The following is a 231450-nucleotide window of genomic DNA, read 5'->3' as shown; positions in this document are numbered from 1 at the left end:
ATGGTCGCATCAGATGCGACCATGCCTGCAAGTGCTCTATCTGACCTGGTCGCACGGGGATGCGACCAGTCAGATAGAGAGTGTTAGCAGCGGCAGGGAAGGTCCCTCTGCCTCCCCGCACTCTCCCCCTGTGTCTGCCGTGCTGCCGATCACTGCTGCTCAGTCAGCACGGCAGGATCCCCCCCGCTCCAGCAACTGCAGACAATGGCAGGCGCTGGGGAGAGTAAATGAACCCTCCCAAGCCACCCCCAGACCCCCCCCCCCCCCTGTATACCTGCAGGCTGTCCCAGCTTTCAAAATGAAAGCTGCGATGGACGCGATGTTCCCGATCGATGTTTAGGAAAAAGCATTTATTTATTTTTTTACATCGAAAAAATATTTTTTTTCTTTTTTGTTATCTAAAATCATTTGGGATAGGGTTAGAGTCATGTTCTTCTCCTAATTCACTCAGACCCCCCCCCCCCCCCCCCCCCGACAATTTCGGAGTGGTTTTCGTCGAAATAAATCGTCAGTTAAGTGGTTATACACATAATGACACACATAGTGCCCCCTACACATTTGCTGCACAATATTAGTGCCCCCATACACATAATGACACATACAGTAGTACCCTGTTACACATATGCCGCACATTATTAATGCCCTTATACACATAATGACACACATAGTGCCCCCTACACATTTGCTGCACATTATTAGTGTCCCTATACACATAATGACACATACAGTAGTACCCTGTTACACATATGCCGCACATTATTAATGCCCTTATACACATAATGACACACATAGTGCCCCTTATACATATGTTGCACATTATTAATGCATTTTTACATGACACACATAATGCTCCTTACACATATTCCGAACACTACTGCACAACCAACCCACTCACATGCACACAGCACTCACACTGCCACTAACACTGTGACCTCTGCCTCTGCTTGGATACAGATGTGTCCTCATAAATCTTGCCTCAATGCTATCGTTGGGCAAATATTTTTTAATGAAAATGCATCTTATTTGCATTGCTCCGTGGCTAGGATGCACAAGCAGCTTCTGCTGATTAAAATGATATACAGCATGCCTATATACTGTGTGAGACTGTGGCTGTATCTGCATATGAAATGCTACATACAGAATATAGACATGCCGCATATCATTTTAATCAGCAGAAGCTGCTGATGCCCCTGGGCATATCAAATGCCCTAGGCAATTGCCTAGTTTGCCTATAGCTATGGCCGGCTCTGCACAGATGCAACTGCAGAAAAAGATGCAAGGAAGACTGTTACTGTGTCCAATTCAGATGCAGGCCCTATGAGAAGAGAACCAAGCCTCTTGACAGACCGCATCCCCTCAACAGACCCGACCCCATTAGGGCTGTTTCCATAAATTGTTTTTCATCACAGTCTGCCCCTGCCTATGAGTGTTGCTTTGTGGTCAGAAATGGAGTGACCGTGGCAGATATCGGCGATATCTGCTGGTCTTTCCATGGTACAGTAAATATGTTTGGGTACCCTGTTGATAAATATGCACCTAAGATTCAAGATCCGGTTGGATCTGTACATAAATCCTTAATAATGCACAAGCAAAAATATTTCCAGTTGGTTATTTATTAATTTGTATGAGTTTAGGGTGGATTGCCAAGTTCTAGGCATGTTTGTGTAAATTTACTGTATATACGTCAAGTTCAAGATGCGACCGTGTTTCTGTGAATTTAGTGTGGTTAATTGCAGGGGCGGATTCAGAAGAAAATGACAAGGGGGTGGGGCACCATGTTAGGGGAAGGGGTAATGGTGATAGGTACATATGCGTGCGCATTCCTAGAAAAGGGGTGTGTCTTCACTACAAGGGGCGTGACCTCACAGGATGTGTTGTCCTCCTAGTGCCTGCAGACTCTATCAAATCTGACGTCACAAGCCTAATTTTTTTGCTTGGTGTGTGAAATATCAGGGGTACAGGTAATAATGTAACAATGGCAAAAGGGAATCTGTAGTTTAAAAGACCAGCTTTATACCAACTTTAGGGTTAGATTTTAATACTATAGTCAGTGGCGTCACTAGGGTTGGTGTAACCGAGATCAATAACTCATTGTATTACCCCACATGTACCTTCTCCTGCATCAGACTATATAGCATCCTTATTAATAATATACAATGGCCTCAACAGGGGAAAAAACATACACATTAGCCCCCACATGATAAATAAAAAAAACACACACAGATAGGCCCCCATATGAAAACAATAAAACACATAGGCTTTGCATGAAAAAACCCCACACATTAGCTCCCACATGAAAAGAAAACATAGGGAGGAATTCAATTGTTTTGTATGCCCAATCTCCCATCTAAAGTGAAGGAGGATCCCATCTAAAGTGAAGGAGGATCACGGGTCGTAATTCAATTGTTGTTTTTTGCACTGATCATGCCCAGAGAGGTTTGCTTAAACCGCGTAAAGCGGCTAAACCCGACTAAACTAATGGGCGCGACATGAAAAGTCCCATTTGAGTGCTCAGACAGGTCACTTTTCACCTATTTCAGCTCACTACCCCCGAGGGGGTGCGAGTTGAAATGCTGGCACCGGCAGCTGATCGTGCCCGAACTGAACTACAATTAAATAGCTCCATTGAGCACCAATAAATTCGCAGCATAGACTAGGGGAGGGGGGGGGGGGGGGTACTTAAAACAAGGATCCCATAGGTCTAAAATTAAATGTGTATATATATATATATACATATATATATATATATATATGTATACAGTCACATGCCAATCCCTCAGAATGAGGTTTAAGACAGAACCAGCACTCAGCGTAATATTCAAAACAAATTTTTACTCCACGTTGAACTTCATTCTTAGAACAATTACATCGACATCAGCATGTATCGACAACAGCATATACTCATTGCAATGTAGTAATATTTCATCACTGGCAAACTCCCAAACAGCCGTTTTCGGTAAGTATCCTTCCTCAGGGGAATAACCAGGCAAAATGTCAAACTGCCATGTCAGAAAGTGCTTGCGTGCAGAATAGCTTGGCACTCCGGACAAAACTGCAAAATGTAGGGTTTCTTCCCAAAGAATTAATAATCACCAGTATGTTACGTATAAGAAGCGGTTTCGGATGTAACGCCAGAATTAACGCCAGTTCGGTTATATCCGGATTTTTGTTATTGGCTATCCAAAACACGTGACGTCTGTGAGCCAAACCGAGTAAAACCGAACACGCTCATCTCTAAAACATATATATATATATATATATATACCCACAACATTAACTTAAATTTTAATAACAAAAAAAGGTAATGCAGACTGTCTTACTTTTGCACTGCTGTGCTGATGGGAGACAGGCTGTGATGAGTGACAGACACACACAGAACAGGAGGAGAGCACGTTCCTCTCTTCTCCGCCAGTTACAACAACCTCCAGTCCATTCGTGCCGAGGCTCTGCATGCCCGGAATCCCGCCTCCTTCCTCCCCTGCAGCCTGTGCTACAACCAGTCACGGAGCCGCAGGCTGCAGATTCACTTATCATTGGACAGCGGTGCCGTCATTCGGCTCGGCTGCCCAGTAAAAGTCTGCAGCACTGGCGGCTGCTTGATGGCTGTCAATGGGGTGAGCATGGAGCGCACTTCGCAGATCGGATCGGTAATAGAGATCCGATCTGCTGTGGGTGGCGGGGGGCCTCTCACAGTGTACTTATCACCAGAGCCCTCCCCTTAATCCGGCTCTGCCCGACACTATCCGCTCAGCAGAGGGATGCAAAGCAGGGAGCCACCAGGCTGGAGAGACGCTCTCCCTGCTCTGCATCCCTGTACTGTGCTGTCCTGTCCTCCCTGCTGATGGCTGCTGCACCTGTGACAGCAACAAGCAGCACCGCCGGCAGCTTAAGTCCTACTCTCCTCTCCCGATCCCCTGTGACAGCGAGGGACAAGTCAGTGTTTGCCTGAAAAGGGGTGGGGCTTCACTGACTGATGGGGCGTGGCTACATGGGCTGAGGGGGCGGACCTATACTGGACAAGGCTGTTGCAGATCCGGTCAGCAAGACTGTGGTAAGTGGAAGTAAAAAGAGTGAGAGAAAGTGTGTGTGTATATGTGCGTGTGTGCATGTGTGTGTGTGTGTATGTATGTGTGTATCTGTGTGCAGGGTCATCACTAGCACTGTGCAGAGTGCTGCATCCACAGCACAATTCTACAATTGGTGGAGAGTTCACATCAATAGGCGTGCGCACGGGGTGTCAGGCACCCTGTCACACCACCTTGTCCGGCCTCAGTACTCTGTACAGGCAGTGCACATGCGCTGTCACACTTGCTCCTCTGGCCAGCTCACTGGTTATGCGCGAGATCTCGCTAATATCGTGAGATCTCACAAGGAGCCGGCAGGCGCTTCAGCGAGAGACCGAGCTGTCCCTGGCTGTAGTTTATGGGCAACGACATCTGCAGCTGTAAAAATCTATAGCTGCAGGTGTCAGAACGGTCAGCGATGCCGACCGTTCATACATTGCCCCCGCATATCGGCGTGCCCTATCTTTTAGATAGCAGCACCAATATGGACAGTGGCGCATAACGCCCATGTCACTGAGCCCGCACCACCAGCGTAATACATGGGGGAGAAGCGGTATCAGTTCACATAATGTGCGCTGATGCCACTTCTCTCATATAAAGACGGATAATACGTGTACCCCTATATGTATAAGCAGCACAACTACTTGGGGCATTTTGTGTCTAAGTAGCACTACTACTGGGGGCATTATGTATAAGTGGCGCCACTGCTGGGGGCATTATGTATAAGTGGTTCCACTACTGGTGGCATTGTGTGTATAAGCGACACCACTACTGGAGGCATTATGTTGATAAGCACAAATAGTATGTGCAATGTAATGTGAATGAGATTGCGCTACTATGTTGCGTAATTTGTGTGTACAGTGTGGCCACACCACTTCCTTGTGAGCCCAAAACTTTTTTTCTGCGCGTGCCGCCCCTTTGTAAAGTATGGGAGGGCGCAAATTTACAGTTTGCAGGGGGGTGCCGAACACCCTAGCACTGGCCCTTTATAGTCCCTCACATGAAAAAAACACACTCATAAGCACCCACATAAAAGTAATAAAACACATAGGATTCGCATGAAAAAGCTCACTGTAGCCTCTCAAAGATCATATTCAATACTGTACATGCCAAACATAAACAGCATTTGGAGAGCATAAGAAATACCTGAGTCAGTTTGCATACCTCCCAACTGTCCCGATTTCTGCGGGACAGACCCGCTATTCGGACACTGTCCTGCTGTCCCTCCCGCGGGTCGCAGTGTCCCGCGGGGAAGGGGGGGGGGGCAGTTGGGGGAGGCTTTGATCACCCGCTGCTCTGCTCTGCAAAGCAGCCGGTGATCACTGAATAGATGCCACGCACATGCGCACGGCATCTATTCAATGCTGGGAGGGGAGCAGGGGGCTGCCCAGCTGCTTGGGGAGCGCTGGGCACGCCCCCAAAATGTCGAAAACGGGTCCGTGGTGCTCAGCCACGCCCACTCGGCAGAGACCATGCCCCTCCCATGCTGAGTCACGCCCCCTTTTCGGGTCGCACGCAGCTTCGCCGTGCAGGGGTCTCTCTTCCTCCTTCAAAGTTGGGAGGTATGAGTTTGGACAGCTGCAGTGCTCTATGGGGGGTCATTCTGAGTTGTTCGCTCGCTAGCAGTTTTTAGCAGCCGTGCAAACACTATGCCCCCTCCCACTGGGAGTATATTTTAGCTTAGCAGAAGTGCGAACGAAAGGATCGCAGAGCGGCTACAAAATCATTTTGTGCAGTTTCAGAGTAGCTTCAGATCTACTCAGCGCTTGCGATCACTTCAGACTATTCAGTTCCTGTTTTGACGTCACCAACACGCCCTGCGTTCAGCCAGCCACACCTGCGTTTCCCCAGGCACGCCTGCGTTTTTTCGATCACTCCCTGAAAACTGTCAGTTGCCATCCAGATACGCCCACTTAATGTCAATCACTCTGCGGTCAGCAGTGCGACTGAAAAGCTTCGCTAGACCCTGTGTGAAACTACATCGGCCTTTGTAAAAGTACTTTGTGCGTGCGCATTGCACCGCTTACGCATGCGCAGAAGTGCCGATTTTTTGCCTGATAGCTGCGCAGCGACCGAAAGCAGCTAGCGATCAACTCGGAATGACCCCCTATATACACAGATTTGCATACCTTTGTGTCATCTGCAAAAAGGCATACTTTCCCTTTAATACCATTTGCAATGTCACCAATAAAAATATTAAAAAGCACTGGTCCAAGTACAGATTTCTGGGGTACTCCACTGGTAATATTTCCATCCTGTAAATGCATTCCATTTACTACAACTCTCTATTTTCTATCCTGCAACCAAGATCTTATCCATTCAACCATCTTAGTATCCAATCCCAAACTTTCAAGTTTATTTAGCAGTCTGCAATGTGGGGCAGTGTCAAAAGCCTTTCTAAAGTCTATATAAGCTACATCTACATTTCCACCTTTAGTTATTACTTTAGTTACACATTCAAAAAAGTCAATAAGATCTGTTTGACATGATCTCAGATAATCTACAACTTTTTCTTTTAAGAGTGTTTCCATCAATTTTCCTACTACTGATGGCCAGGGTGAGTGCCCTCCATAGCTGCTACTGTTATATTTGCAGATTGTTACAGGGTAGATACTAGATCCAAGTGGGATGAAGGACCTATGATGTCACAACCATGTGAGTTGTGACCCAACTCCTCATCATGAGGTCACGATTTCAGTACAGCTGGGAGACGGTTATAGTTAGGCTGCAGGGGGTTAGATGGTTATGGTTAGGCTTCGGGGGCGGAGGGGGGGGTAGGGGAGACGGTAAGGGTTAGAATGCAGGAGGGGACAGTTAGGGTTAGACTGTGGGGGGGTTAAGAGTTAATCTGCGGGAGGGGTTGGTTAAGGTTAGGCTGCGGGGGGAGGGGAGATGGTCAGGTTTAGGCTGTGGGGGGTGGCTAAGGTTAGGCTGCGTGGAGAGGACAGTTAAGCTGTAGGGGGTGTACGGTTAGGGTTAGACTGCGGGGTGGAGGGATAAACTTAGGGTTAGGCTGCAGAAAGAAACAGGGTTAGGCAGCGCGGGGTGGGGTATACGGTTAGGATTAGTCTGTGGGAGGGGAGTAATAGGCTGCAGGGGAGAGGACAGGACTGTTAGGGTTAAGCTTCGTGAGGGGAGGGGTAGGGTAAGTGTCGAAGTCGAAAAATATTGCAGTACACACATCACGTACAAACAACACACAGGTGGCCTCCGTGCATGTACTTGTTCTGCCATGCGTGTGCATATTCGCAATTTGCGTATGGTCGCTCCCGCGGTCCTGTGCATTAGCGCGTGGTATGAGTATTTACGGTAGGGTTTGTGGACGCATGGAAAAGCTATCAAAACACATTACATATTTAATCCAAATAGTGCACAATGTACACATAGTCTCCCTGCATCACACCAGCAAGTTACAACAGTTTAAATGGTATCAGAACAAAGGGATTCACCTTTACAGGATAGGAGGGGACAGAACAAGGTTATAAGGTGGTGTTTGGTATCCAGCTGTAGGGTATTTTAAGGGTAATATTCCGGTGTTGGTTTGCAGAAGATTGCACGTTCCTGCGAATAGTTATGTGCAGGAGCAGAATATAGATATAAACTGTATTTACTGTACATTAGGTATGTAGCGGGAACCCAGAGGAGACCACCCACAAGTGCATCTTGAACAGACATCGCCCACCTATTCAAACCAACCTATGACCTCTCCTGTACTGTAAATGACCATCCCTGTGTCCAATGGACAAAGAGATGACAGTATCCATTGTGTAAAGTTTTGGAAGATTGTATAAAAGGAGCCAGCTGCAGGCCTGGTCTCTTTCTCTCTCTCTCAAGACTCACAAAGTTATCTATCTAGATGACCGAGGACCAGACTGGGTAGCACGGCGAAATTCAAACAAGTATGTACCATTGACTGTAGCCATTATTCTTTTGTATTGTATTGCTTTGTGATTGTAACCCCCTTCCAGTAATAATATGCTGTGGTGTCGGAACCCAGCAGTTTAAATACAAATCTGGTGTCATGTTTTCCTTTCCCTGCTAAGGTTTAAAGTGTATTACTATCGCATGCATATCTGTTAAGGGTTCACTGTGTAACTTTGGGTGTGTACACGCTGTGTGTACTTTGTACAGCCAGCGCGATGTGTGTACGCAAAGTCCGTACACGATACGGGACTCTATACGCTAATGGTGTAATAAGTACGTAGGTTGTGGATTAAGTATAGCGGCCGCAGCGGCTTCATTTAAAGTGTATGAAATGTCTTTTTAAAGTGTTGCTTTTAGTCCTGTATGTAAATCAGCGTTTTCAATTGGGGGCTCATCCGATTTTCCACATACTCACAGCCTAACAGGTCACTGCAGACTTAATCTATCAGCAAAGGGTGGACAGTAAGTATCCTACGTAACCTTTTCGTGGTCGATGGATACACTGAAAACCCTACTTGTGTGCTGATTAGATGACGTCTGCTCTGTATGGTTTGCAGAGGTGATGGTAGAACCCGTAATACAACAGGAAAAAAGCTATTTAAAAATCTGTTGGGTTTTTTTGGTGCCAAAAAGCGTACACAAAAGACACCCATACTTTGCATACCCTCTCACATTGTTGCCATAAAGACTCAGAGTGCTAGATTCATTTAGATCTGTGTGAAACCAGATACATTTGTTGCTATATAGTAAAAACTAAAATAAGTGTTTAAGGAAGTAAGTGTAAAGACACAAACGCAGTCTGGCCTGGTTGTAAAGGTTTATACAGAAAAAACTGGGTGTTGTGTTAAGTGAGCGATTATAGTTAGCCTTGCTCACATTTATAGAAGTTGTGGGATTTGTTTTACTGCAAACGCACGGTTTTGTACACGTGTCTCGGACAAAGTACAGGACTGCGCACGCAGCATAAGAGACACGCACGGTCGCGTGTTTACGCAAAGTGCGTAAGAGTGCGGGCGCTAAGTACAAATTACACAATAGTGTCGTTTAGTTCAAAGGTGGGACAGTAGCCATGCTACAATAGCACAAAACTACTCGGTTTCTAAAGCAGATTAGTATAAAACTGTTGTTTAAACTGTATTGCCTCTGGGGGTAAAGCTGCCTATCTGAATGAATTTAAATTTTCTATACAGAAAAAACCAAAGTGTATTCGAGTGAGCGAACGTAGGAGTGAGTGGATTTGAACCCCGGAAATCGGGTCCCATGGTACACCAAGTAAGTGGAGGGTTGGTGGCGTGAGGCGGCTGACTCACGTTAATATAGATTGAAATACGCAAATCGTGAGGAGATTTGCAGAGGAGCATAAAAGGGAATTGTGCATTGTGTAGTATTGAAGTAAAAAGGTTTTTTGTTACGCTCCGAGCTGAGGGTCGCAGTTTGTACATCGACTCGTGGTTGTACGGCAGATAGGTAACAAGTACCTATACGCTGTGCGATTGGACCGCGCATTTGTGGGTGCGATATATAGCTCAACTTGATACCCCTTTTATGAGCTTTTTGCGTAGAATCGCGGTATCATTAGCGCTGTATAGAGCATACACAAGCGTGATTTGTGTATAAGTGTATAGGGAGTTTTTGCTGGTCTCTCTCAGGAAAATCTCCAGCGGCAGATATTTACTGGAAAAGGTAAGTCACTCCTAACACTTCCAGTAAATAGAAACTAGATAGGGCCTCACTGGGTACGCGGTGTTCACTATTGGAGTGAGTCGTGGTACTCAGCGGAGAAGGAGCGAGTGAAAGCGCTAGGAGTCTTTCACTGTCTATCTGCGGTGTGCATTGGGGATTGCGTTTATTGGCAAAAAGTCCGCGATGGGATCCAATTGCACAAGCAGTGGGCGTTTAGTAGCTAGGGTTCAGGCTGAAGAAGTGGGACGAAAAGGTCAGAATTACGACCGAGAGGGTCAGCAAGGTTTATTATGTGTGAAAAGTATGGTTCACACACGGAGGCTTTTTGCAATGAATGGTTATGTATGACTGACAAAGATAGGTTACCATTCCCTAAGGTGGGCAGCTTTGAACCGGAGGTATTGCAGAACTTAAGGATAAGGATATGTCTGATAAAATCCAGAAAACAAAGGATTAGACATACAGATTGTTTACATTTATGGCAGCAAGAGGGGGATGTGCAAAGGGAATTAGCTCGCAGCAGGTTCCAAACCTAGCGGGAAAACAATGGCGACCGTACCACCACCACCATATATTGTTGGTGAGAAAGTGGCTACAAGCAATGGTGGTTTGGTACAGGATAGAAATGTGATCGATAAATGTACTAACGCTAACCCTTGCCAGCTGTATCCCATTTTAAATTCTCCACAGGATTATGAGCAGGAAGATGATCCCAGCACGATATCTGCACTCTCTCTAGCAGCCACCATACAAGATACTCAAGTGGGCACGGCCCAACCATCAAGACTTGTAACAAGGCCCCCTAGCAGAGGGATAAGTGAGGTTGTGTCCACAGGTAAGTACGGTACCATACACTATGCAGAAACAATAGCTCCCCACATTGTAGAATCAAACCAGAAGGACGTAATTGAATTAAATCCTGTCAGGGTGATTGCAGTTCCCAACGGGAGAACTGACGCTCAGGGAGTAACTCCCATCAGGAACATTGCCATGCATTGTCCCTGGTCCCGGCAGAGTTAAGGTCAATTATGTCTGAATTTCCCAATCCCAGGAAAGATCTAGTCGGATGCCAGAGATTCATTAAAGAGTTAGGTAATGCCCATGAGCCTACAAATAAAGATTGGCGAACAGTGCTACGAGTGTGTTTACCCTCAAATATTGACATCACGAAATTTATAGCAGACAGTAAGTTAGATGCAGAAGTACCTCTCACTGATGAATACAATCAGGAGAACGTAAAACAAATCAATCTGCAACTAGGGGGTACATTTACTAACATTCGTAATTCCCGAAAATAGGTCAAAGTTCAATCACGAATGACATCGACAGTGTAAAACTGCAACTTTTTGAATTTATTACGATGGATTTACTAAGCTGTCGTATTCGTGTTTTTCTTTTCTTCCGATGTCGATGTCATTCGTTTTTTTTTTTACCTAATTTTACGGCAGTGATTAGCAAAACACTGCCTTTTTTTTTTTACAATCAATCTCGGCCGGATCTGTGTGATCCGTGCTGGGGTTCTTTTTTTTTTTTTTTTTTAATTAAACAATGTAAAATCCCCAAAAAAATTGCGTGGGGTCCCCCCTCCTAAGCATAACCAGCCTCGGGCTCTTTGAGCCGATCCTGGTTGCAGAAATATGGGGAAAAAAATGACAGGGGTTCCCCCATATTTAAGCAACCAGCATCGGGCTCTGCGCCTGGTCCTGGTCCCAAAAATACGGGGGACAAAAAGAGTAGGGGTCCCCCGTATTTTTAAAACCAGCACCGGGCTCCACTAGCTGGACAGATAATGCCACAGCCGGGGGTCACTTTTATATAGTGCCCTGCGGCCGTGGCATCAAAAATCCAACTAGTCACCCCTGGCCGGGGTACCCTGGGGGAGTGGGGACCCCTTCAATCAAGGGGTCCCCCCCCCCCAGCCACCCAAGGGCCAGGGGTGAAGCCCGAGGCTGTCCCCCCCCATCCAATGGGCTGCGGATGGGAGGGCTGATAGCCTTTGTTGTAAAATAAAAGATATTGTTTTTAGTAGCAGTACTACAAGTCCCAGCAAGCCTCCCCCGCATGCTGGTACTTGGAGAACCACAAGTACCAGCATGCGGCGGAAAAACGGGCCCGCTGGTACCTGTAGTACTACCACTAAAAAAATACCCAAAAAAACACAAGACACACACACCGTGAAAGTATAATTTTATTACATACATACACACATACATACATACTTACCTTATGTTCCCACGCAGGTCGGTCCTCTTGTCCAGTAGAATCCAAGGGGTACCTGTTGAAAAAATTATACTCACGAGATCCAGGGGTCCAGGCTCCTCGGGAAATCCAGGGATAATCCACGTACTTGAATAAAACAAAAAAACGGTTGCCCGACCACGAACTGAAAGGTGACCCATGTTTGCACATGGGTCACCTTCCCACGAATGCCAGAAACCCACTTTGCCTTCTGGCTAAGTGGGTTTCTTCAGCCAATCAGGGAGTGCCACGTTGTAGCACTCTCCTGATCAGCTGTGTGCTCCTGTCTTCACTGACAGGCAGCACACGGCAGTGTTACAATGTAGCGCCTATGCGCTACATTGTAACCAATGATGGGAACTTTCTGCCCTGCGGTTGACCTAAAGTGACGTCACCGCTGAGCAGAAAGTTCCCATCATTGGTTACAATGTAGCGCATAGGCGCTACATTGTAACACTGCCGCGTGCTGCCTGTCAGTGAGGACAGCAGCACACAGCTGATCAGGAGAGTGCTACAACGTGGCACTCCCTGATTGGCTGAAGAAACCCACTTAGCCAGAAGGCAAAGTGGGTTTCTGGCATTCGTGGGAAGGTGACCCATGTGCAAACATGGGTCACCTTTCAGTTCGTGGTCGGGCAACCGTTTTTTTGTTTTATTCAAGTACGTGGATTATCCCTGGATTTGCCGAGGAGCCTGGACCACTGGATCTGGTGAGTAGAATTTATTCAACAGGTACCCCTTGGATTCTACTGGAGAAGAGGACCGACCTGCGTGGGAACTTAAGGTAAGTATGTATGTATGTGTGTATGTATGTAATAAAATTATACTTTCACGGTGTGTGTGTCTTGTGTTTTTTTGGGTATTTTTTTAGTGGTAGTACTACAGGTACCAGCGGGCCCGTTTTTCCGCCGCATGCTGGTACTTGTGGTTCTCCAAGTACCAGCATGCGGGGGAGGCTTGCTGGGACTTGTAGTACTGCTACTAAAAACAATATCTTTTATTTTACAACAAAGGCTATCAGCCCTCCCATCCGCAGCCCATTGGATGGGGGGGGACAGCCTCGGGCTTCACCCCTGGCCCTTGGGTGGCTGGGGGGGGGGACCCCTTGATTGAAGGGGTTCCCACTCCCCCAGGGTACCCCGGCCAGGGGTGACTAGTTGGATTTTTGATGCCACGGCCGCAGGGCACTATATAAAAGTGACCCCCGGCTGTGGCATTATCTGTCCAGCTAGTGGAGCCCGGTGCTGGTTTTAAAAATACGGGGGACCCCTACTCTTTTTGTCCCCCGTATTTTTGGGACCAGGACCAGGCGCAGAGCCCGATGCTGGTTGCTTAAATATGGGGGAACCCCTGTCATTTTTTTCACCATATTTCTGCAACCAGGATCGGCTCAAAGAGCCCGAGGCTGGTTATGCTTAGGAGGGGGGACCCTACGCAATTTTTTTTGTAAAAATAAGCACTTTCCCACCCCTTCCCACTGATATACATGCACGGATCTCATGGATCCGTGCATGCCTATCCAAACACGAATAAAAAAAAAAGTTCTGTTTTTTTTTAGCACTTTTTTACGAGTTGTAATTTTTCACGGCAGTGTTTGTTCTTTTTTTGCTTTGCACTTCTTAGTAAATGACCGAGATTCATACTTAAACAGCCGCGTTTTGACCGATGGTGTATTCATTCGTAATTTTTTACCTGAACTAGCAAAAAATTACGAATGCCCTCATCACTGCCGTGATTAGTGTTTAGTAAATGACCGAGATTAACCGAGATGACACTTTGAAGAAAAAACGGCATCTCGGTCAAAATCGGGAGCTTAGTAAATATACCCCTAGGAGTGTATTTCCCTACTGTTGTCAAATGGAATAACATTTTCTCCATAAGACAAAAGGAAGGTGAAATGGCATCCGAATATTTCCATCGAGCACTGCAGGAAATGGCTAGATACACTGGGATCGAGGACATAAAAGATAATGCACATCACAGGGAGGTAGCTGTTACTGTATTAATGGACGGGTTAAAGGAGGCATTAAGAACAAGAGTACAAACCTTTCTACCTAACTGGAGAGGTATCTCGGTAGCTGCATTGAGAGAGTCCGCTATCGAGCACGACCGGAATATCAGTAAGCACAGGGAGTCTCAGGGGGATACGCTGATGACAGTAAGTATAAATGCTCTTACAACAAAACCACATTAGCCAAAACTCCAGACCCCTGATGGTAAGTCACGCTCAATAATATGCTTCTGTTGTAAAAAGGAAGGACATTTTGCAAGGGACTGTAGGAATAAAGGTACACATAACGTATACCGACTCTATAGACCAGAATACGAACCACACTACAATTTACATAATTGGGATCAGGGGCCATATAGAAGAGATTATGAGCCACATAGAGGGGAAACAAGGAGGTACCCACCAAGGAGAGATTGGCAGACCTCCGAAAATTCTCAGTTACCCCCTCACATATTGTAGCTGCCAATGCACTGCAAGAGGGTACCCATACACAATAGGGGTGGGGCCATACCTGTAGTCTGCAGCCAGTGAAATTGATTGCTAGCCTTGGTAGCGAACCTGAGGTCACGGTTGATGTAGCTGGTGTACCATTACCATTTCTTGTAGATACAGGGGCGGCCAGGTCAGTGTTGAATTCCACATCAGGTATAAAGACCACGGGAAAGATGATTCGGGCAATGGGAGTAACAGGAACGGTGCAACAATACCCTTTGAGTAGACCTGCAGAGATTACGATAGGGCCCTTGCAAACCAAACATTCTTTTCTGTTGGCTGCATCGGCTCCGACTAATCTACTCGGCAGAGATTTATTGTGTAAAATGCGGTGTGTCATATATTGTACTCCTGAGGGTGTCTTCTTGGATATACCTGAGAACCATGCTCAAGAAGTGCAAGATATATTAGACACCCCTCAAAGGCTAATGTCGCATTCTACTGTTATAGACAAGTGTCCATCAAAGGTAGAGGAAATGATCTCACAAATACCGGGTTCCCTTTGGACCAAAGATGGACAAGACACTGGATTGATGGCGAATGTAGCTCCAAAAATCCCTCAGTATGCTCTGAAGCCAGAGGTAGAATTAGGAGTGTACCCCATCATAGAGCAGCTGCTACAGCAGGGCATCCTAGTCAGGACGTCCAGCACTGCCAATAGTCCCATCTTCCCTGTGAAAAAGAGTGGGGGGAGGGGTTACAGGCTAGTGCAGGATCTAAGGGGGATAAACAAGATAGTTGAGAGCCAATTCCCCGTAGTGCCCAATCCAGCTGTCATCCTCATGCAAATTCCCTCTACTGCAAAATTCTTCACTGTCATCTACCTCTGTTCTGCCTTCTTTTCTGTCCCTCTGCACCCTGACAGCCAATACCTTTTTGCTAATTACATACAGGGGAGTACAGTACACCTGGACTCGTCTCCCCCAAGGTTTCATTGACAGCCCAAGTATTTTCTACCAGGCTTTGCATGACTGTTTACAATCCTTTCAACCTGAGAGTGGATCAGTACTAATACAGTATGGTGATGACTTATTGTTGTGTTCTGACTCACTCGAATCGTCCTTGAAAAACACGAAACTGCTTCTGTTTCATCTTTCCCAAACAGGACACAAGGTTTCAAAGGATAAGTTGCAGATGTGCCGGACCAGGGTCAAATATTTGGGACATTGCTTGACTCAAGGACTTAGACACCTCACTGCTGATAGAATACAGGCGATTCGCGACATGACTCTGCCACAAACTCAACAACAGAACCGTACTTTCCTTGGAATGTGTGGGTACAGTCGGAACTGGATTCCAGGGTTCTCTATACTGGCTTTACCCTTGCAAGAAATGGTCTCTTCGAACAAACCAGAACGGATCTCGCACACAGATGAGTCCGAACTGGCATTTGAGAGACTCAAACAGTGCCTATCACAGGCACCTGCATTAGGTATGCCAGATTATGAGAAGTCCTTTGAATTGTACGGTACAGAAAGTGCAGGGTGCGTGGTAGGGGTTTTAACTCAGAGACATGGTGATGCCAGCAGACCGGTAGCTTACTACAGTGCACAGTTGGACACTGTAGCACGGTCTCTCCCCACTTACTTGCGAAGTGTTGCAGCGATAGCTTTGATAGTAAGTAAAAGCGAGGACGTAGTGTTAGGACATGACCTGACCATTCATACACCTCATGCAGTATCAGCCTTACTAAACTCAGCCCAAACCAGACATGTCTCATCTGCTCGGTTTACAAAGTGGGAATTATCACTGATGGCCCCGGTAAACATCACCATTAATAGATGCAGCTCAATAAATCCTGCAACTTACTTGCCAAGTGTGCCTGGACAGGCACAAAGGGTGGAGGATGAGAATGTTGGTGAAGGAGGATTTAGTGCAGATACATGATTGTATGGAATACCTGAATCATACTTTCACAGCGAGACCTGACATCAGTAACAACCCACTGGAAGGAGTAGACTTCACCTTCTACACTGAGGGTAGTTGCCACAGACAAACAGAATCGGGAGACTTGTGCACTGGATATGCAGTTGTAGATGACGAAGGTATCATAGAAGCTGAACCCCTGGGCCCACCGCACTCAGCACAAGTTGCTGAGCTGGTCGCCCTAACCAGAGCGTGTGAATTGGCCAAGAGTAAGTCAGCTAATATATACACAGATTCTAGGTATGCCTTTGGAGTGGTGCATGATTTTGGGGCCCTATGGCGCCTCAGAAATTTCATGACGGCAGCTGGCACACCTGTAGCGCATGCGTCCCACATCAAAAGGCTTTTGACAGCAATACAGGAACCAGACAGAGTGGCTGTTATCAAGTGCAAAGCACACACTTACAACCAAGACCCAATTTCACTTGGTAACAGCCGGGCAGATGAAGCTGCTAAATCAGCAGCAAGCACCCCCATACAAACTAACATCACATCACTGATGACATTTAACACGATCAACACACAACAATTAATTGAAATGCAAAATTTGTGTTCCCTACAGGAAAAGGCAGTCTGGAGGGCAAAGGGGTATGGCCAGGAGTCCTCGGGACTGTGGACAGGTGGACACGGTAAGCCAGTGGTCCCCAGAGCATATCTTCCAAGCCTAGCTGAGGCGGCACACAGTCTGACTCATCTGGGCAAAGAGGGTATGTGCAAGTTGATAAGAGCCTACTGGTGTGCGCCAGGATTCTCTTCTCATGCAGGTAAGAGAGCAATGACATGCTTTACTTGCTTTAGGAAGAATATTGGAAAGACAATACCAACAGAGCCATCCCATATCCCTCCTACAGACGGACCTTTTCAGGTAATACAAATCGATTTCATACAGTTACCACCCTGTAGGAATTTGAAATATGTGTTAGTTTGTATTGATGTATTTTCCAACTGGGTAGAAGCGTTCCCTGCTGCCACAAATACTGGTACGTTCACTGCAAAGAAAATTGTGCAGGAATTTGTGTGTAGCTATGGTATCCCTAGAATAATTGTAAGTGACAGGGGTACCCATTTTACAGGTGAAGTCTTTCAGGTCATGTGCAAACTGATGGGAATTAATAGCAAGCTGCATACTCCGTACCGTCCACAGGCAAGTGCAAAGGTAGAGAGAGTGAACAGCACTATTAAGAACAAGCTGAGCAAATTAATGGCTGAGACTGGATTGCTGTGGCCGAAGCTTTGACACTAGTGTTGTACAGCATCAGAACCACTCCCAGGTCTCCACTTAACTTATCACCCTTTGAAATTATTTTTGGTTGACAACCTCATGTAATGATAGACCCCCAGGATGATTTGAAATGCAATAATGAAGTGACTGTGAAATATTTGGGAGGGATGAGCCAGCAGCTGAGAAATCAACAAAGAAATTTAAAGCTGGTGATCCCTGACCTACCGAACAGTAATTGTCATGACATTGAGCCTGGGGATTATGTGATGATTCGAAATTTCTTATGCTCAGGTTGCCTCATAGACAGGTGGGAAAGACTATACCAAGTCTTGTTAACCAGCATGACAGCATTGAAGGTCGCCGAAAGAGAGACTTGGGTCCACTCGTCCCACTTCAAGAAGGTCGCTGACCCGGAGAGAACTCGTGACAAAGAGCAGAGTACAGAGAATCTCGTATCACTGGAGTGTTTGTTCCGGGAAAGTTGAGAGGCAGGACTGTTGAAGGGCATCTGAGCACAGAGAGTAACAAGATCTAGAACGGTTGTCGCACCATTTTTCTTTTTTCACCTCCCCCTGCATTTTTCTTTCTTTTCTCCTTCTTATTTTCCTCCTTTCCCCTAATGAAATGGATCGATCACAAGAGACTGCGTTTCGGAGCTCGGAGGCACTGTGAGGGGTTATTGAATATCTGATGAATATTGTATTTGTAGGAATTGTGAGAATATAGTAGAGGATGGGTGCATCCAGAGATGTCAGTCCAACCTTAATATCAACATGGACCGTCATCCGTTTAGTGATTACCACTCACTAGTGGGTAAGGTCTTAAACCAGACAGAATGTTGGGTGTGCTCACAAGTACCTCAAGGTCAGAGAAAGTCAGGATTAGTACCATACCCTTTAGCAATAGATGAGGTTCTCGAATTGCGGGTTGGGAGACCGGTGGACAAGAAATTTAATATCTCTAGGCCCCCTAGTTTGAAGCTCCACCAGTATCATGTAGACAGGTCCTTATTGTGTTTTAATATTTCCAATTACCGAAAACCGGGAAATTGGAAAGTGACGTGGAATAACCAGACAATGACCTTTTCATACAGAGCTGATAGGATACCCATAGACTCTGAACTTGTACGCCAAATAGCCAACAGTGTGAGGTATTTTCGGTATAGGTATACCCGTGGAAGCAAGACGATGTGGGTTGGAAAAGTATCGTCAGGGTATTGTGCTCATATCATCCAGCCCGATACTTGTACTGAGCAGATGGGAGAACTAGGGATTGGTTTCTTTACTTGGAAAATTTGTAATATGGTGATGTTATATTTTGTCCCCTATGTGCTCCCAGATGATGCCTATTTCATATGTGGGAGGAAGGCATACAAGTGGCTTGCCCCGAGCTCAGAGGGATTGTGTTATATTGGGAGAGTACTACCAGAGGTCATGACCATAACCCATGATAAAATGAAAGACGTTCACCGCAGTACTCAGGCTCCGTATACTCACACTCACTATGAACACATCATCAAGAGACACCTCTGTTAGGGTCTCCTGCCCTGTGCTGCCACGTCGTCATGGCAACCGGGAGGCAAGTGCTAGTGGAGTAACCTGAGCGCAGCTGATACTCCGGTTCGGGTCTTTTGCTGTGCAGTGGTTATAGGCTCTGTGCACGGCAGGGGATCCGGTGCTGTTTTTTGTGCTCACAGTCTGTGAGGTCTGAGTGGGGCGTGGACAGCACCTGCTTTATAAGGCCTCTTTTCAGGGTAAGCAGATGCTGCTGAATCTCTGTTGTTTAGTCAGTTCATGAAAGTTAGCCAGTACTGTGTAGCTTTGTATTTGTTTGTTGCTTACTGCAAATAGGCCTGGGGATTTGGTATTACACTCTGCCAATCCAGACCTAGCAGTAAGACTGGAGTCAGTCGTTTAGCTTGCTGGGGTTCTGTTATTACTCTGTGAACTTAGCAAGTTTGCGGCTGTATTCTAACACTTGCCTGTCTAATCCTGTCTCACTGTGCTAGGTGTCAGGGGTCAGTTTAGTGGCAGTAAGCTTAAACCTGTGCACTGCAAGTGAGAATCAGGATTGTGGAGGCTCTCCTTGTGTCTATCATTCCATCTCTGACCAAGGAGTTTACTGCCACACCCGTTGGTAACCCTTTAGGGTTTTGCTGTTGCCCTTAGCAACAGCATTTCGGGTTCTCTACGTATTAAAACACAACATCTTGCTTTTTACATCTGAGCAGTTCTAATACAAGGGAGATACCCAGTTCCTTAGCCTCTGGGCTTCTCTGTTCACTGTGTGTGTATTTTGTTACCCTATCACCTTCTGTGTACGTTATGTCATATTCCCCAGTTTGTCTGTGAGTCCATTTGTTTTGCATAACAGTTCAAACACCAGTACATTCCTGCAGACACTGGAGTACATAACATATTCAGCAGCCTGATACTCCTGTTGAAATTTTGTGGGAATATGGAGCATACCCCTCAAAATACGTTGCAACAGGTGGTCGATCAGGTGCAGGTCCTGACTCGACAATTTAATGATTTGTCCATTAAAATGCACACCTCCCAGGCTGCTGGCGGAGCTCCCGCAGCAGCAGCACCTGCAGGGGTTAAGGAGCCGAAAGTAAATCTCCCGGATCGTTTTTCTGGAGATCGCTCGCAGTTCTTTTGTTTCAAGGAGAGCTGCAAGCTATACTTCCGGCTTAGGCCTCAGTCTTCTGGGTCGGAGATTCAGCGGGTGGGCATAGTGATTTCCTTGCTACAAGGAGACCCACAGGTCTGGGCATATGGGTTGCAGCCTGACTGTCCGTCGCTTAAAAGTGTTGATGCTTTTTTTACGGCACTGGGCATGTTGTATGATGACCCTGACAAGACGGCCTCAGCCGAGGCTCAGATTTCGATCCTTAAGCAAGGGCGAAGGCCAGTTGAGGTTTACTGTACGGAGTTTCGGAGGTTGGCCCATGATACCCAGTGGAATGACCCAGCCCTGAGACACCAGTACCGAAGAGGTCTTTCTAACCAGATAAAGGACCAACTGGTACAATATCCCTTGCCTGATAGCTTGGATCAGCTCATGCAGTTATCCATCCGGGTGGATAGACGGCTGAGAGAGCGTAGGCTTGAAAGGGAGACTGAGATTTCCTTCCTTCCCAAGGGAACCTCAGACTCTGAGGAGTTTTCTGAGGAGCCTATGCAGATTGGGGCTACCCGCCTCTCCTCGCGTGAGAAGACGCGGAGGAGACAGCAGGGGTTGTGTTTGTACTGTGGGAATAAAGGTCATGTGGTAGTATCATGCCCAGAAAAGCCGGAAAACTTCAGGGCCTGAGGGTGATGGGAAATATCCTGTCAGGCCAGAAGTCAGAATTTCCCAAGAAGACTTTTATCATTCCGGTGACCTTGAAGATCCTCGGTCAAACTGTCAAGACTGAGGCCTTTGTGGACAGTGGGGCCGACGGGGTTTTTATGGACCGCCAATTCGCCCTAAAACACTCTGTTCCCTTAGTACCCTTGGCATCGGAAATTGAGATTTGTGGGTTAAACGGGGAACCATTATCCCAAGGTAAAATTACCTCTTGCACTAGCCAGATTTCTTTGTTTATTGGAGCCACACACTCTGAAAAATTGTCCTTTTATGTGACTGTCTGTACTTTTGCCCCATTGGTGTTGGGGTTACCCTGGTTAAGGGCCCACAATCCTCAATTTGACTGGGTCTCTGGGGAGATTCTTAGTTGGGGTACTGATTGTTTCAGGAGTTGCTTGAGCCTTCCAGTCAGGCTCTCGCAGCTAAGTTTGCCAGGATTGCCAGGGTGTTATGCAGATTTTGCGGACGTGTTCTCCATAAAAGTTGCAGAGGTACTACCTCCCCATCGCCCCTATGACTGTGCCATTGATTTGTTGCCAAATGCTAAGCTTCCCAAGAGCAGGTTGTACTCCCTGTCACGTCCTGAGACTCAGGCTATGGCAGAGTACATTCAGGAGAACTTGGCTAAGGGATTTATCAGACCTTCACAGTCTCCAGTTGGGTCGGGGTTCTTCTTCGTGGGTAAAAAGGACGGTTCGTTGCGACCCTGCATCGACTTCAGGGAATTGAACCGTATCACGATTAAAAACTCATACCCACTGCCTCTCATTTCGGTCTTGTTTGACCAGCTTCGTACTGCCACCATTTTTTCTAAGATTGACCTACGCGGTGCGTACAATCTAATCCGAATAAGAGAGGGGGATGAATGGAAGACTGCCTTTAATACCCACTCAGGGCATTATGAATATTTGGTGATGCCTTTTGGGCTCTGTAATGCCCCGGCAGTCTTCCAGGATTTCATGAATGATGTGCTCAGGGAATATTTGGATAGATTCTTAGTTGTATACTTAGATGACATCCTAATCTTCTCCCATTCCCTGGAGGAACATCGGAAGCATGTACGCTTAGTCCTCCAGAAACTCAGAGACCACCGGCTTGGGGCGAAGCTGGAGAAGTGCGAATTTGAAGTTCAGCAAATCGCATTTCTAGGATATATTATCTCCCCAGAAGGTTTCCAAATGGAGGGTTCCAAGGTACAGGCAGTCCTGGATTGGGTGCAGCCCACTAGTTTGAAGGCGCTTCAGCGTTTCCTGGGCTTTGCGAATTTTTATAGACGATTTATCGCTGGATTTTCGTCTATAGTGGCGCCCTTGGTGGCACTCACTAAGAAAGGGGCGGATGTTGCTCACTGGTCTTGTGAGGCTAAAGCGGCTTTTGCCCGTCTCAAAAGGGCATTTGTTTCGGCCAAGGTGCTGCGACACCCAGATCCAGAGCGTCCTTTTGTGGTGGAGGTGGATGCCTCTGAGATGGGTATTGGGGCAGTGCTTTCTCAGATGGGAGTGTCTGATAATCGCCTTCATCCCTGTGCTTACTTTTCCCGTAAATTTTCGTCTGCCGAGATGAATTATGACGTGGGTAACCGGGAATTGTTGGCTATTAAGGATGCACTCGAGGAGTGGAGACACTGGCTTGAGGGGGCTAAGTTTGTGGTCTCAATTCTCACTGACCATAAGAATCTGGCATATTTAGAGTCAGCGAAGCGTCTCAATGCCAGGCAGGCACGATGGGCTTTGTTTTTTGCTCGCTTTAATTTTTTGATAACATATCGCCCTGGGTCAAAAAACATCAAGGCTGATGCGCTCTCGCGGAGTTTTGCTCCAATCCAGGAGACCACCGAGGAGCCGTTGCCCATTGTTTCCCCATCATGTATTAAAGTGGGCATTACCCAGGACCTCTTATCATTAGTCCTTAGAGCACAGGAGCAGGCTCCTCCAGACCTTCCGGTAGGTCTTTTGTTTGTGCCTCCTAGGTTAAGACAGCGAGTGTTCCTGGAATTCCATGCCAAGAAGTCGGCAGGTCACCCGGGTATTGCCAGAACTCAGGAGTTGCTATCTAGGGCGGTGTGGTGGCCCTCGGTGGCTAAGGATGTGGATCAGTGGGTTCGGGCATGTGACATCTGTGCCCGAAATAAGACTCCTAGAGGGGTTCCTGTTGGCCCATTACATCCACTCTCTATCCCATCTAAGCCATGGACCCACATTTCAATGGATTTTGTGGTGGACTTGCCCAAATCCTCGGGGATGACAGCCATCTGGGTTGTCGTTGACAGGTTTTCGAAGATGGCGCACTTCGTTCCACTGGTTGGGCTGCCATCAGCCAGACGCCTGTCTGAATTATTTATGCTGCATGTTGTGCGTCTCCACGGGTTGCCACTTGATGTGGTCTCTGACCGCGGATCCCAGTTTGTGGCCAAATTCTGGACGGCATTTTGTTCCGATCTCCAGATTTCTGTCAGCTTGTCGTCAGGCTACCATCCGCAGTCTAATGGGCAGACTGAAAGGGTGAACCAGTCCTTGGAGCAGTTCCTCAGGTGTTATGTCTCCAAGTGTCAGACTGACTGGGTTGCTCATCTGTCCATGGCGGAGTTTGCCTATAACAACGCGGCTCACTCTGCTACAGGGATCTCTCCCTTCCTTTGTGTGTATGGGCATCATCCTAAGGCCAATTCTTTTGACCCCCTGGACTCCACGCCTGGTGGTTCCTCTGTGGTTTCGGTCCTTAGAGGTATTTGGCGGAAAGTGAAGAAAGCCCTTGTGTCTGTGTCATTAGTGACCAAAAGGGTTTTTGATAAGCGGAAAAGACCCTGCAGCTTCAAATTAGGAGACTTCGTCTGGTTGTCTACCAAGAATTTGAAGTTGAGACAGCCATCTCATAAGTTAGGGCCTCGGTTCATCGGCCCTTATAAGATCACCAGGGTTATCAATCCGGTGGCATTTCAGTTAGATCTGCCCCGTTCTTTGGGTATCAATAAAACATTTCATTGTTCCCTTTTAAAACGGGCGATTAGTAATCCTTCTTCCAGTGGAAGACCTTCCCCTCTTCTGATACGTGGCCAGAGGGAGTTTGTTGTTGAAAGGATTCTTGACTCCAAGGTGGTTCGGGGTCGGCTGTCATTTTTGGTGCACTGGAAGGGGTATGGCCCGGAGGAGCGGTCGTGGGTGCGCAGTTGTGATCTTCATGCCCCCAGACTGATACGCTCTTTCTTCTCGCAGTTCCCCGATAAACCCGGTGGTAGGGGTTCTTTGACCCCTCGTCAGAGGGGGGGTACTGTTAGGGTCTCCTGCCCTGTGCTGCCACGTCGTCATGGCAACCGGGAGACAAGTGCTAGTGGAGTAACCTGAGCGCAGCTGATACTCCGGTTCGGGTCTTTTGCTGTGCAGTGGTTATAGGCTCTGTGCACGGCAGGGGATCCGGTGCTGGTTTTTGTGCTCACAGTCTGTGAGGTCTGAGTGGGGCGTGGACAGCACCTGCTTTATAAGGCCTCTTTTCAGGGTAAGCAGATGCTGCTGAATCTCTGTTGTTTAGTCAGTTCATGAAAGTTAGCCAGTACTGTGTAGCTTTGTATTTGTTTGTTGCTTACTGCAAATAGGCCTGGGGATTTGGTATTACACTCTGCCAATCCAGACCTAGCAGTAAGACTGGAGTCAGTCGTTTAGCTTGCTGGGGTTCTGTTATTACTCTGTGAACTTAGCAAGTTTGCGGCTGTATTCTAACACTTGCCTGTCTAATCCTGTCTCACTGTGCTAGGTGTCAGGGGTCAGTTTAGTGGCAGTAAGCTTAAACCTGTGCACTGCAAGTGAGAATCAGGATTGTGGAGGCTCTCCTTGTGTCTATCATTCCATCTCTGACCAAGGAGTTTACTGCCACACCCGTTGGTAACCCTTTAGGGTTTTGCTGTTGCCCTTAGCAACAGCATTTCGGGTTCTCTACGTATTAAAACACAACATCTTGCTTTTTACATCTGAGCAGTTCTAATACAAGGGAGATACCCAGTTCCTTAGCCTCTGGGCTTCTCTGTTCACTGTGTGTGTATTTTGTTACCCTATCACCTTCTGTGTACGTTATGTCATATTCCCCAGTTTGTCTGTGAGTCCATTTGTTTTGCATAACAGTTCAAACACCAGTACATTCCTGCAGACACTGGAGTACATAACAACCTCATAGATAGGGCAGAGCACGCAGCCTCTGATTTGATCCACAAATCCACCGGGATTCAGTTCCTTCTCGCATTAGACATTACCCATACTGCCAGAGGAACTATAAATTATAGGTATATCCATGCGCTAGCGAACTTGATAGATAATATCACTGAGATGTATGACGACACTTTCAGGTATACGGGAAGGGAGTTACAAGCTTACAAGAAGGAACTGATTCAGCACAGGATGGTCCTTAATTATGTCACAGCCGTAACAGGTGGGTACTGTGTTACTCTGGCAACTCAATATGGTGTGAAGTGCTGTACGTATATTACAAACAGCACTGACGACCCAATGGAGATTATCGATCAAAAGATGGACGATATCTTGCAGTTGAAGTTGGAGTTCAGGAGGAAGCACAACCTTACCTTAGCGACTGTGAGTAATGAACTGACCGGCTGAGTCTCATGGTCTTATCTTCATCTCTGCAACCTCCAGCTAATGGCACACAGTCGACAGGTGATATCCACTTATACTAGCACTCACATATGTTTACCCCTCCATGTATCATCAACTAAATGTGCACCCCATTTGTTGGAACAAGAAGCCGAAAAGAGCTCGTTAGTGTTTGTTGGCCCATTTACAGACCCTTAATACAAGATGAGAAGGATTTAATGTATACTTCGCAATACCTCGAAGCTTATGTAGAACATATATGGCACGATGATACATGCCCCTCAGACATGGATTCATACATACATGCTTTTACTATCCCACTAGGTCATATATTTCCCACCTACAACTCTTCCCCGACCATCCAAGCTTCTGTAGATATTGTATAGATATTTTTCTGTTTATTGATTTAGGTAGTGGCAGTTATTGGTGACTGCCAAAGGGTGGACTGTCGAAGTCGAAAAATATTGCAGTACACACATCACGTACATACTACACACAGGTGGCCTCCGTGCGTGTACTTGTTCTGCCGTGCGTGCGCATATTCGCACTTTGCGTATGGTCGCTCCCGCTGTCCTGCGCATTAGCGCGTGGTATGAGTATTTACGGTAGGGTTTGTGGACGCATGGAAAAGCTATCAAAACACATTACATATTTAATCCAAATAGTGCACAATGTACATATAGTCTCCCTGCATCACACCAGCAAATTACAACAGTTTAAATGGTATCAGAACAAAGGGATTCACCTTTACAGGATAGGAGGGGACAGAACACGGTTATAAGGTGGTGTTTGGTATCCAGCTGTAGGGTATTTTAAGGGTAATATTCCGGTGTTGGTTTGCAGAAGATCGCACGTTCCTGCGAATAGTTATGTGCAGGAGCAGAATATAGATATAAACTGTATTTACTGTACATTAGGTATGCAGAGGGAACCCAGAGGAGACCACCCACAAGTGCATCTTGAACAGACATCGCCCACCTATTCAAACCAACCTATGACCTCTCCTGTACTGTAAATGACAATCCCTGTGTCCAATGGACAAAGAGATTACAGTATCCATTGTGTTAAGTTTTGGAAGATTGTATAAAAGGAGCCAGCTGCAGGCCTGGTCTCTCTCTCTCTCTCAAGACTCACAAAGTTATCTATCTAGATTACCGAGGACCAGACTGGGTAGCGCAGCGAAATTCAAACAAGTATGTACCATTGACTGTAGCCATTATTCTTTTGTATTGTATTGCTTTGTGATTGTAACCCCCTTCCAGTAATAATATGCTGTGGTGTCGGAACCCAGCAGTTTAAATACAAATCTGGTGTCGTGTTTTCCTTTCCCTGCTAAGGTTTAAAGTGTATTACTATCGCATGCATATCTGTTAAGGGTTCACTGTGTAACTTTGGGTATGTACGCGCTGTGTGTACTTTGTACAGCCAGCGCGACGTGTGTACGCAAAGTCCGTACACGGTACGGGGCTCTATACGCTAATGGTGTAATAAGTACGTAGGTTGTGGATTAAGTATAGCGGCCGTAGCAGCTTCATTTAAAGTGTATGAAATGTCTTTTTAAAGTGTTGCTTTTAGTCCTGTATGTAAATCAGCGTTTGCATAAGGGGAGGGGAAATGTCCTTTAGCACACTTGAATTTAGACTTAACCTCTGTTGTGTGGGGCTAATTCAGAGGTAGATGCTAATGGCACAGTAGCTGCATCTTTGTATGCTGTGACTGTGCAAAATTATTCAAAAGCCACAGGAGGTGTCAAGTAATAATGAGACGCCCACTGCTGGCTTCTGTGTTCCGCTGCTGTGTCATCGGATCAACTTTGTGAACATTAGACAACTGTCAAAAATCCAAATTACACTGTTGGGGTCAGTGAAGCTGCGTGACACCCCCTGTTCAGCTCCCTCTACTGGACATCTGCCATTGTTTGTGTGTGCATGCGTAAACCGTAGTCCAGGCATGCACACTAACACTTCTGAGTCAGACTTGGCAGTGCTAACTTTCGCAGCTACCATAGACAAGATGTGTCCTCATACATTGTTGCTGCAGTCACGGCAAACAGCCCCTCTTAGGGCCTAATTCAGACCTGATCGTAGATGTGCTAAATTTAGCACATCTACGATCAGTCTTCAGACATGCGGGGGGACGCCCAGCACAGGGCTAGTCCGCCCCGCATGTCAGGCCCGAACCCCCCTCGCACAAGTACAAAAGCATCGCACAGCACCGATGCTTTTGTACTGGAAGAGTAGCTCCCTACCAGCGCAGCTCCTGCGCGCTGGCAGGGAGCTACCGGTCGCTGCTCAGGTCACAACGGCTGCATGTGACGTCACACAACCGCCGTGGCCTGCCGCCCCCCCCCAACGGTCCGGGCACGCCTGCGTTGCCCGGACCGCACCCCCTAACTGGAGGCCAAACGCCGCCAGGCCGCCCACTCCTGCCCGGCGACCGCCTTTGCCTGTCAATCAGGCAGGGGCGATCGCAGGGCTAAGACAGCCGTCTGCTATCTGGCATGCGCTGGCGCACTGCGGCGCCGGGTATGCGCAGTTCAGACCTGATCGCTGCTGTGCACAGCAGCGATCAGGTCTGAATTAGCCTCTTAAGCATCAAGTCCTTTGAGACTTTGCTTGCACCAAGCATCTTTTTTTGCCCGAAAATGTGTCCCCTGCAGTGCACATGGGGGATCTTTCCGAGTTGATCGCTAGCTGCCATTGTTCGCAGCGCAGCGATCAGGCTAAAAATGGGCATTTCTGTGCATGCGTATGGGCCGCAATACGCACGTGCCTCGTACGGGTACAAAGCCCATTGTGGTTGTGCACAGGTTGTAGCGAAGTTTTCAGTCGCACTGGCGTCCGCAAGAAGATTGACAGGAAGGGGGCGTTTCTGGGTGGTCAACTGATTGTTTTCAGGAAATGTTTGCAAAAACGCAGGCGTGTATGAAAAAACGCAGGCATGTCTGAAAAAACACAGGCGTGGCTGGGCGTTCGCTGGGCGGGTGTATGACGTCAAATCCGGACACGAATAGGCTGAAGTGATCGCAAGCGCTGAGTAGGTTCAGAGCTGCTCTGAAACTGCACAAACTTTTTTTGCAGAGCTCGGATGCACAAGCGTTCGCACTTCTGCTAAGCTAAAATACACTCCCCAGTGGGCGGCAGCATAGCGTTTGCACGGCTGCTAAAACTAGCTAGCGAGCGATCAACTCGGAATGACCCCCATGGTTTTGACTAACTGCTAACAAATTTTCTGCTGCGATCAACTCTGAATTAGGCCCCAATGTGCACTGCAGGGGAGGCAGATATAACATGTGCAGAGAGAGTTAGATTTGGGTGGGGTGTGTTCAAACTGAAATCTAAATTGCAGTGTAAAAATAAAGCAGCATGTATTTACCCTGAACAGAAACAAAATAACCCACCCAAATCTACAGTAACTCTCTCTGCAAATGTTATATCTGCCACACCTGCAGTGCAAATGGTTTTGCCCAACTCCTAACAAATTTGCTGCTGCGATCAACTCGGAATTACCCCCTAAGTCTTATGGTGGATCCCCTGGTTTTGGTAATATAATTCTCCCATGACTTTGCCAGAACAGAAGCATTGAAATAAAGCATTTGTGTAATATTGTACTAGTAACACTATTTTATACACAAAGTAAAAAGGTACATAATGATACGCAGCTGGAGCTTAGCAGCGCGGTGCTGCTTCACCCCCTTGTAGCACTGCCTGGCTCACGTCAGCCAAGTAGCAAAATATTTAAAAACAGAAGCTCAGGCTGCTTGTGAGCTACAGTGGTGTCCATGCAACTTAAGAGTAATTAGGCCAAGAAAGTTTTCATTTAAGTTAAAAAAAAAACCCATTTTAAGTAGAGATGAGCGGGTTCGGTTTCTCTGAATCCGAACCCGCCAGAACTTCATGTTTTTTTTCACGGGTCCGAGCGACTCGGATCTTCCCGCCTTGCTCGGTTAACCCGAGCGCGCCCGAACGTCATCATGACGCTGTCGGATTCTCGCGAGGCTCGGATTCTATCGCGAGACTCGGATTCTATATAAGGAGCAGTGCCGTTTCTAGCGGCGGGCGAGCCGTGCAACCGCACGGGGCGCCCGCCGCGGCACTTTAAGTGTTATTTCCCCTCTCCTCCCTCTCCCCGAGCGCTCCTGCTCGAGGGGGCGGAGTTTCGCGAAATGACGCGTTTGCGTCGTGACGTCATGACGCAAACACGTCTTCCACGAAGCCCCGCCCCCCGAGCAGGAGCGCTCGGGGAGAGGGAGGAGAGAAGCCTGGAAGGAGGCGGCGGCGGCCGGCGCGAGGGACGTCCGGCGGCGGGATCCGAAGAGCGGAACATGTAAGTATATATCTCTCTCTCCCCCTTCCTTCCCCCCCACCACTTGACACCTGCCTGCCACACTGGGGATACCTGCCTGCTGCACTGTGTAAAATGGGGACACCAGCCTGCCACGCTGTGTAAAATGGGGGCCTGCCACGCTGTGTAAAATGGGGGCCTGCCTGCCGCACTTTGTAAAATGGGGACACCTGCCTCACTGTGTAAAATGGGGACACCTGCCTGCCGCACTGTGTAAAATGGGGGCACCTGCTTGCCGCACTGTGTAAAATGGGCGCCTGCCTGCCGCACTATGTAAAATGGGGACACCTGCCTCACTGTGTAAAATGTGGACACCTGCCTGCCGCACTGTGTAAAATGGGGGCACCTGCCTGCCGCACTGTGTAAAATGGGGACACCTGCCTGCCGCACTGTGTAAAATGGGCGCCTGCCTGCCGCACTATGTAAAATGGGGACACCTGCCTCACTGTGTAAAATGGGGACACCTGCCTCACTGTGTAAAATGGGGACACCTGCCTCACTGTGTAAAATGGGGACACCTGCCTGCCGCACTGTGTAAAATGGGGACACCTGCCTGCCGCACTGTGTAAAATGGGGACACCTGCCTGCCGCACTGTGTAAAATGGGGATACCTGCCTGCGTACTGTGTAAAATGGGGATATCTGCCTTCCGCACTGTGTAAAATGGGGATACCTGCCTGCCACACTTTGTAAAATGGGGATACCTGCCTGCCGCACTGTGTAAAATGGGGATACCTGCCTGACGCACTGTGTAAAATGGGGATACCTGCCTGCCGCACTGTGTAAAATGGGGATATCTGCCTGCCGCACTGTGTAAAATGGGGATACCTGCCTGCGTACTGTGTAAAATGGGGATATCTGCCTGCTGCGCTCTGTAAAATGGGGACACCTGCCTGCCGCACTGTGTAAAATGGGGACACTTGGCTGCTGTAATGTGTAAAATGGGGACTTTTTTTATTTTTTCCCCCCTGTGGTGGGCGTGATGATATCAGATGAGGCCACGCCTTGTCGGGAGCGCATACTTTTTCTTTTTATAGCTATATGGGGGGGGGGCGCAATTTTTTTTTTTTATAGCAATGGGGGGGGGGGGGCGCGCATTTTTAAATCTCGCACTGGGAGCCAAATTGTCTAGAAACGGCCCTGATAAGGAGCCGCGCGTCGCCGCCATTTTCACACGTGCATTGAGATTGATAGGGAGAGGACGTGGCTGGCGTCCTCTCCATTTAGATTATAAGAGACTGAGAGAGATTTACTGGAGCTGACTAGGAGGAGTACTGTTACTGTAGAAGTGTAGAGACTGAGTGGAGAGAGTTTACTAGTGAGGACAGTGCAGTTTACTTTATAATCCGTTCTCTGCCTGAAAAAAGCGATACACAGCACACAGTGACTCAGTCACATACCATATCTGTGTGCACTGCTCAGGCTCAGGCCAGTGTGCTGCATCATCTATTATCTATATATAATATTATATATATATCTGTCTGACTGCTCAGCTCACACAGCTTATAATTGTGGGGGAGACTGGGGAGCACTACTGCAGTGCCAGTTATAGGTTATAGCAGGAGCCAGGAGTACATAATATATTATATAGTGAGTGACCACCAGACACACAGTGCAGTTTATTTAATATATCCGTTCTCTGCCTGAAAAAAGCGATACACACAGTGACTCAGTCAGTCACATACCATATCTGTGTGCACTGCTCAGGCTCAGGCCAGTGTGCTGCATCATCTATATATATTATATATCTGTCTGACTGCTCAGCTCACACAGCTTATAATTGTGGGGGAGACTGGGGAGCACTACTGCAGTGCCAGTTATAGGTTATAGCAGGAGCCAGGAGTACATAATATTATATTAAAATTAAACAGTGCACACTTTTGCTGCAGGAGTGCCACTGCCAGTGTGACTAGTGACCAGTGACCTGACCACCAGTATATATAATATTAGTAGTATACTATCTCTTTATCAACCAGTCTATATTAGCAGCAGACACAGTACAGTGCGGTAGTTCACGGCTGTGGCTACCTCTGTGTCGGCACTCGGCAGCCCGTCCATAATTGTATATACCACCTAACCGTGGTTTTTTTTTCTTTCTTTATACATACATACTAGTTACGAGTATACTATCTCTTTATCAACCAGTCTATATATTAGCAGCAGACACAGTACAGTGCGGTAGTTCACGGCTGTGGCTACCTCTGTGTCGGCACTCGGCAGCCCGTCCATAATTGTATATACCACCTAACCGTGGTTTTTTTTTCTTTCTTTATAGTCATACTAGTTACGAGTATACTATCTCTTTATCAACCAGTCTATATTAGCAGCAGACACAGTACAGTGCGGTAGTTCACGGCTGTGGCTACCTCTGTGTCGGCACTCGGCAGCCCGTCCATAATTGTATATACCACCTAACCGTGGTTTTTTTTTCTTTCTTTATACATACATACTAGTTACGAGTATACTATCTCTTTATCAACCAGTCTATATTAGCAGCAGACACAGTACAGTGCGGTAGTTCACGGCTGTGGCTACCTCTGTGTCGGCACTCGGCAGCCCGTCCATAATTGTATATACCACCTAACCGTGGTTTTTTTTTCTTTCTTTATACATACATACTAGTTACGAGTATACTATCTCTTTATCAACCAGTCTATATATTAGCAGCAGACACAGTACAGTGCGGTAGTTCACGGCTGTGGCTACCTCTGTGTCGGCACTCGGCAGCCCGTCCATAATTGTATATACCACCTAACCGTGGTTTTTTTTTCTTTCTTTATACATACATACTAGTTACGAGTATACTATCTCTTTATCAACCAGTCTATATTAGCAGCAGACACAGTACAGTGCGGTAGTTCACGGCTGTGGCTACCTCTGTGTCGGCACTCGGCAGCCCGTCCATAATTGTATATACCACCTAACCGTGTTTTTTTTTTTTTCTTTATACATACATACTAGTTACGAGTATACTATCTCTTTATCAACCAGTCTATATATTAGCAGCAGACACAGTACAGTGCGGTAGTTCACGGCTGTGGCTACCTCTGTGTCGGCACTCGGCAGCCCGTCCATAATTGTATATACCACCTAACCGTGGTTTTTTTTTCTTTCTTTATACATACATACTAGTTACGAGTATACTATCTCTTTATCAACCAGTCTATATATTAGCAGCAGACACAGTACAGTGCGGTAGTTCACGGCTGTGGCTACCTCTGTGTCGGCACTCGGCAGCCCGTCCATAATTGTATATACCACCTAACCGTGGTTTTTTTTTTCTTTCTTTATAGTCATACTAGTTACGAGTATACTATCTCTTTATCAACCAGTCTATATTAGCAGCAGACACAGTACAGTGCGGTAGTTCACGGCTGTGGCTACCTCTGTGTCGGCACTCGGCAGCCCGTCCATAATTGTATATACCACCTAACCGTGTTTTTTTTTTCTTTCTTTATACATACATACTAGTTACGAGTATACTATCTCTTTATCAACCAGTCTATATATTAGCAGCAGACACAGTACAGTGCGGTAGTTCACGGCTGTGGCTACCTCTGTGTCGGCACTCGGCAGCCCGTCCATAATTGTATACTAGTATCCAATCCATCCATCTCCATTGTTTACCTGAGGTGCCTTTTAGTTGTGCCTATTAAAATATGGAGAACAAAAATGTTGAGGTTCCAAAATTAGGGAAAGATCAAGATCCACTTCCACCTCGTGCTGAAGCTGCTGCCACTAGTCATGGCCGAGACGATGAAATGCCAGCAACGTCGTCTGCCAAGGCCGATGCCCAATGTCATAGTACAGAGCATGTCAAATCCAAAACACCAAATATCAGTAAAAAAAGGACTCCAAAACCTAAAATAAAATTGTCGGAGGAGAAGCGTAAACTTGCCAATATGCCATTTACCACACGGAGTGGCAAGGAACGGCTGAGGCCCTGGCCTATGTTCATGGCTAGTGGTTCAGCTTCACATGAGGATGGAAGCACTCAGCCTCTCGCTAGAAAAATGAAAAGACTCAAGCTGGCAAAAGCAGCACAGCAAAGAACTGTGCATTCTTCGAAATCCCAAATCCACAAGGAGAGTCCAATTGTGTCGGTTGCGATGCCTGACCTTCCCAACACTGGACGTGAAGAGCATGCGCCTTCCACCATTTGCACGCCCCCTGCAAGTGCTGGAAGGAGCACCCGCAGTCCAGTTCCTGATAGTCAGATTGAAGATGTCAGTGTTGAAGTACACCAGGATGAGGAGGATATGGGTGTTGCTGGCGCTGGGGAGGAAATTGACCAGGAGGATTCTGATGGTGAGGTGGTTTGTTTAAGTCAGGCACCCGGGGAGACACCTGTTGTCCGTGGGAGGAATATGGCCGTTGACATGCCAGGTGAAAATACCAAAAAAATCAGCTCTTCGGTGTGGAGGTATTTCACCAGAAATGCGGACAACAGGTGTCAAGCCGTGTGTTCCCTTTGTCAAGCTGTAATAAGTAGGGGTAAGGACGTTAACCACCTCGGAACATCCTCCCTTATACGTCACCTGCAGCGCATTCATAATAAGTCAGTGACAAGTTCAAAAACTTTGGGTGACAGCGGAAGCAGTCCACTGACCAGTAAATCCCTTCCTCTTGTAACCAAGCTCACGCAAACCACCCCACCAACTCCCTCAGTGTCAATTTCCTCCTTCCCCAGGAATGCCAATAGTCCTGCAGGCCATGTCACTGGCAATTCTGACGAGTCCTCTCCTGCCTGGGATTCCTCCGATGCATCCTTGCGTGTAACGCCTACTGCTGCTGGCGCTGCTGTTGTTGCCGCTGGGAGTCGATGGTCATCCCAGAGGGGAAGTCGTAAGCCCACTTGTACTACTTCCAGTAAGCAATTGACTGTTCAACAGTCCTTTGCGAGGAAGATGAAATATCACAGCAGTCATCCTACTGCAAAGCGGATAACTGAGGCCTTGACAACTATGTTGGTGTTAGACGTGCGTCCGGTATCCGCCGTTAGTTCACAGGGAACTAGACAATTTATTGAGGCAGTGTGCCCCCGTTACCAAATACCATCTAGGTTCCACTTCTCTAGGCAGGCGATACCGAGAATGTACACGAACGTCAGAAAAAGACTCACCAGTGTCCTAAAAAATGCAGTTGTACCCAATGTCCACTTAACCACGGACATGTGGACAAGTGGAGCAGGGCAGGGTCAGGACTATATGACTGTGACAGCCCACTGGGTAGATGTATGGACTCCCGCCGCAAGAACAGCAGCGGCGGCACCAGTAGCAGCATCTCGCAAACGCCAACTCTTTCCTAGGCAGGCTACGCTTTGTATCACCGCTTTCCAGAATACGCACACAGCTGAAAACCTCTTACGGCAACTGAGGAAGATCATCGCGGAATGGCTTACCCCAATTGGACTCTCCTGTGGATTTGTGGCATCGGACAACGCCAGCAATATTGTGTGTGCATTAAATATGGGCAAATTCCAGCACGTCCCATGTTTTGCACATACCTTGAATTTGGTGGTGCAGAATTTTTTTAAAAACGACAGGGGCGTGCAAGAGATGCTGTCGGTGGCCAGAAAAATTGCGGGACACTTTCGGCGTACAGGCACCACGTACAGAAGACTGGAGCACCACCAAAAACTACTGAACCTGCCCTGCCATCATCTGAAGCAAGAAGTGGTAACGAGGTGGAATTCAACCCTCTATATGCTTCAGAGGTTGGAGGAGCAGCAAAAGGCCATTCAAGCCTATACAATTGAGCACGATATAGGAGGTGGAATGCACCTGTCTCAAGTGCAGTGGAGAATGATTTCAACGTTGTGCAAGGTTCTGATGCCCTTTGAACTTGCCACACGTGAAGTCAGTTCAGACACTGCCAGCCTGAGTCAGGTCATTCCCCTCATCAGGCTTTTGCAGAAGAAGCTGGAGGCATTGAAGAAGGAGCTAAAAGGGAGCGATTCCGCTAGGCATGTGGGACTTGTGGATGCAGCCCTTAATTCGCTTAACAAGGATTCACGGGTGGTCAATCTGTTGAAATCAGAGCACTACATTTTGGCCACCGTGCTCGATCCTAGATTTAAAGCCTACCTTGGATCTCTCTTTCCGGCAGACACAAGTCTGCTGGGGTTGAAAGACCTGCTGGTGACAAAATTGTCAAGTCAAGCGGAACGCGACCTGTCAACATCTCCTCCTTCACATTCTCCCGCAACTGGGGGTGCGAGGAAAAGGCTCAGAATTCCGAGCCCACCCGCTGGCGGTGATGCAGGGCAGTCTGGAGCGACTGCTGATGCTGACATCTGGTCCGGACTGAAGGACCTGACAACGATTACGGACATGTCGTCTACTGTCACTGCATATGATTCTCTCAACATTGATAGAATGGTGGAGGATTATATGAGTGACCGCATCCAAGTAGGCACGTCACACAGACCGTACTTATACTGGCAGGAAAAAGAGGCAATTTGGAGGCCCTTGCACAAACTGGCTTTATTCTACCTAAGTTGCCCTCCCACAAGTGTGTACTCCGAAAGAGTGTTTAGTGCCGCCGCTCACCTTGTCAGCAATCGGCGTACGAGGTTACATCCAGAAAATGTGGAGAAGATGATGTTCATTAAAATGAATTATAATCAATTCCTCCGCGGAGACATTGACCAGCAGCAATTGCCTCCACAAAGTACACAGGGAGCTGAGATGGTGGATTCCAGTGGGGACGAATTGATAATCTGTGAGGAGGGGGATGTACACGGTGATATATCGGAGGGTGAAGATGAGGTGGACATCTTGCCTCTGTAGAGCCAGTTTGTGCAAGGAGAGATTAATTGCTTCTTTTTTGGGGGGGGTCCAAACCAACCCGTCATATCAGTCACAGTCGTGTGGCAGACCCTGTCACTGAAATGATGGGTTGGTTAAAGTGTGCATGTCCTGTTTTGTTTATACAACATAAGGGTGGGTGGGAGGGCCCAAGGACAATTCCATCTTGCACCTCTTTTTTCTTTTCTTTTTCTTTGCATCATGTGCTGATTGGGGAGGGTTTTTTGGAAGGGACATCCTGCGTGACACTGCAGTGCCACTCCTAGATGGGCCCGGTGTTTGTGTCGGCCACTAGGGTCGCTAATCTTACTCACACAGTCAGCTACCTCATTGCGCCTCTTTTTTTCTTTGCGTCATGTGCTGTTTGGGGAGGGTTTTTTGGAAGGGACATCCTGCGTGACACTGCAGTGCCACTCCTAGATGGGCCCGGTGTTTGTGTCGGCCACTAGGGTCGCTAATCTTACTCACACAGCTACCTCATTGCGCCTCTTTTTTTCTTTGCGTCATGTGCTGTTTGGGGAGGGTTTTTTGGAAGGGACATCCTGCGTGACACTGCAGTGCCACTCCTAGATGGGCCCAGTGTTTGTGTCGGCCACTAGGGTCGCTAATCTTACTCACACAGCTACCTCATTGCGCCTCTTTTTTTCTTTGCGTCATGTGCTGTTTGGGGAGGGTTTTTTGGAAGGGCCATCCTGCGTGACACTGCAGTGCCACTCCTAGATGGGCCCGGTGTTTGTGTCGGCCACTAGGGTCGCTAATCTTACTCACACAGCTACCTCATTGCGCCTCTTTTTTTCTTTGCGTCATGTGCTGTTTGGGGAGGGTTTTTTGGAAGGGACATCCTGCGTGACACTGCAGTGCCACTCCTAGATGGGCCCGGTGTTTGTGTCGGCCACTAGGGTCGCTTATCTTACTCACACAGCGACCTCGGTGCAAATTTTAGGACTAAAAATAATATTGTGAGGTGTGAGGTATTCAGAATAGACTGAAAATGAGTGTAAATTATGGTTTTTGAGGTTAATAATACTTTGGGATCAAAATGACCCCCAAATTCTATGATTTAAGCTGTTTTTTAGTGTTTTTTGAAAAAAACACCCGAATCCAAAACACACCCGAATCCGACAAAAAAAATTCGGTGAGGTTTTGCCAAAACGCGTTCGAACCCAAAACACGGCCGCGGAACCGAACCTAAAACCAAAACACAAAACCCGAAAAATTTCAGGCGCTCATCTCTAATTTTAAGTTATGTATTCTGTATGCACTGTACAAGGGGGAGAGTAGAAAGAAATCATCAAAAGACTGGGATATAAACAAATACCAAAGGGGATGAAGGCACACATGTGTAGGGACAGTGGCACACATGGGTATGGGCAGAGGCACATATGGGTAAGGACAGAGGCACACAAAGATATGGTAGTGAAACATATAGGTAATGGTAGTGGCACACATGGGTAGGGGCAGTGGAACACATGGGTAAGGGCAGAGGCACACAAGGGTACGGCAGAGGCACATATGGGTACAGAAAGAGGCACACATGAGTAGGGGCAATGGCACACATGGGTACGGGCAGTGGCACACATGGGTAGGGGCAGTGGCACACATGCGTACAGGCAGAGGCACATATGGATAGGGGCAGTGGCACACATGGGTAGGGGCAGTGGCACACATGGGTACGGGCAGCACATGGATAGGGGCAGTGGCACACATGGGTACGGGCAGCACATGGGTAGGGGCAGTGGCATACATGCGTACAGGCAGAGGCACACATGGGTAGGGGCAGTACACACATGGGTAGGGACAGTGGCATACAAAGATACGATAGTGGAAAATAGGGGTAGGAGTAGTGGCACACATGGTTATTGGATGACACACTATGGGTTTTAAATAGAGACATACGTGGCCAGGGACAGACACACACATGGGTAGGGACAGAGATATACATGGGTAAATAGGTACATGTGGATATGGGCAGAGACTCACATTGGTAGGGACAGGGGCACACATGGGTAGGGGCAGGGGCACACATGAGCAGGAACAGAGATACATAAGGGCAGAAGTACACATGGCTAAGAGCAGAGACAAATGCATATACAATATTGGTGGGATTCAGTATGATATACCGGCAACCGGGATGCCGGCCGTCAGTATACCGACAGCGGCATCCAGGCTCCAGTATGCTGGCAGCAGGGCGAGCTCTAGAAAGCTCCTTGTGTGCTTGCTGCACTCGCCACACTGCGGGCACGGTGGCTAGCTGCGCTTGCCACAGGTAATATTCTCCCTCTATGGGTGTTGTGGACATAGAGGGAAAATAGCCTGTGTAGCTGGGATTCCGGCATCGACATTTCACCGCTCGTCGGGATTCCGGCTTCTGTATTGTGATCGCCAGGATCCCGACTTGCAGTATGTTAACCATTTCCCTATTGGTGATAAAGTGTAAAAACAAAGGAAGGGAGGGAATAGAGACAGTGTATGATAGCTACAGGCACTTGGAGGCGGGCCGGGAGTTTCAGTCCAGCCAATGTGAGAGAGCAGAGGTGGAGTCACTGGCTAGTCAGCAGAAGTGAAGAAGTAGAGGTGGGGCTAGAGCTGCATTTGTGTTTGAAGTAGAGATGAGCGGGTTCGGTTCTCAGAGAACCAAACCCTACCGTACTTTGCCTTCCGAGTTCGGTTCCGAGCCAGGCTCGGGTTTTCCTGCCTGACTCGAAAACACGAACGCAACAAAACGCCATCATTCCGCTGTCGGATTCTCGCGGGATTTAGATTCCATATAAGGAGCTGCGCGTCGCGGCCATTTTCACTCCATTCTCGGAGAGTGTATTGAGAGGATGTGTCCTCAGTGTTCAGTGTCTGTGTGAGGGCGGGAAAGTGTGGTGGCGAGTCTTGTGTTGTGCTGCTCAGTCCAGTCCAGTGCAGTCAGTGTATTGTGCTGCATCAGTCCAGGCAGTCACAGTGTTGGCGTCCTCTGCTGCCATATATCCAGTGTAGCTGTATAAAGTGGTGCTGTGTTGTGCTATCCAGTCCAGTGTAGTCAGTGTATTGTGCTGCATCAGTCCAGGCAGTCACAGTGCTGGTGTCCTCTGCTGCCATATATCCAGTGTAGCTGTATAAAGTGGTGTTGTGTTGTGCTGCATCAGACCAGTGGTAGTGTCCTGTCCATCAGTCATTCCAGTGATGATATACGCTGCTGCTATATGTCCACTGCTACAGTATTATAATAATAATAATAACAACCACAAGTCCCTTACAGTGTTGTTGTGTTGTGCTGCATCAGACCAGTGGTAGTGTCCTATCAATCAGTCATTCCAGTGACGATATACGCTGCTGCTATATGTCCACTGCTACAGTATTATAATAATTATAACAACAACAACCACAAATCCCTTACAGTGTTGTTGTGTTGTGCTGCATCAGACCAGTGGTAGTGTCCTGTCCATCAGTTATTCCAGTGACGAGGCAGTCACAGTGGTATACGCTGCTGCTATATGTCCACTGCTACAGTATTATAATAATTATAACAACCACAAATCTCTTACAGTGTTGTGTTGCATCAGACCAGTGGTAGTGTCCTGTCCATCAGTCATTCCAGTCATTCCTGTGCCGCATATTGTCTTATATAACTCCCCAAAAATAATGGATAACAAAAATTTGGAGGATAAAATAGGGAAAGATCAAGAACCACTTCCTCCTAGTGCTGAAGCTGCTGCCACTAGCCATGACATAGACGATGAAATGCCATCAACGTCGTCTGCCAAGGCCGATGCCCAATGTGATAGTAGAGGGCATGTAAAATCCAAAAAGCCAAAGTTCAGTAAAAAGACCCAAAAAAAGAAATTTAAATGGTCTGAGGAGGGTGGCCTGGCTGGCAACTGAGGCGGCTGCATATCATATGGGCTCCAGCCTACATCCCCACAAAAAGCCCATTAATGCTACATTGGCAGCCCTTTCCCCACAGCATCTGAACCCTAACCCTTCCCCAAGTGTCATCGTCCCCGTGGGTAAGTGCCGCGGAATCGGGAGGAGGCTTAGGCCGACTCTGCGGGTTGTGGCCTTCCCGCGTCCACAAAGCCGGGGCCTCGATTTTGGAGCCGATCCGGGGTGAGCGGCGGAGCTGCACACGGGAGTCCTGTGGCCGTGTCTTCTGCTACACTACCCGCCGGCGCCTGACTCACCGCTCCCCACCGCCGCCTGAGCACCCACATCGATAGCCGGGAGGAGTGAAGGGGGACAGGAGGAGACCTCCGGGCGTGCATACTCCGGAGCGGCGGCCATCTTGTCTGGATGCAGTGAGGTCCACAGCAGACACCCGATGCCCAAGCTGTTAGTGTATTCCACAGGAAGCCTCTAGTTGCAGCTTCTTCTCCCCCTCCCTCACACTACAATGCATTAACTTGTTTGCTGCAGCCCTGGTTTTTAAGACTACTCACACAGGGAGCGTGGCCTGCTCTAAAATCACCCTGTCTCCCTCCTAATATACTCGGACCTGCTCATCTGCCCCATCTTTCCCTCCCACATTCCCCCCTGCCTCCCTTGCTACTGATTGCGAGGAGTCGGGGAGCGACAGGAAAGCTCCCGCGGACTGTGGCCTGCCTTGGGCTCTGACGCCGGGACCTCTATTTGACTTCCGGCCCGCCGGACTCTCAACCGTAATAAAGGCGCGCGGCCCTGCCTCTCCCTCTGGCGCCCCCAAACCCGGACGCCTGCGGTGAACATCCCCACCTGACCCGCGACTACTGCTCCTGCGGCGGAGCCTGGCTGGCGGTGCCGCGATCGGCCTCCTAGACGCGGCGGCGGGACCCGGCGACTCTTTTCCCTCCTACTGCTGCGGCCAGCTTGAACAGAGCAGAGTGCAGGGGTGAGGACACCAACACTGCACAGCCAGCAGCATTACTGGTAAGGTGTCCTCCCCTGTACCGCTCCCAGCCAGCATCTTCTGCTGGCCTGCCACCGGGATCTCACAATTACACATCCTACTGCCCCCCCCCCCCTTGCCACTTACAGCAATAAGACAGCAGCCTGCACCGTTGGCGTGCCACGTGGGCCGCTGGCCACAGTGTCTGTTCATCTTCAGGCCACACTGGAGATTGGTGATGGTGGGAGACGGGAGCCGCACTGCCGGTATTGTGTTATATTGGTAGTGTGGTGAGGAACTCTCCCCCCCTCCCCTCTCCTCTTCAAGATTGGGACACTACCCACCTGCCTCAGTTTGCTACCCTTATCGCACACCACTCACCATTCACTCAGCTTTCTTCAGGATGCCTTATGTAGGCGAATTATGATTATTTCATCTTGCCCTCTATACAGGCTGACCCCTGACCTGGCTGCCTCCTGCATTGAGCCCGCGGTGATGTGACACCGTTTCGGGCTGGGGTCTCGCATGTGAGACCCGATGCACCTTTGGCATATCTTACTCTCTGCACACCTCCGCAGCGGTTACTATTCTACGACTGCATGGAAAAGTTCCTAACTCCTACATCAATTACTTCTGCGGGGGCTTCACTGCCATCTTGTGATGGAACCCCTGGTGGTAACTCCTCCAACTCCGACCGCTCAACCTCACGCTCTGCATCTCAACGTACATGTAGATCCAGACCGCTTGTTAAGCAGCCGAAAATGAAACATAATGACCTAGTGGCTGTTCTGGGCCCTCTGCTGGACGAAAAACTAGCGGGCATTAAGGAAGCCATCGAATCCACGCTAACCCAACTCAACCAACACTCCACATGTTTAGACGAAGTGGAACAGCAGATTTCCACGCTGGAAGATGAATTGTCCACAGCCCAGAGAACCAACAAGCCAATCAATCGGAAATTGCTGACCTATCAGAGAAGATCGATGATCTTGAAAATCGCAGCAAGCATAATAATCTGAGGGTCGTTGGCATCCCAGAATCGGTCAAGGGTCATGAACTCATGGATCTCCTCTCATCTGGCATCCCGGAGCAACTAGCTATGGATCTTAAAGGAGTCCCACTCATAATTGAGAGAGCTCATAGGCTCGGACCGGAGCGGAGGAACCCCGCTGGACGTCCCCGTCCCATCATAATGAGAATCTTGAACTATGCTGGCAAGATGAGGCTTCTTGACCACTATCGTAAACGGCCTCCTTATCCTACAACGGAGATCGCCTCCTCATCTTTCAAGATTTTTCAGCAATTGTGGCTGCCAAACGCAGAGAGTTTGCTCCCATCTGCAAGTACCTCTTCGATACCAAGGTCAAGTTCTCTCTTCTCTACCTAGCCCGCCTCCGGGTCTTTGAGAATGGCAAACCGCTGTTCTTTGACGACCCGGGAGAGGCGAAGCTATACTTTTCCTTACCCGATACTTGACTTTCACTATTACCTGCTAGCTTATTGCTCATCACTATCCTGATCTTTTATTTCGGGTCTCATATGTGGAGTGCCATGTATGTGAGACATGAATGCTCCTAGCTCACTCATTACCCGTTTAGAGTTCTTACTGTTTACGTTAATATTTCTATGTTTATTGGTTTGTTTTGTCTGCCTGACCCGGGGACTTATCCCCCTCCTAGGTTGTCCTCCCCCCGCTCGCTGGGACAGGGTGGGGCCCTATCTTACCTTTCACATATTCAACATGTTATTCCCGACTGTAGGTGTGGGTTAATATGGCTTCTGTAGCCTCCCCACACTCTCATTATACTGGAGTCTCTCACAATACTCCGTTACGCATAATCTCCTGGAATGTGGAGGGGCTTAATCATCCCATTAAAAGAAAGAAGGTAGTCTCACATTTAAAACATATGGCTCCTCAGATTGTATTTCTTCAGGAGACGCACTGGTTAGACGACCCTCGGAACTCCTTACGGGCTCCTTGGATAGGGGAATGCATTTCGGCCCCATACCACACTAAATCCCGGGGGGTGGCCATCATTTTCCATGCTAGCTTGCAGCACTCAATCAGTAGGAAATGTATTGATCCCAAAGGTAGATTCGTTTTGCTTGACGCACTAATCGATAATACCATGTATACCTTCCTTAATGTATATGCTCCCAATGTCTCCCCTGATTATTTCTTTGCAGCTCTCCTATCGACGCTCCTACAATGGGGCGGCCAGAACTTGGTTGTGGGTGGCGATTTCAATCTGGTATTCGACCCATCCATGGACATATCTCGGGTAAGTGCTTCCGTCTCTCCTTCCACCTCTCAACTGCTGTCTTCTTTTTGCACACAACTCGACTTACTTGACCCGTGGCACATCTTTCACCCAACCCAGAAAGACTTTTACTCTCATCCTCACTCCTGCCGCTCTCACGTTGACTATATCTTCACTTCCACATCTCTCTTCCCAAAGGTTACACATACGTCTATTGCAGACATCATCATCTCCGATCATGACCCTATATCCATGGATGTCCGAATGACTTTGTCTCCTCGTGGCCCCCCATGTTGGCGCTTTCCAGCATACGTCCACCACTCCACTGACTTTCTTCTCCACCTTAAACAATCCTGGCTTAATTACACTTTGGACAATAGTGACCAAACGCTAGATTCCCCTATATTTTGAGGTGCTGCTAAGGCGGTCCTCAGAGGACACGTCATGTCCTATAATCACTCCAAGAGAAAAACATTTTCTTCGCAGCTGCAAACTCTGAGTGCGTCGTTAACCTCCTCATATCGGAGATACAAACAACACGACACTCCAGCCTGCAAAGAGGCTTATCTCTCAGCAAAACTCATATACGACACTTTCCTCACTGAAAGGGCTCAACTCTCTTATGACTATCAAAGGAGTAATTTTCTCAGATGGGGCAATAAATCGGGCAGATTATTAGCTAATTTGATCAAAGGCCCCAAATCCCGTACCTGGATTAACACCATTGACATCTCTGGTAAATTGGTTTCAGACCCTGACTCTATCTGCACCGAATTTATGCGCTTCTACTGCTCCTTATACACTAAGGGCCCTGACGACCCTGCTGCTAACGATTCTTTTCTCAAGTCCGCTGATCTCCCGATCCTCTCTCAGGAAGAAAGAGACCTACTGGACAGCTCAATTACCACTGAGGAGGTTATAGACACTATTAAAAGCTTACCTAATAATAAAAGCCCCGGCCCCGACGGCTTTAGCGGAGAATTTTACAAAATGATGCGTGATGAATTGGCCCCTACTCTCACATCCCTTTACAATCGTATTCTAGCCTCCAAACTGACCCCTATTAGGTTCAATGAGGCTAAAATTATTGTCATAGCTAAGCCTGGCAAAGACCCCTCCCTTCCTAGTTCCTACAGACCAATATCCCTCTTAAATCAGTACTTCAAAATCTTAACCAAACTAATGGCCACTCGCCTACAATCTTGTCTGTCTCGTATCATATCACCAGTCCAACTGGGCTTCATTAAAAATAGGCAATCTGTGAAAGGTATTAGAGCAGCCCTGGCCGCCATTACTCACTCTCTCTCCCATAACTTAGTCGATAACATCCTGATTAACCTAGATGCAGAAAAGCCCTTTGACAAGATCGCCTGGCCTCACCTTGATCGGGTCCTATGCCACCAACATTTCAGAGAGAGGTTTTGTGGTCTTGTCAACTCCCTTTATACTACTCCTACGGCGCAAGTGATGGTCAATAATATCTCTTCTACTCCTTTTACTCTCGAAAGAGGTACCAGACAGGGATGCCCCCTCTCTCCCCTCCTTTTCAATTTAGCCTTAGAACCCTTCATACGCCACATTGTTAGATTAAGTAGTTTCAAAGGCATCTTGATTGGCACTCAAGAATTAAAAGTCATAGCATTCGCGGATGATATCCTCCTCCTCACTTCGAATCTCAAACAATCAATCCTGGCACTACAAGAAGCTATAACCTGCTTTTCCTCCTTTGCAGGCTTCTCGATTAATTATGACAAATCGGAAGCCCTGGCTATATTTCGACAATCCACTGTAGGTTGGGACCCCCCCTTTCCATTCCGATGGGCCCCCACCCATCTCACTTATCTAGGGGCAAAATTTTCCTCTCAACCTCCTAGAACGATGTAACCTTGTCAAAATGGCAAGCTTTCCCAAATTACTCTACATACTACAGATGGTCCCTATATTGCTCACGAAATCGGATTTATCTCTTCTCAATGCACACATCTCTAGGTTTATATGGGCCAATAAACGACCTCGGATAAGCTTTCTCAAATTATCCCAATCAGTTCAGAATGGGGGACTAAATCTGCCTGACATAGAGCAGTATAATAGGGCTTGCCTTCTCCGCATAGCCATGGACTGGCTCAGCGCCACAAATATCTTCACTGACTCGCTGCTAGATTCTCAACTATGCGCCCCTTTATCTCTTAGTTACATCCTACATGCCAGTAGTGCTACTTTGAAGACGCCCCATTTAGATAATACCCTTTTGTCCTCTACTATCTTGGCATGGAAAAGGTCTAGGAAATCATTGGATATACACTGTCTTCATTCTCCGTTTCTCCCTTTTCTGGGGAATTTAGACTTTCACAACGGACAGGCCTCTTTCCTTTTTAATAGCTGGCACGTAGCAGGAATCACACATATCCACAATCTCCTCAACTCCTCGAACGTACCACTCACCTTCACTGAAGCTGTAGACAAATATAACATTAACCCTGACCACGAATTCTATTATTTTCAGGCCTCTCATTATATACGTTCAATCCTGTCATGACTTGATGATTGGGACTTTCTCAACCCCCTTGACATGCTCCTACACTCCGGTACATATTCCATTTCAACTATCTATGCCCGAATTCGCACGGACATTATCCCCTCTTCTGATCTTCTACAACTTAAAAAATGGTCATCTCAAATCCCTTCTTTGTCCCCGGAAGCAGTGTTGGACTGCTTCAATATGTCTTTGAAGCTTATTCCAGTGAGTGTCTATCAGGAAATGTCGTAGAAAATTTTACATAGAGCTTACATCTCTCCAAAACGTAGTCACTTGATGGGCCTTTCAGAGTCTGCAGCATGCGTCAAATGCTCCGCACCAATAGCTGACATCATGCATTGCTTTTGGCACTGCCCTCACATACAATCGTTTTGGGGCGGGTTGCAGGCATACAGCTCCTCTACACTAGGTACTGATTTTCAATGTACCGCCTCTTGGGCTCTTTTTGGATACCTCCTGGATCAGCCAACCATTCCCTCTGCCGACAAAAAATGAGTGACTCTCTTATCAGCTGTGGGGAGGAAAGCTATTCTTCAGCAGTGGATTCACGCTACTCCCCCCTCCCTACCCATGGCCACCTCCAGACTACTCTTTTTCTTCACCATGGATTGGTTGGAGACCTCTCTTGATAAAGAGACTCTTACCCCTGCACTGTTCCACTGCTGGGAAAAATATATTCATACACTGCCTACATCCACCAAACGTGCCATTCAACAAAGCTTCCACTATACCACATGGTACTGTCACCAACTTTTAGACCATAGACCTCCTGTCTCTCTTCCATGACTTGATACTGTGATACTTTTGGTGTCCTCTCTCTACTTTCTGAGCCAACTCCTTCTCTTCCTTTCTTGTCCTCACCCGTCTCACCCCATTCCTCCTCCAATCTCTCTTTGATCTCCAGTACTCATATCCTTTTCTTCTTTCTCTGCTCTGATGTTCTCTCCATGGATGGGTTGAGGGCCCCCTGGCCTTGGCGGACAATGTTTTTGGTTATGTTTATTTTTGCTGTACGTTTTTGTTTTTTGTTATGCGTCCTCCATGTTGAAGGACGCCTTGATATAACTAGTTTTAATATTGTTTTAGTCCTATTACGATTCTCTAGAAGTATATTTCCACTTCTACTTCTCTTTGTATTACTTTATTGTACTATGTCCTGGTTATCCCCTTTTTGTATGTATGTTATATGTTCGAAAATGGAAAATGTGGGGTATGTTTGGGTTTATACAGCTGCCATTCTATATCTCCCCATTCGTATGTTCTTAGTCATGTATATTAGGCCCTGTACCTATTACCTGTACTGCTCATTTTGGTTTGTACCTATACCTCAATAAAATATATTTGGAATAAAAAATAGTCTGAGGAGAAAACGAGTTTTATGGTAAGAACTTACCTTTGTTAAAACTCTTTCTGTGAGGTACACCGGGCTCCACAAGGAAAGACATAGGGGTGTAGAGTAGGATCTTGATCCGAGGCACCAACAGGCTGAAAAGCGTTGACTGTTCCCAGAATGCATAGTGCCGCCTCCTCTATAACCCCGCCTCCCTGCACAGGAGCTCAGTTTTTAGTTAACCAGCCCAATGCAGTAGCAGGAAAAGAGATGACAACGGTTAGTAGCCACATACACCACACTCTCACGACAGAAGAAGTGTCAGCGGGCTAATGCCATACCAACCCAAAGAAGCTAAGTGCATCAGGGTTGGCGCCTTGTGGAGCCCAGTGTACCTCGCAGAAAGAGTTTTAACAAAGGTAAGTTCTTACCATAAAACTCGTTTTCTGCTGCAGGGTACACTGGGCTCCACAAGGAAAGACATAGGGGATGTTCTAAAGCAGTTCCTTATGGGAGAGGATGCACTGTAGCGGGCACAAGAACCCGGCGTCCAAAGGAAGCATTCTGGGAAGCGGCAGTATCGAAGGCATAGAACCTTATGAACGTGTTCACAGAGGACCACGTAGCCGCCTTGCACAATTGTTCAAGGGTCGCACCACGGCGGGCCGCCCAAGAAGGTCAAACAGACCGAGTAGAATGGGCCGTAATGTGAGCAGGCGCTGAGAGACCAGCCCTCACATAAGCATGTGCAATCACCATTCTAATCCATCTGGCCAAAGTTTGCTTGTGAGCAGGCCAGCCCCGTTTGTGTAATCCAAACAGCACAAAGAGAGAATCAGATTTCCTAATAGAAGCAGTTCTCTTCACATAGATACGGAGAGCCCATACCACATCCAAAGACCGCTCTTTGGGAGACAAGTCAGGAGAGACCAGGGTCGGAACCACAATTTCCTGGTTAAGGTGGAACGAAGAAACCACCTTAGGTAAATATCCGGGATGAGTCCTAAGAACCGCCCGGTCACGGTGAAATATCAGATATGGTGAACTACAAGACAAGGCACCCAAATCCGACACTCTTCTAGCTGAAGCAATAGCCAGCAGAAACACCACCTTAAGGGAAAGCCACTTAAGATCAGCTGAACCAAAAGGTTCAAACAGAGACTCTTGTAGCGCCTCCAAAACAACCGACAAGTCCCAAGGAGCCACAGGCGGGACATAGGGAGGTTGGATACGCAACACACCCTGAGTAAAGGTATGCACATCAGGTAAGGTCGCAATTTTTCTCTGAAACCACACCGACAAGGCAGATATTTGAACCTTGAGGGAGGCCAGACGCAGGCCTAAGTCCAGGCCCTGCTGAAGAAAAGCCAACAACTTGGCTATACTAAACTTGGAAGCGTCATAATCATTAGATGCGCACCAAACAATGTAAGAATGCCAGACCCTATAGTAAATCCAAGCTGAAGCTGGTTTCCGGGCCCGCAACATGGTTTGAATGACCGCCTCAGAAAACCCTTTAGCCCTTAAGACGGAAGCTTCAAGAGCCACGCCGTCAAAGACAGCCGGGCTGGTCCTGGTAGACACAGGGGCCCTGAACGAGGAGCTCTGGGCGTTGTGGAAGTAGAATTGGATGCTCTGACGATAGACCCTGCAGGTCTGAGAACCAGTGCCGTCTGGGCCACGCTGGAGCTATGAGAAGCAGATTTCCTTTTCTTGCTTGAACATCCGAATTACCCTGGGCAGGAGTGACACCGGAGGGAACGCGTACGGCAGCCGAAACCTCCACGGCACCGCCAGCGCATCTACGAATGCTGCTTGAGGATCCCTTGTCCTTGCTCCGAAGACCAAAACCTTGTGATTGTGTCAAGACGCCATCAGATCCACGTCTGGAAGGCCCCACTTTTCCACTAGTAGTTGAAACACTTCTGGATAAAGGCCCCACTCGCTGGCATGTACGTCCTGACGACTGAGAAAGTCCGCTTCCCAATTCAGGACTCCCGGAATGAATATTGACGATATTGCCGGTAGATGGCGTTCCGCCCAATGTAGAATCCGTGAGACTTCCTTCATTGCCAATCGGCTTCGAGTGTCGCCTTGATGATTTATGTAAGCCACTGTGGTGGTGTTGTCCGACTGTACTTGAACAGGACGGTTCTGAATTAAATGCTGGGCCAGGTTCAACGCGTTGAAGACCGCCCGCAATTCCAGAATGTTGATCGAGAGGCGAGATTCCTCCTTGGTCCACCGACCCTGAAGGGAGTGTTGCTCCAGCACTGCGCCCCAACCTCTTAGACTGGCATCTGTTGTCAACAGGACCCAGTTGGATATCCAGAATGGACGGCCCCTGCACAATTGTCTGTCCCGGAGCCACCATAGCAGTGACAGACGGACCTCCGAAGTCAATGAGATCATGTGAGACCTGATCCGGTGAGGCAGGCCGTCCCACTTGGCTAGAATCAGCTTCTGGAGGGGTCGAGAATGGAATTGAGCATACTCCACCATGTCGAATGCTGACACCATGAGGCCCAGCACCTGCATCGCCGAATGTATTGACACTTGCGGATGAGAAAGGAAGCAACGAATCCTGTCCTGAAGCTTCATGACTTTCTCCTGAGACAAGAACAACCTCTGGTTGTAAGTGTCCAATAGCGCTCCCAGGTGCACCATGCTTTGAGCAGGGACCAGGGAGGATTTCTTCCAGTTAATGAGCCACATGAGGGCTTGTAGAAACTGGACGGTCATATCCAGATGACGTAGGAGAAGTTCTGGGGAATTTGCCAGGATTAACAAGTCGTCCAGATACGGCAGTATCCTGACCCCTTGACGGCGGAGTACCACCGTCATTACCACCATAACTTTGGTGAAGACTCGCGGAGCCGTAGTTAAACCAAAAGGTAATGCCCGAAAACTGGTAATGGAGGTTGCCAATCGCAAACCTCAGGTATTGCTGATGTGACGCTGCTATAGGAATATGCAGGTAAGCATCCTGTATGTCCAGGGTGACTATGTAGTCCCCAGGTTCCAAGGCCAGAACTATAGAGCGAAGGGTTTCCATACGGAACTTGGAAACCTTCACAAACCTGTTCAATGCCTTGAGGTTGAGAATGGGCCGGGAGGACCGATTCGGTTTCGGGACTAGGAACAGCGGAGAATAGTACCCCCGGCCCCTCTGCGCAAGAGGCACCTGTACTATGACTCCTGTATCCAGGAGGGTCTGTACCACCGAATGTAGAGTGTTTGCCTTTGTCTGGTCCAACGGGAAGTCTGTCCGGCAAAATCGATGAGGGGGTCGGTTTTTGAAGGCTATGGCGTAACCTTGAGTGACGACTTCCCATACCCAGGCATCTGAAGTGGTCTTCAACCATTCCTGGGTATACCCTAGAAGCTGGCCCCCCACCCTGGGATCCCCCAGGGGGAGGCCCGCCCCGTCATGCGGCAGGCTTATCGGTCTTGGAAGCTGGCTGATGAGCCGCCCAGGCTCTTTTGGGCTTTGGCTTACCAGGTTTGGCCTGCTTGTTGTACGCCTGACCTTTTGCTTTACCTGAAGGACGAAAGGGGCGAAAGGAAGTACCTTTAGCTATCGAGACAGAAGGAGCGGTACTGGCAGACAGGCGGTTTTGGCCGTAGCCAAATCAGCCACAATCTTATTTAAGTCCTCCCCAAACAGCACCTGTGAGGGTGTAAATCGCTTTTAGACAACCCTCCACACGTTTATCCATAGGCTCTTTTAGAGACGTGACGGTAGTGACAGGTAGAGCTGAGGAAACCACCATCCTAGCCACATGTGAGTCTACTGGAGGAGGTGTTTCCCAATTTTTAGACAACTCTGGCACAAGGGGATAGCGAGCCAGCATCTTCTTTTGAGGCACAAACTTCTTACCCGGGTTTTCCCAGGGTTCCTGACGTATATCCACGAGGTGGTCAGAGTGAGGTAAAACTTGATTAACCACCTTCTGACGCTTGAACCTATCTGGTTTCTCAGGAGGGACGGATGGCTCGGGATCATCCGTAATCTGTAAAATCAACTTAATAGCCTCCAAAAGATCAGGAACATCCACATGTGAACCACTCTCCCCATCAGCAGTATCTGAGTCAGAATCTGTGGGGTCAGTGTAAGTGCCATCTTTATCAGACGAGGTGTCAGTGACAGCAGTGGATTGTGAGGAGATAAGAGCTCGCTTAGAGGACCCCTTGGACTTAGGCGAGCGAGGGTCAGACTTTTTAGTAGTCAGGGACTGGTTCAACTTCTTCAACTGGGCAGATAAATTGTCCGCCCACGGCGGATTAGCTGCAGGGACCACATATGGTTGTACCGGCATAGGGGATCCCATAGGGGGTGTTAATTTATTAACTAGCGTATGCAGAAGCGTGGAAAAAGCAGCCCACGCTGGGTCATTATGGACCTCCGTTGCCACAGTTCCACTGGGTTGCAAGAAGCCCCCAGAACCAGAACCCACAGCTGCTATATTCTCCTCATATGGATCTGTGGCTTCAGCAACACCAGCAGTGTGTTCTGCCCCAGAACCGTTACCGTCAGAAACAGACATGAATTGGCAGCAGCACAATACCTCTTACCCAAACCCCTGCGCAGTGTAGTCAGCACAAGCAGGGACACAGGAGAGATACGGTGACTAAAATCACAGAGAAAAATACGTATTAGAGTATATCCTGTGAATATCCTATATTATTATAAGACCTGACGCACCAAGCCCCCTCAGGTTATAGAATATAGGGATAGCGAGTTGAGTGAGAGACACGAAATGGAAACCACTCAGCAAGCTAATGCACACACATATAGTCACAGTTATACAATGCAGAGGTTATTACCAACAATAATACTGCACTGGACCAGCTGATATAGCTATGTAGTCAATAGATATAACACTGCACAGTAAGAGCTGGATGTATATCACAGGGTAATTGTACTAGAAAACCCTGACTAAATGCACTCTTTCTTAACTAACACTGTCTAATAGGCAGGTAGAATACTTAAGTGTCATGTAAAGTCACAGCGCTGACAACCAGGCGGCTTTACACAGGAGGATTTGCCCAAGCAGTCCCAGGAACAGTGTAGCTGAGAGAAATGGCGCCCAGACACTGACAGGGAGTGAGGAAAAGACAGATATGCAGCTCCAGGGCGGGAACATTTGCGGGAAATGGCGCCCTGGGGCTGGGGGAGGGGCTCCAGGTCTAAGCCTTATCCCCCTGCTGGCAAAACCACCAGGTACTGTGGGTTACTATTAAAATGGCTTTAAGAGAAAACCTGACCTGCACCCATGCCCTGGTGATCTAGTGGGATCGCCTGTATTGCCACAGTGTCCACCGCCAGCGCGCAGCCCGCCTCCCACTAACCACGCCGGATTGCGATAAAGTACGGGTCCCGTGAGTGGGACCCACTCACCACCTCCCGAAGCACGGCCACGCGATCCCGGAGAGCCCCCGTCGTGTGTGCCTGACCATGGTAGAAAACCAGTGCCTCCTGCTGTAGTTACCCGGCAACCAGGGCTCGGGAGTGTACAGCGCCGCTGGGGAGAGATGGAGCTGCAGCAGTGAATGTCAAAAGACATATACACACTGCTGCTGCCCTTGAAGTCTTCACTTTTCTTCTAAAAAGCTCTTCTCAGGGCTGCCCAGCGCAGCCCCTCTGTTATGTGCCTGCTATCTGTTAGGCGCCGGGGTCCGCTTGATGGTCTGCGCGGCCCGGCGCCTAGCAACTAGAGACGCCATGCACGTACAGCCGCCGGCTCCCTAGCAACGCTAGACGCCGGGCGCGCTGAGCCGCATGGACCCTAGCAACGGGGACGCCACTGGCGGACCGCGTTCCCCGTTGCTAGGCTTTAGGAATTTAAGATATTCACCTGCTCTCTGGCCGTGCAGCAAGGCAGCTGCACGGCATTTATTCTAATCAGCCTTTAGCAGCTGATTGGAGAACTCCTTGTTAAATACACTCCCAGGGCTTCTCACAGACGCCGGTAATAGCTTCCTGCATGCTGCCTTTGTTTGCTGAGAGTCTGTTTCCAGTCCTGCTGTATCCGGTCATTCCAGTCCTCAGAAGTCCGGTATTCGGGAGTTGTCATCTCATCCCAAGAGGTCGTTTGGTTCCCTGGAGTCCTGACTGATCACCGTTTTATATCCAGTGGTGTTCGTGAGTTGCGGCTCTGCCGTGTGTTGCGGCTCAGCCGCTTTACCTTTTATATTTTGTGTTTGGAGCATTTGCGGAGGGTTCCGCTTCCACAAGTCCTCTCTGGTACTCGGCGGTGCCGGGTAGGAGAATTGGACAAGTGGATTTTTTGGTTGTCCTTTTCCCTGGCGGTTTCTCCGCACATATTATAGTTTTGAGTTTGCTTAGCCCCTGGCCTGGTTGTTTAGTTAGAGGGCCTCTTGTTATCACCCTGTCTCGGGTTTCCCTTTGTCTCTCATTAAGACCGGGGGGCATCGAAGTTGGGCAGACATAATCCGCCCCTTCAAACGCGGCTGCCAAGGGCTCAAGAAACCATAGTCTCGCAGGGGATTTCTGACAACACGGGTGAGACAACAGAGTTAGGGCGCCAGGGGCTATTTTCCTGTCCTGCTCCCTTCCCCAGCATTCCGTTCCAGTGCTCCGGTCCTTGCCATAAGATCTCCTCTGACCAGAGTGCTGGAATCATAACATTATTACCGGCCATACCAAAACTTAAAATTAAACGGGGTTTAATTTTTTCTCATTCAGTTTTGTGAGAGTTTATCGGCCCCATGAATCCAACAGGTTTAGGGCCAAATCCTGGTCAGCTCTTAGTCAGCCAGATTCAAGAACTTACTCAGATGGTTCAGGATCTTTCTCTGCGGGTGAAGTCGCAGGAAGATCTTTTGCGAGCTTCCCCAAGGGTAGTCCCTGAACCAAAGATGCATTTGCCTGACCGTTTTTCTGGTGATAGAAAAGAGTTTTTTAATTTTAAAGAATCCTGTAAACTTTATTTTCGTTTAAGACCGACTTCCTCGGGTACTGAATCTCAGCGGGTCGGGTTTATTATTTCTTTGCTCCAGGGGGATCCTCAGACCTGGGCATTTGGTTTAAGAGCAGAGGATCCGGCATTGTTGTCAGTTGACGCTTTTTTTGAGTCTTTAGGGCTCTTGTATGATGACCCTGATAGAGAGGCGTCCGCTGAAAGTCAGTTGCGCGCTCTCAGACAGGGTAGAAATCCTGCGGAGGTTTATTGTACGGAGTTTCGCCGTTGGTCGAACGACTGTGGCTGGAATGACCCAGCCCTGCGCAGTCAGTTTCGCCTCGGCTTATCAGAGTCTATAAAAGACAGTCTCCTTCAGTACCCTGCTCCTGAGACTCTCGATAAACTCATGGAGCTTTCTATTAAGATTGATCGTCGTCTCAGAGAGCGGAGGGCTGAAAAAGGAGCACCTGTAAGGTCAAGTCCGTGTGTATATTCCATTCCTGAAGACGTAGAGGAGCCCATGCAGATGGGTCTCTCCCGGCTGTCTCCTGAAGAAAGAGCCAGAAGGCAAAATTCTGGTCTTTGTCTGTACTGTGGGGGTAAGGGACATTTTGCTCGTAATTGTCCGAACAAGTCGGGAAACGCTTTGACCAGGTGAATTGTGAGGGGGTTCACCTAGGTCTGCAGCTTATCTCCTCGAATAACTCCCTTTTAGTCCCAGTTAAAGTTTCCTTTGGCAACCTCAGTTCTTCGGTGTCGGCTTTTGTTGACAGTGGAGCTGCAGGAAACTTTATGGATTTAACTTGGGCTAAGGCCTTAGGCATTCCTCAGTTACCTTTGGGTAGGTGTGTCACCATGCATGGCTTAGATGGGACTCCGCTGTCTAATGGGATTATTTCTCTCCGTACACCCCCTGTACTACTTACAGTAGGAGCTCTACATTCCGAGAAAATCGAGTTCTTTCTTACACATTGCCCAGCAGTTCCAGTTGTTCTGGGTCACCCTTGGCTGGCCTTTCATAATCCCACCATTGATTGGCGGCCGGGGGAGATTTCACATTGGGGTACTTTTTGTGATAAGGAATGTATCACGTTTCCAGTCAGAGTAGCAGCTATCATTCCAGAACTCATTCCGGTGGAATACCAGGAGTTTGCTGATGTTTTCTCCAAAGGCAATGCGGACATTCTGCCTCCCCATCGGCCTTATGATTGTGCTATTGAGTTAATTCCTGGTGCCGCATTGCCAAAGGGAAGATTATATGCATTATCCGGGCCAGAGACTGCGGCTATGAATGATTATGTAAAGGAGAGCCTTGAGAAAGGATTTATTAGACCATCAAAATCTCCTTTAAGTGCAGGCTTCTTCTTTGTGGAGAAAAAGGATGGCTCGCTTAGACCTTGCATTGATTTTAGAGCCCTGAATAAGATCTCAGTTAAAAACACCTATCCTTTGCCGTTGATTTCTGTACTCTTTGATCAGTTACGTTCTGCTGTGATTTTTTCTAAAATTGACCTTAGAGGAGCGTACAACCTCATCCGAATTAAATCTGGAGATGAGTGGAAAACGGCCTTCAGTACTCAGTCGGGTCACTACGAATACCTGGTGATGCCGTTCGGCCTGTCCAATGCTCCGGCAGTTTTTCAAGACCTCATTAACGATGTGCTCCGTGACTTCCTAGGGAAATTCGTGGTCGTTTACTTAGACGACATCCTGATTTTTTCTGAATCAATGGAACAACATGTTACCCAGGTGCGTCTGGTTCTTCAAAAGTTACGTGAGAATCATTTATATGCCAAGCTGGAGAAGTGTGAGTTTCATGTCACGGAAGTATCTTTTTTAGGGTACATAATTTCCCCTCAGGGATTTTCCATGGAACCAAAGAAACTCCAGGCCATCCTTAATTGGGCGCAACCCACCAATTTAAAAGCAATTCAGCGCTTTTTAGGGTTTGCGAATTATTATAGGAGGTTCATTCATTCTTTTTCTGACCTGGTTGCTCCCATTGTAGCTCTGACAAAGAAAGGAGCGGATCCTACCAACTGGTCGCGTGAAGCTGAGTTGTCCTTCCGGGCCTTGAAACAAGCCTTTGTCTCGGCTCCAGTCCTCAGACATCCTAATCCGGAATTGCCCTTTGTGGTGGAGGTTGATGCCTTGGAGGTTGGAGTGGGGGCTATCCTTTCTCAAAAGGATCCGGAGTCTCTGGAGTTACATCCTTGTGCCTTTATGTCCAGGAAATTCTCCTCCGCTGAATCCAACTATGACGTTGGTAATCGGGAGTTACTGGCGGTAAAGTGGGCTTTCGAGGAGTGGAGGCATTGGCTGGAGGGAGCAAAACATACTATTTCGGTATTGACTGACCATAAGAACCTGCAATACATTGAATCGGCTAAGCGGCTTAATGCCCGGCAGGCACGTTGGGCATTATTTTTTACGCGTTTCAAATTTATAATCACTTTCAGGCCTGGTTCCAAGAATACTAAGGCTGATGCCCTGTCATGTAGCTTTCTTCCGGTTCACAATAGCAATCCTGTTACCCCCATACTTCCATCTTCGGTCATCTGGGCGGGCCTCACACAAGATTTATTTACCCAGTTAAAACAGCTTCAACACCAAGCTCCTAGAATTACTCCTGCTGGTCGTCTTTACGTCCCTGAGTTTTTGAGAGCTACTGTTTTAACGGAATTCCATGATAACAAAGTTTCAGGGCATCCAGGAGTCTCTAAGACATTGGAGTTAGTCTCTCGCTCAGTATGGTGGCCTGGTCCTTCTAAAGACGTCAAGGAATTTGTTTATTCATGTCAGGTTTGTGCACAGCATAAGGTTCCCCGTTCCTTGCCCATCGGGCAACTTATGCCCTTAAATGTTCCTCTCAGGCCGTGGTCTCATATTTCCATGGATTTTGTGGTTGACCTTCCCCTTTCAGCCGGATTCCGAGTCATATGGGTGGTAGTGGACCGTTTTAGTAAAATGGCTCATTTTATTGCTCTTCCCCGATTGCCTTCTGCCCAAGGGTTGGCAGTTTTGTTTCTCCGCCATGTATTCAGGCTTCATGGGTTGCCTACTGATATTGTTTCTGATCGGGGTCCACAATTCATCGCACAATTCTGGAAATCTTTTTGTGCCTCATTGAAGATGAAATTGTCGTTAACATCCGGTTACCACCCACAATCCAACGGGCAAACCGAACGAGTTAACCAATCATTGAAACAATATTTGCGCTTGTATTCAGCCAAACTCCAGAATGATTGGTCCGAGTTTCTTCCGTTGGCTGAATTTGCTTACAATAATTCTTGTCATTCCTCCACTAAAGAGTCTCCATTCTTTTCAGTTTTTGGTTTTCACCCCAGAGCTAATTCTTTTTTTCATCATTCCTCAGTCTCCTCGCTTACCTTAACCTCCCATCTCAGAGCCATTTGGAAAAAGGTGCACCTTGCTCTCAGAAAAGCGGCCTTTCGAGAGAAGAAATTTTCTGACAGGCTCCGACGTCCTTGCACTTTTAAGGTGGGAGATAGGGTGTGGTTGTCGACTCGCAACATCAGGCTTCGACAATCCTCGGCTAGACTGGGACCCAAATTTATTGGGCCATTTCTTATTATTAAAAGAGTCAACCCAGTTGCCTTTTGGTTACGTTTACCAAGATCTCTCAGGATTGGAAATACGTTTCATTGTTCCCTGTTGAAACAATACGTTTCTTCCAGTAGATTTCCTCGGAAGATCTCTCAGGGTAGATCTCCAGTGGATGTACAGGGACAACAGGAGTTCTTGGTAGAGAAGGTTCTCGATTCAAAATTGTCCCGGGATCGGCTGTATTTTCTGGTTCACTGGAAAGGCTATGGTCCGGAGGAAAGGTCTTGGGTCCTGGATAAGGATCTTCATGCCCCGAGGCTCAAGAGGGCATTTTTTCGTGAATTTCCTCAGAAACCTGGCTTTAGGGGTTCCTTGACCCCTCCTCAAGAGGGGGGGGTACTGTTAGGCGCCGGGGTCCGTTTGATGGTCTGCGCGGCCCGGCGCCTAGCAACTAGAGACGCCGTGCACGTACAGCCGCCGGCTCCCTAGCAACGCTAGACGCCGGGCGCGCTGAGCCGCACGGACCCTAGCAACGGGGACGCCACTGGCGGACCGCGTTCCCCGTTGCTAGGCTTTAGGAAATTAAGATATTCACCTGCTCTCTGGCCGTGCAGCAAGGCAGCTGCATGGCATTTATTCTAATCAGCCTTTACCAGCTGATTGGAGGACTCCTTGTTAAATACACTCCCAGGGCTTCTCACAAACGCCGGTAATAGCTTCCTGCATGCTGCCTTTGTTTGCTGAGAGTCTGTTTCCAGTCCTGCTGTATCCGGTCATTCCAGTCCTCAGAAGTCCGGTATTCGGGAGTTGTCATCTCATCCCAAGAGGTCGTTTGGTTCCCTGGAGTCCTGACTGATCACCGTTTTATATCCAGTGGTGTTCGTGAGTTGCGGCTCTGCCGTGTGTTGCGGCTCAGCCGCTTTACCTTTTATATTTTGTGTTTGGAGCATTTGCGGAGGATTCCGCTTCCACAAGTCCTCTCTGGTACTCGGCGGTGCCGGGTAGGAGAATTGGACAAGTGGATATTTTGGTTGTCCTTTTCCTTGGCGGTTTCTCCGCCCATATTATAGTTTTGAGTTTGCTTAGCCCCTGGCCTGGTTGTTTAGTTAGAGGGCCTCTTGTTATCACCCTGTCTCGGGTTTCCCTTTGTCTCTCATTAAGACCGGGGGGCATCGAAGTTGGGCAGACATAATCCGCCCTTCAAACGCGGCTGCCAAGGGCTCAAGAAATCATTGTCTCGCAGGGGATTTCTGACAACACGGGTGAGACAACAGAGTTAGGGCGCCAGGGGCTATTTTCCTGTCCTGCTCCCTTCCCCAGCATTCCGTTCCAGTGCTCCGGTCCTTGCCATAAGATCTCCTCTGACCAGAGTGCTGGAATCATAACACTATCTGCGGCACCAACTACAAAACTGAGCTCCTGTGCAGGGAGGCGGGGTTATAGAGGAGGCGGCGCTATGCATTCTGGGAACAGTCAAAGCTTTTCATCCTGTTGGTGCCTCGGATCAAGATCCTACTCTACACCCCTATGTCTTTCCTTGTAGAGCCCAGTGTACCCCGCAGCAAAAATGTAAACTTGCCAATATGCCATTTACGACACGGAGTGGCAAGGAACGGCTGAGGACCTGGCCTTTGGTTATGACTAGTGGTTCAGCTTCACATGACAATGGAAGCCCTCAGATTCCACTTCACTAGGCAGGCGATACTGAGATTTTGCCATTTAATTCCAATGATTTGAACGTATAATTATTAATTACAGTGATTTTGCCAATTAATTACAGTGATTTGGATGTATAATTTTAGTGATTTTGCAGTATAATTCCAGTGATTTGGACGTATAATAATTATTAATTACAGTGATTTTGCCAATAAATTCCAGTGAGTTGGACGTATAATTCCAGTGATTTGGACGTATAATTCCAGTTGGAATTGTTTGTGTCACTTGGCTTAGTCATACAGCTACCTCATTGCACCTCTTCGACATCTTTGCCTGAGGTGCTGTTTGGGGCCTAGTTTTTTAAAAGTGCCATCCTGTCTGACACTGCCGTATGAGTCCAGGGGTACTTCTGTATTAATCCTTGGGTACTGCCGTATAAGTCCACCAATTGCAGATTTTTTTTCAGATGACAGGGGCGTGCTGGAGATGCTGTCAGTGGACTGAACAATTGCGGCCCACTCTCGACATTCAGCCACTGCGTGACACTACTAGATGGGCCAGGTTGTTGTGTCGCTTAGCTTAGTCATACAGCAACCTCGGTGCTCCTTTTTTTCTTCTTTGCATCATGTGCTGTTTGGGGCCTTTATTTTACATCTGGCCTCCTGTCTGCCACTGCAGTGCCACTCCTAGATGGGCCAATTGTTTGTGTCGCTTGGCTTAGTCATACAGCTACCTCATTGCACCTCTTCTACATCTTTGCATTAGGTGCTGTTCGGGGCCTAGTTTTTGAAAAGTGCCATCCTGTCTGACACTGCAGTGCCACTCCTAGACGGACCAGGTGTTTGTGCCGCACACTTGTGTCGCTTAGCTTGGTCATACAGCCACCTCGGTGCAACTTTTATGCCTAAAAAGAATATTGTGAGGTGTGTGGTGTTCAGAATATGTAGGGAAATAGGGGAGGGGGATATGTTCTGCACCAGATACTAATTCTGAATAATTGCTATTTGAAGAAAAAAGAGAGAGAACCCCGATAAATGTCAGTCAGTTTGATTAGGTACTAATTACTGGACGTTCGGGGGTGCTACCAGAAACAAGTTGAGTTATACAAAGAAAAAAAAGGAGGAAAGAATGTCTCTTTGCTGGTGCACAGATGAAAATTAAAAATTAACTTTTAATAGATTCGTTAAAATTGTCTAACCACGAAATAAAGAAAGTGCAATAAACTTGTGTGATATAATTATCATATATGGTGAATTAAAATAAATTATTAAAATCAAGGTTCGCTACCTGTGTCGTGTCTTTATTGATCCAAATTTAATGTATCCTAAGCAGGCTGTACTGCATTCGTACACTTCATTATATCAGTTATTGGCTTATTAATTATAATTAGCCCAATATTAGGATGCCAAATACTTTATAATATTTATTGATTGTATACTGATAGTTATATCATTGGTTTGGCAATAGTTCCAAATGTCATTCACTACAATATTCCTTATTTCAAGCCAGTCAGTGTAATCTCCTATAGCAACTCTAGCTGTTATAATAAGGTATCATGTGGCTATTGAAGAGAAAGTGTCAGCATGTAAGTAAATGCTGAATATTGAGTGTGTGATGTGAATGTATAGGAATATTTAATAGTGCTCCCACTGTTCTATAGATATTGCACATTTATATATATCATAATTAGTGCAAACTGTGTAATGTTCATATATATCCACTGTACCAATTATATAAGTGCATTATTCATATATATATATATATATATATATATATATATATATATATATGAATAATGGGGCTATTAATAAACAGTTATTTTATTGAAGAGATCACTTTAAGTAGAGAGAGATATATCCTCCTGCAATAGTTACATTTGTTACAATGAATGCTATGTAAGTAATAAGTCATTCCTGCAGCAATAGCTTTCTTTATTATAAACAAATCAGTGTAAATTCCACAGTAGCTGTTGTTATTGTAATAGAATACCGTGTAATTGTTAGAGAGAGCCTTTCATAAAAAAGAGAAAGGAACATCAAGTATATCTCCTTATAAAGAAAAGTACTAATAAGCTCTATGATACCAACTGTGTATTATGTTCATGTGTCCCCGCTGTATTGATTATATATGCGCATTAAATGTGCACTTGTATGTTTTAAATGGGGCTACTGAGAGACACAGTGGTTTTACTGTAGATATTTTGGATGGAGGGAAATGTATCTTTCCACAATGACTGCATTTGTTGCAATGAGTGCCATGTAGTTACTAAATCACAACATTATGTGCCAACCCTGCAACTGGGTAATTGTACAGTAATTAGGTTATCCCTATATTTAATTCAACACTGATAGCTTAGTATATATGAGAGCACACAGTTCTGAACAATAAGTTGTTCCTTGACTAGCGTGTCAAGGCTGTAATTAATGCAGGCTGTAATTGCTATTAACTATATATCAATTGAACTGCTGCATAGGCTTGCTTATATATACACAATTGTTGCAGCTGCCAGTAAATCTATTCTTATATCATTCAGGTGTCTCCCTATTATCAGAGAGAGCTTGCTGATACTTTATCAGTCTGTACTCAGTAACGTAATTTATTAGCTGGCAGCACAGTATATAGAATTGAAATAATGCTAGCCTAATCTCTCCAAAGGGGTCCCTGTTACTGTAACAATCTATCTCTTGTTTGTAGACTATTCCTACTGACTTGCAATCGATGTATCCATCAATAGTCCATTTTCTTCCAAATCTGTCCAGGTAATGTTCTTTAGGTGTCATGAACTGGCGAGCTTTGCATTGTCTGCACTGGTAAGATCCTTTTCTAAATTGGAGGGGTGGCTTAGAAGACGGTAAATGGCTTTGTACCAAAATATCTTTTAAGTTCCACGCTCTTCGCCAACTCATTTGTACTTTTGGTGGAAAAATCTCTCTGAGGTCTACATCAGTTTGTAAGATCGGCCAATGTCTTTGCAGAATAGATTTAATCTCCCAACTTTTATTGTTAAATGTACCAATAAATCTGATTGGTTCTTCTTTCAGAATTTTCTTCTTTGGGATCAACAGGGAATCTCTTGAGTAATTACGTACTTGCTGTTGAGCTGTCCAGATGATCTTATTACCATAACCCCTTTGTTTCAGGCGGTTACAGAGCTGTTGTTCTCTTTCTTGATATACAATAGTATCTGAACAGTTCCTTTTCGTTCTTAACATCTATCCCTTGGGGATCCCCTTGATAGTAGATGGGAAGTGAGAACTTTGAGCATGTAATATGCTATTGGTAGCTGTTTTTTTACGGTAAATATCGGTTGTAACCTGACCTGATTCATCAATTTGAATAGCCAAATCCAAGAAGTTCACCCTCTGCTGACTGGATTCACCCGTCAGCTTGAGGTTGGAATCATTGGTATTGAGGATACAGATAAATTCTTCTAAGGAACTCTGATCACCTTCCCATAACAGCAGAATGTCATCTATATATCTAAAGTAGATGAGAATGTGTTCAATATATCTTTCAAGATGTTCGCTGAACACCACCTCTTTCTCCCATCTCCCCAGGTAGAGGTTAGCATACGACGGGGCACAAGCTGTCCCCATCGCTGTACCTCTAACCTGGAGGAAGAACTTGCCGTCACATGTAAAGTAGTTTTTGGTCAGTATAAAATTTAATAGGGTCAGGAGAAAGGCATTAAATTCTTCATATTTCCCCATCTCTAGGAAAAATCTTACTGCTTCAAGACCCTTCTGGTGGTCGATACTGGTATAAAGGCTTTCCACGTCATACGTGGCTAGCCAAGTACCTGGTTTGACACTTAGTCCCTGGATCTTAGTAAGGACATCCATCGTGTCCCTTGTATATGAGGGCAATGCTAGTACGTGATGGCGAAGAAATTGGTCAACATATATACTCGCTCTCTCAGACAAACTGCCTACTCCCGACACAATAGGCCTGCCAGGCGGTGTCTTATCATTCTTGTGTATTTTCGGGAGTAGGTATAATGTCGGAATAATTGGTTTGTCTGTTTTTAAAAAATCAAAGTCTTTTTTAGGGATAATACCCTCCTCCAGAGCTTGGTGTATAATCCTGTTGTATATTTCCTGGAAATCTGAAGTCGGATTGAATGTCAATTGCCGATAGCACGATTTGTCCTTCAGTTGTTTATTGATTTATTCTATATACATTTTTCTTGGCCAAAGAACAACATTGCCCCCCTTGTCAGAAGGTTTGATAATTGTGTCATCCCAACGTGAAATTTGTTGGAGCGCCTGTCTCTCTCCTTTTGTTAGATTGTCTGCAAAGAGACCCGATTGTGTCTATTTGAAAAACAAGTGATCTAGATCTTTTGAGACTAGATCTAGAAATACTTTAACTGTTGGACAGGTTTGAAAATCCGGATAGAAGGTTGATTTATTTTTAATTTTTGTGGCATCAAATGGATGCAGATTTTGATCAACTCTTTCATTTTCCTGTTCAAGTTCTTCCAATAAAGTAATCATGGTTTGATCTTCTGGAGATAAATGAGATGTGGTACCTATATCACTGTCCAGCAATATCTGATTCCGTATCCTCTGTTGTGTACAAAATAATTTTTTTAGAAGGAGTTTCCTAGAAAATAAATGAAGATCTTTTTCACACTCGAACCTGTCAGGTTTTTGTGTCGGTGAGAAAGAGAGACCTTTAGATAATAAGGAAGTTTGCTCAGGGGTGAGGACTTTGTCAGTCAAATTAATAATCCTCAAATTATCATCCTTCATTTCCTGTACTTCCTTTGTTCTCGTGGTTCTTCTCGCCATCCACGCTCGTCTCTTTTCCTCCTTTCTCCCTTTCCCCCTCCTAATCTTGTGTGATCGAGTCCCATTCCGTCCCTGACCTCCCTGGGAGTTTTGCCCAAAAAATTCCTCCAATCATTATAGGACGTATGTTGTGGACCTTCTCCCTCTGAGGATTCCACGTCTGAGGTGGTATAGTTCATTGCATTCTGACTTCTGTTATAAGGTAAACGTGTTTTCCATCGATATACGTTGTTTTGCGCGAAGTCAGTTTTGTCTCTATGGAATTTTCTACGTTTTCTCTGTATAATGCTATCTTCGAACTTCTCAACTTCTTTTTTGAATTTATTGTATGTTGTCTGAAATTTCTCCATGGATTCAAATCTTTTTAGTCTATCTCCTAATACATTTATTTCCTGCACGTATTGATTGAGTAGAATTTCATCATGACGAATCAGGATTTTAATAAGTTCTCTTGAACATTGAGTTAGAGTTTTTTCCCATTCACTCTTTAATTCTGCGTTGGCCAGTTCGTATGTTGGGAATATTTTTGGCTTTAGGCCTCTCGGTGTTATATTATGGCTTATGTAGTTGTCAAAAGTTGTCTTATTCCACCATGTCTTACTCTGGCGCATGAGAGTTTGTTTTAATACATACAAGTCTTCCAACCAATCCCTCTTAGAAGGATCCCCCGGTTCTATATCCGTGCCAAACATCAGGTCTAAGCCATTCTTGAGCTTGTCACATATCTCATCTAGGTCTTTAGTCAAATTGAAGGAAGTCATATTGGGACTAAATAACAATCCGGATATTGATTCCAATTACACAATTAGTGAAAGTAAGTATTAGATAGAGCTGTGCTAGAAACCGAATGGTTGAGTATCCAACCAACAAATTTGAGATATGTAGGGAAATAGGGGAGGGGGATATGTTCTGCACCAGCTACTAATTCTAAATAATTGCTATTTGAAGAAAATAGAGAGAGAACTCCGATAAATGTTAGTCATTTTGATTAGGTACTAATTACTGGACGTTCGGGGGTGCTACCAGAGACAAGTTGAGTTATACAAAGAAAAAAAAGGAGGAAAGAATGTCTCTTTGCTGGCGCACAGATGAAAATTAAAAATTAACTTTTAATAGATTCGTTAAAATTGTCTAACCACAAAATAAAGAAAGTGCAATAAATTTGTGTGATATAATTATCATATATGGTGAATGAAAATAAATTATTAAAATCAAGGTTCGCTACCTGTGTCGTGTCTTTATTGATCCAAATTTAATGTATCCTAAGCAGGCTGTACTGTATTCGTACACTTCATTATATCAGTAATTGGCTTATTAATTATAATTAGCCCAATATTAGGATGCCGAATACTTTATAATATTTATTGATTGTATACTGATAGTTACATCATTAGTTTGGCAATAGTTCCAAATGTCATTCACTACAATATTCCTTCAGTAGTAGCTTCCCTTAATTCAAGCCAGTCAGTGTAATCTCCTATAGTAACTCTAGCTGTTATAATAAGGTATCATGTGGCTATTGAAGAGAAAGTGTCAGCATGTAAATAAATGCTGAATATTGAGTGAGTGATGTGAATGTATAGGAATATTTAATAGTTCTCCCACTGTTCTATAGATATTGCACATTTATATATATATATCATAATTAGTGCAAACTGTATAATGTTCATATATATCCACTATACCAATTATATAAGTGCATTATTCATATATCTATATAGTGATTGAGTGGGGCTATTAATAAACACAGGTTTTTTTTTGGGTGTTCAGAATAGACTGGAAATGAGTGGAAAAGATTGTTATCGTGAATAATAATACCGTAGGAGCAAAATTACCCCCAAATTCTGTGATTTTAGCTGTTCTATGTTTTTTTAAAAAAATCATCCAGATCCAAAACACGAAAGGGTGGTTTTGGCAAAACCAAGCCAAAACCAAAACACGAAAATGGAATTAGAACCAAAACACGAAAAGTGTTTTGTGCAGTGATGAAGTCAGCATCACTGCACAGTAAGTTTGATATTCTGGAAACACACAATGCCTCATTATGGCAACAGTCAGAGCGTGTTAAGCCCAGCGCGCAGCCCAATTACCACAAAGAGCTGGCCTAGAAATCATCAATTCGAGGTGTGGGCTCGCATAGCAATGACTGCGGATGATAAGAGATGAGCCCGCAGTGTGTAAATCAGGCTGCTTGACAGAGAAAGCAGGTAGAGGATGCCCCTGGTGACTTCCAAAGCAAAACAGCAAAATCAGAAACAAAGATTTATACACATACTGTACAAGAGTTGTTGTTTTTTTTTGTTCCTTCTGAACAAGAGAGCTATTTACATAAACAGGAAAGCTATAATTAAATGACAAACAAGAAACACACACAAAAGATCTGTTTGAACACAGATCTTACAAACATAAAACGAAGCAATCACAGGAAATTGATACGGAAAATAAATTGTCCTACAAGAAAATTGATACAATTTCCTCAAGGCGCAAAGCGCTGAACTGCAAACAGAAATACTACCAGGAGACCAAGGCAGCTCTCTCACACTTTTTTCCACAGAAGTGAGAACCAGAAGACATCTGCACTGTTGCACCATGGAAACTACATCTAAACTATTGGGGACCAGGATTTGTTGTTATCTGTCAGGTGGGCATTGGAAGAATGGAGACACCTCATGGAGACTTCAGTTTTTCTTGGCACTGTCTGCACAGATCATAGAACTGTTCTTTACCTGATAGGACCTGATTCAAAGTCACAATGTATCTGTGGTTACTTTGTGTGCTTTGAAAAGAGCTGCAGATTTGATGCATCTACTGTATGTAGCTGCACCACTGCTATACATCTGCTTGTAAGAGCTGCCATTATCATTATCAGCATCAGAGCCGGCCCTAACCAATATGATGCCCTAGGCAAGATTTTGGCTGGTGCCCCTAGCACCACCGCTGGTTCCGCCTCTGACCTTGCACCTCTTTCCCAGCACCATCACCCCTCACCCATAGCAGTCCTTGTATCCCCTATATTTTGAATAGGAACAGTTCGCACATTTGACGCACAGCCCAAAAAGGGCCATCTTCTTGCTGGGAAGGGGCATGGCCACACAATAGTAACCCCAGTTCCAATTACGCTACACAGTACTGCAACTTTATTCACATTTGATCATGCGATAGTGTCCATAATTCATATTACATCCCACAGTAGTATCACTTTATCTTATAAACGTTACTCCTCACAGGAGAGCCCCTTATTCACATTACATCACACTGAATTGCTCCTTATTCACATTACACCACACCCTATTGCTCTTTATTCACATTAGATGACACAGTAGTGCCCTTTCTATATGCAACCCCACATAGTAGAGCACCTTATACACATAATGCCACACATTAGTAATGCATTTATACACAATTCCACACAGTAATGCCCCTTACACATATGAGACACATTAATGTCCTTATAAACATAATGCACCTTACACATTATGACAACCTTTATTAATGCCCTTTTACACATAATGTCCCTTACACATATGCCGCACATTATTAATGCCCTTATACACATAATGACACACATAGTGCCCCCTACACATTTGCTGCACATTATTAATGCCCCTATACACATAATGGCACACATACAGTAGTACCCTGTTACACATATGCCACACATTATTAATGCCCTTATACACATAATGACACACATAGTGGCCCTTTACACATATGTTGCACATTATTAATGCATTTTTACATGACACACATAATGTCCTTACACATATTCCAAACACTACTGCACAACCAACCCACTCACATGCACACAGCACTCACACTGCCACTAACACTGTGACCTCTGCCTCTGCTTGGATACAGATGTGTCCTCACAAATCTTGCATCAATGCTAACGTCGGGCACCTTTTTTTAATGAAAATGCATCTTATTTGCATTGCTGTGTGGCTAGGATGCACAAGCAGCTTCTGCTGATTAAACTGATATGCAGCATGCCTATATACTGTGTGAGACTGTGGCTGTATCTGCATATGAAATGCTACACACAGAATATAGGCATGCCGCATATCATTTTAATCAGCAGAGGCTGCTGCTGCACCATGGCATATCAAATGCCCTAGGCAATTGCCTAGTTTGCCTATGCCTATGGCCGGCTCTGATCAGCATGCATTTGCAGCAGCCCAAAACCTTAGTGCAAAAGATCCATCTGAAATCAGCTGGATCATTACTTACATTCACCTGAATAGCTCGCAATTTAATCTATATATCCACGATACACACATATGGCTCATTTATCCTACCTGCATACACACCATTGCAGTCCGGTCACATCTATTTACTGTAGATGCATGACTCTGAATACCCTGCAGATCCTGAGCTCTGCATAAAGACCATCAGGTCATGTGATCACTTTTCTTGTTTACATCCAACCCAGCAAGAAAGATGCAAAGCCAATGCCCTGTCCTGATCATTTGAGTCAGATGGGGAGACCTCATTTGATGCGCAGAACCAATCTAGAAGTGTCTTTCTGCAGCCATCAGCAACCACTTCTATCTTTCCTCCTCCTGACAAGCATTTTGTTTCTGCTAATTTAAGCCTAAAACTATTACACTGGGCTGACTTGCTTTTGCAGGTCTTGCTGGAATCTAGTGGCTCTCACTTTCCTGTAATCTAAGGGAATTTGTTGGAGCCTGTCAGCACTGTGCTCAACAGAAGACTCATTGACAGCTATCTCTGGGATCTATGCTGCCTCTACCATCCCAGAAAGACTTTGCTCCCACATCTTAATGGATTTTACCACAGCGTTTCACATCAGCAAGGACTTCAACACCATTTGTGTTATGATGGACTGCATTTTAAAATCTATGCCCTTCATTCCTATCTCAGGTTTTCCAGCACCTGGAACCAAGTCACCAGCAGTTGATAGGAATAAATGTGCTTGACACAACCTTAGAGACAATACCATAGAGATCATAATGTAGACATCATAACTGTCATCATTGTGGTGTTAACATTAGAGATGAGTGGTCCGGATACCACTCCAAAAATCGGGGATCTGAGTACACCCGCCAGATCCAACATCAAGGCCGTACATCATCCTCCTGGCGTCGGATCCTCATGTGATTTGGATTCTATATTAGGCGCCGCGGACGGGACTCGGCACCATTGCACTGATGCATGCTGCAGTTTGCTGCGCTGTTTTGGCTGTGCTGTGTCCAGAGACTCCAAACTAAGTGCCTCTGTAATGTATAGTGACTGTGTATGTAGGGGCATGCTGCTGTTTGCTGTGCTTTGTCCAGACTAGACTCACAAATGACTGTGCAGTGTATAGTGACTGTGTATATGGGGGCACTCTGCACACTGGTGTATGCTGTGCTACACTGTAAATTGTACTGTTTGGTGTGCTTTACCCAAGTGTGCTTTGTTTACATGTGGCTATAAACCCTGTGATCCATGCAGTTTAAACCAAGCTATCACTTAGTAACGAGCCAGCTCGCTGCATCCTTTGGCCAATATTGGTGAAAACAATATTGTAAGCTGGTGAAAATAATATTGTAAGCTGTGAAGTGGTCAAAATTGTCTGAAAATGACTGGAAATTGTTATTGAGGTTAATAATACTCTATGAACAGCCCCCGCACCCCCCTTATAATACCACTGTAAAGAAACTTTCAACAATTGCTACTAAAACCATTCTGATTATCCTTTGCTCATAAAGAATATCTTTAATACATTTTACTAGTTATAAATAGGATAGTTGTTGAATTCATCCCATTGTTCTGGCCTATTTAAAATATTTTTATCTTGTTGCCACTCAGGGTCTCTAGATTATTAGAAATGAAAATCTCTTATTTGTCATAAAGTATAAAAGTAGGCAGGGCAGGATGCAGAGCTGATTGTATACCGCACATAAAGTATAAAAGTAGGCAGGGCAGGTTGCAGAGCTGATTGTATACCGCATTACACATGCTTCGGCACAGACTGTATGAAAGTGTAGGCAATGTCGAGCTATATGCATTTCAGTGGCATCTACACCTGTGACTGCAGGGGCATAACTGGGCTGCAGTGGGCATCCTCACGTAGCCAGTGTGCACTGAGGGTGTGCAGACGGACAATACGGCTGCTTTCAGATGCATCATATCAACCAAACATATAGTTGGTGCAAGAGTGCACTGATCATAATGAGCTCAGTATCATAATGTCTGCAATCATAATTTAGGCTACAGCATGTCGACAGAAATCCCTTGTTCACAGAGTATAAGTCGACACCGCTGAAAAGTAGCATGTTGACATATCGACACCATACCCTAACATTTGTATTGTCACTATTATGACAATGTACACATGCGATACTGTACAGTATGTGACATTTTAATTTACATTTTTATGTCGACATTTTAGCCACGTCATTGTCAGCTTCCTGACTGCATATCACCAATCTCAGTGTACAGAGAAAGGGATCAGTGCACCGTAGGATGTGTACGGCTTTATGTACAGGCAGACACAGTGGCGGAACAAGCGAGTGGTGGGCCCAGGTGCGACAAAATGCTTTGGGCCCCCCCCATCCCATCCAAGTCCACCCCCTCACCCCTGGAGAGGATCTGGTGAGGGGGACCTGCTCAGGGCCAGAGAAATGGATACCTAGCAAGGGTGTGGTATGGTATGCCAGCGGTCGGGCTCCCGGCGACCAGCATACCGGCGCCAGGAGGCCGACCGCCGGCATACCGACAGTGTGGCGAGCGCAAATGAGCCCCTTGCGGGCACGGTGGCGCACGTATTCTCCCTCCAGGGGGGTCTTGGACCCCCACGAGGGAGAATAAGTGTCGGTATGCCGGCTGTCGGGATCCCGACAGCCAGCATACTGAAGACCACCCCCTAGCAAAAGTGCCGTAACTAGACATTTTAGCACTGTGTGCAAGAAACGGCATCGGAGCCCCACCCCTGCATGCAAAACAGGGGCAGTGCGCGCCTTAGGCGCACGCAAAAATACATAGTGGCGTGGCTTCGTGGGGAAGTCGTGTGGCCACAAAATAATACCAATTCATAAAACGGTGCACAGTAGTCTCCATTATTCAAATTACGCCGCACAGTAGCACCACTACAACAGGTAGAGACCCTTTTACACCTTACGGCAGACAGATTCCCCTTTTTACACATTACGGCAGACAGCGTCCCCCTTTTTACACATAACGGCAGACAGCGTGCCCTTTTTACACATAGCGGCAGACAGCGTGCACTTTTTACACATAACGGCAGACAGCGTCCCCTTTTTACACATAACGGCAGACACCGTGCCCTTGTTACACATAGCGGCAGACAGTGTACACTTTTTACACATAACGGCAGACAGCGTGCCCTTGTTAAACATAGCGGCAGACAGCGTACACTTTTTACACATAACGGCAGACAGCGTGCCCCTTTTACACATAACGGCAGACAGCGCCCATATGCAAACGCAGGGGGGGCTTCTGGTTGCTCGGAAACCCCCCTTGGCTCAAATTTTGACAATACCAACGGTATATAATACGATTACTAGAGCTGCTGCCACATCATGCAAGTTAAGAGATAGAGCAGAGCTGCTACACATGCCCCGTGGTAGCAGCTTCTTCTATCAAGTTTGCGGTGTGTGGATCTGAGCACTCAATCAGTGCATTGGACCAGAGAGTAGCAACCAGGAAGAAGAGACAGGAGCCTTATCATGAGGTGGAAAAATGTGTGCTTAGAGAGTGTAGTACTGGTTCCATTGTGTTTGCATATTTATTTATCATAGTTTGTTTAACCTTTTTCATGACCACTTATCTTTAGAGATGTGCACTTGAAATTTTTCGGGTTTTGTGTTTTGGTTTTGGGTTCGGTTCCGCGGCCGTGTTTTGGGTTCGACCGCGTTTTGGCAAAACCTCACCGAATTTTTTTTGTCGGATTCGGGTGTGTTTTGGATTCGGGTGTTTTTTTCAAAAAACACTAAAAAACAGCTTAAATCATAGAATTTGGGGGTCATTTTGATCCCAAAGTATTATTAACCTCAAAAACCATAATTTCCACTCATTTTCAGTCTATTCTGAATACCTCACACCTCACAATATTATTTTTAGTCCTAAAATTTGCACCGAGGTCGCTGGATGACTAAGCTAAGCGACCCTAGTGGCCGACACAAACACCTGGCCCATCTAGGAGTGGCACTGCAGTGTCACGCAGGATGGCCCTTCCAAAAAACCCTCCCCAAACAGCACATGACGCAAAGAAAAAAAGAGGCGCAATGAGGTAGCTGTGTGAGTAAGATAAGCGACCCTAGTGGCCGACACAAACACCTGGCCCATCTAGGAGTGGCACTGCAGTGTCACGCAGGATGGCCCTTCCAAAAAACCCTCCCCAAACAGCACATGACGCAAAGAAAAAAAGAGGCGCAATGAGGTAGCTGTGTGAGTAAGATAAGCGACCCTAGTGGCCGACACAAACACCTGGCCCATCTAGGAGTGGCACTGCAGTGTCACGCAGGATGTCCCTTCCAAAAAACCCTCCCCAAACAGCACATGACGCAAAGAAAAAAAGAGGCGCAATGAGGTAGCTGTGTGAGTAAGATAAGCGACCCTAGTGGCCGACACAAACACCTGGCCCATCTAGGAGTGGCACTGCAGTGTCACGCAGGATGTCTCTTCCAAAAAACCCTCCCCAAACAGCACATGACGCAAAGAAAAAAAGAGGCGCAATGAGGTAGCTGTGTGAGTAAGATAAGCGACCCTAGTGGCCGACACAAACACCGGGCCCATCTAGGAGTGGCACTGCAGTGTCACGCAGGATGTCCCTTCCAAAAAACCCTCCCCAAACAGCACATGACGCAAAGAAAAAAAGAGGCGCAATGAGGTAGCTGTGTGAGTAAGATAAGCGACCCTAGTGGCCGACACAAACACCGGGCCCATCTAGGAGTGGCACTGCAGTGTCACGCAGGATGGCCCTTCCAAAAAACCCTCCCCAAACAGCACATGACGCAAAGAAAAAAAGAGGCGCAATGAGGTAGCTGTGTGAGTAAGATAAGCGACCCTAGTGGCCGACACAAACACCGGGCCCATCTAGGAGTGGCACTGCAGTGTCACGCAGGATGGCCCTTCCAAAAAACCCTCCCCAAACAGCACATGACGCAAAGAAAAAAAGAGGCGCAATGAGGTAGCTGTGTGAGTAAGATAAGCGACCCTAGTGGCCGACACAAACACCGGGCCCATCTAGGAGTGGCACTGCAGTGTCACGCAGGATGGCCCTTCCAAAAAAACCCTCCCCAAACAGCACATGACGCAAAGAAAAAAAGAGGCGCAATGAGGTAGCTGTGTGAGTAAGATAAGCGACCCTAGTGGCCGACACAAACACCGGGCCCATCTAGGAGTGGCACTGCAGTGTCACGCAGGATGGCCCTTCCAAAAAATACTCACCAAACAGCACATGACGCAAAGAAAAATTAAAGAAAAAAGAGGTGCAAGATGGAATTGTCCTTGGGCCCTCCCACCCACCCTGTCCTTGGGCCCTCCCACCCACCCTTATGTTGTATAAACAGGACATGCACACTTTAACCAACCCATCATTTCAGTGACAGGGTCTGCCACACGACTGTGACTGAAATGACGGGTTGGTTTGGACCCCCACCAAAAAAGAAGCAATTAATCTCTCCTTGCACAAACTGGCTCTACAGAGGCAAGATGTCCACCTCATCATCATCCTCCGATATATCACCGTGTACATCCCCCTCCTCACAGATTATCAATTCGTCCCCACTGGAATCCACCATCTCAGCTCCCTGTGTACTTTGTGGAGGCAATTGCTGCTGGTCAATGTCTCCACGGAGGAATTGATTATGATTAATTTTAATGAACATCATCTTCTCCACATTTTCTGGATGTAACCTCGTACGCCGATTGCTGACAAGGTGAGCGGCGGCACTAAACACTCTTTCGGAGTACACACTTGTGGGAGGGCAACTTAGGTAGAATAAAGCCAGTTTGTGCAAGGGCCTCCAAATTGCCTCTTTTTCCTGCCAGTATAAGTACGGACTGTGTGACGTGCCTACTTGGATGCGGTCACTCATATAATCCTCCACCATTCTTTCAATGGTGAGAGAATCATATGCAGTGACAGTAGACGACATGTCCGTAATCGTTGTCAGGTCCTTCAGTCCGGACCAGATGTCAGCATCAGCAGTCGCTCCAGACTGCCCTGCATCACCGCCAGCGGGTGGGCTCGGAATTCTGAGCCTTTTCCTCGCACCCCCAGTTGCGGGAGAATGTGAAGGAGGAGATGTTGACAGGTCGCGTTCCGCTTGACTTGACAATTTTCTCACCAGCAGGTTTTTGAACCCCAGCAGACTTGTGTCTGCCGGAAAGAGAGATCCAAGGTACGCTCTAAATCTAGGATCGAGCATGGTGGCCAAAATGTAGTGCTCTGATTTCAACAGATTGACCACCCGTGAATCCTTGTTAAGCGAATTAAGGGCTCCATCCACAAGTCCCACATGCCTAGCGGAATCGCTCCGTGTTAGCTCCTCCTTCAATGTCTCCAGCTTCTTCTGCAAAAGCCTGATGAGGGGAATGACCTGACTCAGGCTGGCAGTGTCTGAACTGACTTCACGTGTGGCAAGTTCAAAGGGCATCAGAACCTTGCACAATGTTGAAATCATTCTCCACTGCGCTTGAGACAGGTGCATTCCACCTCCTATATCGTGCTGAATTGTATAGGCTTGAATGGCCTTTTGCTGCTCTTCCAACCTCTGAAGCATATAGAGGGTTGAATTCCACCTCGTTACCACTTCTTGCTTCAGATGATGGCAGGGCAGGTTCAGTTGTTTTTGGTGGTGCTCCAGTCTTCTGTACGTGGTGCCTGTACGCCGAAAGTGTCCCGCAATTCTTCTGGCCACCGACAGCATCTCTTGCACACCCCTGTCGTTTTTTAAAAAATTCTGCACCACCAAATTCAAGGTATGTGCAAAACATGGGACGTGCTGGAATTTGCCCAGATTTAATGCACACACAATATTGCTGGCGTTGTCCGATGCCACAAATCCACAGGAGAGTCCAATTGGGGTAAGCCATTCCGCGATGATCTTCCTCAGTTGCCGTAAGAGGTTTTCAGCTGTGTGCGTATTCTGGAAAGCGGTGATACAAAGCGTAGCCTGCCTAGGAAAGAGTTGGCGTTTGCGAGATGCTGCTACTGGTGCCGCCGCTGCTGTTCTTGCGGCGGGAGTCCATACATCTACCCAGTGGGCTGTCACAGTCATATAGTCCTGACCCTGCCCTGCTCCACTTGTCCACATGTCCGTGGTTAAGTGGACATTGGGTACAACTGCATTTTTTAGGACACTGGTGAGTCTTTTTCTGACGTCCGTGTACATTCTCGGTATCGCCTGCCTAGAGAAGTGGAACCTAGATGGTATTTGGTAACGGGGGCACACTACCTCAAGAAATTGTCTAGTTCCCTGTGAACTAACGGCGGATACCGGATGCACGTCTAACACCAACATAGTTGTCAAGGCCTCAGTTATCCGCTTTGCAGCAGGATGACTGCTGTGATATTTCATCTTCCTCGCAAAGGACTGTTGGACAGTCAATTGCTTACTGGAAGTAGTACAAGTGGGCTTACGACTTCCCCTCTGGGATGACGATCGACTCCCAGCAGCAACAACAGCAGCGCCAGCAGCAGTAGGCATTACACTCAAGGATGCATCGGAGGAATCCCAGGCAGGAGAGGACTCGTCAGAATTGCCAGTGACATGGCCTGCAGGACTATTGGCATTCCTGGGGAAGGAGGAAATTGACACTGAGGGAGTTGGTGGGGTGGTTTGCGTGAGCTTGGTTACAAGAGGAAGGGATTTACTGGTCAGTGGACTGCTTCCGCTGTCACCCAAAGTTTTTGAACTTGTCACTGACTTATTATGAATGCGCTGCAGGTGACGTATAAGGGAGGATGTTCCGAGGTGGTTAACGTCCTTACCCCTACTTATTACAGCTTGACAAAGGCAACACACGGCTTGACACCTGTTGTCCGCATTTCTGTTGAAATACTTCCACACCGAAGAGCTGATTTTTTTTGGTATTTTCACCAGGCATGTCAATGGCCATATTCCTCCCACGGACAACAGGTGTCTCCCCGGGTGCCTGACTTAAACAAACCACCTCACCATCAGAATCCTCCTGGTCAATTTCCTCCCCAGCGCCAGCAACACCCATATCCTCCTCATCCTGGTGTACTTCAACACTGACATCTTCAATCTGACTATCAGGAACTGGACTGCGGGTGCTCCTTCCAGCACTTGCAGGGGGCGTGCAAATGGTGGAAGGCGCATGCTCTTCACGTCCAGTGTTGGGAAGGTCAGGCATCGCAACCGACACAATTGGAGTCGGACTCTCCTTGTGGATTTGGGATTTCGAAGAACGCACAGTTCTTTGCGGTGCTACTGCTTTTGCCATCTTGAGTCTTTTCATTTTTCTAGCGAGAGGCTGAGTGCTTCCATCCTCATGTGAAGCTGAACCACTAGCCATGAACATAGGCCAGGGCCTCAGCCGTTCCTTGCCACTCCATGTGGTAAATGGCATATTGGCAAGTTTACGCTTCTCCTCCGACAATTTTATTTTAGGTTTTGGAGTCCTTTTTTTACTGATATTTGGTGTTTTGGATTTTACATGCTCTGTACTATGACATTGGGCATCGGCCTTGGCAGACGACGTTGCTGGCATTTCATCGTCTCGGCCATGACTAGTGGCAGCAGCTTCAGCACGAGGTGGAAGTGGATCTTGATCTTTCCCTAATTTTGGAACCTCAACATTTTTGTTCTCCATATTTTAATAGGCACAACTAAAAGGCACCTCAGGTAAACAATGGAGATGGATGGATACTAGTATACTTATGGATGGACTGCCGAGTGCCGACACAGAGGTAGCTACAGCCGTGGACTACCGTACTGTGTCTGCTGCTAATATAGACTTGATGATAATGAGATGAAATCAATATATATGTATATATAATATCACTAGTACTGCAGCCGGACAGGTATATATATTTATTATGTAATGACTGATGACGGACCTGCTGGACACTGTCAGCTCAGCAGCACCGCAGACTGCTACAGTAAGCTACTATAGTAGTATGTATAAAGAAGAAAGAAAAAAAAAAAACCACGGGTAGGTGGTATACAATTATGGATGGACTGCCGAGTGCCGACACAGAGGTAGCTACAGCCGTGGACTAACGTACTGTGTCTGCTGATAATATAGACTGGATGATAATGAGATGAAAGCAATATATATGTATATATAATATCACTAGTACTGCAGCCGGACAGGTGTATATATTTATTATGTAATGACTGATGACGGACCTGCTGGACACTGTCAGCTCAGCAGCACCGCAGACTGCTACAGTAAGCTACTATAGTAGTATGTGTAAAGAAGAAAGAAAAAAAAAAACCACGGGTAGGTGGTATACAATTATGGATGGACTGCCGAGTGCCGACACAGAGGTAGCTACAGCCGTGGACTAACGTACTGTGTCTGCTGATAATATAGACTGGATGATAATGAGATGAAATCAATATATATGTAGAGATGAGCGGGTTCGGTTTCTCTGAATCCGAACCCGCCAGAACTTCATGTTTTTTTTCACGGGTCCGAGCGACTCGGATCTTCCCGCCTTGCTCGGTTAACCCGAGCGCGCCCGAACGTCATCATGACGCTGTCGGATTCTCGCGAGGCTCGGATTCTATCGCGAGACTCGGATTCTATATAAGGAGCCGCGCATCGCCGCCATTTTCACACGTGCATTGAGATTGATAGGGAGAGGACGTGGCTGGCGTCCTCTCCATTTAGATTATAAGAGACTGAGAGAGATTTACTGGAGCTGACTAGGAGGAGTACTGTTACTGTAGAAGTGTAGAGACTGAGTGGAGAGAGTTTACTAGTGAGGACAGTGCAGTTTACTTTATAATCCGTTCTCTGCCTGAAAAAAGCGATACACAGCACACAGTGACTCAGTCACATACCATATCTGTGTGCACTGCTCAGGCTCAGGCCAGTGTGCTGCATCATCTATTATCTATATATAATATTATATATATCTGTCTGACTGCTCAGCTCACACAGCTTATAATTGTGGGGGAGACTGGGGAGCACTACTGCAGTGCCAGTTATAGGTTATAGCAGGAGCCAGGAGTACATAATATATTATATAGTGAGTGACCACCAGACACACAGTGCAGTTTATTTAATATATCCGTTCTCTGCCTGAAAAAAGCGATACACACAGTGACTCAGTCAGTCACATACCATATCTGTGTGCACTGCTCAGGCTCAGGCCAGTGTGCTGCATCATCTATTATCTATATATAATATTATATATATCTGTCTGACTGCTCAGCTCACACAGCTTATAATTGTGGGGGAGACTGGGGAGCACTACTGCAGTGCCAGTTATAGGTTATAGCAGGAGCCAGGAGTACATAATATATTATATAGTGAGTGACCACCAGACACACAGTGCAGTTTATTTAATATATCCGTTCTCTGCCTGAAAAAAGCGATACACACAGTGACTCAGTCAGTCACATACCATATCTGTGTGCACTGCTCAGGCTCAGGCCAGTGTGCTGCATCATCTATTATCTATATATAATATTATATATATCTGTCTGACTGCTCAGCTCACACAGCTTATAATTGTGGGGGAGACTGGGGAGCACTACTGCAGTGCCAGTTATAGGTTATAGCAGGAGCCAGGAGTACATAATATATTATATAGTGAGTGACCACCAGACACACAGTGCAGTTTATTTAATATATCCGTTCTCTGCCTGAAAAAAGCGATACACACAGTGACTCAGTCAGTCACATACCATATCTGTGTGCACTGCTCAGGCTCAGGCCAGTGTGCTGCATCATCTATTATCTATATATAATATTATATATATCTGTCTGACTGCTCAGCTCACACAGCTTATAATTGTGGGGGAGACTGGGGAGCACTACTGCAGTGCCAGTTATAGGTTATAGCAGGAGCCAGGAGTACATAATATATTATATAGTGAGTGACCACCAGACACACAGTGCAGTTTATTTAATATATCCGTTCTCTGCCTGAAAAAAGCGATACACACAGTGACTCAGTCAGTCACATACCATATCTGTGTGCACTGCTCAGGCTCAGGCCAGTGTGCTGCATCATCTATATATATTATATATCTGTCTGACTGCTCAGCTCACACAGCTTATAATTGTGGGGGAGACTGGGGAGCACTACTGCAGTGCCAGTTATAGGTTATAGCAGGAGCCAGGAGTACATATTATATTAAAATTAAACAGTGCACACTTTTGCTGCAGGAGTGCCACTGCCAGTGTGACTGACCAGTGACCTGACCACACTGACCACCAGTATAGTTAGTAGTATACTTATATTGTGATTGCCTGAAAAAGTTAAACACTCGTCGTGTGACTTCACTTGTGTGTTTTTTTTTTTTTTATTCTATAAAAATAAAACTCATTCTGCTGACAGACAGTGTCCAGCAGGTCCGTCATTATATAATATATAATATATACCTGTCCGGCTGCAGTAGTGATATATATATATTTTTTATATCATTTATCATCCAGTCGCAGCAGACACAGTACGGTAGTTCACGGCTGTGGCTACCTCTGTGTCTCTGCACTCGGCAGGCAGTCCGTCCATAATTGTAATACCACCTAACCGTGGATTTTTTTCATTCTTCTTTATACATACATAGTTACATAGACATCTTCTCTTTATCAACCAGTCTATATTAGCTGCAGACACAGTACAGTACGGTAGTTCACGGCTGTGGCTACCTCTGTGTCTGCACTCGGCAGGCAGTCCGTCCATAATTGTATACCACCTAACCGTGGATTTTTTTCAGTCTTCTTTATACATACATAGTTACATAGACATCTTCTCTTTATCAACCAGTCTATATTAGCTGCAGACACAGTACAGTACGGTAGTTCACGGCTGTGGCTACCTCTGTGTCTGCACTCGGCAGGCAGTCCATAATTGTATACTAGTATCCATCTCCATTGTTTACCTGAGGTGCCTTTTAGTTGTGCCTATTAAAATATGGAGAACAAAAATGTTGAGGTTCCAAAATTAGGGAAAGATCAAGATCCACTTCCACCTCGTGCTGAAGCTGCTGCCACTAGTCATGGCCGAGACGATGAAATGCCAGCAACGTCGTCTGCCAAGGCCGATGCCCAATGTCATAGTACAGAGCATGTCAAATCCAAAACACCAAATATCAGAAAAAAAAGGACTCCAAAACCTAAAATAAAATTGTCGGAGGAGAAGCGTAAACTTGCCAATATGCCATTTACCACACGGAGTGGCAAGGAACGGCTGAGGCCCTGGCCTATGTTCATGGCTAGTGGTTCAGCTTCACATGAGGATGGAAGCACTCAGCCTCTCGCTAGAAAAATGAAAAGACTCAAGCTGGCAAAAGCAGCACAGCAAAGAACTGTGCATTCTTCGAAATCCCAAATCCACAAGGAGAGTCCAATTGTGTCGGTTGCGATGCCTGACCTTCCCAACACTGGACGTGAAGAGCATGCGCCTTCCACCATTTGCACGCCCCCTGCAAGTGCTGGAAGGAGCACCCGCAGTCCAGTTCCTGATAGTCAGATTGAAGATGTCAGTGTTGAAGTACACCAGGATGAGGAGGATATGGGATTGACCAGGAGGATTCTGATGGTGAGGTGGTTTGTTTAAGTCAGGCACCCGGGGAGACACCTGTTGTCCGTGGGAGGAATATGGCCATTGACATGCCTGGTGAAAATACCAAAAAAAATCAGCTCTTCGGTGTGGAAGTATTTCAACAGAAATGCGGACAACAGGTGTCAAGCCGTGTGTTCCCTTTGTCAAGCTGTAATAAGTAGGGGTAAGGACGTTAACCACCTCGGAACATCCTCCCTTATACGTCACCTGCAGCGCATTCATAATAAGTCAGTGACAAGTTCAAAAACTTTGGGTGACAGCGGAAGCAGTCCACTGACCAGTAAATCCCTTCCTCTTGTAACCAAGCTCACGCAAACCACCCCACCAACTCCCTCAGTGTCAATTTCCTCCTTCCCCAGGAATGCCAATAGTCCTGCAGGCCATGTCACTGGCAATTCTGACGAGTCCTCTCCTGCCTGGGATTCCTCCGATGCATCCTTGCGTGTAACGCCTACTGCTGCTGGCGCTGCTGTTGTTGCCGCTGGGAGTCGATGGTCATCCCAGAGGGGAAGTCGTAAGCCCACTTGTACTACTTCCAGTAAGCAATTGACTGTTCAACAGTCCTTTGCGAGGAAGATGAAATATCACAGCAGTCATCCTACTGCAAAGCGGATAACTGAGGCCTTGGCATCCTGGGTGGTGAGAAACGTGGTTCCGGTATCCATCATTACTGCAGAGCCAACTAGAGACTTGTTGGAGGTACTGTGTCCCCGGTACCAAATACCATCTAGGTTCCATTTCTCTAGGCAGGCGATACCGAAAATGTACACAGACCTCAGAAAAAGAGTCACCAGTGTCCTAAAAAATGCAGCTGTACCCAATGTCCACTTAACCACGGACATGTGGACAAGTGGAGCAGGGCAGGGTCAGGACTATATGACTTTGACAGCCCACTGGGTAGATGTATGGACTCCCGCCGCAAGAACAGCAGCGGCGGCACCAGTAGCAGCATCTCGCAAACGCCAACTCTTTCCTAGGCAGGCTACGCTTTGTATCACCGGTTTCCAGAATACGCACACAGCTGAAAACCTCTTACGGCAACTGAGGAAGATCATCGCGGAATGGCTTACCCCAATTGGACTCTCCTGTGGATTTGTGGCATCGGACAACGCCAGCAATATTGTGTGTGCATTAAATATGGGCAAATTCCAGCACGTCCCATGTTTTGCACATACCTTGAATTTGGTGGTGCAGAATTTTTTAAAAAACGACAGGGGCGTGCAAGAGATGCTGTCGGTGGCCAGAAAAATTGCGGGACACTTTCGGCGTACAGGCACCACGTACAGAAGACTGGAGCACCACCAAAAACTACTGAACCTGCCCTGCCATCATCTGAAGCAAGAAGTGGTAACGAGGTGGAATTCAACCCTCTATATGCTTCAGAGGTTGGAGGAGCAGCAAAAGGCCATTCAAGCCTATACAATTGAGCACGATATAGGAGGTGGAATGCACCTGTCTCAAGTGCAGTGGAGAATGATTTCAACGTTGTGCAAGGTTCTGATGCCCTTTGAACTTGCCACACGTGAAGTCAGTTCAGACACTGCCAGCCTGAGTCAGGTCATTCCCCTCATCAGGCTTTTGCAGAAGAAGCTGGAGGCATTGAAGAAGGAGCTAAAAGGGAGCGATTCCGCTAGGCATGTGGGACTTGTGGATGCAGCCCTTAATTCGCTTAACAAGGATTCACGGGTGGTCAATCTGTTGAAATCAGAGCACTACATTTTGGCCACCGTGCTCGATCCTAGATTTAAAGCCTACCTTGGATCTCTCTTTCCGGCAGACACAAGTCTGCTGGGGTTGAAAGACCTGCTGGTGACAAAATTGTCAAGTCAAGCGGAACGCGACCTGTCAACATCTCCTCCTTCACATTCTCCCGCAACTGGGGGTGCGAGGAAAAGGCTCAGAATTCCGAGCCCACCCGCTGGCGGTGATGCAGGGCAGTCTGGAGCGACTGCTGATGCTGACATCTGGTCCGGACTGAAGGACCTGACAACGATTACGGACATGTCGTCTACTGTCACTGCATATGATTCTCTCAACATTGATAGAATGGTGGAGGATTATATGAGTGACCGCATCCAAGTAGGCACGTCACACAGTCCGTACTTATACTGGCAGGAAAAAGAGGCAATTTGGAGGCCCTTGCACAAACTGGCTTTATTCTACCTAAGTTGCCCTCCCACAAGTGTGTACTCCGAAAGAGTGTTTAGTGCCGCCGCTCACCTTGTCAGCAATCGGCGTACGAGGTTACATCCAGAAAATGTGGAGAAGATGATGTTCATTAAAATGAATTATAATCAATTCCTCCGCGGAGACATTGACCAGCAGCAATTGCCTCCACAAAGTACACAGGGAGCTGAGATGGTGGATTCCAGTGGGGACGAATTGATAATCTGTGAGGAGGGGGATGTACACGGTGATATATCGGAGGGTGAAGATGAGGTGGACATCTTGCCTCTGTAGAGCCAGTTTGTGCAAGGAGAGATTAATTGCTTCTTTTTTGGGGGGGGTCCAAACCAACCCGTCATATCAGTCACAGTCGTGTGGCAGACCCTGTCACTGAAATGATGGGTTGGTTAAAGTGTGCATGTCCTGTTTTGTTTATACAACATAAGGGTGGGTGGGAGGGCCCAAGGACAATTCCATCTTGCACCTCTTTTTTCTTTTCTTTTTCTTTGCATCATGTGCTGATTGGGGAGGGTTTTTTGGAAGGGACATCCTGCGTGACACTGCAGTGCCACTCCTAGATGGGCCCGGTGTTTGTGTCGGCCACTAGGGTCGCTAATCTTACTCACACAGTCAGCTACCTCATTGCGCCTCTTTTTTTCTTTGCGTCATGTGCTATTTGGGGAGGGTTTTTTGGAAGGGACATCCTGCGTGACACTGCAGTGCCACTCCTAGATGGGCCCGGTGTTTGTGTCGGCCACTAGGGTCGCTAATCTTACTCACACAGCTACCTCATTGCGCCTCTTTTTTTCTTTGCGTCATGTGCTGTTTGGGGAGGGTTTTTTGGAAGGGCCATCCTGCGTGACACTGCAGTGCCACTCCTAGATGGGCCCGGTGTTTGTGTCGGCCACTAGGGTCGCTAATCTTACTCACACAGCTACCTCATTGCGCCTCTTTTTTTCTTTGCGTCATGTGCTGTTTGGGGAGGGTTTTTTGGAAGGGACATCCTGCGTGACACTGCAGTGCCACTCCTAGATGGGCCCGGTGTTTGTGTCGGCCACTAGGGTCGCTTATCTTACTCACACAGCGACCTCGGTGCAAATTTTAGGACTAAAAATAATATTGTGAGGTGTGAGGTATTCAGAATAGACTGAAAATGAGTGTAAATTATGGTTTTTGAGGTTAATAATACTTTGGGATCAAAATGACCCCCAAATTCTATGATTTAAGCTGTTTTTTAGTGTTTTTTGAAAAAAACACCCGAATCCAAAACACACCCGAATCCGACAAAAAAAATTCGGTGAGGTTTTGCCAAAACGCGTTCGAACCCAAAACACGGCCGCGGAACCGAACCCAAAACCAAAACACAAAACCCGAAAAATTTCAGGCGCTCATCTCTATATATATGTATATATAATATCACTAGTACTGCAGCCGGACAGGTATATATATTTATTATGTAATGACTGATGACGGACCTGCTGGACACTGTCAGCTCAGCAGCACCGCAGACTGCTACAGTAAGCTACTATAGTAGTATGTATAAAGAAGAAAGAAAAAGAAAAAACCACGGGTAGGTGGTATACAATTATGGATGGACTGCCGAGTGCCGACACAGAGGTAGCTACAGCCGTGGACTAACGTACTGTGTCTGCTGATAATATAGACTGGATGATAATGAGATGAAATCAATATATATGTATATATAATATCACTAGTACTGCAGCCGGACAGGTATATATATTTATTATGTAATGACTGATGACGGACCTGCTGGACACTGTCAGCTCAGCAGCACCGCAGACTGCTACAGTAAGCTACTATAGTAGTATGTATAAAGAAGAAAGAAAAAAAAAAAACCACGGGTAGGTGGTATACAATTATGGATGGACTGCCGAGTGCCGACACAGAGGTAGCTACAGCCGTGGACTAACGTACTGTGTCTGCTGATAATATAGACTGGATGATAATGAGATGAAATCAATATATATATATATATATAATTATATAATATCACTAGTACTGCAGCCGGACAGGTATATATATTTATTATGTAATGACTGATGACGGACCTGCTGGACACTGTCAGCTCAGCAGCACCGCAGACTGCTACAGTAAGCTACTATAGTAGTATGTATAAAGAAGAAAGAAAAAAAGAAAAAAACATGGGTAGGTGCTAGGTGGTATACAATATTATATATATATTATATACAATTATATATATATATATATATATATATATTAAACTCATAAACTGGTGGTGATTATTAAACTGGTGGTCAGGTCACTGGTCACACTATCAGCAACTTGCAAGTAGTACTCCTGAGTCCTAAGCAGACAATCACAATATATATTATACTGGTGGTCAGTGTGGTCACAAACAATGGCAGTGTGGCACTTTGGCAGCAAAAGTGTGCACTGTACGTTATATGTACTCCTGAGTCCTGAGTCCTGCTCTCAGACTCTAACTGCTCCCCACTGTCAGTGTCTCCCCCACAAGTCAGATAATACAGTCACACTATCTCTATCACTTCAGCAAGTACTAGTAGTAGTAGTACTCCTCCTAATGCTCCCCAAAATTACTACTGTGTCTCTCTCTGTCTCACTCTCTTCTCGAATCTCTATAAACGGAGAGGACACCAGCCACGTCCTCTCCCTATGAATCTCAATGCACGTGTGAAAATGGCGGCGACGCGCGGCTCCTTATATAGAATCCGAGTCTCGCGATAGAATCCGAGCCTCGCGAGAATCCGACAGCGTGATGATGACGTTCGGGCGCGCTCGGGTTAACCGAGCAAGGCGGGAAGATCCGAGTCGCTCGGACCCGTGTAAAAAAAACTGAAGTTCGGGCGGGTTCGGATTCCGAGGAACCGAACCCGCTCATCTCTACTTATCTTATTTATATTATTTTAATGTTTGATACAGTCTGTACTATAGACCGTCTATAGTGTTAATATTAATTTAATACTGTATTCCATGTTCTGCAGAGTGGTAGACTGTGGATTACATTTGGAAACCCCCCTTTAGAAATCCTGCGTTTGCCACTGGCGTCCCCTTTTTACACATTACGGCAGACAGCGTGCCCTTGTTACACATTACGGTAGACAGCGTCCCCCTTTTTACATATTACGGCAGGCAGATTCCCCCTTTTTACACATTGCGGTAGACAGCGTCCACTTTTTACACATCACGGCAGACAGATTCCCCCTTTTTACACATCACGTCAGGCAGATTCCCCCTTTTTACACATCACGTCAGGCAGATTCCCCCTTTTTACACATCACGTCAGGCAGATTCCCCCTTTTTACACATCACGTCAGGCAGATTCCCCCTTTTTACACATTGCAGCAGGCAGATTCCCCCTTTTTACACATTGCGGCAAAGATTCACCCTTTTTACACGTCAGGCAGATTCACCCTTTTTACACATTACGTCAGGCAGATAACCCCTTTTTACATATTGCGGCAAAGATTCCCCCTTTTTACACATTACGGCAGGCAGGTTCCCCCTTTTAACACATTGCAGCAGGCAGATTCCCCCTTTTTACACATTACGTCAGGCAGATTCCCCCTTTTTACACATTACATCAGGCAGATTCCCCCTTTTTACACATTGCGGCAGGCAGATTCCCCCTTTTTACACATTGCGGCAAAGATTCCTCCTTATTACACATTACGGCAGGCAGATTCCCCCTTTTTACACATTGCGGCAGACAGTCCCCCTTTTTGCACATGGAAAGAAAGAAAGACAGAAAGAAAGAAAGAAAGAATTATACTTACCCTCTCCGCTGGCTCAGGCTCCTCGTGCAGCTTTTGGCAGATCACGATTACCGGGCAGGAGAGAAGGAGGAGGAGGGAGGTGGAGGAGGGTGCCGCAGCAGCGCTGTGTTATTGGTGGAGGCGCTGCTGCTGCTGTCCCTCTGCTTCACTATAGGCTGTTCTCGGAAGACAGCCTATAGTGAAGCAGAGGGACAGCAGCAGCAGCGCCTCAACCAGTAGCAAAGCGCTGCTGCGGCTCCCTCCTCCACCTCCCTCCTCCTCCTTCCCCCTGTACCGCTGCGCTCCTCTCCTCTCTGTCTGGGCGGCTGTGTGCTGCGGGCAGCGGTTGCCCGCAGCACACAGCGGCATGTAATGAGTCAGTTTGACTCATTACATGCTTTGGGCCCCTGGACAGTGGCGGGCCCCAGTGCAACGCACTGGTTGCACTGGCAGTAGTTCCGCCTCTGGGCAGACATGTACATTTAAGGGGTCATTCAGGTTGCGGTTGTTAGAGCGCTATCATCAAAGTACTGATGTTCGAACTTTACACATGTGCAGGACCGGTTCTGCATGTGTGTGAATGGGTCCTGCGACATCGGAAGCAGGACAGCAGCAGACTGTCACTGATTTGCACAAATGGAGGTCATCACCGCTATTTAGGGGGTGGGAAGAGGTAAGGGATCTCTGTTGTAGGACGGAGCTTTCCTGGCCTCTGCGACAGGCGGCATGTGCAGCACCATAGGTTACTGTGTGATCCTATGCTGCGTCTGAGTATGCGGGTCGGATCACTACTACAGCAGGAGGCCTCTGCTTGTAATAGACGCCTCCTGCTGCATCACCATGCAGCGCTATCACTGCTGCTTCCAAGTAATCCTCAGTGATAGAACCTCCAACCACATCTGAATTAGGCCCTTAGTTCCGCGACGGTAATGAAAGAGCAATTATGCGTTTAACTCTGCATCAGCCCAGTAGGATGTCAATTATCCATTAAAATATCAAAAACAATGTAAATATTTCCCCTGCTACTTGATGCATACTAATCTTTAGTATGCATGCTAATATTTTAGTATGCATTAGAACCAGGAGCGGATCTAGGCATGGGCGAGCAGGGCGGGTGCCCGGGGTGCTGCGGCCCACGGGTGCGGACGCAGTCACCCCGAAGGCGCCCGCCGCCCAACCGCACCCCGGCTGCAGCAAGCGACATGGGCAGTGTGTTCGCCCAGTGCAGCCAGCTCCATTTTCAGACAGACACTAAAGGTCATAATTGACCTCTACTGTCTGTGCGGCGCTGCTATAGGAGAGACGTCATGACGTCTCTCCCATAGAGAGGATCCAGCGGCGGCCAGAGACGGAGCAGCAGTGGCAGCAGCGGTCGGGAAGCAGGAACGTGGCTGGTGAGTATTGTTTTTTTTTTTAGTTTTTAATGTTTGTAAGCGGCGCTACAAGGGGGCATCTCTACTGTCAGCACATCTAATGGGGGCATCTCTACTGGGAGCACATCTAAGGGGGCATAACTACAGGGGCATCTCTACTGGGGGCACATCTAATGGGAGCACATCTAAGGGGGCATAACTACAGGGGCATCTCTACTGGGGGCACATCTAATGGGAGCAAATCTACCGGGGGCATCTCTACTGGGGGCACAGCTAAGAGGGCATAACTACAGGGCATCTCTACTGGGTGCACATCTAATGGGTGCAAATCTGCAGGGGCATCTCTACTGGGGGAATATCTAAGGGGGCATAACTACAGGAGTATATCTACTTGGGGCACATCTACTGGGGGCATAACTACTGGGGGCACATCTACTGGGGCAAATCTACAGGAGGCACAACTACATGGGCCACGCCCCTTCCCTATGAAGCCACGTCCCTATATTTTACGCCCGCCCTTGGCGTGCACTAACCCTGTTTTGTCTGTGTATGTGTGTGGGGTGGGGGTGGGGGCGCCAAAGGAAACTTCCGTCCTGGGTGCCACAAGGTCTAGAACCGGCCCTGGTTAGAACCATTCAGGGACACCAAAGGCCGAAAAGTTTGTAACCAATGCCCTAATCTATTAACCCTTAGCAGATTAAATATAAAGTTGCATGTGTTTGGGTTAGCACCAGTATAACGTAAAATGTTGCTAACATAAAATAAATACATTTCAGAGACATTTTTTTTATTTAGAACATTTTATTCATCCTTCGCTGCCAATGTGTTTACTTTTCAGCAATGTGTGCGTGTCGTTTTGAAATTATCAACAGTTCAGATTTCTTTTCTCTTACTTTCTCTCATTTAAATGTAATTGCAATGTGTTTTCTAACATAGGGAGCTACATAGTTACTGGTAGGACAGCATTTGTCCTAGTGCTCTGCATTTGCTACAATGAATACATTGCAATTTATAAAGAACGGGAAGATATATAAAGAGTATTTAAGGTGCATTGCATTTTAAAATATAGACATAAGGGGCTGTGAACTAGTTGTGATTGATGTGTGATCTGTGTTTTATAATAAAATGCAGGGGCATAGTATATAACTTTTTTTCACTTAATAACGGGTAGAAGGGTAGCGGTAAATACCACCGTCTTATTAATTTTTACTTTAGTTGTCTTATTAGAACACAGTCTCATAATGTGCGCAATGGGCCTCTTTCAGAGACAGACACGTGGCGATGTTCCCACAGTTGAGCAACTTTTTACTGCTGCACATGCGCAAAAGTCCTGGAAGCAGTGGCGTCACAAGGTGGGTGCGGGGGGCGTGGCCCACACCCGGGTGTGACGCCTAGAAGGGGTGACACCAATCTGTGGGTTCCTCCGCAGTGATAGGAGCCAGGTGCTGCAGTGTGAAATTCTGCTACAGCACCTGGCTCCTGTCATAACAGAGGAGCCGACAGCGCTGCAGACAGTCTCCGGGGGCAGCCCAACATCTCCGGAGATTCTGGGCACGCCCCACGAGTGATGATCCGTGAGGCCACGCCCCCTTTCTTTGCGGCCATGCCCCCTTTTTGCCACGAGCGCGCCTCCTGTGCGCTGGCATATAAAGGGTGCACACCAGGTGTCACCACACTTGGTGACGCCTCTGCCTGGAAGCCCCTACAGTGCACACACAAAACTAAGTATCCGATGGCGAACACAACTTGATACAGCATCGCTAACACTGTGAAAGGGTTTGCGATCCTTGGGCATTTTAGGGTGGAGACTAGGAGGTGACATCAAGTGAGCACTTCATGGGTGTGACAAGGGTGTGTATGGGAACGCTGCTGCTTTCCCAATCACAAATCCTTCAGAGGCCATGTTTAGTTGAATTTCATGAGAGTAGCTAGAGTAGACCATAGGCTTCTGCAAATGAGGACGGTGCGACTGATGTTGCATTGATGTTGGAGTGTTTACACTCTCCATTGCAACTGCACAGACCACAGAGAGTGGAAGTCTCAGCGCTCACACACTCCATCACATGATGGAGCACAAAGGGAAGGCTGAGATCAGCATTTCCGTGTTCCACAGCCACTACTAAGAGAGCATCCTTGATCCCGGCTAATTACCAACCATCTCTGATTCAGCTTCTATGTACCAGCTTTACCAATACATATATTTATTTTGCTTTTTAACTAGAACTAACTTATTCTTGCAAATGTTGATCTATTAAAATCATAAGTTCAATGAATGTCAATATGCAAGTTTCCTATTATCATGTCTATTCATGTGCTTAATCACATACAGAATATGCCTCTAGCAAGGGCGTAGCTACCATAGGTGCAGGCAGTGCAGCTGCTATGGGGCCCAGAGCTGAGAGGGGCCCACCTTCCCTGTCAAAGTTACATGTGTTATATACATTTTTAGGTATGCCCCCGGACCTACTCATTGTAGTGTGATATAAAATGAACTGGAGGGCATTTTCGTGTTATATAATATGAAACGGGTCACTGTAATGAGGCACAATATGAATGGGGAACACTATATATCATAATGTGAATTGGGGGTACTGTGTGGCATAAGGTGTACTGGCAGCTCTGAAATGTGACATAGGGTGAACTTAAGCACTTCTGCGATTCATAAAAGAAACTAGGGCACTACTATGGGGCATAACATTAAATAAGGCTCTAGTATGGTTCAGAAAATGAACTAGGACACTATTATAGGGCATAAAATTAACAACTGCTGCAGAGAAGTATCTTTCTAGAAGAATTGGGATGGGGGCCCCTTTTAAATATTGCTATGGGGCCCTCAAAGTTCTGGCTATGACCCTGGCCTATAGCTTTGTTTATTGCAAGTTGTGTGTGTAAGTCCTTAAACTGTTGAACAGAACAAAACAACAATACATCCATTAAATATTCACATTTATTTCCTCTCATCACCAGAGGACTTTTCCTGGGAGTAGGCCTGAGAAATGGGTTCACAATTTTATGCTTTACAAAATCATTCTTGAACCATTACCACACCACACGGAGTTAAATAGGTACTTTACTGACAGATTTTGGTTCACTGACGGCTCGATAATCATGTCATCCTATACTCATTCCCACTCTTTTTACCATTTTAAATGACCTTTTGATGCACTAAGGGATCTGCATGTTAAAAAATAATACTTTATGCTATATGCCTGGAAAGCTCAGCTTCAAATTCTAAGTTCATGGAAATACATCAATAATTAGTACAAAATGTATATATACACTTGTGGGCTTTGCAGCATTCACAGAACTTATAGGCCCTACACACTAGCTGACATTTGTCAAAGATATGAACGATCTCGTTCATAAATCAACGAGATACCGTTCATATCTTTGAGTGTGGAGGCTCCAGCGATGAACAATGCGTGGCCCCTCGCTCGTTAATCGCTGGTGTCCCCCGTCGGCTGTACATGCAGGCCAATATGGACGATCTTGTCCATATTTGCCTGCACTTCAATGCAGCCGGGTGACGGGGGGGAGTGAAGAAACTTCACTCCCCCCGTCACTGACCCTCCGCCGCCGGGTCGCCCGTCGGCCGTATCCGCCGTCGGGCAGCTCGGCGGCGGATCGGCCAATGTGTAGGGCCCTTTAGAGATACTAAACCTTCACGCCAATGTATTTCTTCCTGATGTAACTTAAAAGCTTTTCCCATTCAATATAGTGCCCACTCGGCAGAATGCTGTAATGAATTCGGTGACAGAGAAATACTTGCAGGTATTGTCACACATCCATGACAATTGACTCTTCATACAACATGTTACATGTAAATAAAATCTGATGCATTTTGTCAATAGGTGAACTAATAAATCCAATTTGCATTATTTCCTTGTAACATCCAGAACATTGAATAAAACACTGGGAAGTGGATCCAACTTGGGGGCTTCTTTTGAAATTTCATATACAGGGTACTGTACTGTTACTGTAGATTAATGATTTGAAGATCAATAATAATGAAAATAAATACCGAAAAATGAAATCTTATACAATAAATAACATTATATGATGAGAACATTGCTCTCACTAACAGGGTCCTCTCTACTTTCTGTCTCACATCCCTACCTTCTTCTTCAACATCTTATGTACTTGTTCTGTTTTATGTGTATGACTTGTTCTTATGTATAGTTTCTTTAACCCACTGTCCGGTGATGCAGAGTTTGCGGTGCCTTTACAAATAGACAATGATGTTTGAACTCAAGCTATATGTTGGTATGTACTTTTCAACTATTTGTGTTCAACAAAGTGTATATATACATTTTATTTGGCACTTTGCTACACTTTAAGAAGGTCATTTTTGTCCTTGGGGTAAAATTCTGAGGTATAGGGAAGGGGAATAGTCAAGGGAAGTGGGGGGAAGGTGTTTTTTTACAGATCACTTTCTCCATAAAGAGCACTGGAGAAGGACAAATAATCCAGAGCTCCTGAAATGGTATCTGCACCGGTGTATTTTGTCATACGGGTGATGCAATATTCGGCCTGTTCTGGAGGCAGTTCTCTGCGGAGTTCTTCAACAGTGATGTAGCTCTGCAAAATAATGAAAACAGGTGAGTAGACTAGAGCCAAGACCATTATTTTTGATATTTGCGTGTTTGCACTACACAGTATCTACTACTGAAACATGCCAACTTCTTCCAGGTAGGCTTTTCCACTTACCTTGTCTGATGCCAAAATCTTGAATGAAGCCATAACTTGTTCAGCAGTGTCGGTTTCTGCTGTCTCCCGAGTCATAAAGTCAATGAAGGCCTGGAAGGTCACAACTCCTGTGTTGTTAGAATCCACCAAAGTCATGATGCGAGCAAACTCGACTTCACCCTAAGAAGAGAAGAAACCATGGCCTTGAGATATTAGAATAATTATAAATAAAAAACTAACAAAAACAAGAGAAGCTCAAAATAAATTAACATAGCTGTAAAAATGAATATTGACTTCATAATTGTTATACCTTCCTTAATGATTGAGATGATCAAATCAAGAGTCAACCAAATGTCTAATATTTAGCCAAGTTGCATTTTTGAACCACTTTATCGAAAAATGACCATAAACATTGCCTATAAGCACCATAAATTGTACATAATAATCAGCTGAAAAACAATTGTTAGCTTAGAGATAAATAATTTAGCAAGTTTTACTCTTTGATAAACCTGAAACTTTAAAAAACAACAATAAAATAGGAAGCTGCTTTAGGAAAAGGTTTATAGTCTTACCAGATCATATCCCATGGAAATCAGGCAAGCACGGAAGTCATCAGGATCCATCATGCCATTTCTCTTCTGTAGACAAAATTATATACAAGTTCTTATTTAGCAAAGATGGAGACTATAAAACTGGTTTTGCCGATACTCATACAGTGTCAGATGGCTTTAATATTTATTCATTTGATTGTTCATTTATTTTATTTTGTATGTATGTTTCTAAAGAAAATTTGAGCACATTTATGTTAAACATGACGTTATAGTAAGTTACTGTGTATAAAGACTTAAAGGGATTTTGATTTGGATATAAAGGCTGTAATAAATGAAAAATACTAAAGCTAAAATTATAGAAAAAAATGGCATTGTTCTATATGATGACGTACTGTGTATTGTTTCTTTAAAACTTTTATAAAAGTTAAAAGCTATAATGTAAATACATATTATTTTAGTATTGTCAGTTTAGCTTGTTGGTGAGCAACAGGCTTACCCTATCAAAGTGGTTGAATGATGCACGGAACTCATTCATCTGTTCCTGGCTGATGCCCTTAGCATCACGAGTCAGAATCTGGTTCTCAACCTCATTGATGGTCCTAGCGATTGTAGTGAGGAGCTGCTCCCATCCCACACGGATATGCTAAAGGAAAGGTAAATGACAATGTAAAATGATTTCCCTTTAATTAAGCCAGAAGTCTCTGGTTATATACACAAAATACAGTAGACATTACAAATACTCATACCTATATTGGTGTCATGTATGGAACCCAGCTATTAAGGGAGCAACAGACAAAGCTGACTGGTGACCAATGCTGAAAGTGCACTGAGCATTAAACTGCATTATGTATCAGCCCTGAACCACACCCAGTGCTCAGCAAGAGTTCCAACAACCCAGACCATAAACTACTGGAAATAGTGTAACGTTCTGGTTGATTGACACTTATTACAATCAATGGGATTTGCTTCAGAAGAAAGAAGGAGAAACACTCAACAATATATTTCACTGCCGGGCACTTTGGTAGTGGTGATACCTGGATCAAGACATTTAATGAGTGCTGGCCAGTGACATAACTAAAGGGCAATTGCAAAATAGTATCTCTTTCACCACTGATAACACCAAACATCTCACACATTAGACCTTTTTCCACAGACTACTTCAATGAAAATATCTGCCTTTCTACTCTCTGAAATCTGCTCCAAGACCTGAGCCCACATGGCATTCAGAGGTCACAGCTGGGGCCGGTAATGACAGTCTCCATACTATCCTTATTGCATGACAGTGTGCAAGAAAGGAAACTGACCACCAAGCCTATCCCTGCTCGGTTGTGCCCTGCTCCCTCTAGGGAAGTAAAGACCTAATTGGCATGGAATGAGCACACAGAAAGTAGCCAGTAATTTTTGGGCAACAGTCATTATACATTTAGTGTAACAGACCCACCCTTTACAAGAAATCTCATTTATGTGGCTTACTGAACTATTTAGAACAATTTGCTGATCTCAGCATTGCATTTTGCATAATATGTGCAGATATTTACTCTGCAGTTAAAGCAACAGTGGAAAACATACAGTATGAATCCACTTTACCCCCAAATCCAGAGTGAACTAATATATTTTATATCTGCTATCTACAAGTTCCAGCATGAAGACCCATGCTCCTCACCTCCATACTGTAGCTTGTGTGTTTGTTGTCGAAGATAAGAGATTCTTGGATGAGTTGGTGATCTCCCTCCAGTTTATCAATGTTGGTCTTGTAGGAGATGATATTCTGTTCATATTGCTTGAGATGGTTCATCTGGTCTTCCAAAGAACTGCTAATGTCCACAGATAGGCGACCGATCTCCTAATCATGGGGAAATAAACACAGAAGCCATATTTCCACAAAAGATGTTTTAGTGTTTCCTAAGGTTTCTCCTGTGATTTACTTGAACTTAGAGTTGCAAAGAATGCAGCATGTTCATACTTCCTTAGGTTACTTTTATGATATACAACATGTGAGGCAATAGTAGTTATGTGACGGACGGAATGATTGAGTTGTGTAGGAATCCAGATAAGAAAAGCACATAAGGCTTAGCATATCGCTATAAATGACTGGATGTTCCTGAACCAACCTCCATCTTGGTCTGGATCCAGGGCCCAATGACGTTGGCTTGTGCTGCAAATTGGCGACGCAAACGTTCATTAGCCTGTTGGCGGGCAAGCTCCTCCTGGAGGGTTTGGTCTCTGTGGGGAACCAGTTGTTTCACCTGTTGGATGTGAACAACTAGTGAGTATATTAGCTGCTGTATTTCCATTTTCCAAACCTTTTCACTGGGCTTGTGCTAGCTATCAGTTTTGTGTACCCTATCCACTCACCGTCTCCCACTTATTGCCAATATCGAGGTGGGTGAGGTTGGTGTATGGGTTAATTCCAGACAACTTAATTCCATAGGTCTGAGCAATTTTCTGTATCTCAGCCTGGATGCCCAAAATTGACATCTTTTCCTTGTCAGCCTCAGGCAGGGTGGCCTTGAACTGCTCGTGTGCTGAAATAAGACTCTGTAATACAAATAAATCACATAAAAATATCTTTACTCATCATGTTGCCATGTTCATAATGTCAACAGTGACCATGTTAGCACTGGTGTAAAGTCTGTTCATGTCAATCTAATCCTAATCCTAATGTTTACCATAATGCAAACAATGCTTACTTTTTCCAAGTGGCAACGTTTATAATGTCGACATTTTAGCCATGTCGACATGACAGATGTTTATTTTTTTGGTGCCGACATTGTCACTGATGACTTCCTGACTGCATTCCATCTAAAATTATCTAGACATAAAGGGAAATATTCAATGATTTCCTTCCCCTCCAGCACCCATTTGCGCACGCCGACAGCTATTCAATTGTTTCTATCGACGGGCACGATCTCATCATTTCAGCTCACTACTCCCAGGGGTGGAAAGCTGAAATGTGCAAAAAGTGACCCGTTTGGGCACCTAAACGGGACTTTTCATGTTTACGCACATTTGTTTAGTTGGGTTTAGCCACTTTACGCATCTATGCACGAGAACAGGGATCTATTGAATATCGCCCCACAATCTCCTATCACTTTACATGGAAGGTCGGGCACAATATAGCAATTGAATATTGCCCAAAGAGTTTCTCAGGTGAAAGTAAGATTGCATGTCTGCATGTGACTGCAAATTTCCCAGCATTCAATGTCAGTGAAAGTGTAGTAAGAGGAATTCAGTTATCCCTGGCAATATGCATTTACGAGCAAAATAAGAACTAACAGAAATATTTTAGTACTTTTGTCAATGCCGTATTAAGGTTTGAGGGGGCCCATCGCAATTAATTTGTGGGAGCTTCCACCAATAAAACTGGCAATATAATAATATGTAAATACTCCCAGCACCAAAATGTGTTAAATACACTTAACTGCCTCCAATTCATATTATGCTACACAGAAATATGGCACAGTGATGATGATCACTCTGGTGATGTAGTTATGTTTGGTAGTCCCCAGTGTGTGGAGGCCCCTGAGTGACTGCCTTGACCACCTTGTTCATTTTACTTGACCACCAGTATGAGATCTCCAAGTAGACCTTCAGTAAGAGTATTACACTTTTCAACAAGGATATATATGCATTATACAAATAATATACTAATTATCCTGCATTGTGACTTCTAGTGAGGTTGCCATTTCTTAAATGAGGTAATTAACCCCATAAAGTCAAACTACTGTAATTAAAGCCTGAGTTCCTGCATATTACTGTATATCTATTGGGGCATCAATGTATCTGTATTACTATACTGTGTGTGAACTCTTATTTTAGTAAATATGTTCTCTCTTATTTACAGTAGAGAACATATTCTCTAATCTCTCTACTGTAGTTTTAAATACACATTGAGGTAGTGCAAATTCATTTTATTCAATGATAAGTGCAGTTGTCTTGATTCAGCTGGTGGATTTAATATCTAGCAACCGTCGGAAGCCATCAGAGTGAATCCCAACAGAAGGCAAAATGTGCTTGTAGCCTAAGGAGCTTTGAACAGATTCTCCTACCATAACCAAATCAATTCAGTTACATGAGGTGAATGAGACAATGAGCTAGGATGGCACATTAAGCTAAACACATAAACATTTGTTGGACATTGTGATGAAGTAATAGCAATAACCACAGAGTAAGACAAAGGCACAATTCCGAGCGACAAAGACTTCAGTTGTGGTCAATTCACCTGAATCTCTTCAATGCTGTGTACAATGAACATGTCCTGCAGATCCTCTGTGGCTCCATCCATCCAGTTATTGAATGGAGCTGCTCTCTTGGCAAACTCCAGGTACAGCTGGTCAATGGTTTCCAGGAGCTTTTCTACACGCTGTGAAATAAAACCATTTACTAATATATTATTTTTATTGGTATTATAGCCTTTCACTTATGGTATTACAGGGAAAACCATTGCTGTGGTATTTGTCTGCATCATTTACCTCCAGAGCATCTCTCCTTTTCTGAGTGAGGGTGCCCAAGGTGTCCCACTGGTCGCAGATCGACTGGCAGCGGCTATTCACAGCAGCGGCATCATGGTAGTCCAGCTCACTGGTGAGATAGAAAAGACAGCTGGAAAGAGGCAACTGAAAAGCATTTGTGCCTGGGTTAAACAAACACTATACAGACATTATACATCTAATGTCTGACAGCTACTTCAGCTAGAAATCATTCCATTATTCACATTGTGCCACTAGAGGCCCTGTTACACTAGAAAAGTCTGTGGGTGGTTTTATCATTTATTATTTCTTCAGTAAGAATTCAAGTTATATAGATGCTGGTATATATATAAAACAAGGTTAGTTGTGCAGAACACATATCCATACAGTTAAAATATTTTTCTTTAATAAAAATTTTATTTTATGTGTAAGCTTGCGAGCAGGGCCTTCCTACCTCTATGTCTGTCTGTTTTTACCCAGTTTTGTTCTATTACTGTTGTTCTAATTGTAAAGTGCAACGGAATGTGCTGCGCTATATAAGAAACTGTTAATAAATAAATAAATATTGTTTCTGATGTATTTTGTACATGCAGAAATATATATATAAAAAATACATTAAATGAAAACCTATTTATATGAGAGCCATGATCTGACTTTTGAGTCCCATTCAGCGTCAAACGCAAAAGTGCTGAAATTGCTATTTGGCAATTTCAGCACTTTTGCGCATTCAGGTGTGTTTGGACCATTTGCAGGGTGGGCCAAGGCGGCTGTGTGACGTCACATGCAGCTGCAGCGACCCAAAAGATGGCTGCTCCGACTGCCTTCGTAGCTAGGCTGTGTAGGCAGGGGGCAATCTTAATAATGCGAGCACGCTCGCATGTTAGCTGGGGGGGAGGGGGGGGGCAGAACCCGGCATGCGGGGCAGCCTTGCCCTGTGCTGTGCGGCCCCTGCATGCTGGAGAAGCGAGTTGTGGTTTTGCAATTTTTTGAAAAACTAAAACTCAAGCTAAATTAGGCCCTTTCTACGGTAATATAAAGTCCCACACCATATATATCTACAAGGAATGCAAGTAATTCACGGTAAATGACCCATACTCACTTCAGTTCCTGAGCAATTGCAGCGATCTGCTCTACACGGTCCTGGTGAGCAGCCAAATCGCTCTCAAATGCTTCGTGCTTGCGCACCAATGCTCGGATCTCCATGAGAGAAGCGGATTCATAATCTCTCTGAGATAGCAATTCTTCCTTTCCTGCACAGTGTAAAGGTGCAGAGATTAGAAAACAAAATGGCGTCACTACTCTAGTTTGTTTTACTACAGCAGTTGTACTTATTGGGTCAACTGAACAAAGATGACAGTCAAAGATGGAATAGGCTTGTTTATGAAATCGCTGAGGTCACTTTATATTATGATTAACCACTTAACTGGCATGGTCAGATCACATGCGACCGCACCGACCTACTGTGTTTTTGACAAGTAGATCCGTTCCGCAGATGTGCATAATATAGTATTTAAATATTTAAACTATATTAAATAAATGAAAAAAATTATGAACGGTTTTGAAGGGAAAAATCATTAGTTAAGTGGTTAAACAATAGTTTGATACAAGTACTTATTTTAGTGTAATGTAAATGTAGCACTACAGTTGTGAGTTCTGTATATATACTAATTTTTGCAACATGATTAAAAATGACAAACCTGCATCCAAAAGGAGTGACAAATGCTACTAATCTCTAAGCATTGTCCTGCAGGCTATATCACCTGAACAACAGTGTATAGAGAAGGATATACCTTTTAATGTTTTCAATTAAAATGCCTCACGATGTGAAAAAATAAGAGACAACACACAGTGAACCATATTTTAAAAAATTGTGATATATGTATTTTATTTAACATATAATCTTTGCCAACATTTTTTCACATTGTGAGGCATTTTAATTGGAAACATTAAAAGTTATATCTTAGATAAATTTTCTCTTTTCAGTGCACCAACAAAGAGACAATCCTTCTCTATACACTGTTGTTCTTTACATTTATTGTCTATGGCAGCACCCCCTGTTGACAGATGTAGAATTATTCTATATTATAAAAAATGGGGATCTTGTATGAATAAATATATAAAAATTGGCTAGTGCAGAAGACATCCCTATTCCTGCTCCCTTTAATTCAGGGCTATATCACCTGAGCAACTGTTATAAATATTTATACTATGTTGAAAACGTAATGTGTTCCTCTGATAATGAAAACAACAATTATGTTGTTACTCTTAGTCATTTCAACATTAGTTGTTTCCTCTTAAAAAAGAACATTTTAGAGCAGGCTAGAGAAAAATCTGGTGCTGCTTTTAGGGTTATCATAATAAACTCATGAAACGCGTTAGTCATAATCTTCTGTACCGACCTCTAGTCCAGGACTCATGTAGAGTAGCCTTCTGCCTAAACTTTTCTGCCAGGTGCTCCAGTCTCTCCAGTCTCCTGATTTCCAGCAAAAGCCATTCTTCATAGCCTTTCTCTACTTGCTCCAGACCTTTCCATGCATTGGCAATATCCTAAACACAAATATGTGTGAATGATGAGCCAATGTTAAATATATATGAAATACAATTGTAAGAACAGTGAAGCCATTTACACTTTTGCTTTCCTCTACACAGAATAGAATTTAAGTCACTATTCTCTATAATGTGAACACGCAACTAAAAACTATAATGCTAAAAACTGAAATCATTAGGGAGCATCCTTTGTGAACAGTGCATTCTTATTCTAGTCTTTCAGGTGGAGGCTCTGTTACATTAAACATACATTCAATAATGATAAAATCATTCCTCTTACCAAGAAATCTGTTCTTTACCTAATTAGATAATATTAGTTGTATCCTTGCTACCATATGCTGATCAACTAGTCCGAACTATATATGTTGTAACTTTCTATACAGCCATGCTTTATCTGCTGCTGCCATACTTACAGAAACCATTTTGCCCTCAGATGGCATGAATGCAGGGCGGTTGCTGAGCCTCAGCTTGGTTTGAAGGGTGTTAAAATTGATTTCCAACTGGCACTTCTCCTGAACACGGGGTGGTTTGTGAACCCTCCTGTAGTCCCTAAAGTCCTCTAATTTCTTCTGCATGGCGCTCATGTTCTTCTCTGGGGTCCTGTTCTCCAGCCAGGGGATGGTGCGGCGGATCCATTCTAGGAGCTTAGGATAAGTGTGAGTGGTTATTGTAGTTAATATAATTTAATATATGTACTTATTTATTAATCAGTTTAAGTGTATAATGGAAATCATTACAGGTCTAGCTTGTGCAAAGCTATAATGCAATACCAACTAACAAACTGAAATAATGCTGCTTTGCTCTTAGTTTGTGCAAATATCTAATTTCTTTGCACTTATAATAAATATGTTTCATCAACAGATATTCAAAGAATATAAACTATATAGTATTTATTCAGTGGTGCAAGTATGCGGGTGCAGAATTTGGTAGCGGGTACACAGTAACACCTGCCGCACACTTTGCTCCTGTGACCGCCATTACCACAATTATAATACGCCATAAAGCAACAAGACCATGGTGCTTGGCAGCATGAAGGAGCCTCCCACTTTGTCAGGGTTACTGGGAGCGTGAGGGTGACTTTGTGACATCACATCACGCTTCCTCCTCTGGCGGCTGTGGCTGGCGCAAAGAGAGGAACCTGGGTGCACTTTTCCACAGCATCCCTTGCTGGGAGCAGCAGTGCAGCTGTTTCCATTCACTCGGATCATGTGACGCATCAGCACGGAGTGACTTTTGTTCTTCACAGGCTGGGCTGCTGGGCATGTCTCTGGCATCACTGTGTGGGGTAATTACTTTCTAATATAATGTGGACACTACCAAATATTTCTATTATTATGAGGGCAATACTATATATTTCTATTATACCAGGAGCACTAGTTATAATGGAGGCATTACTATATCTTGTTATTAAATTGGGGGCATTAATATTTATATTTATTATACTGGGGGCATTTCTAGATATTTCTATTATACAGTACTGGTGGTATCATTATATATATCTATTATACTGGATGCATTACTATATATTTCTAGCCTTGCCTCCAGAGTGCAAAGAAAAGGGGCTGTGTCATGTGGGCATCCCGCTAGTGTCATGTAGCCACTCCCACTAGTGACATGTGGCCACACCCCATCACAACACAGGACCACGCCCATTTTTCAGCACTCAGTACCACTAAGAAAATATTTATACTTGCACCATTGTATATATTTAAAACTAAATAACAAAATCCAAGTGCGATCCTGTGACACAATTCAGGATTCATGCTAAAGAAAGATTGAGGGGTCCACGTACTAAAAATACAGTTATCATGGAGATTAACCTGCTCCTGCTTTGCCTGTTATTGGTGTATAGCAGGATGCGGCTATGGCAATTGTTACTAAAAATAGCCCAGATGAGGAGAGTGAACAAAAAATCACCTCCATGGTGGTGACTGCACTCACTGGGGACTCTCACCTCTATACTGTGTCCTGACCTGTGCAGCTGCAGAAGAGATTTTTTGAAAACAAACATTTTTAAGCCAAAGTGACAGAGCTCACTTCCTGCTTCTTCAGTGAGGAGAAGCAGTCATCAGCAGCTAGAGGTGACAAAGTCACTATGGCAGTGCAATAACCTGGCTTGTATTTACCACTAGCAGGCTACAGAGTGAGAAAATCACTTACCATTAGCAGGCTGCAGACCGAGAAAATCACTTACCGCTAGCAGGCTGCAGAGTCAGAAAGTAACTTACCGCTAGCAGGCTGCAGACTGAGAAAATCACTTACCGCTAGCAGGCTGCAGACTGATAAAATCCCTTTAGTACATATCAAGAAGTGATATCTACAGGGATTTTCTCTGTGTTTTTTTTTTTTGTTTAGCTCCCTTATCTACGTTTAGTACATGGACCTCAATGTAATCTCCGTTTTGGGTTTTACTGGTTATTAAAACTGTAGTAATGATTTATGGAGACCATTTATTTTGAGCCATTAAATTAGCATTCTAGCTCATTAAAAAAGTTATATGATGATGATAATGATGATAGTATTAATAATAATAATAATAATAATAATAATAATAATAATAAGAAGAAGAAGAAGAAGAAGAAGAAGAAGAAGAAGAAGAAAAAGAAGAATGTATTGTATTGTATTGTGCTTGTGGTTGATATGCAAGAACCATACTAGATGTTGGGAGTGTAGATAGATCAGACCAAGTATGAGATATACTATATGGAAGCACTGTGTCGTCACATACTAACCTCACTTGCTAACTTCTCATATTCTTCCATCAACTTCTCATTCTCCTGGTTCACTGCGAGAACCTTACAGATCCTGTTTGCTGCAGTCTCAGCCTGTACAAACAAAGACATCTCAGTGAAGCCTTGAATTACAGTGTAACTGCGCCAAATAGATAAAGTTGGTAAAATAAAGTCTATGGAATATACAAGAATTATTTTTCTTTTGAATTTCTGGTTTATAAAAGTTCTAAACATTGTTACCTGTTCAGCTCCAGCAAACGCATGGTAGAAGCAGGATACATACGTCATAATTGCCTTCTCATCTGGCTTGGGTGTATTCACAATATCTGCGGAGAAGAGCAACAAATAGTAGCTTGATGGAAACTCTGGGCCTTTGTTATTCCATATATCTGGACAATATTAGTTAGTTACACACCTTCTGCGTCCAACATCTTGGGGATATCCAGGAACTTTTCTGCTACCTCGAAGGCAGTGTTGAGGTTACCAATAGGGTCATCCTATAGGGATATAGGGATTTGTTCAAGAGGATTCATTATAAAACAGCAAACATTATTATGTAGAAAGAATCTATTACAGATGTGAATATATAAAACAATAGGTGTACAGGAAATGTAACAAAATATTAAAGGGAAGATCAAGATCCGTATCAGAAGATGGCGGTACTTGAACAACAAAAAATTATTCTAGTTCTCCGCGCTCCTGGACACCATCGATGTCGCTGGTAGAAGGAAAACAGGAGGGCACCTTACTCCATAGTGAAAGTCTTAGGGGAAAAAAGGAACCATCCACCAGGACAGTTCTTTTTTTCCCCTAAGAAGATGGCGGTAGCCCACTGTAGCTTATGGGCTACAAACTGCATATGCAGCCGGCAGAGAGTATCTCCGGAACCTGCCCTGGAAATGGCTGATGTGCATGTGCGGTCAGAGGAACCGTGCATGTGTAGTAGTCCCACTGCCACACTGAGCACATTGCAGGGACCGGCTTTTTGTTAAATGCCGCCGCTATAACCACATATTGCAACGCGATCCTGGGTGCTAATATTGAGCCCAGATCGCATTGAATATGCAATTAATGATTAATGGGAACCCGTGTGTTTAACCATTGCAGGAAACACATTTGATATTAGGCTTCAATAAAACTGCTACATCTTCTCTATAGCAGAAACAATTTCCTAGCTTGTAATCACCAAAAAAAAATGGTTCAGCTTAAACACACACACGCAAAGCATAATGTACTGTATGGCCAAGTGTCAGAGAAATTACCGATCAACATTATGGATAATCTGCATACAGCAAATCACAAGCAGTTCACTAGTGCAGGAGACCGCTATCACCACCACAATCATCTTCTGCCCCCTAGCCTGCTCCTAGCTACTCGTAAACAATACGGCTTTCTCACTTGTATACACTATGGGGGTAATTCTGAGTTGATCGCAGCAGCAAGTTTGTTAGCAATTGAGCAAAACCATGTGCACTGCAGGGGTGGCAGACATAACGTTTGCAGAGAGAGTTAGATTTGGGTGGGTTATTCTGTTTCTGTGCATGGTAAATACTGGCTGCTTTATTTTTACACTGCAATTTAGATTTCAGTTTGAATACACCCCACCCAAATCAAACTCTCTCTGCGCATGTTATATCTGTCCCCCCTGCAGTGCACATGGTTTTGCCCAACTGCTAACAAATTTACTGCTGCGATCAACTCAGAATTAGGCCCTATGGGGGTCATTCCGAGTTGTTTGCTCGTTGTCGATTATCACAACGGAGCGATTAAGGCAAAAATGCGCATGCGCATGGTACGCAGCGCGCATGCGCTAAGTATTTTAGCACAAAACTTAGTAGATTTACTCACGTCCGAACGAAGAATTGTCATCGTTGAAGTGATCGGAGTGTGATTAAGAGGAAGTGGGTGTTTTTGGGCGGAAACTGACCGTTTTCTGGGAGTGTGCGGAAAAACGCAGGCATGTCAGGATAAAAGGCGGGAGTGTCTGGAGAAACGGGGGAGTGGCTGGCCAAACGCAGGGCGTGTTTGTGACGTCAAACCAGGAACGAAACGGGCTGAGCTGATTGCAGTGTAGAAGTAAGTCTCGAGCTACTCAGAAACTGCTAAGAATTATTTATTCGCAATTCTGCTACTCTTTCGTTCGCAATTCTGCTAAGCTAAGATACACTCCCAGACGGCGGCGGCCTAGCGTGTGCAATGCTGCTAAAAGCAGCTAGCGAGCGAACAACTCGGAATGACTCCCAATGTTTATTTGTCCTGGTCTGCGTGTGGCCACAGTTGCATGAACACACCTTCACAGTACTCATCCTATATAAGAACAAACTTGTCCCACCTTCATTGAAAAAAACCCGATGTAAATGGCAGAATCACACTAACCTACATGGGCACATACACATTTACTAATCCTAAGCACCAGGGATATACAAACTCAACATGTATGTGTGCCCACTTTTCTGGGCATCACAAAGTGATTTAATGCACAGCATGTAATGCAAACTGCTCAGTATTCATGTAGCATCAGGCCACTAGTCTTCCATTATAATTCCTTCACTGCATTCATTTTAATAATAAAGTAGCTTATAACTGATCCCCCTCAAATTTTACTATGTCTTCCTTATACACGGGTGCCCAAAACTGTATGTTTTCAAGATACGGTCTCACAGTTGACAGTATCAATGGCAAAATTCGATTTGCTTCTCAGGTACCTATGCCCCCTCTTGCAGCAGATCCCAGGCCCTGATATTACTAGTAAATAAGCCCTGCTGAATAATAGTTTCTAGAATTCTCTCCCTATTTAAAGTATTGTAAAATAGGTGTTGCTTATAATAGGTGTTGCTATCATTGATCAACAAAAACTGCAAAAACATTCTTATCATGTAAAAACATATGGGGATTTATTTAGTGTGGGTTCTAACCTCTAACACCTTGTGCTCAGTGACGTGCGGTCAGTTGAGGCAGGTAAGACTATAAAACTGATATGAAACATACAGTACAAAGAACATATTATAAATATCCTCTTTGTAGTATTCTAATCATTTTCTTAGTAAAAACTCTGGAGTATACTGGTCTATGACAGGTGATGCAGTGACTCCCCTGCTTACCTTGTCCACACATCTCTGATCAAAACTCACCAAATTTCCAGCAGTATATTCTGCGCACCTGTGTATTATGCCCACGTGAACCCTCAGGTTCATAATTAAGTGTGTGTAAATCTGATTCTGATACTAGCCAGTGTCTCTCCAGCCATTTACCTTGCTCCATGTCACTGCTGATGCTTCCGATTAAAGTTTATGCCCCAATTTTAAAGGGGAACTGATTTTTATAGCAAAACATGGCTAATAAAAGCCCTTTAAAATATCGGGGATAACCACAATCAGAAGCACGGGGTTTGCGAATCTGACGTTTAGTAAATAAGACCTATAGTATAGATGGATTATTGGTCACTTTAGGTGACAAACGTGTACAGTGATCACCAATCCAGCCTAAAAATCAATCTAAAATGTCTAAGACAGTGTTTGTATTGTTATGAACCACAGGTAGTGGTTCATTCCTATTTTATGTTTATAAAGTTGTCTTGCATGCCAGGATTTCCTGTTGCTCTGTTTTAGAATACTCTTGTCTGCTGCCGCTGGTGAGTCTGTGTAATTGCAGCTTGTTCCCTTGTGTTCAGCCTCACCTGGCTGCTAATTGCATCTGGTCAGTTTGGAATCTTGCAACAAGGCAGCTGCATGGGATTATTAATTAGGCCTCTCTGTTATATGCTGGCTGTTTGCAATTCACAGATGCTGGTGATATTCCTTGGTTTGCAGTCTGCTTGAGTTCTGAGCTTGGTTCCTGCTAGTTCCTGAGCTTCCTGTGTCGATTCCTGTGTCAGTCCCTGTGTCGATTCCTATGTCTGATCCCGTGTACTGCCGTGAGGCATTCCTGTCCTGAGGTCCAGTACCGTTGCCTGTGCAAGTTTCTGGCTTCTTGGTGTCCACCGGTCTGCCGTTTGGGATTCTGCCTGTCCTCCAGTTCTGAGAGTCTGTGTCAGCAGCATTGGGAGTTCCTGTCCGTTTGCCAGTATTCGTACCGGTTCCGTGAGTAGCGGCACTACCGCGTCCGTCGGCCTAGGCTGCTGTATTCCCTTATTATTTCTGTCACTGGTGTTTTGCAGAGGGTTCTGCTTATGCTGTCACCGCCGGTACACAAAAGTATTGTCGGCGTGTGGTCAGCATTTCCTTTGTTGTTCTTTTCCTTTGGCGGCAAGCCGCACCTACTTTGGTTTTAGGTTTGTTAGTAGCCCCTGGCCTTGTTGTTTAGTCAGAGGGTCCCTTGTTATCACCCTGTCTCGGTTCACTCTTTGTCTCTCATTAAGACCTGAGGGGGCATCGAAGTTGGGCAGACGTAATCCGCCCTTCAAACGCGGCTGCCATGGGCTCAAGCAACCATAGTCTCGCAAGAGTGTACTGACAGCACGGGTGAGACAACGGAGATAGGGCGCCAGGGGCTATTCCCTTTCCATTCCCCTTTCCCAGCATTCCGTCCTGGTGCTCTGGACTCGCTTCATAACATCTCCCTTGTTCTGAGCACCAGGAACCTAACATTATCACCAGCCATACCACAAAAAAGAAATAAAACTTTTTTCTTTTTTGGCCCAGTCCAGTGTCTAGTCTAGAATCCAGTCCTGTCTAGAATTCGGTGTTTAGAATCCAGTCCAGTGTTAGAATCCAGTCTTGTCTAGAATCCGGTGTTTAGAATCCAGTCCGGTGTTTAGAATCCAGTCCGGTGTTTAGAATCCAGTCCGGTGTTTAAAAAAAAAAAAAAAGTCTTGTTTTGTTTAGCAAAATTTAGTCTTGCCTTGTCTTGTCTTGTCTTGTCTAGTTTTAAATCCTCCTATGTCTACTATGCAAGCCCTGCAGGCATCTCTCGCAGCCCTGAACTCTGTATTCAGTGCTTTGAGACCAGAGCGACTAGAAGTTTTGCAGCAATCCCTAAAGCAACTGCAAAACCTACTGACTAAAATCTTGCTCATCTTGCCAGAAGTCGTTGAGAGTACATCTATCTCTAAAGAGACTCTTGTTCACAGTATGGTGACAAGAGAATCCTCTGGTTTAATTGAAGAGAAAAGATTTAAAAGTTTTCTGCGGCCCAGGCTCTCAGAAGAGGAGCGTCTGCGTCGCAGAAACTTAAACTTGTGCCTATATTGTGGGGGTTTAGGCCACTATCTGCAGACCTGTGAGTTGCGCAAGCCAAAGTGTGGTGACGAGTCTTGCCCTCTGGCCAAGTTGAGTCAGGATACAAGACCTACTCCTGTCTCTACTGTGGCAGAGGTACTTGTCACACAACCCACACTAAAAAGCTCTCTGTCCTATAATTGGGGTCCTTGGGCAAGGGAGCCCCATTATAGATTCAGGAATCAAAAAAGAATGTTTTTCTCCTCTCTTGAGGCTCCTGTGGAAGTGGAGTTGCAAGCCCCTGGAGTGGTGCCCGTAGCCCAGGGTCCTGGAGTGGTGCCCGTAGCCCAGGGTCCTGGAGTGGTGCCCGTAGCCCAGGGTCCTGGAGTGGTGCCCGTAGCCCAGGGTCCTGGAGTGGTGCCCGTAGCCCAGGGTCCTGGAGTGGTGCCCGATGCCCAGGGTCCTGGAGCGGTGCCCGATGCCCAGAGTGCTGGAGCGGTGCCCGATGCCCAGAGTGCTGGAGCGGTGCCCGATGCCCAGAGTGCTGGAGCGGTACCCGATGCCCAGAGTGCTGGAGCGGTACCCGATGCCCAGAGTGCTGGAGCGGTACCCGATGCCCTAGCTTATAGAGGGACATCAAATATTATAGTTCAGGTGTCCATACCGGAAGGGGTCTCAGAAGCTGTCACCCCAGGTAGGGACTTGAAAAGCGCAACCCAAGAAAGGGTCTCTAAAACCATAGTTCTTGAAGGGAACTCGAGAAGCAAAACCCCAGAAGGGATCTTTGAAGTAATATCCCCAAGTGGGGTCTCGAGAGATGCAGCCCCAAAGAAGGGTCTAGAAGTCGCTTCCCCAGGAAAGAACTTAAGAAGCATAGCATTAGTGGAGGATCTGAACGTTATTGCTTCAGCAAAAGTCCCGGAAGTCATAGTCCCGGGAGAACTTTCGATAATTATCGACTCAGAGAGGGAGGCCGATGGCCCGATCCCAGTCAGGGAGGCCAACGGCCCGGTCCCAGTAAAAGAATCCGAGGTGCTGGCTCCAGCGGGGTTCCCGGAGGCCACTGCCCCGGCGGGGTTCCCGGAGGCCACTGCCCCGGCGGGGTTCCCGGAGGCCACTGCCCCGGCGGGGTTCCCGGAGGCCACTGCCCCGGCGGGGTTCCCGGAGGCCACTGCCCCGGCGGGGTTCCCGGAAGTCTCTGCCCCGGGTGGGGTTCAGGAAGTCTCTGCCCCGGGTGGGGTTCAGAAAGTCTCTGCCCCGGGTGGGGTTCAGAAAGTCACTGCCCCGGGTGGGGTTCAGAAAGTCACTGCCCCGGGTGGGGTTCAGAAAGTCACTGCCCCGGGTGGGGTTCAGAGAGTCTCAGCCTCGAGTAAGGTCAATAGTGACCAGGTCCTAGCAAAGCACTCCAGTCAGTCAGATGAGAAGGAAACAGATCCTGACTCTGATATCTCAACATCCATAATCTTTGATGGGGACTTAGCCCAATTTTTGACACTTTACAAACACTATTACATTATTATGTTGTCTAGACCATTTCTGGGCATCACTTCAGAGAATATTGTGCTTTATCTGATTTATTCTTTTAGAGGAGAGCCTTTTGAGTGGGCGACCAGCCTAATGAAAGCTGAAGATCCCATTCTTCTGGATCCCCTAGCATTCAGTGATGCAATTATTAAAAGATATGGTTCCAAAGAAATTGGTTCAGGTTCCTCTAGGTCACCCGTCTTATATACTGAGAGTCCACCAAATACTGTAAACTCAGCACAAGAGTCTCAGCCCGTTGTTTTGACTGCAGGATGTGCTTTTCTGACTACTTCTTCTAATAATAGTACTTTACCAGAAAGTTCAGCTCCCAAGGGTAAGAGACCTGTCTCTGATTTGAACGCAGCCTTGCTGGGTGGTACCATCAGTTCAGACAATGTGTGGGGAATTACCTTGGTCAGACCTAAAGAGCTTTGTAAAAAGAAGAAGAAGAAAAAGAAATAATTTTTGACTCTTGCCTTGATAAAAAAAAAAGAGTTTTTTTTGTTTTTTGTTTTTTCCCCTTGTCTTGTGTCCAGTGGCCACCATCAAGGGGAGGGCACTGTTACAAGTTGTTGCTACAGCTTGTTTTTGTTTTCTTGTCTGTTAGACCAGTGTGTCAGTTTTTTTTTTTTTTTTTGTATGCCTTGTTCTGGATAGTCTGAATTTTGGGGTCTTTTGACCCCTCCTCAAGGGGGGGGTAATGTTATGAGCCACGGCTGTGGCTCATTCCTGTTTTGCAGTTTTGTTCTGTATTTCATGTTATACTTCTGTTTATGTTCCCCGTGGGTGTCATGGGGTGCTCGGAGCTCACCCTTAAGGAGGGGATACTGTTATGAACCACAGGTAGTGGTTCATTCCTATTTTATGTTTATAAAGTTGTCTTGCATGCCAGGATTTCCTGTTGCTCTGTTTTAGAATACTCTTGTCTGCTGCCGCTGGTGAGTCTGCGTAATTGCAGCTTGTTCCCTTGTGTTCAGCCTCACCTGGCTGCTAATTGCATCTGGTCAGTTTGGAATCTTGCAACAAGGCAGCTGCATGGGATTATTAATTAGGCCTCTCTGTTATATGCTGACTGTTTGCAATTCACAGATGCTGGTGATATTCCTTGGTTTGCAGTCTGCTTGAGTTCTGAGCTTGGTTCCTGCTAGTTCCTGAGCTTCCTGTGTCGATTCCTGTGTCAGTCCCTGTGTCGATTCCTATGTCTGATCCCGTGTACTGCCGTGAGGCGTTCCTGTCCTGAGGTCCAGTACCGTTGCCTGTGCAAGTTTCTGGCTTCTTGGTGTCCACCGGTCTGCCGTTTGGGATTCTGCCTGTCCTCCAGTTCTGAGAGTCTGTGTCAGCAGCATTGGGAGTTCCTGTCCGTTTGCCAGTATTCATACCGGTTCCGTGAGTAGCGGCACTACCGCGTCCGTCGGCCTAGGCTGCTGTATTCCCTTATTATTTCTGTCACTGGTGTTTTGCAGAGGGTTCTGCTTATGCTGTCACCGCCGGTACACAAAAGTATTGTCGGCGTGTGGTCAGCATTTCCTTTGTTGTTCTTTTCCTTTGGCGGCAAGCCGCACATACTTTGGTTTTAGGTTTGTTAGTAGCCCCTGGCCTTGTTGTTTAGTCAGAGGGTCCCTTGTTATCACCCTGTCTCGGTTCACTCTTTGTCTCTCATTAAGACCTGAGGGGGCATCAAAGTTGGGCTGACGTAATCCGCCCTTCAAACGCGGCTGCCATGGGCTCAAGCAACCATAGTCTCGCAAGAGTGTACTGACAGCACGGGTGAGACAACGGAGATAGGGCGCCAGGGGCTATTCCCTTTCCATTCCCCTTTCCCAGCATTCCGTCCTGGTGCTCTGGACTCGCTTCATAACATCTCCCTTGTTCTGAGCACCAGGAACCTAACATGTATATAGGACAAAACTTAATTTACTTTATTACTTTACTATGTTATACTTGCAATAATAGGCCCTACACACTTGGCGATATTCTGAAAGATATGAACGATCTCGTTCATAAATGAACGAGAACTCGTTCATATCTTTCAGTGTGGAGACTTAAGCGATGAACGATGCGCGTCCCCGCGCTCGTTCATCGCTGGTCTCCCGTCGGCTGTGCATGCAGGCCAATATGGACGATCTCGTCCATATTTGCCTGCACTTCAATGCAGCCGCGTGACGGGGGGAGTGAAGAAACTTCACTCCCCCCGTCACTGCCCCCCCGCCGCCGGGTCGCTCGTCGGCCGTATCGGCCGTCGGGCACCTCGGCGGCACATCGCCAAGTGAGTAGGGCCCTACTCCTAATTATTAGCTGGGGAGATTTGTGTTTGTTGTAAGCAATCATTTATTAAATACGCCACTTCATTACTGTCATGTGCAAAAGTGAATATTCATGTTTAATATTACTGGCTAAATGTGTCTGGTCAGTTTTATTATGCAAACCTCAAATAAATAATAATGATTTTAAAATAAACAGAAAATACGATAAAAACAAAGACTTTGCATTTACAAATTAATAATACTGACATTTTTCTAGATTTATAAATGTATATTAACTAAAACATGAAAACGTGATACTTATCAGTAGGGTTTTTATTGAAGAGCAGTAGAAACAAATGAGGACAATTACTTTACCTTTCTGAGCTTGGAGTAGTCAATGAGGTCGGGCCTGTGTCTGTGGATGAGGGCACACAATGCCAGGCCATCCTTCCAGCTTTACACAACGGAGGAAAGGGAGAGAGAAATGTTTGATTTTTGTGTTATAAAACAAGATAAATTTGTGCGATGGACAAAAACAATTTCTCTAAAGCACACTGGAAGAAAAATCATAACTAAATGATAATTTCATGATAATGACTCCACTCAGCAACATAAGATGCCAAACAATGTCTTGGTGATGTTTTTCCTTACCTAACTTATCTAAACAGGTCAAGAGGTGCTTGGTAATTAGATATCATTTAGAGCATGAGGTAAACGACAGAATGCTTTGAATAGATCCAATGCAGAGCTATAAATGCACCCACTTAGAGCACACAGATGTACTTACAGTATATTTGTCAGTTATCGGGGACACAGGCAGGTAAGAATGACTTTTCATTTATTTTCAGTTTGTCTGGTGAAAGTATGCAATATTCTGAAATGTTGGTGACTCATTTCCAAGATACAGTAAATACACTGTACTACTTGTATGGTGTGTACACACGGTGAGATATTTTCTTATGATTTTGACTATATAGTCAAAATCGTAAGAAAAGTTAGTGCAGATTGCAAGGTGAAAGTCACCTTGTGATCCCGATGCGACACTGGTGCGTGGTCCCGCGCGGTCGGCATTGCAAGCACAGATAGACTGTGCAGGCAAGTAAACTTTGACTATCTCGTAGAAAAGATAGTCAAAATTTATACTTAGCCAAAATCGCATAGTCAGTATCGCAAGCACACTCATTGGGGGAGATTCAAATGTTTGAAAAGTCGGAAAAAATAAGGAAAAAAGTAGGAAAAAGTAGGAAAAAATAAACACCCAACTGACTTTTCAAACATTTGAATCTCCCCCATTATATGCTTGCGATACCGACCTAGTCCCTATCGCACAGTAAGAATCGGGGTTAGCCCGAATCTCACCGTTTGTTTATTTCTTTTCTATGCATTGTATAATAGTTTGTATTTCCGTGAGATTTATTGTAAAATATAGTGTGATAGATTACTGTAGAGTGCAGATGGAGCTCTCCACAAAAGATGGTGTCACTGGGAACGCAACACACATTAGCGCCACCTTTTGGGGAGAGCTACATTTGTGCGCTATAGTAATCTACCATCATCACTGGTTAATTTTAACACTCCTACCTGGAACTTGTAACAGCTTGTTTCCTACACTGCGAGCTTCCCATGGAGCTGCCTAATAAAGCTGCAGGAGCAATCCTTCCCCCAGGTAATTACCTATCAGACTCCTCTCTTTCAGATACATTATATACATAGTGGGCACTTATCTGGATGTCACTGATGCAAAAAAATAAAATAAACCACAATATGGTGATTTTACTGTGTACCAATTTCATACCCTGTTGTAATGCAGGATCAAGTCATGGGGTTGCCATAAAAACTTTACACTACAGATACAAGATGCCGCTATTACTTGGGACAGGCTCCTGTTCCAGAGGAATATACATTTGTGCTCCAACAAATCAGGCCGCATTCTGTACAATTGCACACTGCATGATGGTACATGTAGTTTAATGGAGCCATCGTTCCCATGGTCCTCTTACTATTCTGCTGTACAAATAAATCTAACAATTGTCTGGATTAAGAGACGCTTAACAAGATAATAAAAATGAATGAACATTTTATTTTATTTTTCACTTACTATCAAATTAATGGGGTGAAACACTGTTAAATTCTAGATAGACAACATATTTAGGTTTAAACTTATTTGAGAAAATCAATCAAACTCAAATTCAATTGATATTTAAATATGCCAAACTTAATGCTAGTTTAGTGGAGAGGTATTTAGCATGACCTGTAGAAAATGTCGTCCCTTACTGTATATCAACGAAATCCAATTCTCCTTTCCGATGCTGACATTTCTCATTGATGATAAAAGATGCTGGGAGAACATGATTTCTTTTTCTAATTTTCATGTTGTAGAATTTTTTTATTGTACGTAATTAGTTTTATGTTACCCATGATGTCAATGGAACACATGTTAGCTATCCTGGGAGGTAAAAATAGTTACAGCACTGACTGATAGCAGCAGATGCGCACTCTGCGGTTTTCCCTAGTAAGCAGATTCCAGAGAGGCCTGTCGCCCTGAAGCAGGGCCTAGTCCAGCAGCAGAAGTCACATAACTGGAAAGGAATGGAAAGCTCTCTCTGACCCAGTCATCAGGATGACAGAACTTGTAAAGAGATTAAAGTCTGGTCAGTCTGTGTCTCTCTGTATAGGAATGCTGATGCATCTTGCCCACAGGTTTGTGTAGATGTTTGGGAATAGCCAATGCTCAGAATAGTGCTCGGGTACAAGTCATGCGCAATTCCAGGCTATTAGATGGAACTAGTAACCTTACTGACGTCTTATGTATATATGACTATATATAATGCAAATTTGCTATAGCAATTCAATTAGTGGGAGTACTATACACCTAACGTTAAAATATTTCCACCGGAGAGCAACAATACAGGTCCTGCCCCCTTCATTGGGCATTGGCAGGAAATATATCATGGGTCGTCTCATAGACAGGCTAAAAATAATAATACTGTATGCGGCGGATTAAGGTTACCATAGGTCAGAAGCAGTGGGCAAGCTGTGGACTGCACTACACACGCAGCAACTTTTACTAATCACCCCCTAAAATAGCGCTACAATCCACTGTGGGCAGCTCTATGAATATATGGTATTGACAAAATCCTCACCTTGCGACTTGTTCAGAGTCAGTCTGAAACTTAATCTCTGAGATATGTATATATATATATATATATATATATATATACAGGTTGAGTATCCCATATCCAAATATTCCGAAATACGGAATATTCCGAAATACGGCCTTTTTTGAGTGAGAGTGAGATAGTGAAACCTTTGTTTACTGATGCCTCAATGTACACAAACTTTGTTTAATACACAAGGTTATTAATAATATTGTATTAAATTACCTTTAGGCAGTGTATATAAGGTGTATATGAAACATACATGAATTGTGTGAATGTAGACACACTTTGTTTAATGCACAAAGTTATAAAAAATATTGGCTAAAATTACCTTCAGGCTGTGTGTGTATAAGGTGTATATGTAACATAAATGCATTCTGTGCTTAGATTTAGGTCCCATCACCATGATATCTCATTATGGTATCTAATTATTCCAAAATACGGAAAAATCCCATATCCAAAATACTGTACCTCTGGTCCCAAGCATTTTGGATAAGGGATACTCAACCTGTGTATATATATATATATATACATACTGTATATCTATCTATATATGTATGTATGTATGTGTGTGCATTTAACCAGTGTATGAATAGATTGTCAAAAATCATAGTGTTGCACTTGTCCCCTTTCTACTTTTGCATGCTTCAGGAAGAGTAATGAAGTTCCACACTCCAGCACAGATGATTATGACTTGGATAAGACACTTTGTCAGCCTGTCCAACTGAGTGACATGATCTTCTGATGTTGGCTTGTGAAAGTAGCATATCTCCCAACATGACCCTCTCCAGGAGGGACAAAATGCTCTGCTACTGGACTTTTCTTTTAATTTATGATTGCTGGCACCTGTTTTGAACAGGTTAATGGATAAAAATGTGTTTCAGCACAGGTGATGGCAATCATAAATTAAGAGGGAAGTCCAGGAGCAGAGCGTTCTGTTCCTACTGGAGAGGGTCATGTTGGGAGGTATGGAGTAGAACTCATGTTTCAGTTATGAGTTTTACACTACTGGTGTGAACTTTTAAGCATTGCTATATTACACTTCGGGGGATATTCAAATACCCCGCAGCTGATTGTTGGCGCTGTCCGATTCCACGTGCTAATTACCAGAGGCAGGATTTTTCCTTGCAGGCTCAGGAGCTGTCAGAAAAAATGCAGATTCTAACTTTTAATGCACGGGAAAAGCCACTGTTTATGCTCAATGGGATAGTCAGCTCAATGGGTTAGTGTGCAGTAACCAAGTCATTACCACGTGGGGAAATAGCAAATTCATTGAAAAGCCTTACCCCACGCAGCACTGACAATTAGCTGCGCGGTATACCCACCTCTGTTAATTGAATATGCCCCTATATTGTTTTTGGTTCAATTCTTATGTATTATCATCATTGTGGTAGACATCATATTGCCAAGATTTATCTACTAAGATTCAGTTACCCAATCCTATGGTAAAAGCTACAGTATTATGTAGAGAAGTATTCTCTTATGCCGTGCCATTAATAACCATATATGTTTATTGTAGACTATATAGTATAGCAAGTCTCCTGCTAATTAAATAATGTATGGTCCACCATTGTATCACATGGATAGGTGAAACACTGCGGTACTAGAATGTCCATTCTTACCATTTCCGGAGAAGTCACTGTGTCCTGGAGAAATGATCATAGTGCTGTAATGTTTCTCTATACGCTTACACTTATTGCTACATGTTCCTACATTTGATATTACCTGATGTGGAAATTTTGCACGTTGACATTTCTGTAGGGAGCAGTCTTCCTCTGACACCAGAGCAGCAATCCTTCCTTAGCAGATGTTTCTAAAGGGGTACAATGAATGTTTGTATATTGAAGTGAGCTTTAAATGAGACAAAATGATTAGTGGTGACAAATGCACTGCTGCATCGTAATATCTATAAAATATATGGATTGAATATGGGAGGTCAACAGTGATGATGTCACCAGTCAGTATGTCGACCTCACTATACCGGCACCTGGATTCTGACATGGGTGAAATGCTACTTAGAGCATGTGAGCCATATGAGTGTTAAAACTTTATACATGCCTGTACGTGGCATGTTAAGTTATATCACACACAGGGGTAACATGCTGTAAGTAGCATTTCACCAGTGCCAGGATCCCGGTGCTGGCATAGTGAGGTTAACATACCGACTGGTGACATCGTTACTGTCGACCACTTGACCAAATACAGTATAATATGCTTGATATCTATATACAAATAGCTTAATAAGTAAATATATTTGTTCTTCTGGAAAAAGAAAAACAATATTAAAGGGTCACACAGCTGGCAGCCAGGGAATAAAATGAGCTAAATGATTAAATATTGGTTATGGCTACACAGTTTAATGTAATAATTGAAGCTTGTTAGTTATCCAGCCTGAGGCAGTATTGAGCAGAGTACTTAAAGTGACTCCGAGACAGGCCCAGATTTACCACAAGGCAACCTAAGCGCCTTGTGGGCACCTAAGTACCCTAACACCACCAACTCTTTGTGTCCACACCACAACTCTCACTGCAGATGCCACCTCACAGCGACCCACTACAGATGCCACCTCACCTTCTAATCCCTAGCACTCTTTCAGATCAGAATTATGGAGCAACAGGGAGTGGCCCCCCCACCTTCATAGTACTAAGAGGGAAAAACACATGGTTAGGATATTAGGGTTAATTTAGAGGTTTGGGTTAGGGTGTTAGGGATGGGGTATAAGGATTGGTGTACCAGTTTGGGTTATGGCATTAGGGTTAGTTTAGGGGTTTGGGTTAGGAATACGGTAATAGGGTGGTGTAGGGTTTAGCGGTCTGAATTTGGGGTTAGGGTACTGGAGTTAATTTAGAGGTTTGAGATAGGGTATTAGGGATAAGATATTAGGGATAGGGTATAAGGATTGGTGTACCGGTTTGGGTTATGGTATTAGGGTTAGTTTAGGGGTTTGGGTTAGGAATAGGGTATTAGGGTTGTGTAGGGTTTAGCGGTCTGAATTTGGGGTTAGGGTATTGGAGTTAATTTAGAGGTTTGAGATAGGGTATTAGGGATAAGATATTAGGGTAAGGGTATTAGAGTTAGATTAAGAGTTTGGGATAGGGCATTAGGGTTGTGTAAAATTTAGTGGATTAAGTTTGGGGTAAGGGTATTGGGGTTATGGTTAGGGTGAGGTTTGGGGTTAGTGATGAGTTAGGGTCAGGACTAGGGTAGGGATGCTAGGCGTCCTGCATTTACTGATCTAAATATCTTTGTGTAGATTCAGGCTCAGGCCAAGAGTATAGAGTTTTCAACTACTGTGTAAGGTGAAATTGCAGTCTCCTTTACATACTCATCTATACACCTACATCTTCTCCAGAACAAGAAATACATGATCCTGAACCAATAATCCTGAGCATGCAGCCTATCAATTTATAACGACTAGTGACAAATTTGTTCAACAATGTTCTTTGATAAGATGAGAAATGTTTGCAGACACAATATGGTTTCATTCACTGTATGTGGCAACCAGGAATGAAAATATAATGCTATGGATTGTTGAAGGAGGTAGGCCCCAAACTGGTATCTTGCCTAGGGTTCCATGTGACAGTGAAGTGCGGTGAGGTGAGGCAGAGCCTTTCCTGTCATACTAACGTGTACGCCAGAGTTTTGATTTTATAAAGTATATAAAAAACACAAATAATATATTAGAAGTATCTTCTTTGTATTACAGATGCTCCTTGCTTAACAACCGCTCTGACCAGATGGAAACGGCACTTTAATCATTTTTATAATTTTCAATGATTGTATTTTTAATTTTTTATGTTCTGTAATACTGCACATTATGTAAGAGTTATGCAAAGTAAAACAAACTCATCAAGTTAAAATGTAATTGAAACATTTTGTTTATTCAGAATAAATAAGTATGGGCTCCTCGTTTAACAACCAATTCGTTTAACGACCTAGTAGTAAGAACGGAATTTGGTCGTTAAATGAGGAGCATCTGTATCCTAATAATTATTATAGTCAATACCCTGGAGCAAAAAGTCTATGGCAGGTGAGGTAGTGCACCCCCCCCCCCCCCGCCTATTTTTTCTGCCCATATCTGATCAATACTCACCAAATTTCTAGCAGTATATACTGCTACACCTGTGTATAATGCCCACATGAACGCTTTAGCTCATATATTGTGTGTAAATCTGGCTCTGGTAGTAGCCAGCGCCTCCTGAGCCATTTACCCCACCACACGTCCCTGCGATGTAACCAGGACCGGTGCAAGGGTGTTCGGCGCCTCCCTGCAAACTATAAATTTGCGCCCTCCCTCCCATACTTAATAAAGGGACAGTGCGCATCGAAGTCGCACGCCGCAAGAAGTGGGTGGGGTGTGGCCACACAATAGTACCAATTCAAATTACTCTAGAAAGTAGCACAATCTTGTTCACATTACACCGCACACTGGGGGTCATTCCGACCCGTTCGCACGCAGCGGTTTTTTGCTGCGGTGCAAACGGGTCGGAACTGCGCATGCGCGCCAGATGCATTGCGCATGCCATCGCCGGGAAGCGACGCCGCCAGCGAGAAATGTGATCGCATCGGCGATCGCAAGAAGACGGACAGGCAGGAGGCGTTCCGGGGCAGATACTCACCGTTTTCCAGGCGTGGTGGGTCCAACGCATGGAGGGCGTATGTCTGATGTCACAGCCGGGAACATCATCGCTGGATCCGTCGCACTGGTGAGTAGCTGCAGGGCTGGTCTTGTTTTGCTTTAAACTTTTTTAGCATAGCAGGGCTGCACAAGTGATCGCATCCCTGCTATGCTAAAATACACTCCCCCACAGATATGAGATAGATAGATAGATAGATAGATAAAAGGCAGACAGATAGATAGATAGATAGATAGATAGATAATAGACAGACACACAGATAGATGATTGATAAATAGATGGATAGATAGATAGACAATCACACATAAAAAGAAAAAATATAGGGGTGTGGCTTCATGGGGAAGGGGTGTGACCACAAAATAATACCAATTCATATTACGGTAGTCTCCATTATTCAAATTACGCCACACAGTAGCGCCACTACACCAGGTAGAACCCCTTTTACACATTACGGCAGCCAGTCCCTCTTTTTACACATTACGGCAGCCAGTCCCCCTTTCTACATATTACGGCAGACAGCGTCCCCCTTTCTACATATTACGGCAGACAGCGTCCCCTTTTTACACATTACGGCAGACAACGTCCCCTTTTTACACATTACGGCAGCCAGTTCCCCTTTTTACACATTACGGCAGACAGCGTCTCCTTTTTACACATTACGGCAGACAGCGTCCCCTTTTTACACATTAGGTAGACCGCGTCCCCTTTTTACACATTACGGCAGACAGCGTCCCCCTTTTTACACATTACGGTAGACAGCGTCCCCCTTTTTACACATTACAGCAGTCAGTGTCCCCTTTTTTACACATTACGGCAGACAGCATCCCCTTTTTACACATTACGGCAGACAGCGTCCCCTTTTTACACATTACGGCAGACAGCGTCCCTTTTTACACATTACGGCAGACAGCGTCCCCTTTTTACACATTACGGCAGACAGTGTCCCCTTTTTACACATTACGGCAGACAGCGTCCCCTTTTTACACATTACGGCAGACAGTGTCCCCTTTTTACACATTACGGCAGACAGCGTCCCCTTTTTACACATTACGGCAGACAGCGTCCCCTTTTTACACAATTACGGCAGACAGCGTCCCCTTTTTACACATTACTGCAGACAGCGTCCCCTTTTTACCCATTACAGCAGACAGTGTCCCCTTTTTACACATTACGGCAGACAGCGTTCCCTTTTTACACATTATAGCAGACAGTGTCCCCTTTTTACACATTATGGCAGACAGCATCCCCTTTTTACACATTACGGCAGACAGCATCCCCTTTTTACACATTATGGCAGACAGCGCCCCCCTTTTAAACATTAGATAGAAAGAAAGATAGATAGATAGATAGATAGATAGATAGATAGATAATAGACAGACACATAGATAGATAGATAGATAGATAGGTAGATAATAGACAGACACATAGATAGATAGATAGATAGATAGATAGATAGACAGACAATCACACATAAAAAGAAAACTCACTTTAGTTCCTCTGTACTGGTCTCGGGCAGTCTCTCTTTTGTTCCTGATCCTGAGTCATGTCTGGTGATGAGATGGCTCCGTCCATAGGGATGGGGGCATCTAGTGGCTCCTGGCGGTACTGCAGTCAGCAGTGACTGCGGCTCTCAGCTTCCGAAGTCGTCATTTGCTGGTCCCGCCCCCACACCTCCCCTTACTAGCGTCACACAGCGCTGTCACAGGACGGGAGGAGGTGGGGCTGGAGTGGGGTGACAGAAGTTCCGCGATCCAGGCTGCCGCTGCTTGTACAGTGATAGGCGCAGTGGCAGCCGGCAACAACAGCACACAGTGAAGGGATGCAGTGTAGGGAAAGCGCCTCTCCTGCCTGGCGCCTACCTGCACTGCATCCCTTCGCTGAGCGGGTTCCGCCGGCTCTGGATGTAACCATTGGGAAGATGAAGAGATAAAGAGGAGAAGTTGCCCATAGCAACCAATCAACTTCTTACTGTCATTTTATATGCCAGATAAATGATAGTTATAAGATTATTGGTTGCTATAGGCAAATTTACCACTTTATTTCTCTCAAATGTTTGGTGCATCTCCCCTCATTTAACTTACAGCTAAAACATATATGTACATGGGGCCTAATTCAGAGTTGATCGCAGCAGCAAATTTGTTAGCAGTTGGGCAAAACCATGTGCACTGCAGGGTGGGGAGGGGCAGATATAACATGTGCAGAGAGAGTTAGATTTGGGTGGGGTGTGTTCAAACTGAAATCTAAATTGCAGTGTAAAAATAAAGCAGCCAGTATTTACCCTGCACAGAAACAATATAACCCACCCAAATCTAAATTTCTCTGCAAATGTTATATATGCCACACCTGAAGTGCACATGGGGGGTCATTCCGACCCGTTCACATGCAGCGAATGGGTGCGGAATGCGCATGCGCGGCGGCCGCTGTGCGCAACGTTGCCCGGTGACAGAGGTCGCCGGGTTACGTTGTGGCTACCGACGGAAGCGGTCGCAGACGCGACCGCTAAGAAAATTGACAGGGAGGAAGCATGGCAGGGCGGATCCGGACCGTTGGAGACCGTTTTCTGGGAGTAGGGAGTAAAACCCAGGCGTGTCCAGGACAACGGAGGGCGGATGTCTGACGTCAAAGCCGGGCCCATCATCGCTGGATCCATCGCACAGGGTAAGTATGTCCAGGGCTGGTCTACTTCTGCTTGATTTTTTTTTCGCTTAGCAGGGCTGCACAAGCGATCGCAGCCCTGCTAAGCTAAAATGCACTCCCCCATACGCGTGGACTATTGATCGCAGCAGCTAAAAGTTGCTGGCTGCGGTCAACTCGGAATGACCACCATGGTTTTGCCCAACTGCTAACAAATTTGCTGCTGTGATCAACTCTGAATTACCCCCATTGTGCTAAAGGCCATCTGGGTAGCCTGAAGAGCCCCGTTTCCATATAGCCTGAAGAGCTGCATGTAATTATCTATTGAGTCTTAGAAACATAGAAACATAGAAACATAGAATTTGACGGCAGATAAGAACCACTTGGCCCATCTAGTCTGCCCCTTTTTTATTTTATCCTTTAGGCAATCTCAACCCTTTTTTAATCTTGATTCTTTGTAAGGATATTCATATGCCTGTCCCAAGCATGTTTAAATTGCCCTACAGTCTAATAGGCCCTACACACATGCCGATATTCTGAAAGATATGAACGATCTCGTTCATAAATTAACGAGAACTCGTTCATATCTTTCAGTGTGGAGACTCCAGCGATGAACGATGCGCGGCCCCGCGCTCGTTCATCGCTGATCTCCCGTCGGCTGTGCATGCAGGCCAATATGGACGATCTCGTCCATATTTGCCTGCACTTCAATGCAGCCGGGTGACGGGGGGAGTGAAGAAACTTCACTCCCCCCGTCACTGCCCCCCCGCCGCCGGGTTGCTCGTCGGCCGTATCGGCCGTCGGGCACCTCGGCGGCGCATCGCCGAGTGTGTAGGGCCCCTTAGCCTCTACCACCTCTGATGGGAGGCTATTCCACTTATCCACTACCCTTTCTGTGAAGTAATTTTTCCTTAAATTTCCCCTGAACCTCCCCCCCTCCAGTCTCAATGTATGCCCTCGAGTTCTAATACTTCTTTTCCTTTGAAGAATGTTTCCCTCCTGAACTTTGTTAAGACCCTTTATATATTTGAAAGTTTCTATCATGTCTCCCCTTTCCCTTCTCTCCTCCAAACTAGCTGGTTAGTTGATAAGAAAGGTGTTTCACCACAGGTGATGGCAATCATACATTACCAGGAAAGTCCAGGAACAGAGCATTTTCTCCCTCATGGAGAGGGTCAGGTAGGCAAGTATGACATAGGCTCAGTCTGGGCCCAGTGCCGACATGGTCAATATGTTGACATAGGCCCAGTGCTGACATGGTTATTATGCATACCCTCCAACATGACCCGCCCCACTAGGTACAAAATGCTCTGTTTCTGGACTTCCCTCTTAATTTATTATTGCCATCACCTGTGAAGAAACAGCTTTCTTATCATTTAACTAGTTCAACACAGGTGCTGGTAATCATAAATTAAGAGGGAAGTCCAGAAACAGAGCATTTTGTACCTAGTGGGGCGGGTCATGTTGGAGGGTCTGTTATTATGTCAACAATGCAAATGTTGACAGTCACAATAGCATTAGGTTTAGTGTTAGGAGTAAGCTGTGATAAAGGTTAGAGCTCTAACAGCAGGTAAATGTTATATCGACATGCCGACTGTTTACATGCACGATGTCAGCATTATGCATGTTGACATGTTGAGACATAACATCAATGTCGGCATGCGGGATGTCAACATTCAGACCATGTTGACATTCTGGTGTTGACATTATGTACGTCGACATTATAAACAACACTTGTTACTAAAATAATAATCTTTATGTCATTGGTACAAAAGTCAAAATAATTCTCCTTGCACTAAGTGGAGGAAACATTGGAGACAGTGCAGAATTGAATGCGGGTCAGAGTTGCAGACTTATTCAGAAAAGGACGCAGATGTTGCGTTCACATGCAGTGGCCACGCCCATTGAGTTTGCGCACCCACACTGGCCATAGTGCTCATGCATGACCCTTCACCGTGTATGGACCGTTTTCGGGGTGGCTGTGTGACGTCACACGCAGCCGCTCTGAGAAAAAAATGGCGGCGAACCGCCTGCAGGGTAGACTTCAAATGTATGCGTTTACAATTACATTACGAATGCATCGCAAGGCGGCGCCACACACATGCTGGGTGTCCTTGCCATTTGATGGGCGGCCCCAGCATGTGAGTCAATGGGTGCAGATCTTACTGCGGAAGCAAGATCTGCATTCATCTCTGAATAACTCCCATAGTCAGTATTTAGCGAGGGTTTGACAACAGTATCACAGGCTATGCAGAACTTAGGCACACGAAGATACTTTCTTTTCAAATGGATCTCTTACACCCAGGATAGGGATAGTGCAAGTGTGCAGGGCTATAACTAGAGGGGTGGTCTTCTGTATGCCGAATGTCGGGATCCCGGCGCACAGTATACCAGCGGCGGAATCCCGACACCCAGCATACCGACAACTATTCTCCCTCGTGGGGGTCCACGACCCCCTGGAGGGAGAATAAAATAGTGTGGCGTGCGTAGCGCGCCACCGTGCCCGCAATGGGCTCCTTTGCGCTCGCCACGCTGTCGGTATGCCGGCAGTCAGGCTCCCGGCGCCGGTATGCTGGGCGCCGGGAGCCCGAGCGCCGGCATACCGTATGACACCCAACTAGAGGGTGGCCAGGATAGAAATCTCCAGGGGCACTGACCGAGCAAGGGGCACTAACTGGCTCAACTTGCCATCCATACGAGGCCAGTCTCCTACCAAGATAATCCATTCTAAACCTTTATTATTATTCAGTCTATTGAGATCATGTGCTCTGCTCAGTGTTGTTCAGGTTCTATACATTCAGAAGGTGAAAACGAAGCATCCCGTGTCTGGTACCAGACTGATAGTCTTTAACTTTGCCCTGCAAGTGCACACTGATGTTGATAACTCCTGTGAAAACAAGTGCATGGATATGGGGGGGTCATTCCGAGTTGATCGCTAGCTGCCGTTGTTCGCAGCGCAGCAGTCAGGCTAAAAATCAGCATTTCTGTGCATGCATATGCACCGCAATGCGCACGCGCGACGTACGGGCACAAAGGCATTTGTTGTTTTGCACAGGTTCTAGCGAAGTTTTCAGTCACACTGACGGCCACAAGAAGATTGACAGGAAGGGGGCGTTTCTGGGTGTCAACTGACCATTTTCAGGGAGTGGTTGCAAAAACGCAGGCATGTCTGAAAAAACACAGGCGTGGCTGGGCATTTGCTGGGTGGGTGTATGACGTCAAATCCGGACACGAATAGGCTGAAGTGATCGCAAGCGCTGAGTAGGTTCAGAGCTGCTCAGAAACTGCACAAACTGTTTTTGCAGAGCTCGGCTGCACAAGCGTTCGCACTTCTGCTAAGCTAAAATACACTCCCCAGTGGGCGGCAGCGGCATAGCATTTGCATGGCTGCTAAAACTAGCTAGCGAGCGATCAACTCGGAATGACCCCCCTGGTTCGTGGGGTCACTTGGATGCATAAAACTCTGGATATCCCAAATTTTTATCTGTGAACACAATTCATGAGCATTGTGTGTCACTGTATCAGCCCCTCTGTACCTACCATGACATGCATCTAATAAGGGCATGAGGCTGAAACTAAAAATGGGACTAGCTGATTTTGAGCACTAGGCGCATATTCAATTAAGTGTGAGGTTCCATCAGGCCTCCTGAGGATGAACACATAATGGGTTCCTACAGTTGGAATACCTTGTTGTTGTTTGTCACACATCTATTGTAAGTGAGCAAAAATAAGCTGTTTACCTGCCTAACCCTATTCAGCAGCAGTAGCAGATTCTGCTAAATAGCAGAATCTGCTGCTGCTGAAGATCGCATGCTGGGGCAAAGAGCAAGCAACCCAAGTGCCGCCCAGTGCTGCGATAGCAATCTAATTGGATTTGCATCGCTGTCCTGGGATTTGTGGATGCCCCCTGCATACGCAGCATGGCTGTGTATGCAGACACCTGCTTTGGCCAGACCACTCCCCCACAACGGTCTGTCACTGCCATCCCCCACGGCAACCACTGTCAATCACAGTGTGATTGCATCCTTCAGGGATGTGATCACACTGTAAAGGCAGTGCACGCGCGTTGCGGTCCCTGCGCATGCACAGAATTACAAAAATGTGCTCAATTGCGTTTTTTGTACTTTACCGATCCAGGCTGAATGAGGGCCTTAATAACCCAACCAGTGTCAGCGTACAATGTTCCAACTGAACGTTTTCCCTGCCAGTGACCACCTCCTCTCTGATGAACTCCTCACACTCTTGCTTTCAGGCCACTCCCAACCTGTGTAGCAATCAGATTGCCCTAAGCCCCCCCCATCCCATGCTTCAAACGTGCCCTAAAACAGATCTATTTTCTTTCCTGAAGCCTGCCACCCCTCCTCCTAATCTCCAGCCACTGACCCAACTGTGCTCCAATTGCCCTCTTTGTGACGCCCTAAAGCCCCTCTAGATTGTAAACTCTCACAAGCAGGGCCCTCTCACCTCTGTATTCTGTATCACCACTGTATTCTCTACATAGTTATATCATTTGAACACTGGTATTATATAATTAAATATATCTTATATAATGATATGTTCTGGTCTGTGCCATTATACACGTTGTTATAGGTTTTATCCCTGTGTACAGTTCTGCGGAGCCTTTGTGGCTCCATATAAATTACAGATTATATTAATATAACAGCGTTGTAGTCAATTTAATACATATTTGCCTACTCTCCCGGATCGGCCAGGAGGCCTCCTGAAAACTGGCTGAAGCTCCCGGCCCCCCAGAAGGGTAGGCAAGTCTCCCGACATCTCTGCACAACCCCGGATTCAGATGGCCACTTTACAAATAAACGGACGGCCGATGGCGCGATTCTTGCTGAGTTGCGTCTTCCTACCCACTCCCCTGGCTGTATGATGCCAGTAATCATAACATTATATAGCGGGGGTGTGGCTATGGTGACTTGTCCCGTCCACCACACGTTTGTACTGCCCCCTCGCCTCTACTCCCGACCCCTGTGACACGTCACCCCCCGCATGGCCCTTCCCCAGCTGAGCCATCCTGGCTGCTCCCTTCCAGAGAGAGCAGCCAGGATTTATGATTTAATCTGTACACTCTCAATCAATTACAGTATTGTATTCATTTTATCCACCAAGAGAGCAAACGTTATTTATTTCTCTCCAGCCATATAGCTTCTCCCTATCACAATGGTTATCTATTTTACAGCGGGGGTAATTCCAAGTTGATCGCAGCAGGATTTTTGATAGCAACTGGGCAAAACCATGTGCACTGCAGGTGTGGCAGATATAATATGTGCAGAGAGAGTTAGATTTGGGTGGGTTATATTGTTTCTGTGCAGGGTAAATACTGGCTGCTTTATTTTTACACTGCAATTTAGATTGCAGATTGAACTCACCACACCCAAATCTATCTCTCTCTGCACATGTTCTATCTGCCTTCCCTGCAGTGCACATGGTTTTGCCCAGATGCTATCAAAAATCCTGCTGCTATCAACTTGGAATTACCCCCAGTGTGCAGATTGCAGAAACATTTTTGGAGCAAAGTAAAAAGTAACAATAGCTCTGGCTGCTGTACAAGTAAACGGAAGTGAGGGATGAGAGCCCAGACATGTGTTTCCAGCCTCACTGGGGTCAGCTGAGATATCCAGCACACGTATGGATGAGCTAGAATCAGTTTTATTGTAGGGATTTTTCCAACCAGAAAACAGCAGAGAAATGACCAAGTCACAGTATTATCACATAGTGCATACTAGGTAAGCAAAATGTATTCAGCACTGTATATATTTCATCAGACAGGGCTTTGCCTTTGGCATCATTCCGAGAAACGAATAACAAGAGAACCACCTACAGTACTCTCCCGGAATGTCTGGTTTCCAATCACTTCCTAAATGAATTAGGTGCTTTGGAGGCTTGATGACGCAGTGTGCGGAGAATCGCACCATAGTGAGCTTTGATGGTGCAATCAGCAGCCCCATGCACCCACACCACAGCACCTCCTACCTGCAGTGGAAAGCAGCTGTATTTTGACAGTATTTTGAGCTGCATGCATGTAATAGTTAAAGCTCTTGAGCTTCAGAGGCTGTTCATGTGAGAATGCAGTACATAGAGGTTTGCAGACACAAGTTAAGCACACCCACTGGTGCTTCTGTATGCACATTAATGCTAGAGTTGCACTGTGCTTTTTTTCTATGAAAAGGTGCCAGTACTCATTTAAAGTTACAGGTTACAATTGTATTAATTTCTGAAATTATGTCACTGTTTTTTCCTAGTTAGAAGATTGTTATTAAAAATAAGACCCCTAACCCCCCACAAAATAATTGGTGCCGATACTGCGTACCCCTGTGTACCACCACAAAGATACTCTGGAGCTACATCAGAAATGTGTGTTATGTAGGTGGAAGTTTTGCCCTAACACAAAGTAGGTGCAAGATGTACATTATCCATGCAACTTCACCAGTTGTAGAGATGGGGATACGTTCAGGATGCCGACCGTCAGGGTGCAGGCAGTCGAAATCCTGACAGCCAACATCCTGAACGTAAGTGTGCTGGGTACTGTTAGGATTATGCCGGGAGGGGGGGAGGCGGCTTAGGTTTAGACACCACTGGGGAGGGCTAAGGTTAGGCAGCAGGAGGTGGAGTGTTAGGGTTAGGCTGCAGGAAGGGGGATTAGGGTTAGGCTGAGGGGGTGGAGGGGTGCTAGGGTTAGGCCGTGGGGAGATGGGGTTAGGTTTAGGTGTTACCAGTACAAGCCGGAGTTAAGGGGTCCTGGTGTTTTAAAATACATAGCTTATAAATCTATATTTTTCATCACTTGGTTAGTAGCCAAAGCAGGTAATACATATGAATCAGTATTCCAACATCAGCATCCCGGCAGTCGGCATACCGGCAGTGAGTCCACTCACGGCCTCGCTCCACTGCCACATGCTATATTCCCACTTGGATGGTTGCGTGGACCCACCACCCGAGTGGGAATACAGGGCTGCAGTCAGGATTCCAACCACACCATTTAGTTGCCTGACGGGATTCCGGTGTCAGGATCTTGAATGCCAGGATCCCAACAGGTGGCATATTAACCACCTACCCAAAGCAGTTTGCCACCACAGCAGCTATGACAGTACCAAAATTTTAGAAAGGGGTCGATTCAATGAATTTGCGCCCACATGCGAGAGGGCTAGTTGCCATTGCAATGGTGTAGTAATGCCACCTACGGCAGGAAAACTCACCCTGAACTCGCTATGCGGCTATGAACAAAAATCAGCAAGTCCGGAGCTACCGATGGTGCAGCAAATAGCGTCACCTACTCGTGGCTGCTAGTAATTTGCTGGTAATTGACCCTGTATTGTGATTTCTCTATGGAATGCCACTTGTTACATTTTGAGAAATCCTAAAAATGTATCTTGATAAATCTCCCCCTAATAATGTAAAAAAACAAACAGCCAGGTGTATTTAACTTGTGACTGGGCATACTTGAAAATCTAGATACAATTGTAAATCATCCCATGGCCTAAATGAAAAAGCAAGCAATTTGCAGGAACCAGTGCAATTTTGGCAGGTAGATGCTAGCTTTAAAGCAGCAATTCGTTTTACAGTAAAGCCAGGATGTAGAAAAGCCATGAAGGCTACGATAAAAGCAAAGAGCGATAGATAGAAAGATAGACAGACAGGCAGATAGATAGATAGATAGATAGACAGACAGACAGACAGACAGACAGACAGACAGACAGACAGACAGACAGATAGATAGATAGATAGATAGATAGATAGATAGATAAACAGTTTATGAAGTGAGGTTACAATGAGCTATAGAATTGGACAAAAAGTTTAAAAAATTTGTAGAGTTTGTTTAGATAATGCATATTTCATTTTATAGTTTCAGAGTTTCAGTTTCAGATTTCAGATACAGTATGTTTGCATTATGAAAGTAAATGTAATTGTGATCACCTATTAGCCAAATATAGGCCACTACTAAGTTAGGTAAATATATTTTCACATTATAAATTAATAGAAACTATAGAAACACCATAGACAAGAATATTGATGGCTTTGACTGAGTAAAGATAGGCAATCATGAAAAAAATGTATTCAGTCTTTTCAGTATAGGGCACAACTTTTCTCTATGATGCGTAATATAAAACTGTCCAAAATGAGGTCACACAACAAGGGTTCTGATGGAAGAAAACTTTGCACTTAGTGCATCTTGTTAAACATTTCTAACTGTCCCCATCTGAGGGGATTGTCCCATTATCCAATCAGTTGGTGACAATGTCCCAACTAAAGAGAAGCTGGCAAATAGATTCCCAGCACCTCACCAAGGCAAACCGGTATCAGAGGTCTTTTTAGGGGAGGAGGCATGGGTGTAATTGGTATTCCATGTATGAGAATACCTCATATGCTTTTGTTCTATGATTCCATATGGAATTTATCACACATTATGAATGTTTGTAAAGGCCGAGTATTATAAAATACTAATTATTAAATATTTGATCACTTTAACCAATATACACCCCTCTGCAACAAGAATGGTCTTCAGTGGATTGTACAGATAGGTGGAACAATTAGGATTTCCTCTCTTTGCTATGTACAGTAGATTTCTGCCCTGAACAGTTATCTTCATTTATCTGCTGCCATTATGTGGCATGTTGTAATACACAGTCGAGTCATATTATTATGACCACGTTCTACATTTGATGTCGGCAGCGCGTAGCCCATGAAGTACATCACGTGTCATGTGCTGGCTTGGTAGGTATATAAGGTGTGCAATAGGCCGGTTTGCAAAAAGAGATAATTATCGGCTTCAGGGTGACAGTATTTCTGAAACAGCACAGTACGTGAAGTGTTCGCGTGCTGCTGTGGTGAAGGTGTATCGTGACTGGACAAATGGCACCAGTGCTAATGACTGACGTGGAAACTACAGAGCACCATGTGCCATTGATGTGAGAGATGAACATCAGCTACAAAGGTGTGTGATGGACGACCGACACGCTACAGTGGAGCAGCTGACCGTCAAAAGGAACCTATGGGCTACCAGTCGTGTGTCTAAAATGACGGTTCAGTGAACCCTGCTGAGTATGGGGCTCTGAAGAAAATGGATGGTCACTGCACTTATGCTAACGAAGGTGCATCGTCAGAAAAGGGCTAAATTTGCACTGCCATGTCCACTGTGCCATTGAATGGGGAGTAGCCACAACATGTTGGGCAGAATGTTTGTAGGTCGCAGTTCTTTGTATCTACCCACCCCCTCTAAGCCACCCTGATATCTAATCATTGTATAGTATTAAAATCCAAAATACTGTAGCATATTGTCATCTCACATGTAATTCACTGAGAAGTTCTGGTTATGCACAAAGATCCTTAAAACATACTGTCTAATTACCTTCAACGGAAATATCCTGAATTGCGAAACGCAGAATAATAGTCCAGATCATACCCAAGGTCATCTTCAAATTACCATCAACAATTTCTGTGTAGGAAGAAAGGAACAATGAGATAGTAAATAAAAAAATCTACATTTTAGCCTCAGCCAGTCCCATTTCTCACCCAGGTACTTATAACTCTTATTGCATTGGTTTCTGTCTCTGTTGAGGGACTATGGGCCTGACTATTATTTGTATGCACAACTGATGGATTACATACAAATATAATATATGTGGGTCTGCGCAGGCGCAAGACTTGTTCTCTGCTTGTGCAGAACGGGTCTTGCAATGTTGCTTGCAGACCCCTGCAGCCGCAGTATGATTGACATGCTGCAGCGTTTGTGGGTGGCACCTAGCACCATTCTGAATATGTAATTGGTCTAGGGAAGGCATGTCCAAACTGCGGCCCTCCAGCTGTTGTGAAACTACGTATACCAGCATGTCCTGACACAGTTTTGCTGTCAGAGAATGCTAAAGCTGTGTCAGGGCATGCTGGGATGTGTAGTTTCTCAACAGCTGGAGGGCCGCAGTTTGGACATGCATGGTCTAGGGTCTGTGTCGTCAATGCAGACATCCAGGGCCCTGGTGTCTGGATCCGGATCTTTAGCTTACTCGAGCTGACCGGTGCCTGTAACAATCGCAAATTGTGTTGGGTGGTCGCAATGGTAGCCATGGTGATCTGTGGCTGCATTCTCAGATGCAGCACTCGGATCCTCAGTAACAGGAGGCGTCTATTTGCCACAGATGTCTCCTGCTGCATTAGGATTTTTAGTAGACAGAATTGCACAGCCATTTCCTGGAGGCTTTGTAATTCCATTCATTGATGAATCGGGCCCTATGAAAAATGTCCATGGCCGATTGTGTTATAAAGCACATAATACAAAATACATAACACATAATAGTGTGATGCTATATAATGTGATGGCAAAACAACATAAAATATAATCATTGCAGAGACAGAGTTAATATCGCCATCTTGTGTCATTTGTTATAAGTGCTTTGTTCTTTCTTATGCTTTTACCAGTAACATATGAGTGGAGCAGGGTCATAACTCCTGTGGAATACAGATGAAACTCAGAAAATTAGAATATCGTGCAAAAGTTCATTTATTTCAGTAATTCAACTTAAAAGGTGAAACTAATATATTATATAGACTCATTACATGCAAAGTGAGATATTTCAAGCCTTTATTTGTTATAATTTTAATGATTGTGGCTTACAGTTTAAGAAAACCCCAAGTCCCAAATCTCAGAAAATTAGAAAATTGTGAAAAGGTTAAATATTGTAGGCTCAAAGTGTCCCACCCTAATCAGTTAATTAATCCAAACCACCTGCAAAGGTTTCCTAAGTTTTTAAATGGTCTCTCAGTCTGGTTCAGTACAATTCACAATCATTGGGAAGATTGCTGACCTGACAGTTGTGCAAAAGAAGTTAGATGTTCTCAAAGTGCTGTATCAGAGCACATTAATAGAAAGTTAAGTGGAAGGGAAAAGTGTAAAAGAAATAGGTGCACAAGCAGCAGGGATGACTGCAGCTTGGAGAGGATTGTCCGGAAAAGGCCATTCAAAAGTGTGAGGGAGCTTCACAAGCAGTGGACTGAGGCTGTAGTTAGTACACCAAGAGCCACCACACACAGACGGATCCTGGACATGGGCTTCAAATGTTGTATTCTTCTTGTCAAGCCGCTCCTGAACAACAAACAATGTCAGAAGCGTCTTACCTGGGCTAAAGAAAAAAAAGAACTGGTCTGTTGCTCAGTGGTCCAAAGTGCTCTTTTCTGATGAGTTTTGCATCTCATGTGGAAACCAAGGTCCCAGAGTTTGGAGTAAGAATGGAGAGGCACACAATCTAAGATGCTTAAAGTCCAGTGTGAAATTTCCACAGTCTGTGTTGATTTGGGAAGCCATGTCATTTGCTTGTGTTTGTCCACTGTGCTTTATTAAGTCCAGAGTCAACGCAGCCAATTATCAGGACATTTTAGAGCACTTCATGATTCCTACTGCAGACAAGCTTTATGGAGATGCTGATTTCATCTTTCAGCAGGACTTGTCACCTGCCCACACTTACAAAAGTACCAAAACCTGGTTCAATGACCGTGGGATTACTGTGCTGGATTGGCCTGCAAAATCGCCTGATCTGAACCCCATAGAGAATCTATGGGGCATTGCTAAGATAAAGATGAGAGACATAGGACAGAACAATGCAGAAGAGCTGAAGGCCGCTATTGAAGCATCCTGGTCTTCCATAACACCTCAGCAGTGCCACAGGCTGATAGAATTCATACCACGACGCATTGTATTGAGTACATATGCATTATTATACTTTTCAGAGGGCCGACATTTCTGTATTTAAAATCCTTTTTTTATTGATTTTATGTAATATTCTAATTTTCAGAGATTTTGGATTTGGGGTTTTCTTAAGCTGTAAACCACAATCATCAAAATTATAACAAGTAAAGGCTTTCTCACTTTGCATGTATTGAGTCTATATAATACAGGTTGAGTATCCCTTATCCAAAATGCTTGGGACCAGACGTATTTTGGATATCAGATTTTTCCGTATTTTGGAATAATTGCATACCATAATGAGATATCATGGTGATGGGACCTAAATCTAAGCACAGAATGTATTTATGTTACATATACACCTTATACACACAGCCTGAAGGCAATTTTAGCCAATATTTTTTATAACTTTGTGCATTAAACAAAGTGTGTCTACATTCACACAATTCATTTATGTTTCATATACACCTTATACACACAGCCTGAAGGTCATTTAATACAATATTTTAAATTACTTTGTCTATTAAACAAAGTTTGTGTACATTGAGTCATCAAAAAATAAAGGTTTCACTATCTCACTCTCATTCAAAAACGTTCGTATTTCGGAATATTCCGTATTTCGGAATATTTGGATATGGGATACTCAACCTGTATATTAGTTTCACCTTTTAAGTTGAATTACTGAAATAGATTAACTTTTTCATGATATTCTAATTTTCTGAGTGTCACATGTATATCAGTACTGAGGTTCTATACAGCATGTTTAAGTGTATTCTATCAAAGGTATCTGTTTGGATGGTCGACCATGTTAAGGTCAACAGTCATTAGGTCGACCACTATTGGTCGACACTGACATGGTCAACATGGACATATGGTCGACACGTGGAAATGGTCGACACAGGACAGGTCGACATATGAAAATGTCGACATGGCTTTTTTTTTAAGTTTGATTTTTAACTTTTTCATACTTTACCATCCATGTGGCGAGTGAATCGAGACATGCAAGGGGACGCAGTACACTAATTGGGGTTCCTGGTCATGTTACGGAAAAATTACACCAAAAACAGTTAAAAAATCCACGTCGACCTTTTCAGGTGTCGACCTGTCCCATGTCGACCATTTTCATGTGTCTACTATTAGTCCATGTCGACCATGTCTATGCTGACCAATAGTGGTCGACCTAATGAATGTCAACCTTAACACGGTCGACCATTCATACCAGAACCCTATCAAAGATAAGAATTACATTTACCCCTCTGTGAATCTGTGTGGCTCAATGAAAAGCCACTTTTTATCATATGATTCCATTTTGAAAGCATTCTATGGAGTGACATGGTGATCTTATGCGCCCTACACACTTGTCGATGCATTCAATTTTCACGATGATCGATCTCGATGTTCGATCATCGTCCAAATTGCAAAGTGACGGAGAACCAACAATGAACGACCACGGGGCCATTCATTGTTCATTGTTAATGCATACACACTGAGTGATATGAACGATTTCTTGTTCATTACTGAACAAGATCGTTCATATCGCCTGTACACATCGACAAGTGTGTAGGGCCCTTAAGAATTCTATCACTATGCTAGTTTACTAATTAGGTATGGGTAATTAAACGACTACTAAAACACATGAAGGCAATCTAATACAGGTCAAAAGAACAGAGATTGCAGAGATTTGAGTTACTGTCACATCAAGGGCCCTCATTCCGAGTTGATCGCTCGCTAGCTGCTTTTAGCAGCAGTGCACACGCTAAGCCGCCGCCCTCTGGGAGTGTATCTTAGCTTAGCAGAAGTGCGAACGAAAGGTTAGCAGAACTGCTCGTAAAAATTTTCATGCAGTTTCTGAGCAGCTCAAAACCTACTCCTACCTTGCCATCACTTCAGTCAGTTTAGTTCCTGCTTTGATGTCACAAACACGCCCTGCGTTCGGCCAGGCACTCCCCCGTTTCCCCAGACACGCCTGCGTTTTTTAGCACACTCCCAGAAAACGGTCAGTTACCACCCAGAAACACCCACTTCCTGTCAATCACTCACGATCAACAGAGCGACAGAAAAGCGTTGCTCGACCTTGTGTAAAACTGCATAATTTTGTGTGAAAGTACTTCGCGCGTGCGTACTGCGGCCCGTACGCATGCGCAGAAATGCCGCTTTTTCACCTTATCACCGCACTGTGAACGAAAGCAGCTAGCGATCAACTCGGAATGAGGGCCATTGTCCCTGCCCCAGCGTTTTTCAAGCAAATCTGGCGTTAGTCCATCTCATGCTTTCCTACCAATGAGTCATTACAAACATAGGGAGTAATTCAGATCTGATCGTAGATGTGTGAAAAAACTAGAGATGAGCGGGTTCGGTTTCTCTGAATCCGAACCCGCCAGAACTTCATGTTTTTTTTCACGGGTCCGAGCGACTCGGATCTTCCCGCCTTGCTCGGTTAACCCGAGCGCGCCCGAACGTCATCATGACGCTGTCGGATTCTCGCGAGGCTCGGATTCTATCGCGAGACTCGGATTCTATATAAGGAGCCGCGCGTTGCCGCCATTTTCACACGTGCATTGAGATTGATAGGGAGAGGACGTGGCTGGCGTCCTCTCCATTTAGATTATAAGAGACTGAGAGAGATTTACTGGAGCTGACTAGGAGGAGTACTGTTACTGTAGAAGTGTAGAGACTGAGTGGAGAGAGTTTACTAGTGAGGACAGTGCAGTTTACTTTATAATCCGTTCTCTGCCTGAAAAAAGCGATACACAGCACACAGTGACTCAGTCACATACCATATCTGTGTGCACTGCTCAGGCTCAGGCCAGTGTGCTGCATCATCTATTATCTATATATAATATTATATATATCTGTCTGACTGCTCAGCTCACACAGCTTATAATTGTGGGGGAGACTGGGGAGCACTACTGCAGTGCCAGTTATAGGTTATAGCAGGAGCCAGGAGTACATAATATATTATATAGTGAGTGACCACCAGACACACAGTGCAGTTTATTTAATATATCCGTTCTCTGCCTGAAAAAAGCGATACACACAGTGACTCAGTCAGTCACATACCATATCTGTGTGCACTGCTCTGGCTCAGGCCAGTGTGCTGCATCATCTATATATATTATATATCTGTCTGACTGCTCAGCTCACACAGCTTATAATTGTGGGGGAGACTGGGGAGCACTACTGCAGTGCCAGTTATAGGTTATAGCAGGAGCCAGGAGTACATATTATATTAAAATTAAACAGTGCACACTTTTGCTGCAGGAGTGCCACTGCCAGTGTGACTGACCAGTGACCTGACCACACTGACCACCAGTATAGTTAGTAGTATACTTATATTGTGATTGCCTGAAAAAGTTAAACACTCGTCGTGTGACTTCACTTGTGTGTTTTTTTTTTTTTTATTCTATAAAAATAAAACTCATTCTGCTGACAGACAGTGTCCAGCAGGTCCGTCATTATATAATATATAATATATACCTGTCCGGCTGCAGTAGTGATATATATATATTTTTTACATCATTTATCATCCAGTCGCAGCAGACACAGTACGGTAGTTCACGGCTGTGGCTACCTCTGTGTCTCTGCACTCGGCAGGCAGTCCGTCCATAATTGTAATACCACCTAACCGTGGATTTTTTTCATTCTTCTTTATACATACATAGTTACATAGACATCTTCTCTTTATCAACCAGTCTATATTAGCTGCAGACACAGTACAGTACGGTAGTTCACGGCTGTGGCTACCTCTGTGTCTGCACTCGGCAGGCAGTCCATAATTGTATACTAGTATCCATCTCCATTGTTTACCTGAGGTGCCTTTTAGTTGTGCCTATTAAAATATGGAGAACAAAAATGTTGAGGTTCCAAAATTAGGGAAAGATCAAGATCCACTTCCACCTCGTGCTGAAGCTGCTGCCACTAGTCATGGCCGAGACGATGAAATGCCAGCAACGTCGTCTGCCAAGGCCGATGCCCAATGTCATAGTACAGAGCATGTCAAATCCAAAACACCAAATATCAGAAAAAAAAGGACTCCAAAACCTAAAATAAAATTGTCGGAGGAGAAGCGTAAACTTGCCAATATGCCATTTACCACACGGAGTGGCAAGGAACGGCTGAGGCCCTGGCCTATGTTCATGGCTAGTGGTTCAGCTTCACATGAGGATGGAAGCACTCAGCCTCTCGCTAGAAAAATGAAAAGACTCAAGCTGGCAAAAGCAGCACAGCAAAGAACTGTGCATTCTTCGAAATCCCAAATCCACAAGGAGAGTCCAATTGTGTCGGTTGCGATGCCTGACCTTCCCAACACTGGACGTGAAGAGCATGCGCCTTCCACCATTTGCACGCCCCCTGCAAGTGCTGGAAGGAGCACCCGCAGTCCAGTTCCTGATAGTCAGATTGAAGATGTCAGTGTTGAAGTACACCAGGATGAGGAGGATATGGGTGTTGCTGGCGCTGGGGAGGAAATTGACCAGGAGGATTCTGATGGTGAGGTGGTTTGTTTAAGTCAGGCACCCGGGGAGACACCTGTTGTCCGTGGGAGGAATATGGCCATTGACATGCCAGGTGAAAATACCAAAAAAATCAGCTCTTCGGTGTGGAGGTATTTCACCAGAAATGCGGACAACAGGTGTCAAGCCGTGTGTTCCCTTTGTCAAGCTGTAATAAGAAGGGGTAAGGACGTTAACCACCTCGGAACATCCTCCCTTATACGTCACCTGCAGCGCATTCATAATAAGTCAGTGACAAGTTCAAAAACTTTGGGTGACAGCGGAAGCAGTCCACTGACCAGTAAATCCCTTCCTCTTGTAACCAAGCTCACGCAAACCACCCCACCAACTCCCTCAGTGTCAATTTCCTCCTTCCCCAGGAATGCCAATAGTCCTGCAGGCCATGTCACTGGCAATTCTGACGAGTCCTCTCCTGCCTGGGATTCCTCCGATGCATCCTTGCGTGTAAGGCCTACTGCTGCTGGCGCTGCTGTTGTTGCCGCTGGGAGTCGATGGTCATCCCAGAGGGGAAGTCGTAAGCCCACTTGTACTACTTCCAGTAAGCAATTGACTGTTCAACAGTCCTTTGCGAGGAAGATGAAATATCACAGCAGTCATCCTACTGCAAAGCGGATAACTGAGGCCTTGACAACTATGTTGGTGTTAGACGTGCGTCCGGTATCCGCCGTTAGTTCACAGGGAACTAGACAATTTATTGAGGCAGTGTGCCCCCGTTACCAAATACCATCTAGGTTCCACTTCTCTAGGCAGGCGATACCGAGAATGTACACGGACGTCAGAAAAAGACTCACCAGTGTCCTAAAAAATGCAGTTGTACCCAATGTCCACTTAACCACGGACATGTGGACAAGTGGAGCAGGGCAGGGTCAGGACTATATGACTGTGACAGCCCACTGGGTAGATGTATGGACTCCCGCCGCAAGAACAGCAGCTGCGGCACCAGTAGCAGCATCTCGCAAACGCCAACTCTTTCCTAGGCAGGCTACGCTTTGTATCACCGCTTTCCAGAATACGCACACAGCTGAAAACCTCTTACGGCAACTGAGGAAGATCATCGCGGAATGGCTTACCCCAATTGGACTCTCCTGTGGATTTGTGGCATCGGACAACGCCAGCAATATTGTGTGTGCATTAAATATGGGCAAATTCCAGCACGTCCCATGTTTTGCACATACCTTGAATTTGGTGGTGCAGAATTTTTTTAAAAACGACAGGGGCGTGCAAGAGATGCTGTCGGTGGCCAGAAGAATTGCGGGACACTTTCGGCGTACAGGCACCACGTACAGAAGACTGGAGCACCACCAAAAACTACTGAACCTGCCCTGCCATCATCTGAAGCAAGAAGTGGTAACGAGGTGGAATTCAACCCTCTATATGCTTCAGAGGTTGGAGGAGCAGCAAAAGGCCATTCAAGCCTATACAATTGAGCACGATATAGGAGGTGGAATGCACCTGTCTCAAGTGCAGTGGAGAATGATTTCAACGTTGTGCAAGGTTCTGATGCCCTTTGAACTTGCCACACGTGAAGTCAGTTCAGACACTGCCAGCCTGAGTCAGGTCATTCCCCTCATCAGGCTTTTGCAGAAGAAGCTGGAGGCATTGAAGAAGGAGCTAAAAGGGAGCGATTCCGCTAGGCATGTGGGACTTGTGGATGCAGCCCTTAATTCGCTTAACAAGGATTCACGGGTGGTCAATCTGTTGAAATCAGAGCACTACATTTTGGCCACCGTGCTCGATCCTAGATTTAAAGCCTACCTTGGATCTCTCTTTCCGGCAGACACAAGTCTGCTGGGGTTGAAAGACCTGCTGGTGACAAAATTGTCAAGTCAAGCGGAACGCGACCTGTCAACATCTCCTCCTTCACATTCTCCCGCAACTGGGGGTGCGAGGAAAAGGCTCAGAATTCCGAGCCCACCCGCTGGCGGTGATGCAGGGCAGTCTGGAGCGACTGCTGATGCTGACATCTGGTCCGGACTGAAGGACCTGACAACGATTACGGACATGTCGTCTACTGTCACTGCATATGATTCTCTCAACATTGATAGAATGGTGGAGGATTATATGAGTGACCGCATCCAAGTAGGCACGTCACACAGTCCGTACTTATACTGGCAGGAAAAAGAGGCAATTTGGAGGCCCTTGCACAAACTGGCTTTATTCTACCTAAGTTGCCCTCCCACAAGTGTGTACTCCGAAAGAGTGTTTAGTGCCGCCGCTCACCTTGTCAGCAATCGGCGTACGAGGTTACATCCAGAAAATGTGGAGAAGATGATGTTCATTAAAATGAATTATAATCAATTCCTCCGCGGAGACATTGACCAGCAGCAATTGCCTCCACAAAGTACACAGGGAGCTGAGATGGTGGATTCCAGTGGGGACGAATTGATAATCTGTGAGGAGGGGGATGTACACGGTGATATATCGGAGGGTGAAGATGAGGTGGACATCTTGCCTCTGTAGAGCCAGTTTGTGCAAGGAGAGATTAATTGCTTCTTTTTTTGGGGGGGTCCAAACCAACCCGTCATATCAGTCACAGTCGTGTGGCAGACCCTGTCACTGAAATGATGGGTTGGTTAAAGTGTGCATGTCCTGTTTTGTTTATACAACATAAGGGTGGGTGGGAGGGCCCAAGGACAATTCCATCTTGCACCTCTTTTTTCTTTTCTTTTTCTTTGCATCATGTGCTGATTGGGGAGGGTTTTTTGGAAGGGACATCCTGCGTGACACTGCAGTGCCACTCCTAGATGGGCCCGGTGTTTGTGTCGGCCACTAGGGTCGCTAATCTTACTCACACAGTCAGCTACCTCATTGCGCCTCTTTTTTTCTTTGCGTCATGTGCTGTTTGGGGAGGGTTTTTTGGAAGGGACATCCTGCGTGACACTGCAGTGCCACTCCTAGATGGGCCCGGTGTTTGTGTCGGCCACTAGGGTCGCTAATCTTACTCACACAGCTACCTCATTGCGCCTCTTTTTTTCTTTGCGTCATGTGCTGTTTGGGGAGGGTTTTTTGGAAGGGCCATCCTGCGTGACACTGCAGTGCCACTCCTAGATGGGCCCGGTGTTTGTGTCGGCCACTAGGGTCGCTAATCTTACTCACACAGCTACCTCATTGCGCCTCTTTTTTTCTTTGCGTCATGTGCTGTTTGGGGAGGGTTTTTTGGAAGGGACATCCTGCGTGACACTGCAGTGCCACTCCTAGATGGGCCCGGTGTTTGTGTCGGCCACTAGGGTCGCTTATCTTACTCACACAGCGACCTCGGTGCAAATTTTAGGACTAAAAATAATATTGTGAGGTGTGAGGTATTCAGAATAGACTGAAAATGAGTGTAAATTATGGTTTTTGAGGTTAATAATACTTTGGGATCAAAATGACCCCCAAATTCTATGATTTAAGCTGTTTTTTAGTGTTTTTTGAAAAAAACACCCGAATCCAAAACACACCCGAATCCGACAAAAAAAATTCGGTGAGGTTTTGCCAAAACGCGTTCGAACCCAAAACACGGCCGCGGAACCAAACCCAAAACCAAAACACAAAACCCGAAAAATTTCAGGCGCTCATCTCTAGAAAAAACTCATGTCTACGATCATTTTCACTGACATGCAGGGGGGACGCCCGGCACATAGCAAATCCGCCCCCCCCCCCACCACCACCACAGACCTGCAAAAGCATCGCACGGCGCAATACTTTTGCATGGTTTGAGTAGCTCTTTACCTGGCTACCTGTCATGTTTTGGGTTGCAGCGGCTGCGTGTGAGGTCACGCAGCCATCATGACCTGACCCAGCAATGGTCCAGACATGCCAGCGTTGTCTGGACTGCACCCCTTTAACGGAGCATCAACGCCCACAAAACTTGTCGTTCCCACCCCCCTCCAAGTCTTAAACTGCGTTCTGCAGAGAACGCAGTTAGGATCTTGCATGTGCGTGTACCGGCGTACGCGCATGCGCAGATGAGCACACATCGTTTAATTTAGCTCATCAATGACAAGGTCTGAATTAGGCCCATAGTTTATTAGATAAAACAGCCGTGGCCAACCTGTGGCTCTTGAGCCACATGCTGCTCTTTCTTTATTCAAATGTGGCTCCCGACACTCAAAGTCACCTGACCACAACAGATCCAGGAAACTGGTGCACTCCAACCAGACACACAGCAGCACTACGGCAACTGAAAACTGAGGGAGCCAGATACTGGCTGTAGTGACATATGAGGGTGGGCTGGAGTGACACAAGGGGGAGCTGGCTGGAGTGACACAGAAGGATCCTGGCAGGAGAGACATAATGGGGGAGCTGACTGGAGTGATACAGGAAGGTGCTGGCAGGAGTGACACAATGGGGAGCTGGCTCGAGTGACAAAGGAGAATCCTGGCAGGAGAGACACAATGGGGAGCTGCCTGGAGTGACACAGGAGGGTGCTGGCTGGAGTGACACATAGGGGAGCTGGTTGGAGTTACACAGGAGGGTGCTGGCTGGAGTGACACATGGAGGAGCTGAAGTGTATTATGTGAATATGGCTTTTTCAATATATTTTATGTGGATCTGGAGTTTTAAATTATTTTATGTGGATCTGGCATTTTCATTGTATTTTATACCAGGGGTGTGTCCTAGCAGGCACAAGGTCACAGCCCATTTTTGCACATGCGCCTTCGGCTTGATATCGGCTCTTTGACGTACCTAACAAAATTTGTTGGCTCTTTGTCTCTGACTGGTTGGCCACCCCTGAGATAAAACTTAATTTGATGTATCTCTCCTGAGCTGCCACTTACCCTCAGCGCCAATAGAAACCAGTTTTACTCCTTTGCTGGCAATGAAGTCCAGAGCCTTGTTCACATTTGCAATCTTGTGGAATCGCATTTTCCCTTTGTCTGGTTTTGGTAGCCTCTCTCCTGTAAGAACGCAGAAGACAACAATGAAATATCAACAAATGAGAAACCACTGTAACGTTTAGGTTATTTTATACTCTTCTAATCCTACTGTATTTTAAAATGTGAGGGCAACATGACACTGGCCAGAATGTTATAAGTTCCGATTTGGCAAAAGTGATGACTTCTTAGTGATTTGCAGTGGAATTTAAAACAGCAATTTTTTTATAGGCACAACCAAACTGGTTTGCTCTGGTGACTCTGGCAGCGTACCGGAGAAGCTACTGTAGTTAGGAAATGTACCTTTTTATTCAGAGTCTGCCTGTCGTTGCTGAGTGATTATTAATTTTAAGCTTGGCATACACTATACAATTATATTCCAGAACTGGTTGGTTGGCATGGAAATCTGGTAATGGATGAGAGCAAATGGCAATCGACCATTTGCTACAAAACACTGGAAGACATGCTAACCATTACAACATCAGTTAATAAAGAAGCACTACATTACTACAAAATTACAAAATTAACCCTAGTGTGAATGTGTGTGAGTGTACATGTGGTAGGGAATATAGATTGTAAGCCCCACTGGTCCAGGGATTGATGTGAATGGACAAATAGGCCAAATATTCTCTGTAAAGCGCTGCGGATTATGTATGTGCTATATAAATAACTGGTAATAAATAAATTAAGCCATCACAATCCATACACCCTCTGTGCACTGGAATACACCCACATCCCAGCATTCCCCATGATCCTGACTCTAGGGACACTGAAGATTTAGGATTTCACATCAAGTAATTGTTGGCAGAGTGTATTGGATTGCCTGGTGCAGTGACGTCATCCCACACAGTTAATGATCTTAAAAAGTAATGCAGGTTTATTCAGTAAACACAGGTGACTCAGATGTAATACTGATATATGCAATTAGGTGCCCTTATATCATGTAAGGTAACAGCAGTGGCAGCGGTTGTCTCCGGTGGTGAGGGACGGAGGACTGCACAGCCGTGCAGTCTGACTCCCGCTGTAGAAAAGATGCTGCGCCCGTCTCAGCATCAGCTCCGAAGTCGTGATACATGCAATGGAACATTGTGAGTCTCTGTAGCTGAGATCCTCTCCTGGTCTCAGCTCTGCACGCTTGCATACACTAGGACTCAGTCTCTCTAACTCTCTCACTCTAAGATGGAGGAGCAGGGATTACATTACATAACTCCGCCTCCAAGTGACTCTTGGCACTACGCAAATAACACTAGAGGATGCGCCCATAGACTGCTGTGTAGAAGGAGACAGGCACAGAGCGCACCATATCCTAACACTCCCCCTCGCTTAAGACTGTCTCTGGTCACATATTTTAAAGAAAATTACATTTTATCAAACAATTTCAACAAAGTCATTCCTGTAACCGAAAACATAAATGTGAAGCAAAACAGTAAGAATAAATCAACATTAACCATATTCTAGTCCACAGTCCATCAGGAATGCATGTAACAGGTGTGATGACAGTCCTTTTGTCAACATGTTGGCAATATTTTCTTCACTTGCAACATATTCCACATTGACGGACTTGCTTTCCACCAACTCACGGATGAAGTGATGTCTTATAGCAATGTGCTAAGACTGTCCATGATGCTTTGTGCTATAAAGATCAATTGTTCCCTTGTTATCACACTTTATGTTGATGATCTCACTGTGGTAAAGAAGACCTAATTCACATAAAGTCTCTTTTATCCAAAGCGCTTCTTTTGAAGTTTCTGTGAGTGCCATGTACTCTGCCTCAATTGTAGAAAGAGCAACTGTGGATTGTTTCGTACTTGTGCAGTTTACAGCTGCACCTGCCAGTGCAAACAGGTATCCAGTATAAGAATGTCTATTATCCTCATCTCATCCCCAGTCGGCATCACAGAATACTTTTAAGCTGGTATACAGTATGTTGACCTTGTAAATCTCAGCTTTAGTGAACTTGTACCTTTGAGGTACATTAGTATTCTCTTTACTGCAATCCAGTGTTGTCTCCCAGGATTATTTGTGAACTGGCTTGCCCGACTCACTGCATGTGTGATGCCAGGTCATCTCCCAATACTTGCAAACATCAAACTACCAATAGCATTTTGATAAGGGATTTCTTGCATTTCCGCTATCTCCCCTTTGCTACTTGGTGACATGACCTTGACCATCTTTGTACTTTTGTCAATGGGAGTACTTACTGGTTTTGCATCTGTCATTCCGTATTTGGAAATGATTGCCTCAATGTGTGTTTGTTGGTCAATTGTGACAGTTCCCTCTTGCAGGTTTAATACAATTTGCATACCTAATAGATGATTTGCAGGGCCTAGATCTTTCAACTTGAATCTTTGTTTAAGCTGGTGCTTCACATCAGTGATGTGATTTTTTTGACCTACCAGAAGTAAATCATCCACATAGACAGCTGTGATGAACAACTTTTTTTTTATAGTTTTGTGGTATAGGCAGTGAGCAGTCTCTGACCTAACAAAGTTCAATTCTAGAAGCACTGCATCCAACTTTACATATCAGCAACAACCCCTTTGCTTGAGGCTCCATCTGAATTTCCTCAACCAACTCTCCAATCAGGAATGCAGAATTAAAGTCTAGTTGATATAACAGTAGATCATGTAGTGTAGCAATAGCAATCACTAACCTTAAGGTGCTATACCTTGCAACTGGTGAATAAATCTCTCCGTAATCGATGCCATACTTCTGGGTGTATCCCTTGGCAACAAGGCAGGATTTGTAAAGAGCTACTGTCCCGTCTGCATTCAACTTCTTGCAGAAAACCCACTTGTTTTTAATCATTTTACGGTCACTTGGTCTATCAACCATAGTTCATGTACTGTTATCATTTAGTGCTGACAGTCCTGTATCAATTGCTGACTTCCACTCTGTCCAATCACTGCTTGACTTTGATTCCTGTATGTTTTGAGGTTCACAGTAAGCTATGTTTGCATACTCACTGTATTTCTTGGCTGGAACACCTTTGTTGCTCCTCATAGAACTTCTTTTCCCTGACTTGTTGTCTGCTTTGACACTCTTAGATTCAGACACACTTTCTGCTGCCTCTACATCCAAAGATACATTTTCTTATTGCTCCACTGCTCCAGTTAGTGGTGCTGTCCCATAGAATACCACATCTCTGGATTTAAGAAGACGTTTACATGTAATATCCCAAAGTCTGTGTCCTTTGCTTTCGTCGCAGTATCCTAGCATTATACATTCTATGGATTTTGGATTTAGCTTTCTCCTTTTCTCCTTTGTTATATGTGCAAAAGCTTTGCTCTCGAAGACACGAAGATGACTGACACTTGGCTTTTTCCTGGACCGCGCCTCCATTGGCGTTTTTCCTTTGACGGTCAATGTAGGTGCACGATTATTTAGGTATACTGCAGTAGATACTGCTTCTGCCCAAAACTTCTTTCCCAGGCCAGCATCACTTAACATAGTTTGTGCTCTTTCAACAATTGTGCAGTTTGCCCACTCACTCACACCATTCTGTTCCGTATGTAAGCAATTGTTAGCTGATGCTTTATGCCATATTTCCTAAGGAATGCGGCTAAGGCTTTGTTATCATACTCTCCACCATTGTCTGATCTCAAGATCTGTAGTTTCAGACCTGTCTGATTCTCCACCAGGTTTTTGTATTCCACAATTTTGTTGACCACTTCACTCTCCTCTTTAAGGAAGTACACATGTGTCATTCTTGTGGCGTCATCAATGAGAGTCATGAAATACCTGTAGCCAATGATTGATTCTTCCTCCATTGGACCATACACGTCTGTGTGCACTAGAGCTAACGGTCACTCTGCACTATTAACTGACTGTGTAAATGGGTTGTGAGTGTGCTTGGCTTTTATGCAACTCTCACACATGGGTCTTTCAGCTTTGCTCACAGTGATCCCTGTTACCATTCCATCTAGCAGTTTCTGGATGTTGTCATATCCCAGATGACCCAAGTGTTTGTGCCACAGCTCCATTGACTGTTTTTCATCAGTAGTCATCATTGCAGTACATTCCTCAGTGTCCAGGACATATAGTTGGTTGCACTGGGTTGCTGAAGCAATAACAGTCTCTTTTATTCTGCACCATACACTTGCCCTTCTGAAATTGGACTTTGTAGCCTTTTTTCTCTAGGATGCTGATAGCAATGAGATTACTTCCTAAATTGTACAATACATCTTGGATATCTGTAACAACTGGTTCTCCTCCAATTCTTAAATGTACTGTGATTGTCTCAGCTTGTAATGCAGTAAGGATCTTACTTCCAATCCCTGTAACTGTAGTGGGAACACACGGTGTTAAAGAATTTAACCAATGCTTATTGCAACTGAAATGTCTAGTGGCCCCCGAGTCCATATACCAGCAATCCTTCCTGTAACTGTCTGCTACATTCAGTACTGACTCGTTTGGCTTGTCAGGCTGCTTCTGCGCACCACTGTAATTTCTCATTCTGCAATCTGAAGCTTTATGTCCTATCTTGTGACATACAAAACATTTGAATATGTGCTTTTTGTACTTTGTGCCCTTTGTGATCAAGGCAGAACCCTCAGCTATGGTCTCGACAGGAATATGTTCTTGGAACTACAGCAACTTGGCCTTTACAATCTCTGTTGTCAGCTTAGTGTCATTTGACTCTAACGCAACCACCAAAAAAAAATCAAATTCTGGCTTCAGATTCTGTAACATAGCCATTGCCCCTTCTTCCTCATCCACCTGTGTCCCCACAGATGTCAACTGCTGAGCTATCGACAATAACTTATTAATGTAATCGTTCATGTCCTTGCAGGCACTCAGTTTAGTTCCATATAGCATGCGTCTCAAGCTTTTCCTTCTCATTAGACCTTTATCTTAATATGCATTTTGCAGGGCTGTCCACATGTCCTTAGCTGACACTTTCCCACTGACTATGGAATAGACATGCTGCTCCACAGCTAAACCTATCGTGCCGATGGCTCTGTCTATGTCATCTGAGTTTGGATCTGCTCCTGGGTCTATAGTGACCTTCCACAACTTTTCCTGTTTAAGCTGCATCTCCATGGCAAACTTCTATGTAGCATAGTTCTCTGAACCTTTCAGTTTAGCAAAGTTTATGCTGTGTACTGTGTTATATATCTTTTCTGCACTTGTATAAAATGTCACTTTAAACTTTATCTGTGTGATAATTTAAAAGCACTTAGGGGGTTAATCTTCAGGCACAAATAATGATCTTAAACAGTAATGCAGGTTTGTTCAGTAAACATAGGTGACTCAGATGTAATACTGATATAAGCAATTAGGGGCCCTTATATCATACAAGGTAACAGCAGTGGTAGCTTTACTTATCAGGAGTTTTCTCCGGTGGTGAGGGACGGAGAACTGCAAAGCCATGCAGTCTGACTACCGCTGTAGAGAAGATGCAGCGCCAGGCTCAATGTCTGCTCTGGAACCACGATACATGCAATGGAACACTGTGAGTCTCTGTAGCTGAGATCCGCTCCCGGTCTCAGCTCTGCACGCTTGCACACACTAGGACTTAGTCTCTCTAACTCTCTCACTCTAACATGGAGGAGCAGGGATTACATCACATAGCTCCGCCTCATCTGAGTGACTCTTGGCACTAGGGAATTAACACTAGGGGATGCGCCCATAGACTGCTGTGTAGTAGGAGACAGGCACAGAGCGCAGCATATTCTAACAGAATGGTGTGTCTACAAATATCTAATGGAATAACATCACACCTTCTTTTCTTTAAAGATACACCCTGTATACTTCAGTGCTGCAACACAAGTGTTAATCTAACATGTTTCAATGAGCCTTTCAGGTCTCCAAATTTCTCATTTGGGGTCTCTCTGTGTTTCATCACCCATGTTAGTCCTTTCGTGAGACGCATTTTGTTCATTGTTATCAAGATTATCATACATGTCTGATGAAGGATATTCTTCAGTCATGTTGTCTTCATGATGATTAGGTTAAAGTCTTAATTCCTCCTGATTTCTTCTTACTTGTGTTCCACGTCATGTGTGTATAGTATAAGGTCTTTGTGCTCTTTGTGCTTGCACAGTGACTTTCTGCATTGAAATGCCTTACTCATTGTCTCTGAGACAGACTTGCTCACCCGATCTAAGATCAGACAAGCTTTTTGCTGGGGGGGTTTTTGTGCAAGTAAATTTTATTGAAATTCAAGAATTCACAGGCATAATGTCAGCATACCATGACAACATGTATTCAATACACATAAACAAGAACAAAACACAGTAGCAAAGACAATCCACAATGAGCATAACTGCAACAGATCAAGAACATTATGGGGGTAATTCCAAGTTGATCGCAGCAGGAAATTTTTTAGCAGTTGGGCAAAACCATGTGCACTGCAGGGGGAGGCAGATATAACATTTGCAGAGAGAGTTAGATTTGGGTGGGTTATTTTGTTTCTGTGCAGGGTAAATACTGGCTGCTTTATTTTTACACTTCAAGTTAGATTGCAGATTGAACTCACCACACCCAAATCTATCTCTCTCTGCACATGTTATATCTGCCCCCCAGCAGTGCACATGGTTTTGCCCAACTGCTAAAAAATTTCCTGCTGCGATCAACTTGGAATTACCCCCTATGTTGGGAAAGCAATGTCAATGGGTGATAGCAAACATACATGTGGATACAAGTAATAAGCCACTGTGAATGTACACTACCAGCATGGCATGTTAGCAGAAAAAGATGTAAAGCTAAACATAGAATGAAAAGAATAGAGAAAGAAGTGGGGGATTTGGGGGGGCGGGGAGGAGTATCCACCAGGATAGAGATGACTAGAGAACAGGTGCCAGACCACAAAAGTGCATGATCTGTGATGAGCCGAGAAGGGATTTATAATTATCAGATTTGTAGAATTACAACCAACCAAACCATAAGCTTTTTGCTCTGCAATCATGGAAAAGTTTTTATTTCACCTGTTGTCATTCCTTAATCAGTCTGACTAATGTTGAATCATGTGTTTTAAGCAGGTCATCATGTATTGGAAGATTTGCTCTAATCCTCCTTCCCATCAGCATTTCTGCTGGAGAAATGTCATACTATAGTGGTGCACTTCGGTAGATTGAGAGACACTTGTAGAAATCTTCTTTACCACCATATGCTCTTTCTTCAGGAGGCTCTCTACAGTTTTTACTGAGCTATCCACCAATCCATTTGACCATGGATAGTTGGGACTTGATGTAGTATGAACAAATTCCCAATTCTCAGCGTATTTTCAAAATTAGAACATTGAGGACCATTGTCAGTGAACACTTCTATAGTAACAACATGTCTTGCAAAGACTGATTTCCTGCTGCTGATTACAGCATTACTAGTAGTTGTATGTAGTGTTTTACCTCAGGGTAATAACAATAATAACATGACAATTTCCATCTTGCCATTACAATCAAACAAATATGCACTTACCTTATAGTATGGTCTCTATGGCACTGCATAGGGACTCAGTGGCTCGACTTATTACTTTGGTTTATACATAAGACATAATTCACATGTAGCTGTCATCTGTGTCTTGGTTTATTTCTTGGCCCATGCATGACTTCTCGTGCCCTTCACTAACATTTTTCATTTCCTAAGTGGTCTACATGTATCTTGCACAGCAAAGTTTTTCTTAGTAATGCAATTATGAGAAAACTATTCCCTTTGTAAATTATGTCATTAACTATGGTTAGGTCACTTTGGTCATCATGAATAGATAATGGATAAGCATATTTTTCTGCTGGCCATCCTTTCAGAATTAATTTTTTTTAACACTTTCATTGTGTGACCTTTCTCTTTTCTAATCTGTTCTTGTCTTGCAAGTGACACTGGGAGAGAAGCTATAATCATGTCAACATATGCTTCTATCTCTTTGTCCATCATACTTCCAGGAACTTCACTTTTGTCCTTGTTTAGCTTTAGATTCATTTTCCTGATACGTTCCATCACTTGTCTCAATCTGGAATAATGTTCTTCCTTTGGTGAACCACAGATAATAATGTTATCCATCATTGTTTCAACACCTGGAATATGTTTAAAAATCATGTGTATTTTTTTGTGGTATATTTCTGGAGCAGATAATATCCCATATGGTAGTCAAAGGAATCTGTATGGACCTTCTGGTGTATTACGTGTACGCAGCTTTGAGCTGGCTTTGTCTACCTTCATTTGGCAGAATTCTGAAGATGCGTCCAACTTACCGAAACATTTTGCTCTCTCAAATTGCGACATGGGGCAGGATGTAATGAAGTCCAAGTTCGGCACCTCTGCGGGATGCCAACATATCTGTGGGGCCTGTTTTGTGTGTTGTCATGTGGACTCACCCCCCACATGATAGTCAGCACACCATACTCCGTACACTGCATTGTCCCCATTCATTCTGTTATTCCATCTCTGCAGTAAAGCAACTCTGCCATCCAGTGATGCTGCCCATGTCGGGCCACTTCTACAAATTCTTACAGGGCTACTTTAAGTTCCCAATCCACCCCTGGTCTGCCGCAAAAGATGCAAGGAAGGCCACAATTGCGTAAATCTGGCCCTATTAGGAGGTATCCCGCCCCCTCAACAGACCCCACACCATCATCAGACCACACCCCCATTAGGGCTGCTTCCATAAATTTCCCTGCCTGTTTTTCCATCCCAATCTGCCCCTGAATTACATCACTGTATTCTATAAACAGTAGCTTGCACTCATCTTGTACTTGTGATGTCACCATAAGAAACTTTCTTTATCAAGTTGAGGTCACCAAAAGGTAAAAAAAGGGCAATTATCTGCCATCAAATTGTATGTTTTTATGTTGAGTTAAGCTTCTCACAGGAACTTAGTCCAATAATTGGTTGCACATCCTTGTACATCAGTAGATATGTTTTAAACAGTTTTTTTCTCTATATTTCAGTGTCACTAGGCAGGTACCTTTTACAGGAATATTCTCACCAGTATAGCCTGCAACTTTCATATTGGCTGAATACATTTTAGGTTTTACACTAAAAGTCTTACAATCTTACAAAGACATTAAATTCACTGTGGTCTTCAGTTTTCCGGCTGTCGGGATCCCGGCGCATAGTATACTGGCACCGGAATCCCGACAACAGGCATACCGACACTTTATCTCCTGCTTGGGGGTCCACGCCCCCCCTGGAGGGAGAATAAATAGCTAGCGCACCACCGTGCCCGCAAGGGGCTAATTTGCGCTCGCCACGCTGTCAGTATGCCGCCGGCCGAGATTCTGGCGCTGGTATGCTGGTCGCCAGGAGCCCGGCCGCCGGCATACAATACTACACCCTGAATTCACCTGCGCGCCTGTATCAAGCTTAAAGGGAATGACAATCTTGCTCTCTGTTATAGGAACAATCCATTCCTTCTTACCTGCACTGCAAAGTTCAGTGGAATCCACAAAAAACTCTTCTGTCAACTTGTTTTACAGTGTGCACTTAGTTTTCTTCAATTATTGTTTTAAAGTATATATGAAACTGGATGAATGTATCCAGGAACGTGCAGTGAGCTAAATTTCTCAGGAGGCACTGGTTAGTTCCAGAGCCAGATTTACACACAATGGGGGTCATTCCGAGTTGTTCGCTCTGTAAATTTCTTCGCATCGCATCGATTTTCCGCTTAGTGCGCATGCGCAATGTTCGCACTGCGACTGCGCCAAGTAAATTTGCTATGAAGTTAGGTATTTTACTCACGGCTTTTTCTTCGTTCAGGCGATCGTAATGTGATTGACAGGAAGTGGGTGTTACTGGGCGGAAACAGGCCGTTTTATGGGCGTGTGGGAAGAAACGCTACCGTTTCCGGAAAAAACGCAGGAGTGGCCGGAGAAACGGGGGAGTGTCTGGGCGAACGCTGGGTGTGTTTGTGACGTCAAACCAGGAACGACAAGCACTGAACTGATCGCAGATGCCGAGTAAGGTTGAAGTTACTCAGAAACTGCTACGAGGTGTGTAATCGCAATATTGCGAATACATCGTTCGCAATTTTAAGATGCTAAGATTCACTCCCAGTAGGCGGCGGCTTAGCATGAGCAAATCTGCTAAAATCCACTTGCGAGCGAACAACTCGGAATGACCCCCAATATATGAGCCAAAGGGTTCATGTGGGCATTATACAATTTTGGTGGGTTTTGATCAGAGATGAGTGGAAAAGATAAGCAGGTGAGGCACTGCCTCACATGCCATAGACTTTGACTCCAGACATTTGACTATAAATATGATTAGAATAATACAAAGAAGATATTTATAACATATTCTTTGTATTTTTCATATACTTTATACAGTCAAAACTCTGGCACAAATGTTAGCATGACAGAAAAGACCTGCCTCACCCCACCGCACGTCACTGAATGTATCAGAGGCTTTCTCATGGATTGGGGTAGACCAGAGCCGGATTAACAATGGGGCGGGTGGAGCTGCAGCTCCAGGCCTCCCCATGAAAATAGGCCCATTGGAGACAGGCAGAATTGACAGGAAAAAAAAGTTCCTATCAAAAGCTGCCAGCGGACGTCCTCCAAGACCCCATGCAAACCCTGCTGGCTCTGGCTGTCCCCTCCTCTCCTTACTCCACCCAGGAGAATACAGGTGCCTGCATGTCCGCCTCCCCTCCTCCCGCTGAAGCTTACAGTGCAGCCGCGGGCATCAGGCGGGCGCCCAAAGTTCAGCGTGACCACCCGCGTCCAGAGGTTACAGTAAACCCCCACTGGAGGTTAAAGGAAGCTGCGGACCGTAAAGGCCGATCCCCCGTCTCCAACCCCGGAGTTTACAGCGCAGGTTAGACTCCCTTACCGCCACCGGAAGATACAAGTAGCCGCGAGCATTAATCCCCCATAAACAGAATACAGTGCAGGCCGGACTCCTTCACCCCCACCAGAAGTTATAGCGAGCTGTGGGCATTAAAGCCCGATCCCTCCTCTGCCGGAGCTCCTCCCCCCACCCGAGGCTACACTACAGAGCCACAGGCAAGTATATCTGCAGTAGCAAAAGTGCTGCGTGGCTGACGGAGGGGTTGTACTTGGACAGAGCAACACAGTCCCGCTGCTGGTGAGCCCCCCTCTCCCCTACCATCAGTCCGTTCATCTGTCTGTCGATGCCCCCACCCCCTGTCAGTTTGTCTATACCGTGCCCCCGTCCATCTATCCATCTGCAGTATGCCCCATATGGTGTTCTGTCCATATATGCCCCCACCCTCAATCCATTTATGCCCCGCTCCTTCTATGCCCCCCTATTGTGCTCTGTCTGTCTTTGACTCCCCCTTCCTCCCCACATCTATCTCCTTCTATCCTTTTATACCCCCATATGGTGCTCTGTATGTCTATGCCCTGTCCGTCCATCTATACACTCCCCCTGTTCGTCTATCCATCTATGCCCCCACGTCTATCCGCCTGTCCATCTATGCCCCATATGGTGCTTTGTCCATCCGTATGTCCGTCTATGTCCCCATCCATGTATACCCCCATATGGTGCTCTGTCTGTCTATGCCAATCCCCCCACCCCCGGCCTGTCAGTCTATGCCCCCATATGGTGCTCTGTTTGTCCATGCCCCCTATCCATCTGTACGTCTAACCCCCCCTCGTCCAGTGCTGTAGTCAGGTAGTGTCTCCTGCTTGCTCCTCCTCCCCCTTTCACCCCCTTTCCCTAACTCTCTCTCTCTCTTGTGCCTCTCTCTCCCATTCTTTCTCCCTGACAGTTTCTCTTTCCCTGGCACTGTCTTTCTCTGACACTATCTCTCTTTCTCTGCCCCCCCCCTCTCTCCCTGATACTGTCTTTCTCCCTGACACTCTCTCTCTGACACTGTCACCTTCTCTCTCTCCCTGGCACGGTCTCTCTCTCTTTCCCTCACACCCTCTCTTTCCCTGGAAATCACTCTCTTGCCCCCTCCCTCACTGATACACACTCACTCACTCCTGCTTACCCCTTCCCTCTCTCTCTTGCTCTTCCCCTCTCTCTATCTCCCTTATGCCTCCTCTCATCCCTTTCTCTCTACCTGACACCCTCTCTCTTGCTCCTCTGTCTCCTCTCATTCCCTAATTTTTCATGAAATCCTCTCTTTCTCCCCTTGGTGCCATTTTTGTCTCTCACTCCCTCCTGCCCCTCCTAAGGGAAATGAGCCCACTGCCAGTAGACAACATTGATATTGCCCCTGAGCAGCCTCTGCACCACCCAGCATGGCGTGTGCATTTTTATATATCGATATATATATATATATATATATATATATATAGCAAACACACATGCCCTGGCACTCAAATGACCTATCCAGGTCGTACTATGCGCCGGTGCCCTCCTTAAGGGGATTGCACTCCTAAATATGCAGCATTTGGAGGGAGGCGGCACACTGGAGACTATACACAAGTAAATCTCGCCAAAACATGTTTATTCTGTCAACAGACAGAATAAACACGTTTTGGTGAGATTTACTTGTGTATAGTCTCCAGTGTGCCGCCTCCCTCCAAATGGTGTGTGTGTGTATACACACACACACACACACACACACACACACACACACATTCCAGATGGACGGCACTCCCTAAGTCCCACAGCTTGCCAAGGTGCCAGTCTAGTCAGAGCAGCGTTTAGAAAGTAAACAGAAGGCGGCACTCAATAGTCTTAAACAGCATGACAGAATAACTCAATACTCCATGATTTCAACGTTTCGGGTTTATTCCAACCCGTCGTCAGGATTTGCTGCTGTACCCTGACTACAGGTTGGAATAAACCCGAAACGTTGAAATCACGGAGTATTGAGTTATTCTGTCATGCTGTTTAAGACCATTGAGTGCCGCCTTCTGTATGTGTATATATATATATATATATATATATATATATATATTCTCCATCCTGCATGAGGCAAGCCGCACACACCTAATATTCCAATGAACGGAGTGCTAGGCTCATACAATGTTGATTTCAGATAGAAGTAAGCAGCCAGCAACATCCAATGCAAAATAGAAAAAGAGTCTTTATTTACCCTCCCACCCCCTCTCTCCTTCCCCCTCTGGCGGCACACAATAGGCCCTTCAGACATTTCAGCTCCAGGCCCATGTGGACCTTAATCTGGCACTGGGGTAGACACTGACATGGATTATGAGAGGTCAGTGACTACTAGAAACCTTCAGCCAGCTTCTGAAACCAATTAAGAAGACCTCAGCACCAGTCCCGAGCCTCAGGACCATCAAGCTGGAACCAGTGCTTAAGACCTCAAGAGCTGGACAGAGGGTAACACAAAAAACGATAGCCTGACTGGTATCCACTATAGAGAGTATAACTCAAGTACCAGAACTGGGCACCTGAAGCCAACCCCCTAAGAGAGGGTGTAAATCCAGTACCCAGACCCCAGCATCTGGAGTTGGCCACTCCACTAGAGACTCATCATGAACCCCAACACTCAGTAAGAGGACTGTCAGGATAATAATCACCATCACTAGTCACACTAATGGTCCGATGAGCAGAGTCCCAGAAGCAGACTTGGAGCAGGCGTGCTGAGGAGGATAGAGGAAGGATGTGGAATACACAATGCAGCAATGCAGGCTGAAGTATCTAATGCACGAACAGTCCACCTGAACTGGCAATGAGCAAACAAGCTTAATCAGGAGACTTGCTTGTAGTCATAAAAGTATAGCTGACTGATGACTTGGCACTTAAAAGCACTATTACAGTCAATGGTATTTACAGGATACTTCAAGCTACTGCAGGAATAACTCAGGCTGGAACCGAACGGGAACCAGAGTGTATGTAACAGGCTGGACCAGACTGGGACTGGAAAGTAGGTAGCAGGCTGAATTGGTCTGGGACCAGAATGAAGAACTAGAACTGAAGGAAACAGCATCAAACTGGAACATAAATTGACAGCAAGATGGAATCAGACTGAGACTGGAGGAGACAGTAGGCTTGAACAGGACTGGAACCAGAGGACATATCGATCTTGAACCGAAGTGGACGGTAAGCTGGAACCAGACTGGGACTGGAGGAGACAGCAAGCTTGAACCGAACTTGGACCAAAGGAGACAGAAACTTGAACCAGACTGGAACCAGAGAAAATAGCGTCTCGAACCAGACTGGAACCAGATGAGACAGTTGCACTGAACACAGGCTGAAGGTATGCAGACTGGATACAGGCAAAGGTGATATGCTGCAGAGTGCATGAGACAGTCCCACAGGCAGTAGGGTAGAAGTACACAGTTCCAAACAACAGGAGTGCAGATATAGGCAGCGGATTTTAGACAGAAGGTGCACACTTGAGAGGAATTATGTTCTCCAGTGGCAGGTGTAGCATTAATTAGGGTGCTACTGCTGGGGATAGGAGAGAGCGTCATGTGAGGGCAGCAGGCAGGCAATGACTGGATGTTAGCAATCAGCTGGCCAGATCCCTCATGACTGTGCCCATGCTGTTTATGGACAGGATATGAGGGATACTGACAGTCACAATCTAGATTGATCATATTTTTACTTTGCCCAGTATTCTGACTGTCAGGATCCCGACTGCCGGGATACTGACCGCATCCTGTCCCTGGTTTGTGCCAGTGTTTAATCCTACCACATTTCATGCAGGTTTTACCATCACCTGGACAAATTTTAGAATTGTGACTGTTTGCACTTCTTCTACATATATTATTTGTCTATTAGTCTGTTTCTTATACTGCTTCATTTTAGAGAATGGTATTTAGATTAATTAAATCACAACAATGTAAACAATATGGTGGCATTCATTTGCCAAATGTGGTCCTTTATAGTCATGCGGCACAGCTGTGATTGGATTCACAGTAATAGCATTTATGGAACAGGACTGAGAGAAGAGACTTCCACCACATTAATGACTGAGAGGTGCCAGAACATATTCTAGTTATATAGTTTATCACATCTGTGAGGTAAACATGGGGATACATTTACTAAGATGGGAGTTCTATTCAAGATGGGATGTTGCCCATAGCAACCAATCAGATTCTACTTCTCATTTATCTAGCACCTTCTAGAAGATAATACCTGGAATCTGATTGGTTGCTATTGGCAACTTCCCATCTTAAATAGAACTCCCATCTTAGTAAATTTACCACTTGGTATAAGTTGAGATGCAAATAAGAACTGAATCTCCATTATTCAATTAATATTCCTTTGAATATATTGTATTTGCAGTGTGGGAGGGAATTGGGTCAAGCAGAATAGAACGATTTTTAGACTTTGCTTCTCTGGGCCATTCTAGAAGGACATGCAGTTTTTGCCCTGTTTCAGATGGTTTTCCTCATTCCTATCCAAAGGTGTCTTCCCCGCGGCAAATATCTTTCTGTGCTCCTGGGAATGTCCTCCAATTTAATGCTTTTGGATACAGGTTTGGAAATTCACAGTCCAATTTCTAGTAAATTATTTTTTTCTTCCTCCTGAGTGGACGATCTTTGAAATTCTCTCCCAAGGTTTACCAGAATGTACACTGGTGTCTGCAAGCTGACGTTCGGGCATGGCTATCTTAATGTACAGGCACACTTGGCACCTGCCCAGGGCTCCATGATTTTAGGGGCCTTTGGGCAGGGGCAGGCTTGTGCCTTTTGGGAGGTAGGTAGAGAATGCTAGCCAGACAATGCTGATTGGTGGATGGCTGGAGCCATCACAGTGCTGACAGCCATTCACTGTATAGAAGCACGTGGAGAGAAGGTGCAGGACCGCAGGAGTGGTAAGTTCTGATTTTTTTGTTTATGAATTCCCGTGAATTGGATCCCGGGCCTACAATGCTGTTAAGATGGCCATGCATTGAAGGTATCAACGATGGATAGTGTCATGCTCCATCGAATTTGTTTGTGGACACAAGAACTGGGCCCATTGGGTTATATTGATGGTAGCTGGAATGAGCATTAATGCTACTTGCTGGAGAAGACTCCGGGATAAAGGCAAAGCTGAATATGTTAGGGATAAGCAGGCTTGAAACCTGGCTGGGACGTTTGTCACTAGAAACTGGACTGGAACAGGAGGACGATGGATGTTGGGCTGGGACCAGCTATACTTGGGGCCGGCCTGGGATCAGTAGTGCTGTAGAGACAGTCAGAGCTGGAAGCTGTATTTACCAGACTGGAACTGGTGTTGCAGGACACAGTAGTGGAGTCACAGACAATTTGAAGACTGCGAGTATGAAGTGCTTACACTGAAATAGGAAATTGTGAATATGACCACACTATTATATATGCTCACTGCAGAGGAATACAGGAGATGACAGTGATCACTTTGCTATTGGCACAGGACTGAAATGATAATGTTAGGGAAAGGGCACCATCCTTGTCTTGGGCCATTCTTGATTGAAGTGGATGGAGAAGAAATTCCATTAGTCATAGATACTGTAGATATCCAAATGCCATCAAGAAATTTACCTCCAAAGCGCACAGAGCCTGAGAATTATTTGTTTGTTTGGCATGCGTAGATTGAGTGAATCAGATCAGTGGTACAGCTGGGGTCTGACAACCCAACATAAAACACATTTGATCAGGGGGTGAATCAATCTACTGACTTTTTTGGTTTATAATTTAATTACAGTGTCTGATTTTGTCCTAAATCAGCTATAGGAACTCTATTTATCAACTGCATGACTTACCAGAGATGACCTCAAGTAAAAGCATCAGTTTAAGCCCATTTCTGAAATCGTCCTCAATGTTCTCAATCTGCGTGCCAGCTTTCCTAAGGTGAGAGTTGCACCAGGCTGTGAAGGTCTGCATAAAAAGGCAAAATGAATAATTAATGAGATATAGGTATTATACAAAATTAAATGTCAGAAGAAAGTTATGAATGGCAGTATCGGAGCAATCAGTGGAAGCAGATGATAAAATATAGATAGGTAACTCTTAAATATACTGATTTCTCCTGTATTTACAGCACACCTAGGAACAAATAGCCCTGAATATAACCTACAACTACCATATAGGTACCTCGGAAGGCATTGGGTATGCAAGACCGGCGGTCGGGATCCCAGCGGTCAGTATACCGATGCCGGCACCCCAACTGCCAGAATGCCGACAGGGGGGCGAGCGCAAAGAAGCCCCTTGCGGGCTCAGTGGTTTGCAGGGCTCGCCACAGGTTCTATTCTCTCTCCATGGGTGTCATGGACACCCAGGAGTGGGGATAGCCCTCGGCACCCTGTCGGCATTCTGGCGGTTGTGATTCCGGCGTCGGTACGCTGACCGCCGGGATTCTGACCGCCGGTCTCATAACTACATCCCCTTGGAACAACATGTACCCTGTTTACTTGAATATGTTATTGTGGGAGCAGCTGAGGGATACTAGCTGCCTTGCAATACAGGCTGGCAGTGGTAAGAGAATTATTACTGCTTCAGAGGCAGTCTTGGTAAATCGATACATGTCTGACCTGGTTTGCAGGATCATGCATGTACTGTGGAATACACACTAACGTCAGATTTACAAAAAAATTCTAATAAATGAATTACATTGGTGGTATCCTAATTAGAAATATTTAAATAAATAAATAAATAAATAAATGCATACATATATAAAGCATTGTTTTCTATGAACATGCCCTGCTAGCATGATGATCCTTGTTAAAAAGTCTTCCACAAATAAAATACTATAGGTATTTACAAGGCATCTCCAAGTAGGGGTATTGAGATTTTCTGTTTTTGTTTTCTTTGTATTTGAGCTACTACTGTACATGTATCATTTATTATGCATGATACAACAGTTTTTGCCAGTGTTCAGTTCTATATTTAAAAAAAACTACAACTAACATTGATGTTTCTTTAAATATGTCTTTTTTTGAGGCTTCTGGCCAACCCCACAAATCAGTCAGCTTCCTAGAATGCTATTTATAGGGTAACGGTATCCTGGAGAGTCCCAAAGAGGGTTTATGGGATGTACACTGTACATCATCTTGGAATGAGAGAGCTGGCTACCCCATACCAAATGGAGGGACAGGTGGGAGATCCTATTACTGTCTGTAGTCTGCTAGTAGCATCTTCCTGCATATTTTATGGCAGTGATGCTCTATTTAGGACACTACCTCCCACATGATATCTCTGCTTTAGCCAATGAAGCATGTTTTATGGTACTGTCTTTGTGTACAATTTAATTACTTACCATTATTTATTCCATCAAACATGACATGTTGGTGTGATTAGATTTGTAACCGATAATTATAATGCAGAGAATTAGAGACCAGTTATGAAAAGCACATTTAATCAGCAAAGTGATAACAACTAGTCCCAGTGCTGGATTTGCACCATTCAGGCCAAATGATTACCATACCCACTAGATTATCACCGCTTTGCCTGCATTGTTACCGTGCACAGTGGATTAGCTCCATTTATCTGGATCACTACCATGTGGACTGGATTAACACTATGTGGGCTAAATCCTACCCATGTAGAGCATTGCAGTGGGTGAGTATGTAAGGGCACACATGCCCAACTGCATAAAATAAACAAATGAATGCTCAGGTTTAATTACTGGTTATATGCATTTCTTTTATACAGATGCAACATGGTAGATGATTGTGCAAGGACGCTCCAGGATTGAAGTGGTTAGTAACTACATCCATCAATACATCCATCCATCCAAGTCCCAACTCAACTGGAATTACTCACTCTATGTGGTATATTCAATTAGGGTTGGATCCATTCCAACATGCATTTGTCGGAATGGATCCGACAACCCCTATTCAATCTCATCTCAATTTGACTTTAAAAAAGTCGAATTGAGATGAGGGACCAGAGAGGGAGGAGGGGGGGGGGGCTGCAGGGAGACCAGCGGGGACAGCCGCGGGCAGACGGAGGAGAGCAGCGCTGCAGAAGGATGCCTCACAGCCGCCAAACTTCACGGCAGTGTCCACCCAGCTCCAGCAAGCGTGACCTCACTTGCTGAAGCCGGGTGGACGCTGCCGTTAGCGGCGCGACTGTGAGACATCCTGCTGCAGTGCTGTGCTGAAGCGCTTCTCTCCCCTGTATGCCCTGCGGCTGTCCCCTGTCTTCCTGCGGCTCTCCCCCTCTCCTCCTCTGGGTCCCACATCTCACTCCGACACTTCACTGAAAAGTACGTGAATTGGCAGCTATACCACCGATTCACATACTATTCGACAAGTCGAATTCCACAACTTGTCGAATAAAAACTGCAGGGATTGAATAGGTCGGATCGCGATTTGACCTTAAAAAGTCGAAAACTGCCGTCTTTTCGACAGACGGCAGTTTTCGACCCTAATTGAATATACCACTATATACCCATTATGATATGATAGATTATAGCATGGGATAGTGTTTACCACTATTATTACCCAGAATATTAGAATATCCATACTGATACATTTCTATGTGTAATAAAGATCATCACCACTCAAATTTCATTATTAACATAAATGGCAAGGCAAGGAAACTTTAATGCAACTAAGTTATGTGCATTATATGAGCCGTCTTCATATATAAGCAACAAATAGACACCAAAGTGACTGTATAGCATAATATAAAAGGAGTGGAGCAAATTGTGGTGGCACCCTAACTGGCATCAATTCTACGTCTGCAATGGCGCACGCATTCCTTCTCTGACATTGTGTCTACATCTCCTCTACTCATCTTTAGCATGCAGGAGGTGGGAGAGGCATCCTCTACTCCTCAGAATGGGAATGTGGAGCATGGCTGTGAAATCATAGCCATGCGCCATACTCCCAGTCCATCACAGACATGGAGGAACAGCACTCCATGTTTCACAGGTAAGAAACTGCTAGCTACATTCCATCATGTCAGCAGCTGATGATCCATATGAGGATGCCAAAGTGGTATAAAAACATGCTTGGTCACTCACTGACTCAAAAACTCCATTTTGTGTTACCATCTGCAACTCTTAAGCTGGATCAAAGGTGGATCGGATCGACATATCGGTCACATTGTCTAGTGTGTACACATTATGGGCCTAATTCAGCTATGATCGCAGCAGCAAATTTGTTAGATAATGGGCAAAACCATGTGCACTGCAGGGGGGGCAGATATAACATTTGCAGACAGAGTTAGATTTGGGTGGGTTATTTTGTTTCTGTGCAGGGTAAATACTGACTGCTTTATTTTTACACTGCAATTTAGATTTCAGTTTGAACACACCCCACCCAAATCAAACTCTCTCTGCACATGTTATATCTGCCACCCTCCCCCCTGCAGTGCACATGGTTTTGCCCATTAGCTAACAAATGTGCTGCTGCAATCAGATCTGAATTATGGGGGTCATTCCGAGTTGTTCGCTCGTTATTTTTTCTCGCAACGGAGCGATTAGTCGCTAATGCGCATGCGCAATGTCCGCAGTGCGACTGCGCCAAGTAAATTTGCTATGCAGTTAGGTATTTTACTCACGGCATTACGAGGTTTTTTCTTCGTTCTGGTGATCGTAATGTGATTGACAGGAAGTGGGTGTTTCTGGGCGGAAACTGGCCGTTTTATGGGAGTGTGTGAAAAAACGCTACCGTTTGTGGGAAAAACGCGGGAGTGACTGGAGAAACGGAGGAGTGTCTGGCTGAACGCTGGGTGTGTTTGTGACGTCAAACCAGGAACGACAAGCACTGAACTGATCGCACTGGCAGAGTAAGTCTCGAGCTACTCAGAAACTGCACAGAGAAGTCTTTTCGCAATATTGCGAATCTTTCGTTCGCAATTTTGATAAGCTAAGATTCACTCCCAGTAGGCGGCGGCTTAGCGTGTGCAAAGCTGCTAAAAGCAGCTTGCGAGCGAACAACTCGGAATGACCCCCTATGCCCTATGTCACTGACGATGCACACTCCTGCTGTATCCTGCTCAGCAGAATACAGTCTTGGCACCACACTGAAGTTGTACTTTATACTTTATTGACTTTTAAATACTTTTTTTTCAATTAACATTAAATTAACTAGCCCAGAGAATAAGAATACAAAAAAATATTTGCCATTTAGCATAGAAAAAATTGGATTTGCGCAGTTAGTCAAAACTAAAAATATGGACATTTCCAGTGACAAATCATTAATACCTAAATGGTCCCTAGGGATAGTTGGCAGCTATGATTTTGTAAATCTTTCTTTTACAATGTTAAGCATGTACTTATTCAATAGCACCATCAAAAGTTGACATGTGGGGCCTAATGTAGTGTTGAATGTACAGTGTTAGAGTAGTGCCACTACAGGGAGTGTGGCTGCTACTGGGCCTGGACTTCTCTGCATATGTGCCCGCCAGGGCTGTAACTAGGGGTGTACGAGCACCGTCACTGTCCCACAGCACCCCAATTTGGATTTCAGGGTTGCTGGAATGTCACCCTACATGCAGACATAGAGCTGCTGCAGAGCTACGCGCAGCATAAAAATGACGGTCATGACATCACATGTTCAGGGGTGGGGCTGGCACACAATGGAAAATCATCCTGCTCCGTTGCTGGTGCATACCAACATGTTTACAGGAAGAGAGCAGTGGCCTCTGGATGTAACCACCAAGTCCACTCCCAAATTTTACTATGGGACCAGGCTATGTTGCGCCCTACCTCCTTGTCTAAGTTTATCCAAGCAGAGGACCTCCTGCACACTTGCGTTTTCTCCGCTGTTTTCTAAATTGCACACATTTTAAGATACGTGCAATCTTATATCTAGCATGTAGACGAGTTTGGAGCAAGATGCGACAATCATTATCATCAACTTTTGGAGGGTGTAATGTTTATGCCTCTTGTTTTAAGATCCATGCATTGCTTCACTTGTGCCTCCACACCTGTACTACTGCACTTGTGCATTAATACCCCTCATCTGCTGCTCTGTGTTGCAAGGGGCAGATAGTGCCTCTAGTGCTATATGTAAATATGGACACATTGATAGTGCACCAATTTTTCCACCTTTTGTTTACCTCCCGCCTGGGTGTTCTCAGGGGGGGGATGAAGATGGCTAGTGCCAGAAGGAGTGGCAATGTAAATCGCGTCAACGTGACCCGACCATGTTGCTCAATGCCATAAGTCATAGCGTCATGCAGAGGGCGGGTGGAAACAATGATGAGAGACTTGTATCATCAATATCTTGCTCAGTTCACTGGGAAGTGAGAAGGACGCGGGAACGTGACTCACCCTTAAAGGACTATTTGGGGACTGCCCAAAATTCGTGAGTCTGCCAGATGTTCAGGGAGAGTAGTAAGTATGATTCTCCTGTGTGAAGTGGTGAAGGTAGACAGGGAACATTCAATGTAATATTTCAAAAACAATATGTGACATTTTGCAGCTAAAAATTTGTCACAGAACAGTTTCTCTCATCTCTAGTGAGAGCCTAAAATATTATATCCCTGAGAATTGTGTAGAGGGGAGGCTTTCAATTTACCGTACTGATCAATAGGAAACTTGTTGTGCTTGTGCATATGCACAATGTAATAGTGGGGGAGGGAAGGAGCCTGGAGGCTGCTGGGGAAGTGGAGGAGGGGGTGGGGGATGGGGGGGGGGGGCGGGTGTGACAACATCTATCTCTGATGATTATGCTTCCACAAAGAATAAGCAGCTAATGACCTCTTGCTTTAGTTCCCAAGCTTTTTTTCCCCCCAAAGCAGGAGATATCTCCAATAGGTTAAATAGCCAGATTATTTAAAACATGGGGAAAGTGACGCATAATAAGTGAGGCTGAAACCATTTTTCCTTTAGTTTATAGTTTATAGCTGAAAATAAAGGTGTTATGTAGGTGGATATTTCCACTTTTCTATGAACGTTAAGAAAATGCATTCTTAGTTTTATAGATAATTATTTCTGAAGTATCTCCCAGCACCAGCATTTATAGGCACTCTGCACGGGAGCAGTAAGTAAGGTGTAGCTGCCACTTTATTGCCAGACTCCAGAAAAATCATTCCTTATTGTGAAAAGAAGCCTTTTTGGGGCCCCCACTGCCACTAATGATAAATAGGTCTCCAATTGAGACAAGCAGTGAGCCTACAAATACAGTATAATGTATTCAATTTAGAATAATACTAGTTAAATAGTTGATACATGATCATGAGTTATCCAAATCATCATTATTGGAGTCATATTCTAAAGGCATAGCATCTTTCATTTGCACTAGTGCACACCATTGTGCAACATACGCTAAACCTGTCCCCTATTTATATTCCCGCAACCCATGCAGATCATTATTAAAGTTTGTATTAGTAATGATGAATAACCTTTTTTTTATCCCTATAATTATTTTAGACATCTCTGGGAAGTATAAGTAAAGAGTAAATGTTTCATTAATGCTTTGTTCAGTTTTAATATTGTAACAATGCGGCTAATGCAGAGTTGGCAGCATACTGCAAGTATAAAATCCATTCACTGAAACAGACATATCAGCTGTCTCCGCAATATAGCAATGGTGAATTGCTCCAGTGATTTGTTCCATTGCTCCAGTGATCCATTGCTGCTACTCACATCAAGTTGGATACTTAATTATCAGAGGGCCACCCTGTCCCTGATCAGAGATGCACGCGGGGGGGTTCTGAGTCCCCAGAAACCCCCCGGACAGACTTAATTTTGTTTCTCTAACTTTCAAAGCCACCTGCCACAGTCTGCAATTTAAGCCCCACCCCTTTTGTCATTTGGTCATGCCCCTTTTAAAAGAATGCAAATCATTTCATAATGCAATGCACCCGGTCCTGCGTAACTACTGATAAGTATGGTGAGTGGATGGACGTGTGTGTGTGAGATACACATTACTTGTATGTGTATATATGTGTGTGAGTAGGTGTGTGTGTGTGTGATACAAGTCACAGGTACAGCAACAACAGATAAGGAGCAGTCTAGCTGTGGTTTGTGCAGTCTGTTTGGAAAGCTTGCCTCCTAACTCCTGCAGATGGATCTCACTTCCTGATCAGCAGGGTGATGTCACAGCATTGCGATGTCACCAAGCCATCAAGCCATGCCCCAAGCATGTTTTGTCATAGAGACTTTGTCAGAGGATATATTAAGAATAATTAGTAGCTTAGTAGCTCTTCCAACACACCCATGAGGTGGCTGCCCAGTGTCGTTTTCCTTCTGTTATTAATGTTGCTATTCCAAGGCTTTTGGGTAAACAAACTTTTTGGTTTTCCCACTTCCCTTCTGTAAGTTATTTAAGTTCATTCATTTATGGTTATTTCAGTCAGATATTTAAGATCATTGCATTAAGGTCACTTCTGGCAGTTACGAAATTTTCATCCAAATCCATTCAGTGGAAGGCCAAGAATAGGCTCCCTGTGTCAAAGTTCTGCCCAGCGTACACCAATGGGAGCACTGATTGGGACCCCAACCTCATAGTATGTCTTCTGGGATCCAGTGTTACCACTCTGTTAAATTTTCATCCAAATCTATCCAGTGGCAGGCGCAGAACAGGCTCCCCGGGTCAAAGTTCTGGCCAGTGCACACCAACGGGAGGTCCTACTGGGACTCCAACCCACTAGCATGTCTTCTGGGAACCAATGTTACCACTCTGTGAAGTTTTTTCCAAATCCATCAGTAGAACACCCAGAACAGTCTCCCTGGGTAAAAAATTCTGCACGGCGCATTTTGGTGTGAGGTCCGACCAACCCCAACCCTCTAGTATGTCTTCTGGGATGCAGTGTTTCTACTCTGTGAAGTTCTCTTCCAAATCCATCCAGTGGAAGGCCCACAACAGTCTCCCGGGGTCAAAATTCTGCTCGGGGCATTCCACCATGAAGTCCGACCGACCCTAACCTCATACTATGTCTTCTGGGATCCAATATTACCACTCTGTGAAGTTTTCTTCCCAATACATCAAGTGGAAAGCCCAGAACAGGCTTCCTGGTTCAAAGTTCTTTCCGGCACATTCCGCCGAGAGGTCCGACCGACCCCAACCCCCCTAGTGTGTCTTGTGACCACTCAGCATGTGTTTAGAACTGCTTGAGCACTCTTATTGTACTCGGCCTATATATGAAAACTGAATAGGTACATATGTCTTTGGTAGGTTTACTTGGCATTCACAAAGCACTTCTATGCAGTTTTCTGACTCAGCCTCAGCCCTAATGGGTGCACCTCGGTTTGCAAACAGCTTCCCATAAAAATACCTCCTTGTGACCAAATATAAACACTGTAACAGGTGTACATGTCTGAAAACCCTTGGGATTGGATCAACTGCAATTAATGACCACACCGCACTATTTCCACCATTTTAATCTGGGCTGCACACTTGCTAAACTGAGCAAGTGCTCTACTGCAAATGCACAGCATGCACCCAGGCAGTTTCCCACCAGGTCAGACCTCTCCTATCCACATTTAGTCCAGCCATACTTTGCATGCCCACACCGGCACAATATTTGTTGACATAATGGGAATTCAGAGATGTACACTATTGCTGCCCGATGACGTTGCCTGCATTTCCTGAAATTGGAAACATGATGCTGATATGCCTGCAGGGGGTTGTGCTCTATTGAATTGCGCTCGCATTGCAGGGCGGCACATACATGCTGGCCAACCTTACCCTGTGATTAATTGTGCTCGCCCCCCCCCCCTCCCCCCCATCCCCCGCAGGCATTCTGAGGCCGGAGTCCCGGCCGCCGGTAAGCCATGCCCAACCCAATGCAGACAATCTACATGAGCTTAATAAATGGGGACAACTAATCTATTGTGGACTGGACCTGGGCCTGCTATGGAATGTTTATCTGTACTCTCCTATAATATCAAATATTTGGGTATATTATTACCACTTGTAATTGTAACTGTGTATATTTCTGTACATGTGAAATCATTTGATACTAATTGTACTTGATGTGATGTGATGCTTCAATAAAAAAAAATGTGAAAAAAAAATGTGGACAACTGTATTCTGACAGCATGGAGAGTGGCGTGTGGTATACCCTGAGGAATGTCCAGTAAAATGTAATGAGGGCGCATCGATGACTGTACACCCACATTTGTTGTATTTTGTACAGTAAATTACACTGCTGGTCTTAGATACAGGCTACATTAATAGCATCACTCAACTATTTTACACTCCAAAGGTTCAATACAACGGGATGCAGTGTTTCCTGCATTCACAGACTTATGCATGCACTTCAGTTTTATTATATGCACTATGTTGGGATTTGACTTTATACAGGCCACAGTTTTTTTTTTGTTTTTTTTTTAGTTGGTAACCCAATCAAGCTGGGTGTCCCAGTCTTATGTTAACTTCACACCTTAGCATTGCCCAAAATAAGGTGCTGCACTAGGCCAAAAGTTACAGGGGGTATGATGTAGGCTGTACACACTGCATGCCAGAGTAAGTACACTGTGTTGCTGGAGTAATCACTATGTAAGCAGGACATTCCAAACTCCTTCCGGTTCATAAAAGGCTTTGCAAGATCTCAGTTTAACCTATTTTCTTAATCTTAAAATGTATCTTCCTGTCTCTTATATTCCAACCTATACCCTAATTAAGCCAGGTCTTCCTTTAGAAATATCCCTGCGTGACTTCATGCTTCCCCACATCTACCCCTCCTCTACAGGGGAGGAATCTTGAGCTAATTTAGACATTACCTTTAAAGGATCCGCAGTCCGGAATAGCAGCTGTTACATGATGCTGGATTCCTCTTGCTGCTCCCCTTACACACGCAAACCATTATAGCCAGAACAGCATCTTTACATGACAAATTCTTAATATCGGTATCTTTAAAACCATCAAACGCTTTCAGTCATCAGTAATTACATAAGCATCTATTCATAAAATAATGACATAAAATGCAATGGAATTGGCCTGCAGCATTTATAGTTAGTGTAATAGCATGTATCTAATTTGCCAGAACATTTTTGTAAATTGCAAACACCATTTATGTTATGTATTAATAAATACAGTAACTGGTGTAAACAGAATGTAAAACTGCACAATATTTTTTTTATTTTTGGGAATTCTAGTAATTTTTGCACAAAGCAATTTGTTTCTTTTATTATTAAAAATGTAAACTAGTATTCATGCACATTTGGTTGCATAGAGAAATAATCTAATCACCCATAGATTGTAAGCTTGCGGGCAGGGCCTTCCTACCTCTGACTGTTTGTTATTACCCAGTTTTGTCTTATCAAACTGTGTCCAGTTTTTATGAATGTAAAGCGCAACAGAATTTGCTGCGCTATATAAGAAACTGTTAATAAATAAATAATAAAGAGATGTGTGTAGAAAGAAACCTGTTAAATATGACAGACACACTGTTAAAGGTTCCAGCAAAGCATTATGGTAACTATTTACTCCTCCGTCCCCCTGCCTCATGCCTTGAACATCTCTGCTTTGCTTACATACTGCCATCAGGCTACCTCCTGCTTGCATGCACCTCATGTCATCTGTCTGTTGCCCCTTCCTACTGGATTGTTAGCTCTTCAGAGCAGGGCCCTCTTTCCTCCTGTTGTCAAAGCCCTCTTCTCGACACATTTCACTCGCAGATCTCTCCTACTCAGCAACCATCTTTACCCTCTTTTTCTCTTGCTGGTAAAGGCTCATCTCTATCTATGGCCGCCAGCCCCAAGTAGTACGATGATTACTCCCTCGCTACTTACATCTTAGCTGTATTATGTTTTGAGAATTGTGGTGCTCTTTGTTACCTGTACTCTATTTGTTATTTAATTACTGTTATGCTAAGTTTTGTCTCCCTGTACTGTCCTTTGTACGGTGCTGCAAAACACTTGTGGCAACTTATAAATAAAATGTAATAATAACTAGAATTATGCATTTATACGCATGTTAGAAATGTTTTAATGATGCTTCTTGTGCTAATGAATGATGATGATAATAATAATAATAATAATTATTATTATTATTATTCTGTATGGAAGAGGCCTTATAGTCAGTAGTTCTATTGTTTAGCATAGATTTGTACAATACATAATAAACAAAACAGGGTTGATTCAAAAAAAGGAACAACTTTTCACCTTATCCAAAACTTATTGCAATGCACCCTATATACAGCCCCTGAATGTATGTCAGGGCCGTAACTACGTGTGTGCCAGGTGTGCCTGGCACACAGCGCAGTCGTCCTGAGGGCGCAACTACCCGCATTCCATAAAGTCAGCGGCATTGTAATGAGTCAAAATTACTCATTACAAGCCGCCTGTGTGTGCCGGATCGAGGAGAGGAGGCGGAGCAGCTCCGGGGGTAGGTGAGAAGGAAGTGGAAGGAGGGGGAGGAGGGAATCGCTGCAGCGCACTGTAATTGGTGATGGCACCGCTGCAGCTGTCCCTCTCCTTCCACATAGGCTGGCCACCGCTGCTCTGAATGCTGGGATGTGCTTTCCTTATCCCAGCATTCACAGCGGCGGCCAGCCAATGTGGAAGGAGAGAGACAGCTGCATGCGGCAGCACCACCAATTACAGTGCGCTGCTGCGGCTCCCTCCTCCTCCTTCCCTGCCTGGCTGGGATCTGCCAGCAGCTGCACCAAGGAGCCTGACTGCCTGAGCCAGCGGAGACAGTAAGTATAATCTATTCTGACTGACTGTCTGTCTGTCTATTCTGTCTGTCTATCTATTCTGTCTGTCTATCTATCTATTCTGTCTGTCTGCTGTAATATGTAAAAAGGGGATGCTGTCTGCCGTAATGTGTAATAAGGGGGACTGTCTGACGTAATGTGTAATAAAGGGACGCTGTCTGCCGTAATGTGTAATACGGGGATGTTGTCTGCCGTAATGTGTAATAAAGGGACGCTGTCTGCCGTAATGTGTAATACGGGGACGTTGTCTGCCATAATGTGTAATATGGGGACGTTGTCAGCCGTAATGTGTAATAAAGAGACGCTGTCTGCCGTAATGTGTAATAAGGGGACGCTGTCTGCCGTAATGTGTAATAAGGGGACGCTGTCTACCGTAATGTGTAATAAGGGGATGCTGTCTGCCGTAATGTGTAAAAAGGGGACGATGTCTGCCATAATGAGTGAAAAGGGGACGCTGTCTGCCGTAATGTGTAAAAGGGGCTCTACCTGGTGTTGTGGCGGTACTGTGCTGCGTAATTTGAATAATGGAGACTACTGTACACCGTAATATGAATTGGTATTATTTTGTGGCCACACCCCTTCCCCATGAAGCCACACCCGTATATTTTTTGCATGCGCCTATGGCGTGCACTGTCCCTATTTTACATAAAGAGGGGGGCGGAGGCGCCAATGCCGTTTCTTGCACACAGCGCTAAAATGTCTAGTTATGGCACTGATGTATGTATGTAGGGGGTACCATAGCAGATATCGCTCACACAAGCACCCCCACAGGCAGGGTTGGACTGGCCCATAGGGGTACAGGGGGATCCCCCGGTGTGCCCCACTCCTCTAAGGATCAGGTTCTAGATTGTGCACTTGAATTATATTTAACATTATACATATGTTACATTATACTGCACAGGACTATGGTATATTTTCTACAGTGCATTGCTGTTATTAATCTGGTACATTATCATGCATGCACTAGTAGTATTTACATTATATATTTATCAAGGGGCCCAGATCATGCAGTAATGGTTAGCCAAGCCTCTAAGCATGGGCCCCTACCACTGCATTTTCCCGGTGGGCCCTTCATGCCCCAGTCCGACACTGCCCACAGGTTTCTATGGGGGCTGTTTTTTTGCTGAATAACAAGCTCTGGAATGGGATGCATTTGAAGCTTGGCCCTGATAGCTAACGCCATCTCCATATAGCGCTAGATGCTGTAGCCTTTGGGCTACTTTCACAATCAGTACCGGTAGAGGGATCTGTACGATACCATCCTGACACTCGCTACTAGCGAATGGGTGCTCAGCAGACTGCGCATGCGCAGGATAGCTCCTGGCTCCTGAAATACACCTGTCCCTGTGGGTGTATCTTAATAATATCCCAGCAAAGATTAATTTCTTATTGCTGTGAATAGTGGCAATGACAAATTAGAATTAGTGGGTCAATGACCTGATAATTAATAAATATGCCCCTTAGACATAGGAATGAATTATAGCTGAACTGTAATTTGCAGTGTAAAAATATAGCTATCCAGTATTTATGGGCGACATGGTAAGACAGCCGGCATTTACCCTGCATACAGCATATTTTAAAAACATACCCATTTTTTTGTTGTAATCCCAGCTCTGAATCATCTCCAATATCTAATAGCATGTATTAATGTATATCTTCTCCAATATCTAATAGTATGTAATAATGTATATCTTCTCCAATATCTAATAGCATGTAATAATGTATATCTTCTCCAATATCTAATAGTATGTAATGATGTATATCTTCTGCAATATCTAATAGCATGTAATTATGTGTATCTTCTCCAATATCTAATAGTATGTAATAATGTATATCTTCTGCAATATCTAATAGCATGTAATTATGTGTATCTTCCCCAATATCTAATACGTAGTATGTAATAATGTGTATCTTCTCCAATATCTAATAGTATGTATCTTCTGCAATATCTAATATCATGTAATAATGTATATCTTCTCCAATATCTAATAGTATGTAATAATGTATATCTTCTCCAATATCTAATAGCATGTAATAATGTGTATATTCTCCAATATCTAATAGTATGTATCTTCTGCAATATCTAATAGCATGTAATAATGTATATCTTCTCCAATTTCTAATAGTGTGTAATAATGTGTATCTTCTCCTATATCTAATAGTGTGTAATAATGTGTATCTTCTCCAATATCTAATAGTATATAATAATGTGTATCTTCTCTAATATCTAATAGTATGTAATAATGTGTATCTTCTCCTATATCTAATAGTGTGTAATAATGTATATCTTCTCCAATATCTAATAGTATATAATAATGTGTATATTCTCTAATATCTAATAGTATGTAATAATGTGTATCTTCTCCAATATCTAATAGTATGTAATAATGTATATCTTCTCTAATATCTAATAGTATGTAATAATGTGTATCTTCTCCAATATCTAATAGTATGTAATATGTGCATCTTCTCCAATATCTAATACTATGTAATATGTGTATCTTCTCCAATATCTAATAGTATGTAATATGTGTATCTTCTCCAATATCTAATAGTATGTAATAATGTGTATCTTCTCCAATATCTAATAGTATACAATAATGTGTATCTTCTACAATATCTAATAGTATGTAATAATGTGTATCTTCTCCAATATCTAATAGTATACAATAATGTGTATCTTCTCCAATATCTAATAGTGGGGGTCATTCCGAGTTGTTCGCTCGTTATTTTTTTCTCGCAACGGAGCGATTAGTCGCTAATGCGCATGCGCAATGTCCGCAGTGCGACTGCGCCAAGTAAATTTGCTATGCAGTTAGGTATTTTACTCACGGCATTACGAGGTTTTTTCTTCGTTCTGGTGATCGTAATGTGATTGACAGGAAGTGGGTGTTTCTGGGCGGAAATTGGCCGTTTTATGGGAGTGTGCGAAAAAACGCTACCGTTTCTGGGAAAAACGCGGGAGTGGCTGGAGAAATGGAGGAGTGTCTGGGTGAACGCTGGGTGTGTTTGTGACGTCAAACCAGGAACGAAACTGACTGAACTGATCGCAGATGCCGAGTAAGTCTGGAGCTACTCAGAAACTGCTAAGAAGTGTCTATTCGCAATTCTGCTAATCTTTCGTTCGCAATTTTGATAAGCTAAGATTCACTCCCAGTAGGCGGCGGCTTAGCGTGTGCAAAGCTGCTAAAAGCATCTTGCGAGCGAACAACTCGGAATGACCCCCAGTATGTAATAATGTGTATCTTCTCCAATATCTAATAGTATGTAATAATGTTTATCTTCTCCAATATCTAATAGTATACAATAATGTGTATCTTCTCCAATATCTAATAGTATGTAATAATGTGTATCTTCTCCAATATCTAATAGTATACAATAATGTGTATCTTCTCCAATATCTAATAGTATGTAATAATGTGTATCTTCTCCAATATCTAATAGTATGTAATAATGTGTATCTTCTCCAATATTTAATAGTATGTAATATGTGTATCTTCTCCAATATCTAATAGTATACAATAATGTGTATCTTCTCCAATATCTAATAGTATGTAATATGTGTATCTTCTCCAATATCTAATAGTATGTAATAATGTGTATCTTCTCCAATATTTAATAGTATGTAATATGTGTATCTTCTCCAATATCTAATAGTATGTAATAATGTGTATCTTCTCCAATATCTAATAGTATGTAATATGTGTATCTTCTCCAATATCTAATAGTATGTAATAATGTGTATCTTCTCCAATATCTAATAGTATGTAATAATGTGTATCTTCTCCAATATCTAATAGTATGTAATAATGTGTATCTTCTCCAATATCTAATAGTATGTAATATGTGTATCTTCTCCAATATCTAATAGTATGTAATAATGTGTATCTTCTCCAATATCTAATAGTATGTAATATGTGTATCTTCTCCAATATCTAATAGTATGTAATAATGTGTATCTTCTCCAATATCTAATAGTATGTAATATGTGTATCTTCTCCAATATCTAATAGTATGTAATATGTGTATCTTCTCCAATATCTAATAGTATGTAATAATGTGTATCTTCTCCAATATCTAATAGTATGTAATATGTGTATCTTCTCCAATATCTAATAGTATGTAATAATGTGTATCTTCTCCAATATCTAATAGTATGTAATATGTGTATCTTCTCCAATATCTAATAGTATGTAATATGTGTATCTTCTCCAATATCTAATAGTATGTAATATGTGTATCTTCTCCAATATCTAATAGTGTGTAATAATGTGTATCTTCTCCAATATCTAATAGTATGTAATAATGTGTATCTTCTCCAATATCTAATAGTATGTAATAATGTGTATCTTCTCCAATATCTAATAGTATGTAATATGTGTAGCTTCTCCAGCAACAGCTTATTTTTTATGTTCACTGTTATTTGAGTAAGTGCTCATTTTGCATATGTCCTTTATTAACATAGTTCATCATGATTGACATGTTACTGGCGTTTGGGGGCAGCAGCAGGGAGTGTTACGGAAAATGGGGACATGTCAGCCCCGTTTTCTGGGCATGCCGCAGCTAGTGGCTAGGTCTTTGGATGCAGCTTCACTGGCCCCAGCAGCATGATTGCCGGACATCCGATGTTTACTTAGTGGAATGTATGCAGCGTCTTGGGTGCAGCTTGAAAGGGGACATCTTTTTACTTAAGACTTCTCCTGCAGCTTCTGCATTTCACACTTGGGCTGCGTACAAAGACGCATGGGCGGTGCCATCAGCATCCAACTCTGTATCAGCCCCAGTGTCCAGTATAGAAAAATAGCTTATTTTATATTGCCCCTGTTGTATAATATACTTTATTGAGTGCTTTGGATTGTTACAGAATAAGGGCCTCGTTCAGTAGTAATCGCATCCACAATGTGATTGCATTCACCATTTTTGTTGGCCAGTGTGCATGTGCAGGACCGATCTGTGCATGCCACGCAATGCGATCGCATCGTAGTGATGTAAATGCCACTGTTTGATTGTGCTTGCATGTAAGTGATGCGCTTGCATGTTAGCAGTGAGGGCAGGACCGGCATACAGGGCGGAGACTTGCCCTGTGCTGGGCATCCCCCCCCGCATGTTAGAGAAAAGGGTTGTAGTTGTGCAATTTGTCGCACAACTACAACCCATGCTGAATCAGGCCCTTAGTTTGAGGTGTCTACGATGCAAATTGCAATTGTATTGCGATCGCATCACTGGCGGCCAATCCAGTAGCATGCTGGCCGGTCCCCAGCATAGGATCGTTATCAGTTTCAGTTTTGCTAAATTAAAACTGAAACTGAAGCTGAATACGGTCTTTATTCCTCTATTATAAGTAGTATTGGATTTTTTGAATCCAGTTACACGGCTGGGCTGTATACAGTATATACTGATGATAATTTGGACACATGCGGCATGATCAGAGTTAGGTTTAAATTATAAAAAAAGGAGCAATCAAGGAGCAATTTCCTCCTGACATAAACCAGGGTGCAAATGTCTTTCTGTTTTTTGCATACAAATAAAACACAGGCTACCTTTGTGTGTAGTGCACAAATACTGGCTAAATGTGTTTTCACACAATTTAGAATGAAGCTAGGACACCTCTTCCCAATTTTAAACCTCTCTGTACATTTAAAATCTGCAGTGCAAACTGCTCCTTTTTTATTTGCTCTTACCTGTAAATCAGGCCTATCATGCATTAAAAAAAATAATCTGTAAAAAACTGCATGTATTATAGATTGTAAGCTTGCGAGCAGGGCCTTCCTACCTCTAAGACTGTGTTATTACCCAGTTTTGTTTTATCACTGTTGTTTCTAATTGTACAGCGCAATGGAATTTTCTGCGCTATATAAGAAACTGTTAATAAATAAATAAATGTATATGCTGAGAACTGATCATCTCAGGATATATCCAGCTCTGCACTTGTAATATATGCACCAGTTTTACATACACCCAGATGCACTTACACAAACAGGTCACTGAACAAACCAATTTGCACATCTCCTGCAATCTTATTAAAAATACAAAGCTCCTACAATCTAACTTAAAACGCGCAGTGAATTTGCAAATCCAGCTGCCAAAAGGGACTTGCAGGGAACAGAGGCTGCTGACCATTGCTCTGCCACGGAAAGTGGAACCCCTTCCAACAACTTTCAGATTCCTCCGCCAATGGACACGCCCCCTCTGCATATGCTGCCTCCCTGTGAGAGCTATGTTCACAGTTCACAGTGTCCGCCTCCACACAAAGTAAAGCCTCCTCCAAACAGCTCCACCCCACTCCACTCATAGTCCTGGCTTAATGCCTGCAGATCATGCCCTCTCCAAAACAAAGGCCCCTACAAACATCTCCACATTGCTCTTCTAATGGCCACAGCCCCTCTGTACATGCATTGTCTCCTGCCTTTTTAGATATTATATATATCACTAATGGGCCAGTTGACATCGCCCATTCCTAATAAATATATTATGCCTCCCAGAATCATAGGTCAATGTAAATTAGCTGTGGGCTTACCATGAGAGCAAATGGGCTTGTAATTGAAATCTCTGGATGTTAGGGCCTGGAGCTTTAAGCCCAAAGAAATCACCATGAGATGCGGTCAAAATCCCAGATGAAACTGACAGCAGGATGCCGGCAGTCAAAATCCAGACAGAACCAGGAGGTAAGTACTGGGGTTGGAGTTACAATTAGGCACTGGGGGAGGGTGGTGGTTATGATTAGGCTGCGGGGGTGGAGGAGGTTAGGGTTAGGCTGCAAAGAGGGTTTAGGGTTAGGCTGCTGGAGGGTACGGATAAGGTCAGGCTGCGAGAGGGGATGGTTAGGGTTAGGCTGCGGGAGGAGTGGGTTAGAGGTAGGGATAAGGGTAGGTCTGGGGTGATATACCATCAGGATACCGCTATGGGTTTTCTGACCCAATACTCTGACCCAATACCATGGCTAACTGAATCCTGTCCTAAGTCTGTTTGCAAATTATACTACAAAAAGCTACATTACAGTGTTATTCACCCAACCAATTATATAGCACACAATCAATGAAGAAAGTACCTAACATCTTCAAAGATCAATTCCAGGCAGTCAATCAGAAGTGACCTTCTAATCATCTTCAGCATTTGCACCAGCTCTCAGGCTCCCGCCAGTGATACAGCTGCTGACATATGTGTCTCTATGCAGGTTTACATCTGGTCGCAATTACAGGCACTCAATGTGCTCGATCTATGTCCAACCACCCCTCTATTCACCTCATGAAGCGTAAGACGTCTCAAGTACCAAATTTTCATACAGACATCTTGTCTGTATGCGCATTGTAAATCTGCATATTTTAGATTGAATAACTCAGAATGAATTATAAATTATAGTATTGTGGCCTTTCAAAGGGGTTAAATAAAATACAACATAACGTAGACAGTACAGACGAGAAATAACCACTTTGTGCTGTCAAATCCTAGGCTTTTTATTGTCATTCATTTGTTACAGATATGTTACAGAGATTAAATAAAACAAACTATAATTAAATCACGATCAGGAATGGTACTTTGGAGGAAATTCGATATCAGTCTTCATGTAATATGCTAAAAATGTTGCTTCACTTCAGATGTTTGGAAATGTCTCTCACAAACTAGTAAAAGTGGTTTCTGCAGAAATGTCTGTACAAAACGGTCACAGCTGTTCCTACTAGCAGCAAAGAGGATACAATGCTGCCATATCCATGCTGTGTCTTTTACACAGTGTCTATTAATAGGTTTTACCAACTGCCTCTTATCCTTCTGTATATACCTTATTTGCTCAATTACCCCAGAGCCTGTGTGAGAAGCTAGATAGTATATGGCATGCCAGTTAGTTTCCTATAATGCAGTATTTCTCAAACTTGGTCCTCATGGCACGCTAACAGTCCAGGTTTTAAGGATATCTATGCTTGAGCACAAATGGTTAAAACAAAATTACTGAGAAACTATATGTCATCTGTGCTCAGGCATAGAAATCCTTAACACCTAGGGCCAAATGTAATAGAGTGAGAGTTTCAGAAAGTGAGAGATTTGGTAAGGTTTTTCAGTTTTTTTTTTTAAAGTGGCAATCATTTACACAGCAAAACCAGGTTGATCTTGCAGTGTAAATGATTGTCACTTTAAAAAAACTGCAAAACCTTACCAAATCTCTCACTTTTTGAAACTCTCACTCTATTACATTTGGCCCCTAGACTAATACTCTATTAGTCTAGGGGCCAAATGGGGACTGAGGTTGTGAAGTCTTTCTGTAAAGGTCTGCTTCATCTCAGTGAAATATTGCTTAAATGTAGCTAAATTCCAGTTTGGCAGTTAAGTCCTCGTTGTTCCAATAATCCAATCATTATCATAATTTTTTAACTAATACATTTGTAATACTAATATATTCCACATTATTTGAAATGTGGAATAAGAAATACATTATACAAATGCATGAAGAGTATACAACAATAGAACATTAAGAGCACCTGTCATCTGTATGCAATGAAAGTGATACTTTTGTGTGCTAAATGTTTGTGACAATGTAGCCTGTTTGTCCTTCAGGAACAAGTGACATCAACGAGGGGAATTCAGTTGATTTAATGGCACTAATTAATGGGCGCGCGACCGAGCAATTCATTTGTTTTTATTGCGCTTGTCATGCCTAAAAACAAAGCCACATAAAGCAGCTAAATCCGTTTAAAGTCCTGGTTGGGGTGCTGGGCCCCCAAACCACGGACTATTCACATATTTCTGCTCAGAAGTCTAAAAACAGAAGTGTGTCCAACTGAGGCATTCGTTCCCGAACAGAGCAACAATTGAATTGCTTCGTCTTGCACCACCCATAAAACAACTGAATTCCCCCCATTGAATGACATGATTAGCTAAGCTATTACGAATATTTCTACAGTCCACAAAATAGCTCTTTAATGTTATATTATTATATTGCTGGTTACACCTTTATATTCATTTCTTATTGACAAAATCCATATAGGTAGGGTATGGTTGGTAGGAGGGACCCTTAAAACACCCCTGCAGAAAAAAAAGAGACCTTAAGGGTTGTTCTGGGAACACTGGCTAGCTTATTATACCGTGTGATACTTTTTTGATGCATGATTCTATGAAAATAAGTAAAATTAAGGTGACAAGCAGCCTGTTGTGAACAAGTATAAAAATCATTATCTATATTGCAAGCTAATTATACAGTTAGATTATATTAACTATACATATCTCTTTATTGAGATGTATATGGATTTCAGATGGAACTTGTCCAGACATCGCTCATGGTCACTATTCAGCCAGTGAAAGCTTTTCGGTAAAGAACTGACCCTGCATTTGAAATAATATAAATTGCTTATATTATATTTGAAATATCTAGATACCATGCCAAGGAAGAACACCCAGAAGGGCATGCCATAATTATGCATGACAAGACTAAACTCAGTTATGAACAGAGGTGTAACTAAAAATATGTGCCCTGCCATGCCCCTCGTCACCATGACACCCAAGGTTATGATAACTATGGTACAATGCTACATTTGTAAAAATACTATAGGAGTGGCACTAAGCAGTTGTCTACATACACACAAAAGACACTAAGAATCACATTCCAGTCACATTACCAGCTCTGCTGCAAGCCAGATACCTCAACATGGCACTGGCTAGATTTTCACCTTTTTTTTTTTTTACTTATTATGTTACTCCTTAACTTTTTCCATTGTGATATAGTGCCCTCTCACATTTGCACCCCTGACTCCAGGTGCCCAGACATGGTTACACCTCCGATTATTAGAAACTCTCCTGTGCACTAAATAACACTCATCACACAGGGGACAAAGACTCACATGTTGCAGTTTATGAAGTCTATGTGCCTAATTCAGACCTGATCGGTGCTGTGCATTTTTGCACAGCAGCCGATTAGGTCTGAACTGCGCATGCGCCGACGGCCATCTCAGCCCTTCGATCGCCTCTGCCTGATTGACAGGCAGAGGCTTTCGCTGGGCGGGAGGGTACGGGTCAGCTGCATTTGGCCGCCGTTTTAGGGGCACAGTCCGGGTAACGCAGGTGTGCCCGGACCGTGCAGGGGGCAGGCCGCGGCAGCTGCGTGGCTTCACATGCAGCCACTGCGACCCTCACAGCGGCGAGTGGCTCCCTGCCAGCGTGCAGGAGCTGCGCTGGTAGGGAGCTACTCTTCAAGTACAAAAGCATCAACGCTGTGCGATGCCTTTGTACTTGTGTGGGGGTGGGGGGGTGGGGCCTGACATGCGGGGCGGACTAGCCCTGTGCTGGGCGTCCCCCCGCATGTCTGTGTGACTGATAGTAAATGTGCTAAATTAAGCACATATACAATCAGGTCTGCATTAGGCCCTATAGTAATGAAGGTTGCAAATGGCCATAGTAGTGCCACAAAGGTAAATCACCCGATGCTAAAGTAGATCAGATGAAGTATTGTAAATATGAGATTGATAAATGGAAAGTGCACAGTGTCATTAAAGATACAGAATGTGAGACTGCTGGTGTGAACCCCTTTATAAGGCAATGAGGAAAGTCCTAGTTTTAGACAATAGGAGGATATTCTTGAAGATAACTTCATGCTCAAAGAGATTACCAAACAAATCCTATTATTGCTTAACAACAAAGAGAACAACACATGTAGCAAGATGAATGGGTGCTCCCACATCTTATGAAGGTGTGCTCATTGCTGGAGAATGATGTCATGTTCTGGGACTCCACCAATGGCAACTAAAACTTGGTTGATACACACTGAAGAATCTCTACAAAAAGGACACTGAGAAAGAACATCATTAAAGAGCTAAATAGCAGAATGTCACAACAGTCCCTTCACCATCTGAGTGATATGTGGGTGTGAAGGGGTTATCTCCTTCTTATTCAGCCATATCTTCAGCTACTAAGATTTGTGAAGTTTCCAGTTACTCCTTAACCTACCTCCAAATACACTTGCAACTCAAATTAATCAGAGATACTGTAAGCCAAACATTTATGTAACCTAAAAGTCACATTATATATAAAATAAAAAGTTGACCAGCACATGAATTAAGAATAACAAAAACATTTTGTTAATGGAGTTTTATATGACAACAAAAATCACAAAGCTTTATAAATGTATATGTATAAGAATAAGCTAATAATAGAATAGATCATCATTTTTGCAAAACAGTTCCAAGAAAAGAATCAAACAGAAAAACTGTATAATCATGTATACGGTATGTGCATGACTGTGCTGGGGGAAAGAGAAACATGGACAGATCTTCAGCAGCAGCCTGGCCTCCAAGAAAGGACAATTTCTCTAATCATTCCATTACATTAAACCATTCTCTCCTGCCCACCAGTCTCTCTTCACTATGGGCCTAATTCATGTCTGTAAGCAAATGCAATTGTGATTTTCTTGGCTACGGAGCTGCTAATGTTAGCAAGTGAAGCTGCCGCCCAGGAATGAAAAGAGACGCCCACCAGAAACCATTGCACTCATTCGCAATTGCGTACACATTCGTAGCCTACATGCAAAACAAGGTACATCGGGGCTAAGGGTTGGTCTATGGCTACGCACACTGGACACAGCAGTAATGGCACAGGTGCTATGTTTTACCACGTACGACCTCACAGCTGACAGCAGATACATGCCCCCAACACAACACAGACAAGACACGCCAGCGTTTTGCCAACCACTCCCCTAAAACTCTCATTTCACACCCTCAAATGGTCATTTCCTGTCTTTTTGCGATGAAAACCTCATTATAAGCCAGATCGCAGCAGCACCTTTGCACCAGTGCATTAATATCGTGGCAGACGCGTAGTCTGCCAGTAATCGCTCCACTGTGTAATAAGCACTCATTGCCTACAAACATGAATTAGACCAAATACGTTTGCTAAATGAAGGTTTATGTGTAAGCTAATTGCTAAAAAATAAGTTAATACAATTACAAAGGGAGCGCTTCAATTATTTAATAGTAATTAATGATAAAACAAATCTCAGCTTTAAGTGCTACATATCCGCTGATAAACACTGGCTAACATCTGAACTTTCACTAAATACAACGCATTGGATTCTAGCATTTGCTTTATATGGATTAATGAGATCTTGGAGACAAAATAATTCATTCGTCTTTAAACAATATTATAGCATTTATTATTACTGTTTTCATATGTTTGTTAATTTTTATCATTAATTACTATTAAATAATTGAAGCTCTCCCTTGGTAATTGTATTACCTTATGTTTTTTAGCTATTTGTATTTTGACATTATAGGGGGTAATTCCAAGTTGATCGCAGCAGGATTTTTGTTAGCAATTGGGCAAAACCATGTGCACTGCAGGGGAGGCAGATATAACATGTGCAGAGAGAGTTAGATTTGGGTGGGGTGTGTTCAATCTGCAATCCAATTTGCAGTCTAAAAATAAAGCAGCCAGTATTTACCCTACACAGAAACAAAATAACCCACCCAAATCTAACTCTTTCTGCACGTGTTATATCTGCCTCCCCTGCAGTGCACATGGTTTTGCCCAATTGCTAAAAAAAAATCCTGCTGCGATCAACTTGGAATTACCACCATAGTACGGTCAAGCTGGCAGCTGCTAGTTCATCAATTTTGCTAAGGCTGGTGGCTATCAAGCGCTAGGGACACTTTGTGGGTGTAAGCTAATTGTTTGTTAGTCTACAATACTTTTGCTCAACATACTTTAATCAGAAAGTTTATAAAAGGAGAAATATTTTGTCTAAGAAATCAATCAAAAAATCAATCAAAATATTGGCCCAGTGAACAGAGTACTAATTTATGCACAGATACATAAGAAATATCATTATCAAATATAAATGCCTTAGGAAGATATATTACTTCACCATGTTCCACTCAGGTTGACCATTAGTTGTAACTCATCAGCCTGATTATGAAATACAAAGCATATTTTCATAAATTAATTATAAAATACTTTGCTTTGATACAAATTAGCTTCTATATAAAACAAAAAGGAGTTTACTACACTTTAATGCGAAATTCCTTTTGTGACTTCAAAGAGGCCTTCAATGTTATTGCCCTTGTAGAGCTTGGCCATAAACTTAGGCAACAAGCTGACCTTGTCTGTAGATCAGGCAGTTGGGTTTTCAGTCTCAATAAGATATAAAGCACCCAGTTGTGTATCTGGCACTGCTGGGGGGGCATATCATGTGTATCTGGCACTGCTGGGGGGCATATCATGTGTATCTGGCACTGCTGGGGGGCATATCATGTGTATCTGGCACTGCTGGGGGGCATATTATGTGTACCTGGCACTGCTGTAGGGCATATCATGTGTATCTGGCGCTATACTGGAGACATTATGTGTAAGGAACACTACTGTGGTTGTTATGTGTAAGACTGCAAATTGTGTGTGTAGAGGGGGTGTGAAAAAGTATTTATAGTTTTATAATATGAATTGCGAGGCCACGGCCATTTTCCAGGAGCGCGCTTGTCTTTGGCGCGCACATGGGGGGGGGGGCACTTGGAAATTTTCTTGCTTGGAGTGCTAGTAGGCCTGGAGCCGGCCCTTGCGGGACAGTCACTTTTTTTGGGACTGCCCCGCTCTCCCGCCCCTGGCCCGCAGTGTCTGGTGGTGGGTTGCAGGGGTTGGGGGGAGGGGGGGGAGTTGGCAGGCCTCCCTGTCACTCACTGCTCTGTGAGTCCCAATTTTACTGTTTAAATTGTTGGGCGGTATGGTATGATTTAACTATGATTATTTCAAACTGGACTATTTTCTGTAAAGCACTGCGTAATATGGGTGCGCTCACTGCGCTGTATATATCTGCAAATAGTAAATAATATTCTAAAGCACAGAGTCTGCAATAATCATGCCCCAGAACTTTGCTATTTTTGCAAAGCCCAACTCTGAGAATCGAACAGTAAGCTGTCTGTGACAGGCATTCAGTTGGGATATATGATAAAAGAGAATTTGAAAGCGCTAACACTCTGTATATATATATATATGAAATATATTTTTATTCTTTAAACTACAAGGTTTTTTAATACCAAAAATAAAATTCAAAGAATATAAAATCAGCAGTACAATTAAAAACACATTATTTTATCCATGTAATAAACCATGTACATGACCCTCTTTTCTGGTACCTACAAGGTTTCCAATTATTCTTATTATAACACCATATCACTCCTTCTTATATGCTTTTAGAATAACATTATAATATCCACAATGTGAGGTTTTTTTACGTGGTATATGGATTTTGTTTACCGTTCTGGCACCAGGTTTTAATCAGTAGAATAAGCTGAAGTACGTTGGAGTCATTGACTCGAAGATTGAAATTTAACAGCGTGCACATTGCAAGGATGTTTCAATCATCTCTCAGCACAAGAAAAGTCAGTTGCACATATAGTGTTAACACATGGCCATGTATATAGTTTTTATGCATCAACTTTACCCCTCTCGATGTCCGTGGAAAATTTGCACTGGTCAATAGAACTCCCGGCTCTGGTAGCTAAATTCCGTTTAATTGAGCCAAATCTGGAGGTCCAAATCCAGTTCCACATTGGTTAGCAGGGCTTGAAAGGATAATAGTTTTGTGTGTCTGCTGATGCTGTTAAAACGCGTTTCTCCGCCTTTCATCACCATCGGCGGCTTCATCGGTTGTAGTTTAAAGAATAAAAATATATTTCATATATATATATATATATACAGAGTGTCAGCGCTTTCAAATTCTCTTTTGTCTTATTGTTTTTTTAAGGGTTGAGTATCCCTTAATTATATGAAGGCAGCGGCAATTCTGTTTCTATAAAAACTGGGTATTTAGTTAGCGCCGGGAAAATTTCTCCTTTGTCTTTTTTAGTTGGGATATATGCATGCAGAGCACGCTCTATTTCAGGCTTCTGCCTGAACAAAGGAGACAGAGGGACTGCACAGAGGACACTATGTAAATCTTTCCCAAGTTAATGTCCCAAGCGCTTAAGCAGGACACTGCAACAGAAAGATGAGAGCTAATAAAACTCTATAGTCTGTGAAAATGTATTGTGGGTACGGTTTTACACAAACTATAAAATACAATACATGGAAAATTGATATCTAATGTGATATACTAGTGACATATATGCAACAAAAAAATAAAGGTGCCCTTTATACAATACAAAAAGCATTCTAGTGACTGTATAAAATACATAGAGCATTCTTGTAGCCTCTGTACAATACATAGATTAGCAGTGAATGACTGAGTGAAATACAGAGAAACTGACCTCCACACAAGAAACAAAGAATTTGATTGACCTCTGTACAGTACAAAATCCAGTGTTGTATTGAGGAATGAAGTACCCACCATGGAATGCAAAAGTAGGGGGCCCGAGATTAAAGGGTGTGGCCAGCCACCAGAGGGGGTGTATCCATCCACCACAGAGGGAACTGGCTAGCCATTAGAGAGAACATACAAAGAACAGGGGACCTTTATAAAGGAGGGAGCAGGGTTGTGTCAGGACCACCCACTTTGATTGACAGGAGGGCTAATCTTGGTGTAGTTTCCATAGAAACAAACCAAACACCTAAGTTATCCATTATCCTGCTCCACCAAGTTACTGACCCCTACAGGAGGATATAGGACCCTCAGGGAAAGTGGCCCACCAGAACTCAGAGACCAGTCTTTTGAATACATAAACAACCTAGGATTAGATTCAATGAGCTGCGTTAAGGCTGCACTTAATGCAGATTTCTGTTTGAGACTCAAGAAGGCTCAAACAGAAATCTGCAATTAGTTGGGTTTATTGCCCTTATCACAAGTACCACAAACGCGTTACCCCATAGCTCCGGACACTTATCCCAAAATCCATGGGTTAATGTTTGTTGGCCATGTATTTAGTACCATAGAAGAAAAAGGGCTTGTGTTTGAATAGCTCCGGGCATAGAAGACTGAGGCTACAAGCACTTTACCTCCCACTATATATGGAGCGGCTAATTGAATCCAGCCCCTAGTCATTACAATATGGTAAAAAAAAAAAAAAGGAAGAATTACATTTTAGTAACTGATACAAAAGAGCATTTTAGTGACCACTTTATAATACAGAGATTTAGGGGGGAATTCAAATAGCTGTGGTAATTTACTGTGGGCTAATTGATTTCCCAGGGCTATTCAATTAACGCCCGAAGGCAGCCCGCAGGCTGCAGCTAACAGGGAAAATTTTTCAAATCGGTGCAAGTTCAAAAAGAACTCATCAATAAATTGCCTAGTTTCAGGTTCCGAGACCGTGTTAACACATGGGTTTGGAAACTTATCCCAGATTGTATGCTTTAATGCCCATTAACAGTTAATTTACCAGGCGAGAAAAAGGGTATCTGATACCCCTTTCACACAGAAACTGAAATTACCGGGTGAAGCAGTTCCACCCGGTAATTTCATGGCTCCTTTTTCTGTGTGAAAGGGTTGACCTGGGTTGAAATATCCAGCACTTCAATCCTGGAATTTACCAGGGTCGGAAACACGGGAATTTTGACCCGGGTTGACCCATTCACACAGACAAAATACCTGTGTTGACCTGCAAATTACCAAGTCGAAATTCTTGACCCGATAATTTGCTTGTCTGTGTCAAAGGAGGCAGGTCCCGGAAAAACTACTCGCCATTGAAATGCCGGGTAATTGCTGGGACTTTCAGACTTTTCTGACTGAAAGTGGTATAATTGAATACCCCTGAGTATAAAAGCGTGAGGCTACCATACTTTTTCACACGCGGTAAATTATCAGGGCTAATTAAATTCTTTCCTTAATGGCAAATAATTATAGTAACCTCTTTACAATACAAAGAGATTTCTGTGTCCATTTTACAGTCACAGAGTGCAGTATACTGTATCTGCCTCTCCACAATACAGACAATTTTCTAGGGATCATTATTCGGTAAAGACATCACTGTAGTAACTGATACAATTACCTACTGCATAATACAGAGATTTAATGGCATATATGTACAATGAATTGTAGTGACCTCACAATATAGACAGCACTGGGTCATTCAGATATGATCTCTGGGCTGCGTTTTTTGCTGTCCTGCGATCAGATAGTTGCCGCCTACAGTGGCAGTGTATTTTTACTGTGCAAGTGTGCGATCACATGTGTAGCTGAGCTGCAAAACTCCACTTTGTGTGGACAGTGCGCAACCCAGGATTTACTCCTCCAGTGCGATGAGAAGAGGCTGATCAGGGCCGGAGCTAACGTCATCCACCCTCCCTGAAAACACTTGGGAAGGCCTGCGTTTTTTCTGGACACTCCTAGTAAACGCTAGGTTGCCACCCACAAATGGCCTCTTCCTGTCAATCACCTTGCAAACGCCCGTGCGATCTAATTTTTCGCACCATCCTGTCGCAGACCGGCGATGCCAGTTGTTGTTGTCCGATGTGCATGCGCATTGCGGTGCATACGCATGCGCTGTTATGACCTGATCGCCCGCTGTGCGAAAACGCACAGCAGCGATCAGATCTGTATTACCCCACTATTCGGTAAAGATAACATTGCAATAACTGATAGAATACGGGGAGCATCCTGCTGCAGGGCTATAACTAGGGGTGTTGAGTGGTGCCGTCGCCTTGGGCCCTGCACTGCTGCACCCTGCAGCGATTATCACTGTTGCAGAGCTGCTCAGGCAGACTGCCAGAGTCTACTGCACATGCGCACGTTTCTGGGAACATCTTCACAGTTATTTTTCTACTGTACATGCGCAGATTGCTGGGAAAATGGACTCCAGAGAGGTATTACATATTGGTGCAGGTTGGGCCTAATTCAGATGTGGTTGGAGCTGCTCCCTGTGCCACAAAGTACTGATTATCTGTACTTTGTGCGTAACACAGAATCCATTCGCACATGCGCAAAACGGGTCATGCTCATGCACAAAGTACAGATAATCAGTACTTTGCGGCACAGGGCACAGCTCCGACCACATAGGACACGGCGGCGGGGGCTGGGGGGGCGCAACGGCCTCCGTATGTGAAAAACATTCTCATTCGTAGTCCACTAGGCTGGTAAAGTCTAAAAAAAAGTTGAAAAAAGCGAAAAAGTCCCCAAAACCTGTGTTGACCATATACTGTGTCGACCATTGTCGTGTCCATCAAATGAACCTGTTGATCTTTTGATCATATGCATGTTGATCATATGGTGTCAACCTATTGACTGTCATCTTTTGGCTGTGGATCTTTCATCCGAATACCCTTCTCTCTCCCTATTGATGAACAATGTGCTCTATTGATGAACCAGGTGCAAGAGTTATGGAATAAAGTTAGTAAACAAGGCTTGTTGCCTACATTGGCATAACAATAGGCTGAGAGTATTATCCCCAGTAGAGAAGCAGTGTTACAATTCCAACAATAAGAAAAAGAGATCATTTATAATGAACCCTGTGATAGTACGTAGTGATACTAGGAATATGGGGGGTCATTCCGAGTTGTTCGCTCGCAAGCTGCTTTTAGCAGCTTTGCACACGCTAAGCCGCCGCCTACTGGGAGTGAATCTTAGCTTATCAAAATTGCGAACGAAAGATTAGCAGAATTGCGAATAGACACTTCTTAGCAGTTTCTGAGTAGCTTCACACTTACTCGGCATCTGCGATCAGTTCAGTGCTTGTCGTTCCTAGTTTGACGTCACAAACACACCCAGCGTTCGCCCAGACACTCCTCCGTTTCTCCAGCCACTCCCGCGTTTTTCCCCAGAAACGGTAGCGTTTTTTCACACACACCCATAAAACGGCCAGTTTCCGCCCAGAAACACCCACTTCCTGTCAATCACATTACGATCACCAGAACAAAGAAAAAACCTCGTAATGCCGTGAGTAAAAAACCTAACTGCATAGCAAATTTACTTGGCGCAGTCGCACTGCGGACATTGCGCATGCGCATTAGCGACTAATCGCTCCGTTGCGAGAAAAGAATAACGAGCGAACAACTCGGAATGACCCCCATGGTCATTTTGGTAACATCATCATACTTCCATCATGTATGTGTGAAGTGACTGGAAGCAGACAGCAGTAGATGGCACAGTAACTTGAAGCATGTGAGATGTCAGGTGTTATATAAATGGATATTATTCATGAGAAAGAAATGATTGTATTATAACACATACTTGCTTTGTGCTTTCTTAATGCATCCTCTATTACACACATGACAACGTTTAATGAAAACATTCTACAAATCACTGGGGTTTAAAAGGAAACAATGGAATATTTCTGTGGGTTTTTTAAATGAAATTTGTTTAAGATTTTCGGTGGTGAAAAGGGCACAGAAAATAGGAAAAGGGGGAATGGAAGAAGAGCATCACAAAGATTTGGAAAGAAAAACTTTGTGGTAAAACATTTGAGGCACTAACAAAGCGATATAGTGATACAGACAAAATGATCTTTTACAGTAGTGGTTCCCAAACCGCTTTCCGTGCAGTGATGTGAGGGCAGGTAAATGGCTGGGAAGGCGCTGCTAGAATCAGAGCCAGATTTAAACACATATACAGTATATAAACACTCGATTTTGTGTGAGCATTATACAAGCTGCAGCAGTATATAGGGAGTTATTCCAAGTTGATCGCTCGCTAGCTATTTTTTGCAGCGCTGTGATCAGATAGTCGCCGCCTATGGGAGAGTGTATTTTCACTTTGCAAGTGGGCAAACGCTTGTGCAGCCGAGCAGTACAAAAACAATTTGTGCAGTTTCTGAGTAGGTCTGAACTTAGCCGCTGCGATCACTTCAGCCTGTCCGGTCCTGGAATTGACTTCAGACACCCGCCCTGCAAACTCTTGGACATGCCTGCCTTTTTTCAACCACTCCCTGAAAACGGTCAGTTGACACCCATAAACGCCTTCTTCCTGTTAGTCTTCTTACGATCGGCTGCGCGAATGGATTCTTCATTAAATCCATTGCCCAGCACCGATCTGCTTTGTACCCGTACGACGCACCTGTGCATTGCGGTGCATACGCATGCACAGTTTTGCTGAGTTTTGACCTGATCGAAGCGCTGCAAAAAATAGCTAGCGTGCGATCAGGTCAGGATGACCACCATAGTGCTGGATATTTCGTGACTTGTGATCAGTAATGTGCGGACATGGTAGTCAGGGGAGGCAATGACTCACCTGTCATACTACAGTATACTCCAGATTTCACTATAACAATTCTTAGAATAATAAAAAGAAGATATTCTAAATATCTTCTTTGTATTTTTATTATTTTTATAGTCAAAACTCTGAAGTATACTTGAGTATGACAGGTGAGGCACTGCCTCATTTGACTACCTTCTCCGCACATCACTATTGCTGTGGCACCCTGGGGTGACTCGAGACACTTGGAGGGGTGCCCTGGGTTGGTGGTCCAGGACCAAATCAAATAATTTATGGTAATTGACAAAACCAGTGCTGGTGGCTTCCTATCATAAAACATGTGGACAAACAGAAGCAAATCTTGTCCCTCACCACATAACTGAACCTAAGGATGATATACAGATCTGTCTCCGCTTTTCTTTGTTGCTAGCTTCGGCAAACGAGTCATTTGCCGCGACTAGAATGCCCATGAACACACAGTGCACACGTGACCCATAATGTCTCATCGTGTATACGCGCCCGCAAACGGGTCACACACAGGTGCAGCAAATTGCAATCATCTACGGGATAGATAACAGCGGCCGCAACTGTATAAACACAACTTATTTAATGTAATATTTTTTTCTGAATTTCTCCATAACAAATTTTTCTATCCTGGGTGCCGTGATTCAAAAATATTTGGGAACCGCTGATTTAAGATAAAAAGGAATATCTGACAGTAATATCCAGAAATGTGATTGTCAGTAAAAGTTTTGTAGAAAAGGTGACGGCAGGAGAGGTGGTAGGAGAGGCCGGGATGTTAGTAATGGAAAGTAGGCGCGGGGAGGGGAATGGGTAAATATGACCCTGAAATCACACAGAACATATTCAGAGATAAGACTAAAGGCCAGCACTGACGGGAGAGATGTGTGCTGAACGATCTTAACACAGATCACTCAGCACACATCTCTCCCCCCGCGATGTGCTGAGCTGATGACGAGGGGACGGGGGGGGGGGGGGGGGCACGTCGCTATTGCCGGGGGGTATACACACGACAGATCCGTGCTTAAAATCTAAGCAATCTGGTCAGATTGCTTAGATTTTAAGCACAAATCTCTCCGTGTGTACCCCCCTTAAGTGGTTTGTCCTAGGATACAAAGTGTTAGAAATCTATGAGATTAGTCACAGATTATACTGGTAAAAGATTCAATCTATGGATTTGCCACACCTTGTTGACAAGGATAGGATGTTTCTAGTATTTTTATAGACTTTCCAAGTACATCTATTAATAAATGTACTACAATATGTACATTAAAATGATAATTGCAGAACACAGCATACTTTATGACCATGCTGCACCCTGCCTCTGGAACTCTCTTCCTCTCCCTAACAGTCACTCCACCTTTCTATAAAACTACAAACAGGGCACTCAAGACCCATTTCTTCACCAATGCCATCCAGCTCTCATCTTAACCCACTGCCCAATGCTTTTATGCTAGGCGGTCTTCAGTTTGCCGGCTGTCGGGATCCCGGCGCACAGTATGCCAGCGCCGGAATCCCGACAGCCGGCATACCGACACTTTTTCTCCCTCTTGGGGGTCCACGACCCCCCTGGAGGGAGAATAGATAGCGTGGCGTGCGTAGCGCGCCACTGTGCCCGCAAGGGGCTCATTTCCGCTCGCCACGCTGTTGGTATGCCGGCGGTCGGAATTCCGGCACCGGTATGCTGGTCGCCGGGAGCCCGTCCGCCAGCATACCATACTACACCCCTCACTGCTACCACATCTGTGTCACCCCTGTCTATCTGCCCCACCCCTTTAGAATGTAAGCTCTTACAAGCAGAGCTCTCTCTCCTCATGTTCTTCTTTTTTCCTAACTTTTACTATCATCTACTCTGTACTCCCTACAATGGCACCTAACCCTCGGTTTCTAAACCATATCCTTGTCCTGCATTGTTTTGTACTTTAAGCCATGGATTTCTTGCTTTACTCATTTGTTTATTATTTGTAAGGCACTGTGGAACCCTTGTTACGCCATATAAATAAAGGATAATAATATAAATAGAAATTGTGGCAGATGCATTATTCCAAGAAGACATAGGCCCTCATTCCTAGTTGATCGCTCGCTAGCTACTTTTAGCAGCCGTGCAAATGCATAATCGCCGCCCAGGGGGGAGTGTATTTTCACTTTGCAGTAGTGCGAACGCCTGTGCAGCCGCGCGGCAGCAAACACATTTTGTGCAGAACAAGACCAGCCCTGTAGTTACTTATTCTGTGCGATGATTGCTGCGACAAGTGACACGGTAATGGCGTCAGACACCCACCTTGCAAACGCCCGGCCACGCCTGCGTTTTTCCAGACACTCCCAGAAAACGGTCAGTTGCCACCCAGAAACTCCCACTTCCTGTCAATCTCCTTGCGTTCTGCTGTGCGATTGGAATCGTCGTTAGAACCATTGAAAACCACAAAGGACTTCGTACCCGTACGACGCGCATGCGCAGATCAGCCTTTTTTTCACTAATCGCTATGCAGCGAAAAACGGCAGCTAGCGATCAACTCGGAATGAGGGCCATAGGCGTTTCTATAATGAGTGCCATGTATGCGGTGCACACGGGCCCCTGGGTCCAGGAGGGGCCCACACCGCACACACTGTACCCATTTTTAATACTTACCTTTCCAGAGTCCAACGTTGGGCACTGCAGTCGTGGCAAAATCGCCGCCAAAATGGCCACTGCGCATGCGCAGAAGTGATTTTGGTCTACGGAACATGGTTGATGTTATGTTTCCAGAGACCTGCGCATGCGCAGTAGACTCCGGCACAATGCTGGAGTTTACTGCGGTGTACAGAGGAGGGGGCCCACCTGGAGGTGCACACGGGCACCCTCCTCTGTTATAATGCCCCTGCTAGGAGAGAGAAAAAGCTGAGTAGTTGCCAAGGCAACCACCCACTGGGGGTGGCAGGCCGAATGGGGGTGTTCCAGGAGCATTTTCGGAGTGGCTGGTCAACCTTAATTCGATGCAGTTTAATTGTGGACGCATCATGAGGCGGCCTACACATGTTGGGCGGCATTGCCCTGTGCTGGACGGCCCCAGCATGTGAGAAGATGGACGCAGATCTGGCTGCGTATGCACAATCTGTGTCCATCTCTGAATCAGGTCCATCTGTTGAATCGTTTTTATAAGTATTCTAAAACCATTTTATTATTCTTCATTGTTATTTATTAGCAATTTGGTTATATGCTGATGGGAAACTTCCCAGCTCCGCGTCGCCAACCCACAAACGCTTGCCGCTCTCAATCACATTGCGGCCGCATCCTTCCAGGATGGGGTAGCAATGTTTGAGCCTGTGCAGCTGCAATGCGGCTGCTGCATGAGCGCAGTTTGCCAATATAGGCAATCTGCGCTGCGGAACGCGACAGAGGCAGTCTCTGAATGAGCCCTATGGGCATAATACAAGTTCCACGTACACTGTTTGTGAAGCGCATCTTGCATTTTTATTTCACACCATTACAGATAATGTAGTGTCATACCCATATAACTTGCATCTGAGTAGGCGGAACTGGGCTGTAAAAGACGGGGTTAGAAGGTTGCAGTGTGCGGCATAAAAAAATAGATTTTCTTTTAAAAAGGGGCAAGGCCATGCATCCAGTGGTCCGTGCTCATGGCACCCACCCTGTTGTTGAGACCTCTGATGGGGGAGTTATAAAAGTGCACCCGATGATAATGAAAACATTCAACTCCATATACTGGCGAATATCTGCAGATATTTCCATGTTGGAGCATGTGGGGCGAGCTGAGTTTAATTACATCAGTTCTTGTAAGAATTTTTTTTAATGAAAACGTATTATGTGCAGAAAGCTCCATACTGGAGTGGAAACCACCCACACTGGACATCAGTAGTCAACCACAGAAGGCCAACTTCTCTGGTGCTGCTGTGCAGTGGGATTGCATAGCTAGATGGCAGTGTTTGTGCAGGGGCAGAGATTTGCACAAGCTGGCAAAACTCAGCTCTTCCTGTGCATTTAACAGATTTCCAGTTGCAGTGCACAGAAACACATGTATAGCCCACTACATCAAAAACAGATAAAAAAAAACATACATAAGTGCCAAATGTAACACAGGAGTGCCAATGTCACCTTGCTTTCATGTATAATTGTCAATGAGGATAAATTGAGCAGCATTAGACATATTTTAGTTAATAGAGGAAGTGATTCTAAACAATTAAGAGCTTGGAGGTATGATGTGACGTTTACACATATGTGCTGTGGTCTTTCTAAGATTTGTAGGCATTCTCGGTAGTTTTATGGTCATAATGCAATAGCAGAAACATAACACAGTTTCATTTATGTTCTTATAAAAATATGGCGATTCATTGAAAAAGACTGATGGTCATCCTGAATAGTTGCAGGTTTCCAGACAATAAAGTTACCTCATCTTTGTGGATGGGCTCCTGTCACCCTCTACGCTCCTACCCCTCTTTGCATGATTTAAAAAAAAAATATTTTAAATATGACATGAGGGCAGTGTAAAGTCACTGAGTCACGGGAAGAGCATAGAAAATTCAGAAAATAGGTGGCCTGCCAAATCTTCTTAGCTGTTAATTACGTTTCTATCCCAAGCCTTTAATGCACAGTAGTTTCCAGGACGCAATAGAGTACAATTGTTCACATATTGGGGGTCATTCCGAGTTGTTCGCTCGTTCTTTTTTTCTCGTAACGGAGCGATTAGTCGCTAATGCGCATGCGCAATGTCTGCAGTGCGACTGCGCTAAGTAAATTTGCTATGCAGTTAGGTAATTTACTCACGGCATTACGAGGTTTTTTCTTCGTTCTGGTGATCGTAATGTGATTGACAGGAAGTGGGTGTTTCTGGGTGGAAACAGGCCGTTTTATGGGAGTGTGCGAAAAAACGCTACCGTTTCCGGGAAAAACGCGGGAGTGGCTGGAGAAACGGGGGAGTGTCTGGGCGAACGCTGGGTGTGTTTGTGACGTCAAACCAGGAACGAAACTGACTGAACTGATCGCAGATGCCGAGTAAGTTTGGAGCTACTCAGAAACTGCTAAGAAGTGTCTATTCGCAATTTTGCTAATCTTTCGTTTGCAATTTTGATAAGCTAAGATTCACTCCCAGTAGGCGGCGGCTTAGCGTGTGCAAAGCTGCTAAAAGCAGCTTGCGAGCGAACAACTCGGAATGACCACCATTATGTTAGGAGTGATGTACAGTATGTGCAGGTGTTATTTGCAGAGTTATACAGGCACACAGCAGCGGATGACTCAGACTCTGAACAGACCAGTTACAGTGATTCTGGTTTATTGATAGCAGGTACTGCCGTTCTCCGGGGCGTAGCCAGAACTTTGTGGACCCCATAGGAACATTTTGAAGGGTCTCCTGTCCCAGTGCTTCTAGAGAGACACATCTCTGCAGCAGATGTTAATTTTATGCCCCATAATAATGCACTAGTTCATTTTCTGAGCCATAGTAGTGCCTTAATTCAGATTATGTCACATTGTAGGGCTGCCAGTACACATTATGCCACACCAGTACCCCTAATTCACATTATGACATAGTGTCCCCAGTTCATATTATGCAATATTACAGTGCCCCCAGTTCATATTATGCTGCACATTTCAGTGCCCATTTCTTATTATGTAACATTATAATGTCCTCTTATTCATTTCATACCACATTACAATGAGCAGGTCCAGGGGCAGAATAGCATATGCTGTAGGCCCCAAGGCAGAACTTTGTATCACCCAATGGTGAAAAATGTAACTGTGACAGAGAAGGTGGGCCCCTCTCAACTCTGGGCCCCATAGCAGCTGCACTCCCTGTACCTATGGTAGCTACATCCTTGGCGGTACTTACTTTTTCATGTACACTGGTCATGAAGCGGAGCTTATGAGGAGTGGAGTTTCATACAGCTCACCAGTCGGTTCCGTGAGTGTATGCTGCAAATGGGTAGCGGCAGTGCTTAAAGTGGTCCTAGAGAGGTGGTGGAACTCACCCCCCTCCCCACGGCGCCCATGAAATAAAGGTATTGCGCGCGCCGTAGGCGCGCGCTGCAAAAAAGGGGTGTGGTCTCAAAAAGAAAGGGGCGTGGTCACACAATAGTAATAATGCCCACAGTAGTAGTACCCAAGTGGAAATTTTGAAGTGGGGGTATGGAAAAGTGAAGGGTGCAATTATGTGCGCGCCGAAGGCGCGCGCACTCCTGACAAGGGGGCGTGGCCACACAAAAGGGGGCGTGCCCTTCAGTGTAGTTTACCACACCATATACCCCTTATACACATTATGCACCACAATAGGACCCCTTTCACATTATAGCTCACAGTATGAGCCGAAATTCACATTTATACCACACAGTATGAGCCACATTCATATTACACCACACAGTATGAGCCAAATTCACATTACACCACACAGTATGAGCCAAATTCACATTACACCACACGGTATGAGCCGAAATTCACATTACACCACACAGTATGAGTCGAAATTCACATTATAGCACACGGTATGAGCCGAAATTCACATTATAGCACACAGAATGAGCCAAAATTCACATTATAGCACAGAGAATGAGCCGAAATTCACATTATAGAGTGACAGAGAGAGTGACAGCAGGGACATGGAAAGTGACAGCAGGGACATGGAAAGTGACAGCAGGGACATGGAAAGTGACAGCAGGGGAATACAGTAGGGACTAGGGAGAGAGAAAGGCAGCAGGTTAGATTACCTGTTTAGCAGCGGCGGTGGTCTGCGGTGCTGTGGATGAGTAGGCTGTGGTAGGCGTGACGTGGAGGAGGCTGTGGGCCTCGGAGATAGTGCGGAGGAGGAGGCTGCGGGTGCGCAGAGGTCCGAGGGCGGGGCGGCAGAAGAGGCTGAGGGCGGCTGCAGTGGATCTGGCACCAGGCTGGCTTTATTATCCCTGCCGCCGCATCGAGCTCCTGTGACCACGGCGCTAATATTTCAAAACTGCTGCGGACCGGCAGCCAATCAGCGACAGATTTGAACTAGTAGTGCCGCGGTCACAGAAGCTCGATGCAGCGGCAGGAATAATAAAGCCGGCCTGGTCCCAGATCCGCTGCAGCTGGGAGTCTGGAACCTGGGCTTCCAGTGCGGCGGAGATGGTAGGGGCGGAGCGACGGAGGGCGGACCAGGAACGCAGCTTCTTTGTCGGCCCATACAGTAATGCCCCCAGCAGTAGCACCCCTTATACAATGCCCACAGTAGTAGTGCCCCTTATGCAATGTCCCCAACAGTAGTGCCCCTTATGAAGTGCCCCCTTTACAATGCCCTCATTAGCTGTGCACCCCATCAGTAATGCCGTTAATGGTAATGCCCCTGTGTAGTATTGCCCCTAGTCGTTTAGCCCCTGTAGTTTAGCCCCAGTAGTCATGCCAATACTGGTAATGCCCCTGCAGTTATGACCCCAGCAATTTACTCCCCCCCCTCTAGTTTAGCCTCTGAGTGGTAATGCCCCCAGTAGTTTTGCCCTCATGTAGTTTGCCCCATGTAGTTTAGCCCCCAGTGGTAATGCCCCCTGCAGTTGTGCCCCCAGTTGTTTAGCCCTTGTAGTTTAGCCCCCATGTAGTTTGCCAAAGTTAGTAATGTCCCCAGTAGTTTGCCACCTTGTAGTTATACCCCCAGTAGTTTAGCTCCTGTAATTATGCCCCCTTGTAGTTTAGCCCCCAGTAGTAATGCTGCCAGTAGTTTGCCCCTTTGTAGCTTGCCCCCTTGTAGTAATGCCCCCAGTAGTTTGCCCCCAGTAGTTTGCCCCAGCAGTAAAGCCCCCCAGTAGTTTGCCCCCAGTACTAGAGCCCCCCAGTAGTTTGCCCCTCTGTAGTTTGCCCCAGTAGTTTGCCCCCAGTACTAGAGCCCCCCAGTAGTTTGCCCCAGTAGTAAAGGTCCCCAGTAGTTTGCCCCCAGTACTAGAGCCCCCCAGTAGTTTGCCCCTCTGTAGTTTGCCCCAGTAGTTTGCCCCCAGTACTAGAGCCCCCCAGTAGTTTGCCCCAGCAGTAAATCCCCCCAGTAGTTTGCCCCCAGTACTAGAGCCCCCCAGTAGTTTGCCCCTCTGTAGTTTGCCCCAGTAGTTTGCCCCCAGTACTAGAGCCCCCCAGTAGTTTGCCCCTTGTAGTTTGCCCCAGCAGTAAAGCCCCCCAGTAGTTTGCCCCCAGTACTAGAGCCCCCCAGTAGCTTGCCCCTCTGTAGTTTGCCCCAGTAGTAAAGGCCCCCAGTAGAAACGCCTGTGGTACACATATAGGAAGGAGGGGGGGGGGGGAAGAACTATACTTACCTAGCCCCGCTCCCGCCGCAGTCCTCTCTCGCCGCCCGCTCCTCTGCACTATGAGAGAGACGTCATGACGTCTCTCCCATAGCGCGCACTGACAGAGCCGGAAGCCGGAGCTCAGTACTGAGCTCCTGCCTCCGGCTGCCGCTGCGGAGAGGGAGACGGGCGCCCGCTGGTAACGCGATCTCAGCGGGCGCCCGGCATCTCCCTGCAGCGCCGCACGGGACATCGGGTTAGGTGAGCCGGGGGAGGCGGAACTGCGTTCCGTCTCCTGGTGGAACTGACGGAACGCAGTTCCGGCCCGTTCCGGCTCACTTTAACCCCTGGGTAGCGGTGCAGGCTGCTTAAACAGCTTTATAGCAGGTATTAACCAGGTCTCTCATAGAAGCTAAGCAGGAGACTTCTGTCTCTCACCATGGCACTCTACACAGTTTCACACAGTAAAGAGCAGATGGCCCACGCAGATGCTCAGTAGAGATGTCAGAGGCCATCTTGGGATAGGGAATGAAGCCTCCCTGGAGCACAGAAAAACTGAAGTATGCACAGTAGCGCACTCCTCTTTCATATTACAAATTGATTATTAAATTAATGTGGTACAATTAATTGAACAAGGGTGATTGTAAAACCTTTCCGAGCAGCATTTTATCTCCTGACAATAGTAGTATTTCATTTGTGTTGGTTGGCGTAACGTAAAGTAAGACAATCAGTGAAAAGGGGTTATCAGGGACAGATCTATGTATACACGGAGTTGCGACCAGACCGCCCCATCCATACTCTTGTGTTTCGCAGTCATTATTATTATCTGTGCGCACTTGCAACAGCCCTGACCCTTGTATTAAAGATCTCTCACAACACAGAATAGCCAGCATTTGCATCAAAATGTCCCTAGTTATGCCCCATAAGCCCAGGGCCGGCAAAAGAAAACTTGGGGCCCAGTACAGTGATATATTTGGGGTGGTATCCGTTTGGATGGTCGACTATGTTATGGTCGACAGTCATTAGGTCGACCACTATTGGTCGACATTGACATGGTTGACATGGACACATGGTCGACACATGAAAATAGTCGACACATGAAAAGGTCGACATGAGGATTTTTTTTTAAATACTTTTGGGGAACTTTTCCATATTTTGCGATCCACGTGGACTACAATTGGGAATGGTAATCTTGCCCGACGTTCACTCACCATGCAAGGGGACGTGGCGCACTAATTGGGGTTCCCCGTCACTTTACGCAGAAAACGACACCAAAAAAGAAAAAAAAACTCATGTCGACCTTTTCATGTGTTGACCTTTTCATGTGTCGACCATTTTCATGTGTCAACAATTTGTCCATGTCGACCATGCCACTGTCGACCAATAGTGGTCGACCTAATGACTATCGACCATAACATGGTCGACCATTCATACTGGAACCATCTGGGGTCCCCTCAGATAATATATATATTTTTTTTTTATTGTTAGGGTTTTTATTGTTAATTCTGACTCCTAGAACTTCCTAATTAAGAAACGGAAGGAGGAGATTTGATCATACGAACATTGCTGTCTTTTGGATTTTATTTTACTTATTATTGTAGCAAAGAAATTATGGTTTTTATGAGAATGTCTGTTAATCTATCTATCTATCTATCTATCTATCTATCTATCTATCTATCTATCTATCTATCTATCTATCTATCCATACACATATATAAATATGTATATATCTCCTTCCTCCCCCACGCATCCAACAGTCTGTCTCTCTCTCCCCAATGACTCCATACTGCATTTCCAGCTCCCTCACCCCATCCCACAGCCCTGTATCCCCTCACCAAGCCTCCCTTATCCCGGAGACAGACTCACCTGCCTTGCACTCCCTATTATCCAGACCTGAACACGGCACAGTAGGTACCATGTGACCCTCACACCCCACCAGAAGAGGCACAGGGCTCAGGATTCCTGGCCAGCGGAGCTGCTGCCATGTCCTGCAACTGTGCTGGGCCCAGAAAAGCAGTTACACCTTCACACAGCACACTCACTGTGTGTGAGAGGCTCCTGTCACTCTGAGGCTGCGCCCACACCGCCTACAGCTCACATCCCTGCCGGGCACTAAGTTGTGTATCCTTGGGGCCCGGTACAGGTGTCCCCCTTGACCCACCTGTCACCGGCCCTGCATAAGCCACAAGTGGAGATGTGTCTGAGTTGTATATGACTACGTCACCTATACTCCCTTATGCTTGGCTTTGGAGCATGCACAGTGCATTGACAAACAGGATAAGTCCACACAAATAATTTGCCTTCATCTCTTCATAGACCACACAGTGGATAACCCGAAATTTGTAAACTGGGAAAGGTGATGGGTGATTCCTATAGTCCCTGATTGTAACCATTATTCTTAATACCTAGAAGAAATGCTTGAGGGCTTCCCTATTTTAAGATGAGAGTGCCTCCATTTATTTTGGAGTTCCTCCTATCTGCTTTAATGTTACTTTTTTCTGTTCATCAACAACAGCAAGCAAGCAATAGTAATACAGGGCGGCAGGGACTTTTTCTGAGTCAGGGATAGGGATATCCAGCCACTGAAAGGCCCTTCCCTATCCATGACATTGTTGATGCTCGTTACCCAGGGTGATGATTGTGTGTATCAGTCTGTTCAGGCAATAAACGCCTCCATCTATTAGCAAAGTCGTCTAGTTCCAATATACAAGTAAATTGATTGTTTACTGCTTTGTGATGTATTTGGTTGTTCTTCATAATTAATTTGTATCATTCATTCCTGTCTATAGGAAAGGAAGAGAAAATGCTTTTTGAAACCAAACTCAGGAGTCCTTTTTATATAATTTTTAGCCTTTTTGTAATATTAAGAGCATTGGCAACATTTATTAATATTGTGAAATTAACAGGTTGCCTTACATGTGTGACTTTTTTCTGCTTGCAGTCTGAGCACTTTGTGTTTTTACCAAACCATTTTTATACATGCCCAAGCTTTCTATATTGCACATAACATTCCAGTAGATGCCAATTCTCCATTGTTAACCTTTTACAGTACCACCTATTCCACTAAATCCCATTTTATGCACATGAATGCGCACCAACCCCGGATTTCTGCTTGTGTCAAAGGAAACAACAGAGTCAGTAACTGTGGTCTATCATAGGCTGACCATATTATCCCTTTAACCTGGGACACTCATGAATTACACAGGTTCTGTGGCTGCTTAAAACCAGATGAAATGCAGGCTTGTAGTCAGCCAGTCACAGATCCTGTGTAATTCTTGAGTGTCCCAGGTTAAAAGGATAATAGGGTCAGCCCACGGCTATCAGCATAAAGGGATCTTCTGGTCTGTGTAAAATCACCAATAAGAATTAGAGACCAGGTGGCCTGACTAGTGACTACATGAACTTTTCAAACACTGACTAGGAAAAGATCTATAGACCTTAACTAAAAAAGCTAAATAATTTTCAACCCTTATGTGTCTAATTGGCCCATTTATCATGTTTTTGTTTTTTTAACCCGATAACATATATTCCAACTGTACCTTTTCGGCAGGTACAGTTCCTTTTATGGTCTGTACTGATATTTAGCTCTCCAAACCTCCATTGAAAGTATAGGGAAAGGGGCGTGGTCATGCCCCCTTTTTCCCGTGACCACGCCCCTTTTCCTAATTTGTACCTGTTTTTATGTCTCAAATGTTGGAGGTTATGCTATAAATAACAAATATATTTGCTTTAATTTCTCTAAACTACTTATTAAACTTTGCTCATCCGAAAAGAGTTTATCCCAGCAAAAAACTTTCCAGCAAGTCTTTCATTACTAGTTACAAGCTAATGTAGCTGCAAATGACTTAATTTCCTAGATAGTTACCCTACAGTAAGTTAATGTGCATGCTAGGCCATTGGGCTGCAAATATATGGGTTTGCCCTGTCTAAAATCCAGATTGTGGCCTTTTTCAATCAGTGTTTGAAAGGCTTTTGGTTATAATTTATGGAGTCATCTTCATTCCTCTCATAAACTATGAATCCTCACTTGATTGTGATAGAAGAATGATATCACAATTGTAATCAAGAGTTGGAAATATGCTTGATTTGGTTACTTTGTCATTACTTGTAAGGTTAAGCAGGATACACACTATAAGATCATCTGTCCAATTTGTTTTAGTTGGAATTAAAATCTGGTAATGTATGGGAGTAAATGACAACTGACCATTTGCTCTCAAACACTGGAAAACAGACAAAACTGGTCATTCAGACAAATTGGTTAAATCTGTTTGATTTAACCAAGTTATCAAAACAACCATATTTGTCCATTTTCTGGCTTTTGGGAGCAAATGGTTGATTATCAGATTGTGCAGATAATCTTAAAGCGTGTATCCAGTTTAAGGTAGGTGTACTATTTCAACTGTCAACCTAGGATTTTTGAATGGGTTAAGGGGTAGGGCTACGTTACATAATGATACTGCAGAGTTTCCCTCAAGTCATCCTAACAGTCCAGGTTTTAAGGATATCCATGCATGAGCACAGGTGGTTAAATTAAACTGATCTATGTACTAATTAAGTCACCTTTGCTTGAACACAGATAGCCCTAAAACCTGGACTGTTAAGGTGTCTTGAGGATCGAGTTTTGGGAAATATTGTTACTAGGTATGAAGATGGAAATAACTAAGGAACAACCCCAAGAGAAACCCAATCACAGATATTAACAGTGGTTTCTGACTTTTAATATTATCAAAAATAGTTTAGCATCATCAGTGGAGCAATTTGATGTCCCCAGCAGGATTGACTAGGGGGAGAATAAAATGTAGCAAGACAATCTCCAAATTTGTTTGGCCAAATAGAGGTACTGTTATTAGGGACACAGACTGTGAGTCAAGCAGCCAGTATGGAGGAATGGGTGCAATTAACAGATGTAGGGTTGGATATTCTTAATTTTGGTTTAAGGTAGAGTCAGCGAATGGTAGTCAGTAGTGTATATCAGTGTGTGAGATTTAAAGGGATCAATATTTTGTACTTTGGCATGACCTTGAGAACAAAGCTTGATAGGTTAGACGTTAGAGCATTAATTTAATTAGATTTATTCAGATTTTCCAATGTTAACTGGGAGTAATTATCTACAGGCAGCAATCTTTGCAAAGTCTGTAAAATGCTTTTTTGAGTTAATCATGTTAAGGGGCTAGTGATCGGTACTGTTTGTACAGTATATGTATAATATTATTTTACATATATTATTAAGCTACAGTACTACTTATCATATATTTGTTTTTTAATTTACTCTTTCACACAGGTTTCCTGATACTGTATGTGGTATGGTGATGAGCTTCGCAACCTCAACCCTCAAGCTTTCCCAACGGGTGTGGATTATTGCATTGACAGTTTCTAGGTCGACAATGTTTGAGTCGACCACTATAGGTCGACAGGCACTAGGTTGACAGGGTTGGAAAGTCGACAGGGGTTCTAGGTCAACATGGTCTAGGTCGACAGTTCAATAGGTCGACATGAGTTTTTCATGTTTTTTTGGTGTAGTTTTCTCCGTACAGTGACCGGGAAGTCCAAGTAGTGCACCGTGTCCCCTCGCATGGCGAGCGAAGTGAGCCATGCTACGGGCAATGATTACCGTTAAAATTGTAGTCCACATGGATCGTTAAGTATGAAAAAGTTCAAAAAAGGATTTTTTTAAAAAAAAAAGTCATGTCAACCTTTTGACCTGTAGACCTAGAACATGTTGACCTAGAAACCATGTCGACCTAGTGCCTGTCAACCAATAGTGGTCGACCTAAACATTGTCGACCTAGACAGTGTCGATCCTCAGACCGGATCCCTTCCCAACATGTCTGTGGAACCAGGTGGAATAATTACAGCCCTAGCAACATAGATTAACATGATGTGCATCATTAAAGAAATCCACAAAACATGACCTGTTGGTAGTACTTAAGGAGCCGAGAACCCGGAGTATGGAGCATGGGTATGCTATATATTTTTTTTTATTATTATTATCCTTTATTTATATGGCACCACAAGGGTTCTGCAGCACCAGTTACAGAGTACATAAACAAATCATCAAAACAGGAAAACAGCAACTTACAGTTGACGACAATATAGGTCAAGTACAAAGTAAATAAACATATCTATCTACATCAGCAGATGACACTAGAATAAGTATCAGGTGGCAGAAGACTGCTGGATTTGGTGCAGTTGAAGATTATTAAAGTAAGAAAAAGGATAAGCACATGAAGGAAGAGGGCCCTACTCATGAGAGCTTACATTCTAAAGGAGAGGGGTAGACAGACAGGGGTGACACAGATGGGGTACATAGAGAGCGTGGAACAGAGGGTTAGGATGAGATTTGGCTGGGTTTGGTGAAGAAGTGGGCCTTGAGAGCCCGTTTGAAGTTTTGTAGAGAGGTGGAGAGTCTGCGGGGGAGAAGTAGGGAATTCCAGAGAAATGGAGCAGCATGTGAAAAATCTTGGAGGTAAGAGTGGGAGGAAGTAATCAGTAGGCAGGAGAGTCTGCGTGCATTAGCAGAGCGAAGAGGACGGGTGGGAGTGTAAATGGAGATAAGGTCAGATATGTAGATGGGAGAGGAGTTGGTGAGGGCTTTGTAAGTGAGTGTGAGAAGCTTGAAATGGATTCTGAAAGGGAAGCAGAACCAGTGAAGGTCTTGTAAGAGAAGAGAGGTGGACGTAGTGCGTTTGGTGAGGAAAATGAGCCTTGCAGCAGCATTGAAGATAGATAGGAGTGGAGAGAGGTATTTGTCAGGAATGCCAGTCAGGAGGCGATTACAGTAGTCCAGTCTGGAGATGACCAGTGAGTGGATAAGAATCTTAGCAGCATCCTGGGTAAGAAAGGGTCTGATCCTGAAAATATTTTTTGGATGAAAACGGCAGGTGTGCGAGAGGTGCTGAATGTGTGGTTTGAAGGAGAGGGAAGAGTCAAAGATTACTCCATAACAGTGCACTTAGGGGCTAGAGGAGATAGTAGTGCCATCAATAGATAATGAGATTGTAGGATGTGAGGTTATGCGGGAGGGAGGGAAGATGATCAGCTCGGTCTTAGACATGTTAAGTTTAAGAAAGCGCTAAAACATCCAAACAGAGATAGCAGAGAGACAGTTGGAGATATGAGTGAGGAGAGCAGGGGACAGGTCTGGAGAGGAAAGATAGATTTGAGTGTCATCAGCATAGAGGTGATATTGGAAACCAAAAGAACTAATGAGCTTACCTAGTGAAGATGTATAGAAAGAGAAAAGAAGAGGACCAAGGACAGATTCTTGGGGTACACCTACAGTGAGGGGAGGTGGAGTCATGAGAGGAGACAGAGAATGAATGGTCAGAGAGGTAGGAAGACAGCCAAGAGAGGGCAGTATCACGCAGACCACTGAAGTGAAGGAATTGTAGTAGGAGAGGGTGGTCCACAGTGTCAAAAGCAGCAGAGAGATCACGAAGAATAAGTAGAGAGTAGTGTCCCTTAGATTTAGCAGCATGGCGGTCATTGCGTACTTTTGTAAGGGCAGTTTCAGTGGAGTGGAGAGGATGGAAGCCAAACTGGAATGGGTCAAGCAGTGAGTGTGAGGAAAGTTTGGAGGCAAAAGGGGAGGAGAGAGATGGGTCAGTAGTTGGAGAGAGTGTTTGGATCAAGGGTAGGCTTTTTAAGAATAGGAGAGATGAGTGCATGCTTGTAGGCAGAGGGGACAGTGCCTGATGGGAGGGAGAGATTGAGAAGGTGGGAAAGATGAGAACAGGCAGAAGGAGAGAGGTAGCGTAGGAGGCGGGAGGGGATAGGGTCAAGTGGGGAGGTGGTGAGGGGACAGGAATGAATGAGGGCCATGACTTCCTCACCAGATGCATGGGAGAAAGATGTCAGAGTTGGTGAGAGGGATGGGGATGGGTGGTAAGGGATGGGAGGAGGCTGGTTGCCGATGGTCTGGTGTGATGTGATGTCCTGACGTATGGAGTCAATTTTGGGTGTGAAGTAAGTGGCAAAGATAAGAGCAGAGAGTGAGGAAGGGAGATGAGGTGGAGGTGGGCAGAGGAGTGAGTTGAGAGTGGCAAAGAGGTGCCAGGGGTTGGAAGATTGGGAGGAGATGAGGTTCTTGAAGTATGACTGTTTAGCAAGAGAAAGGGCAGCACTGAAGGATGAGAGCATAAGTTTGAAATGTAGGAAGTCTGCCTTAGAGCGTGATTTCTTCCAGTGTCGCTCAGCAGTATATGAGCATTTTTGCAGATATCTGGTGCATTTGGTGTGCCAAGGTTCAGGTGTTAATTTGCGAGGGTGAATAGTGGTTGGTGGAGCAACAGAATGAAGAGCAGATGTAAGGGATGCATTGTATATGGAAGTGGCTTGTTCAGGGCATGAAAGAGAGAGAAATAGGAGAGAGAAGTGAGTCAAACAGGGAGGAAAGGAATGTGGTGTCAATAGCCTCAATGTTACTCTTAGTGATGGTAGCCTTAGGAGGTAGAGATGGGGAAGCCGAGAGAGATAGGTTAAAGGAGAGTAGGTGATGGTCAGAGAGGGGAAATGGGGAGTTGGTAAAATCAGAAATATCACAATGGTGAGTGAAGACCAGATCCAGTGAGCTCCCATTCATATGGGAGGGTGAGGAAGTCCACTGGGAGAGACCAAGTGAAGAGGTGAGGTTAAGGAGTTTAGAGGCAGGGGATTGTGTGGGGATATCGATAGGGATGTTGAAATTGCCTAGGATAGTGGAGGGAATGTCAGAAGAGAGGAAGTGAGGAAGCCAGGAAGCAAAGTTGTCAATGGGTGCGGTAAATGACAGCTACTCTAAGATGGACTGGTTGGAAGAGGCGTATAGTATGGACCTCAAATGTAGAGAATGAAAGGGAAAGTTCTGGTGGTATAAGTTGATAGGAGTAACTGGAAGGTAAAAGGACCCCAACACCACCCCCATGGCGGCCCCCAGGACGGGGTGTGTGTGTGAATGTGAGGCCCCAGGCAGACAGAGCAGCAGGAGAAGTATTGTCAGAGGGAGTAATCCAAGTTTCAGTAATGGCTAGTAGGTGCAGGGAGTTTGAAACAAAAAGGTCTTGAGTGGGGACCAGTTTGTTACAAACAGATCTGGCTTCCAGAGAGCACAGGATAGGGGGTATGAGTTTGTGGGAGAGATATGAATGAGATTATCAGGGTTGCTGTAGCAATGAGGTGAGATTAACTTTGAGGGCAGGGATGATGAGAGAGTAATGATGGTGCGGGTGCCAGAGCTAGGAGGGGAAACTGCAGGATGTGGGCAGGGAGGGAGGTCAGTGTGATGTGAATGGGGGTGTGGGGAGGTGACAGGGAAGGGAGAGAGAGAGCAGGGCTGAGTTGTGGGGTAGCAGTGTGCAGAGGTGAGTGAAAGTGGGGTAACAGGAAAGGAGGGGAAAGGAAACAAAGGAATTGAGGGGAGACAGAGAAAGAGAGAGAGGAGAAGGTGTAGGAGACTAGGGGGGGGAGGATAAAGGTGTGAACAGGGGGCAAGATACATGATTAGGTAGACACTGAGTGATGTGGGGAGTATAAGAAAACCTTGACATGGTGTTAAGTAGGTAAATAGGTTGAAGGAAACTGGAAGTAGGAGTGGAGGCTGTACGGGAATCAGAGCGGAAGAATTGCAGAAATGCAGATGAGAAAAGCAGTGTATGCTCAGTGGGTGTAGATTTAGTTTGAAGTAAATCAAAAGCGTTGATAAAGTGGGTGCAGAAATGTATTTGAATTGTAAGAAATTAAAGGATTGTGAGAGGGATAAAAAGCAATGGTAATTCTGTAAGGTTTTGTAAGTGTTTGTAGGTAAAATTGCATTGGTGCCTCTGTGCATAAAAAAACAAATTACAAAAATACAGATATAAGCATTTGTTGGTGAAATGGATGGTTTGTGAAATGTCCAAGTCAGGTAGTTCCGTGCTATATAATCAGATGCAACAATCAGGAGGTGAGTGATCTGAGGAGTAAGTGACTCACATTTGTTATTAGTTCTTCAGTTTTTTATGTTTTGTTAGATTGGTGTGCTTCTGTTTTCATTCTTGTTCACTTCAATTGAACGCTGATGGAACGCTGCTATGTGTCAATTTTATCACACTTTGAAAAAAATGCACACTTCAAGAGTAAATGCACAGCCAACCGGTTTTGCACAGCCTACAGGATAGAATTTAAGTAGAGAAATACTGCAAGTGAAACCAATAAATGGAATGTACAACCACACCCCACCCCCTAAAATGCCCACACCTCACCACCTAAAATGCCGGGCAGTAAATTACCTTACAAAAACAAACAGGCATACCACATAGATAATAACTGGGTCCATACAATTCAAATGTAAAGAAAGTACATCAGAATGATGGGCCTAATTCAGATCTGTTCCCTCACTAGCTATTTTTTGCAGCGCTGCAAACAGATAGTCGCCGCCTATAGGGGAGTGTATTTTAGCTTTGCAAGTGTGCGAAAGCGTGTGCAGCTGCCATGTACAAAAACAGTTTACGCAGTTTCTGAGTAGGTCTGACCTTACTCAGCCGCTGCGATCACTTCAGCCTGTTCGAGGACGGAATTGACATCAGACACCCGCCCTGCAAATGCTTGGACACGCCTGCGTTTTCCAAACACTCCCAGAAAACGGTCAGTAGACACCCAGAAGCACCTTCTTCCTGTCAATCTCCTTGCGATCAGCTGTGCAAATGGATTCTTTGTTAAATCCATCGCTCATCAACGAACCACTTTTTTACCTGTACGACGCACCTGCACATTGCGGTGCATACGCATGCGCAGTAGTTACCTGATCGCTGCGCACCGAAAAACGCTAGTGAGCAAACAGATCTGAATTAGGCCCAATATACTATGCAATAATGTTTCAATTTGCATTACCTAGCAGTATCAGCCTGGCCTATATAAGTATAATGCAGCAGAATATGTTGGTAGTTGTAGTTACCTAGCAGTATCAGCCATCAGGTATACAAGAGCTATATGCATCAGGTCTACAGTCATTAGGTCGACTCCGTATGTTAAGGTGCGTACACACTGGTCGATATATCGGCCATTCTATTGAGCAACGGATATATCGCTGGTCCGTCGGCCAGTATGTACCAACGATATGTCTGTGAACACTGTTGTTTTGGGTGTATGGGTGGTTAGTCTAATGCCTGTATACTTCCTGCACAAGCTGGCAGTGATAGATGGCTCACCTGGCATGCCCGATCCACCTATAGCTATTGATCTGCAGATATTTCTATCAGTGTGTATCCACCTTTAGACAGACAACAGGTCGACACTGACAAAAAGGACGACATATGAAAGGTAGACATGGACAAAGGATTGACATGACAATGGTCAACACAAAAGTGGTCGACACACTTTATTTTGCATAGTTGGGGTTAGTGTGGACAGTTTTTTCAACTGGGACCACCATTTGTTGAAACGCATCTTGTTGGGTGCTCGCTTTGCTCGTCATGCCCTGGGCACGGTGTCTTGCTCCGCTTCGCTCGCTTTAAAGTTTCTAAAGGTTATGATTTGTAACATGGATAGTCAAGGATGGAAAAACATGAAAAAAACAAAAAAGTGTCAACCATATGTGTGCCAACCCTTTTCATGTCAACCATATGAACCTGTCGACCTTTTGAACCTGTCGACCTTTCATAACTCAACCTTTTGTCCATGCTAACATTTTATCCATGTCGACATTTGTCTGTCGACAATATGGTCCGGATCACATGGAGCATTAATTCCCAGGCTTGTGTTACAGGCAAATAGCATATTGAGCACACAATAAATCTACTGTTTTCTGTTTGAATGTATACTGTATGCCGTCTATTTTCATCATTTTTAAAATGTCGGTCTGGCAAAGGGTCCACAGAACCCTGATAGCTTGTTTTTTATGTATGTTAATTGTATTGGAAATCACTAATGTAGGGTAATATCTGGTGGGTGCAGACTGCAGTCCTGTCTGGGTCATTTGTCTGGCAGACTAATGAGCAGACACTGCAATGTTATAAATATATAATAAATGTATATATATATTGCATAAAATGCATAACAAGCTACTTGCTAAGGCTGTTTTTTAAGTGCAAAATGTAATATTTTTTTCTAATCATATTTTCCATTTTCACTTTTGTGAATTCACTTTTATCTCTTTTTATACTGAATAAAACCAAGTATCTTTGAGAGATAATTTCTTCAAGACTAGAAAGCAGTAGAATGCACATATTTACATATGCTATAGGGCAGGGCTGGCCAAACCGGTCCTCGAGATCTACCAACAGTTCATGTTTTCCAGGCCTCTTGAAGATCTGTAGAATTGTCAGTTAGGATTGAATGCAGCACATCTTAATTAGTAATGACTACACCTGTGCACTAGCTAGGTGCTCTGGAAAATGTGAACTGTTGGTAGATCTCGAGGACTGGATTGGCCAGCCCTGCTATAGGGAATGCTGCCTGTTCTTTTACAAAGTAACTTAGTACCGTTAATGTACATGCAAGAAAATATACTAAATTAATGTGCTCTATGTAATGAGGAAGGTTAAATATAGATAACTGGCAAATAGTTGAGATACAGGATCAGTGTAATGGTTACATCTGTCAGAAGTCTTCACACTAGCTATGTGACCAGTCACACCTCATCCAATAATCCTAACAGGGCAAAATTACAAGCTATATATCACATGTTTGTGCCAATTAAAATATTAATTTCCTATAGGAATAACTCATGCTACTGATGACAGTTTGCTGAAAGAGTCAGACCCTTTGAGGCCATATAGTTATATAATTAAGGAATATTGTATTCATGACCGCAACTAGACTTTTTTGTACCCTGTGCCAGAAAGAGAATTGGTGCCCCCTCACCCCCATATTCAAAATAGGGACAGTGTGTGCTGGAGACGTGCATCAAAAATATACGGGTGTGGCTTCATGGGGAAGGGGCATGCCTTCACTGGGAAGGGACGTGGTCATAGAATAGTAGCAAGTCACATTTCACCACACAGTAGTGTCCGTTATTCACTTTACACCACACAGTAGTGCCCCTTATACATGTTATACAACACAGTAGTATCCCTTATATATGTTATGCCACACAGTAGAGATCTTTATACATGTTACACCACAATAGAGCCACTTATACATTTTATGACACCGTAGAGCCCCTTATACACATTATGCCAGGTAGACCCCTTCCACTTTATTCCTCCTCATCTTTCTTATCATCATTCCTCCCCTCCTTCCCCTCAGAACAGCTATACCTTTGTTGTGCCAAGCAGCAGAAGCCAGCCACGGAATGGCTCCTATACCTGGAGGAAGTCCCTCTGGAAGTCTTTCCCAGTCCCTGCAGATACTGTAGGAGATGATGAGGGGGGGGGGGGGGGGGTGGACTGAGCACATGAGACATGCAGCTGAAGTGCTGCCTGTTGTAATGCAGCGGTGCGTCTGGCAGAGAAGGAGCTGGGTGCAGCGCTACTATTATACATTACAACAGGTAGTGCTGCAACTGGTGGCACATACATAGGTGGGAAACCGCAGGTGATGCGGTCAGTACTCCAATAGGGCAAATGTGCTGTGTGCTGAGCTCCGTCCACCCTAGTTACAGGGTGTAGTTTCTTGGATGTGCACCGCACACATTGCACCCATTGTACAAACGCCAATGGCTACATGCTGCCGACATCAAATGTAGGAGGTGGTCATAATAATGTGACTCAGTTGCAGAGGCGGCCCTAACCAATATGATGCCCTAGGCAAGATTTTGGCTGGTGCCCCCTAGCACCGCCACTAGTTGCATCTCTGACCCTGCACCCCTTTTCCAGCACCATCACCCGTTGCCCATAGCAGTTCTCATTTGGGTGCTCTTACCCCATATATTTAAAAAAAAAAACAGCGCACACATTCAGTGCACAGCCCAAAAAGGGGTTTGCTCTTGCTGGGAAGGGGCATGGCCACACAGTAGTGCCCCCAATTCAAAATATGCCACACAGTAGTGCAACTTTATTCACATTATATCATGCAATAGTGTCCCTTAGTCATGTTATATTACACAGTAGTACCACTTTACCTTATATCCATTACTCCTCACTGTAGTGCCCCTTATTCACATTACATTACACTGAATTGCTCCTTATTCACATTACACCACACCATATTGCTCTTTATTCACATTAGACCACACAGTAGTGCCCTTTCTACACGTTACGCCACACAGTAGAGCACCTTGTACACATAATGCCACACATTAGTAATGTCTTTATACACATAATACCACACAGTAATGCCCGTTACACATATGACACACATTATTAATGTTCTTATAAACATAAGGCACCTTACACATTATGACAATCTTTCTTAATGCCCTTATACACATAATGCCCCTTACACATATGCCGCACATTATTAATACCCGTATACACATAATGAACCACACAATGTCCTTTACACAAATGCTGCACATTATAAAAGCATTTATACACATGACACACATAATGCCCCTTACACATATGCCATACATTATTAATGCAATTATACACACATAAAGCCCCTTACACATGTCACACATTATGAATGCCCTTATACACATAATGACACACATAATACATGTTACACATATGCCAAACACTATTGCACAACCAACCCACCCGCACACAGCACTCACACGCCCGCTAACACTGTGACCTCTGCTTAGATACATCTTGCCTCAATACACCATGCAGCAGGAGATGCCTGGCATGAGTCAGCTGGTAGCTCTGCTAACTTCAGGCACCTTTTTTTGCCAAAAAATGTGTGTTATTTGCATTGCTATGTGACTAGGATGCACAAGCAGCTTCTGCTGATCACAATGATATGCAGCATGTCTATATTCTGTGTGCGGCTGTGGCTGCATATGAAATACTACGTTACATTGATTTCCAGGAATACACTGTAACGTAGCATTTCATATGCAGATACAGCTGCAGTCACACAAAGAATATAGGCATGCTGCATATCATTTTCATCAGCAGAAGCTCCTTGTGCCCCTAGGCATACCAAATGCCATATGCATTTGCCTAGTTTACCTATACCTAGGGCCAGCTCTGCTCAGTCGTGTATATTTCCAGCATAGTCCATTGATTAATTATATCACTACATTACTCTTTTTGGATACTTTCTTGGGTGTTGTTTACTTGCATTACACTATGAAAGTTACAAAAGAGAAGTTTGGAGGAAAGCACCTAAGTAAAATAAAAAATGTACCTCTATGTTTTAGTGGTTGGTGGGTGTTAGTTGGCACTTTCATTTTGTTTTGGTTACATTTTTTAATTTAAGGAGTGCTCTTTGATATCCTTTCCGGTATCTATATACAATTTGCAGGACAAATGAAAATGTTTAAGGAAAAAAATAAAATGAATATTAAAACTGTAAAATGAAACAGAACAGTTAAGTATGGTAGTATTTTGGGCCTAATTCATGTTTGGAAGGAATTGTACAGCTGCAAGGAAGCCACTGTGCGATTCCGTATCATTAACGTTCACAGCAACAAAAGGCGTCTGTAGGAGATAGACATTTGCGACCATCGGTTGCAATTCATGGTGGTTTCAGGCACTGGTCAGCCTGTATAAGATGAAGCTTACTCAAGCTGGTCGTGGGATCCGGGAGCCAGGAAATCTGTGTCCAATGATTAAGACCCTGACCCTGGAACTGTCATGCCTTCAAAATGCGTACAATACTCCCCCGTTTTGAAGAACAGTGCTGGGTGCCCCACCCACTCCGCCACCCAAACGCCACAGCATGTCAATCATGCTGCAGCTGATGGGGCTGCAAACAATATTGCAAGCCCCATTCTGTACACGTGCAGACCCCCAAACGTATTTGTGCGTAAACCATCGGGTATGAATTAGGCCCTTTGTGTGCTGACAGTGGAGGTAATTGTATTGGATTCCGTATGATTTGCAAAACAAGAGTAGGACTGGACATACCCTGTGTGATGGATCCAGCGATGATGGGTCCGGCTTTGACGTCACTCCTCCGCCCTCCGTTGTTCTGGACACTCCTGCGTTTCACTCACTACTCCCCAAAAATGTTCTCCAACGGTCTGGTGACGCCCATCCATGCCTTCTTGCTGTCAATCTTCTTAGCGGTCGCCGCTGTGGCCGCTCCCATCGGAAGCCGCGAGTAACCCGGCGACCCCTGTCGCCGGGCAACGTCGTGCACGTGCCCTGTGCCCGCGCATTCTGCACCCGTTCGCACAGCAGCGTCGGAATGACCCCCAATAAAGGTGGGCAAGGTCATGACACCATCACAACACTAAATCAGGTTCCAGCATTTTTAATGTAACACAAAATGTTTTTTTACTGTGCACATTTTGCACCCGGAAGCTTGCTTTGCTCTAAATAATCCCCACAATGTATGCATTAAACAATCTCTGCAACTTGTAAACTTTACAGTCTAATGCATCTCAAAGAGTTGCACAGATAAGTGGTGTTAAATACCAGTTGCTACATCAGTTCTGCATCATTCATTTCTGTTATAGGCAGCATCTGGATTGTTATGGGCTGTTCATTATTTGCCAATCAATGCGTCGGTGTAGCTAGACAAGGTTATTAGTTAGATAAAATTGCAGGATCCAAATACCAATGGAATATTATCTTGAAAAAGAAAAGAAAAAATAATACGCCCATTTACTAATATTGCAGTGCTAAAAATGTTTGCATTGCTGATTTTACTCAGATTAATTTGGCGGAAGTTACCGAGTAGTGTTCAGGGGATCCGGTCTCTAGGTTGACAATAACTCGGTCGACCACTATTGGTCGACAGTAACTAGGTCGACACGTTCTAGGTCGGCAGGTCAAAAGATCGACATGGGTTTTTCACAATTTATTTCTTTTTTTTTACCTTTTTCATACTAAACGATCCATGCGGAGTACGATTGGGAATAGTAACCTGTGCGGAGTGCAGCGAGACACCTTGCCCGAAGCATGGCGAGCGAAGCGAGCCATGTGAGGGGACACGGTGCACTAATTGGGGTTCCTGGTCACTGCACGGACAAAACAACACCAAAAAAACATTAAAAACTCATGTTGACCTTTTGACCTGTCGACCTAGAGACCCTGTCGTCCTAGTTACTGTTGACCAATAGTGGTCGACCTAGTTACTGCCGACCTAGTTACTGTTGACCTTGCAGACCACACCCAGTGTTCATATCTGCACCCAGGGCCGGTTCTGGCGCTCTGTGCGCCCCCGGGCGGCAATAGGGGGCGTGGCTTCGTACAGGGGGCGTGGTCATTCACGCCCCCTGTACAGACTGAAATGATGTGCGGTGCGCGATGACGTCATCGCGCACCGCACAGTAAAGGACCTCTCCACGAAGGGAAACTAGACGCGTACGCGTCTAGTTTCCCTTCACAGCGGCAGCGGGGGGGCAGCGGCCAGCGGCAGCAGGGGGGCAGCGGGGGGCACACAGCAGCAGTGGATCTTGCCCTGGTGCGGCGCCCTCCGGATGTCGCCCTGCGCCCTCCGGAAGGCGGCGCCCCGGGCAAAAGTCCTGCTTACCCGTGGCAAGATCCGCTACTGTCTGCACCTATCCTGTCTTTTAAACATTGAAAGGAAATAACATTATTTTACTATATCTGACTTTGCACAAAATGCTTTATTTAAATAATAAAGGATTTCTTTCCATCAAGAGTGCTCTTTTATATCCCTCCTGAGCTGGTGATAGGAGAACAGCTGTTCTCATTTAATAGGCTACCCGGAGAAGATAGGAGGAATCCCTGTCTCTGGTGAAATAAAAAAAATAAAAAAAGTAACCAAGAAATGCGATTGGGAGTGCTGCAGCTGTGGGTGTTAGCAAAGTTCTGTTGTAAAGACGAGGAGAAAGTCATGTAAAATCAGGACACCTTATTTTGGCAGAACAGTCCCGATGTACTGGGGCTTAAGAAATATGCCACTGCTGCACATTTTAAAATCATCCACATCCATAGCACGCGGCTCCAAAAAGTGTGAAATACTATGTATTTATAAAAAGACGGACACAGGGAGTGTGACCACACCCACACACACGGTCACTCCCCCAGATCCACGCCCCAGTCCTGGTTTTTGCAGCCTCCCAATGTTGAAAGGTATGAATGAGGCCATATTGCTCCTACTGTGATTACTACATACTGTAAATGCTACATGCAGAAAGCCTAACAAGACAAACTGGTGAAACAAGATTTACAATGTCAAAAGACTTGGGGTCTATTCATGAAGCAGTGAAAAGTGTGGAGAAGTGAGCCTGTGGAGAAATTACCCATGGCAACCAATCAGCATTGACATAACATTTCTAATTTGCATACTTTAAAATTATGCATAGCAGCTGATTGGTTGCCATGGACAACTTCCCCATTGGCTTACCAGTTTACACTTTTCAATGCTTAATGAACTGACCACTTAAGGTCTGGCAGCAGAGGAGATATAAGGCAATCTTGTGGCATAAGCTCTGAGGAAAACAAAAGATTTGCTGAGAGTGCTGAACCTATGCTTGTTTCAGAATGGTCCAGTACTAGCACCAATGGACCTATTTATGTATAAATACACTGAACCCTTAAAATCTATATTTTGGGGGTTATTTACCATGCAACCATCACTGGGACACGTGCTCCAATAAGAGCCCTTTACAGCCATCAAAAAGAAGTAAAGTTATCTGACCAGTGGCCTGTGCAAACATCTGGCTATGCACGTGAAGTGTGAACTAGTTGCAATGGACAATGGAATTAGATATTGCCCACCGAAGAGGGATCACAAAATTATTCCCCGACTGGGCTGCTCTAGAGCTGTAAGCGGTAAACACCATCTTCAGATGGAGCTATCCTATGCAGACAAGCCTGTGAAATTGCATTACAGCAGATGTGCCAAATACAGGAGATATCTGTGATTTATCCTATATTTGAGCTTGGTAAACGTTCACATCTAATAGAAAGAAGATTGACAGCTAATCAAGTCAAACTGTTAATTGAAGACATTGATTTTATCTGAAAACAAGTAGGATGGCAATTCCCAGCCTTCCCTTCTCTGAGGTAAGGAATCTCTGATTATAGAACCCACTATCCAGAAAGCTGCAAGTGCCAGAATAGAAGAGAGAGTAAATAATTCTGCAGTGACTTCTGTTTTCACACTACAGCTACTATGAAGAATTGAGGTCCTAATTCAGATGTGGTAGGAGACGCTATTCTTGCTGCTTACTTGGAATCAGCAGCGATGCACTAGTATGGTAATGCAGCAGGAGGGGACTGATAAGTAGACACCTCCTACTGGCATTAATGGTCTGTGGTGTGTCCCATGGGATCAAGCAAGCCGGCTGTCGCAGTGGCCAGGAAATCTCCATCTTCTAACAGAGATCCTGGCCTCAGCACTCCCACCAGATGATGGCGATACACACCACTGTTCTGGGAAATGGAAGCCGTTGCCGCACCCTCCCCACCCCCAAACAAATGCAGAATGTCAGTCTACTGACGTCTGCAGCCATAGTGCGTCTGACACATGAGCAGTATGGGTCCAGCACACACAATGTACCGACCATCAGTACTTTGCTCGTTGTTAGGCCCTTAGTGAGGAAGAGAATGCCAGGGGCTCATAGGAATACACAGTTGTGCTTATTGCCTGTAACTTACTAAATTTACATGTGTACCAAAATATGAGGAAAAAAAGTAGTAATCTGTAAGTGCCAGTAAGTTATCATATCCCATACCTTTCATTCATTTCTGCAAAGGGCAACCATAAAAAATGGAAACCATCCGGCTGATAATATCATATATTTGTTTTAGCTGAGCATTGGTATAGAGCTCATGCATGCTCACACTGAATCACCACCATAGTTATGTTATGCTATAGCCTCTTTATGAGTCTTGCAAGTGTTTACAGGCCCAGATCCCCAATGGAATTCTATCCAACAGCACTGGGGCCGGTTTCACATGACTGGAGGATCCCATGCTGCAGTCTCATTGCTTTAGTATGACCAGCCTGGTATAACATGGTGCTGGTTGTCACTTTGGCAGGGGGACCCCATGCTGGTTATTCCTCTGCTTAGGCAGTAACCAGACCTCTATTACTTATTTGAGGGTGTCTAGTGAATTCATTTATTTTTTTACACAGTAAAGCGTATTGGCCCACTGTCCCGGAAATACAGGGAGACTCATGAATTCGGGGGAGAGTCTCCCGACTCCCAATAAAGTGGGAAAATCCCCTGCATCCCATCTACTGACCAAGAAGAAAGCAGGACAACAGACTTGCTAATGGGATTCACTATGAATTGCATCATCTTGGCCCCGACCTCAGCGTTGCAAAGCCAGGAATTCAGCAAAATATCACAGGGGCGATTTGATGTGCTCTGCCACCATCTGTCCCATCTGCCTCCTCCTCTCCTCAGGTCCCCCAGACCGAGACTGGCTAAAGTCTGCATGTATACAGTACAGATATGTGCTGCTGATGCTGTCATCATCATCAGAATATGTCTTCACACTACGGGGTATATTTATCACAATCCACATCTCAGATTTGGATGGGATGTTATAAATTCACCCAAATTAGCATTGCAAATTTGAGTACATAGCAATAATGTATCAAATATCTCAGGCTGGTACAGAGCTTGTGAGAAAGTTGCAGAGATGACTCTAAAGGCCCGTACACACTGGTCGATATATCGGGCGTTCTCGTGAACGGCCGATATATCGCGGGACCGTCAGCCAGTGTGTACGGCCGATACGTCTGTGAACTCCGTCGTTCACAGACGTATCGCGTCGGCCACGCAGCACAGCCGACGGCCAATATATCTACCGATATATTGGCGCGTCGCTGTGTGTGTATGGGGCGGTCGGCCGACCACCCGTACACATGCTGCGGCGGCCTGCGGATATTGAGAGGTGAACTGGGCGGGTGTGTGTACACGCCCACCCAGTTCATGACGTCAGTCCCCGACAGATCGAGCAGTGTGTATGCTGAACACACTGCTCGATCCGTCCATAGATATATCTGCAGATCAATTGATCTGCAGATATATCTGTTAGTGTGTACCCACCTTAAGACTGTGACCACGCAATCAGAGGCGTCACTGATTACAGTGACACCCAGTGCAGGAGGGAGCATGAACTCTGTGGCAAAGCTGCACTCCAGCAAAAAGGGGTGTGGTCTTGCATGCAGAGCGTGGCCTCATGAACAGGGGCATTGACTCATGTCCTGGTTTCCCGTATAGTGACTCCGGAGATGCGGGCTGCCCCGGGAATCAGTGCAAGTGCAGTGCCGGTTCCTGCACAGTGACAGGAACAGGGTGCTGCACTGAATCTCACAGTGCAGCACCTTGCTCCTGTCATTGAAGAGGAGTCAGCACTTTGGTGTCACCCATCGGCAGGTGACAACCGGGTGCAGGCCGCACCCCCCGTACTTCCCTTGTGACACCACTGCCTCCAATTGCCCTTTCATACAATACTGTGCAGGGGCATTGTAAGAGAGGAGAGGGCCCATGTGCAGGCTCTGTACGTGGCCCCTCCTCTCTGGCAGGGCTGTAGACTCTGTGTGTCGTGTGGGCCCCTGTACACTACACACCTTACACTCATTACAGATACGCCAATGTTTCTGTGATACTAAAATAATGTAAAATGAGTGTAAATCTTTTTTAGAAAAATGAATATTGATAAATGAATATGTCCCTAAGGCTTACCAAGCAGCAATAGATGCAACTCCTTAGTCTAACTAGTCTGCATCCCCAGAGGGGGTTGCAGTTAAAATGCAGGCTGTTGGGATCCCAGCGTTCAGGATACAGACACCGAAATCCCGACAGCCGGAATCCCACCGCAACAGGACTATTCCCACTCAGGGTGGTCTTCAGCGCCGGAATCCCGACTGACGGCATACCGACATCTTTTCTCCCTCGTGGACCCCCCTGGAGGGAGAATAGATAGCATAGTGCGCCACCGTGCCCGCAGTGTGGTGAGCGCAGCAAGCCCGCAAGGGGCTCATTTGCACTCGCCTAGCTGACGGTATGCTGACGGTCGGGATTCTGGCGCCAGTATGCTGGTCGCTGGTAGCACGACCGCAGGCATACCATACTACACCCCCCACTCATGGGTGTCCACGACACCCATAGAGTGGGAATAGATCGCGGTACCGGACTGCTTGCCACTGCGGGTAGCCTCTGGTCAGTCAGACCTCCAATAGTGGCAATTTCACAGATGGCTGCACAGTATAGCGGATTTTAAAAGCCTTATTTCTTGACGCGTTTCTCCATCATGGGCAAGCGACGGTTTCTTCAGAAGGGTTTCTAGATTTTATTATATTGTATTTTAATAAATTGTGCTCCTTCTATATTATTGTAGTTTTTATGTTTGGTAATTAGGTATATCAGAATACCTTATAGGAGCTGCTATTAAATCTATTATAGAGATACATATACATTCTTAGATTGTGTACACATATATTTGGTTTATATTATAATTGGAGCGCCTCATATATGGTTTTGTGTGTGTGTATATATATATATATATATATATATATATACACAGATTGTATTTGTAAAGTCATTCCGAGTAGCCTCAGGCTCACTCAGATAGCCAGTTCCGCAACACTGATCAGGGTGGGGATCTGATGCTGCATCTTTGTACGCACCACTCAGATCTGTGATGCCGGCATCATTTGTCCTTACACCGCGACATTAGCATACAGTATCTGTGCATCGCTCCTGCGTCCAAAGATGTAAACAACGTCTATCTCTGAATCAGGCCACTAGACAAGGATTTAATATACCATAGACATTTATATTTGTCAAAATATCTTGAGTATGTTTTAAATAATATTTGAAATATTCTGAGCGCTGCAATGCTAGAAATGTAATCAAGTTGTTCTAAGCAGCAATTTTTGCCATGTTGTACAATTTTATTCATTAAAGAAATGTTAATATATTGATCCTCAGCATTAGTAAGTCACAAGCACTAGTCATTTAATATTTCATGGAAAAACAGGTCTGCTTGGTAATGTCCCTGAGAAACTCCAGACAACATGTCACCCTCTGATATGTGTGTGGTAAGTGTGGGCTGAGTGATTAGACAGCATCACTGAATGGAAAACATGTTCACTAGAGGCAGACTTCAGTGCAGGACCTTGGGCCTGAATCAGAGATGGACGCTATTTGCATTGATGCAGCAGCAATGCGAAAATAAGCTAATGCCACAGGAGGTGTCTGAGGACCAAAGAAACCCACTACCGACATTGCAGATCCAAATGCTGCACCTGGAGACTCAGCATCGGATCCCCATTGTAAACATCGGTCGCGACATCGGTTATCTGAGTGAGTCTAAGGCTACTCAGAATGGAGTCTCGGGTCTGGAGCTGAGGCCGGTACATCTAAGTTGGAAGACACGGACATTAGCCTTGCCACTGCCGAAAAAAAATTGCATCCGACGACACAGGACCCAGTCTGTACATATGCAATTCACTAAAACTTCGGAGCTGAACATAAACTATCAGCTTGCATACATCTCATATATCTCTGAGCTAGGCCCTACATTTGCATTGATTACAACCAGACCACTGCAGGAGGGACTTCACAACACTGTAATTGTGAATTACACAGAGATATAAAGGTAATATCTCCTAAGCTCAGGCTGCCTGTTGTTTTTAGAAAACATTGTATTGATTATGTCTGTGGAAAGCTGCAGGCTTCCCTATGTATAATGTGAATCAGACACTCTTTAGCACTATTCTAAACATTTCTGACACTTGCAGATAAGGTGACTAGACTGATGTCACTAGAGATTTGATAGCCACCATTGCCTCTATATATGTATGTTGAAGTCATAACCCAACCATAAAGTCTCTGCTCTGCCACCTGATCACCCTCCTCATACATTCCACATCATGATGACACCTTCTACTGAAAATGTCACTAACCTATAAGGCATCATCCCTCCCAGAGTTATTACAAGGGGCCAGCTGCTCCCAAAACCACATGCAGAGCACTCTTTTCCCACCCCTATGCCCCCTCCCTAGCAAGGATCACCTTGCAGGCTTCTAACTAAAATGAAGGGGCTGGTTACAATCCATCACACTTGCTGAGCCCACTCCTTCCAAAAAAAGCATCAGTGGAACATCTTGAACCAGGCTAAGGACAGGGAGGGGTGCTGCATGTGTTGGGTGGGAGAGGTCTGGTGTAGGCACCTGTTCAGTGGCCAGTTGATCTGACTGTTAGGCAGACACTACAGTCAGTCTGAAACATTATTACTGCTTTATTAGAGTACAGAAACAATCACTACAGTTTTCTGAACCAAAATCACAATAGTGTAAAAATCACATCTATATGTTGGAGACTGAAGAAACAAGGTGTTTCCTAATCTCACGCTCCATTCATTATATGTATACAATTTCTGTGTCTAGTCATAAAATAGAATTGTAGAAATTCCAAAGGATTTTACCTTTCTCTGTTGCTTCTCCCATGCAGGGTCCAGGAGTAGGTCCCTATCCCAGTCATCTTCTTGATGCATATAGTCTTCTTCTGTCATATTGTATGAGTTGGCATACTGTAGATGTGGGTCAATGGCAGTCATCTTTGCTCTTTCCCTTCCCCTCCGCTTACTTCTTTTTGTCTCACTCTGTAAGTACTCTTGGGTCTGGAATTAAAGGATCCTGCAACCCCTGGCCAGCAGGCTATGGCTTATTAACACTTTATTGCAGTGGTGTGTAGTGGAGATCTAACCAGGAATCCCCTCTTCAAGCTTCTTGCTTCCTACTTCCAGCCTGCTGTCCCTGGTCAAAAATGATACACGTGACCTATTGCTCATAAGTACTATCAGCTGGGTACCATGTGGTCTGATAGCCACCCATAAATGGTGAGTGGGTGGTCTAACAAAACCCCTCCTGGTCTATCTGTCCTATGAGTTTAGGCTTCATGAGAGTTTTGACAAAAGTTTTTTTTATAGGGTTATTACACTTTTTTGCACCCTATCACATTTGTAGTCCTAATTTTTAAAGGTCCTTGTCACCTGCTTCACTTTGTAACTCCTAGTTCTTAAGATCTCTCTAAGCTACTGTATGGGATATCTGCCATGATGTCATATATACAGAAATAGACTTCTCTCTCCTTGCGGTCTTCCCTACCCCTGGCATACACTTAAATTGCAAGCACTTTCAATGTCCAAGAATAGTCTAGCAGTAAAACAAACAGACCCTCTAAATAGCACGTATGTGACTTTGATACTGCATTGAAGACTTGTCACTTCTCAACCTATTTAACCTATATCTAAGAATCATTATTTAACATTACATAAATTTAAAAAAAAAAATGGAAATATCAAATCAGTTGGGGCACTACTTAGATAAGTATAGTTTAAGTATAAAATTAAATCTTACTAAAATTAGATTGTAGTAAAAATTGTATATGTGTTCGTGTGTATGCATGTGTGTGTAAAAGGGACAGCAGTGTTTGTCCACATCCATAATGCGCTATGGGCCTAATTCAGACCTGATCGCTCACTAGGGTTTTTTTGCACTACTGCAAACAGATTGTCGCCGCCCATAGGGGAGTGTATTTTTGCTTTGCAAGTGTGCGATCGCATGTGTAGCAGAGCTGTACGAACAGATCTTGTGCAGTCTCTGAGTAGCCCAGGACTTACTCAGCCGCTGCAAACACTTCAGCCTGTCCGGGACCAGAATTTACATCAGGAACCCTCCCTGCAAACACATGGACATGCCTGGACACTTCAGTTACCACCCACAAATGGCTTCTTCCTGTAAATCTCCATGTGATCGCCCATGCGAATGGATTCTTCGCACAAAGCCATTGCTGAACGGCGTTCCGCTTTGTACCTGTGCGATGCGCCTGCACATTGTGGTGCATATGCATGCGCAGTTCTGACCTGATCGCAGCGCTGCAAAAAATATTAGTGAGTGATTAGGTCTGAATTACCCCATATGTCATTTTTTAACAGACACCAGGGGCCAAATGTAATAGAGTGAGAGTTTCAGAAAGTGAGAGATTTGGTAAGGTTTTTCAGTTTTTATTAAAGGGGCAATCATTTTCACTGCAAAACCAGGTTGATCTTGCTGTGTAAACTGCAAAACCTTACCAAATCTCTAACTTTTTGAAACTCTCACTCTATTGCATTTGGCCCGATATCTGGAGAACATCCTAATCTTGTGCTGAAGAAATGAGGTGATTGGTGAACAATTAAGGTGAGGTCAGGCATTTAGTTTCACAATTACCATATTTTAAGTGTAAACTGCAGACCCGAAATGCTGCTTCATATGAACAAGTGTGGCTGCTTTGCACGCCAAATTAAAAACTGTGGGAGAGCCCATAGCTTAAAAAGCTGTTTGATCTCTCCGGACCTCGGGCCCTCATTCAGAGTTGATCGCAGCAACAAATTTGTTAGCAGTTGGGCAAAACCATGTGCACTGCAGGGGGGGGGGGGGGGGGGGCAGATATAACGTGCTGAGAGAGTTAGATTTGGGTGGGGTGTTTTCAAACTGAAATCTATACTGCTGTGTCAAAATAAATCAGCCAGTATTTACCCTGCACAGAAACAAAATAACCCACCCAAATCTAACACTCTCTGCTCATGTTATATCTGCCCCTCCTGCAGTGCACATGGTTTTGCCCAACTGCTAACAAATTTGCTGCTGCGATCAACTCTGAATTACCCCCCAAGGCCAATAAGAGTTTACCTGTCACATAAGTAGCAATGTTATCCTCATATAAACCACTGGGAATATATGTATTTTGCCTATGGTTGCCGACTTTCTGGCTGTCCCTGGGAAGAGGCAGCCAGATTGGAACAGCAATGCGAGTTGCGGGGTGTGTGGCCTTGTATAGTGGGTAGGGAGGGGCTTGTCATGACTGAACAGGCTGCAGATGGAGGTATGGCTTCATGATTGCAACATCAGTGCGAATTGCGTCATCAGCCACTCAGCCGCCTACTTTACATGGTAAGGGGGCCAGGAGCGCCACCCAATTTTCCGGAGAGTCCCGGCTGATCCTGAAGAGTAGGCAAGTATGATTTTGCCTCCCAGGCAGAATTGAGAAAAATTAGAAAATATTGGTTTTGATCTTTAATATATATAGATGATAGATAGATAGATAGATAGATAGATAGATAGATAGATAGATAGATAGATAGATAGATAGATAGATAGAGAGATACTTACTTTAGATTGTAAGCTTGCGAGCAGGGCCTTCCTATCTCTATGTCTTTCTGTTTTTACCCAGTTTTGTTCTATTACTGTTGTTCTAATTGAAAAGTGCAACGGAATATGCTGCACTATATAGGAAACTGTTAATAAATAAATAAATAAATAAATAAATAAATAAATAAATACTTGCATAAACTAGCACTCCACTATGCTGAGTTACTTGCCCAGGTGTCCTCTGGGGTAGACAGCCACCATAGATAGACATAGGATAAACGGAAGCACTCTCAGGACTTTGTACAATCAAGAATACACAGACAGTTGTGTAATTGTGTCACTTGTTCGACGTTTCAGTCAGGTAGACTTTTTTCAAGAGCATGTTTTATATATATATATATATATATATATATATATATATATACTGCTCAAAAAAATAAAGGGAACACTAAAATAACACATCCTAGATCTGAATGAATGAAATATTCTTATTAAATACTTTGTTCTTTACATAGTTGAATGTGCTGACAACAAAATCACACAAAAATTTCAATGGAAATCAAATGTATTAACCCATGGAGGTCTGGATTTGGAGTCACACTCAAAATTAAAGTGGAAAAACACACTACAGGCTGATCGAACTTTGATGTAATGTCCTTAAAACAAGTCAAAATGAGGATCAGTAGTGTGTGTGGCCTCCACGTGCATGTATGACCTCCCTACAATGCCTGGGCATGCTCCTGATGAGGTGGTGGATGGTCTCCTGAGGGATCTCCTCCCAGACCTGGACTAAAGCATCCGCCAACTCCTGGACAGTCTGTGGTGCAACGTTGGTGGATGGAGCGAGACATGATGTCCCAGATGTGCTCAATTGGATTCAGGTCTGAGGAACGGGCGGGCCAGTCCATAGCATCAATGCCTTCATCTTGCAGGAACTGCTGACCCACTCCAGCCACATGAGGTCTAGCATTATCTTGCATTAGGAGGAACCCAGGGCCAACCGCACCAGCATATGGTCTGAGGATCTCATCTCGGTACCTAATGGCAGTCAGGCTACGTCTGGCGAGCACATGGAGGGCTGTGCGGCCCCCCAAAGAAATGCCACCCCACACCATTACTGACCCACTGCCAAACCGGTCATGCTGGAGGATGTTGCAGGCAGCAGAACGTTCTCCTTGGCGTTTCCAGACTCTGTCACGTCTGTCACATGTGCTCAGTGAAAACCTGCTTTCATCTGTGAAGAGCACAGGGCGCCAGTGGCGAATTTGCAAATCTTGGTGTTCTCTGGCAAATGTCAAACTTCCTGCACGGTGTTGGGCTGTAAGCACAACCCCCACCTGTGGACGTCGGGCCCTCATGGAGTCTGTTGCTGATCATTTGAGTAGACACATGCACATTTGTGGCTTGCTGGAGGTCATTTTGCAGGGCTCTGGCAGTGCTCCTCCTGTTCCTCCTTGCACAAAGGCGGAGGTAGCGGTCCTGCTGCTGGGTTGTTGCCCTCCTACGGCCTCCTCCACATCTCCTGATGTACTGGCCTGTCTCCTGGTAGCGCCTCCATGCTCTGGACACTACGCTGACAGACATAGCAAACCTTCTTGCCACAGCTCGCATTGATGTTCCATCCTGGATGAGCTGCACTACCTGAGCCACTTGTGTGGGTTGTAGACTCTCTCTCATGCTAACACTAGAGTGAAAGCACCGCCAGCTTTCAAAAGTGACCAAAACATCAGACAGAAAGCATAGGAGCTGAGAAGTGGTCTGTGGTCACCACCTGCAGAACAACTCCTTTATTGGGAGTGTCTTGCTAATTGCCTATAATTTCCACCTGTTGTCTATTCCATTTGCACAACAGCATGTGAAATTGATTGTCAATCAGTGTTGCTTCCTAAGTGGACAGTTTGATTTCACAGAAGTGTGATTGACTTGGAGTTACATTGTGTTGTTTAAGTGTTCCCTTTATTTTTTTGAGCAGTGTATATATATATATATATATATATATATATAATCTGCTTGATTCTTACTTATAAGAAAAGAGGCGGCACTCCGATAGTTTAGAAGATCGTATGAAGTTTAGTGAATCATCATATGCCCGTCAACGTTTCATGGTCCGTAGACCTTTTCGTCAGGACGTCTTACCATAAGTGCAAAAGGTGAATATAAAGCATCACAAACAGTTGTATATGTCATACCTTTATAAGATGTGTGTATCTCCAGGTGCAAGCGCCCTCCGCTCCCTCCCGGGCAGCAAAAGGGGGAAAGCATCCGGGATGACGTCATCCTTCAGCCTGTACGGTCGGTGACCAGGTATGTATAGCAACCACAACGGACCTCCCAATTCGATGCCTCCCGGAGGGGAACAGCAGCGCGCATGCCTACTGCAGTCACCACAATAATATATTCAAAAGGTGCTAAGCAATCTGTGTGAAAAATATAACAAGTGCAATCATAAATACGTGAAACAATGTGATAATAAAAACATGAAATACATTAAAAGTGTATAAAAACCAAATGGACCAGAGTTCTTATTTTTATAGATAAAGATGTGCTGCTGCCGTCATTGTGCTCATAGCTTACTGTGTATCGATTTTAATAACTTAGTAACTTTAATATCGATTTCAATAAAGTATCAATGTGTTCAAACTTTACCTACTCTATATAATTCCAGGATTGCACACCAAAATGTATCGATTGTAGTGTAGTACAGAAAAAACAAATGTGATACATATGTTTAGAGCTACAGCAGACTCATACACATGAAAAGCATTAAGCTATACTGTGTCAAAAAAGATGTGGTCACAGAAGTTACCAAAAAAAAATAAAAATAAAAAAAGGGGGGGGGGAGGGGCAGGGGATAAGGGGGAAGCAGTTACACAGTTCACAACCTAGCATATTATGATCCCAATTATGTTCTAGGTATACGGACAAAATATTGTAGAAACAGAATATAAGGATGTTTATGCAGAAAAAGTATTATGAAAATATTATAGAAATATACCCCATGAAATCTTTTCATTGAGCCCCCTAGGTGAAAATGTGTCAAGAATGTGGATCCACTTGGACTCACATTGACTCAAAAGCTTCTTCTGGTCACCTCCACGAATATCGAGAGGAACATGGTCCACAATCTTATATTTCAAGGAGGTCAATGAATGATGTGCATTTTTAAAGTGACGCGCCACTGGTTGGTCACAGTCCTTGTTTTCCAGTGCAACCTTTATGGCTGACCGGCGCAGGGACATTCTTTCCCTGAATGTACGTGTAGTTTGACCCACATAATAGAGCCCACAAAGGCAGATTATGATATACACTACATATTGGGATGTGCAAGTTTGTAAATAATTAATTTTAAATTTGCGACCTGTGTGCGGATGTTTAAAATATGCCACAGGTTGTAAATAGCTACATGTTTTTTTTTTTTTCTATACCATAAATGGTGTATTGCGGGAATTAGGGACATATTCTATATTGGATTTTACCAATAGGGCTCTTAAATTTCTGCCTCTCTTATAACATGGCATCAGTTGTTTATTCTTAAACACAGGTAACTCACTGTCTCCTGTGACAATCGGCCATAGGGCTTTAGCTGCCCGTGGTAGAATCTGGCTGGCCAAAGTAAATTCAGATATCAGTGGGATCTTATCATGTTTCTTCTTAGGTGTTTTAATATCTAAAAGATCCTTTCTAGGGGTGTCCAACACCTGCTGCTTAGAATTTTCCAAAAGCAGTAGGGGATATCCTCTGTGTGCAAATTTGTCAAT

The 231450-nt window shown here is 44.8% G+C and overlaps 1 protein-coding gene across 1 annotated transcript; it reads right to left on the bottom strand.

The window, feature by feature from the left end:
* Positions 1 to 91537: 91537 nt before the first annotated feature.
* Positions 91538 to 225343, bottom strand: ACTN3 (actinin alpha 3). The gene is made up of 21 exons (XM_063945160.1): positions 224986 to 225343; positions 160548 to 160662; positions 143900 to 144019; positions 132304 to 132390; positions 117400 to 117487; positions 112892 to 112970; positions 104009 to 104090; positions 103834 to 103919; positions 103594 to 103686; positions 101275 to 101505; positions 100714 to 100861; positions 99414 to 99564; positions 98318 to 98426; positions 98068 to 98208; positions 96201 to 96383; positions 95957 to 96091; positions 95509 to 95688; positions 94342 to 94488; positions 93867 to 93932; positions 93316 to 93474; positions 91538 to 93186 (listed from the first exon to the last, which is right to left on the bottom strand). The coding sequence occupies exons 1-21, from the start codon at positions 225115 to 225117 to the stop codon at positions 93028 to 93030; spliced, it is 2691 nt and encodes an 896-aa protein (XP_063801230.1). The 5' UTR covers positions 225118 to 225343; the 3' UTR covers positions 91538 to 93027.
* Positions 225344 to 231450: the final 6107 nt, after the last annotated feature.

The sequence above is a fragment of the Pseudophryne corroboree genome, chromosome 11 (genome assembly GCF_028390025.1).
Source record: "Pseudophryne corroboree isolate aPseCor3 chromosome 11, aPseCor3.hap2, whole genome shotgun sequence".
NCBI classification, from domain to species: Eukaryota; Metazoa; Chordata; class Amphibia; order Anura; family Myobatrachidae; genus Pseudophryne; species Pseudophryne corroboree.
This window is presented reverse-complemented; position numbering and strand designations above follow the sequence as displayed.

Coding starts and splice junctions, on each gene's coding strand:
- ACTN3 (XM_063945160.1), bottom strand. CDS start 225,117: ATGACTGCCATTGACCCACATCTACAGTATGCCAACTCATACAATATG. Junction 112,971..117,399: donor GTGCAAAATTTCCACATCAG/GTAATATCAAAT, acceptor CGTTGTGTAAAG/CTGGAAGGATGGCCTGGCAT. Junction 96,092..96,200: donor TTGGCAATAAGTGGGAGACG/GTGAGTGGATAG, acceptor CACATCCAACAG/GTGAAACAACTGGTTCCCCA.